The sequence below is a fragment of the Protopterus annectens genome, chromosome 1.part2, assembly GCF_019279795.1.
Source record: "Protopterus annectens isolate FY-2018-M chromosome 1.part2, PAN1.0, whole genome shotgun sequence".
Lineage (NCBI taxonomy): Eukaryota > Metazoa > Chordata > Ceratodontiformes > Protopteridae > Protopterus > Protopterus annectens.
The window spans coordinates 996,860,417-997,148,774 of record NC_056727.1 but is presented as its reverse complement, the minus strand read 5'-3'; positions in this window follow the sequence as shown (position 1 = coordinate 997,148,774).

Here is a 288,358-nt window from a genome sequence, read left to right as displayed (position 1 = left end):
CAAAGAGTGCCACTTGTGGTAAAGCAAATCCTGATGTGCTGTTGACAATATCTAAATGTGATTTTAAGTATGCAATATTTTAAGATCTGTCAACGAGTGCATGATCTGTGGTTGTGCTCCTGTATCATCACTATATAATTACATATGATTACATATATTATACAGGGTGGTAAGTGGAGGGCCTTGCTACCAAAACCCCCTTTTTCAAATCTTTGTGTGAATGTCATTTTGTTTAGAATGGTAATTATATAAGTAGTGGCTGCTGCAAAACTTGCCAGGATGTTGTACAGTAGGGTAGCTCCTATTTCAGATGCTTGCAAAGGCAGAATCAGGTAAAAATGGTTCTTTGCACATATCTGCAAATATACTGGACAAAAAAAGAAAAAAAATACTGGTGCAAAAAACATATACTATATTCATATTACATATTACATTATGACCAATAACTTTTAATTAATGTTTTGTTAAATGAATGTTTTTATATTTTGTATTCCCTAAACTGTTTATATTGTCGGCTGACCTGATGCACATGACGTAGTCCTGGATCACTGTAGCGTATTATTACTGTTAATTCTGTAACCTCCCTGTTATAGTTGATATATTCCTACCTTGTTTTTGGCCTGGTCATGACCAAAATGGATCTCAGACCATCTCACCTGTCAGTTAATAACTAACTAAATAAATAAGTGCAGTTAATAGCATTAAACGAGACAACTCCATCTAGTAAGAAACAATTACATTAGCACCATACAGTTCCATCCTCTCAGTGAGCTATGGTTTTCACTAATATAAAACAGCAATTTTATGCTGCTTTAAAGAATAAATCAGATTATGCTGCTTTTAGAAGTGAAACAGAAAAAATTCTTTGCAAACACATACCACATTGTCTTCAAATGCCTGATCTATTTGTTTTAACAAAAGTCTGTTTTTATGCATGTAATGTATTGGATGCGCATTTTAAGTGTAACACAGTAGTGCAGGGCATGAAATCTGGTCTTGGGGAGTAGTTCAGGACTTAATACTGCTTTTCATTGTATAACACCCTTAGGTTATGGGTGACTCTTGATCCAGTTACACATTATATCATTCTATATTGTCCATACAGTATGCCACGCTGTGTAACCTACGTGTGATGCAAATGCATTAGCAGCAATAATACACAATATATAACCATATTCATAGACTGTTAATTAGAAGAAACATTACAGACCTGATTTTTTCAAACTTTCTTTAACTTGAACACCTGTAATTATGAAATATTGTCATTCTCCATTAAACTGCCTAAAATAAATGCCACTAAGTATGTATGACTAAAGTCAAATAGGAATACTTAATTTTTCAGCACTAGTTATTACTTACTTTAGCTTGTCTGCCTGATGGGGCAAGTAGAATAGTCCTCTGTCTCACAGCTGTTGTGCCACAAACTATTTAAGATTAATTCACCGCTAGTTATGACATCATTTTTGCTCAATCAATCATTATACCAATAACAAGTGATTGTAACTGTTTCTTGCAATGAACCAGAGTATAAAGAATTAGTCCAGATAAAAATCACTTTAGCTAGCAGATCTAGGAGACTCTGTCTTTCCCACAGAGAGGGTATCAGAGAGAGAGAGAGAGAGAGAGAGAGAGAGAGAGAGAGAGTCTCCTAGATCTGCTAGCTAAAGTGATTTTATCTGAACTAATCCTTTGTACTATGTTTCTTGTTAGTCCTGTCACACACTGGGCCAGAGTTGGGATACCAGAATTCACTCAAGCCCTGTGGATTACCTCTGTTTTCTGTTTCTTACAATGGAGATCATATACCAGGAAGGACTAAAGCAGATAAGTTTGTTCCGACCAAAAATCTGTACCGCACATGCAAAATATTATCAGATGAGTTATTTATGATAAGTGGAAGCAGATGAAAAGTATTTTAGAAGCAAGAATACTCATTATATATATATATATATATATATATATATATATATATATATATATATATAATGCTGCTTGGAAACACTCTAGCTGGTTAACCACACAGATGCAGTACATGTTGTCATGAATAAACAGCACAGCACTGGAAAGCTGTGAAAGCACATTTGTTTTATTAACCCACAAGCATTTAATACAGGTCCTTGTATGGATACTATATGATACACAAAACTGTTCTACATCTGGGAATAATTGGGAGAAGTTCTATTATATTATAATACAAACAACTTCTTACAATACTGTACTGTGCGTGTGCTAATCTCTATTTGTATTCTATACTACATCACAGTATTTCAGTTAAAAGTCAAGAATAGACTAAAGAAACTTTGACCACAACATAAGGATGTATTTAAATAGTTTCAACTGATACTGTCAAATGTATCAATTCTATAGTAAAGTGAGGTTTCTCATATTTATTCCATTTTCATGTAATATTTAATTTGAAGACAAAAATGTAAAAGATAGGATTTCTTCACTGTATCTGGGGAGCATAGTGATGTTACTTATATATTTAAATATGACTACTAGGCACTTATTTCACAGAATACAAACATTCAGCAGATGCATAGTCAGGAGGTTTGGAACTGTAGACCATGTTCTAGAATGTAGCCGCCAAGGTACATCCTCTCCTGCTCCCCTAAGGACAGTGCATGTCTCTGTAAAACATATCTTTTCAGTACTGAAAAAATTCAGACATTCAAAGCATACAAATATTTTAGCCTCCTGTGCATTTTGAAACAAAAAAAAAAATTACAAAATCAGTTAGTTAGGACAAATACACCACAACATTTAAAATTTCATTTCTGCCACAGCTAATTGTACAAAGTGATCACAATATTGTATGGCATATGCCTGGCCATACCCTCATACTTCTATACATTGTATAGTTAAGGCAATCTAAGTGTCACTACCTTAAAACGCTCCTTGTTTTCATTCATGGTTACCCATTAAGCAGGTTGTCGGATGTAACTCTTGGACAAAACATTGTTAGAATGGATTTCTATTGTGTTTTCTAAACTTATTTCTAAAAGCTTTAAGGTTTAGTTTAAAGCATGCCTAAAAATATTTGACTTCTAAATAATTAATACAGTCAATAATACCTGTTTTCAGTAAATGATGCATCACCTCACTTTTCAGAAAACAGGTTAAAAACTTCAGCAATTATCCATGATATATTTGGTGTTGCTTACACACACACATTCCAATGGCCTATCAAAGTCACCCTCATTTTTATACTAAGAAAACAGTTTATTACTAACATTGCAACCCAGAACTGAGTTCCTCACCTGCTACTCATATGCCTCTTGTGAATATTTATCATCTTGGCTCCCTATCAGAAGCTTTAGACTTGATGATGAAAGTCCTGGAATGAGGCACAGTATACTAACCTCGAAAAAGGGCATAGCAAAATTAATTTAAAATGGGTGGCGAAAGCCAAACACACTCTGGCTAGGCTTATAAATGCCCTAGGGCAGATAGCCTAGTATGAACCTATGAACCTATGAACAAACATTTATGTGTACATTAACAAAAATAATAGCGAATGCCAAAAGTCAGTGTTACATATACTGACTCCATAGTTCTGTAACAGCCACCATGAAGATTGCTAAAAGGGGTTTTCAGTGGTACTGACTGGCAAGGATGACACTTGCAGAGACTGCTGTCAGAGAACTGACTGATTGCCGTCCTGGGCCAACCTTTTGTGGCATGCTGCACAACTCCAGGTGCAGTGGACTGGATGTATGACTGAACACAAGGTTTCTGTCAACTTCTCCTTTGTCAGACCAGCATGGTGGACTTCCTTTGATTTAGACTATTTACAAATTGTGCCTCTGACATTTTTTATACTCTTCAGAGCTCATTTTGACTGTCTTCTATGTCATTCTGTTTAAAAAATAAAGCAAGTGCTGTGAAGTGTATATTTCTGTATATTTGCGGATATAAGGGTACAAACATCTTTTGATGAGAAAGCTGATTAGAAGGCTATGCAAGCCCAGTTTCTAATATCCTACTGTTGTTATCGAATAACATGTGAGAGACAGCCCTTAAACCATACTTCTGTCACCGGATAATATGACTGTCCTGAATAATAATATGCATGATGATGATTAGTTTTAAGAGGCAATAGCAGATGCACAATGCTACCTGAGATGTGACCAACACCAGCCTTACTAACACAGGCTCCACAATACACAGCTGCATAATGTAATTATTCTTACTTGCTCCCCTGAGGAGTATCCACCTAAACTCTTAGCTTAGTGCCTTTCAGTGCCACCTTTTCAATAGTAAGTTTATCTAGACTAAAATTATTTCATTCTCTCACATATAATGGCTTTCATGAGGAGCTAATAATACATTTTCTTTGTTGTTAATCCTTTCTGCTTTCTGGGTATCATGTTGTCACCTGAGAGACCAATCTGGCATCACAGGATACAAATGGTGCATAGTCTTAAAAAGAACCAGCTGTACCATTAAGCTATGCTAGCTAGATCAAAACAGTCTATCTCTTCAAAGGTAGATGTTAGCACTTAGAATTTACCAGTTTTGTGTAATTACCCTTCTATACATCAAAAAGCAGGCAAACACATTTTTGAAAATGGATAATGAAATTCTTTACTTTAAGAAATTAGGCGATACAGTCTGAAAATTAAAACACGGGTGGGTATAATATTGCACAGGGAAATATAAAATAAAAACATTAAAAAGACATGCAGCATTAGAAAATTACTGTCAGCCAACTATTGTAACACTGCTGCTAATTAAAGATCTCTGTAATCTCTACCACTGATATTTAGGACTTTGGAGTTTGCAGAAATGTACATGGAAAGTCCACTGATGTGAGCTCACTGGCTCTTAAAGAAAGCTGTCCCTGTTCTTATTTACTGACCATACAAACTTTCACAAAAGCCACACAATCCCAAAGGAAATTACAAACCTAAAGTGACTGATTGAACTACTGAGCTGATTTTCAAATAAATGGTCACTTGACTTTGGTTACCTGAAAAAGGTCTGAAGGGATGTAGTGCAATGAGACAACGTCAGGGAATATTTATTTAGCAGAGTCCAGTTTAGAAAACTCTTCCTTCTATGTCTTGTGCTGTCAACATTTTAAATCCTAATAGTTGCTGTCAAGTTGCTGGGATAACCAGAAAGATCTAATCCAAATATGGTAACAGCTTTTGTCAGAATGATAGCCCGGTAAATCTATAAACATGTGTGTGCAAGAAATAGTTACATGTTGTAAGATTCTATTGCATTTATACAAGAAAAAAAGAATAATTTCACATTATACTGATTGACATATTTTACATATTTGCTGCATTTTTTTGAAAATCTTCTTTACTGATCTTGAAAGCATCAGAATACATGCACATATCTAAACATCACTTTGCATTACCCACATTTCATCCATACAATGCTGTTGAGACACATCTGACTACTATAAAAATCACATGAACAACCAATATCATCCACAATGTTTACTTGGCAAGAAGGGAACAGAAGTAGACTGCTAGGCCCTTCTTCTGTATAACACATACATCATATGGATGCCTAGAGAAAATTTAGAGGAGCCAACCCACCTGCTGCATGTCTGTAACACGTAGCAGAAAAATGGAGACCAAGAGAAACCCCCATAAAGAGAGTGAGGACATGCAGACTCCGCATAGATGACACCCAAGCTATGAAAAAAATAGAACCTCCTGCTATATACAGTATCAACAAATGTACTCACTTGTAACACTTTGTTAACCACATGTAATACTAATTAAATGCATCTTTCAATTCGTCATTTACAGTTTTTTCAACAATTGTCACAAACCTTCATTCTGGCACAATATTGTCCTTGTTTCAGTGTTATTACTGTAGCCACTATTGTATCTCCTTAACGGGAAAAAATAAATGCAGCATACTGCTATAAATGTGGCACCTACTGTTGTGCATTATGCCAGATTTTGTTAATGTTTCTCATTAGTGCAGAGACATGTGGATGCATCTTGCACTATTCCTATGTGTATGCATATGTATATTGTAACCCTTAATGTAATGTGATGACTGGTGCTGTGTATTGTATAATTCTGTAACCCTGCATGAAGAATATGTGGCTACCCTAACCACAATTACAAATGAAATGTGACTAAGGGGTACAAGAGGACCCTAAGGACTGGAGACTGGATTGGGAGGGGCATTACCAATGAGTCTGGTGAGAAAGAGAAAACCACTGAGTGTAGCTGGTGGGAAGATTGGATTCTGTGCTTCTCAAGGTTGCAATTTGAACATAGAGCTTGGAAAAGCTTCTAGCTGGATTTGTATACAAAAATGTTGTTAAGGAGGAATGGGATTTTCTCTACAGTTAGAAGAAGGATCATTCCTTAGAGTCATACAACTTTGGGGAAGAAGTTGAAAAAAGCTACTGACAGAAACCTACTGCTGTGGATACAAATGGGTTACTTCTAACTGACTCCTACCTCAGAGGTGATGATTCTTATTTAAATGAGATGTACACTGTATAAGGATTGATTTACCAGGAAGGAACTGTGTACTTTCATGACCCTGAGTTATTGTGCTTGTACTGAAAGCTGCTATTGTTTCTTTCAACAACTGTATTGCTGAATGTCAACAAATACAATCTTTCCTGAATTCACTAATGCTTATAGACATCAGGCTTCGTTTTAATTTATGTGTTTCTTTTTTTTTTTTTTTTTTTTTTTTACCTTTAAATATAGCTGTATTTATTAAATCTTTTATGGGCTTTTGTATAGGATTCAATTTTGTTTGTAGTGACAATGAGTATACAAAATATATTGTGGATGTCAAAACTATATACATATAACAATGAACAAGTGAAAATAATGTAAGGATTAAACCTTGCATCCAGCCTGGAGTTGAAAACTCCAACTTAGAGTAGTATTTACTACTCAAGTTAACCCCCTACCCTAAGCAGCAGTACCTCAGCTACCACCTTATCAATTTAATACTAGTTATATTTAACTGAGGTTAACAGTTTTCAATTCAATTATCTACCAAGACAAAACTACACATTTGGTAAAACAGCATTATATAAACTAAAATAAACTTTTTTTTTTTTAAAAACTGTTCATACTACTATATAGATCTATGTAATATATAACACTTGTATTCAAATAGCATTCAAATAATCTTGATGTTAGAAATCAAGAGGAGAGAAAATTAGGTTCTAACATTCATTTAAATCAAAAACTTTGGCTAATATGATTCAGACATTACATATATTAAGATGCATCTATTTTCTGTCATGTGAATACTATTAACAGCTTCCAAAAAAATCTTGAATTGTTTGTATATGAGCATTTACTTAAACTCATTATTGTCAATAGAGTAAAATATTGTATTCATAAAAATTATTATAAACCGTATTGCATAGTTATGCAAATTCTCAGAAACACTTGCATTATTAAAAAAAAAAGCCATCACACACACACACACACACACACACACACACACACACACACATATATATATATATATATATATATATATATATATATATATATATCTGATCTCACTGAGTTATGTCCTTGTTGAGCACTATCCTACTTGCTGTCCCTAGAATAAATCTGTCTGCTTTATAGAAAATAATGCACAGCAAACACATTTTAGTAACCAGATTTTACAATCATGCTAACCTACTGCTTTAAAATATATCACACGACATTTCTTCCAGAATAGAATTATAAAATTGTTTATGCTTGTCAATCAGATGAATTAAATGAATTATAATAAAGTATATGTTTGGAACAGAAGTTTTTAACACAGATTATTATGCTGCTGTTAAGTAGATTTTCAAAAACATTTAAATAAATGTTTCATTTTCTATGCCTTCTAAAATAAGACATTTACTTACTACAAGAAACTACATCATTTAAACTCATTATAACTGACATTTTATGAATAGAGTATTTTTCCTGAATCTGTGGTGTGTCAGTATGATAACTAGGTCAGAGGTTATACTAACTGCTTTCAGTTTCTCTGTGAGAATTCTGTGAGTTGAAGCTTTTGAAGTAGTTCATGGACACTGTGCATGAGACAGCCCACATCCCAGATTGTCTCCCTTAACATTTTGGCGGGAAACTTATTAAAATTTGTGGCAAACATTCATTTTGTCAATAGAGTAAAATATTGTATTCATAGAAATTATTATAAATCATATTGGATAGTTATGCAGATTCTCAGAAACACTTGCATTATTATATTAAAAAAAAAAAGCCATCACACTCACACACACACACACACACACACACACACATATATATATATATATATATATATATATATATATATATATATATATATATCTGATCTCACTGAGTTGTGTCTTTGTTGAGCACTATCCTACTTGCTGTCCCTAGAATAAATCTGTCTGCTTTATACAAAATAATGCACAGCAAACACATTTTAGTAACCAGAATTTACAATCATGCTAACCTACTGCTTTAAAATATATCACATGACATTTCTTCCAGAATAGAGTTATAAGATTATTTATGCTTGTCAATCAGATGAATTAAATGAGTTATAGTAAAGTATATGTTTGGAACACAAATTTTTAACACAGATTATTATGCTGCTGTTAAGTAGATTTTCAAAAACATTTAAATAAATGTTTCATTTTCTATGCCTTCTAAAATAAGACATTTACTTACTACAAGAAACTACATCATTTAGACTCATTATAACTGGCATATTTTATGAATAGAGTATTTTTCCTGAATCTGTGGTGTGTCAGTGTGATAACTATGTCAAAGGTTATACTAACTGCTTTCAGTTTCTCTGTGAGAATTCTGTGAGTTGAAGCTTTTGAAGTAGTTCATGGACACTGTGCATGAGACAGCCCACATCTCAGATTGTCTCTCTTAACATTTTGGCGGAAACTTATTAAAACTAGTGACAAACATTCATTTAGTAGTGTAAATGCATGTAAACATGACAAAACCTTCACAATGTATTCCACAGACCATTACAGCCTCTTACTTCTTTTCAGAAAGAGAAACAAATTGAATCACAGCTTGCCATTAAATATTCAGATATTTTGACTGGTTATGAAACAAAACATTATAACTGACATATTTTATGAATAGAGTATTTTCCTGAATATGTGGTGTGTCAGTGTGATAACTATGTCAAAGGTTATACTAACTGCTTTCAGTTTCTCTGTGAGAATTCTGTGAGCTGAAGCTTCTGAAGTAACTCATGAACACTGTGCATGAGACAGCCCACATCTCAGATTGTCTCTCTTAACATTTTGGCGGGAAACTTATTAAAAACTAGTGACAAACATTCATTTAGCAGTGTAAATGCATCTAAACATGACAAACCTTCACAATGTATTCCACAGATCATTACAGCCTCTATGTAAGTGAAATTAAGCCCAAAATTACCAACAAGCAATAAAACTCAACATTCTTCTCCCAACTCAATTTTCATACAAATCCTATTATTCACTGTGCCCACACAATCAAAAGCATTTCCATATATTAATAAAGAAAAGAAAAAGAGAGTAGAAAATAAAAGGGAGTGAGGCAGAAATAAAAAAATGTAAGAGAAAGCTGTAAGAAGTATATACAATGGAATGTTACTTACTGTTTATATTAATAGAGTTAAAAATAAAACATATTATTTACTCTTATTTAGTTCTGATTATTATTAGTTAAAGCATAACAGATTATTTACAAACAGGCATACGCAGTATAATCAAGAAAGTATAATTAGAAATAGCATTTGAAGAACTTATAAAAACTTTTACAAGGAATAAATATGTTATTATTCTATTAATGATATTTTCATTACTGTTCTCTCCCTGCCCTCCCCCACCCTTTACCCACTACATAATCTAAATAGAATGTCATTGTTTAAACAAAGAAAATAATAAAAGGAGAAGGAAAAAAAAAGGTAAAGATAAAAAAATGTATCAAATTACTAACCTTACTTCTTTTCAGAAAGAGAAACAAATTGAATCACAACTTCCATTAAATCTTCAGGTATTTTGACTGGTTATGAAACAAAACATTTCTTTGCACATAGAGAATAACTTTGATTAAATCTTTTCCAAAATATTTGTGGCTTTCTGGAAATGCAGGAACTATATTCAAAAAGATTAATAATGAACTAAAATGATGAGAGAGAAAAAAAACATATAACAAATCATTTGTTTTTTAGTCTCTTCTTCTTCTCTGAAGTCTTCCACGAAGCTTCAGTTGCCAATCTCTTTAATGAAGAACTAGCCCATTCCATTTCTTCTATTTTATCCAAAATCCTTTTTCTTTGACAAACAGTAAAGCAGAGTCTAAATCATCGAAAACCTTAGGACCATCAGGAAGGAAGATTTTAAGCTTGGCAGGAAACAGAAAGTATGTTTTAAACTGTGCTTTTTTAAGCTCCCTTATTAGTGGCAGAAAAACTTTTCTTTTAGCTATTACCATGGAAGAATAGTCATTGTCAAAACGCACAGTTGTCTCATTAATCTTAACAGGAGCTTTAGCCCAAGCAGATTTAAGAACCATCTCTTTATCAAAAGATGATAGAAATCTAACTATAACTGATCTAGGATATTTTTTGTTAGAGTTAGTATTAGCTATAGATCTATGTGCTCTTTCGATACCAAAAGAGAATGCTTCTGGTAAGTCTAAAGTTTTAGGGAGCCAAGTTGTTAAAAAGAAGTAATATTGTTACCTTCAATATTTTCTGGCAGTCCAAAAATCCTAATGTTATTGCGCCTAGATCTATTTTCCAGGTCATCCAGCTTTGTTTGTAAATGTGTATTTTGTTTCAGCAGAAACTCAATGTTGATTTCCTCTTCTTGGATTCTATTTTCCATGTCATTCACAGCTTCTTCTATGCCTGTCATCTGGTTCTTCTGTTGTTGCAGGTCTGTATGTAACAGGTCTATTTGTTTTGTAGTTTTTCTATGAAGGTGTCTATTTTAGTATCCATTTTATCCATTTTATCAGTAAGTTGCTGGATTATAATTATCAGAGACTGAAGTTCTTTCTTGATGCTGGAGTCTTGAGAATTTGTCTTACTGGAACTCATTTCAGACTGATAAACTGACAGGAAAATTTCCACAGTGATTTCTGACAGGAATATTGTTAAGATTTCCTTTCTTTTTTAGATATAGTTCAAGAACTATATAAAACAAATGTATTTAGAAAGAAAATTACTTCAAAAATTATTTTTTTAAGTAATTAATTCCTGTCAGTGTAATGAAATTGGTGGAGCTGAAGAAATCTGCTGCTATCCTGTGTTCATCCTTGGCCACCAATTTATGTGTTTCTGAACTACAGTCACACTATCCACTTATGCTATACTGAAGGTTAGAAAAAGGCCAAATCATGGCATGTCTACAGCTAATGTGGGTTTGCTTTAATGGCCTGAATGACATAAAAAGTCATGGACATTTAGAAGCTATTTAGTTGAAACACTAGTACACCCTTAAGAAGTAATTTGCATATAGCTCATGTCCTCCATGGTTAAGTTATTACACAGTTTATGGATATTAGGCTTGGTTTTAAGCTGCGTGTTTTTTTTAAGTATAATCAAACAATCTGCCTGTCCTGTACAGATAGGCTTAGAAAAAGACTGAAACTTGGCTTTTCTACAGCTAGTGGGTTTGGCTTTGTTGTTCTGAATGTGCCCACAAAAACTTAAAAAGAAAAAAAGCCATGGGTATTCAGAAGCCATGTAAATGAAACAGAGGTATGTTCTTAAGGAATCCTATCTATCTATCTATCTATCTATCTATCTATCTATCTATCTATCTATCTATCATCAATCTATCTATCTGAAAAGCAAAAAATGTCAACACATGATTGCTCATACTCTGAGTCATAGCCTCTGAACATGCAACAAAAAAGCAGTGCCTTTTTGCAGGGTGGAAAGCCCCCCTCCACCCCCCATGCTTAATTATATATACTAACTTTGAGACTCCGCAATACTGAGGAAAAAATAATTTTCCTCAACCCTGAAGATTATAGGATCATGCGTACACACCTGTTGATCATCTGTTTTGTCAATCAAAGTGTGTCGACAAAACAGATGTTGACTTTAAATACTGTTAATATAAACACTCTCACACACACACACACCCCCACACACATATCTATATCTATATCTATATATATATATATATATATATATATATAGAGAGAGAGAGAGAGAGATATGTGTGTGTGTGTGTGTGTGTTCCCACATTAAGATCGAATGTGTGCATAGCCAACAACTGTTTCATCAATCATTTTGATTGACTAAGTAGCTGGTTGACATGTATCCAAGACTGAACAATTTTTGGGGGTGGGGAATATGCTCTTACTCCATTTTTCTGTATTCTTGGAATTAGTATATATAATTAGCAGGGGATTTGAGTGGCACAGACCCACTGGAGAAACAATGTTGAGTGGCACAGACCCACTGGAGAAACAATGTTTTAATTTGTTTTTAAGTTTGTGAGTTTTGCATGTTCCGAGCCTATTTCTAGGTACGTAGATAATTGTTTGTTGACGTTAATTCTTTTGAAGTAAAGACATGGATGTTTAATGTGTTGATGAACAGAAAATTTATATGACAAATATAATGATAGACTAATCCTAATAATTTCTTTTAACAAAAATCAAAAGAAATCTCTTCCTAATGCCTTGAATGAAGTACACTTTTCCAAGGTTAAGACCACACAAACAATGCATTAATCTAGTAACACGTAAACTCATAGAGTACATACAAAATACTTAAAATAATAGTGTTTGCTAAAGAATATTCTCATTCAGACCCTCTGTGGAAGTAGCAACACTTTCAAAATGCACCGTGCTTCTAGTTTAACTAATAAATACATGATTCTGTAAATTTCTACTAGTGAACTTCTTCAAGAACAAAAAGAAAACAACACAAAAGAAGTGTTTCCCTCATGGAATGTGTATATTAGAATTACTGGTATGTTCTTGGATTCTAATCTTAAGTTGTCTATCATAGAAATATGGAATGGGCTACACTTACATGTAGTGACCAAATGGTATCTGAAGCAACATACTTACAAACATTACACTTTCCACATTTATGACACCCTGGCAATCTTTGCAAAGCTTATAAAGAGCTCTGATTATCACCATCAAAATAACCGGAAGACAGTTTATCAAATAACTTTCCTCCACCTGCTGTAATAAATTGGGCCAGACTGGGAGCATACCTGTCAACCTCTTAGAGCAAGAAATCTGGACAAAACCATAAATAATTGAGGGGGAGGGGGTGCCTCTCAAAATAGGGACAGTTTTTAAATATTACTCTTACAAACTTAGAAAGTTGATAGAATAACACGTTTTGCATTAGCATGAATTTTCTGAAGAGTATAAAGTCTGAAACTCAAATGTCTGCCATTATTTATTTATTACTTCAACACTCAGTGATTCACCAATGATTTACCAGAAAAGCATAATTTTCTGAGAAACAGACCAAAAATATGAGGCAAAAATCTAGACATTCTGCAAAAAATCTATACAGTTGAGAGGTATGACTGGGAGTACTTGTTACAGGATAGATTCCTTAGTACATGGTTTTATTCCCTCAACTTCCATTTGTCTCCTGTGTGACCCCAAGCAAGCCACTTAAGCAGGCATTGCTCCCAGGTTGCCCATTAAAAGGGGCACTTGTGTTCAGTGGGCTTACCCAGTTAGCAAATAAAAAAATAAAAAAGTAGATTCAATAAATAATACATGTTAGAACTTTCTTATGATCCTAGTTTGTAATGGAGCTAAATTTCAGTATTTAATTAAAAAAGTAAATCTTTTGTATATTTTATTGAGTTGCATTTGAGTATTAAGTTAAAAAAATAAATATTTTGTCTATTTTTATTACTACTTGTAACATGAGGCCTAATAAATGTAACCTGCCGCTCCTTCTGAACTTGACCCATATATTGTATACACCCATCTACTTGATTAAAATTTGTAGTAACTAGGTACCTAGTAAAATGCCTGCCTAACAATTTGTAAGTTACATACTGGGCTTCTGTTACAAAGTGTTGTCTTTGAAGACACAGCTTCTGTGCCTTTACAAATGTACCACAGGCCAAGGAATCAATGAGTTGCTGAGGATGTTTGCTACAAGCAAATAGTTGTTAACATGGGTTAGTTTCCTTAATAGTACTGAAGTAATGATACCTGTTTTTTAAAATTATAACAAAAAGTCCAAAAAAATCTATACTAGTAGAAGTTATTTTTCTGTAAAATGCAAATACCCGATTTATTAGGTTTTTTTTTTGCTCCTCCAACCTTGCCTGTTGACTCCTTTGGCTTTACTCTGCCAGCCCATTCATTTCATTGGAGCAAGAGCCAGGTGTTCCTTGGCTAAGCAGAGTCCTATGATTCTATGATCCATTTATTCTTGTCCAAGGAATTCTTATCAACCCTCTGTTTCCCAGCTTGTGTTGGGTAGTGTGAAGCAGCCCATCTTGCTGATCCTGAGCTGCAGCCTACCTTCTTTCTTTGGGAGTACCGCCCTCCCCTTCAGTGGTTCCTTTGAGCCTACAATCACTGTCTTTCAAGGAAAGTATGTTTCTGTATGCCGGTTTCTCCTCATCTGCATAGTATGAAGTTTCCCCTCATCTGCATAGCGCTCTAATGGTAGAACAGGCTCAGAAATCCACTGATCCAGCTAGGTGTCACCCATGTGACAAGGCACAGCTGCCTTCTTCTTCCAAGAATGGGCAAGCTGGAAGTGGCTACTTACTCCCAACCTCCTGACCAGCTCCTATTTGCATTCAAGCAACTAAATTAACTTAGGCAGCCACCGGCAAAGTCAGGGATTTCTCCTTCTGCACCATGGTGCAGGTCTCTGTCTATTATTGTTGAGAACCTGAATAAAATGTTCATACTGCTATAAATCCCCTTCAATTAAAAATAAAAAAGAAGAGGTCATCAATAAAGTTTGCATAAAAATTCATAGTTTTTGTAGAATCCTGTAGCATAAAGATATACGTCATAAATGTGATTATGGGGACAAACGAAGTTCCCATTTTTGTACTTCTTAATTAACTTCTGAAAGAAAACAAATCAGTATGTCTCAAGCAAAATACTGACATCTCAAGAGGCTATGTGTTTATCTGGTCTCTTACCTAATAATGAAAACATTGTTTCCATGATGGTGACCAAGCAATGTTCAGCTTTGGTTTATAGGACCGAGATGTCTAAAATGGCCTAACAATAATGTATCATGAATTTCCTGTAATATAGATAATGAATGGAATAAATCTCTTATAGAGAAATTTGTAGTTATGGTCCAATATTGCAAAAATGTATGGAAAAGTTCTAGTTTTCAAGTACATTATCTCACAGTGCCATCCTTTCTAGTGGTCTAATCAGTGACTTATCTTTGGTATTGCATAAAAATGTGTAACAAGTAATTTACTTACTTGCACAATTAAGAAACAAACTGTACTCTTCTATAAATCTCTTAGTAAAATTCTATAATTGCTTTTATGCTGCAAAATGTCTAATCACATTCCTCTGTATTGATCTGATGAAAACAAATGACTACACTTTTCCCTTTACTTACATAGATCCATACTTGAATGCATACATAGAAATATTTCAAACACGGGCATTAATGCCCTTCTAACCTGCCAATATACCAAAACAGTTGATCCCATAATAAGTGCCTTATTTTTTGCTTGATAACTAAATTGCTCTGGCAAATTAAACTATGTAGCGACTTTTAATACAAGCCATTCCTCATGTGGCATGATAAAACTAGACACCTGCCACGAGAGAAGAAAAAATAAGAGTGAGAGAAATGCAGGAAGAGGATTAACCTCAAATATCTTGAGCTGCTGTACATATGGGCATGACAGAAGCAAATATGGTTGATATGTACTTGATAGAGACAAGAGAGAAGGTGCGAAAGATGCTGGATAAAGGGGACATTAAAAACTTTCACACTCATGGGTGAAGTGACAATGGCAATAAAGGAACTGCCAATAATCTTTCACATGCTAAGAAATCAACCAGCAGATCAAAAAAAAAAAAAAACTACAGAGACAGAGCATGTAAAAGGAATCAGAAGAATGGATGGTAAATGGGAAGAGAAGACGTACGGCAAGAGGAAGAATGAGGTTGCATAGAAAGAAAGGAGGCTGAGGAATGCTGTCTGTCACCACACATACATGAATGTGCATTGTCATAAGACAGAGCAACGTTTTAGAAAGGATGGATTGAAAACCTGGAGAGATAAGGAAATTGGAGTGGTTAAAGAATTTTACAGAAAGAAGTGAGATAGTAATGACAAAGTGGGGATGTACAAAATGAGGAGAGAATTAGAAAGGAAAGATATTAATTGGAGGAGGGCAGGGAAGTAATATAAGCAAAAATAAAAATATGAGGAAAACTGAAATAACATAGCATAAGACAAGAGCAGGATTCAGTGAAAGAAGATGGTATAATAGCATTCATAATAGTGAAGCAATTAACAAAGCAATGCAACCTGTCAAAAGAGGAATGGTAGAACTACGTAACACTAAGGGATGCCTTGTTGAGGAGGTAGGAGTGAGGGAGATGCACAAGGGGAAAGGTAACACAAAGACAATTTAAAGAGGCACCGTAGAAGAAATGTGAGGCCATGAAGAAGCAAAGGTGCAAATTGCTACATTATATGAGGGAAAGAGAAGAGGGAGCAGATTTCAGGAACATGCAGAGAAGGTGAGAGGGTGAGAGAGAGGAGAGATGCAAAACTGACAAAGAGAAATGGGGAAGGAAATTAACATGAGACAGGAACTGCAACAAATATATGGAAATGGAGATAATATCCTTGGAATACTTAACTGATGGCATCTTATCCAAGGAGGCTAGAAAAGAAGGGAAAAAAGGAATGCAGTGTATGCTGAAAATGTGGGAAGGAGGAAGGAGGAATGCTCTAAGCACACTGGGAATATAACTATGGTCAGAAAGTATGAAGACGGCATCAGAAATCTGGAAAGACATTTTTCAAAAAGAATGGGAAAATCAATGGGAAACTTGGATATGAGGAAAAGAACAAGATGGAAGAAGATGAGATGAAATGGAGGTAAGAGTACAAAGAATACCAGCAGTGGTGGCTAAAGGCGTTATAGCCAAGAGCTGGAAAGGCATGCAAATAATGACCGGGAAAGAACTGGACAGGAAACTTATTAATGTCACAACAAGGAAATTAAAACAATCAAAATGATGAGGCAAAAAATTGAAAAAAGATTGGAAAGTGGTGATGACTTTCTATGGAATCAAAGAAGACATGGACAGAAGAGAGATCACTAGAGGGAGGGAGGGTGAATGGTAAGGTAATGGAAGGGAGGGGGATCCACTAGGGATCAGAGGTGTGTATCTGGAGCAGTTAACTAATGGTGATATGAGTTGCACCATGCATTATAACTGCATGAGTATGTACCATCGTCTCCTTAGAAAAAAAAAATAGAAAACACAGAAACTTAGAATTATGTCATCCATCCATAATTTTCTTATTTTGCACATAGGATCAGGGTGTCACATTAAGAGTGACCATCCTCTAGAGCTAATATTTTACACCGTTGGGTGGCTAGCCCTGTTATGGCTGTTCTTTTATACTACACAGACATATATACACTTTCATCTATGGCCAACTTAGAGTGCCCAAGCCACCTAATGTATGTCTTTAGAATGTGGGAGGAAACCAGAGAACCTGGAGAAAACCTATGAAAACACACAGAAGGCACCTCATATGGGAAATGAATCAGAGAACCTTTCGCTCTGAGGCAACAACTCTATCTTATGTGCAAGTGTGCCACCCTAAATTCCTTAACAACAGTAACTACAAGCTGTTCAAACACAGAAATAATATTGCTATTCACTGTAGGCATGAAATTACTGCTAAGATGTTTTACTTTCACTTTTGTCAACTTTGTTATATTTTAAATTCTTTTAAACAGAAAAAGAAAATCTATCTATGCCAAAATAACAGTCCTCACAATGCATTTAAAAAATGTCAGAAACTTCATGTAAAACAAAAATCTCAAAATACCTCTGACTTGTAGAGAAACTAAGAAATACTCTACCACAAAACTCATACCAGTACTTCTAAATCTACTACTGAGTGAAAACATGGAACCAAATCCAGGACAATCTTTATCGACTCCAGAATGCACCATGGACTCAAAATTTTCCATATACATGCTAGAAGGGAATATAACAATGTAGCTAAACGTGCATCATAGAGACCTTGTTAAGAACATAAATAACAGATGAGGAAATATTGCCATCAGGATATAGTATGATTAAGATGAATTTTCTATCCAAAAGAGCTGGATAAATAGCAGTCCTATATTCTGACCAGCTTCAAATCACAAAATGGTATCATTTCATCCCTTCATTTGGCAAGTCAGAACTATTAATGGTCACAGTCAAACTTAATGCACATAAAACTCTTTTTGAAACTACATTATAAATCCCCAAACATAACATCAGACAATATTAGTACTTTAGAAGATATTTGATCTTGCATTATCTCTAATATTAAAAATGACTTGTTAAGAGGTGTGTGGCCAAGATGGCAGAGTGAAAGCAGCAGCTAAAAAAGTTCTGTAAGTTTAAATCTTTTCTGACTAAAATTGAAGGAAAAAAAGTTATGTATCTGAGGTAATCTCCACAACAATATGTTCTTGAACTCATACTGAATCTAAGGATAAAATAAATTACCTCAGAAAAAAATTAATTCCAGTTAGAAACTTCAATTAAATATTAGAAAATAAAGAGAACTGAAGATGAGGCATTCAAAGGTAAGCGCTCGGGATTCATCTTTTCTAAAAAAGAGATGTAGTCTTTGATACATAACATGCAAGATATATCTTTTAAAATGGACAATTTAGATTCTAAAATAGATACATTCAATGAAGAATGTAAACACCAAAGGGAGCATATGGAAATTTTAATTAAAATGCAAGGCAAACAAATTACAACAATAAAATACGCATGAAATGACTATGAGGGGAGCATATCTGAAAGTGAAAGAGACTGAATTCTTTTTAAAGCAGAATACCTGGCTTAATGAAAAAGTAGATGATGTGGAGAAAAGACTCAGCAGAAACAATATAAGAATATATGGAGTACTGGAAAAATATGAAGGTGATAATATAGTTAACTTTCTTTCAACATGATTGTATAAATCTTTTAACATACCTGAAGCCCTTTCTTTCAGTATAGAAAGGGCACATAGATATTTGGTTTCTGTTGCTAGAAAAGAAAAGGAAATGGCTCCCCCCATTCAGTTCTAGTAGAATTCATATCAAGTATGGAAAAGGACTTAATACTCAAAAATGCTTGGTCAAACCCTCCTATGAAATAGGAAAACACATTATATGATTTGACAATGATTACTCTGCCAAAGGCATGAATAAAAGGAAAACTTGCTTACCTTTAGTTGTAGAAATAAAGAAGGGTCTCAAAGCAACTGTTCGTTTTCCAGCAAGAATAAAAGTTAACCCTCTGGATGATGTCAGGATTTTTGTTACACCAGAAGAAACTTCTGATTTCTTCTTTAACAACAGCACGTTAACCCCTTCAGAAGATATGGCTTAGAGTGCTGCTTCATTTAAAAAGTTAAGTAGATGTTAACGCATGGAAAACAACTTCAAAATCCAAGAAGCTCAAAAATAAATGAGTAACTGTTTTATGACATCAAGGAATCTTCTAGTCTTATTACTTGAACCAAAAGTTAATAGTATTGTATGCAGACATGAGGACTATAATGGAAAGAAATAAGCAAATGCAAGTGTTATAAAATAAATATATGCTAAATAAAGTAATGGTGCTTAATAAGATATTCACATCCATTAGTTATATAAGTAAATCAATTTATTTAAACATTTTAAGACATGCTAATTCTTTTTAGATTCTATACTTTATTAAAGATTTTATAAGATAGAATTATATTTCTTAAGACTAGTTTAAAATATTAAAAGTAATCCACAAGTAAAATATAATGTATTTCAAGGTGGAATCAAATGGATGAAGTATGTGGGTATGTGCATTTTGCTTTCCCTCCTTCCTTTTGTCTTTATTACTATTGCTGACATATTGGGTATGCATGAATGATTGCCATATGCTTCAAGAATCAAACAGTGCTTTAACATCGTATTTTAATAACTACATAATATTTGTTTGGTTGAAAATAATAGACTATTTAGTTGGGATTTTTAGGATAGTATCAGCTCTATATTTATGCATTATCACTATTAAATGATTTGTCATTTGTTTTTAGATTTTTGTTGCATGGCTTAATGTTTGGGTAGCCACAGTGGTGCAGCGGTTAATATTGCCGCCTCACAGCAAGAGGTTCTCCAGTTCGATTCTCGGCTGTGGTCCCTTCTGTGTGGAGTTTACATGTCCTCCTTGTGGTCATGTGGGTTTCCTCCGGGCACTCCGGTTTCCACCCACATCCCAAAGACATGCTGTAGGTGGATTGGACACTCTAAATTGGTCCTACATGTGAGTGTGTGCATGCATTTGCCTTCTGTGGAAGGTTGGGCGCAGGGCTGGTAACTTGGCACCATAAAACTCTACTGCCAATTGTTCTGTGGACCATTGTTCCACTGTGGTGACCCTTAACCAGGATAAGTAGAAAGGAGATGATGATGATGATGTTGCATGGCTTAATGTTTGCATCTCAATGACTGAAATTGGCTGTGTGACCTAGTTGATGAGAGTGTAGAAGGGAGGAAAAAAGAGGAAGAAATGAAACCTGCAATGTTCTGAACAGCTACAGTTTACTTCCAGAACCACAAGCTATCATGTTGAGGGAAAAAAAAAACAGTTGTAGGTGTCATGGCTGTTTGAAGTTATTGTATAAGGACTTTTCTGACTAAATTAAGATTTGACAGATAAGTATGAACTTTCTCATTGTAAAACGTCATTTTAAGTCTAATCTCAGGACTTTTATTATATTAAACTGGATAACAGTAAGTAAGTAATTATGGTACTGTCCAAACCAGAAATATTTGTTTTGAGATGAGACAAGGAAAGCAATGGTTAAAGTTCACCTTTTTAACATTTGGATAATAAACTACAGATATGTAAATTACTGAAGTGATGTTGTAGACTAATGGTTATATTCACAATCATAGTTATGCAGGTAGAATGCTGGGTTCATCCTGAATGTTTAATATAGTTTTACGTATTTTTTTAAGTATCTGAAGTACTACAGCTTACACAAAGATGCGACATACAAAATTAATATAGCACAGTGTATCCGAGTTTACACAGATAAACTGAAATTTGCATATATATTAGGGGGGAGCATGAGTAGTATTTATTTACAATAAATTAAAGTATATATACTAAGTTGAAAACAAAGATGATTGTGGGTATTTTCTACTAAATGTGAACTTTCTATTAATTATAATAGCATATTAGATGTTCTTCTTATTCTTTTGAGCAATGAAATATTGATTTCACAAATTTTGCAATGTTTGTTGACCTGGTAGAAGTTCTTTTGTTTTACTAAATCTGTTCACATACTTCCCTATATGTAATATCACATACAGTTCTTGTTATTTCTAGAAAATTGCTATGTGTAAAGAGGCAACTATGAAAAAAGACATTTTACATGTAGTTATTAGAATAAGTGAGAAAATAGATAAAATAATGACTTTCCAGATTACGAAAGTATAAGGAATTATGATATGTAGTGCAGTTGTTAGTTTATAACTGGAAGTATGGAAGTATGAATCTCCAGGATGAAATTTAATTTAGAAATTATTTGGATTAAATAACTTACTAATAGTTAATATACATTTTTTGACATTATTTCAGTGGAATATATTACACCAGAACAAAGTCTGACATTTAATTTAGGTTATATCAATGCATTATATTTAGGATTTGCCTAAGATTAGTTTAGTCAAATAAGCACCCTGATTAGGGGACAGATTAAACAGTTTGTAAGTCAGTCTGTATTCATCACTCATCAGATAGTCTCAATAAGTGAGGTAACGGGTGTTAATAGTGTCATATGCATTTAGTACGTGGTGGTGCTGCGGTAGCGTTGTCGCCTCACAGTAAGACACTGTCCGGTTCGATTTTCAGCTAGAGCGTCTTCTGCATGGAGACGTGCGTGAATGGGTGTACCTTCGTTGAAGGTTGTGCGTCAGGCCTGGCAAGTCAGTACGTAAAAATCAACTGCCAATCATTAGCGGACCGGAGTTCCATTGTGGCGACCCCTAACCAGGAAAAGCCGAAAGACACAAACAAAGTACAATACAAATAGACTTAGACTAGTTCTATTTACAGAATTGTGCAATACAATATTATTTCATAATATTTCACAACCTTTAATTATATTGCAGTATCACATAAGTTGTATACGTTGATGGCTTTTTTATTAGAATAGCACAATAGTTTGTAGTAGTCCTTTAAGTGACTAATCAAACTCCTGTCAAATGAAATAATGAATAATTTTGGAAATATAGCAAGAACACTCAATAGTTTAAAGAAATCTATATGATACAGGTGATTTCCTGCTAACATCATTTCATAAATTGTAGAATAGACATTAAGATACTTAAATATAGTTTATTAATTATAATGATTTAATAATAGTTGTAATTATTTTTTTATAAATGCAGGTTTCACATTCCTTTAGGTACTAATGTTTTTTATTTCAGTTACAGTAGCAGCTGTTTTACTATGGTTGATTTTTCCATCTCTTTCAGGATAATGAGTAGGGTTTTTTATCTATTTCTTAGAAAGGAAGGATTACTAGTGAGAATTTCATCATAATCAATAAAATGAAATTAATTTCTATTAATAAAAATTTATTAAATAGCAGCAATAAAATTAATGTTGCAATAAATATATTAAAATAAAGGAGATGAGATTTTTCTGCAAGAGACTCATTTAACTGAAGAAATTACAGATTTCTTAAACAAATGTGATTACAAACTTATTGCATTCTCATACTTTTGGAAAAAAGAAGAGACACTGCCATACTGTGGAAAAAACACAGTTAATGCATAAATTATACATACTGTTTCTAACATCAAGGGTATGTATACTACAGCAAATATTGTAATACAATAATAATAATAAAGTATATACATTAACGAACTTTTATGGGATACCAGGTTTGACGCCCCAGCACTGGACTGGTAATCAAGGAGCCTCAATCCTCATCACTGGCACCAATGGGGGATGTACACTGGGAGGATGACAGATACACACAGTATTTCCAGATGCAGCTCTCTGTATCAAGTGCAATTTCGCTTAAGAGCACACAGGGGGCCAAAGTCAGTCTGGAGCTGGTTTCTCTCTCTTTCTGCAGTTCCACAGTAAGACTTCCCATGGGCACAGCTATAGAGTTGAGATCTCAGCTACGTGCCCAACCCAAGACCTCCAGCATCCTCTATGTCCAACCAGTGCTTTGTGTCCCTGCTCAAGAGCTGACACACAAACACACACACGCACACACACACACACACACACACACGCACACACACACACACACTCCCACACATCCGGGAAAGGCTGACACAGGTTTCCTAGCTGTGCCGCCTTATGACCAGACTATGAGGTAGTTAACACTGCCATCAGCCACTCCTTTTCAGCTACTTTAAGGCCCTTAACAAAGGGTGTTCAGTCTTACTGTGTAATGTTACTATTAATACAAATGGTAGTTTGAGCAAGGCTATTAGGAGTGTCCCACAGTGTCACCAAATGAATATGCAAGTACTGTCAGAACTCAAATATCTCTAGACAGATCAGCCAAAATGAAAAGTTTAAATATATTTAATAATAAATATTAAAAGAACCAGAAAACACTCTGTATATATTTACAGTGACAATAGAGTTCAAAATCACAGGAAATATTTAAAACAACATTGCAGGACAGTCTCAAATGAATAAAGAAAAACATCTAAATTAAGCTTTGCTGTATTCCTGACTATACCTAAGAGAATTATACTGCTCCCTAGACTTACTTACTCAGAGCAAGGCAAATGTGTGGTGAATGGGTCTTCTGGTCAGGTCCAAGACAGACTACAGAATTCTGTCTCTCACTCAGTGACCTCTCAAATTAATATATCAAATATTACTCCTGGGATAGCTTACAGAATGACATCATTTCTTGTCATCTGACTCTATCCCAGGTGAGAACCCCCACTGTTGGAATCTGGCAGTATTTAGCATCTACCCTATGAAAATACATACAGAAGGGCTTTTCTTAATTTTTTTGACAAATGCTCAAAGTCATAAAACAGTAAAACACTTCCAAGACAATACAGAAAGCTCCTTAGTTTTGGACATTGTTTCTCCTTGCTGCACTGAAACTGAAAGACAGCATCTTTCTCAGACAGCTTCTTCAGACCTATTAAACAGTGCTACACCTATTATAAGAATACTAAGAAGGACTATTCACCATTATCCCAATGTTGAGGTACCTTTATCTGCAGGAGATATAAGGCTTACAAGTTTGTCTACACAGGGTGCACTTTTATGCATCCTACACAAGGTTTTGTAATAGAGACATCCTTTTATGCTGATTGTACAATGTGGAATCTTATATATTCTGTTTTTTTGTGTAGAGTGTTTTGTTTTCTGTGTAGGTAAAATGAACAGGCTTTTTAAAGGCAGAATTTTAGAGCATATGGATGATATTAAGAATAAGAAACTAGGTAATCCATTAGCACACCATGTTTCTGATATGGGTCAGAGACATACATTTAAGTTCATGGCTCTAGAGTTATTTAGTCCTAACAAAAGAGGCAGTGATTTTAAGAATTTTATTGAAATGAGGGAATAGAAGTGGATTGTCTATCTAAATGCAGATAAACAACCAGGTATTAATGAAAGAGTTTCTCTTAAACCAGTGCTGAAGGCACACCCACTACAGGATTAGTCTTCTTCATCACATACTGTATTTTCTCTCTTTTTCAGGTAATTTTACTTTGAAGCAAATGATTGGTTGCCCTTATTGTTAACTTTGTTCGCGTGTAGCACTGTTTAATAGGTCTGAAGAAGCAGGCTGAGGAATGTGAAAGTGCTTGCCTTGTATTGTTGGTTGCTTTGTTTTTTTCATTAAAAGTTTTGGTTTTATTTGAGCCGTGGTGATCTTTCATTCTTTTTGCTATAATTTTAGGTACATTGTTGTTAGAATGGTCTTTACCAGCCTGTTGGACTTTTTTTCTTCTCTACATTTCAAATGTATAATGGAAAAGAAGGGCACCAGCGCTAAAAAGAGGAATTTTAAAAAAGGACAATAGCAAAAGTATTAAACAGTTGGTTAACCAATAATAATATTAAATGTAACAGCTGGTAATTGATGAGTTGGACTGAGTGGTTTTAATTAAGTATTAATGATGTGTGAAAATTAGCTATATTTAAAATGTTGCATTATGGTGTAGAATTTATTCCTTGAAGGCAATTTGGCTGAGGTACCAGAAGCACCAGTAAAGTTTGATTTGTTGTAGCTATTTACGTCTCTGATTCATAAGTTTTCATTTTTGTGTTTTCAATGAGGTATTTGTTGGTTATATGATATAGAGCAATATATGTGAAGCATAATGTTTGTTAATTTTAGCTTGTTAATACAGTTTGATTATATTTATATAAATTTAAATGTGCCTATGTCACAAGTGTTAATTTAATAAAGGTGTTTAAAAAAATTATTTTAATGAATAGTAGTAGAAATGACCCAAAATATTGGAATTTTTAGACACAATAGATATTAATGTTAAATTGAAAGAAAATTATAAAATGTTATTATTAAAATCTGTTAAATTTTCTTCTTCTACTTTATATTGGAATATATTTGCATGGAAGTATCTAATATTTATTATACCTCATAAAATTTCTAACTTTAGGAAAAATGGCATATCATAATGTTGGAGGTGTAATGCTATAATTAAAGCAAATTGGGTACATATATTTGTGAAATGTAAAGAACTTGAAAATTATTGGAAAGGTGTGTGCAAGTTTTTCATGAGTTTATGGTCAGAGAACTGTATTATTTTGAAAACAACATTATTACTGAATGTGCCAATTCCTCCAGTTATTAGCAACCATAATCATCTTGAAATGCTTTGGGGTTCACTTAGTATTGCCAGGAAAGTTATAACAAAGAAACTGAAATTAAAAGAGCTTCTTTGTTTGATGAACTTTTAGATACTCCTGCTATATTATGTAAAAATGAGAGAAGTGTTGTGATTATGTAACTATCATAATTCAAAAATAATTGGAATAATTTAGAAATATTAATTATAAAAATGTAAGATTATTGATTTTTTAATTATTTATAAAAAGTTATATTCTGCATATTTAATCTATAAATATTTTATATATAAATATATACTATATATATATATATATATATATATATATATATATATATATATATATATATATATATATATATATATATATATATATATATATAAAATGTTAAAATTAATAAAATATATTAAAAAAATGATATGTTAATTTTAAGAGCTGTTGACATACACTGAACAGTAATACAAACCCTGCTGAATAAAAAAAAATATTAAAAAATTAACTTACGTTGTTTTTTTTTGTTTTGTTTTTTGTTTTACAATTAATCTCATAGCCAACAAGAATTAGCAAATCTTCTGGCAAAGGAATTATAGCAGACTGGATTACATGCGTTATCACTAAGTCACATCACACAGTCCGTTATATTACTAGATTGCCTATATGATCATCACCCCAATATGTACTCTGGAGTAAAACAAAAGAAACAATGTCATCATTTGGATTAGTCTATTTCAAAAATTATTTCTAGAACCTTTGCTTTAAATATTGTCTACCTGAATGCAACTAGACTCCTGTTGAAACTCTTCTACTAAAAGAAGCCAGAAACTATTTTAATGACACTTTCCTGCATAGTTTGAATACTACAGACCCTTTGTAGAAGAGGAAACTAAAGTATAGACATACAATTTGGCTTACAGTAAAAAGTAAACAGATGTTACTGAATAAAGCCTGGAAAATAATATTTTTACTAATTTTTAAGAGTAGAAAGAACTCAATGCTGCTAAATAAAAACACTATTAAACTCTTAAAAATCACTGAAAAAGATAATCCAGAGGGACAAGAATCAACACTTCATAGCTCTACAACTGCCAGAATACATAATCCTAAAATGTTCTGCAATACTATCTATGACTTTTTAAAGCCAGGTAAACAAACTTATGCTAAGGTGAGTTATGCCTGGCATACAAGGCACTGTTGAATCCCGCTTTGATGTACCATTTGCATATCCACAAAATAATCAGCACCAGAACAACTAGATCTAAGGATTTAAATAATGCTTGCTTCTTAAACAGGGTATACTGGGGGTACAGGTATGTATCTCAGATAATCTGCATTCTCAGGAATAGGCTTCTCATCATTGTGAAGCAGATACCTTCCTTCAGCCTATTCAAGCAGAAGCTGGACCAGAGGATGGGAAGTATGAAATTCACCCTGGTCTCTGATGGACAAAAGCAGCTGTTAAATCATGCCCTAACTATCATAAACCTCTTAAAATAATCTCTAAGGTGCAGTACTTAGGTTCATAGGTTCATAGGACAATACTAGGCTATTGGCCCGGAGGCCCTTATAAGCCTAGCCAAGAATTTCACCCATGTTCCAACAAAGTCAGCACCTGTTTTCCCTGTCCAGCAGGGATATAGGTGGGATCTCAGGGCTATACTTTTTGTTTCCCATCCAGTTGTCCAGGTTCCTCTTAAAAAGGGCCAGTGAGGTATTCTGCTTGACATGGAAAGGAAGTCTATTCCACAGATGAGGGAGTCGTTGGGACACAAACTATCCTGCCAACATGTTCTATTAATGTCACAGACCAGGTTGAGACCTTGCATGTGGGTTGCACGAGTGGAGTTTGACTTACGCATATACAGCAACTCCATCAAGGCTGTGTCTAAGATGGCCTTGTATGCCAGACACAGGTCACCTCTGACCAGTCTGTATGAGACTTAGTAGAGGGGCATGGCTTTTAGCCTATCTGTATAGGATAGGTGTTTGAGACCCTGTATTTTCCTGGTCAGGAAGCTCTGTGGTCTCTCCAACTGCTGCATGTGCTTGGCAAGGTACATGTCGAAGGGGGCATTGTACTCGATAATGGGCCTGATAAAGGAGCAGTACAGGGATGTTATGACCTCCTTGTTGCTGGATGAAATATCCTTACTTATGAGGTGGGCCATGTAGAAAGCCTTCTGTACATCGGAGGCAATATGGTGGTCAAAAGTCAGGTTGCTCTCAACCTGGGTGTCCAAGTCCCAAACAACTGATTGCATGCTTAGTATGTTATTATTAATGTGATAATTAGTGGGGAGAACATTTTCTCCAAAGGGGATAATGATGCATTTCTTGGCATTCAGTTTAAGGTCATGCTTCTGGCACCAGTCATTAGTTTGGTTAAGGCCATCTTGGAGGATGTTCACATCACTAGGGGAATTTATGACGGTGCCTAGCTTGCAATCTTCTGCAAACTTGGTTAGCCACAGACCACTGATTTTGGCTTGAACCTCAGAAAAGTATATCCCAAACAGTAGAGGCCCCAAGACCGATTCTTGGGGTACTTTGCTTGTTACTACTAGAGGTGGCTTCCCCTATTTTGACTGAGTGGGTTCTATCAGTGAGACATTTAGCTACCCATCTGGTAACATATGGGTTGATGCCTAGCTGGGAGAGTTTATCTATTATGCCCGAGTGAGGAATAGTGTCAAAGGCTTTGCCTAGGTCAAGGTAGGCAGTGTGCACTGTCTTGCCCTTATCCATAGCTTTGGTGACTGTTTCAAAGAAGGCAACCAAGTTTAACAGGCATGATCTCCCTTTGACAAAACCAAACTGAGTGGGATCAAGTGTTTGGAGGTTGCCAATGTCCTTGTTTATAAGGTCCATGATAATGCATTCCATGGCCTTGCAGATCAGGCTAGTTAGGCTGATCAGCCTATAACTGCCTAGGTTGGTGGATGCTTCACTTTTGTGCAGAGGAGTGACAGTGGCTGCCCTCCATTTTGCTGGGATGAAGCCAGTGCTCAGGCTTTAGTAGAATAGGGTGTTTAGTGGTGCTGAGAGTTCTTGCCTGAGTTCATGTAGGATATAGCCAGGGATGTTGTTGGGTCCCATGGAGGCTGTATTTATTGCCTTTGAGAGGGCATTAATGGCCTGCTCCCTGGTGATGAGTGGAGGGGGAAGGTGCTGAGGATGTCCTGCTTTACTGATGGGGGGACAGGGGGTAAAGTTTTCACTGAACTTGTCTGCCAGCTGGTTGGCTATATCTATGGCCTTTGTATATGTGGTATTCTTGACCACCGATTCAGAGCAGATTTGGGAGTTACCTTTGAGACTGCAGATGTATGCAAAGAAGGCCTTGTGATTGTCCTTAGTGGATGTGGCCAATTTGGACTCAAAGTTAGCCTTAGAGGATTTCACCAGTCACCGTATTTGCTTGTTCAGACAAAGGAGAGATTGCTTCCAACTTGGCACCTGCTCCTTCTTGGTCCTGGACAGCAATGTTTTTCATTTTTTTATAGAGTCTGTTTATTGCTGCTGTCCGCCAAACAGGTTTACTCTTCCTTGGGGAAGATGATTTGGTCCTGTCAGGTATTGCTGAGTCCATGCAGCTATATAGGTGCTCATATAATTTTTTGGTGTAGGCTTGGACATTAGTACTTGATTCAACTGAAGGGATGGTGGCTGTGAAGTTGCTTATACCTGCAATCAGGAGGTTGTAGTCAGCTTTGGAAAAGTTTTTTGTTCGACCCTGGCAAGGGGAGGGGGGGGGTCAGGGGAGATGGTGACTTCGAAAGTGATTGTTTTATGGTTAGATCTTACAAAGGAGGATAACACTGTAGGGGTGCTACTGTGGCTACTTATGCTGGTTAGTACCAGGTCCAGGATATTTTCACCTCTTGTGGAGGTGTCAAACAGCTGATCCAATGCATTGGCATTGACGAAGTTGAGGAATCTGTTGGCAATCATGTTTGAGCTAGAACAGGTCTTCTGCTCTATGGTTGGATAATTAAAGTTGCTTCAGATCAGGGTAGAGGGTTGAATCTTGATGGATTAAAGTAAGTCCAGATAGGTGGAGTGGGCCTCCTGAGTAATGGCTGGGGGTCTGTAAGTAGCTATGATTTGAATAGGTGTTTTGTCAATAGTTAACTGCACCTGAAATGTCTTCTTTGTGTTATACTATTTGACCAGCCTGGAGGTATGTATATCTTTGATAAATATTTAAACTTCATCTCCTTTGGCTTTGTAGCCTTTTGTTTGGGGTCTGAAAGTATGGTAGGACAAGTAACCTGGTAAGGCTAGGGTGCTCTCCGCAGCTTTAAACCAGGTTTCAGTAACTGCACAAATGTCAGCATCTTCCAGGGTGAGAAATGCTTGCAATGAGTGCAGTTTCATGTTAAGACTCCTAGCTTTTAGCAGCATGTCCTTTACATTTTGTTTAGAAGAATTTTTCACATTGTTAATTTTGTCATAATTCGACTTTGCCTAAAAAAGGCACTATGGAGGAGGCAAGAGTCTTTACCAGAAGCTTGAAACCCAGGGGAGTCTCTGGCAAAGCATCATGGTCTGTCAATCGTGTCCTCCAAGGCTGTCAGGTACTGGATCCCATTGAAATGACACCAGAAACTAAGCCAATTGTTAAAGTCATTCATTTTCTGTTTGTACTGAGGCATCATTCTAGGTGATGGTAGGATGCTGCTTAAGGCTAGGGATATACCTGCCTAGGACACATATTCAGTGAGCTCAATCATGTCTCTCTTCATATAGTCCAGAGAGGTATGTCTCAAGTCATTCACACCAACATGGAATATGACAGAGTCATAACAGTACCTGTTGTTGAGAGACTTAAATGCATGAGTAATATGGTGGATTCTAATGCCTGACAAGCAACTTACCGTGACTTTCCCCTTGTCTAGCCTGGTGAGGGGCACATCTGTGTGTCTCAGGATAGAGTGTCCTATGACTAGTATGTTGGGTTTGTGGCTGGGCCTTAGAGGCTATGAGACATAGGCATTTGTACTATGTGTAGTGCTTGGTGCGGTGAGTTGTGATGTGCATGTGTGCTTTTGCCTTGGAGGTCTCTTTTGCTAAGGTATGTTTTTCTTGAGAGCGTCCACATATGTAGGAATGTACTGTATAGGTGTGGGTGGTGTTAGAGGTGTGGTGCTTGTGGTGTTTGTGCAGACAACCTTCTCAGTGCCAGAGGCAGCAAGGATTCTAGATTCTTAATGTAATTGCATCTCACATATTGTGTTCCTAGTTGGTAGAAGAAGAGGGTTGTCCATGTACATGAGGCAGTTGCTACACTGTCTCACGATGCCCATATCAAGAAGACTAGCAGAAGAAACGAGAGGCAATTGTCCATCCATGGTTGTCAGAATCTGTGGAAGAAAGGTAAAGGATGGTAGAGTGGGTACTATCAGAATAGAGTACCTATAGGTGTGAGTAGGGCTGGATAAAATCACAGTAGTTCCAAGGGAGGGCATCAGTTACACAGGAGTGCTGGTTAGAGAAAACATGTAACTGAGATACCTCGCAATGGGTTAAAACAGCACAGTGGCATTGCGCAATGAGCAAATAAGTGCAACACCCTGGAAACACAGGGTATAAATACCAGAAAATATGGAAGAATCTAGAAGCTCGAATTACTACCCAATTCTGCTGCCCCCTGCTCTTTCAACCAATCACTCATGCTACAGAAGATCAGACAACCCTGTTACTCTCACTAACAGCAGAGACAAGACACTAACAGCAGAAGATGGCTGCCAGAAACATAGGAAACCTCAACAAGTAAAACAACCAGGCCTGGATAACAGCAGGCCTCTATCCAGACTCAGCTATCTGACTAGAACACAGAAACCTCACAAAAAATGCACAGAGAAGCACAGATAGAGCAGATAGTTATGGGATGCATTTGGGTTTCATGGATAGGCTTATAAAGTCCCCGGTGGTTGTTAGCTTGCGGGGTTGGGGACAGCATAAGTGGGGTTGGGGGTTAGCATAATGGTTTAGGGTTTACCTGAGAGGCATGAGGTAAGGGTATGATTTTCTCCTTTGAGGGAGATTAGTTAGGCTTAAAATGGCCCACAAGGGCAACTAGCTAGTATTCACCCATGAACCTAATCCTTAATCATGACACCAACTTTAGTGCAGCCTATATATTCAACTTCCACTATAGACAGGTTGCCACATCTCTAATATACCAAAATAATTAATTTTGAAATTACAACAAATGACAAAATGCATAGCAACATGCAAAGCTTTACATCTCAAACTGTCTCCATGGCTGAAGTTAAAAAAGCCACAAACAAACCTAAAACTGACCCAACCAGCACCCACTAATTTTCTTCCAGAATTCATTAATTTAGCAGTAAATATACTCACCTATTCCATGGAAATACTTATAAATAGGGCTATCAAAGAAAAGTATGTCCATAAAATATGGAAGCAATCAGATAATATCCCACTACACAAGGGTGACACAACAGAAAATGTCTCTTATTTCTCAATAGCCATCCTACCTCTCATCTCTGAAATATGCTCACAAAACAATTTAACTTCCTCTTCACAACATGACTTCTGACCAAATCACAGTAATAAAGCAAATCTTCTTGCCTTTCTAAATGAAGTTAACTACAGGAAGAACCAAGAACTGTATGTTGCGTCTCTGTTCTTAGACTTAACTAAAATATTCAGTACCTAATTTTACAATACCATACCATACAGGTTAGGCAAACTAGGGCTAAGTAATGACACTCTACAGTATATTGGTTTAAAGGTTATCCTGGGAAATGTTCACAGTGAGTATGCTGGAAAGATGTTTGCTACACATTCTAACCTATAACTAATAGTGTCCCACAAGGAGCCATTCAGGGATCCCAGCTATGTAATATATTCATTAATGATACGTACAAGGTGGCTGGAAATTCGACCTTAACACAATATGCTGGTGAGTCTACAATGACATTTGCAGCCAGATATCCCTATGAATGCCATGTACTCACCCAGGCTCTTTCAAAAAGCTATTGAAATCACAAGTAATCTAAAATACCAAAAACACTGAAAATTATTATTTTCAAGTTCAAATGCAGTTTGGACTTCAAGATCACCTCTCTAAATAGTGCCTTCATGGAAGTGCCATGGATAGCTCACACCAAACTTCTTGGGATAATCATTGATCAGTTTGTGATAAAATAAATCAAAAATTGTAAATATTATATGAAATGGAATGATCACCAGAACCAACTACTCAGCAGGAGACTCCCCCTTTCCTAACTACATAGGCAAAATCTGGAACTCACTGCCCCCTGATATTACCTCAGCAAATTCTATCATTAAGTTTAAACAACTACTAAAGGAACACCTGTTTATCAATAGACAATGCCCATGCCTTCCCCCAGGTTGACCTTCTACACCTGCTTTTCCCTCAGGACTTTCTCTATCAACCTCGGCCTACTAATTTACTGTAGGTACTAGTTTTCTTAATACGCAAACCTCATCTACTAGGAGTTCTGCTATACTCCTGAAAGCTCTCTACTACTCACTGTACTCCCCATCTCTTTCATACACCATCATACTCAAACACAATATTGTAAATTTACACATATCTATCGGTGAATTATACATACTCTCATCAATTCAAGTAGAAATTACTGGACATACACAACTAATGTGTCCTGCTACTACAGTTTTCCGCTAAAATATTTTTTTTTCTCTATGTACTTCTAATATGTTATGTTTTGTACTTGGTCTCTGTATTTGTTAAATGACTCTATGTGTTTGCTTGCCTTTATATATTTACAAACTCTGGAGCTTTTCTCCCTGGTCCTCTGCTGAAAATGGACATTTATCCAGTCGGATTCTCCCGGTCAACAAATGTAAAATAAATAAATAAATAAATGTTTAACAGATTCAGCTTTACTTCCCAGTGCCCAAACACTCCTGTTCCCTATGTATTAATGCTTGTATTGCTGGCTTTTAATAATAAAAAACACTCCAATACTTTTTAAATATTGTGCTAACAAGTAGAAATCAAGTTTAGTGCTATATTCGCAGCAGAATACACTACTGTACAACACTGAATAAAATAGCTTAGCTATAACTGCAAACCATTTTAATGCAAAATCAGTCAAAGGTTATACACAACATACTTTTCAATTCACATAGATGTCTATCACTTACTAACTTTATACAAAAATATACAATCTACTTAGACTTCTTAGATCACTCACAGAACTAAAATCAATTAGCTGTAGAAAAATCAAACTCCCATGACATTGATTTTCTCTGCTCTGTATCTGTGACTAAAGTATGGAAATCCACCAACAGACACATGTATAGAACCAGGCAGTAATACATTCAAACTAAAAAAAAAACTGTAAATCTGTAAATAAGATGGCACTCTACACATAGACAACTGACATAAATAGACTTGTACATGTTCTCAATCTTGTCACCGCTATATTGCGATCATTTGCTAAGGCACATCAAGGTAACAAACACCCTTGTTAGTACCATTTTGGTATCCTACCACTCTCTTCTATGACACTTCTTTATTTTAACTTTTCTTTTTAAAAATCAGATTCTTCTCACTTTTCATTTTACATATGTATAATTTAGTGTCATCACAATACTGTTATAAAATGTTTTCTTTTCATGTGTGATATTTATTTCTGAATTACTTTGCACCCATTACTGAATGTGGATATTTTGTTTCTCTTTGTACACCATGTTTCTTGTATTTGCTCACAACTTGCTGTGCGCACCCTTGAAATGTAGATAGTTCTTTATATTTTGTGACATATCTTAAAGTTTTTTTTCCTGTTCTTTCACTTTAAAACAGATTTCTACCCAGTCAAACTAATCCCTTAAAATGAAAACAAACCAGCAAACAAATCAATCAATCAATCAATCAATCAATCAATCAATCAATCAATCAATCAATAATGCAGCAATAAGCACATACTATTGAACACCAAGTGGATTAAACATCCCATGAAAATACATGTTTAAACACAAGTGCATTAAGTTTCTCTCATAAATATGTCTAACTTGTTGAACATTAAAAAAATACCTAAACATAAGTTTTCATAAAAAGTATATATATATCAGCAAAAGTTTCTCACTGAAGTACAGAAAGCAAGGGAACAAAGCTAAAGATTATTTTTTCAGTACATGTACTCATCATTAGTGGCATGATAAATGGCATGGCCAGATTCTGAAATCCTTTACTGGCCTTTCATCTGCCACAGAGGGTATCCCTGGACTCAGGTCCCAGTTTATTCGCAACAATAACTTTCTATAAATCTGCACAACAGGATCCATATGGATCTAATACTCTACACTCTGAAACAAGGAATTCTGAGGATGACTACTAAAATGGATGAAGCTGATTGTCTGTACTTTTGAGTAGCAGTAACTCAGAGATAATAATATATGGCAATACTATTCAGAAACTATGGCAGTAAAGTCCCACTTCATACAAAGAAGGCCTTCAAGAAGTTATTTCTAACACAGGTCTGGTATTTGGTATTGAAATGTCATAGCTCGGAATTGTCAGTTTTGAATACTCATATTATGCTCATAGACCTATACTTAGATCAGAACATCATCTACCTCAAAATGGTGTCTACCTTTCATTCAGTCAGAAAACTTTCAGCTGGTCTTAAAAATAAAAAAAAAAAACAGACAGTAAGTAAAATAAAATAATAAAATGTTATATCTGTGTCTCACAGACCACTCTTATCCATCCATCGATAACATTTTTTCCCATATGGGGTCAGGGTGTCACTTCAACAGTGACAATCATCTTGAGCCGAGGATTATACCACTGGGTGGCTAGCCCTGTAGCAGTAGTTCATCCGTACCACTCACTGACACATGCATTTGCACCTACAACCAATTTAGAATGTCCAATCCACCTACTGCATGTCTTTGGAATGTGGGAGAAAACTGGAGCACTCAGAGGAAACTCATGCAATTGCAGGGAGGACATGCAGACTCCACATAGAAGGAGCCCCCACTGAGAATCGAACCAGAGAACCTCTTGATGTGTGGCGACAATGTTAACTGCTGCACCACAACGGCCACTCTGACAAACTTATATACACCTTTATATTAGCAGATAGTTCTACAATTTTACCATAAATGCTTATTGGCTGCCAGCAGGAAAACATCTCTGTAGCTTTATCTTCTTATCAAGGAAAACTTTCCAGTTTTTTTTCCTGGAAAGTGTGTTCTAGGTTTTCATAGCAGACTTTATTATTACAGTTGTGCATAATGAGTATAACTATATCCATGCTGCAAAAATGGAAAAATATGCAAAATGCATAAGACTATAAACATATTTGAAACATATCCTGTATAACAGCAAAAAAGCACTATGGTTGTAACAGTGCCTACAGATGTATGCCACAAAACATAAAACAGAAAAACAAGACACAGAGGTTGACCCATGTACCTGCTTTTTCTTGCATAAATTAGCAAAGTAGGTGGTATTCATAGTCAAATTGAAAAGTATGCTGTGCATTCTTGTGCCAAAATCTTGAATGTGCATTTAGGCAGTGATTCATAGTTTCATGAAATATTATATGAAAAATTGTTAAAACCCACAGAAAAAGGGGTATGCAAATGAGTGTATAATGACATGCAAATTATGTAGTGCAGTTTGATGAGATAATGACATCCAAATGAAGATCAGGGAAAGGAAGTCACAATTCATAGCCATCGGGTGCATAGTGGTGTAGCCACTTGCATCTGAGTGTAACAGCAAAAAAGCAGACAATGTTGTATTGGTGCAGCAGCAAAAATGCTTGAAGCAGTGGTAACAATTGTGCAGCAACATTTACTTAGCATAGGCAGTGGTCATTTGGGGCATGACGTGACCATAGCACCAAAGGAAGTGATATCAGGAAGGCATGACATTGCATCAGCTGACAGACAAGCAAATAACTGGAGTTATTCAAAGTGGACAGTGATATTATACAGGAATTGACTGACCTGTGTGTCCCACAGACTGGGATTGGAGAAATGTGCTACCAAGGTATTGCAGCTCTTACCATTTAGTTACAGGAACCTTCCAGAGACAAGAGGGGCCCACTGTGATTCTCACAAGCATAAGCATGTAGAATACACAAGGCATTTTCGGTAAATTATTGCCATATGTTGATGAGGAGAATGGCTTCTCCAATATGGTTGGGAACAGAGCCACCATCATGAATTGCTTTTATATATTCTTCACCTCACCGAAGCACTGGAAACTACAGATTTCACTTATGTGGGAATAAAAGTCTCACTTCATTTCCACAGACAGCATTGTATCAATAGGAAGGGCTATCATTCCATCATCTTCCAGGTAGTGTGCAAAGCACAGGGCTTATAACTCAAACATCTGAACAATACCCTTGCAGTACCCATGGTTTCCACATATGGCATGAATATCATATTTATTACTTCTTTATGCAAGGTGACATTCCACAGGGCCATCAAGTGGATAAGTGTAAGCATGTCACTGCATTCATATATCAAAAACCACAGACAGTATATACCCATAACTAAATGCGGCCTATGTATTTATCATCCCCCCCCTGTATGCTCCTACTCTGTTGCAGGGGATGCAAGACAACACACGCAAGGGAGAGTGGTGAGGGTCACACTTGCACAGGTGCCTAGGAACAAATAAATAAATAACTCTCTACATAACTGGGGGATGAGGGGCTACTGGTCAGTAGAGGCAGTGATACAAGTCACTGGTAAGAGGTTACCAGTGCCATAGATGATTTCCTTAGCTGACCATGACGGGAGGCCAATACAGGCTTCTACTATGTGGGCACTGTGGCATCAGGACATAGCAGAAGCACAGCATGCCCCCTGTGAAGGGTGAACATAGGTAGCCTAGAGCACCGAGAGAAAGACATAGCAAAATCCATTGAACAGGACATGTATGGGGTGTATAAATGGGACACTTCACCATTGATGGCTTTGTGGCATGGCCACCACCTGTGGTGAAGTGGATATGGTGATATACTACCACTGTGGGTTGTGTTCATTGTGATGATCATACCATGCAGCCACCAGTGGTATGCGCATCTCCTGACCATGAGCAACAATAGGGTAGAGGCCATCGACAGCAGCACTGGATAACATCTGCATGTGTTGATCATGGATGCCAAATGTGCTCATATAAACCTTGTGAGCCAAATCATGGCATTATCTCTCAGCTCCAGGTTTAATAGTGGTTGGAAGTATCCTGCCAGAGGACTCGCACCATGCCAGTCATCATCATGTTGGTATATGCAGCTGTGCAGTGTACCTAGATTACAGCTGTGCACTGTACCTAGATTACAGCTGTGCACTGTACCTAGATTACAGCTGTGCAGTGTACCTAGATTACAGTTGTGCACTGTACCTAGATTACAGCTGTGCAGTGTACATAGATTACAGCTGTGCAGTGTACCTAGATTACAGCTGTGCAGTGTACCTAGATTACAGCTGTGCACTGTACCTAGATTACAGCTGCACATTTGTTGATTGATATCTAGAGCAACCCATATGTCACAAGCAGGCTGTGACAGAGGCTGCCACCTTGAACCACAGTGGTAGCCCACCAAATGATGGGTATCAGCATGTCAGATGTGCCATGCTGGTTGATTGTTACAGGCTCTGCGGTAGCAGTAGCAGTGCTGTCAGTCACAGGGAAGCCACTGTTTGACAGGCGTTGTCACTCCCCTATGTGTTGTACATCATGTAGGGTAGCAGGAAGGGGGAGGAGACCACAGTGTCACTCTGGGCAATGTGTATAGGACCACTTAAGAGAGAACCAGAAAGTGTTACTGTGGTCAGGACTGTCACTGTCTGTCAGGAGGTTCCATTATGAAATATCAAACATCCAAACCCTGAGCATCAGAAACACTGAAGACTAATGTCCAAAACACAAAAGGATGAAAGTGGTAACTGCAAGTGTTTTTACAGTGGAAGCAAGCCTCCCACACCCCCCAAAAAAAACTTATATATAGAAACTCTACAGTTACACCAATGGGAAAGCAGACAAATTCCTCAAATGAAAAGAATCACTGTTGGCACACACTGGAAAATCACGTCAGCAGTAATCTCCAATGGAAAAAGCAGTTGGCCTTGTGTTCCTTTGCATTTTGTGCTTTGGGCAACTGACATGCAGGGAATTTCGCTTCAGATGCCTGCAGAGATACCATGTGCTGAACTCAGCCTGTTGTCCTGGCAAATCTTTTACAGGTGTTATTGCAGTAGTAGTCTGACATGCGAATACACAGTACACAATAAATATCAGACTGACAGTAGTACCCATCCCACAAACCGTGATGCCCTGTGGTGTTCATGCAAATGAAAGGTGAGTGTGTGCTGACAATTAACAGTCAGTTCAGACACCTACCTGTGCTTGTGGTCCTAGGAGTCTCAACACCCAAAGTACCTATGAAACACAAATGCTGTGGTCAGTGCATGGTCCTTGATGTTAGCCTGGGCATTGTTGCTGTATAGTAATATACAGTATGGCTACCAACCTACCTGGTCTCCACTTGAGATGCAAGGCATCTGGCAACACCTGTAAGTTATGTCCATGCACTCCAATATGATAGCTGTCTCCTCATCCTCTCCTTGCAAGGATACCATGAATGACTCATCATCACTCAGCCTTGTAGTAGGAGGTGGGTCCCCTCCTGTTGCAGTCCTTTCTGCTGTTATGTTGTGTGTCTTTTGCAAGGGCCTCTTTATCATGTCAATGACATTCTTCCATTATTGCAGTGTTATAGAATTCATCCCACCAAAGCACTGACATTATCAACCCTCCACTATGTCCTACATGTGCTCCTGCAAAGTATGGGGTGTACCTCATCACCCAAGTAGCTGTTGGCCATGGGTCCTGAGTGCCTGTAGCAAGCTGTCATTATTGGGGTGAACTTGTATACGCTCCACCTTCTTGCATGTTTGGAGGACATATGTACATCATGGAAGATTGCTGACCATAACAGTAGGCGGGTGATGTGTTGGTATAGTGGCGTACCAATATCACACCTATACTGGCCTGGCTAATTAGGTCAAGACAATGCTGGACAGGTATAGGTAGATATTGGTGGACATAAATCTGCTGACCGTTGGGGTATTCCAATGGTTGGCAAGGCATATAATGGAAGGAGCAGAAATGCACAGGAATATGGCAGTATTATTGACACAAATGGGTCTATCAGTAATTTTAAGGGATGTGGACTTCCCAAACAGCAGGCATGGTTGCTTACAGAGCCAAATAACTGCCACAGGAGGCAATGATATCATGCCATGTGTACCATTGTTGATTAACCATTGCAGTCGGCTTGCAACAGTGTGACTTGGGGGGAGGGGGGAGTATTGCCTGTAGTAAGCTGATTGATACAAATGTAACATTCAGCTTCCTCCAGAGTAAACCAAAGTTCCTTCTTTTTTTTTTTTTTTTTTTTTGTTCTTTGGCTCTTTGCTGAACAGCTGACAGGGCATGAATTGGCTGTAGATAGAAGGAAGCTGATTGGTACAAGTGCACCAATTAGCTTTCTACAGTCTAAACTGAAGTTTTTTTATTTTTTTTTTTGAGTGGCGTGTGCATTGCCTGTAGGAAGCTGATTGGTACATTTGTGCCGATTAGCTTGTTTCTGTGGCCAAAGTCATTTTTTTTCTTCACTTGAAGAGCTGGTGGGGGGTCTATTTTGGGAATAGGCACCAGGCAGTAGATGAGACAGTTATGTATCTGGTGGGGCTTTTTTATGGAAATGTGAAATGTTGCAGGACAAATCTTAGCCACAACCAGTGCAACCATTGCAAAGGACTGGACTTCACTTTATTGCATTCCTAAGACAGCATAAGGCACACAGAAAGGGAGGGAGGGTAGATCAGCTGTAAGAAGTAGGAAGCTGCAGTCCTGTTTTTTTTTGGGGGGGTTGTATTGCCTCTAGGAAGCCAGTTGGTACAGATGTACCAAATGGCTTGCTGCAGTGAAAGCCAAAGTCCTTCTTTTTTTTTTGGGGGGGGGGTGTGTACTGCCTGTAGGAAGTCAATTTATACCATTCATACAGACATGTTATGCATGCTCACTCATAAACACAGGCCATGCATTGCCTGCTTATACAGACAGGCTTTGCATTCCCACTCATAATACAGACATGCTGTGCATGCCTGCTCATACAGACAGGCCTTGCTTTCCCACTCATAATACAGACATGTTATGCATGCGTACTCATACAGACAGGCCTTGCATTCCACGTCATACAGACATGCTGAGCATGCTTGTCAAACAGACAGGCCATGCATGCCCACTCAAACAAACATGCTGTGCATGCCTGCTCATACAGATAGGCCATGCATGCATGCTCCAACAGACAGGCCATGCTTGCTCTCTCCTATAGACATGCTGAGCATGCTCACTCAGACATACATGGCTTGCATTCCCAGTCATAATACAGACATGCTATGCATGTCTGCTCATACAGATAGGCCTTGCATTCCCACTCATACAGACATGCTGCGCATGCCCACACATACAGGCATGCTGAGCATGCTCGTCAGACAGACAGGCCATGCATGCCCACTTAAACAGGCATGCTATGCATGCCTGCTCATAGAGACAGACTGTGCATGCCTGCTCATACAGATAGGCCTTGCATTCCCATGCAAACAGACATGCTATGTATGTTCACTCATACAGATAGGTCTTTCCTGCCTGCTCATACAGGCAGGCCTTGCATTCCCACTCATACAGACAGGCTGCACATGCTCACTCATAGGGACAGGTCTTGTATTCCCACTCAAACATACATGCCAAGCATTCTCAATCATACAGATATGCCAAGTATGCCTGCTCATACAGACAGGCTGTGTGTGAATGCTGCTACACTACAATATGGCACTAAAGTGCACTAGTGCCACTATTAAGTAAAATGTGGGGAGTGATTCACAGACTGACTTCTTGTATTGCTATAGAGCCCTGATAATGACTTCTTATGCCAGTGTGCCAAGGAGATGGCCTGCTTGATGTGACAAGTTGAGCAAAATTATGCAATTTCTCCTACAAAGGGAGTAACTTTTGGTGCCACATGCAGATCGTATTCATAAGACAGATGCCTGGTACAACCTTAAGGACCAGCTGATCAGGGTAATTGGCATCCCCCATACCAGTAAGTGTGCACCAGGATGATGTGCAACGTATAATCTGAAGATCCCAGGGTGTGGGAAGAAAATGTAAGGCAGAAATGTTCAAAATGGCATAATAAGTGTTTGCTTTTTATACAAGTCATATCTCTCAACATGCAGATATTGAAAAGAGGAACAAAGACTCTTGAAAAGCAGGAACGTTTAGCTAAAAACCTGAACATCTAATTAACAAAAAATTTGAATACAAAATAGCACATAACTTTTTCCACTTCCAGTAGGAATGCAGGATATTTCTCAAAAACACATTTAAAAAACAGAGTGACAAAAGTGATGGAAAAAAATAATCATATTATCAAAGAGACAGTGTAGTAATCCCAGGTAGATAGCCCATCACAATTGTCTTCCAAGCTCAACCATCAGGTTACCAGAGACAGAATTGGCCCATGCTGCCAGGCAACTAGACTCAGGACCACCACCTACTTGTTTACAGTAATGACCTCCTGGATTGGCAGCAGATGGTATAGTGCCCCTACCATTTGTCTACCTTCTGTTTTTCTATTTAACTGTATCACCTGTCTCGTCCTACCTTGCGTATGACATTCTCCTCTTTCATTCATATAGTTGCATGTGTTTTTGTATGCCCCTGCTGACTTGCCCCCTTCTTTCTCCCTTTATGCCTCTCACCCTTCCCCTCACCTTTTCCCCATTTCCCCCATATATGAAAAATGGGGCCTAACCCCACAAAAATATGTTTGCTATACATCACTCAGCGCTGTTTTACTTTAGTTTTGCTGAGAGTACCTCTGCTGGTTAAATTCCTTTTCCTACTTTTCTGTACCCCTTTCACGGAATTAAAAAGGTATCCAGCTTGTAGGGCATCTGTTAACTTGCCCTTCACATCCTCAGAATATTTTTCTTTGTAGTGTGGAACAGCATCTTGTTACTGCCATAGGCAGAGCATACTACCTGCTATTTCTCTTATATACGTTGCCATGAATTTTGCAAATTGAGGCATGAGACTGCTTCCTGGTCCTTTTTGTGTGCATTCCTGGTTACATCAATCTGATTTATGGGTGTTAAAAACTGGAATCCCATTACTAATGGGTGAAATCCAGGAAAAAATAGCCATGATTTTTAGGATTCATGTCAAGTGTCCAAAAGCAGGTATAATCAACTCAAATAAATAGAAACTTATAAACCAAAATTGCCTTCAGTGAACATTGAAAGAATGTTTTTTGTAGGAGGCCAAGCCCTCGGCACCCCCTATGTGCGGGCCACCCCCCCACACTTCCCGGAATTATATATATATATATATATATATATATATATATATATATATATATATATATATATCACCGCTGCACAACAGTGGAGAAAAAGACAATCACCAATTTTGTCTATGTTTCATTTTTTATGGATTTGACAAAATCGCCTTCAATGGATTCACGTGCTCTTGATTTTAAAATGTAATTTTCATTTATTACCACAGTTCTGTTACAATTTTTAGTGTCGCTATATACTTACAAAATTAAAACACATTATATGTACAAAATACTCAATGATTAGATTGACAGTATTGTAAACAGTAAACAAAAGAAAAAATACAAGTTATTGTGAATTAGCACTCTAGCCTAAAATGTCAATTTCCTTGAAATTCTTATGTTTTCCAATACTCAATCCAGATATGGAATTTAGCAGGTTTCCCCAGAAGAAAGGAAAATCTGTGTACATTTTCCTGCTAGTACTGGATGACGTGGAAAGGGCATGGGTCACATGAAATAAAAACAGGATGTTACTGTACGATAAATATAATTTTATACCATATTATTATATTATGTATTATTGTGCCATAAATATAATTTATATTATACTATTGATATAATATAATGTTGTAGTACAATGTAAAAATGAATACTGGAACTGTAGTGGAACTGCTACTCATGAATGAAACTGTAAATGATGAAACATCTGTGGCTTTTTTGTGTGACACATCAGTTTAGTAGCTTCAGTATTTAACAACAAGTTCTGGGATATCAGGCCTAGAATTAGCTGCCTAAGAATATAATTTTTTTTTAATCAGGCCCAATATGACTCTCTTTTCAGTACACAATACACGAGACACTGGGACTATGTCAGTGTACGTATCAAGGTGTTTATCAAATATTTGCTCATCCTTATCATCTCACACTTCATTTTTGCAATGCTTGGATTACTGAGTTCAGGATATTATGTAAATAGTCATGCTTCATCCACTTGTATATGTTAAAGGTTATCTGTTTATCTGTTTATTACACAGTATTGTAGAAAAGGCAGATGGTATAGTATGAGAAATGATGGAATCATCCATTCTAATACCTTCAGGCCAGTACTACAGAAAACTTAAACCAGCCTATACATGGATGCATTATGGCACCTGATTTTATAACCAGCAACAGCAATGGCTTCAATCCAGTGGAGTCCAGGTAATGATGTCTTATCTTCTTTAAGCGATATAAAATGGGAGGAATTATACTAGGTTCCATATCTTGCTAGAATATGTTCATAGCACATGAGCACCGTGGATAATGGCATTATATCTGGTTCCTAAGGGGTAGGCTAGGACACCACAACATCTTGTCTGGGGACACTTTCTACTGGAAGATAGAAAAAATGGGGGTAACTCCTAGATGCATAAGGTTATATCACTTCTGCAAATGATGACTTCTCCAATCGAAAATCACATGAGTTTTTTTTCTTGTTCTGTACATCTGAGAATGAGAGTAAGTCTGCTTTGTGAATTGTAAACCATTAAATGTCATGTTGAAGTATACAGTAAACTCTTTAGTCATTTAAAGTAAAGTTAATTGAGATTCACCTGAAGCAAGATCAACAACAACACAACGTCACAGCAGAAAGGTTTTGTTAAATAAAACATGTTTCTTTGACAAGGTAATTTACAGTCATTGGTTGCACAAATGCTGAATATGGACTTACTGAATATTTTAGTTTAGCATTTGATTCAGTTGCATTTAATCTTGTCTCCCTGATAGACATTCTAGAACGGAGTCACAGTACGGTATATTGAGTTTGGATCAATGGAGAGAAAAGTTTTTGCGACAACATAATATTAACTTGTCTGGTAGTTGGTGCAGAAAGTTAAGGCTGTGAGCTGTAGCTCCTGTCATACAGGGTTCAATTCACACAGTCCTCACTTGCCTGCTGTGTGACCTTGAGCAAGCCACTTAATCAGACATTGCTCCTGGATCATCCCTGAAAAGGAGCTGTGTGTCCATTCGGCCTACCTGGTTAAAAATGGGTATTATTATTAGATTAAGGAAAAAAGAATGGTACGTATAATTCAAAAGGTCAGTTTTGGTGCTAGACCTATTTAATGCATCTTTTTCTAAAACTGTGGCAGGACTATAATTCAAGTGCTATCAAGATGATAAGATCAGCAATAGCACTGACACTCTTCAAAGATTTCAGCAATTAACAGGACATAATTTCAGCCAAATGAATGGATCACAAGTTGACATATGTGATTCAGTACAGACAGAAGCATTAACTTGTGCATCTAGAATGTAAGAACTCAAATATATAAGTTGTGGTAAAAAGATGTGATGATTACAAAATACAAAAGGGATCAGTGCAATTATAATTGACAGCCTTGTAGTGGCCAATCAATATACCAAAGCTTTGTGGAAAGAACTAGTCAGACATTACTGTATGCAGGGATTAGTTCATCAGGCAGATGAAGCATGCGGAAAAGACACTGTATGTCACTAATGACTTTATCTGGACCACTCATTTCTGATTTTGTTGTGTCTCTTATAGACAAAGATAAGATGGAGGCAACATAATGAATGGCAGCAAGGTGGTGGTGGTGTAAACATGAAGCCAAAAATCATAACGTGGTGATGCTGATGAATCATAACCTTTGTACTGTGGAAAAGTGGGGAGAGCAAGAAATGAGGTATATAAATCTTCACATATATCATGGATACAAGCATGGCATGAAAGATAAGGTTTTGTAGAAGAACAAAATGTTCAGGGGGAAGGAGACTGGCAGATGATTAGATAGAGGAAATACCAGGATGCATTTCTTCATGGAAAGAGTGGTTCATATGTAGAGTAGTTTCTGTATGGAGGCTGAAATATTAAATATAGTGCAGGTGTTCAGAAATGTACAGGATAAGCATAAGGATCTCAAGCTGTAAGAAGAACGAAAACATTAGATGTGACTTAAAATTTCTTGACTTTTTACGGATGACAGAAGAAACAGTTTAATAGCATGGATCCATCTGTCATTATCTATTATAAGTTTTTATGACTCAATAATTCATTTTTTTTACATCTGTATTAATATTCCTTACAATTTAAATAGATTTCTGATCTCTGAATTTCCCTTTGTTATTAAAGTAAAAGCTTTCTCTTTCCTGCCCCATTTGGATGAAAAAGTTAGTTGAAATGTAAACCTTGTGTTTGAAGTTCTTCATTTATTGTATTAACTATATGTCAGAATGCTGCCTCAGTCCTAAACTCCTGTGACTTATCAGCTAAAGATTTGTAAACAGAAAAGAAATCCTTCATAAAATGTGGCAAATAGTATTTGTCATACTAGCTGTAGTCATTACAAGGTCCATGAAATGTTCTTTCACTCCAAAAGACCATGAAATTGACTTTAATCATAAAAATTGCATAGTCAAGGCTCATTATTTAGTCTTTATTTCATTTATTTTATCTGTTCCTTCTGTTCTCTAGTTCTATTGTTTTACAGATCGATGAGCCTGAAGATCCATTTGTGAATGATTGTGCTGCCTTGAACAAAGTATTTAACCTCCCTGGGTTTAATTTCTCCTGTGTTCTGTTTAGATCTGTGGTGTCAGTCAAAGCAGTCACAGAGTAGTATTGCTTAATGGCCACATTTGTGCCACCTGATGATCCATTTGTGACTGATTGTGTTACCTTGAACAAATTATCTGAACTCCCTGGGTTTAATTTGTTCCGTGCTCTGTTCAGAAGTGTGGTGCCAGTTAAAAGAGTCACTGAGAGGTACTACTTTATGACATACTAGACTCAGAGCATGAAATGTTTTCAAGAATCTGAAGCTAGCTAGGGATACACATCTCTGACCCCATAAAAACAGTCAAAATAAATGATTTAGAGAGCTACATCATGGATGGTGAGTAATAACATCTTAAGAAAGTTGTTTTTCATTTTATTGTGCAATTTTCCTGCACAGCACTTCAGGAAAGCAAAATATTTTACACTAAATCGTTTGTGAGTTAAAACCTGCAATTTGTAAATCCTGTACTGGAAACTTTTAGCCTTTCTTCATAAGTTGCTGCATGACATTGGTTTGGCTACTCCAGGTACTTGTAGTTGATTACAATGAAATTTTGTGATGTGGGTTGAATTACACTGGTTTTGGAAAATACTGATTTATAGACAAATTGGTATACAATAACTTATATGAACCAATTTCTGTTAAAATGCAATGGCTCAAGGAAATACCTTTATACTTCTGTTAAAGAGATACCCATTTAATTTAAAATTTCAGTGATAGTAAAGTGTATTACTTTCATTCCCCACATAGCATTTGTAGTTTGTACGCACTACTGTATGTGTGTGTGTGTGTGTGCGTGTGCGCGCGTATGTGCATGTATGTGTGCGTGTGTGTGAATATAATACACTGCTTTCAGTAACAATGTATGGACTTAATGAAAATGTATTTGTTTTACAGCTGTTATATTGGATACAGATGGCTTGTGCTGATTCCATGAAGTTACATTCTCTTTCAGGGAAGTGATATCATTTGTAGAGCTGTAACAAAAATTAGTCAGGCAGAACTGAAGTCCTAAACTTCAAAGAAGAAGTCTGAAAAAATCAGAGCATCGAGAAGAACAAGCATATTTTTGAACATGCTTTCTCCTGGGACTCATTAACAAATAGCAGCAGGACTACCTTGCAGTTGCCTGTGTATGTGCTCCCAGAAAGTATGGTAAAGGAAATGACTGCTTGCAAAAGAATACAACTGGATGAACTTGTGTTTACAGACTAAAGTTCATGAACTATGTGGCCATTCTAAGTATTTCTAGAATATGAAAGCTAAAATCACATGATTTAAAAGTGTGAAAAGGGGAGTATCCTTTTAGAGCTCAGTTAAAGAAGACATAACAACTGCATTTTTTTTGCCTGGTATTTACATCTTAAGTAGTCAGCAGCAAGAGTATGAAGGGAGCCAGCAGTTACTGAAAAAAAAAGCGCTGGTGAATTGCTCCAGTGTTCCGGTGCCCAGTTACCTTAGCATGAATGCCTCCCTGGGTTTGCCCTGAAAATAGACCAAGTTTAGTATGGGTATCATGGTGAAAAAAGTAAACAGAAAATAATGGACAAATTGGGTAGGCCATGCCATCCATTTTTTATCAAAATTTATGCTTCTACTTTTTCAGGACATTTCACATATGAGACACTTCATAGCAATGCCCAAATGACATTAAAGACATGAGGTATCCACTGTCTGGTCCAGATATATACATATGTGGCAGCAAATGTTTTGTGCTTACCCAACGATACAGTTATGTGAAATTTATACAGTTGCTGGCCAATCACATCTTGTCCTCTATAACTTAATGTGGAAATACTTTGACTCCCTGTTTACCACACACAACTAAATAGTCATAGCAAGAGAAATAATAAGGAAAATGGATGAGACATCATGCACAATGAAAGAGGTTGTGTCCTGTGAAAGCAAGAATCCTGGGGAAGGGAAATTGATAGCTTAAAAAAAGAGTGCATTATGTGACTACAGTTCTGCAAATGCATATTAATAAAAATCATGAATGGGCCCTAAAATCTAAGTTCATCATATTGGCATGGGGTCTATAATGAACTATTAAGTTTCATTACTTGAGCATGACAATATTGCTAACTATCTAAACATTACAATAAAAAAGGACAAAAAGTCACAAACTAAAAAGTTGCCATGCAGGAGGTTGCACCTTCTCCATCATACAGATTCTGACCCCACACCCCCACTGTGTAAATATACAACATAACAATGACAAAAAACTTGCAGAAGAGGGTAAGTAAGAGAAATGCTTGCTTTTTCCATTTATTCAGGTTGTCCATCCTTGGAAACGACATTATTACCCAGCCTTGGAGATAATATTTTTAAACATGTAGCAGGGCTAGCCACGGCAGTGTGAACCTTGGCTTTAGATGATTGTCACAGTTAAAGTGACACCCTGACCCCATGTGCAAAAAAATGGGAAAAGGGGTTCATAGGCTCATAGGTGTGTACCAGGCTAATGGCTCTGGAGCCTTTACAAGCCTAGCCCAAATAAATTGCCAGGCACTGTGCCATCCGATGTTAGTTCACAGTGCCCCTATCCAGGAGGGCAACTGGAATGATCCCTGGAGTGAACTTTCTGTTACCCATCCACTCATCAAGATTTCTCTTGAAGAGGGCCAGCGAGCTGCTCTGCTTGAAGAAGGGTTCTGGATGGATGGATGGATGAATGTTTATCAAACAAAAGGTAACACACTAAGAAGGAAATACTTCACTGAAAGATGCACAATGCTTCAGTTATCAATAGAATACATGACATGCTGTAATGCTTCTGAAATAATGAGTTTAGAGGCTGACATTGGCTGCATTAAGGAACACTACAAAGAATGTGTTCAGTTTATGGCTGGACTACAAGACACAAAGAGAGGAAATCTATGGGGAAATTTTATTTATTTACTAGGTATGTCCACTGACACAAGTATTCCATTTTAGGTTTGACCCAAGAGCACTGTCTGTTTAAATGAGTTATTCAGAGGTAGGTGAGAGACAAATGGAGGATGACAGAATCAAACCCTGAACCACATGCAGCAGGTGGGTGACAGCTCATAGTCACAGTCCTTTAAGTCTTCTATACTGTCTGCACATTACAAGATTCTATTGTACCAGGTGTAAGGGACAGGATGAATTAAATGAGCGATTCATGCTACAAGTGGTAAATGGCTGACTCTGTCACCACTTTATGTTGCAGAATAAAAGATTACAGAAACTTATCAAAGTTTTCTGGATCTTTCTATGGCAGTTACCATCTAGAACAGAAGTACAACACCTGTAGCTGTTTATCACTGCAAAGTCTGATGCAAGGTAACCAAGCAATTCAACCTGTGCAGCCTTGTTTCAACAGAACTTTAATTTACCCACAGCAGAGGGGTGTGGGGGTGCAGGGGGGCAGATGTATTTCTTTTCCATCTACATAAGTGGAATCCAGTTACTAACATGGGTCTGAGGGGATGACAAATTTAATTACTACATTTCCTGCATTCATCCACATTTTAAATACTTGACTGAGAGACAGAGAGTGAAAAAGAGCATGTGTATGTGAGTGCGTGTGTGTGAATTGTTGGGTGGTGGTCAGCATACTGTAGTAAGAAAACATACAGGCCCTTTAAGAGAGAACCATTCAGACTATAGTAATTATTTATTCTACTGGCTGAGTGAGAAATAACCAGCCCTGTAAACAGCTGCTGATTGTGGAGGTTAACATATTAAAATGTAAGCATTTGGTGCATTCCAGAAAGATGAAACCTGAACAGCAAAACTGAAGAGGAATGCATTGCTCTGCTTGAATGCAGAGTGAGAAAGTATATGATCTGAAGGCTGATGTTATATTGCCAACACCTTAGTTTTAGCTTTGTTGATGATATCACTTGAAATTTCACATTCTCTCTCCAACAGTACCTTCAAATGTGGCAGAATGTATCTACACCAAAGAGAAACATAATAAGGCTATCAGCAGATAAACCCAGTTTATCTTTTGCCTTTGCAGTTCAGAGTCCCTAACTGCATGCAAGAAGGGCTCACATACCAAGGCAAATAGGACTTGAGAAAGATAGAAACACTGCCTTCTGTTCCTCCTAAATTGTAGCCTGTATAAAATGTCAGACCCTGTTTTAAAAGCTGTCTACAAGGGAAGATACATTTTGTTAAACAGGTTAACAAATGGCTGAGGAAAATAAAACCATTTTAGATAAAGAGTGAAATGTGCTGTCTTGGAATATTAGATTGAAAAAGCCTTTTGAGTGTCTTTAGTACACAAAAGACTTGGTGGGAGGACGGGTCCACATTGATGAGCTTGACAGAGCAGAATAAGGACATGTTTAACACTATTATAGATTTATCATTGCTTATAAAGGAAAACTAATCTGAATGAAACAAAAGTGGAATCAAGGTATTGAGGCCTTGTGGCCAAACATCCATAAGGACCTAAGAATGGCCTGTTTGATGGATATTAAACATTGAATTCTAATATGAGAGATTCTACTTTTTATTTCCAAGGGGGAGGGAGACCATACATTTATTGTATTGTCTGACGAGCTGTAATTTCATCATGCAGCGTGTTTCCTTTTATAATATTATATACTTCAGCTAGGAAACCATCTGTTTCAGAGGACATGCTGGATTTCTTATTTTTAATTTAACCTCCACTTTAGGGTTGAACTTGGTGGCCTATGCTGTTTACTTAACCAAAAATAATTGGCTACCCTTGTGTGTGCCAAGCTGCCATGTGTATAACATCATGTAGAAATCTTTATAATGTTTGCAAGTTTGCTGTTTGCACAAATAGACTGATCCAGAAACAATAGTGATATGAGCCCTAATAGATAGCCATTGACCCCAGATATGTGAATTTAAACAATGACAAACAGAGAGCCTCAGTGCCGCTGTGGTACAGTGGTAGTGTTGTTACCTCACAGCAAGAGGTTCTCCCATTCGATTCTCGGCTTGGCTTGGGAGTGCCTTCTGTGTCGAGTCTGCATGTCCTCCTCACAGTTGGGTAGCGTTCAAAAGACATGCGTGCGTAAATGGGCATGCCTTTGTTGAAGGTTGGGTGTCGAGCTGGCACCTCGGCATTTTGTAAAAAATCTACTGCCAATCATTAGCGGACTGGACCCCTTACCGGGAAAATGCCGAAAGGCAAACAACAACAAACAGAGAGCCTCATCCCACTAAGGAAGAAGTTAGAGCACAGACTTCTAGCTAAGGTGCTACTTTATTCAGTGCACTTCCTGGTAGCGCCAGCTCCCTCCTTCATCTGTACAAATGTGCAGTGACTTTTTCAAAATAGATCCAAAGTTGGTGGTCAGTCTCGATTTGAATAGGTCAGCCATAAATATAATCACGGAACTTCGAACATGCAAACACAATTGCCAAGAGCTCTTTCTCTATTTGAGCATATTGCATCTTGGTTTGGGTCAGTGATCTGGATGCATAAGCAACTGGTCTGCCCTCTTGAAGAATGACTGCACCAAGACCAAACTTCAAAGCATCACAAGAAAGAGTTACAGGTTTGTGAACATCATAATATCTTAAAATGGGTGGACTGGCAATTTTCTGTCTCAGGACATCAAATGCACTTTGGTGTTGTTCCAACCAGGACCAAGTTACATCTCTGCATGTCAGCTTTCTTAGCGGTGCTGAAAGGTCACTCATATCTGGAATAAACTTGTCCAAATGTATTTATTTATTTATTTATTTAACATTTGTTTACTGGGAAAGTCTGACTGGATCAGGAGCCCCTTTTCAGCAGAGGCCCAGGGAGAAAAGCTACAAATGATACATGAAAGTTAAGACAATTTACACAAACAAGATAATAAACAAGCACTAAAGCACACATTAATAATAATTGGATACTAAATAAGTACAGAGAGGTAGATGCAATAATAAATACTAAATAAGTACAGAGAGGTAGGTCCAATAATAAAACATGTACTAAATTAGTGGTAGATTGCAACTTTTATATACATCAGGTAGGAGTAAGGTAAAGAATGAGGATCAGAACATTAGATGCAAGTAGATGCTTCTAAGGATGGGAAAGTTAATGGTGTGGAACCATGGAAAGCCTGTTAGTCCAATATGCTAGTGGTTAATTGACGAAAGTCCTGTTTTAGGAACAGAAAGGAAAGCCCCTAGAGAGTGAATGGAGTTCACCTGTTAGGGAAAGAGCAGGGGCAGGTCTGATGACATAGAAACTGTTTTTTTTTTGGGTGTGTTTGAAATTGTTAAAGCTTTCAGTGGTAGTAATGTCTGTTGGCAGAGACTTCCAGAGCTTGGCAGTGGCATGTGAGTATAGGAACTGTTGAGCTCTTTTGCTTGGAATGTAGACTGTTAGGAGTTGTTTGTTTTCAAAGTGGAGGGCTCTTGTAGGTATGTAGGGTTTTAGGACAGATTTGAGGGCTGGGCAGCTATCAGGTCTATATATTATTTTATGTGCAGAAGGCAGCTGTATTAGGCTTAGGTGTTGTGTGAGTTTGAACCAATTTAGTTCTCTCAGAGCTAGGCAGTGGTGGGAACAGTAGGGGCAACCTGTGGTGAATTTGACAATTTTATGGTAAGAGGACTGGAGCTTGTTTTTAAGACAAGATTGTAAATTGGTGTATAAGGGGGCTGCATATTTATTTATTTATTTATTTATTTTACATTTGTTTACTGGGAAAGTCCGACTGGACACAGGTCCATTTTCAGTGGAGGCCCGGGAAGAAAAGCTCCACATTACAATACATTACATGAGAGTAAAATGAAGTAGACCATACGTACATATGGTATATATACACATCAGGACAACATGCCGGTGATTAACAAACATACATATAGCATATATACACACAACAGGACATCATGCTAGTGATTAACATTTCTTACAGTAGAAAATCAGAGGTACATTTTTTTTTTCTATTACAGTTATAAGTTTTGTAAGATAAATGTTTTCACCAACAACCTTCATACCTCAACACGCCTTAGTTCCATTATCCAGTATAGGTAGGTCTAGTAGTAAGACAGAAGTGATATTACCAGAGTCAATGGATTTGGACACAGTGTCCATGAAGGAGATTAGGCCAGTGGTGGTTCTGTGTGATAGGTGAAAACCATGTTGGGTAGGGGTAATTAGTTTGTTTTGAATGAGGTGGTACAGCAGTTGCTTATGTCTGCATTTTTCCAGGATTTTGGAAAGAGGAGAGAGGATGGAAATTTGACGATAATTGGATAATTCAATGTAATTGGCCCCTTTATGTAAAGGGGTAATGATAGACTTTTTCCAGAGGATGGGGACAATGGACTCTGCTATAGAGCAATTTATAAGGATACTGACAGGATACGCTATGGCTTCTGCAGCAAGTTTTAAGTATTCAGGGGGGAGGTTGTCAGAGGAGAGGTAGCATGGTTTTAGATTTTGAAGTAGTTTTTGAATGAGAGAGGTAGAGACAGGTTTAAGAGAAAAGGAGATAGAAGCTGTAGTACTGGTTTGTTGGGAATGTAAAGGGTTTTTTTGTTTGTGCAGAAGTCTTGAGATACGGGTAGAGGGGGATCAGAGATGGGGTTTGAGGTAGTTGTGGAGGTGGGATTTGTTAACAGTTTGCTGATGCTGTTTATAAAGTGAGAATTAAACAGGTTGGCTATCTCTGATGGGTTTTTGTCAGGGTATGGTGATGGAGTTTGTTTAGAGCCTGGGGTAAGCAGGTTTGAGATGTATTTCCAAAATTGTTTTGGGTTGTTTTTATGGTTTTTCAGTTGATTGGAAAAGTGTGCTTTTTTATCTAAGTTCACTAGTTTTTTTTTCTGTTTTAGCTGTTTATATTTGATTAAGTTTGGCATCAGATTTGTTATTGTGCCATTCATTCAACACTTTATCTCTATCTTATAGAAGTTGTTTGGTATTAGTTGACCATGCCAAGAAAATGTTGTACGGAAGTAACATTGTCTGGAGCTGACATCTCAAGAACTGCAGTTTGCTTGGAAGGATCTGATTATAAGCCTGAATTGGTAAACAAAATGACCCACATAAGCGACCTCTTGTAGCCTGAGCTTGAATTTCTGAGGATTTAGCTTAAGATTCACTTCACAAGCATGTTCTAGAACTTTTCTGAGGTTTTTATTATGTTCGACTCCACCATTGCCTCCTACAAGAATATCATCTACTATAATAGCACATGGTGTTGGATAGCCAGAAAAAAAATTTGCTCCATTGCAAGTTGAAAGACTTCACTGGCAGAATTTATCTTAAATGGCATTCTCAAAAATCTGTACCTTCCAAATGGTGCAGTGAAAGTGGTTAGCAATGAAAGTTTTTGGTCAAGCAAAATTTGCCAAAATGAACTTTTTGCATCTAAGAAAAATCAGTGGCATTTGGCATACGAGCAGCAACTTCCTCAACTGTACACAGTGGATGATGAGGTTGTTTTAGTGCTTTATTCAAATCTCTTGGATCAATACATATTCTAATATCAGCAGAGCTTTCCTTATGAGCTACCACCATAGAGGATACCCATTCAGTTGGTTCTTCTACTGGACAAATTACTCCTAGATGCACCATTCTGTCTTGCTCAGCTTTGCCTATGCCCTGCATGGCTACTTGAACTTTCCATGCTGGTCTGATAACTGAGCTTACCTCATGGACTAACTTCATGGAGTACACAACTGGGAGTCTGTCCAACTTATGTTCGAAAAGATCAGCATAGTCAGAAACAATAGTTTGTGTGAAATTTTCATTGTTACACATGCTTACATGATGGACTTCTGCATTAGACGAAAGTAGTTCCATTTTCAAACTGTCTTTGAGGCCTAACAATGACTGCACGTGTCTCTTTACTATGTAAAATTGCAAGTCATAGCTGTTCCCAGCAGAATAACATGAAAGCACTACTGAGCCTTTGGTTTGAATTTCTTTATCACCATAAGCAACAAGCACTTTGAAAGATCAAGTTTCTCACCAACTTTTACTTTGGCAAACATTACTGCTGACCTAACACTGCACTTAAAATCAGTATCAACTTTGAGCTCTACAGGTCTCCCTCTAATCAGAACAGTACAAATTACTTCATTATTTGCTAACAAATCTACTGTATTGACTGATCAAGCACAGACATACCATCAACATAAAATGTAGGGTTGCAGTCTTCTAGTTGATCAACTTAACTCTTTGAATGCTCTCTTTTAATAAAAGAATGTGATCCTTTTGATTTATAGAAACTTTTGAAATTATTCCATTTTTTACATGTGTGGCACTGCTGGCCAAAAGCTAAACACTTCTCTCGTTTGGACTCATGATTACCTCTACAATTACGACAGTTGACTATGAGGCCTATCACAAGTTTTGTTGACTCACCCCTCTAGTTTACTGGGTGTGCCTTAGGTTTTATTGTAGTTGCTGTGGGTTTTGCTAGGGAGGCCGAGGGTGTGGCCCTACCATTAGGTCTATATATTTTAACCTTGTGTTGCATAGTATCAACATTAGCACTGGTAGGCACTGCAAGCATGCTTTTCTCATTTGTAAGCATATTCTTGTGCTTTTCTGTGAACTCATATATCTGACAAATTTCTATAGCCTTATTCAAAGTCAAATCACTGTCTTGAAGCAAAAGCTTTCTCACTGCATCATCTTTAATACCACACATAAACCTGTCTTTTAGCAACTCATCTCTTAGATTACCAAATCTACATGTTTTTGCCTTGTTTCTCAAGTCAGTTATATATGCTGCAAAAGTTTCACCAGACCTTTGATCTCTTGTGTAAAATATATGCCTTTCCATTGTAGTATTTATTTGGGGGTTAGACATTTCTCTAAATTTATGTTTTAAGCACTCAGGGCCTTCCTGTGTTTCATCTGGTACCACAATATGGCGATCTTCCCCCTCCCCTGCATACACAACTGGGGCATAGACAAATGAATGCTCCCTTTCAATGGCTTCTGAACCAGCTGGACTAAGCAGAATAAATGCCTTTGTATGTGCGTCTTTATCAGAAAAAGCCTGTATGAAAATATCATACTCTTGCTCAAACACTCTCCAGTTTTCAGCAACATTAGTATCAAATACAAGTGGAGCAGGTCTGCAAAATCCCTCTTCCATGCCAACAAAATGCTTTCTTAATTATATTCAATGCACACACCAGGTACTCGAAAAATATTCAGCTGCACAACAATCTCTTTGAAATGACTGTATTCTGCGAAATAACTGTACTGTAATACTGCACACACTGGTGAACAATTTGCACACATTGGATATTTCAAATAGCTTTAGTTAATACGGTATAGAAGCACATAACAAAAAATATGTCTGTTTTCCCTTTTTTTATACATTTTATATGATTATTTCAAGCATTTCAGTAAGCATTTTGAGTACTTTTTGTCAATATATCACAGTTTTGGACATTTTGTTTTATTAGAAAGTCTTTTTGAATGGCTTTAATGCTTTGTTTTATATTCGTTGAGTAAAAAATAAATTAAATGAGTTTTATTACCTGAATTTATCTTTCTGACCTGTTTGCGAGTCATTTGAGCTTCAAAGGATTCACTTTTGTATTTTCGGCCAATTGTGGCTGAGTGCCTTATGGCCTTGGAGAAACTTTGGATCCCATTCTAACACCATGTTGCTAGTCTTGTGTATTCAAATAAGACAATGAGGTTTGGGTGTTCATTTAAGTAGTTTGTTACACACAAACATGTCGGGATGGATGACTGGAACATTAAACTTAAACTAACTGACTGGCTGCTACACACAGACATGCTTTCACTTTGGCTGCTCACTCAAAATGGCACTCTTGCTTGCATGTACTCAGTACTTATATGCATGTGCCCACAGACTGGAATGACTCTTAAAGGTACAACACACACTCTGATCTACAGCTGGGTTTTCTAAGTTACACCGTCTCTGCCATGGCTGCTCATTGCACAAAAAGTATAACTCCCTAAAATGTAACTCAGGATATCAGTGGGTGTACAAGATAAACCTTGTCCCGAGGGACAGCCATATTAACTCTGAACTTATGAAAGCACTGGCAGATTTGAAATAATTATCAGTGCATCAAAACAATGAAGCTAAGGTCTTTTTTTCTTCTCTGTGCATAAACTTAAGATGCATAAGAATGAGATGGCCACACTAGGTCATAACATCATGATCTAAGAAATAGTGCTCAGGTGAATTCCCTTAATAATCAGGTATAAATGCTTATCATGAAAATCACCAGTTTTAAAACCAGAAGTCAAAGATAATGTTTCCAATATATATAATACATCTGATAGGACTGAAGGAAAGGATGTGGTCATTTTCACTCAAGGATAGATCATTGTGCTTCTATGCAAAGATCTTAGGACCTTGCACATAGAAAGGGCTCACTGCGCATTAGCTCATGCTTCATCTGTCTCTTCACATTAGCCTCATCCAATTTTCCTTAAGCTTCTGTCATTTACACCAAAAGGGGTAACATTGAAATCAGCAAGGATGGCTGTGCCACTGTCCTGCAGTGACTGCTGATTTACATATGATAATAAAGACTACTTAAAACTGGCTTTGTCTCAGAATCCAAGCACCAGATGACCTGTTTTTAATTAGTGGAATGGTACTGGAAGGGCCACAGGAGGGGGAGAATGAGAGTGACCAATTTTGGCTTACCCATCCTAGGGGAGGGAAGCAGCCTAGGATCACTATAGTAAGCAGTGTACGACCCTGGTGAGCTTTGTGCTGCATAAATAGTGAACTGCTTAGTTAGAGGTTTTGCTTGCATCAAAGCTTGCATTCTTTACTGGAAAAGGTCACCCAGACACTGTAACAGACTGCTGTGAGGGAAATATTAGTTTTTCCCCCTTATATTGCTGTCTTGTATTTGTGTTGCCTTATTGCCTTCTTCTATTTTATATACTGTAGTATATTTTCATTACATTGTGTTTTAATTGCATTTTCATTTCTACTGCATATTTAAACTAGGAAAGAAACCTAAGCTGTGTGTCTTGTGAGTCACGCAGAAATTAGATTTTCTTCACTCTCCAACCCTGGTCTTATTGTGTTCTTAAACACAATGTCTCTCTAGCTGCCCAATCATTATCTTAATTTGGCCACATAATTCCTTCCCTCTCCTCTTTTATTGCCTATTGTCAGTAAGCACAAAGTTGTATTTTGTGAAATCACCCCCCCTTAAGCTATAATTTGCCCTCCCACTATATTCCCTAGTGCCAGAATACTGAGTGCCCACCCCAATCCAGTCCATCTTGCCCTTTTAAAAATGAATGTTTCTCCCCTTACACTGCAAAAGCTCAGGTTACCCCCTCTTTATTATCTTCCTAACTGCTTTGTGTGCACTGCAACTCTTAGGATATTAACACAATTTTTCCATCTTACCTTTAAAATCTCCAACATCGTGTCTGAGACCACTAATAATTGAAGAACCCAGATTCTGCCTCTCAGCAGTCATCTTGGGATTAGTGCTTTTGTTTTTCTCATACTGAAAGAAGGAGCACAGGGACATTATTTATTGGAGACTGTTGATCACCAGAAAGCCTGATAACTTCTTCATAGGAGCCAGCTTGGAATTTGTGCTACTGTTTTGCTCTTGGTGAGAGAAGGAGCAGAGAGTCATTGATTCTTGACTGTCCCTTATCGGATAGTGAGTGTCTGTGTGGAATATTTCTAATTGATCTGGTTGCAATTCAAGGCACCTACCAGGAAAAGACTACAACACACCTACAGACCCTTGCATTGTCTGGGATAAGACTGGTAGTCAACAAAGAGCCTGTGGACAGATTCACATCTTGGTATTAGTTCTACTGTTTTGCTTCTGGTGAGAGAAGAAGCAAAGGGATGTTGAACCCAAGCAGAGTGAAGTGTTGGTGAGCTCAACCCTAGTTGTACCCATTTAGGTGAGTCCCCACTATTAATCATTCTTGACAAATCTAATTCTTTCTTTTCAGTAAGTGCTGCTTGATTAGCTACTATCTAACTTAACTTCACGGTATGTCCCTAAAATCTTCATCCATAAATCATCAGGGTCTACTGCAGTAGTTCCTCTCAAGTGTTTGGCAGTGCCATGTACTGATGCAGGCACCTTGAGGTGACACTTTCCCAGTAAAAGTACCCTTGAAATTTCACCAGTACCTAGTTACACACAGAGCAACTAGTTTGTAGTGACAAGCACTGACCCCAGAGTTGTGAAGCAGATACCCGTGACTCTGTATTTCCCAGGTAACAGTCTAATCAATATAAATGGGCCTGTTGCCTCAGATATAAATTTTTCTACTTTATATTTTATTAGTTTGGTGGATATGAACATGTAGAAATTGTCTCATGTTTACTGATAACCAGCTAAGTCTCAAACAAACTGATAAAAATATGTGAGAGATGTATTTACACAATGTCACTGGAGGCAAGGCTCTCACATAAAAGCACTCGTAATGTCAATTAATTTGTCAGAAGTACACACACCACACCCATCACACATAGTTCAAAGCAGACACATAGACATCATAGACTGAGGCACGTAAATGTAATCTTTCTAAACCCTAAAGATCTCCTAGAAGAAGCACTCCTAATAAATACCCTCAGCAGCCCTGAATGTACTATTTCAAAACAACACCACATCAACACATATAGCCACATGTCATAGAGCCTGTACGTCTAAGCCCATAAGCCATGCCACTGCATTTCCCAACATTCTGGTCACTGGAGATGCCATTGTGAGGCATATTGATGTCCCTCTCCTCAGGATGAGTAAGGAGAAACTCACATTCAGTTGTTTACCTGGGACCAGGATCTACCAAATTACACATACACTCAGGACACTGAATCTTAAGTACCAGTATGACTTAGTCATAGTCCATGTGGGTATAAATTACCTGCGATGCACTCCTCTAGACTATATGAAGAGAGACCTTGATGCGAGAAAGGTAAACCACAAATCTGTCCCAGGGGTTCCACCTGTGTCCCTCATTGACAGGGGCAACAGGTGCTGACTGCGGTTTCTTTTTTGGGGATACTTGCTTGGCTAGGCTAGTAAGGGCCCCAGGGCCTATAGCCTAGTAACCTCATATGACCCTATGACATGACAGAGATCTCAGAATGTGTCCAAGGCTGGTATGACCCTGGCACTGAGCAGCTTTCTACCTTCTCCAAGGATGATACCACAATATGAACAGAAGATGAGCGACTTTAATAATTAGATTAGTTTCTGGTGTTATTCTAAGGGGGTGCAGTATTTGTCAGTATGAAAGGTGACAGTCAACTGCCCATGCTGCTTTGACAAGGATGGTCTGCAAGTCTCCTCTCTAGGCTTTCAAATATTAGCTAAACCATTGTCCTCCCCATAGTGCTTTTTTCAGGGAATGCCAACCTGACAATCCTTCTGACAATGCAAATCAAAACCTAGAAAATCTGAAGGTGTTGCTTCTCAGCAGACAACCCTCTCCAGTAAGAAACTTCACTCCTTACAAGCTCTCCTCACCCTACTGCTGACATCTGTGTAGTCACTGAGGCATGGTTTAAAGCCATGGAGAGCAATGCTTTCCACACATTTAGACCAGCTGCTATATAAGCAGGGTTTAAAGGTGGAGGTGTCTTGATTTACATAAAAAAATGGGACAATGCACTTGAGCTTCCCCCTTTCCAAATCACCATTGGCAAAATACCACAAAACTTTCTTGCAAGTTATAGGTGTCCTTCTATGACACAGGAAACCCATACCATGTATTTAAGTTTCCTAAAGACTCTCACACTGCAATCCAATACCATATTTATGGGTGACTTAAATAATCACACTAAGTGGGAAAAATATATATTACAAAACATGCAAGTGCAGAGATTCATGGACTTTGTAAAAATAAACTCCTTGGACAAGATTGTCAATATGCTGATCAGGAGTGAAAACATACTGGATCTGGTCTTCAGTAATATGGGAGAACACTGCACACTGCCTAATGCAATGTCGTCTCTGGTAAGATCAGGCCACAAAACATTCTCCTGTGAAGAAAAGTAAAACCTGGAACCGAAGCATAAACTGGAATGTTCAGGAACTACTCTAAGGCTTAAACTTCCTACCATTAAATGTAATATGACAAAATTTTAAGCCACTCTATACTCTAAGAACACTGCTGCCTACATGGAATGGTTCACTGAAACCCTATACAAGCATGTTAATAGCTGAAAAGAGGCAGCTGTACCCACCAGAATGAGTGCTGAAATAATGCAGAAAACAAGCCACCATGGTGGAATCACAATATCAGCAGGCTGTATAACAGGAGGAAGAAAATCATGGCAAAATTAGGAGATGCAGCACCCAGCAGGATAAAAGTACTCATCAAACTAAACAAACAATTCAGATGGCAAATAAAGTTTATCAAAGCCAAATTTGAGGTAAATCTGGCTTCCCAGGCCAAGGACAATCACAAGGCATTCTTTAGTTTTGTTCACAACCTCAAAGTCAATACATAATTATGTGCTGGGCTCATTGTTAGTAGAACCACCTAAACTGAACCAGAAGATGTACTAAACTTACTGGCAGACAAATTCATCTCCAACTTTACCCCACTCTCCTCCCTAGCCTTCCCTCAGGAAATACCATCAAGTATAATTCTCCAACTATCATTAAGGAACAGGTCATCAAAGTTCTCTAAGGCCAAGAACACTGCATCAATGGACCCTGACAATATCATAGGCTGCCTTCTGTGACTCTTCTTGTGTACATTAAGAAGACATCAAGGCTTGGGTGTTCATTTAAGTAGTTTATTGTATACAAAAACATCAGGATGAATGGCAGGAACATTAAACTTAAACAGACTATCTAACTAACTAACTGACTACATACTTGCATGCTCTCACTCTGGCTGCTCACTCAAAATGGCACTCTTGCTTGCACGTGCTCAGTACTTATATGCATGCGCCCACTGACTGAAATGCTTCTTAAAGGTACATCACGCACTCTGATCTACACCATCTAAATCACATGAAACCTGACTTATCAAGCCTCTGCAATCACTTTTTAACCATAGCCTCCAAGCAGGCTTCGTACTTCATGAATGAAGAATGGCAACAGTCATCTCCCTGCACAAAGACAGGACATCTATGAACCCTGGAAACTACAGACGCATAAGAATTTCTAGTCTCATATGCAAAACCATGGATAGCATTATCATGGAAATGATCAAAAATAACAAAGGAAGCCTCCAGACGTTGGACCCAACCCAGTTTGGTTTCATCAAGGGCAAGTCATGCATACTCAACCTCATGGGCTTTTTGAGAAAGTTACAAAAGCAATGGATGAGGATTAGGGCAAAATTGTACACGCTATCTACTGCAACCTGACCAAGGCATTTGACACCATACCCCATTCAGGCATTATTGACAAACTCAAGTGGTTACGTATAAATCTTTACATCAGCCAGAGGATAGCCAGCTCACAAATAGGACCCAAGAAGTTAGAATTTGGGAGTCCACCTCTGCAGAATGGCCAGTCTCCTGTGTCCCAGGACCACTCCTTTTTGGTATCTACCTCTCTGAAGCCAAAGCCAACATTAGGGGTCGCTGGCTGAACAAATTTACAGATGATTGCAAATTAGGAACAGTCATATAATCCCCCACCAACATTAATGTTTTCCAAGAAGGGCTGGCACAAACAAATAATTGGTATCAGAGCCATGGACTAAAACTAAATGCCAAGAAATGCATAATAGTATACTTTGGGAAGTTAGCCACCCCTCATAATTACATATTGAGAACACACACCTAAAAGCCAACGTAGACACATGTCTATGGTAATGAGGAAATTATTTTATGTTGCACAATTATAAACAAAGGTATGGCATCTAGGTTCAAGAAAGTCATTATTCCACTGTATTTGGCATTTGTCAAACCTGTCATTGAGTACAATGCCCCCTTTGCTATGTACCTAACTGGGCGCATCCAGCAATTGGAACATACACAGAGGTTCCTCACTGAATGAGTACAGGGTGCAAATAACATGTCCAATGCAGAGGAGATCTATGCCTGGCTTACAAGGGATCTTCAGATCACACTGATCACACTCTGATGGAACTCCTGCAGATTTGCAAAACAAACAGCACCCGAATTACCAATTCTAAAGACTTAAACCTTCCTGTTATTTAAATAGGACCTGCTGGAGAGACAGATATGTATCCCAGAGACTATTCCTTCTCTGGAACATCCATGTGAAGTAGAGTTCCACTTTAACCCAATTCAATTAACTTGAACAAATGGATGGGGAACCAGAAATTCACCCCTAGTTTGACACCTATGTCTGTAATGGACACAGGCAGCCTGTAAATGTTTCATCTTCCAAGCCCCTGCTTACACTGCCAAGGGTACCAGAACTTGTTAGAGATTGGAGATGCATGGCTTGGCTTAAAAAGACTCCAGTGGTCACTGGCAGCAATGAACATAAAGGAAAGTAATCACAGAGGTGGCAAGGCTGTTGCAAAGGTGTTGCAATTAGGGTACACTCCCCAGCAGTATGACATTGCACCAATGCTCTCAGTCATAGGTTCATAGGTTCATAGGTTGATACTAGGCTATCTGCCCTAGGGCATTTATAAGCCTAGCCAGAGTGTGTTTGGCTTTCACCACCCTTTTAGATTAGTTGACTGTGCCTCTGTATAGTAGATCACAGAAGGTAGCCCTTTTAAGGTTAGTTTACTGTACCTCTGTCAAGCAGGGACACAGAAGAGATCCCAGGGGTAAACTTACGATCTCCCATCCACTCGTCAAGATTTCTCTTGAAGAGGAGGGGCTCTGCCTAACATGGATTGGGATTTTGTTCCAGAGTGAGGTGGCTAACTTCCCAAAGTATACTATTATGCAGTCTCCTCATTGGCCCTAGACATGGGTCAGGTTGAGCCTGAGGGAAGCTAAATTGGGTCTAGTAGGCCCAGTGAATAAGGACAGGAGCTGGTGACCTCTGGTGGTCAGATGGCAGATGCAGAGAGGAAAAGAATTGTAGCCCATCACCTTCACTTTAAAGAAAATAGGATGTAAGTCTTCCTTGCGTTGCTCATACACCTTGCAAGTAGCAATCACTACTGGATAAAATGAGTTTAAAGACCTCAGTAACTTCATCCTTCAGTGAAATAGTTCCATAGCTATAATGCACTAGTTTGGCTTTGAACATAATTAGGATGAAAATGGAACCCTGTACTTCCAATGAAACCTTCTTGAATTTGACTAAATACTCTTGGGATATCACAGTGATGTGGCTTCATCCAGCAGTACAGTACCTTTTAGAAAGATTGTAATTGTACTTTAATTGTCTAAATATGTGTCAGGTCATGACTCCATATCTCTCCTGATAGCATATGCATGATCTATGCTATAGCCTATTGTAGAGCTTGCAAAATGGCATAATTGTTAAGTTTATAATGCTCTCCCCTGTGGTTTTGTTTTGGTGAATTAACTTGCTATATTAAGAGATGTTAGTTCATAGGATCATAGGAACTATATAGAATGATGGCACCCATTTCTTCATCACACAAGTCTGTGATGAGGCCACACAGCTGCATGATTTTGATCAACCCACCTGTTGGCATATAACAGTACTTGCATTTGTTCGGGTGCAAAGAGTATTTTGATGTTTTGAACAATACATAGGTTCATAAGTTCATAGGTAGGTACTAGGCTATTGGCCCTAGGGCCTATACAAGACTAGCAAAAAAGGTACCCTAGCTTTCACTACCCAAGAAAATGATTTTCCTGTGCCCCTGTCAAGCAAAGCCACAGAAGTGATCCCTGGAGTTAATTTCCTATTTCCCATCCAATATCAAGATTTTTCTTAAAGAGTGCTAATGAGGAGCTCTGTTTGACATAGATAGGTCGTCTGTTCCATTGTATGGGAAGACCCTGGGACAGGAATCTATCCCAAAAAATACAACCAACAAAGGAAGCAATCAAAAGGTGAGATGAAGAGAAATAACTTTAATCCATGTTATACATCCGTCCTGGTACCTCGGCAATTCGCCTTCAATGGAACAAATATTCAAATATGCACATTCTCTTTTATATACTCATCAATTAAACAATCAGTCAATTCATTAACTTATTAACCCTATAAGCACTTTAACATATCATCTAACATTCATTTAATATTGTATATAAAAATTCAATTAATACAAATCCTACTTATAGAAAAACTAACTGAAAAAACATGTTAATAATATAATATAATAATTCATGTTACTTTTCAACTTACAAATATTATACATTTTTCATTTCCAAAAATACTACTTATTACTAAATAAATTTAAATAAATATGTATAAATATATATAACGTTGAAACGCACATTTAGAAATAAATAATTAAATACACTCAAATTTCATTATGATTCAAAGATTCCAGCACACCCATATTTCATATTCATCCACTATTTAAATTCATCCCAACGGGAAATAATGTATGGTACCCCATAATCATTCTATGCTCTAACCTATTTAATGCAGTCTTAAAATTTCCTGTACAAAAATGAGGTCTAGCTAATACACTAAATACAAAACCTTCAGTACTACCATTATGCATATTAATGAAATGAGTGGCTACTGGACTTTCCATATTTCTCCTCCTGATGTCCCCCAAATTATCCAAAATGCGCACCTTAACCTTCTTGGTAGTCTGGCCAATGTACCATAGCGGCGTGATACAATCACACCCCAAAATGTACACCACCCCTGATGACATACAATCAAACCTTTCAAATGCCAAATATTTCCTCCCATTTATTTTCATCCCGTGCATGTTTTTTATCTTGTCACAAATCAAACAACGACCACAGCAATACATGCCAACATTTATGTTGGTCGAAAACTCAAGTTTCCTGTTTAACATCTCTGTTAAATTGTGATACCTATTGTAAGAGAAGGTAATGTGCTTCGGAAAAAGATAACCAACAGTTAAATCTTCGCACACAACATGCCACAATTCTCTAATAATTTTTTCAACCATATTAGAAAAACCTGAGAATCTGGATACAAAAAATATCTTTTCTTGTGTAGACGTAGTCACAGAATGACTACAACTGTTGTAATATATACTCCTCCCTAATGTACGAATTCTACACAATCTCTTCTATCTATCCCTCCAGCATGTTGTTTATTGTGGTGACAAGGTTTAGGACCCTAGAGCGTGTAGCTCGGAGGGATTGGAATTTCATTAAGTGGAGCATGTCCAGCACCTCTGGGTTTGACATAGCTTTGTATGTTAGGCAGAGATCGCCTCTGAGTAGGTGATATGCGACAGAGTAACGCTGAGGTTTTTTGCAATGCTCTGTGTAGGGCATCTGTTTGAGGCCAATAATCCTCTTTGTGAGGTATTTCTGTGGTCTTTCCAGTTGTTGTAGATGTCTTGTGAGGTACATACCAAAAGGGGCATTGTACTCTATAATGGGTCTAATGAGTGATGAGTAGAGGGGAACAATTACCTATTTTTTTCTGGATGAGAAACCTTTTGTGATGAGGTGTGCTACATAGAAGGATTTCCTGACAACTGCGGTGATGTGATTATCAAAGGAGAGACTACTGTCCACCTGTGTCCCAAGGTCTCTTATCACACTTTCGATGTTAAGTAGACTATCACCTATGTGGTAGTTCATGGGTACAGAGTTTTTACCAAAGGGGATGACAATGCACTTTTTGGCATTGAACTTGAGGTCATGGCTTAGACACCAGGCATCTGTCTCAGTGAGGCCCTTTTGTAGGATGTCCATATCGTTAGGAGTTTCGATTATGGCTCCTAGTTTGCAGTCATCTGCGAACTTAGCCAAAGACCTTCTGTGTTAGCCTGTACCTCAGAGAAGTAGATACCAAACAGGAGAGGAACCCGGACTGAACCCTGTGGTACTCCACTTGTCACTGGTCTGAAGTCTGATTTGGAGTCTGCTACTTTCACAGTGTGGATTCTGTCAGTAAGCCAGTTGGCAACCCATCTTGTGACATAGGGATTTATACCTAGTTTAGTGAGTTTATCTATAATTCCAGAGTGGGGAATGGTGTTGAATGCCTTAGCGAGATCTAGATAGGCTGTGTGAACCACCTTACCCTCATCTATGGCTTTGGTGACTGCTTCAATGAAGTCTATCGGGTTTAGGAGACATGATCTGCCTTTTACAAACCCGAACTGTGTGGGGTCCAGAGTTTGGAGATCTCCAATGTCTTTGTTTATGAGTTCCACGATGATATGATCTATGGCCTTGCAGACCAGGCTCATCAGGCTAATGGGGTGGTAGTTCACGAGGTCTGTTGTGGCTCCCCCTTTGTGGAGTGGGAAAACCATCATGATGCGCCATTCAATGGGCACAAAGCCTGAGGTGAGGCTATGACTGAACATGGTACTTAGGTGGGGTGCCAATTCATTCTGTAGTTCATGTAGAAGGCAGCCTGGGATGTTGTCAGGTCCCATGGATCTTGGTTCTTGGCTTTGGAGAGTGAAGTTTTTACCTGTGCAATTGTGATTACAGGAACTTTGCATTTTTCCGGTATAGAGATGGGCCCTTAAGGGGGTGAGAGGGGGGTAAAGTTAGCACTGAACCTATCTGCCAGGATGTTGGCAATATCAGCTGGTTCTGTATATTTAGTGCCATTGTGCTGTAACTCAGAGCAGATCTGAGTGTTGCCATTGAGATTCTTGACATAGCTATAGAATGCTTTGTGGTTGTCTTTAGAATCAGTGGCGATTTTGTTTTCATAACTAGCTTTGGAGGATTTTATAAGGGATCTCAGCTTCTTACTGAGGCTGACCAGGGAGTTCCTCCAATCATGGAATTTTACTCTTTTTTGCAACAGTTTCTTTCTTCTGTTGTAGAGTTTGTTAATGGCAGAAGACCACCACATTGGCTTCCTTTTTTTGGAGGATAGCATCTTGGTTCTGTTAGGGATAGCATGATCCATGTACTCATGTAAGTGCTTATAAAGTGCATTTATGTAGGATTCAGCAGTCATACCTCTATTGTCTGCTTGGGTGTTGTGAAGTTTGCCACTTCTGTCTTTAAGAAGTGTAAAGTTGGCTTTGGAGACATTTTTTACGGTTGTTTCCCTAATGGGGGGTGTGGATGTTTAGGGTGATTAGCTTGTGGTCGGATCTGACCAATGAGGAATTGACCTCTGGTGTCGAACACCGGTCACCCATGTTGGTGATGACCAGGTCTAGGATATTGCTGCCCCTGGTGGGGGTGTGGATAAGTTGATCCAAGGCGTTTGGTGAATTGATGAAGTCCAGAAAACATTGAGCAAAAGTGTTGGTACTTGAGTAGTTTTCCCAGTTAATGGTGGGGTAGTTGAAATCACTCATTATTAGGGTGTTGGGTTGTACCCTAATATTTTCCAGTGTATCAAGAAAAGAGGAGTGGGAATCCTGGGGCATGGTGGGGGGTTTGTAGCAAGCTACAATCTGGAATGCGGTTGAACTTGAATAATCTCGGATGCATTATGCTGAACAACTAGCTTGGAGGTGTGGATATCCTTAATGAATATGGACATGCCTCCACCTTTAGTGTTTCGGTCCGGGTTAGGTGGCTGAATGGTGTAGTATGAATTATAGCCTGGTAATGCAGGGGTGCTCTCTGAAGCTTTGAACCAGGTCTCTGTCACTGCACAGATGTTGATGTTCTCCATTTTAAAGAGTGCCTCGAGTGAGTGCATTTTGAGGTTTAGACTTCTAGCATTGGGAAGCATTACCCTCAGATTTTGCTTGCTTGTACCTGTTAGGGTGGTGAATTTGTTATTTGAACCTTGCCTAAAAAAGGCACTATATGGGGTGGCAAGAGCCTTTGCCAATATCCAGAGTCCCAAGGTCGACAGGTGCAGGCCATCTCTGGCAAAGCATCATGGTCTGTCGATCATGTCATCCCAGGCAGACAGATACTGGATTCTCTTAGAATATCACCAGAAGCTTAGCCAATTGTTGAAGTCAATCATTTTGTCCTTGTACTGTGGTATCATTCTGGGTGATGGCAGGATGCTACTCAGGGCTAGGGTCATACCTGCCTGGGCTACAAGATCGGAGAGCTCCTCCATGTCTCTTTTCATGTAGTCCAGGGAGTTACATCTCAGGTCATTCACACCACCATGGACAATGACAGAGTCATATTTGTACTTGTGTGGAAAGACCTGAATGTCTTATATGGTGGATCCTGGCACCCGATAGGCAGCTGACAGTAACTTTCTCCTTGTTTAGCCTGGTGAGTGGAACATCAGTGTGCCTGACTATAGAGTCACCTATGACTAGTGTGTTGGGTACGTTATGCCTTATGGGCGATAGTTGAGTGGCACACTGAGTTTGTGGGCTATGTGTCATTTGGGTTGTGTTGGGGGGGTGGAGGTTGCTTGCATTTCTGCTTTGGAGGTCTCGGTTGTTTGGTCAGATTTTTATTGAGAGGCTCCGTGAATGTAGGTCTGTGCTTTGTGCTTTTATGCGTGTGTTTTGGTGGTGTAGGTTTTGAGGGACTATGTGATGAGTGTGGTGTGGTGCAAGTGTTTACCTTCTCCTCTTGACTGTCTAGTCCAGTCTTTGGTGAAGAGAGCTTTGCTTCCAGTTTGGCTATATAAGTACATCTCTCACAGGTTGTAGTGTTGGGTGGTAGGAGGAGAGGGTTGTCTGTGTACATGAGCCAATTGCTGCATTACCCCAAGATGCCCAGGTTCATCAGGTAGACAGACGAAAACTCCGGGAGCTGACTTTTAGACATGCCTGGATAGGTGCTTATTTATTAAGTACTAAAAACTGTTTTCTTCTAGGCAAGTGAGGAAGGCTGAGTGCTGCAGTAATTTGTAGCTTATTAAGGGCTTACAACGAGTTCTGAAGTAGTACTGAGCTCAAAGAAACAGATTTGAGTGCTAAAACTAAAAAGCTGGCTAGTTGCAAGGGAAAATTTGAACAGCAGACTTTATGGCGCCAGGAATAGTTTAACCCTAGTTAAGCAGGGGGAGGGGCTCATGAGCTTACAGTCTTGGATGCAGCAAATCTGTATTTGGACTAGACTTGTTACAGGAAAGGGGGGAAACAAGCTTAGAATTTTTTTTTCAGTAAAGTGGAAATGGAGAAAGCTGGAATAGAAGTTAATTCAAGGTTAAGAATCTGAGTGGGTTGGCCTTCACAAATGTTCTCTATTAGATTGAATGAACTAATGACACTAGACTGGGAGGAATGTCACAGATCAAATATACAGTATGGGCAGGCAACTGCAAAGCCACCAAGTAGCCCCTGCTATTACCCAATCACTCATACTACAGAAGGTCAGGAAACCCTGTTACTCTCAATAATAATAAAGACAGACTATCAACAGAAAATGGCTGCCAGAAACACAGGAAACTCAACAAACAAAACTACCAGGTCTGGACAACAGCAGGCCTCTATCAAGATTATGCCACCTGAGCAGAACACAGAAGCCTCACTTTAAATGCATAGAAAGAGCACTCACAAAGAGAAAATACAATGCTCAGTATGAAAAAACAGTTTACAATTTAGTAATTAAATAAAAATGCAATTGTAGTAATGCACACTATTACAGCTCCTAGCTGTAGCCACTAAATGAAAGTTTTAAACAGATCAAGGAGCAAGCAGACTCTAGAGAATGCTTTTAACTGCAAACAGTCTAGACTAGAACACAGAAACCTCAAAAAATCAATAACACGGGTAGAGCAATCACAAACAGAAAATACAACTCTCAGTATGAAAAAGCAGTTTACAGTTAAATAATTCAGTAAACATGCAATAAGAATATTGAAACAGTATCTAGCAATGTAAAATACAGTTAAAACAGCATAAAACAGTACATAAATTCAGTGAAACAGTAACAAAAGCTTTATAACAGTACAAAATGTAGTAGATTAACTGTATAGCACAATTATAAGCTTATCAGAAGTGCAATTCAATGAAATAAGTGTAAGAAATAACTTATCCTGCTCTTGGAATCTTAAGGAATTTCTGCTTAGTTTCAGTAATGAATTACCATTCACAGCCTGTGAATTCCATGGCACACTAGTAATTTGGTAATGGCTCACATTGGAATTGAGATATGTGATTTCAGGATCCAAGCTTCTTGTGAGCAAGGTAAAAACTGTTGTTTGTATAACTCCTATCATATGCCTTGAGTTTCATAACATCTTCTACCTTCCACCCATCACCTTAAAGTAGTCCCTCAGGGCTCCATTCTGTTTTCTCTTTCTTTTCTCGCATTTCATTAATAACCTATCACTTGACCTCCTTCACCTTTCTCTCTCTCTCTTACTTTATGCTTATGACATCATCTTATTTCACTCAGATCTGACCTCCTTGACCTTACAGTCAACAACTACAAATGGACTTCCATTCTCCTATCAAATGGCTTAATAAAAAGCTAATGTTGAACACTTCCAAAACTAAACTTATGTTGTTTGGTATCTCCCCTAAATGGCAGAAAATCTCTCAATCACTTATCAGTGCCCATCTTAACAACCCCACTGATCAAGTCATTTCCTTCAAATACCTTGGTATGTGGCTTGACCCCACAATGAACTTGTTCCTTCACTTAACAAAAATATGGAAGAAAAATAATTCGCTTCCATTTTGGTCCTATAAAATTTCCCTCTTTCTCTCCAGACCAGCCAGGAATGTCATAGGCAAAGGAATTCTACTTGCTCAGCTTGAATATGACTTCCACTGATTGGAGAGGCATCCAAGAACAACACCTCCTCTATACAAACTATAAGCAACACTATCTGCAGTTCCACTACACTTTCCCCTAAAAAACAGCATTGTTGTATTACACTTAATAAAGCTAATTGTTACCTTCCAATAATGTGCCAACCTACTTCTTGGATCCCAACTCTGTAAGCTCCTCAGAGAACACTCCTTTCCTTCCATTAACTCCAACCTCTTCAGATACCCCCCCCCCCCCAGTTACAGTCTAAAAAGTCTTAACCACTCTGGTCCACATCTTTAATGTCCTAGAAACATTCATTGCACTGAACATACCTTCTCCATCCTAGGCCCCAAATTTTGGGAACCTCCCTTTGTAATCTTAACAACATCATACATACCAATCATTTCAAGTTCAGCTTAAAGATCATCTTAAGTCTGAGTCAGTTTGAAATGCTTTCCATCTGGACACATTACCTAATCCCCACTCTCCCCATTTATCAGTCTGGCACATTTGTCTTTCTCACATTACTTCCCTACACTAATATGTGACATCTCTTCCACACTGGATATATTGCATATAGTTAATTTTTGTGTGCCCTTACTTTTGCTATCTTTTACATTCTGTGATCTATCCCTTGTCTATTTAATGCTCTCTCTCTCTCTCTTCTTTTGTTTTCCTACTTATTCCAACCATCCATTTTACTGTCCCCTGTACTATGCACTTTATTATTATCACTGTTATTGATTCATTGCTACCTGCACACATTTTGTTTGTATTCATAATACTTCTTGTTAACTTGCTTGTTTACTGTCATTTATATTTGTCTGGGCAGAGACTGAAATAAGTCCATTTAATTCAGTACTCTAGCCCAGTTACCAGATTGAATCAATCAATCAATCAATCAATCAATCAATCAATCAATAAATCAAGTTGTGGGAATGGCATGGGTACAGACTTCTGAGACTTGTGGCATGCAAAGTCAAAAGAGACCACTATGGCAGCTAAGCTTCTTTGCTCCTTGTTGTCTATAATTTCATCGTTGTCAAGACTTGTTGCAGGCATGCAAAGGCATGCAGAGTGTACATCACCTAGACTGAATTCTGAATTACACCCATCTGATTCACTGAAGGATGCCATTTTTAAGGCTTTCCTTTCTTCTGAATCAAGTTAGATTGTTGTAATGTCAGTATTTAAATCCCCTTTGGATCTCATATTCTTGAAATAGCTACAAAAACGTACTTCACATGTGTGCATTCCAAAGAGCTGTTACACAACCAGCCAAAGGCTTAGAAAATGTAATCATAGCTGGTGATTAATTAATGTAGTGCTAGTCACAACAAAAACATCACGAAAGGTGACTGATACAGCTGCTAAATAGAAGACAAGTCTGAAATACATGAAACACACAAGATACATCTGAGTATTCTAACATCAGATAGAAGTTTGATGCACAGCTTTAAAATAATCATGCTAATGCTAATGCCAGAAGACAAGGATATAGTAAAGGGTGTGACAAACCAAAATGCTGCCAACCCAGCTATCTGAAATTTTGTAAATAATTCTATGTCATTTGTGAATATTGCTATGATTTATACAAAACTGTATGTTATGTACTGAGCTTCAAGAATGTAACCACATCACACCCTGCTGGGACATAGAAGATTAACTTACAAAACTTCTAGAAAATAAGTTGAAATTAAGTGCTTTATGATATGCTATAAAAGTTAGTTTCAATGCAGCAAGAAGACAGGAGGTCTAGAGCTAGAAGTTTTTTCTATTGTCTTGGAGAGAAGTAATTACTAAGTTTAAAATGTAAAGTGTTTTTATTGCTTTATGACTTCCAAGTTCTGCAAACCTCTGAGAGATATGTATTTTTAACACAGAGATGTTAGTTTCTGTTAGCCTGGGAACTGAAGGCAGGTGACAAAGAGTGATGTCATTCAAGCTGACCCAGCAGTAATGTTTGATAGTAATTTAAGAACTCTCTCAGAGAGAGACTGTGTGCATTTTGTATCTTGTCTTGGACCTAGAAACATCCATTCAGCACTTCTGCCTGCGTGTTGCTCTGTAAGTAAGTTATTTAGGGTATAGTATCTTTTAGATATAGATAGGAATATAGTAAAGATTAGTTTATATGTTTTCTGTATTTATTTGAGACTGTCTTGCAATGTTTTAAAATATTTCCTGTGATTATGAACTCTGACATTACTGTGTTGATTGAGTATTGTCTTGTTATTTCATTATTTATTATTAAATATATTTAAACCTATCTTTGGGGCTGATATTTATTAGATGTATTTAAGCTCTTAGAGTACTTGCATATGTATTTGGTGACACTGTACAGGCCACTCCTAAATAGCCTTGCTCTTGGTCACACTTACCATTTGGATAATAGTAACATTACACAGTAGGATTGGTCACCCTTTGGGAAGGGCCTTAAAGTAGCTGATGGGTTATGGTGGCAGTGATAACTACCTTATGGTCTGAGCAGAAGGAGCATAGCTAGTAAACCTCTGGCAGCCTTTCCCAGGTGTGTGTTTGTTTATAAATTAAATCTCAAAGTGTGTGTGTGTGTGTGTGTGTGTGTGTGTGTGTGTGTGTGTGTGTGTGTGTGTGTGTGTGTGTGTGTGTCAGCTACTTGGGCAGGGACATGAAGCACTGGTTGGACAGAGAGAGTATTGGGAGGACTTGGCTTGGAATCCTGCCTAAGGACTCAACTCTATAGCTGTGTCAGTGGGGAGTCTTATTGGTGATCTGGAGAAAGAGTGAGAAACCAGCCCCAGACTGACATAATCTCTGTGTACTCTTAAGGGAAATTGTACTTTACTGTGTGTGTACTTATCCTCCCATTGTGTGCATCCCTCACTGTTGCCAGTCGTGAGGATTGAGGCTCCTTGATTACTGGGCCAGTGCATGGGTGTCACAAAGGGATTTCCAGGAATGATGCAAGTCTACACCTGGTATGTCTGAGACAACTGTGCCTCTAAGAAAATTGTTAGAGCATGGTGTAGTTAGGGAGTGGAGTTATGAACAGGAAAGGAGTTTTGAAATGCTGATTAGACTAGTTTTAGATGCACCAACATTAAAATATTATGATGTGAAATGTCACTTATGTTTACAAGTAGACACTAATGAAAATGGTGCATGAAGTGCAACTTTATAAGAGAAAAGACCAGTTGTTTTCGGGTCAAGAACATTTACAGTAAGGGAAGACATTCAGTCTCATTTTTTCCCATGGAAGATAGCTGATAACAGAAACATTTCCACTACAGGTCTGCAAATTCCATAGCCTGAAGGAAACAAATCATTGATTATGACTGCTCAACAGATAAACTCCACAACAACCATTAAATGTAAGCATTTTATGCATAGGAGCAAGCCGCTGCGCCCCCATGAGGGGATTAACCTCCCCCAAACTTATAGATATGCATCTACTCCCTGGTTGCAGTAACATGAAGAAGAGAGAAATTTCCAAAAAGAAAGGAATCTCTGTGGCTGCACACTTAGAAACTGTAGCAGCACAGATTTCCTATTGGGAAAACAGACAACATAAAGTTTAATTTCACCGAGTTGCACTTGGTAAATTGGTTCCTCAATCAGGTGTAAATCAATGACCAGTAAATTGCACTACCACAAACTCAGTCATTGGCATGCATGGCATTGTTTTCAGTGTAAGTCACAGTAGAATTTTCTGCTTTGAAGTTAAACTACTATCAAATACCTTCAATAAAACAATAAAAACATTGTTTGCATCTGATAAGCAGAATAGTATATTAGCAGCTTGTTTTTATTCACTCTTCTGCAGCATAATAATTGGCCTAATTTGGTATATATGCTAAAATGACATAAACTGTCATGTAACTTATGATCATTAACAAGGCGGCTAATGAATCTATCCAAAAACTTACTTATAATCTAGAGGCAGGTCACCTAGTCACTTGCTGTTGCCCTGTGAAATAACATAACCGTTTGAAGGGATGGAGTTTACAAGTAAGATGCATTTCAACAACAACAACAACACACACACACACACACACACACACACACACACACACACACACACACACACACACACACACACACACACACACACACACACACAATAGGAAGCCACTGCCTGAGTTCTCCCCTGTGCTATAGATGTGCAGTAACTTAAACACCTTATTCTATTCTTTGTCAGAACTTCTTGCAAAATTCTCAGTGACATTCTTTCAGACAATGTGACATTTTGTTTTGCTCCTAGTCTGTGACTACAAGTGGATTGCTGTTTTACAGATGAAGATAAACTGAAATTATGTTTCAGTTTCATTATAGTATCTGTTGAACATTTTTCCTTTGGTCCCATCTTAAGGTGGTCTCATCCTGCTAGAGCAAATCCAGTAATAACTAATCAACTAATTAATTGAAGAACCTCTTGCAACATTTTTATACTATCAGTCTGCATGGCCATATAGTGTTTTCTGTTTTTAGAGACACACACCATTGCTGTTATACCATGTAACAGCTATTACTGCCAGCGCACAGTGATATCCCGTACCTTCCATATAAGGGTTACTGCACATCAACAAACATGAAAAGTGTCATCATAGAAGTACCAAACGACAATTATTTTTTACATGATTATGCCGCAAGATGTGCTGTTCCCACAGGATCTCAGTTTTGTCCTGTTTTTATTATGACTGTTAGGAATGCCACTTTAAATTACTAAGCAGCTATGTGTTTAATCCTATATACAGACATTTATATCACCAATCCATGAGAAAGATGAAATACTTGGAACATGAAAGGTATGAATGTATGAAATATATATGGGAACACAAAGCTCTCTGTTTTTATCACACATGACCTGGCGAGGAAATGCATTGTTATAATCTATTACTCTGTGTCCATTTGTGTAAAGGATATGCCATATGCTCTTGAACATGTTAGTGTTTTATACAATCATTCCGATGATTTCAGGCATCATATTGGCTACCAAGCCTAAGTTATTCTCACTGCATGGTCTCTTTTTGTCAGTCATACCTAGTAGAATTGTTTTGGTATACTGTGTCTGTGCTAAAAGAACACATTAGTCATAAGTAAGTGCTTGTATAAATGACCAAGTAGCTCTTACATGCACATGGCATTCAGAAGAATTACTGAAAACATTACATGGGGACACTATGGGCTATCTTAACTATACATGGGGGCACTATGGATAAACTATATAAGATATGGCCTTATCTTAGCTATGCATGTGGAACATTATTTGTGAACTATATAAGGTATGACCCTATCTTAACTATACATGGAGGACACCATGGGTGAACTATATAAGGTATGGTGCTGTCTCAACTATACATGGAGGGCACTATGGGTGAAGTATATAAGGTATGACCCTATTTTAACTATACATGGGGGACACTATGGGTGAAGTATATGAAGTATGACCATATCTTAACTATCAGAGATCCTTTCCAAAGTATACCAGACTATACCTCAAGAGAAAAAGGGAAGTGTTAGTGTACTCACTCTGGTACACCAGTGATGCCCAATGTCAAGCATAGATCAGGCACCATTTTGTTACAGAGGAGAATGATAAGCATACATTAGGCACCATTTTGCTACAGAGGGGATTGAGTCAGATGCTGAATGCATAGCACAGAGTCCAGCCAGAGGATATGTTGTACAAATGTTTATAAACTCCTTGTGGCAAGAACTTGGGTAGCATCTAAACCTGACCAACATAGCCTCATCAGGAGTTGTGAAGACCTGTATTAACACTTTCTCATGGACTGTTGTCATGTAGCAGGTATATATTTCATCAATGATAAGATGCGGTCAATATGCTGCAAGTATGTTAAGAGGCACTTTGTGAATATTACATTGCAGTTTGTATTTCTATTTCACAGTGCTTGGCTATCTATTTCAGTTCTGATCTGGAGTACCTTCTAAGCAAATCTTCCATATTCTCTCTCTATATCTATGCAGGTTCTTGTTGGATACAGTTGTTTCCTTCCAGATTCCAAAGACATGTCAGAGGTGAAATGATGATCCTTTGAATTGTCCATAGGAGTGTTCATGTATGGATGAGCATTTGGGTGTGTACATGTATGTGTGTGCATGTGTGTGTGTGTGTGTGTGTGTGTGTGTGTGTGTGTGTGTGTGTGTGTGTGTGTGTGTGTGTGTGTGTGTGTGTGTGTGTGTGTGTGTGTGTGTGTGCACGTAATCAAGCACAGAGAGAGCCTTTAGAAGAAGAAGTAGAGTGCTTTTAATGCAGCTATCATTTTCTTCAACTATTGTAGTTTAGTCATTGTTAATGTGACAGAAAAAGTAATTTAAAGAAAGTAAGTTGTAAAAAAAAATTTTTCTAAATAATAGTTAGATTGCGTGCTATCTGAAGAAATTATGACCAAATTAATCAGCAAGGCTATAAATGATGTGTTATAGGGAATGTACTTATCGATTTTATGAAGGGCATTTTATTCTGGGTATTAGGTTTTGGGCATCTTTAATCTTAAGGCTGGATTCAGAAAGGTTATGTGTACACTTTCTGAATTCAAGAACAGCCCTAACACACTGCTTGTGCTGTCTATTCACTGAGAAAGGTGACACTAGGTGTGGTAACCTTTATGAATCTGGCCTTTAATTTTTAATAATTTCTACATAATTATTTTCAATAAAATAAAGACAAAGTCAAAGAACAGTACATTTGATAAAAGTTTAGTGTATATTTTATCATTCCATAGCATTATGTATGGCAACGTATTCTAGGATTGAGAATTCCATAACGCAGTGTGAAATACTGTTCTCAGCAGGATTGTACAGTACTCTTTTTTTTGGGTGATTCATAGAGTACTCTATCTCTACAGTGATATGAAGGCACAGGTTTTTAGCATGGCAGAGATTTCACTGGCAAAGGCTATGTTCAAATGTGATAGTTCAGGGGAGTAGGAATGCCAATTAACCACGTGCTTTTCCATGGAAATTTCAGTGGCATTTGAATAGCATGGTGCATTGATTTAAAGGATAGCTCTATCATGTTATTGGAGCAATGAAGCAATAAAACATATGTGCCATTTTTTGATGGTGTATACTTATATGTCAAGAGCAGGGCTGTTAACATCTCAGCAGGTAGGCACTATAAAGTTGTCTGTGTGTGTGTGTGTGTGTGTGTGTGTGTGTGTGTGTGTGTGTGTGTGTGTGTGTGTGTGTTTGCATATGTGCATGAGTTTGTGTGTTAGCTGGTACCTATCGACAGGGGAACAGTAGCATAGTTAGGTTTAATTCTGCAAAGTCATCTGTAGGTGTGCATTTGTGCATGTCTATCTGTGTGTTTGTGATTCAGAGACATGAGAATTACCTGCTAATGAAATGGCTGGCAAGGTTGGAAGCATGTAATTTTATCAAATACTGTTTCAGAGAATGTAAAAAAAAATATGAATTCACAGAACCACTTTCACCAAATCCCAGAAGAATTTTCTTGTTGGAGGGGCAAGACCCCTGCACCCTGAACCTATACATACCACCTCTGCCATGGAGAAAGTTGAAAACTTTACAGTTAGTGAAAGTGGCTTTGGCAAACATGCTTTGTTCCTTTTATGTTTGCTGAAACACCATTTGGTGACTCAAATGCATCATGTTTTATCATATCTCTGTATCACAGAATACCCCGCCAGGCTGCTGGGCATAGCAGCGCTTCACAGGTGGTGCTGATGGCCATGTTTCTCAGAATCCTAGCTATGATCAAGCAAATCAAACAAAATATCATTGTATACTAACCTCTGTTTTACGGACAGCCAACAGAGATCAACAGCCTGGGAAAGTTCTTAATCGTTTACCTCTGAAGGAGAGACGAACTACCTTGAGTGGTATTTTTCTAACTGTAGTTTTGATATTATGACTTGGATTCAAAGAAATATTACCACCAGTGCTATCTGGCTAACACAGTTGTACCAAGTAATCCAACAGCAATATTCTATGAATCGGAGACATATTAAAGCTGCACTGATTCATATCTAATTCACAGCTAATTACCACATCTTTGAATCGAACACTAACACAGTTACACCAAAATGTGGTAGTGTTCCCACTATCAACCCCAACACCGTCTTTGCACAGGCATCTATTAACACACACACATATGCTCACATCTGCAGACATGTGAGTGCTCAATTGCACATGTACCAGTATTCATTCACACTGTCACACACACATAGATAGTCAGATACACTCAGAGGTATCCATACATGTGCAGTCATGCCTCCTCACATATAATCATCCACACAGTCTGACACACAAGCACAAACACACACATTCATGCTCACAGATGGCTTAACAGAAATTATCTGTTGCAGTGCTAATGCCACTTCCTACCATTGAAGTGAATAGGTATATGGCTTCAAAAGATGGCATACACTTTTTTTAGCTTTGCTGCCCCAATGGTACAATAGAGCTTAATTTTGAATCACTGTACTGTTATTCTGATGCTGGTAAAATTTTCAGGGATGAGCCCATGACAAATTTGCATTTGCTACATCACCACATTGCCACATTGGTATACAGTCTTTGCCAGTGAGATTGTTGTTGTGCTATAGGCAAGTGCATTTGCACCACTATAGCGAACCCGTGGTCTTTAAATTGGTCATGTGTAATACACTGTGCACACGTATGTATGTGTGTGTGTGTATGTGTCTGTGGTTCTTTTGCTGAGAACATGATTTAGCAGTGCATTATGTGTTACTGAATCTCAGTGGCTTAGACACTCTCCTTATAATATGCTGTTTTAAAATAATACCTGTATGTCTGTTTAAAAATTCCCATATTTTGTTGGCTGCATTAAAATACATATATCTTTCTTCTGTAATACATATAGCCTTTGTCAACACTTTAGCTATCTTTTCAAGCTGTCTCAGTGATTGTATTTTCTGTTCTTTAACAGTATATTCTGCTGCATGTCTTCGTAATAAAGTTTTCACTATATTTTTTGAAACTGCAGTCATTACCTGTGGTGGCATTATCTGCTAATAATGTCTTGCCTATGTGTTAACATTTTCTGAAAGTTATCATCCGGGGTACAAATTACAAAAACTAACTAACTGACTGACTGACTGACTAAATTTGAAATAATTGGTGAGCTAGGAGTTTGGTAAACCTAGCAACAGAATTATAGAAGGGTGACTGGGGAGGCAAATAGATAATTTATAATTTATCTTATACTTTAATTAGATGGGAGCATCATTAAGGCACAATTATGTTAGGAACTGTAGAGAAAATTTTGCAGGAGCAAAATAATGGTATCATACATGTGCTGATGAAATTTATAATTGAGGTGTTTGCCCATTCCAGCTTTTTACAGAAAGATGTGTGTGTGTTTATATAGGACAATTTCTGCTGGAAGATTTTATAGAGATCAGCAAGTTAGAATCATCAGCAGTCAGCACTGTGCTTTCAGAAACTTGTTAAAATCAGAGAGACGATATATAATAATGGTAATGGTAACAGTTTGGTAGAAGTATAAATGGTAGTAGTTAACATATGTCAAACAAACCCATAATGGCTGACTTCACCTCCAAAAAAAATAAAGGCTCTCATTTTAAGGAAATAACATGCATATCAACATTGGAAGTAGCACACTCTTCCGAGAAATCATATTTTAGTTGTTTTTGGACATAGGAGTCCAAATATCTGTCATGGAAGCATAAGAAATCTGAAGAACATTGTGCAATGCATTTTAATACTTTAAATCTTTTTATGGGAAGAGATAGCCTGTTTACATTCCATAACAACATCTTCAAATAAATGTTATCTGAAACTGAGCTCACAACAGATGTGTAAAAGTCTGTTAAAAGTTTGTGTTATTATATCCAGTTGCAGTCCTTCAGAAACAAATTCCAGTAAAAAAAAAAAAACATGTTTCAATGTTTAACTTTTTGGTACTTTAAAAACTAATCAATTCATTAGTATTATTTATCAGTGTCTCAGCAGGTAAAATGCTCATCTGTGATGGTGGAAGATTAGAAGGCTGTTGGTTCTATTCTCACTCCAAGCAGCATAATGGAGTACTACACCCCTGAGTGTGCTGTCCTTTGGGTGCAATGTTAGATTGAGTTCCTGAGTGACTGAGTTAGCAGTAACTGAAGTGAATGCAAAAGATCAAACAGCACTTATCAAAAAGAGTTGGGGAGTTCTCACTCCTTAGCAACATCTCTCCTCTTCAGTGGGAATACCATGTTGGGTCTTCCTTGAAAAAAAAAAAAAAAACTGGCCTAGTGGGACTGACCTGGTCAATAATAGACATAAAATAAAAATAAAAATAAATTGATTTTTTTTGCAAGAGACAAGCACACCTTGCACCCCCATGTGGGTTACAAAGCCTCCCACATCCCCTGCTGATTATATATACTAACTCCAAGATTGCACAATCTCAGGGAAAGGGCATATTTACCTACTACGAGAATTGTGCAATCTCGCACATCTATTGATCATCTGTTTAGTCACCAAATTTTGTCAGCTAAGCATATGTCGACCTAAGGCAGAGTTTACCAACTTCAGTACACCCATACAGTGGATATAATAAGTGTACACACCCCTGTTAAAATGGCAGGTTTTTGCGATATAAAAAAATAAGGCCACAGTAAATCATTTCAAAACTTTTCCCACCTTTAATGCGACCTATAACCTGTACAATTCAATTGAAAAACAAACAAATCTGCTAGCGGAAAAAATATAAAAAATAAAAAATGTACAATATGCTGGTTGCATAACTGTGCACACCCTTAAACTAATAGCTTGTTGAAGCACCTTTTGATTTAATTACATCATTCAGTCTTTTTAGGTAGGTGTCTATCAGCATGGCACATCTCTTCCTTGCAAATACACTCCAGATCTGTCAGATTGCGAGGACATCTCTTGTGCACAGCCCTCTTCATATCACCCCACAGATTTTCTATTGGATTTAGGTCTGGGCTCTGTCTGGGCCATTCCAAAACTTTAATTTTCTTCTGGTGAAGCCATTTTTTTCTTGCTTTGAATGTATGCTTAGGGTCATTGTCATGTTGAAAGGTGAAATTACTCATTATCTTCAGCTTTCTATCAGACACCTGAAGGTTTTGGGCCAAAAGGGACAGGTATTTGGAACTGTTCATAATTCCCTCCACCTTGACTAAAGCCCCAGTTCCAGCTGGAGAAAAGCAACCCCAAAGCTTATACTGCTACCACTATGCTTCACCGTGGGGATGGTGTTCTTTTGGTGATGCAAAGTGTTGTTTTTGCATGAAATGTACCTTTTGGAATTGTGGTCAAAAAGTTCAACCTTGGTCTCATCAGACCATAACACATTTTCCCACATGCTTTTGGGAGACCTGATGTATTGTTTTGCAAATTTTAGCCAGGCCTGGATGTTTTTCTGTGTAAGAAAAGGCTTCCATCTTGCAAACCTACCCTATAGTCCAGACATATGGAGAATACGGGAGATTGTTGTCACATTTAGTACACAACCAGTACTTGCCAGAAATTCCCGCAGCTCCTTCAGTGTTGCTGTAGGTTGCTTGGTAGCCTTCCTAACCAGTTTTGTCTTGTCTTTTCATCAATTTTGGAGGGACATCCAGTTCTTTGCAACATCACTGTTGTCCCATATGTCTCCCCATTTTGATGACTGTCTTCACTGTGTTCCATGGTATAGCCAATGCTGTGGAAATGTTTTTGTACCCTTCTCGTGACTGATACCTTTCAACAATGAGATCCCTTTGATGCTTTGTAAGTTCTCTGGCTTTTGCTGTAGCAGGCAACTGAGTAAATGTCAGGAAAATCCTACTAGGACAGGTGAACTTTATTTGGGGTTAATCAGAGTCTCTTTAATTGATGGCAGGTATGTACCCAAGAAGACTGAATGCTGTAATTAAATCAAAAGGTGATTCAACAAAGTATTCATTTAAAGGTGTGCACACTTATGCAACCAGCATATTGTATGTTTTTTATTTTTTTATATTTTTTCTCCTAAGAGATTTGTTTGTTTTTCAATTGAATTGTACAGGTTACAGATCACATTAAAGGTGGGAAAAGTTTTGAAATGATTTATTGTGGTCTCATTTTTTTTATATCACAAAAATCTGGCATTTTAACAGGGGTGTTTACACTTTTTATATCCACTGTATATGCAGGTAATCATAAAATGACTGCACGAGACCAAAAGGTGCATGGATCCAAAACTATAACAATAAAAGAAAAGAAAAGAAAAAAAGAAAAGACTGTAGCACTGACAAGGCCACTTTTTGAGGAGAAACTGCAATCTGCTTATTTTCTTGAGTGTAGAGTGTACTACAATGGAATAAACAGCTTTGGAGATCCTTGGTGCTGTTTTTAATTTTGATTTTACATATACATATATATATATATATATATATATATATATATATATATATATATATATATATGGATTCCATGCACTAGATTGAAGGTTCACTACTTCGAAATAGTGTATGGAATGCACACTGCAGCGAAAGTGCACTTAATCAAAAGTGCACTTACGCGAAGTTCAGTACAACGAACGGGCGTTGTACTGTACTTCTGTGCAGTACTCACAGAACTTAGGGTTAGGGCATGGGTCATGGTAAGTGGATAGCCGGGCTGTCCCCTTACCATGACCTGTGCCCTAACCCTAAAGTCCTTGACGACTGTAGCACAGTGAAGGACGTAGCAATGTCTGCCACTATGGTGAATAGTCACAAACCTTAGGGTTAGGGTAAGGGGATAGCTTTACTAACTATCCCCTTACCCTAACCCATGCCCTAACCCTAAGGTCCATGAGTATCGCACCATAGTGGAGGACATAGCTTGTTTTTTGATGTCCTCCACTGTGCTGTGGTACTTTTGGTGAAGTGCACTTTCGTGGAAGTTCACTTTCATTAAAGTAAACTTTCGCGTAAGTGAGGCTTCTTATTACAAGTTTAAAGTTGTGAACTTTCATTCTTGTAATAGGAATCCATATATATACATATATATATATATATATATATATATATATATATATATATATATATATATATATATATATATATATATATATATATATATATATACACATATATATGCACATATATTTTATTGTTTTTATTTATTGACATTAAGCATCTTATGAGTGCCGAAGAGAAAGAGGTTTTTATGGCTGATATCATGATAAGACTATCTACTCTTGACAACAAACAATTACTTGATAAGAAAAAGAAATTAGAACGTGACTTTTAACGATTTTCGTCAGGGTCAAGTCTTTTCTTGGCCCAGGGACAATGTGAATAGGATTATGAATTATTCTAATAACGCTCATAATGGTCATAATGAGACTGATACATCTTTAAATATTGTATGGGAAGCAACATCTACAGTTGTGATGTCATCACCCACAATGCTGCACGTGGATTCTACACCATCTAATGCTACTTTTTCTTTGGGTGATGCAGAACAAGATATAGGGGAAGGCCCCTCTGGACATATTAACAGTACATCTATTAAAGTTACGGCTGACAAGATGACTAACAAGTTAGTCTGTGCAGCTGGGGACAGCATATCAAAAACATCCAGAGATCAACAAGTCAATAATTCATCGGTTTCTTTTCCTTTACCTATTCGACAGATGGACAAAGCCAACTGGTCGCCGCAGGGGCGTATCAGAAAGCATCAGAGGACAGGTACGAATTCCAAAGAAAAGTACTCAAACCAACATTGAGGACTTAGTAGTGAATATAACTAGTTATATTTTAACTGGAAGTGAAAGGTCTTTGCTTAATCGCGGCTTTTCATTCATACCGTCTAGATCAGTTGACATTACTGATGTTTTATTAGATATTAAAATGTTCATTAGGAAAGTGAACTTAAAAATGTTATTTGGTGATAGTGATGTGGAAGCTAGAAAGATTTTCACGAAACCTTCTACATTTATACCTCAAAGTCATCCCTTGCTTGAGACCTTTGAGAAGGCATGTGAGCGTGATTTGTTTGAGCTATATCAATCTAACAGTAAACCTGATTTTTATAATTTGAGTTATGATGAGTTTGTGTCTATAAAGAAATTGCAAGATAATAATGATATAGTGATTAGACAGGCTGACAAGGGAGGTGCTATTGTAGTGTTAGACTACGATATGTATTTTAATACTATGATGACCATGCTAGATGATGCTGAAACTTATTTAATATTGAATAGTATGTCATTAGACAGATTGATTAAAAGCATGCACTCTGAACTATATGATTTATTTCTATGTAATACTATTGATGGTGAATTATATAAGTATCTTTTGATTGAGCAACCTGTGGTCCCCACTTTCAGGGGACTCCCCAAGATACATAAAACTCTTACGAATCCACCAATGAGACCTATTGTCTCAGGTGGTGGCTGGCTCACGGAACCTGCATCCAACTTTATTGAAAAGCACCTTAGACGAGTAGTTGATAATACTACATTTATATTAAAAGATACTCAGGAGTTTCTAGAAAGTTATGGTGAATATCTATCCTCTAGTGACGATGTACAAAATGAGTTATTAGTCACCTTAGATGTCGTATCTCTATTTACAACAATTCCTAATGACTCAGGGATGGAGTTTGTGAAACTTTATTTAATTGAGAAAGGGGTACCTAGGAACTTGATTCTTAGGATTTTAGTGCTATTAGCTCTAGTACTGAACAATAATGTGTTCCTATATAACAACACGTATTACCTACAGAAAAAAGGGGTTGCCATGGGCACCCCTTGTGCAAATTCATACGCTAACCTTGTGTTAGCGTATTGGGAGAACACTTATGTTATGGCTAATACCTCCTATAGCAAACACATTAAATTCTACACACGTTTTGTAGATGTGTTTTTTACATGGGATGGTACTATAAGTGAGCTCACTGACTTTATTGATTATATAAATGGTACGACTGATTTTTTGAGTTTTGAACATAAAAGCTCAGATGCTATGATAGAATTTCTAGATGTTCAGATCTTAAAGAAAGGTGATGTGATGCATTCTGAGATATATAGAAAGCCTTGCTGGAGGAACAGCATCTTACATCATAGTAGCATGCGCCCCCAACATATTTATCGAAATATAGTGAAAAGTCAGACCCTTAGAATGTCACGTCTCACTACTGAAGATGAGAGTTACAATCTGAAACAAGAAATGTTAGCAGGTAATTTTCTAGCAAGGGGATATAGTAAAAAGGAAATAGAAGGTGTATACCAAGTAAATAAATCTGTGAGGAAAGGGAAGGGTAAGCCCTAGTTACATAAGTATCAAGGTCACAATGCATATGTGAATAATGGGGAGCAACAAGTTAATGTGAATAGGATAACGATTCCCTATTCTAATAAGAATTTAATGATTAAGGATGTTATCAATAAAATTGGGGCATCCTCGCTACTGATGATAGAATTGTTGGGATAGTAGGAAGTAAACCAAGTTTTGCCTATAGGAATTCAAAATCATTGAAAAGGCTGCTGTGTTACGAAAGTGATAAGAAGGGTTTAACTTTATCTAATAGACAAGGCAACTTCCCTTGTAGAGGGTGCAACCAGTGTGCTTACATGTCTGGTAGTAACTGTTTTGTTCATCCAGACACAGGGAGTGTATTTAGATTTAATTTCTACACTGATTGTAAATCTAGAGACCTAATATACTTGGCTGTTTGCCAAGTATGCTTGTGTTTCTATATAGGAAAAACCAACAGAAGTCTCAGGGAATGTGTGAGAGAGCATGTATATGCCATCAATGGAGAGGATGATCACAATGCTTTGGCCAGACATGTACTGAGTGTAGGTACATCACATAAATTAAAGTTCAGTGTGTTGGAACTGATTAAAAAAACAAACAGATTGGGCAATGCTAAAAATCATACTGAAGAATGTGAGAATAGGTGGCTAATCAGACTTCAGGGATATAGGGGATGTGGGCTAAATGAAAAGGAAACTTTGAAACCTTTTCTAGCAACACGCCCCTATAAACATTAGTTTTATGTTCATACAAAGGTGTTTTATATAGATATGGTCTTATTAAGTACCTTTATGCTAAATATATTTGCATGTAGTTTGTGATGGATGTAGGGTTCTATGAATGTATTTTGTTTTTTTAAATTTTATGAGCTACAACATTATTGAGATGGTTGTGATTGGTTGATTTTTATATGCATCACTATTTGAATGAATTGTGTTTCAGTGTAATTGTTTGAAGTCTGAAGAAGCGTTGGTAAAACGTGAAAGCGCTTACTTTGTACTGCAGTGAATAAACGGTTTTATATTTGCTGTGGCAAGCCTCATCTGTTTCTTGATATATTTATTGACATTTGTTAACCGGGTTGGTCCAGCTGGACCAAAGGCCTATTTTCCATGGAGACCCAAGGAGAAAAGCTCCAGTAGCACAGAGTAAAGTTAACAGTAGATAAAAAATAAAAAATACACAGAGAAACAAAGTAAAAGCAATATATGGTTTGCAAGTTTACAAAGATACTTAACTACAAGTAATAAAAGATCATTAAAAGTATGTAATTACAGCAAACATTCAGTTATATAGATTGGGTAGCTAGTAAACTAGAAATAGCTTACTAATCGCAAAGGGTGTAAAAGCAAAACCTCAACTAGGTTGGGGGGGTTAGGTTTGATTTAGGCAGAGACAGGTTTTCTTATTTAGTAGATGAAGTCTGAGCTCCTTTTGGAAGTGTGAAGGGTGTATAATGGAGCGTATCTTTAAGGGAAGTTTGTTCCAGGCTAGGGCTATAGACCATTCATAAAGAAGTTTGCCTACATTTTTCTTTGCTTGATTGACAGTCAAAAATTGCTGGTTAAAGGTTTGGAGGGTCCTTGAAGGGGAATAAGTGGTGACAAGTGATGAGCGAGTTGGATAGGAAGATGGCCTGTAGAGCACAGAATGTATAACTTGAAATTGTGATTGTAGCAGTAATTGTGGGAATTTTAACCATTGTAGAGAGTTAAGGGCATGGCAGTGATGAGAGTTATGTGGAGAGTTTGTTATGAATCTAGCAATTTTGTGATAGGTTTGCTCAAGTTTGTTCAATGTTGTGGATTGAATATTGATTAGATTTGGGGCTGCATAGAGAAGAGTGGGAAAGAGGAAAGCTTGTGCCACGGTGAGTCTTGCATTAGAAGATAGACATTTTCTGTTATGATACAGCATGCCTAGTTTTTGGTGTGTTTTTTATACATTGGAGTAGACACAGGTTGAATTTAAGTTTGTCATCAATGATGACGTCTAGGAGTTTTATGTGGGGTTCGGGTCTAATGATTGTGTTGTTAGAGGATGAAATGTAAAAAGTAGATTTATGGTGGGAGAGAGATCGGGGAAGGAAAAGTAACAGTTTGGTCTTTTTGGGATTAAGAATCAGAAGATTATCAGACAACCACTTTTCATTGGCTAGGAAGGACTGTTGGAAAAGGGTCCGGAGTTCAGAGATATTGCTGGAGATAGAGATGAGCGTTGAGTCGTCTGCGTATTGGATGAGAGAAGATTTTGTACAAGATGTAAACAGTTCATTTGTGAAGATGTTAAACAGTAGAGGGGCCCAAAATGGAGCCTTGTGGAACTCCAGTTGGGACTGACTTATAGGGAGAGCAGGAAGATTGCCACCTGACAGATTGCTGCCTACTGGAGAGGTAGCTGGAGAACCAATCAAGAGAGGTAGTGGATAGGTTGAGCTTAGCACATTTTGTAAGCAGAATGGAATGAGAGACAGTGTCAAAAGCTTTGGAAAGGTCAAGGAAGATACAGGATATGAGTTGTTTGTTTTCTAGAGCTTCAGCTATGGTGTGTGTGAAAGAGAGGAGTGCTGTTGATGTACTGTGGTGAGGCTGGAAACCATGTTGTGAGGGAATGAGAAGGTTATGCTGGAGGAGATAGTTTAGAAGCTGTGAGTGGATACATTTCTCTAGTATTTTAGAGAGGGGGGATAGAATGGCAATGGGATGATAGAAGGGTCAGTTGCGTGGCCTCCTTTATGGAGGGGGATTGTGAAGAAAGATTTCCAGATGGTAGGGACTGTAGCTTCTTGGATAGATCTATTAATAAGAATAGATATGGGGTAGGCTATGGATTCAGCAGCAAGTTTGAGGAATGAAGGAGGGAGGTTGTCAGTAGAGGGAGAACATGGTTTAAGTTTCAGCAGAAGTGACTTGATGTATGAAGTAGAAACAGGTTGAAAAGACAAGAGTTTTGTTTATGAGTGTTGGGTGGGGTTGGTGAAGTAGCTATGTTGGAGTTGGAGGGGGTAAGGTTTTGGATTGTGTCTATAAGGTGTTTGCTTAGGAGTATAGCTGTTTCCCGTGGAATTTACCAGGGTATGGTGATGGATTAACAGGGCAGCCAGGGGATAGGATTTTGTTAAGGTTAGACCAAAATTTACGGGGATTGGATTTGTTAAGGAGTTGAGCAGAGTTATAATAGGATTGTTTTGTCTTTATTGACTAGTTTTTTTTACAAATTGCATATTTCTCTATATTTATTAAGTAGGGGAGTTCTTTAGTTTTATGCCATGCTTTCCAGGTGCTATCTCTTTTATGCATAAGTGATCAAGTATCCTTAGAGAGCCAGGGAGCATAGTTTGCTTTGATTCTAATTTTTCTGGAGGGAGCAAGGGAGTTCAGAGTGTTGAGAAAGATGCTGTTGAAGTTGTTGACTGCATCACTGAGAGGGATTTGTCTGAGGAAGGACCAGTGGAAACTAGACAGAGTAGAGTTAATGTGTTGTTAACATTGGAGAGCTTATGACAATCTCTGAAGAGGTGAGGTTTGTGTGAGTGGGTTGGGTGCCGCAGCATGGAGATGGGGAGAAGATCACTTAAGCAGTTTGGTTGGGTAGAGAGGCTATGATAAAGGTGAGGGGAGTTGGTAAGAATCCAGTTGATGGTGGAGCTAGATGAAAAGTTTGTGTGGAAGTGGGTGGGGGATGTTATGAATTGATGGAAACTGTGTAGGTTGATGCTGAGTTGGGGGGAGTCAGTTTGTAATTTGGACCAATCTATGTTAATGTCCCCAAGAATGAGAGTTTCATAGTCGATGTTGTGGCTAAACCAATATAGAATATTTGCTAAGGTGGGTATATTATTACCAAGGGGATATAGATGGAAGCAATTGCAAACTTATTGTGTGAGTTTAGATGGCAGTTTAGGATGATAAGTTCAGCTGGGTTAACGTTGGGAATGGGGATGGAGATAGGTGTGAGGTTTAGGCCACCTGAATAAAGGATAGCTACACCTCCTCCTTTTTTTGGGAATCTGTCTGTGTGGTAGATATTGTAACAAGGTGGGATTATTACTTTGTTAGAGAGATGTGGCTTTAACCAAGTTTCAGATAGGGAAAGAATGTTAGGGGTGGTGTGAGGTAACCAATTGTGAAATTCAGTGATTTTGTTAGTTAGGCTTCGCATGTTTAAAGAGTAAATTGATAGGTGTTTCTGTTTATAGTTTGTAGTTTGACTATAAGGATGAGCATGGGTGGAAGTGGAAGTAGAAGGGGATATAGGGAAGTGATGGAGTGGTGAGTGATTGTGGGCAGAGGAAGTGGGGCCAGGGTTAGTGTGGATGTCAGCCGAGGAGAGCAAATTTTTTGAAAGTAGTGTGAATGTTGTAAAAGGTAGTAGGTGAAGGTAGAGTTTTGGTTTATACTTGTAGGGATAAGTATGGTTTTGAAATATGAATAGTTTGTGATGGCAGTTAAAAATATGTTGAAGCGAGATGGGGAGATACAGAAGGAGTGAGTTTTAGAAGGAGTTTCATAGGAGCAGGAGGTGGGAGAACATATAAGTTGGTGGGGAAGGTTGGAATGATAGGAGGTTAGAGTACAGAGATTGATGAGGAATGTAGTGGTAAAGAGAAGTAATTGCATGTTAGAATGTGAGTATTGAAGTTTGTAAAGTATTAGTAGTTGCACAATGTGCTGAGCTGGCTATGGTAGGTGGTGTTTGAAGATATATTATGTTTTGGGTTGGCTAGGTTTGGAGGTGATGTAAGGCAGGGTAGGCAGGTGAGGGGTTGGGATTAGGTTGCTGGAGGAAGTTGTTCCTGATTGGGTGAACAGAAAAGGAAAGGAAGGGATGGGGTAATATAAAGGTAATTGATTTGGGGATGGGTGGGAATGGGGTAGGGTAGGGGAGCGAAGTGAGCCCGAGCATAGCGAGGGTGAACGGAGCTGGCCTACACCCACTGAGGAGAAATCCCAAGAAAAACAATCAGAGAGATAGGCAAAAATGGCAGGTAAGATCAGCAACTCTAAGGGCAGAGAGAGGAGAGGGAGGAAGAGTTCTAGGAGAACTATCAGGAGTAGCTTAGAAGGCTGTGAGGTTAGAAATGTGAACTATTGAAGCCAGAGTGCAGTTCACAGGAGGAGAGATTAGACAAAATATGTAAGGGGGTACAGCAGGTGAGAGTTGATAGAGAGTAAGCCAGTTAGGGGAACTATAGAGGAGTTTGAGGGCAGGTCAGAGTGGAGAGAACAGGGAGCAGTCCAGAGATGTGCAAGAGACTAGCCAGCACAGGAGAACCAGTACAGGTGGCAACTACAGTCATTTACTGGTAAGGCAGGACATACTTACATATGCTCTGTAGGTGAAAGAGGCTCCAGCTGTGTTTGTTTGGACTGTAGGAGGTTCCAGGCAGAGTCAGTTGACGTACAGACTGCAGCTGTTAAATTTAACTTGTAAAAAAGGAAAAATGCAGAGAAGCAGAACAGTTAAGGGACAAGAGGGAAACACATGTAAGCAGGATGCTGAAAAAAAAACAACAGGTTCCAGTAATGCTTTGTAAGGGGGAGATAAAAGCTGCTACAGTGTGTAGGATGAGAGGGTGTCTGAAGGTAAGAGTTACTTGGTGGTCAGGAAGGAGAGCCAGAGAACCAAACGTACATGGAGGCCTTTGGGTGATTCAGCGTGTAAGGCAGAAACTGCAGGTTAGAGTTCTAGGTGAAATACTGCAGAGAGGGGATGAGTAGGTGGTAGGGGTATAAGGGGGAAGAAAAACAGGGAAGAGTAGAGTATCCAAGAAGGAACTGATGGACCCAAAAGTAACTGGAGTGTTAGAATAGCAGCCAAAGAAATATGGAGTGATACAGTAAATTATATAACCATAGAGCACAACTTCCCACAGAAATATGCAGTTTTACCATATACAACTAGCATAGATGTACTCAGCAGTTTAGACGCCTAACAACATTTTACTACATCTAACAGTTCAATCAGCAGAAAAAGCACTTAGTTATCAAAACATATGCATTTTTAGCAAGTAAACAATAACAAAATATGAAATTCAGCAACTTAAGCAGCTAGTAGTTCTCAGTGATAGTAAGATGCTCAAAAGGACCTCTACTGAATAAAGGAAGAGTGCTGCTAGTGAACGCTGAGCGAGCCTGCTTAATTACATATGTTGATATAGACTAGGAACAATGCTTAGCCTACTTTTAAATATAAGTTAACATGAGGCATCAAGGAAGCACAGGACAGACTTAAAAAAAGTACACAGAGTTCCATATAGTATCAGGCAATGCTGGTGCCTTTAAACAAAGAAGAATGCATTGGCTAACCAAGTTCTAGTGGACACAAGAGGTCTGTCCCAATAAAGCAGCAAGAACAATAAAAATAATGCCGCCACGAGTGAGTGGATGACAAAAACGCTTGTTACTAATAGTGAGAAAACTCCAGGGTAAAGCCTAATTCAACAGTTGTACTAACAACTACAGCAGTAGTCAGTATTTTCATGTATTAACAATTGTTTAGCACAATCGGCAGGCTTTTCTTGAATAAACTAACAACTACATTAAAAAGAAAAGCAACAGCAGTAGTCCGTATTTTCATGTACGTACACAAACATAATTTTCATCTCCAATCTTACCTCTGTCAATAATTTAGTGTATGCAATCATAATGTTGTTTTATTTGCTACTTTTGTATTATATATCCTGTATCATTGTAACATATTTCTTGTCTGTATGCGTTAAATGTGGAGCTTTTCTCCCCGGGCCTCGACTGAAAATGGATTCTTCTGGCCCAGTAGACTACCCAATCAAATGCAATAAATAAATAAATAAATGGATTAACAATTATTTAGCACAATTGGCAGGCTTTTCTTGAATACACAGTGCAAAATAAACCCAGAATAATCTAAGTGAAACTCACTTGTATGGCTATTGCACATTGATGGATCACAGGGCAGACATAGAGGGGAGAGAGTGAGTAAAAGATGTTGCAGGAAAACCACGCATACAGTTTAAAAATGGCGCACAGGATTATGGGTAGATTTTGCAATCACCAGAAAAGAGGAAGGGGTAGCAAAGTGGGATAGGCCAGGGAATCACATAGTGAAGAGAAACAGCAAGATGAGCAGCCAAAAAACAGTAATGGCAGGAAAGAAGGACTAACTCACGGGGAGCAGCAGGAAGGGGGGTAGAAATAAAGGCAGGGAAAATACAGTGTAAGGAAAATTGAATAGAGACTCAGAGAATATAGCAGAGTGGGGTAGTGACAGGTGAGTTAGAGTGACAGAGAGTGGCTAGAGTGGGCACAACACCCACTGAGGAGAAATCCCAAGAAAAACAATCAGAGACATAGGCAAAAATGGCAGGTAAGTTCAGCAACTCTAAGAGCAGAGAGAGGAGTGGGGAGGAACAGTTAAAGGAGAACTATTAGGAGTAGCTTAGAAGGCTGTGAGGTTAGAAATGTAAACTATTGAAGCCAGAGTGCAGTTAACAGGAGGAAGGATTAGAGAAAATAGGCAAGTTGGGGGTACAGGAGGTGAGAGCTGATAGAGATTAAGCCAGTTAGGGGAACTATAGAGGAGTATGAGGGCAGGTCAGAGTGGAGAGAACAGGAAGAAGTCCAGAGATGTGCAAGAGACTAGCCAACACAGGAGAACCAGTACAGGTGGCAACTACAGTCTTTAACTGGTAAGGCAGGACATATTTAAATATGCTCTGTAGGTGAAGGAGGCTCCAGCTGTGTTTATTTGGATTGCAGGAGGTTCCAGGCAGGGTCAGTCAGTTGGCGTACAGACTGCAGCTGTTAGGTTTAACTTAAATATGCTCTGTAGGTGAAGGAGGCTCCAGCTCTGTTTGTTTGGACTGCAGGAGGTTCCAGGCAGGGTCAATCAGTTGGTGTACAGACTGCAGCTGTTCATTTTAACTTAAATATATCTCATAACCTCCTGCTGGATAGGAGCCATGGTGTCTGTCTCTCTTTTTCTTGGCCATCGGATATCAGATGGTGGTAAAAAATAGGTCAAGCTTGGATAGGAGTATTGGTAGGGGTAGGATAATCACATAAGGGGAAACTAATAAAAAGGTTATAAATAGAAAAGGCTGATTAGTTTCTATGTATATCACTCTAAATCAGCCTACCATTTCATAGATATAGATAGAATAATCGATTTAGAACAGAGGAATCATGAGTTGATACAAATAAATGATTATGATATTTGGAATGGTATTTTTTTAATCCAAAATGTTAAAAAGAAAAAAAAAGAATGTGCTACAAAGGGTGCTAGTTGTGAAGCTGCACATCAGTGTGGTTTGGAAGACAAAGTGAAGTATTATGTTACATTGTATCCTGAAGCCTAGGATACACTGTAACACAATTCACAGAGACAACAATCACGTGCCAAAATTGTGATTAAAAGCACTGCCAAGGTACCCCAGTTAGTGCTTATTCCTTTGTTGATGCAATGATTTTGTTCTTATACCAAAATAAATAAAATTAAGCTAATAGTAAGTTGTGAGTGTTCATACCTTTATCTGAGTGTTTATTTCTTTGTTTCTTTGTTTGTTTACATATATTGGTATGCATTAGTGAAGCACTGTAATACAAATATAGAATAGCTGTAGATATTTTACAATATTTAAAAAAGGAAAACAACTTAAGGAAATTACTGTGCTATATGCTTACTTTAGAAGGTAAATTATACCTTCATGTACACTTATATGGTCATCTGGACTGCATTGCCAGATACATCATTGTGCTGTCAGAACACAGAAAAGTCCAGTTGTGTAAGTAAATTGACTATAACAGTAGATGTTTCAGTGGTCACTGCTGCAGTAACCTAAGCTATATGGTTATGCCCTACCAAGGACTTAGCCATCCAGCCAGCTTCCAAAGCTTCAGGACACTTTCCATGAACCCAGACAGACAACTAGAGCTCAACTGACAAAAAGTCATGTTTGGGTGCCATGCCCTTCAAAGCTTTCATGCCAACTGATAGAGGGAGGCTGAGCCCTGAGAAGGCATAGCTAGTTGTGAAAATACATGAATGTCTACACCCTGGCATTAAGAACCCATCAAAAACAAGGGGGTGGAGGGTGGGAGCAGCTACTGTAGCATAATCATTTGTACATCTGCTGTTATGGTAAGTTTGCTTACAAAACAGTACTATGTTCACCATTTGACCACTGCTACAGTAGCCTTAGTCTTATGGGTAAATTACATAGCTCATAGCAACTGGGAGGAGGAAGGAGAAGGGTCTTAGCCCCTGGAGAATGGTCTTAGCAAAGCATGACCTAGACCTGGAGAAGGAATATAGCATGTAATGCTTGGTAAAATATATACAGAAAACCAAGCTGCTGCCTCTAGAATACTACTAGAGTCCAACCCTTTCCAGAAAGCCATAGCTGAGGCCAAGGCTCTGGTAGAATGTACCTTGACACTGCCTGGAATAGTTTTGTTATGGTGGGAATGACAGAAATAAAAGTTTCAGATAACCATTTGTAAATAGTCTGCTTTGACACTGGTTGTCCCGTCTTCTTATCTTCACAAGAAATGAACACCTGATTGGATGTTCTGAAAGATTTTGTTCTGTCAAGATAGTACCCAAGTTGTCTGTGGCCATCCAAGATACGAAGTATCCTTTCTCCCTTCTTTTGGGATTCAGGAAAGAACACAGTAAGATGGATAGTTTGACTTAAAGTAAACTTGGATACCACTTTAGTCATATGGAAAATGAGATAAGGCTGACCCACCATAAGAGCTTGAGACTTGGATACTCTTCATGCAGAGGTCAGAAAAAACAGTAAAACTGTTTTCATATTAAGAAACTCAAGTCAGCCAGATAAGCTGGTTCAAATGGATCAAGTGTTACCTTCTCTAACACTAAATTAAGATTCCAAGGAGGAGCCATCTGTTTTCTTGGAGGTCTCTTATGCAAAACCTCTTTCAAAAACATTTTGACATGGGAATCGCTTGAAAGAGGGGGATCCATAGACAGACAAGCTTAAATAGCAGACAAATGGACCTTGAGAGAGGAATGCAACTGGTCATCGGAAAGTAACTCACACAAATATTGTAAAACCAGAGAAATACTAACTCTGAATGGGTGCTGGTTATGCCACTGGAACCAACTAGAAACCTTTTCATTTGTTAGTATATGATTTTCTAGTAGGAGGCTTTCTTCCCTTCATTAGTTCCTGCTGCATGTCCTCAATAAACAGGTGCCTAAAAGATATTACAACCCTATCATCCAGGCAGTCACTGGAAGTTGTTTGGTGTCCGTACATATCAAACACCCCTGTTCTTGTGTGTGCAGATCCAGTCTGTGAGGAGGCTTCTGTTAACTGCCCATGGCCTATTCTAAAAGAAGGGAAAACGACTGTTTTCTGGGCCAAAAGGGAGTCACCACAATGATCTTGGGATATTGCTTCTGAATCTCAGAACTACCAAAGGGTGGAAAAGCATACAGGAGCATTCTTGTTCAAGGAAAAGAGAATGCATCTGTGTCCCTGGCCTTGTTCCATAGAGTCCAGGAGCAGAACTCTACCAGGTGATTGATCAGTAAGAAGGCAAAAATGTCTACTTGAGGAACTCTCCACAGATGGATCAAATCTTGGAAGAACCCCAATCTAGTTTCCATTCATGAGGGTCTGCCTTAGTCTTGCTCAGCTTGTCTGCCACACAATTTTGCCCTGACAGAATGCAGTTAGGCTGTAGAGTGAGACTGTGCTGCAGTGTCATATCCCATGCTAACATGGCTAGTCTGCATAAGGGGGTAAGAATTAGTTCCCCATTGCTTTTTATGCACCAAATCATTGTGGTATTGTCCATAACAAATTGAAGTGGTCCTGGAGACCAAAAGTGATTCAGAGAGTTGAGTGGCTTGAAAAGGGAAAACAACTATTTTATATTCATGTGCTTTTATCTGTTTATGCCATTCCAGGTAGCTTGCACTTTTGTCCCTCTTGACACTCTGCCCCCAGAAACATCTAAGGTGTCTGTGGTGACTGACTGCTTGGAGCAGGAGGGGAGAAGGGGAGATCCTGATTCAAGGATATTTGATGTCTTTACCAAGTGATTTGTCTTGTCACATATCCCAGAACTGAAATCTGAAAAGATGATGGGTGTTGGCACTGGGACCAAGGAGACTTCAGATGTCATTGTATATTTGTCATGTGGAGTCTTGCCAAAGACATCATGAGAGTTATAGATGCCACACAGTTCTGAGCTATTCCCTTGCAGTCACTGAAGTCTGAGTGGAAGCCCCCCTGGAACAGATCAATTTATAGACCTATTCTTCCAAAGAATTTAAAGCTCTTTGCACTGAAGTGCCTATAAGACATCCCAGGAACACAATCCTGTGTGGCGGGAGTCAAGAAAGAGTTTTGAATGTTCTCTTGGAATCTCGCTTATATAGCAGGTCAACTAAGAGATTACTGAAGCTTTGAAAAGATACTGCAAAGATAAGCAAGTAATTTAAATTTGGAAAAAATGTGGCTACCCTGTAGCTTGCAATGTGCTGCATCTGGAGCTAGACACTTTGTGAACATGCTTGGAGTAGTGGATATCCCAAAGGGTAAGGCAGAGAACTGATAACATGATCCAGACTCATCACAGTTTTATAACCTCTGCAGCGGAGAGTTATCAAAAACTAAATCTCTATCCAAAGGTGAATTTAAAATATCAATTTTTACATCCTCTGGGAGGTTTTGAGAATGCAGCCAGGAAAACCTCAACACCATACTTGTGGCAAAATCCCACGATGCAGTATCTATAGAGTCATAAACACACTTTAAACAGTGAGTAGTGAGCTGAGAAATAGAAGAAACTAAACCACACAAAGCAGATTTTTCCAAGGAACTGCAGATAAAAATTCCTCATACTTTCACAATTAGTCAGAATATACTTTAGCATACAAGCCTGACAATTCAAAATTATTAAAAGTAAAGTTACAGACGTATACACTTTTTCCTAAACTTATCAATTGTTTTAACATCCTTACTCAGAAAGGGAAAGGTTAGAGTTAACAAAATGCTTGGCAGCAGCTGGTGTGACTAAAGTTGTGGCTGCTGCAACGGGTCTGGGCTGAGTGTATAGAAATTTGAAAGACTGAGGACCTTTGTAAATTATATCTGCTTTCTTAGGTGCAGGAGGCTGGCTATCAGGCATACCTCTTAACTTCTTACTGCAAGAAATCTTAACAAAACAAAAACATAATGTGGGACAAAGACCCAAAATCAGGGATATATTTCAAATATTTCTCTTGCAAACATAGAAAGTCATTAGCATAACTAATAGGATTTATACTGACATGCATATTATGAAGGAACAAACTCTGAATCTCACGTCTGTCATTACTTAGTGACTTCAATCATGAATGGTTTTCAAAAAAAACCCATAGATTTTCCAAGGAACAGATAAAAAATATGAGGCACAAAACTGGATGTTCTGTGAAAATGTGGACAGTTGAGATATATGCAATCAGGGAAACCACAGGCTGTGACAAACACATCCTCCAGTGCTGGCAGCACTGGGAGCTGGGAGGAGGTGCTGGGAATTCCAGTTGTTCATAGTATTTTCTGAGTGGACTGAGAAACGTCAGTGTTATCCCACTGAAGACAATGGCACATTCTAGAAATAGTCTTAAGAGAAAAAAATCATAGAAAGAAAAGATTCAGATAACATGCTCTCCTCTGAGAAAACAGAGCAGAAAATCAGTAACTGTCCCGTCACATTCCTCTGAAGATTCAGTTTCTTGTACCTCTTCAGAAAAAGTGAAATCCTTTTTTTTTTCTTACCAGAAATCAACTCATAAGAAGGGTCAATAGCTCGTACAAGACCCTGAGCTACACTAAACTACTCCTGTCCAGTGAAACTGGATCAAGAGAAGATACCTAATTAACAAGGATATAGGGAATCTCCAAACTCTGGATCCCATGCAATTTGGTTTTGTGAAGGGTAGGGCATGCCTGCTCAACCTGGTTGACTTCTTTGAGTCAGTCACCAGAGCTGTGGATGAGGGCAAGGCAGTTCATACAACCTACCTTGATCTAGCCAAGGCCTTTGATACCATTCCCCACTCAGGAATTATTGATAGACTCACCAAACTAGGCATCGACCCCTATATCACTAGTTGAGTTGCAAACTGGCTCACAGATAGAACCCACAGTATGAAAGAAGCAGACTCCAAGTCAGATTGGTGACCAGTCATGAGTGGAGTCCCACAGGGATTGGTCCTGGGTCCTCTTCTGTTTGGCATCTACTTCTCAGAAGTCCAGGCCAACATGGACTCTGGCTGACCAAGTCCACAGATGGTTCCAAGCTGGGAGTCATTATTAACTCCCCAAGTGATGCAGACATCCTACAGAAAAGCCTCACTGAGACCAATGACTGGTGTTGAAACCATGGCCTTAAGCTTAATGCCAAAAAATGCATCATCATTCCCTTTGGGAAAAATTCAGTCCCCACTAATTGCCACATCGATGGTAGTCCACTGAACACTGAAGGTGTTATAAGAGACCTGGGGACGCAGGATTACAGCGACCTCTCCTTCAACCACCACATTGCCACTTTGGTCAGAAAGTCCTTCTATGTGCCACACCTCATTACCAAGGGTTTTGCATCCAGGAAGAAAGAGGTCATCATCTCTCTCTACTCTTTCCTCATTAGACCAAACATCGAGTGTAATGCCCCATTTGGCATGTACCTCACGAAACACCTGCAACAGCTGGAGAGGCCACAAAAGTATCTCACAAAGAGGATCCTAGGCCTTAAACACATGCTCTACATGGACAGACTCAAAAAAACTCCATCTTTTCTCTGTCTCATATCATCTATTAAGAGATGATCTCTGCTTGACTTACAAAGCCATGTCTAACCCAATCCTGTTAGAAATGTTACACCTCAAGAAATCCCAATCCCTCCACACCACATGCTCCAGGGACCTCAACCTCATTACCACAATCAACAGAATATGCTGGAGGGACAGGTTCATAACCCAGAGACTGCCCATGCTCTGGAATCGACTTCCCATACATGTCAAGCAGAGTACCTCACTGGATCTCTTCAAGAAAAATCTTGATGAGTGGATGGGAAATAGAAAGTTCACCCTGGGGATTACTCCAGTGTGTCTACTTGATAGAGGCACCAGGAACTAATGTTGGGTGACATGATGCCAGGGCACTTCTATGGGCTAGGCTTGTAAAGGCTACAGGGCTGTTGGTCTAGTACACACCTATGAACCTATATGCATAATTTTATCTTTCTGATTCTTGTTTAGTGGAAAATTAAGGCAAACAGGATTTTTAATGGCAACAACAGTTTCCCCAGGATAAGAACAACATTAAGCAGGGGCATCTTCCCTGCCCCTTCTCCTATCACCAGCAAGGTGGTTCTCCCTTGCCACTAAGAAGACCCCAACAGCCTCAGAGTACAACCCCTGGTCCATAGTGGCTGTATGGGCAATATCAGAGGGATCTGGGGAAAAAGATGAGTGTTCTGAAGAACTAGCTTTGGCCACAGCAGGATCACACACCTGCAGCTGTAGCAAATTGCTAGCCTGCTGTGGTGGCAAAGGATGTTTAGTTAACTTTTTCTTTTTGTGGCTGGAAGAAGGAATGACTGTGAGAGCAGTAGTTTTTTCATGATCAAGCTAAAAAATGGTGCCTCTTTCCCGAGGAAACTAAGCAGCACACGTCTGTAAAATTTTAAAAGTAGCATAAAGACAGTTTTCCCACTAAAAACAAAGTAAAAAGCACTCAAATGCACTTTACCCCCCCCCAATGCAATTTAAACACAATGTCCTTACAGAAAAGCTGGTTTTAGAATGTTTAAATCAACTTTTAATTTGTCAAACACAAAAGTGCACTCTCATTTAAACATACTGAAAGTCTAGTGACAGTCAATAAAACACATACTCCTAGCAAAAAAAAAAGTTCTTAACCACACAGGAAAGTAAATGTAAACATTAAAAATAACACAGTGAAGGTTTATATCAAAAGAGAACTTATCTGCCCAGTAGTGGAACAGCACAAACTGACCACTAATCCTCTAATGCCAGTAGAGGAGTGCTTTCCTTAGTGGCAGAACACCTGTGAAGGACTTGGCTGCCAAACCTGTCTTTTTAGTCAGCTCAGCTGAAGATGACTAATGGTTTGAGCGCTTGGAATGTGCCCTGATTATTTTGAGGCTGGCTGGCTGCTATATCCTATGTTGGATATAACTCATATAGCTTAGGCTACTGCAACATTGATCAGTATGAAGAACATTAGTGTGGTATTGCTAATGGTTCAGCTTTGAAACATTAATTTTCAAAACCTTGAGTAACAGAAAAGCTGAAATCTAATGCTCAAAATACAAATGGTTTAAATTTTTTTTTGCAGAGGAAAAGCTCCCACAACACACACACACACACACACACACACACACACACACACACACACACACACACACACACACACACACACACACACACACACACACACGCACACACACACACACACACACACACACACCTTCTGATGTAATGGACAAGACCCTTAAACTCCTCAAACTTTTATAAACCAGAAACATAAACTCCATAGTTGCACCAACTCAACAAAGACAGAAATCTTCCAAAAGAAGTAAATCGCTGCTGACATGTACTTAAAAATTGGACTGCAGTGATTAGGTAAGGAAAATACTAATCAACATTGTATTCCTTGGTATCTTGTGTTTTGGGTAACTGCCACTCAGAAAATTCTAACCTGACCACCTGTAGAGATAACATTGTTAACAAACACTTTTATACAAATAATGTTATATTAATTAAAGACATTCTGAACCAAATTTGTAATGGGAAAAGGTAGGAGGTGACACCCACCACTGCTGCCAATATGTGTCATCCTCATGCTGGGCCAGTAATCAAAGAGCCTGAATCCTCACTACTGACACTGGAGAGGGATGTGCACTTGTAATACAAATGGGTACACTCAGTATTTCCAGATGCAGACCTGCATCAAATACAATTTCCCTTAAGAGCACACAGTTGATGCACTCAGCCCAAGGTCGGGATGTGTCTGTATCTGTCTCCCTCCAGATCTCCAATAAGACTCCCCACTGGTGCACCTGTAGGGTTAGATCCTCAGCCAAGTGTCCAAGCCAAGTCTTCCATCACTCTCTCTGTAAACCCAGTGCTTCGTGTCCCTGCCCCAAGTAGTTGACACACACACACTCTTTAAGATTTAGTTTTCACATACAAATACACACACACACATGCACACACACACACCTGGGAAAGGCCGACACAGATTACCCGCTCTACCGACTTTGCCCAGACTATAACGTAGTTATCACTGCCACTAGTCAGTTACTAGAAGGCTCTTAAAAGGGTGTCCAATTATACTGTGTACTATTAATATTAATACAAATCGTAGTAGTTCACCAAGATGGCTAGGCCTTCTGGACTGGCCCAAACAGTGTCACCAAATAAATATAAGTACTCTCAAAGGTTAGATACTCTCTACAAGAACTAGCCATGATACAAGTATTAAATATATTTAATAATAAATAATAAAAATACATTAAAACACTGAATATATATTTACAGTAAACCACATAATTCAAATCCCAGAAAATATTGAAAACAACATTGATGGGCAGACTCGTACAAATAAAGAAAAAAAACAATCTCTAAACTAAGCTTCACTATATTCCTGACTGAATCTAAGATCATTTCCTGTCCCCTAATAACTTACTTGGGCAAAACAAGATGAAATACATGAGCAGTCTTTCTAGTCAGGCCCCAAACAGAATACTCTATATTCTGAGATTACTCCCTGTGAAATATAATATCCAAGATGACTTGCAAAATGACCTCATCTGGTTTAGGTTCTCATAGTATTCCCTTTGAAGTTTGAGACAGGACTTTAGCAGACTGCTACAATACACATTTAGAGATTTTATGGCAATGCCTAGGAGCCAGAAACATTTACAACAATTCCCCCTTCTTTACAAAAGCTAACAGATAATGGCTGCTCCCAGACCTACCATCCCTGGGCCTACTCAGCACTGTGGTGTGCTGTTCAATGATTTAACAGCTCATTTACATTTCACTTATTTTTCTTACTATAAGCCAAGTGGCTATCCATTGCTGTGCCAGTGTCCTCTATTAAACATATACATTTAATTCAGACACCATAATACATGTACATTTTTATTCATTTCAACAGGGTGCACGTTTGATACATTTTACCACAATTAACACAAGTAAAGTTCACAAATACATTTTCAGCACACATATCTGTACAAATCAGCTTTATATAAAAATGACATACAATTATTTATAAAATTCCAGCTAGCTGTGCTGGCAGAAGTCATGCATCCACTGTGCTATTTCTCCCTGCCATGGCTGACAGTACCTCCTATCATCACATCTCTCCCCGCTTTGAAGACTCAAGTTAGTTTTTATAGTGACCCTTGAGAAATGTGGCTTGAGGGAAATAACTCTGTCTGGGAATATGTAACCCCATTCCCTGTCTTGAGATTCCATCTGCCTTTGTACTGCTAACCCCATTACAGTGTTACACTGTCATATCATATGCTTGCAACCCTAGGTTCCACCATAGTAACTTGGGATTTTGATGGCTGGCTCCCTGTAGCCATAGATCTCCAAAGACTCCTCATGCCTCCTACTGAAAATACCCAGCACAAGGGCCTCTCTATAATCGTAAGGCTTCATCATGCTAACATGGTACAGTTTGTGCCCCTGCCTTCTGGCTAGCAGTTCTACCATGTAGTTAACATCATTGACCTTCCTTACCACCTTGAATGCCCCCCTCCGAGCTGCCTGCAGTTTACTGTGTATGACAGGAATGAGCACCATAACCTGCTGTCCCACAGCATACTCTCTGCCTTGAGCATTCCTGTCATACCAGACTTTTTCCTGCTGTTGGGCTTCTGCCAGGTTCTCCTGGAGCAAGCCCATGAGCTCCCTAAGCCGCTCCTGAGGTTTAGGACATATGCCACAACAGACTCCTTGTGGGATTCACACTCACCCTCCCACTCATCATGAATCAAATCTAGAGGTGCCCTCACCCTATGCCCATACAGAAACTCCTGAATCCAAAACCTGTGGATTCCTGGGGTACCTCTCTGTAACCAAACAGCAGATGGGGCAAATATTTATCTCACTCTCTCTTAAACTGATCTGCAAATGCCTGTAGCATGGTCTTTAGTGTAGAGTTTAACCTCTCAACAAGATCATTAGTCTGGGGGTTGTTGGGGGTTGTCTTAGGTGCTTCATCCCACAGTGCTCCCCCAGGCAAGCCAGGAGGTCTGACATGAAATTGGCACCTCTGTCAGTCAGTATTTCCCTTGGGAAACCTACCCTGCTGAAAATCTCTAGCAATGCATTTGCCACCTTCTCAGCTTCAATGGAGGACAGAGGCACCGCCTCAGGGTATCTAGTAGCATAATCCACTACCAATAAGAATTACTTCTTCCCTGTGGAACTTGGGGTACTCAGAGGTCCCACAATATTCATAGCTACCCTCTGAAATGGCTCCTCTATCACAGGCAAAGGCATCAAAGGAGCTTTGACCTTGTCTCCTGCCTTGCTTACATTTTGGCACTGCTCACAGGCTCTGCAGTACCCTGTTACATCCCTGACAATCCAAGGCCAATAAAAGTTCTGCATAACACTTCTCTTGGCATGCTTTATGCTCATATAACCTGCAAAGGGAATGTCATGGGCTATGGCTAGAAGTGCCAGATGGTAGGCTCTGGGTGCTACCAACTTCTGTATTACTTCACCTTCCACTTTCTATACAGTAACCCTTTGTTCCAGTACACATAATCCCCTTTTACATGAGAATCAGATGTGTCCCTAGCTACTTCCCTCAAGCCTTGTAAGGGTCTGAGATCTGAGCCTGCCTCAGCTCTCTCTTTGTAACTCTTCCCAGCTCCCCATCCACAGGAAGTCTGGTATCCTCTGATAGTGATGTCTCACTAGCAGCCTGGGTACTACTACTCACCTCTGCTGTTGCAGTCACTCTGTCCAAGGGAACATTAGTACCCACCAGCAGCTGTGGCTCACCTTCAGTCTCACTGCTACAGGGTAGCTCCCTCGCTGAAGTAGCCACATCACCAGTCCTAGTTTCAGGTGTGTGGTTTATCTGGGTCCCCCCAGGCTACCAGACCCACATGTCTCTCTCTCTCTCTCTCTCTCCAAGCCTAACTGTGTGTCACTGAATGTACATAAGGTACTGCATTACCAAAATCATTCCCTATCAAGACATCTGCAGGGGTATCCCCTCAAACACACCTACTTGCTTGCTTTCTTTTCCGCCCTCCCAGTCAAGGTGAACCCTGGCCAAAGACATTTGGAATGGGATCTTTCCTAAAGCTTTGATTGGAGTGGACTGCCCAAGCATGTACTGCTCCTCTTTAACCACTGCAGGCTTCACAATGGTTATATCAGAGGCTATGTCTCTCTTGGCCTGATTCCTGTCCACCAAGATTGGATATAAACTCTGCTGGTAGTTTGGTACCCCTGTTGTGTCCAGACAACTTACCACTGGTATTCTGTTATTCCCACTTGCTGGCTCCCCAGCTTTTGTTCCTCACTTTGCCTCCATGGACATCTATATGCTACATGGTCCTACTGGTTACATTTAAAACATTTAACCCTTGATTCTGGCTGTGTACCTGAACTAGTGGCTTCCCGTGTTACTGGCAAACTCTGTTAAGGTGGTTTAGGGTGCCCAACATGGGTTCCCTTCTATCCATGTGCAGCACTAGTCATCGCTTTCCTATGCAGTGATGCTCTGCATGCTAGGTATAGGTCTCATTTTTCCTCAACGCATCTGCAGAGTTGCGTTCCCTGTCTGGCAACCAGATTCTGCTGTCTTCAAAGTGCTAAGGGCTTACACCCTCACTAAAAGGTCTGCCAGCCTTTCAAAAGTGGGGGCCTGACACACCCTCACCCACTTATGAAAATATGTGCTTAGTTCAGCAATATAATCACATACACCTTCATCTGCCTTGCGTCTATGCTCACAAAACCTTTTTCTGTAAGCATTAGGTTTTAACTTAAAACATTGTAACAAACAGTGGTTAACTTGATCATACTTTAAACCATTAGTATCAGACAATTTAGAAACAACAGTTGCAGCTTTACCATGGAGTAAGGGGTGAGGAACTGTACCCAGAGCCCTCAGTCAACATTATACTGTTTGCATACTCTTTCAAATAGATGAATAAAACTACCAAAATTGTCATTCTTCTTGGCACTGAGGAAGAAGTTTACTGACATTTATTGCTTCTGGGGTATGGTTACTCCCCTCCCCATTACCTCCATGACCCTGGAGAAGAGTCAGCATTTCCTTTTCATATTGCCTCTGCCTCTCATTTTCTTCAGCTTTCAAATGCCACAGTCACTTTGCTGATTCTACCTTGACCTGCAAATGCTGCAGTCTCTTTGTTGATTCTAGTTTCAAATGTTTTGACTCCAGTTCAAGTTTCTTTAGCTCCAGACGGATTTTTAAGTCCTCTGAGGAAAAGTTGAACTGTCCTGTTTCTGAGAGCTGTACATCCCCAATGCTAGTCTGGTTGTCTTCCTAGGTGCTGGTCTGTGCTGCAGCTGTGGTTAAGGCTACAATCATTTCCATTTTAGTCGGGCTAGCTTGGCACATTTCAGCCAATTGGTTCCTTGTTAGATTGCCAAAATCTTCTGCTGACATCCTTGCCTGCTCTCCCTAAGTAAGCTAACAAAAAGTAAACAAATAAAACTATTGTGATATGAAACTCTGAATGTTTACTTTGTGGCTGCTGAGAGTACACCTTTTTTTAGTGACACTGCTTACAGGCTACAGGAATTCAATATCCACACCACTGCTCAACAATATGTGAGCATGTGATGATCCCACCACTCTGCCACCATTAAAAATGTGACACCCACCACTGCTGCCAATATTTGATGAGCACCACTATGTGTTTTCCCCACACTTGGCCAGTAATCAAGGAGTCTGAATCCTTACCACTGACACTGCAGAGTAATGTGCATTTGGAATAGAAATGGTTAGACTCAGTATTTCCAGATGAGAGTCTCTTTGCCTCAAGTACAATCTCCTTTAAGAGCCCACAGGGAACACACTCAGCACAGGGTCTGCATGTCTCTATATCTGTCTCCTTCCAGACCCCAAATAAGACTCCCCATTGGTACAGCTTTTGGGTTAAGTCCTTAGCTGAGTGTTCAACCCACATCCTCCTGCATCCTCTCTGTAAACCCAGTGCTTCATGTCCCTGCCCCAAGTAGCTCTCACACACACACACACACACACACACACACACACACACACACACACACACACACACACACACACACACACACACACACACACACACACACACACACACACTCTTTAGGATTTAATTTTCACACACACACATGCACACACCTGGGAAAGGCTGACACAGATAACCCACTCTACCAACTTTTCCCAGACTATCAGGTAGTTATCACTGCCACTAGTCAGTTACTAGAAGGCTCTTAAAAGGGTATCCAACTATACAATGTAATATTAATATTAATACAAATGGTAGTAGTTCACCAAGATGACTAGGCCTTCTAGAGTAGCCCATACAGTGTTACCAAATAAATATAAGTACTCTCAAAGGTTAGAGACACTCTGTAAGAACCAGCCACTATGAAAGTATTAAATATATTTAATAATAAATAATAAACGTACATGAAAATACTGAATATATATTTACAGTAAACCACAGAGTTCAAATTCCAGAAAATATTGAAAACAACATTGATGGACAGACTCATACAAATAAAGAAAACAATCTCTAAAATAAATTTCACTATATTCTTGACTGAATTTAAGAGAATTTACTGTTCCTTAATAACTTACTTGGGCAAGGCAACATGAAATATGAGAGCAGTCTTTCTAGTCAGGCCCCAAACAGAATACTCTGTATTCTGAGATTACTCCCTGTAAAATATAATATCCAAGATGACTTGCAGAATGACCTCATCTGGTTATCTGACTCTAGGTTCCCACAGTATTCCCTTTGAAGTTTGAGACAGGACTTTGGCAGACTGCTACAATACACATCTAGAGCTTTATGGCAATACCTAAGAGCCAGAAACATTTACAACACTCCCCCCCCTTCTTTACAAAAGCTAACAGATAACGGCTGCTCCCAGACCTACCATCTTTGGGCCTACTCAGCACAATGGGGTGCTGTTCAATGATTTAGCAGTTCATTCACATTTCCTTTATTTTTCTTATTATAAGTTAGCTGGTTAACCACTGCTGTGCCAGTGTCCTCTATTAAAACATATACATTTAATTCAGATACCATAATGCATGTACATTTCTCTTAATTTCAGCAGGGTGCACTGTTGATACATTTTAACACAATTAACACAAGCAAAGCTCACAAATACATTTTCAGCACAAGCATCTGCACAAATCATGTTGATATACAAATGACATATAATTATTTATAAAATTCCAGCTAGCAGTGCTGGCACAAGTCACGCATCCACTGCCCTACTTCTCCCTGGCATGGCTGGCAGTACCTCCAATTGTCACAAAGGATCTAGTCCAAGATGTGTCAGAGTTTGACATAGAGTTCCAGCCAATTTACATTCCAGGAGCATACTATAAATGTTAGTTAAAATTAGGCCCAGAACAGCTGTAGAAAAATGTGTAAGCTAATATGTAAATGGGTAAATGCTTTCTTTCCATGTGTGTATTATTTGGAGCCCCTGTAATTCTCCATATCTAAAAGAATGAAAGTTTGTTGCCATAGTGGCTAGGTGTGATATTCTAATAGTTTAGGAAAATAAACCATTTTAGTGTTCTAGATAATGAAGACTAACTTATGTAGCACTGAAAATGGCAACATGGTTAGGTTCAATGATTTATAGTAGGCTAATGACTACTAGGGCCCTTAAAAGCCTAGTGGTGCAGTGCAAGTCTGACCCACAAACTTGATTTATATTTGATTTATAAGGGGTGATTTGCAGACTGCCTCTGTCCATCAGAGACACACGAGCCAAACCAAGGGTGAATTTCTGAATACCCATTCATTGGTCCAAGTTGCACTTAGATAGGGATAGGGAGGAACTCTGTTTCACAAGGATAGGGAACCTATTCCAGAGAATGAGAGTTATATGAGAAACATATCTGTCCCTCCAACATGTCCAATTTATGTTGCAAGGAAAATGTAGGTCTTTAAATCTAGTAGTTCTCTTGCTATTTGCTTTGCAGATGTGCAAAATATTCATCAAAACAGGGTGCAAGGACACCTTATATGCCAGGCAAAGATCACCTCTCCGACGTCTGCATGATACCAAGTGGAGTGACAGGGCTTTGAGGCAATCAGCTTAGGACATTGTGTTTACTCCCTGTCTTCCTTTTGTTAAGAACCTTTGTGAATGTTCCAGTTGTTGCATGCTTCTGGTCACGTACATACTGAAGGGGGCATTATACTCTCTGATTGACCTGATGACGGTGAATACAGTGGTATAATGATCTCTCTGGAACTAGATGCCAAGCCCTTGCTTATCAGTTGAGCAACATAGAAAGATTTTCTTACTACCTTGTGCACATGTTGGTTGAGATCTAGGTTACTATCTGCATGAGTTTCCAGATCCCTGACTAGTGAATCAACTTTTAAGGGTGTTTTATTGATGATCTAGGGTGGCAGACTTCCCAAAAGGTAATATAATGCAAGCCATGACGTTTACACCAAGTGATTGTCTGTATTATACCTTCCTGAAGGGTGTTCTTATCTTGGGCTGATTCAATGACTGCTCCAAGTTTGCAAATATCTGCAAACTTGTTTAGCCAGAGGTCTTTGTCATTGGTTTTGACATCCAAGAAGTAGCTGCTAAAAATAAGTGGGCCAGCCAGAGAGCCCTGAGGGATTCCACTTGTGACCGGCCTGGTTTGGTTCAGAAGGTTAGAAAATTACTACCCATTTTAAACCATAGTGAAAAAGACGGGACTAAAGGAATAGGAATAGTAAGATAATTCTGTTTTTTTAATTTATGCATTAACCTGGTAAATCCAGTAGGAGCTAAGGATTGTTTTCAATGGCAACCACAGTAAGACTTTGTTGACAACTGCCTTACTGAGAATCATATTCTTTGTAAGTGGAGATTGAGAAAATCAAACCTTAGACTATATGATGAATATCATCAGCATCTGAAAGACTTACGCCTCTGTAAACAGAGAAGGTTAAACAGGGATAGAAATAGAAAACCTTAATAGTTCTTAATGGTTTAATTAAACTAAAAGTGTTTAATTTTACTAGCTAGTTCTCATATTTGAATAAACAATATCAGGGAGAAAAAAAGGTTGCTGTATACAGTTATTTTATGTTTTCTAATGATAAATCAGTGAATTACTAATTCAACTATTAAAATGCTAAAGCAGCTGAATTACTAAAAGATGTTCCTAATGAATTCTTCATTTCTTAATAAAAAAAGCAGTTATATTCCTAAGTTCATTCAAAGGAGCAAAACACATGCTGAGCTACACATAATACTTCACATGTCCAACAAAACGTTAACACCAATATGGAAATGTGAGCTACATGTTCATGTTTTTATTTTCTGCTTAGTTTGGGCATTATAATACGTAAAGTCTCTGACTGTACAGCCTTCATGAATGGTTTTTTTTTTTTGCCTTATGTTATATAAATATTGTTGCCTGTAATGTAAATGTTGCCTAAAATCTATTTTGTTCATATCACTTGAAGGGTGAATAATGTACCTGTGCCTAGACACATTCTGCTTTTGAACCTTCAAATGTATATAATAGCAGCTACAGCCATTTTTGTTTAAGTTTCTGTTTGCTTATTTGATTTACGGGCACTTCCAAGGTCTCTATCTCAAGTAAATAAAGTGGGGTGCATATTGTAGCTGCTCACAGGCATCTCTGCACTACTAGCTTCAAAGATGCATAGTAAATAGTTATCTGAACAGATAGTTTATTTTTTAGCAGTTATGGTTTTACTGTGGTACTGAACTTGGCTGGGGTTGTCTTTTCTGCCAGTTACAGTTTTACTGAGGTGCCTTATTCTTAAAAGGATGGTGCTTACAGCATAATAAATTAACTCTAGTAGTTACGGTCTTACTGTGGTACCGAATTTGTCTGGGTTACAGATATTTTAATCTCTAGTAGTTATTACAGTTTTACTGAGGTACAGTATTCTCAAAAGGAGGGTGCTCACAGCATAATGAATAACTCAAAATTCACCGCCGACATACTCTAAGAGATATAGTACATATTGGCTTATGCTACAGCTCCTAGATATGCTAGATTTTTAAAATTGTTTTACTTAAGTAAACATTAGTTAGGAGGGTGCTTACAGCATATATTCACCTTCGATATATTTTAGAGATATAGTAAGTCTTGGTTTATGTTGCAGCTACTAGATATGCAAAATTTTAGTAAATCCTACAGTAACTTTTGGACATTATATCCTAGCATTTATAGGTAATAGAACAGTCTGCTCTCGAACTGATGTGGTGCTATTAATAATTGCTGTATTGTAATTGCATTGAAACAGCGCATTTCTTTCTGAATTAGTCTGCTGCAACTACTGTCCCCCATATACTACCTTTATCTACCACTCTCTAGCAGGACACTGTAAAAAGGAAAAGTTCCTATAACTAACATATCTCAGTGCTCCCTTTCTGTTCTCTATTTACTTGGTGTCCTTGGCTCTCCTATTGTATCTAGCCCTTGGTAATTCAAACACCAATTGCTTTTCATACCATTCTGCTATTTTATAACATTTTGTACATGCCTTCTTGACCATTTTTTCCCACCTCCTATCTTATCTGATATTATAAACTTTCCTTCTTTGACTATAGTCTTATTTCCTTCTTCACACATTTCTACCATACTTAAGTTGTACACTTGCCTTCTTGACCCCATTAAAATTACATACTGTCAATCTAGGTGCTTTTTTTGCTGCTCTTTCTATCTGTGTGGAGATAGCGTATTGTTTTTGATGGACCAGTGCAACCCAGTCTGTTCGCCCTCTGCTGTGCTCCGGGCTCAGTCTGCTCCCCTACCCTGCCTCCATTCCTACCCAGCCCTCTTTCATTACATTTATACTTCTCTAACTCCTCCCAATCATTACCACAACACCCTCCCATTAACTAAAAAAGCACATCCCTAAAATCCCCTTCCATATACTCACACTTCTATCTTCCTTACCATGACTCATCTCACTAATACACTGCAACACATACAATTCATTTTATCCACTCTCACCTTGTACTGCTCTTCTATACACCACCTCTAAATACACCACCTTAAACCCACCTCCCCAGCCATCTAGCACCTACACTCTACCACTAATACACAGCAACAGTTATTCTGACGTCTCTCCTTCTTCAGTTGTAACTCATACCATTACTCTCACTCAAACAAAACTTCTCTATATCAAACTGAAACTTAAACTCTGCCTCTCACAATATCCCAGACCCCTCTCTAAAAACAGTCATGCTCAAACTATAATTCACCTTCTCCTCACACTTATTAAATCTGGGGACATCTGGGGACATCCACACCAATTCCAGCCCAAACCATTCCCAAAATCCTAACACAAACCTAAAGCAACACCAATTACACTTTACAACAATAAACATTTATAGCATCTGTAATACAATTACTAAATGTCATACCTGGCTAACTACCCACACCCCAAATATTGTTGGAGTAACTGAAACATGGCTAAAGTCACATATTTCAGATATTGAAATTCTCCCTCCTGGCTACAACATAATTCAATCTGATAGACTCAACAGAAAGGGTGGAGGTGTTGCATTAATATATCAAAGCTCCCAAAATCTCACTTCCTACCCCAAGCCAATCCCTAACTTTCAAAACCTAGAATTTCTCCTAACAACTCTTCAAATAAACAATAAAAATCTAATTATCATAGTAGTCTATATCCCCCCTAGCCAAAACATTCCCATTTTAGAGGAAATTCTATCATGGATAAAACAAAACATATCACATGAAACTATAATCCTAGGAGTTACAAATACTAACTGGCAAAATCTTACCTCCAACTCCCCAGCCAAGCATAAATTTACATAGCTTTACTCAGCTTATCAATACTCCCACCCATGGCCTATCTACAAGATCAGAATCTATCTTAGATTGGATATAGTCACCCACCCCCACAACTACTCTAACCCTGGCACCCTACGTAATATACTAAGTGACCACCTCCCAGCATACACCTACAGGACCCACACTCATATAGTCAAGATGCACTCATATAAAGCATCCAGAAATCTAAACCACTTTGACCAAAATAAATTCTCAAGGATTCTAAAAACCCATAACTGCTTCCCACTAAAAACTCTCTCCCTAGATGAAGCAGTTAATTATTTCAATAAACTCTTCTTGTATACTCTTAACAGCTTAGCCCCCATACGTATCAAGTGAACAAAAGTTAATCAAACCCTATGGCTAACAAAACTGACCAAAGAATGCATCTTTCAGAGAGACAAAGCATGGAAAACTTGGCAAAAAAGATAGAACACAACAAACTGAAATTCATTTCAAACAACTAAGAAATAGTGCCAAGAAGCTAGTAGTACAAGACAAAAAAATATATTTCTCCTCTTAATTAACAACCTTACATAACAATCCAAAGAAAGTCAGTGTCCACTCTTCTCAATCCTGGCACTCTACAGAATCCAACTTCCGCACACGATAAGACCCCCCCCAGCAAATCTCCCATGACTTTAATACACACTTTATTACCACCATCCAAAAATTAATCAAAGACTCCTCAACAAACCCAAACCCATACTTCCTGAGTACTAATATTGCCAAACAAAATGACAATGTACCACTCATACCTAACAAGAATTTCAATCCTTCCGCAATTCACTCATTTTCTATTCAACCAATACCCACTTCTCTCATATGTAAACTATTAAAAAAGCTCAAACCTTGCTCTCTTTCCACAGACAACCTTCCCCCAGAATACTTACAACTGGCAGCAAATGCAATTGCATATCCAGTTAGTATTCTTAAACCACTCTCTCGCAGAAGGATATGTTCCACATTTATGAAAAAAATCTATTAGTACTCCACTACATAAAGGTGGAAACTCTCATGACCTCTCAAACTATCGCCTCATCTCTGTACTTTCTCTGTTATCCAAAATCCTTGAAAAGTGTGTACACACACAATTACTCAAGTACCTCATTGCTAATGATATTCTGTATCCCACCCAATATGGCTTATGCCCAGAGCACAGCATGGTTATGGCCCTGCTCTCTTTCACTGATACTGTCAACAAAGCCTTAGATACAGGTCACCCCATGTCAGTAATGCTACTGGATCTATCTAAAGCTTTTGACACAGTATCACATACTAAACTCCTGATCCAGTTAACAAAACTTGGCTGTACCCCCACATCCCTCAACTGGTTTACATCATACCTAAACAATAGACAACAGTCTGTAAAGTGGCATAATGTCCAAACTGATTATCAGTCAAACAATATAGGAGTCCCACAGGGTTCCATTCTAGGACCATTACTGTTCAACATCTTTATTAATGACCTCCACAAAGTCTCACAACTAGGTAAAATTATCCAATATGCCGACAATTCAACTATAATCTCTACTTCAAATAATTTCTCTGACCTCCTCACACTTATTCAAAATGCTTTTATAGAGATTGAATCATGGCTAAACAACTCACAACTGCTACTAAATGCCAAAGAAAATTATTATTCTCTTCAAAACCACCAAATATAGACTTCAACATTTTCTCTAAAGACAGAACTGAAATAGAAATAGTGAAATCTGCCAAATTACTAGGCATTACAATTGACGGAAAACTCACGTTTGAAACACACATTCTCAACACAACAAAGAAGACACAGTTTAAACTTGGCAAACTTTATCGTAATAAACTTTACATGGACGAAAACACCAAAACAAAACTGGCAAGCACCTTACTCATTCCCTGCCTTACTTTATGGTAGTGCCATCTTTACTAACCTTCACTCATCCCTCAGCAACAAACTTCAGTCTTGTTACTATAAAATAGCTAACTTCGCCTCAGGAAAGCCTTACCTCTCACACCACTGCCAGGCAATCTCTGAACTGAACTGGTTGGATTTCCCAAACTATCTTTGCTATACCCAACTAATGCTAGCCCATAAATTAATTTATAAACCAAATACCTGCTAGCACTCACATCAATACTACAAACTTATATTCCTGCACGTACCCTTAGATCCTCCAGCAAATTACTACTAATTGTAACCAAGTCCAATAAAAGAGCTGGACAATACTTGTTCTCCCATAGCATTGCACAAAAATTGGAACTCCCTACCCTCCCATTTTACCAAGTAGCATTAAAAACTTACTTCCTTGACAACCTCAAATGCCAATGCAAATTAGACAAAACAGCATAACACCAGCACTACTTAATTCTAACCCAGTTTTATATTTCAAAATAACTTTATACCTGGACAGCATCTCAGCTCTATTACCACTTAAACTGTGGTTTAAACTAAAACTGTTTCAGCAAGAACTGCCATGTTTCTCATGCAATACCATAAAGAAACACTTCAAGATTTTGCAGTATAATACCAACTGTTATCAAAGTTCATATAATTCTGATATATACTAATAAGATTTATATTGTCTATATATTTTACTTTTATCTTTTAACTTTGCTTATTTTTACTATTTAAACTTTTTGTCTACTGTCTATATTTGACTGTAAACTGTGGAGCTTTTCTCCCTGGGCCTCCACTGAAAATGGGTTCCTGACTCAGTAGACTGCACTGGTCAAGAAATGTCAATAAACAAATAAAAAATAAATAAACAAAACGTAAGCATGCAATCTGCCAATGTTCCTCAGTTGTCCACAGTAAACTGATTGATGCAAAAACATTAAATACAGAAACATGTTCATGACATGCATTTATACACAACTATACGTTGAAGTTTTTTTTGTTTTAAGATAGCAGCCATAAAATTATATTGTAGCATATAGACTAAACCCTTTTAATGGAAAGATATGTGCAAGTGTTTTTGAGGTAGGGTGCGTACTTGTGTGTGTGTATGTGTGCATATTGTCTTTTACAGATAGGATTACCCTGATACAAAATTAATGAGAGCAGGTACTCTTTCTTTGGTAGAATTGAGTTCAGAGGTTAAACCATATTAAAACATATAAGCTGCTTGCGTTTTATATTTTACCACAATAAAATAACTGATACTAGGCCACAGACTACAGACATTTGACATATATTTATGCAAGCAAAAGTTAGATCGTTTCATGTTAGCAACCAGAAAATGATTTTGTAGTATATAGACTAAACAATTTTAATGGAGAGATGTCCTCAAGTTGAAGTTAAGGAAGATGTGGAGAGTTTCATTCTTTTTGGACTTTGATTTATGAATAACATCACTTTGCTATAAGGATAGTGATCAAAGGTATACTTTGTTTTAGTTGCGCTGGATATAGGTTTGGTCTGGCCTAATTAAATGTAGATGTATGCCTTGGGCTGCTAAGGGTTTTAGATGCAGTGTCAATATATTTAAGGTCTCCTGGAAAGGGAAGTCCTAACATATGAAAGCTACATCTTTCAAACTTCAGCTTATTGTGTTTGCAGATTTTAAAGAGAGAATTGAAGATTCTTATATTTAAAAGAAGAAGAAGAAAACGTTGCAGACAAGGGCTGCTTGACCCATCTACCATACATATTCCGCTATCTATTTGACATGTTGCAAATGTCCCATATCAAGTTATTAAATGTATATTAAAAAAAAAAAAAAAAATATATATATATATATATATATATATATATATATATATATATATATAAATAACATTATATATCATGTAAACATATATATATATATATATATATATATATCTATATATATATCTATATCACTGAAATTTGATGACTCTACTTTTGGTCAGCTTCTATTTAGCCAAGAAAATGTAGTCAATTAAACAGACGGTTGACAGCTGTATCAGGTAGCACAATTCTCGGGTAGGGAAATATATCCTTCCCCTGAGATTGTGTGATCTTGGAGTCAGTATATATAATCAGCAGGGAGTGTTGCGGAGCAGACCCCCTGCCAAAATCATGTTTTATTGTAATTTATTTATTTGAATTTTTGCAAGCACTGAGAATGTCAACTGGTGCACATGTAGTTGTGTGTCAACATTTGCAAAAGTCTTTATATATACATATATATATATATATATATATATATATATATATATATATATATATATATTCACTTTAGAAGCTCGACATACTGAAATATTGAAAGTCAGTATTTCGAGCCCATAAAGTGGAATCCTGAGAACAGTGAAAGCTCAGAAGCACAAAATTCAAAACCTCGAATACCGGCGGTTTTGAGTTTCGTGCTTCTGAGGTTTCACTGTGGTTATGAATTCAGCTAAGTGTGTGTGTGTGTGTGTGTGTGTGTGTGTGTTAAGGGTTTTGGGTAGGGTCTGAGGTGTGTGTCAGTGTGTCTTGTTGCTGTGATGTGTGTGTGCCAGGAGAATGCAGCTTGTGTGGTGGTGCTTTGTGTGTATTTGCGTGTAGTGTGACCTCGGAGTGAGAATATTTAAGTAGGGGGGTGTGGGGAGCTTGCCCCCCTGCTTTTATGTAATAGAGAGCTTGTATTTGTGTGTGGGGAGTATGGTGTGTGTGTGTGTGTGTGTGTGTGTGTGTGTGTGTGTGTGTGTGCATGTGTGTGCAGTAGAAGCACAAAATTCAAAATCTCCAGTGTGTGAGATTTTGAATTTTGTGGTTCTGAGTTTTCATGGTTTCAAAAATTCGACTTTATAGCTTCGAAATACTGAATTTCGATATTTCAGCATTTCAGTATTTCGAGGATATATATATATATATATATATATATATATATATATATATATATATATATATATATATATTTATTTTTTTCTCCCACCCTTGTTTAGAACTGACTGATGTCTGCCTCCTCAAGCAGTTTTAAAATCTATTATTATTTATGGCTTCAGAAAGTCAGTTCCATTCTTCAAGTATCCTCTTTTGAGAAAAAAAAATCTTGTGCCATCCCTAAAATACTTATTTTGTAGCTTCACATTTTGTCCAGACCGTCCATGTAAGTCACTACATCTGTAACTTTTTTAAATTTTTTTCTGTCTCATTTTGGGACATACGCTGTTTCTGTCTCGTTTTGGGTATTTCACTAATTTTTAACTCAGTTTATTTGTTAATGAGGTAAGTGAACTAGTCTTTCCAGGAGTGATTTCAGGCATGAATTGGGTCACATGGCAAGGGTAAATTGAGTGTATATAGACAGTTTAGAGTAGCCAGTCAGGTAGTTTGGTTTTGGGATATGAAGGGAAACCAGAGTACCAGGAAAAATCCCTACAAAAGAATGAAGAAAACTTGCAACTATACATCAATAGTAGCTGGAGATCAGGAATGAACCCCGTACCTTGGATTTATGTGATGGAACCATAATCATTTGGCTAGCATGATGCAGCTCATGGTGTTTTTGGGGTCACTAGACTTTTAAGGTACTTGAAAGCTTCAGTCATGATCCTTCCATCTCCCTTCTTCCAGTATGTGCAAGTTAAGATCTTTTGGTGACTATTCAGGACTTCTGGTACAGGATGCACACATTCTTTCTTGGTCTTATTTGAACTGACTCCTTCCTAACTATGTCATTATCCTTATGAGGACTCCAGCAATGCAGACACTTCTCTACACGGTGTCTTACTAGTTATGTTTAGTCATTTCCTTTTTCTAAAGAAGACATATTTTCCCTTCTATCCATTAGTATTATTTTTTTATTATTCATAATGCTTTATCATAATTCTTGTTTACCTTTAGGCCACTTTGTATGACTATTTATGGGTGCTTTTCTTCATTTATTGTTGCTTTCCCACCATCTGTGTACCCATTTCCTTGCTTTCTCACCATTTGTGTACCTATTTCTTGGATGTTTGTTTCTCAGATGCATTATTTTGCATTGAATTTAAACAAATCTATCCAACTATATTCTATTACTTTTTTCACATTTCTGTATAAGCTCTGCAGTGTTACTTGTGACATAAAAAAGGCCAGTTTTCTATCCAAGACATGGTCAATGTCAATTGTAAAACCAATGAAAAAGACTTCACTAACCACCAACCTGTCACCTAAGTAAAATCAGTTTACTATTGAGTCTAAGTCATACTTTCTATACAATATTTAACCCAAGGTAGCATTATGGTGCTATTCTAAGATTTTCTGATTTGTTTTATAAGCTTTCAGTTGTACTGGCCCAGATGTCTTACTGTAAAGATTAGGTAGGCCCCACCCACATTTTTTTAACCTAACACCATGGTTATCCAGTGAAATAACTCTTTCAGATTTATCTGACATGACCTTCCTATTGAGTCTGTATTGATTTATGTCTAATACTTCAGTGAGTTCAAGATAGTCTAAAATTTTTCTTTTCATCAAGGAATCCATTATTTTTAAACAAAGGATCAAATTGAGAGGTCATCAGTTTCTGGTCCAAGCTATCTTTCAACCTTTGTTAACCTTACCTTCCTGCAATTTTTTGTTTAAAGAGCAATTACTGGTGTTTTCAGCTTCCCATCACTACTTGGAGAATTTTACATTGTATTTGATAAGACCCTTTTCCATGTTTATCTTTAGGTTTTGGAACTTTTTGGACCCTTATTTCTGTGAATAATCTGGAATCATCATCCTCCTTATCCTGGACCCTTCTGTTGACTAAATTCAGTGCATCTTCATTCTTTACTTTGAAACTACTGAGAAGATTTTATTATTTAGATTTTTTTATCTTCCTTCCTTACTCATTTACATTTTACTTAAGTTTGCTGTCTTACTCCACTTGTTTTTTTTTTTGCTTTATTTTGTAACTAAATACTTGATCTTCTTAATAGAATTGGCTATCATTTCTTCATTTGATTAGCTGCATTTCAGTCAGCTTTGTCGATTTTATTCTGATTTTATTGGCATTGATGCCTGACTTTCCTTTTCTGGTTCCATTTTAATTCCTAAATGCTGTAAATTTACCCTAACATTTGTTATCACCTCACTTGAGAAACATAAGTTTGTATACAAATAATAGGCTAGCTACCCTTGCCAGCTATTTTAAGCCTAGACAATTTCCCTTTTTGTGCTTGAAATAACCTATCCCATTTTGTTATAGACTGATGTTACCTATTGCTGGACTAATTTTATTCAGAGTTGTGCACTGTTATTTTTGATTCGCTGTATAGTTTTTCAGATATCTGCTGAAAGTGTTTTGTCCCACCCATCCTCCGTTTTTCTGGTTTGTTGTTTAAATTTGGTGGCTTTTGCAGTTGCCCGCCCCACTGTAAATTTGATCTGAGACACTCTCCCCAGTCCCTTCTCTTTACCACATTCTACCTAATACACTCCTTCTGCATTTGTTTTTAGTCATTTTTTATTTAATTGCATTTTTTAAACTGTGTTTGGTCTAATATTGCTACATACTCAAGTATGCTAGCTTGCACTGTATTTGAATTGTTTTTACTGTTGTTTTAGCTACTTTTCTGTAAAAAAAAAAAAACAACTGTAAGCCTGTTTCCTTCCTTTCCTGTAACTAGTGTAGTCCAGATACAGATTTGCTGTATCCAGGACTGTATGTAAACTTCTGACCCCCCCCCAAGCCTTTCTGTGTTGGAGGGAAGCCTTCTAGCTTGTCAGTGGGAGTGGTAAGCACTAGGTAACCTGTCTACCACCCAAGGAGTAGTTCTAGCCCAGAAATTGTAGTTATTGGCCATCTGGGAAATCTTTTCCATCTCTGTCAACTTTCTGATTTGATGATTTGAAAGCTCGCATTTGCACTTGTTTCTTTCCTGTAACTAGTCTAGTGCAGATACAGATTCTTAGTTTTAGCACTTGAATTTGCTTATTCATGCTCAGCACTTGTTCATAACTTGTTGTAAGCACTAAATAAGCTACTAATTACTATAGCGCTCAGCCTTCCTCATTACCTAGAGGAAAACAGTTTTTGCACTTACTTTCCTCACTTCCTTAGAGAAAAACAGCTCTTGTACTCACTTTCCTCACTTATCTAGAGGAAAATAGTTTTTTATTCAGGCATGTACAAGGGTCAGCTCCCAGTGTTCTCTCCTGTCTATCTGATGGATCTGGGCATCTTGGGGCAATGTAGAAATTGCCTCATGTATACAGACAACCCTCTCCTCCTACCACCCAACACTAAAACCTGTGAGAGATGCACTTTTCTAGCCAAACTGGAGGTAAAGCTCTCTCCAACCAAGACTGAACTTGACATTCAAGAGGAGAAGGTAAACACTTGCACCACACCACACTTATCACACAGTCTCACTAAATCTACACCACCAAAATCCACACATAGAAACACAAAAACATTCGCGGAGGCTTTCAGTAATAATCTGTCCAAGCAACAGAGACCTCCAAAGCAGAAACACAAGCAACATCAACCCCCCCAAAACAACCCAAATGACACATAGCCCACAGACTCAGTGTGCCACTCAACCACAGCCAATAAGGCAAAACAACATATCCAACACACTAGTCATAGGTACTATATAGTCAGAAACACTGATGTCCCACTCACCAAGCTAAACAAGGAGAAGGTTACTGTCAGCTGCCTGTCGTGTGCCAGGATCCGCCACATAACCCATGCACTCAGGTCACTCCACAACAAGTACAAATATGACTCTGTGATTGTCCATGTTAGTGTGAATGACCTGAGATGTACCTCCCTGGACTACATGAAAAGAGACAAGGAAGAGCTCTCCAATCTTGTAGCCCAGGCAGGTATGACCCTAGCCCTGAGTAGCATTCTGCTATTGCCCAGAATGATACCACGGTACAAGGACAAAATGATTGACTTCAACAATTGGCTAAGCTTCTGGTGTCATTCTAAGGTGATCCAGTATCTGTCTGCTTGGGATGACATGGTCAACAGACCATGATGCATTGCCAGAGATGACTTGCACCTATCGCCCCTGGGATTCTGGCTAAGGCTCTTGCCACCCCTATAGTGCCTTTGTTAGGCAAGGTTCAAATGACAAATTCACCACTGTAACAGGAACAGGCAAGCAAAAACTGAGGATAATGCTACTCAATGCTAGAAGTCTAAATCTCAAAATGCACTCACTCGAGGCACTCCTTAAAATGGAGAACATCGATATTTGTGCAGTGATTGAGACCTGGTTCAAGGCTCCAGAGACCACCCCTGCACCACCAGGCTATAACTCATACCACACTTTTCAACCATGTAACCTGGACCGGAACACCAAGGTGGAGGTGTGTCCATATTCATTAAGGATATCCACACCTCCAGGCTAGTTGCTCAGCATAATGCATCAGAGGTTATCCAAGTGCAACTAACTCTAGGCAAAACTGCAATCCAATTATAGCTTGCTACAGATCCCCTATCATGCCCCAGGATTCCCACTCCTCTTTTCTTCATGTACTGGAAAATATTAGGTTTCAACCAAACACCCTAATAATGGGCAATTTCAACTACCCCATAATTAACTGGGAAAACTACTCTTGTACCAACTCCTTCACACAACGCTTTCTGGAATAAACTCCAATGCCCTGGATCAACTTATCCACACCCCCACCAGGGGCAACACTATCCTAGATCTAGTTATTACTAACATGAGTGACCAATGTTCCACACCTGAAGTCAACTCCTCGTTGCTCCAATCTGACCATAAGCTAATCACCCTTGATATCCACATCCCGGTCCCACCCCCCATTAAGGAAATCATAGTAAAAAATTTCTCCAAAGCCATCTTTATGCTTCTTAAGACAGAAGTGGTGAACTTCATGACACCCATGCAGATGGACAATACAGTTACGACTGCTGAATCCTACACAAATGCACTCTATAAGCACTTACACAAGTGCATGGATCGTGCTATCCCAAACAGAACCAAGACGCTATCCTCCAAACAAGGAAGCCAATCTGGTGGTACCCTGCCATAAACAAACTGTACGACAGAAGGAAGAAATTGTTGCAAAAGAGAGTAAAATCCCATGAGTGAAGGAGCTCCCTGGTCAGCCTCAGTAAGAAACTGAGATCCCTTATAAGATCCTCCAAAGCTAGCTATGAAAACAAAATCACCAGTGATTCTGAGGACAACCACAAAGCATTCTATAGCTATGTCAAGAATCTCAATGGCAACATCCAGATCTGCTCTGAGTTATAGCACAGCAGCACGAAAATTACAGAACCAACTGATATTGCCAACATTCTGGCAGATAAGTTCAGTGCTAACTTTACCCCCCCCATCCTCTAAATGGCCCATATCTATACAGGAAGAATGCAGAGTCCCTGTAATCACAACTATGCAGGTAAAAGCTGCACTCTCTAAAGCCAAAAACACGGCATCCATGGGACAGGACAACATCCCGGGCTGCATTTTACATGAACTTCAGAACGAACTGGCTCCCCATCTAAGCACTATGTTCAATCATAGCCTCACATCTGGCTTTGTGCCCACTGAATGGTGTACAGCAACAGTTATCCCACTCCACAAAGGGGGAGCTACCACTGATCCTGGTAACTATCGCCCTATTAGCCTGATGACCCTGTTCAGCAAGGCCATGGAATGTATCATCATGGAACTCATAAACAAAGACATTGGTAACCTCCAAACTCTGGATCCCAACCAGTTCGGGTTTGTAAAAGGCAGATCATGCCTCCTGAACCTGATTGACTTCTTTGAGGCAGTCATTAAAGCCGTAGATGAGGGTAAGGTGATTCACACAGCCTATCTTGACCTCGCCAAGGATTTCAGCACCATCCCCCATTCTGGAATTATAGCTAAACTTACTAAACTAGGTATAAATCCCTATGTCACAAGATGGGTTGCTAACTGGCTCACTGACAGAACCCACACTGTAAAAGTTGCACACTCCAAATCTGACCTCAAACCAATGACAAGTGAAGTACCACAGGGTTCAGTCCTGGGACCTCTCCCGTTTGGTATCTACTTCTCTGAAGTACAGGCTAACACAGAAGGCCTCTGGCTAACGAAGTTTGCAGATGACTGCAAACTAGGAGCCATATTCGATTCCCCAAATGATGTGGACATCCTACAGAAGGGCCTTGCTGAGACAGATGCCTGGTGTCAGAGCCATGGCCTCAAGCTGAATGTCAAAAAGTGCATTGTCATCCCCTTTGGTAAAAACTCTGTACCCATGAACTACTACATAGACAGCAGTCTACTTAACACTGAATGTGTAATAAGAGACCTTGGGACCCAGGTGGACAGTAGTCTGTCCTTTGATAGTCACATCGCCACAGTAGTCAGGAAGTCCTTCTACATGGCACACCTCATCATAAAAGGGTTCTCTTCCAGGAAAAAAGAGGTCATCGTTCCCCTTTACTCGACACTCATTAGACCCATTGTAGAATACAACGCCCCTTTTGGAATGTACCTCACAAGACATCTGCAGCAGCTGGAAAGGCCACAGAAGTACCTCACAAAAGGGATTACTGGCCTCAAACAGATGCCCTACACTGACCGTCTCAAAAAACTCCAGCTTTACTTCATAGCATATCGTCTACTCTGAGGTGATCTCTGCCTAGCATATAAAGCTATGTCAAACCCAGAGCTGTTGGACATGCTACACCTAAAGAAATCCCAATCCCTCTGAGCTACACTCTCTAGGGACCTAAACTGGGTTTATATCATTCCGTCAAAATGGCTGAATATCGAATACCAGATGTTCGAACTGTAAAGTTTGAAAACTGGTAATCGCGAAGCCGTGGCCCACTGAATTCTTTCCCAGGGAAAGAATTCAGTGGGCCGTTTCTTTGGCTTCACGAGTATCAGGACAGTGGTGGGAAGTTACGGGTCGGGTTCAGGTAAGCGTGCGATTGTGTGGATGTTAGGGTTATGGCATGGGTTAGGTGAGTTAGGGTTAGGACGCGGGTGGGGGGGTGTGCGATAGTGAAAGACTTTAGGGTTAGGGTGGGATAGAAGAGTTAGGGTTAGGGCGCAGGTCGGGTGAGTGTACAATAGTGACGGACCTTAGGGTTAGGGTTTGGGTTAAGGTAAATGGATAGGTAGTAGTGTATGCACAGTTTAGTGTAGGGTTAGATGTAGGATTTTGAGTGTATGTGTGTGGATTGATGTTGTTTTGGTGTGTTTGTGTTGCGTGCGTGTTTCTTGGAACAGCGATTTTTTCCCCTGGGAAAAAGATCGCTGTTTTAATACTTTGATGTTTTTGCAGTTTGTGGTTTGAAGTTCGAACATATGGTGTTCAAACTTCAGACGTTTCGATGAACTGATATAGACCCACTTAAACCTTGTCACCACAATAAACAGGACATACTGGAGGGATAGATTCCTGTCCCAGAGACTTCCCATACTCTGGAACAGGCTACCCATCTATGTCAAGCAAAGTTCTTCATTAGCAGTCTTCAAGAAAAATCTTGATGAGTGGATGGGAAATAGATAATACACCCCGGGGATCACTTCTGTGTCTCTGCTCGACAGTGGCACAGGAAAATAACTTTCTTGGGTGGCGTAAGCCAGGGAACCTTGTTGGCTAGGCTTACGTAGGCCCTCGGGCCGATAGACTAGTACCTACCTATGAACCTATGAACCTATGAAGTCCAAGAGTTTATGGTGAATGAAAGTGCTTAACCTTTTTATTAAAAGTTACATGTGTATGTAACAGGTCAACACATGTGTTTTTATTGAAGGAAGTGACTTTGGTGTGTGGGCAAGTACGTACCTCACTTAGTTTTTAGTAGCATAAATATGTTCATATTTAAGGTCAGTCAATCTACACTGAATTTTACTGACATAATAACTTGTACACCAAGTACAGCTAGATAAATACACTACTCCTTCAGTGTGGCATGTAAAATGCCACTTCATAGCAAATGTTCTATTAATATTTCCCACAGTAAAATATGGTGAACTATTTATAAACTTATACTGTGCACAACTGCCACAGGGAAAAGCCACTTTTCTTATGTAAGGCATGAAAATTGTATTATATCTTTTTTAATTTCAATAAAGTCTTAATATAGCCCATAAAGATCTTGTTTACCTGAAATTGTTTTCCAGTTTTCTACAACTTTCTTCCTTATCAGACATGGTTCCATCAAATAAGTTGAAAGTAATGATGTATTACAAACGCCACCGTCATCTCCTCTTTCCTTCTGTTCATATAAAACACCATTGAACATAGCTTGAATCTTGGAACACCTATTTTACTCCTTTCTTAAAAAAATCAATTGTCAGAATAACCTCTTTCTGTGAAAAGCTGGAGTTCATGAAAAATTTGCACATCATGTGCACAGATGACTATTGCAGGCTCCATGTTGCATAGCTTGCTGTGGATTAGTTATAATATCACCCCTGTAACTTTCTTTAAAACCTTTGCAATCTATGTGGCCTCTTGTAAAAGCCTGGACATGTTGCAAGGCTGATCCTGGTCATGCAGTGACGTGAGAATACTTGCAACTCTCGTTGCTGTCAGATCGCAATTCATAGCACATAAATAATTTACGTGCACCATTACTCTTGCAGTCCCATATCATCCTATTACATGTTCTCATTATCTGTGCAGCTCTGTTCGGTATACATACTCATGCACAGAAACACACGCACACATGTTAAAATGAATCCAGGACCTATTGTTCAATACCATCCACAGTGCTCCTAATACTGATAACAGCTCCATTCACACTGACATATATACACACATGAGTGCATGTACACACACACACACACACACACACACACACACACACACACACACACACACACACACACACACACACACACACACACACGCACAAACTAGATTGCATGATATCTCCAGCACAGTGAGGCATATTTTACTTTCTTTTGGTTACTGGATCAGTTCCACTAGGCCTATGGTAGTTTTTTCTGAGAAGACCTAAATTGGTATTCTAGTGGGGTAATTTGGACAAGCCACCACAGAAATTCTCATTATATGTGAGGCATAATTATCGATAACTGAAAAATAGTCCCATGATCTTTTTAGTAACTGCCACAATATTTTTATTATATACCTTTTCTAAAACTGGATATCAAATGTTTTTTTCTCACTGATTTAGTGGAGTCTTTTAGCAGTGGTAGGGTATAATCATCATCATAAAATGCTCAACACACACCTTAATTAATTTAAGCTTGCCACAATTTAGACACTAGCAGTAATTTGTATAACAATAAAACAACAAAAATAGCTCTACTTCTGGACCGCAGTCATCCAGTCAAAATGTGTAACTTCATATAATTGTTTTTTTTTTTTATTCTTAAAAATTGAAAGTACTTGAAATGAAACTTTAACAACACATTAACAGTGTTGCAAACTGTACACAACGAATTCATTACATGTATGCAGATATAGAGGTGAACATTCACATGTGAGTACATTGAAAGGATATCTTTACTTTCTGCAAGCAATCACTGGAAATGAACAGCTATGGAAACAAATCCATTATGCATCACTTTCTTTTTAAAATAACTGTAATATATACTGCTAATAAATCATTATTCAATCATTGTTGATAGAGGATTTACTCACTTGGCAAACTTTATCCACTGAGGCTTTGAACCTGTGAGTAAACCATGCAAGTCATGGGTAAATTTTACATTATCCACATTAAATCAATGATTATTACAATAAGCATCCACCTGAGGTACCAAAAACTGAGGTAAATGGGACGTTGGTTTAACATCATATGTGAAGAATGGCATTTCAGTTGTATAGTACACCTTTATGCTGCATTGTAGTGTCATCACTGGAAAAAATTAATCCATAACAGGATAAAGCCTTATAATCTTTCTAGAATTAAAGGTGAGTGTACTACCCACCAACTGAGTGATAGACACTGATCTTTTATACATTCTTATCTGACTGCACACCCATATCAATCACACATTCAGGAAGTGACACAGACATAGCCATTAGAAACAGACAGACACACACACACACACACACACACACACACGCACGCACGCACGCACACACACACACACACACACTCACAAACACAGGCACACACACACACACACACACACACACACGCACGCACGCACACACACACACACACACACTCACAAACACAGGCACACACACACACACACACACACACACACACACACACACACACACACACACACACACACACACACACACACACACACACACACACACACACACACACACACACTTACAAACACAGGCACAGACACACACACAAACACACACACACACACACACACACACACACACACACACACACACACACACACACACACACACACACACACACACACACACACACACACAGACACCTTAAGTACTCTCACCCAACTGTTGTCCAAACTTTGGAACAAATTTAATTCAGAATCAACTCAGAATCAACTCTCTTCTGCTACTGTTGTATGTAGTTCTTGAATACCCCCCTTGTGTCATTGCTAACAGATTCTTTGGGTATGTACGTTCCCTGTCACCACCAGTGGCATACAGCTAGCATACCCTTGTTGTGTATTTCTTTCCACTTTCTACAGCAGTCAAATCACTAGCACCTGGTTGCACACAGACAAATTAATGCCCTTTGCAGTATCCTCATCAGAATAGTCAAGTTGCCAAAGTATATACAATCTTCTTTCCATAACATTTCTGCTCCCAACAAAAACAACATATTAGTCCACCCTTTCACTCCTGTTTATGTCTCGATTCTAGCACAGTGTGTCACAAATTCAGTAGAACTCTGCACATCCTTGTAGTCCAATTACTGGCACACATATTTTGTATATTACCCGCTGTCTTTGGTGAACTGACTTAAGCACAACACACTGCCTACTCTGAACCTCTGCCATGGTAATTTTAAGGATATTGGAATACTCTATGAGAATCAGTGGATGACAGCTGTCATTTCTTATGATATTATCTGCCTCTATACCTCCTCCTCTGTCTTGGGTAACTGATGCCAAATCTGGGGTTAGTGAGGACACAGACACCAGTTGTACAGACTGTATGCTTAGAGTTTGTGAACATACAGCTAAGACTTTACGCTATACATGGTAGTGGTGTCCTGAATGCACAGAACGTAGGTAGAGGGAGGTGGGTCTGGATATCTGATTCTAACTGATTACTACTTAGGTTCATAGGTTCATAGGCAGGTACAAGGCTATCTACCTGAAGGCATTTATAAGCCTAGCCGGAATGTGTTGGCTTTCGCTGCCCCCTTAGATTAGTTCCCTGTGCCTCTGTCCAGCAGAGCCACTGAAGTGATTCCCGGGGTAAACTTTCTGTTTTCCATCCACCTGTCAAGGTTTCTCTTGAAGAGGGTTAGCGAAGAGCTCTGCCTAATGTAGATTGGAATCTTGTTCCAGAGCATGGGAAGTCTCTGGGACAGGAATCTATCCCTCCAGCATGTCCTATTTATTATTGCGGTGAGGTTTAGATCCCTGGAGCAAGTGGCTTGAGGGGATATGGTTTTCTTTAGGTGGAGCATGTCCATCAATTCTGGGTTGGACATGGCCTTGTATGTCAGGCAGAGATCACCTGTGAGTAGGCGTTATGCAACCAAGCACAGCTGGAGTCTCTTCACTTGTGCTGTGTAGGGCATCTCCTTGAAACCAGTGATCCTCTTGGTGAGAAACTTCTGTGGTCTTTCCAGTTGTTGCAGGTGTCTTATAGGTTCATAGGTAGGTACTAGGATATCAGCCCAAAGGCCTACGTAAGCCTAGCCAACAAGGTTTCCTGGCTTACGCCACCCAAGAAAGTTATTTTCCTGTGTTACTGTTGAGCAGAGACACAGAAGTGATCCCCGAGGTGTATTTCCTATTTCCCATCCACTCATCAAGATTTTTCTTGAAGAGTGCTAATGAAGAACTTTGCTTGACATAGATGGGTAGCCTGTTCCAGAGTATGGGAAGTCTCTGGGACAGGAATCTATCCCTCCAGCATGTCCTGTTTATTGTGGTGACAAGGTTTAGGTCCCTAGAGCGTGTAGCTCGGAGGGATTGGGATTTCTTTAGGTGTAGCATGTCCAACAGCTCTGGGTTTGACATAGCTTTATATGTTAGGCAGAGATCACCTCGGAGTAGGCGATATGCTATGGAGTAAAACTGGAGTTTTTTGAGGTGGTCAGTGTAGGGCATTTGTTTGAAGCCAGTAATCCTCTTTTTGAGGTACTTCTGTAGCCTTTCCAGCTGCTGCAGATGTCTTGTGAGGTACATTCCAAAAGGGGTGTTGTACTCTATAATGGGTCTAATGAGTGTCGAGTAGAGGGGAACAATGACCTCTTTTTTCCTGGATGAGAACCCTTTTATGATGAGGTGTGCCACATAGAAGGACTTCCTGACTACTGTGGCGGTGTGACTATCAAAGGAGAGACTACTGTCCACCTGGGTCCCAAGGTCTCATCACACATTCAGTGTTAAGTAGATTGCTGCCTATGTGGTAGTTCCATGGGTACAGAGGTTTTACCAAAGGGGATGAGTAAGGTACATCCCAAATGGGGCATTGTACTCTATGATGGATCTGATGAGTGATGCATAGAAGGGCCTAATGACCTCTTTCGATCTGGATGCAAATCCTTTTGTGATTAGGTGGGTCACATAGAAGGATTTTCTATCCACTTTGGCAATGTGATTATCAAAGGAGAGGGTACTATCTACTTGGGTCCCCAGATCCCTTATTACATCTTCCATATTTAGGGGCTACCACCTTTGTGGTAGTTTGTGGATACTTTGTTTTTTCCAAACTGGATGACTATGCACTTTTTTGGCATTTATCTTGAGGCCGTGGTTTTGACACCAGGTATCTGTCTCAGTGGGACCCTTTTGGAGGATGTCTGTGTCAGTCGGAGAGTCAATTATAGCCCCTAGTTTGCAGTCATCTGCGAACTTTGTCAGCCATAGTCCTCCTGTGCTTGCATGTACCTCTGAGAAGTATATACCAAACAGGAGGGGTCCTAGGACTGAGCCCTGGGGAATACCACTTGTAACCGGTTTAGAGTCAGACCTAGCTCCTGCAACTCATACCGTGTGGCTTCTGTCCGTGAGCCAGTTGGCAACCCATCTCATGATGTAAGGGTTTATGTTCAGGCTGGTGAGCTTTTCTATAATACCTGAGTGGGGAATGGTGTTGAAAGCCTTTGCGAGGTCTAGGTAGGCTGTGTGGACCACCTTTCCCTCATCTCTAGCCTTGGTAACTGTCTCAAAGAAGTCCACCAGGTTTAGGAGGCATGATCTGCCCTTAACAAAGCCAAACTGGGTAGGGTCCAGTGTTTGGAGGTTTCCAATGTCTCTGTTAATGAGATCCATGATGATGCACTCCATAGCTTTGCAGACCAAGCTAGTCAGGCTTATAGGGTGATAGTTCCCGGGGTCTGTTTTGGCTCCACCTTTGTGGAGCGGAATAACCATTGCTGTGTGCCACTCTGTGGGCACGTAACCTGTGGAGAGGTTGAGTTTAAACAGTGTGTTTAGGTGAGGGGTTAGTTCATCTTTGAGCTTGTGTAGGATGCAGCCTGGGACACCATCCGGTCCCATTGATGCTGTGTTTTTGGCTTTGGAGAGGGCTGTTTTAACCTGAGTGTCTGTAATTTCAGGGGCACTACATTCTTCTAGTATAGTTATGGGCCCTTTTGGGGGTGAGAGGGGGGTGAAGTTTGCACTGAACCTGTTTGCCAGGATGTTGGCTATATCAGGCGGTTCAGTGTATTTTGTGCCATTCTGCACTAACTCCGAGCAGATCTGAGAATTGCCACTTAGATTCTTGACATAGCTAAAGAATGCCTTGTGGTTATCTTTGGAGTCCATGGCAATTTTTCTTTCGAATCTAGCCTTGAATGATTTTATGAGGGAACGTAGTTTCTTGCTGATACTGATCAGGGATGTCTTCCCTTCTTGGGATTTTACTATTTTCTGCACTAGTTTCCTCCTTCTATTGTATAGCTTGTTTATGGTAGGGGCCCACCAGACTGGTTTCCTTTTCTTGGAGGAGTGAGTCTTGATTTTGTTTGGGATAGCACGATCCATGCATTCTTTTAGGTGCCCATAGAGTGCATTAGTAAAGGAGTTTGCAGCTTGGACAGCATTATCCTTTAGCATGGGGGCTTTGAAACTTCCCACCTTGGTCTTAAGTAATATGAAATTTGCTTTTGAAAAGTTTTTCACAGTGGTTTCTTTGATCAGGGGTGGTGGCGGAATGTGGATATCCAGAGTGATTAGTTTCTGGTCAGATCTAACCAGCGAGGGGTTGAACTCCAGTGTGGAACACTGGTTGCCCATGTTGGTGATGACCAGGTCCAATATGTTGTCACCTCTGGTGGGGGTGTTGACCAGTTGATCCAGGGCATTTGAGTTTATAAATTCTAGAAAATGTTGGGCAAGGGAGTTCGTACTTGAGTAGTTCTCCCAGTTAATTTTTGGGTAATTGAAATCACCCAATATTAGGGTGTTTGGTAGGACCTTTATGTTTCCCAGTCTTTCCAGGAATGCAGAGTGGGAGTCCTGGGACATGGTGGGTGATCTGTAGCAAGCTATAATTTGAATAGCAGTTTTGCCCATTGTTAGTTGCACGTGGATGATCTCTGAAGCATCGTGCTGTGCTACTAACATGGAGGTGTGGGTATCCCTCTTGAATATGGATACTCCCCCGCCTTTTGTATTTCGGTCTGGGTTTTGTGGCTGAAATGTATGGTATGAGCTGTATCCTGGTAGTGCTGGGGTGCTCTCTGGAGCCTTAAATCAGGTTTCTGTTACTGCACATATATTGATTTTCTGCATACTGAGGAGTGCCTCGAGTCTGTGCATTTTGAGGTTTAGACTTCTGGCATTGAGCAGCATTACCCTCAGTTTTTTGTTACTTTTTCTATTTACGGCAGTGGGTTTGTCTTTTGAGCCTTGCCTAAAAAAGGCACTATGGGTGTGGCAAGAGCCTTGGCTAGTATTCGAAAGCCTAAGGGTGACAGGTGCAAGCCATCTGTAGCAAAGCAGAGTGGCTTGTCGAGCATGTCATCCCAGGCTGACAGACACTGGATCCCCTTTGAATGACACCAGAAGCTTAGCCATTTGTTGAAATTGATAATTTTTTTCTCTATACCATGGTATCTTTCTTGGTGAGGGCAGGATGCTACTCAGGGTCAAGGTCATACCGGCCTGACTATGTCATCAGAAAGCTCCTCTATGTCTCTTTTCATGTAGTCCAGGGAGTAAAAAAGAGAACCTTGGAATACCACTGAGTAAGTTCTTTAATGAATTTGAGCGCTTTCATCAGGCATTTGCCCCTCGACTTCTTCAGAATACTTTAACAAAGTCACACATATTCCTGGCCAGTTAAATACAAAAAAATACAGTCACATGATGTTAAAACAGTCTATACATTGGTTAAAAAATTATTTCAGTATATTTCAAAATGAACATAACTAAACATGTGGTTCCCTCCTTACCAACCATTAACTGCCTAGTTAGTGCAACAAACAAGGTCCATCAATCAAATGTTCATCAGAATAAAATAATAATATGAATATATATTGTAAAGACACTCCCTAAATACGTCTATAAATTAATTAGTATAAAACTACACTGTATGGGACAACCTCCTACCTAAAATGTTCCTCAAATTTTCCATTTTATTTTATATTATTGTAAACCCTACAAATCCCCTATTCAGATGGTTAAAATGCCACATAGTACTGAAAAAATTCTTGACAAATCACACCATATTGGTTGTAAACCAAACCTCAAAATTGTCAAGAAAAATAAAACTCCGATTTAAGTTTTAAATAACTAGAAATAGACAGTGTTTCATTCAACCCATAATTGTTGTCAGTTGCATTGCACCTCAATTGCCAGAGCAATTCTCTGTATTCCAAGACTAAGTCAGCTGGCCCACCCCTTGTGTCGTCACTTTGAACTTGTTCAAGCGCCGAAAATTTAAAATGATGTTGTGGGTATTTTAAAATGTGTTTGGCCAGTGCGTTCTTTGAATTGCCATTTCTGATATCATAAATGCTGATATATACGTTTGTATAATTTATTAATAGTTTTTCCTATATAGAATTTTTCAGATAGCTGGCAAGTCGCTATGTACACCAATCCTTTGCTCTGACAATTGAATTTTTTATTTAGGTGCACATACCCATAACCTTTTATGTGTATTTTCTTAGTCTCTTCAATAAGTGGACATTGTGAACAATGTCCACATTTTTTCATTTGTCCAACTTCTCTTCTTGTATTGTTGGATTCCAACATGTTCTTGATACTTCTATCCTTTTTGTAAATCACTTTCGGTTTTTCATCTAGCAAGGACTTGCATTTGTCATCTAATGTCAATACTATCCAGTTGTTATATATGATTTGTTTGATATCAAAAAATGCACTGTTAAACGTGAGCAACATTGCATCAGTAAAAGGGGTAGCTATCCTTTCTATTTGAGAATCATTGTAAGAATTCCCCTAAAATAGGTCTATCCATTTCTCCCCAGTGCCTAATAGTGGAAAAAACTGCCCCAACCTTCTTTTGTTCAGAACCTCATCTAGAATAGGGTCAATAAGACTAATGGGATAATGTTGTAAGTCTCATCTCCCCTTTCCTCTGGTTGATCTACCATCTGTTCGCATATCCCCTCCCCCTGTAGTTCCTGCCCCTGTTCGTGTGAAAGTCCTGATAGTTGCCATTGCTCATCTCCCCTTGATTGTAATGTTGGCGATTTCGATTTTGAAGGCTTTCTGACCTTCCTGGTCCTACATCTAAAGGGACCCTATGTTTGTTCATTTCACTATTGGTGTTGTCAGCTGTCCTAGTGGTCCCCTTGTCATTGCTAACATACTCATCTACATGCCGCCTAGTATTAACAAGGGGGTACGCTCTCCCCTGTTCATATCCCCCCTTGTCCCTGTCAAGTTTTTTCATTTTTTATAGACATAATAATTTTGTCCCTATTCACCAGTACTGCATTATAATCGTTAATTTTTGTGTGAAATAATAAATTATTGCATAAACCATTTATACAGTCAGTAATAGATTTCAAACTCTGCATTTTGTTGTCATTGTCCCGTATAAAAACTTCCAATAATTCACATCCGTGTCTATTGAACATGGAAGTCAATTCTATACATAATTCAGAGCCTGAAACAGTACCTGTGGGATACTTCCAAGTCCTAAGTCCTTTTGGTACTTGTTGCCTTCATAGGCACTCTTTTAGATAGGAATTCTCGACCTGAAGTTTGCGAAATTTCAAGACTTCTTTTTCAAAGTCTTTTAGTTGTTGGTCTATGGTACCTCTTTCAGGTTTATTGTTACTTCTTGTAATGTCCCATTCTCTCCCCTCATTGATCCATTCAGTTAAGGATCGAACGCTCACTCCATTGTCACCAACCCTGGCGGCTCCATTGTTGCCACTCCCCATGGCCGTTGACGGCATCACGGGTTCATTCAAATTGGATAGCATACGTGTAGGACTGCCTTGTCCCGGTGGAATAGAATCATTTAAAAAAGACGCGGTCACTTTTTAGGTAGGAGGTTGTCCCGTACAGTGTGGTTTTATAGTAATTAATTTATAGACGTTGTTTAGGGAGTGTCTTCCTAAGTACCAAAAGGACTTAGGACATGGAAGTATCCCACAGGTACTTAAATCAGAGTTTTATTTTTCTTGACAATTTTGAGGTTTGGTTTACAACCAATATGGTGTGATTTGTCAAGAATTTTTTCACTACTATGTGGCATTTTAACCATCTGAATAGGGGATTTGTAGGGTTTACAATAATATAAAATAAAATGGAAAATTTGAAGAACTTTTTAGGTAGGAGGTTGTCCTGTACAGTGTAGTTTTATAGTAATTAATTTATAGACATGTATTTAGGGAGTGTCTTTACAATATGTGTTCATATTATTATTTTATTGTGATGAAGTTTTGATTGATGGCCCTTGTTTGTTGCACTAATTTTTTGTATTTAACTGGCCAGGAATATGTGTGACTTTGTTAAAGTATTCTGAAGAAGTCGAGGGGTGAACACCTGACGAAAGTGCTCAAATTCATTAAAGAACTTGCTCAGTGGTATTCCAAGGTTCTCTTTTTTACTAGTTTGGATCTGTATGAGTATGAAGTCCAGGGAGTTATGGCTCAGGTCATTCACAACAACATGGACAATGACAGAGTCGTATTTGTACTTGTTCTGGAGTGACCTGAGTGCTTGTGTTATGTGGCGGATCCTGGCACCTGACAGGCTACTAACAGTAACCTTCTCCTTGTTCAGAATAGTGAGTGGGACGTCAGTGTGCCTGACTATAGAGTCACCTATTACTAGTGTGTTGGATATGTTATTTTGCCTTAAGGGCTGTGATTGTGTAGCACACTGGTTTTGTGAACTATGTGTTTCATGGTTTGTGTTGGGGGTGGAGGTTGCTTGGATGTCTGCTTTGGAGGTCTCTGTTGCTTTTGCAGATTTTTATTTAGAGCCTCTGAGTATGTTTTTGTGTATTTATGTGTGTTTTTTGCCAGTGCTTATTTCATAGGTCTATGTGAGACTGGTGGTGTGATGCAAGTAATTCCCTTCTCCTCTTGACTTCCTAGTCCAGTCTTGGGTTGAGAGAGCTTAGCCTCCAGTTTGGCTGTATAATTGTATCTCTCAAATGTATTAGTGTTTGGTGGAAGGAGGAGAGGGTTGTCTGTGTACATGAGGCAATTGTAACATTGCCTCAAAATGCCCAGATTCACCAGTTGGACTGGAGAGTACACCTGAAACTGCCCTTTGGTCATGCCTGGATAGGTACAATGAACTGTTTTACTGATTGGCTGTTAAGGTCGAATAGAGAGCCTTGTCCTTCTCTGCAGTATAGGGGGTCTAGTGCTAAGGTTTATTAGTGCTTGCTATGAGTTTTGGGCAAGTGCCGGGATGAGAAGTGAATGATTTGAGTGCTTAAGTTGAAAGTTTGTCTAGTTCCAAGGGAAAAATAGAAGAGTAGACTTTGTGGAGCCGGGAATAGTTATATCCTAGCTAACCGGTGCTGCCCGGCGTGCAAAACCACACAAATGCGGGCTTTATTGCAGGGAAATGAAAGAGATAGAAATTAGCCCAAAATGGCCAATAAACTACTAATTTCTGGGCTGAAAGCACTCCTCCAGGGACAGATAGGCTGCTCAAAGCTCCCTCTCTCACAGTGAACAGAGAAACTCCCTTCTATCCAAGTAAGGTATGGGCAAACACAGAGACTTGTAACACAGCCCTGAATTCAGCACTAACCTGAAAACTGGACTAAACTAGCTTAGAAAGGTGGGAAAACAAGTCTATTTTTTGTTTTTTTTGGTTTTTTTTTCAGAAAATAAAGCAGATACAATCAAAAAACACTTTAAATGCACAGAAATGGCTATCACACTTGAGCGTGTAACCTACAATAGTTAAACAGGTAATTTAAACACAAAAACAACTTTGTTAAAGGGCAGGCAGTAAAATAAGTACAATATGTAGCAGAAACAAGCTTTTTAAATCACAGAAACTCTAGAAAATTGGAGTTTTAGGAGGGATTAGCTAAAGGCAGCAAGAAAATGCAGAAAAATTATACTTAATCACTCCAAAGTCTCTCTTTGTCTCTCTGCTGCTGTAAAACTCGGCAGGGCACCAGGCAAGAGCTTGCTGAGCTGTATACTAGCACAAAAACCTTGCAAATGTGGGTTTTATACCAGGGAAATGAAAGAAGATAGAAATTAGCCCAAAATGGCCAATAAACTACTAATTTCTGGGCTGAAACCACTCCTCCAGGGACAGATAGACTGCTCAAAGCTCCCTCTCTCACATACTATCATGTACCAACTGTTTATACAATAACAAATTCTACAGAACCGAATATTCCCATATACACATTTTATCAAATTGGTAAAATCCACAGATCCTTGGATAATATCTTAGTATGGAAAAATATGTATAACACATTTTATCTTAGGTCTTTATACACATTTCCAAATTGTGTCACATTTGTAATTAGCCATCTGATTGTGACTGTTATTATAAGTAATCAGGTACTTCCATGCTGTTTTCTCTGTTTCTTTCATCTCAGTTATACTTTGTGTTTTGTATACTTTTATCTCACTGTATGCTTGTAACAATGCATGTACTTTTGCAGCATTTTATCTAAATTGCATTGAGCATAGTCACTTCATGTTTATCTGCATTATTTCTGAAGTCTCCATATCCACAGTCTCTAATATATATTAATGTTTAATAGGTCTCATTGTTTATGCTGTGTATTTCAAATCACATGGACATAAAACAGCATATATAACTTGACAAAAATATAATTATGTTTATCATGGTAAAAGCATTGTAAATGTATACTCTTTAATCCATTAAGCTGTTTCAGTTATGTCTGCACTGGTTTAACAAGTAGTGAAATTATTTATTGATTTTTGTGAGTTTACATTGTTGTATGATACCTATAAATTGTAAAAGTCAATAAGATTTGAATGTTTGCAATCATTAAGGTGACATGTTGAGATTGTCTGTTAATACAGACTAATTTGCCACTCAGTACATTTACAGATTTATCACTTTTTAGTCACATGACACAATTTGTAATTGCAAAGAAACTGGGTTATGTCATTATTTGCACTGCATTTCACCTTCAAACACAATGTTAAAATGAGCTGAGTTTGAAAAAGAAACCATACTTTGTAATGGCAGATAACCTTAAAAGTTTGTCATCTGGAAAGACTACAGCTTAGTGTGTATAAATGGATTTCATATTATACATTGCCACTAAAACTGTCCCTGAAATAAATCTTATTGATTGGTGAAATAGACATTTTCCAACCACAGTAACAAAGATCAGTTTAGTTTACCTGAAAATACAAGTAAACATATGGCATTACAAATTCTATGGCATGTCACTACAAAAAAAAACAAAAAACAAACAAACAAAAAAAAACCCAAAACACACACACACACACACATATATATATATATATATATATATATATATATATATATATATATATATATATATATATATATACTTGTACACACACAGACGCACATACACACACACACACACACACACACACATATATATATATATATATATATATATTTATATATATATATATATATATATATATATATATATATATATATATATATATATATATATGTTGTTGTTCTTCTTTCGGCTTTTCCTGGTTAGGGGTCACCACAGCGGAACTCTGGTCTGCTAATGATTGGCAGTAGATTTTTTATGGGTGCCAGCTCAACACCCAACCTTCAGTGAAGGCATGCCCATTCTACACATGTCTTTCGAACACCACTCGACCACAGGGAGGACATGCAGACTCCACACAGAAGGCACTCCAGCCTAGAATCAAACGGGAGAACGTCTTACTGTAAGGCAACAACGCTACCGCTGCAACACAGCGGCTAGAACAGATATCTATATCTATATCTATATAACCCTAACCCCCCCTTTCTCCTGTACCACTAATTAGCTGCCAGCTCTACTATCAGCTGTCAACAGGTTATCAGCATTTCATATCCTTTAACTAGCAGATGATTGCAGTACGATGTTTACTCTTTTCTCTATGTGAGAAATTAATACTACTAGGCAAATGTCTTGCACCTTATATTGTTATTATACTCTGACATATATCATTACCTGTCAGACTGTGTCTTTGCTTTAAATATGCTGTGTTTTTTTTTCCTCTGAAATGCTAGATTATACTCTTATATTATGTGACATTTTGCTTGTCTGAATATATGGAGCCTTCCTTGTGATATTATACTCTGACATATAGGTCATTTCTCCTGTTGAACTGTGTCTTTACTAAAATTATACTGTTTCTTTTTTCATCTGATATGCTAGATTGTACTCTTATATTATGTAAATCTCATATGTCTGAATATATGAAGCTTTTCTCCCCGGGCCTCCATTGAAAATGGGCATATACCCAGTTGGACTTTCCCAGTCAACAAATGTAAAATAAAATAAATAAATAAAATACATAAATATATATATATATATATATATATATATATATATATATATATATATATATATATATATATACAGGTTTCGTAACAATTCATTGAATGACTATTTCACCATATGAAAATGAAATAACTGTAAAAATAGTTGAATGAAAATTTTGCCGAAAGACAATTAAGTTTTCAAAAATACTTTCTGCAGGGGGGCAAGCACCCCCCCACCTCCTTAGTTAAATAAGCTAGTCTCAAAAATTGCACAACAGTTGTGAAAAGAGACCAAAGCACACACAGTAAATCACTGCTGGGGTACAAACACTTTTCATAAGAAACTTCATTACAGTAAGCACACATTAAGTACAGATCAACAGAAGCACCGGGTAAAGATTTTTTTATACACTTCTATGTATTTCTGCTTCTGTATTACAGAACTAGGTATAGCTATGTCACATTCAATAAAATTGACTTTTAGCAGAATTGTCATTTGGCAAAATGGACTTTCAACCATTTTCAACCATTTGGATTCAGTAATTTGTCATTCAGTGAAACAGTAAAATGGTCATTAAATCGAATGACAGTAATATATATGATATATATATATATATATATATATATATATATATATATATATATATATATATATATATATATAAACAACACCCATACACATTATTTGTGCTACACGGGCTCATAGTGGTACACAGTGAATTCTACTGGTATGTTGTAAATACATTAAAACCTCCTAAAAGTATACACAGTATGAGCCATACTTGTCTACCAAATAATTACAGAACAACAGAAGATCTGCAACAAGAAGTGTCATTAGAGAACAGACTAATTTAAAAAGCTGCAAATAACTTTTTAAAAAACAAGTTTAATGTGTCTAAGCAATCATCACTACTGGACTCATTAGTCATGACGGTGTATTCAGTTTCATCACTGTTTACTTATGTGGGCATACCAACATGACGGCTTGGGTCTGCTGAGTATATTGGTATACTAAATCTGGCATACATTGTAGGGTATAGTCCAATGTGTTATCATGTAACTTACATGACTGCGCTTCTCTGTAGCTGGATTTTTAAGAACAATTCTTATAACAGTAAACTTTGTTAGAGGAATGGCCGCACTTTTATTCTGTGATATTTTCATACTCTAGGGGGTATTATCTTAATCTTTTTACCTTTGTTTTGATTCTCATATATATATATATATATATATATATATATATATATATATATATATATATATATATATGTCTTCAAATATTCTGTCTGTGAAAGCATTTTTATGTGAAAGCTTTCCATAAGGCAATGCTTCCAAAAATCTAGGTAGTCAATGACTTGTTGCATGTAAATGCATACTAACCCTATTGAGTTTATGAAGTTTTTTTTTTTTTAGTAAGAAGTATTTTATTTTGTTATATCAATATCAAAACATAGTAGTTCTTATAATGCATTTATAAGTTATCGCTAGTCCCATTTTGTTTCTATCAAGTTCTTATAAATCATTCATATATGTAGTACCTAAAAATACTTTTTGTTTATATTCTCATTACTTCCTTTAACCTATCTTTGTCTCATTCTACTAGCTTCTCTTTTTTTTTCTCTCTCTCTTCAGAGCACACTCAAGCAAATCTGCAGTCTGCGGCTACCACTCCACTCATACAGTATAAGAAGGAATCAGTACAGCAAAATTAAACAAGGATATACATTTTGATCCTCAAGAGCAGGGTCAGTCCACCCAGGCATTCTACTTGTATTTTTTATGAGAGTGAAGCTATTACATTAGCAATATTTCTTAGTAGTTCTCAGCGTGCTAATAAAACTGATTGTTGTAGCCTTGTGCCCCCCACCAGCTAGTGCAGTAATCCAACTGTCCATTAGACAGTATACATTTAATTCAGATCCCTGTGACTAAATTAACCATTAAGCAGCCCTCTCAGTGCTTTCTGCCTTAGTTTGTATCACTTGGAGGCCCACATGTTTATTTGCATCTCTATACATTCCCCTTCATTGCTAATGTATCTCCCTACTCTAATCTGTGCACAAACTGGTTACTAATCAGCAAGTCAATGTGAAGACACAATCCCAACCTTGATAAAGTTTGCTGTCTCTTCTCTCCTTCACTTTACAGGTAGTTTGAATTCTTACTTAGCCCCTCTGAGGCCTTCACTGATAGTTTTCCACTGATTGCCTCGCTGGTTTCTTTGCATTCCACCTGGTTTACACCCCTTGTGCTATCTCCCTCCCCAATACTAAGTCTATATTAGAATCCTGCCATGCATGGAGCCATCTTTAAATTTCTAGTCTCCCACCAGGACACAAGTGCTCTTCAGCAATTGTATTCTGCTTGCTGGTAAGCCATTAGACCTCAGGAATTTGTTTAAAGTGTTCAGATTTGTAAAGTAATACTTACTTTTTACTCTAGTCTTGGTGGGCTCTGCCCCACTCCGTTTGCCCTCGCTAACACTCGGGCTTTCTCTGCTCCCCTGCCCTGCCCCCTACTTCTTCCAGCCCCCACTACCTCTACATTTATAGTAATCACAGCCACACCCACAGCTCACCCTCACATTACCTCCACCAATCACAGCTCCTCAAGTCAGATCATATTATACAACACCAACTTGCTCCACAAAAAATACTCCCAGTCACTCTTATTCCCATTAGGCATTTTTTACATCATCCACACTACTTACCCATCCACATACAGTGCAACTCTATAATTCCTATTCAGACCCCCACCTAGTAACATCTTAAACTTTATAACCATGACTATCACACAACTAAATCTATTCTGTATTCTCATAATTCTTTATAACACCACAAGTTATCACTCTAGCAATATCCCTAAACTTAGTAGCACAACACTACATTATGCACTCTCATATACAGACACCACACATTATAATAATATCTGTCCACAGTTGTTCAAGAACTACATAACGGACCAATTCAGAACTAAACACATATGCTCTCATTCCTACTCTAAAAAAACACAATACTTTCTCACACTCCTCACCAAACTCCAACATCTGTATCACCATTTTAACACCAGGCTCACCATAAGTGGGGATATCCACCCCAACCTAGGCCCAAATCCATCCTGTCCAACACAAACTGCTCCAACACAAATGTCAGAACATAACACCCCCACTATCTTCATCCCTGGGCAAATCAACAACAGTAGCAAAACCAACCATTTTTAATGCTAAATATTAATATTAGGAGTATCAAAAATAAAATACCTGAACTCCAGACCACAATAGTGCACTACTCCCCAGGCATAGTTGCTTTAACAGAAACCTGGCTAAATAAAAACATAGCTAACTCAGAAGTTCTCCCTACCGGCTACAATATCATTAGACAAGACAGACCACTTTGTAAAGGGGGTGGAACTGCCTTACTGTATAAGTCCAACTTAACTGTACGTCAATTACCAAACTCCTACCCCTCCCTCAATAATTGGGACATACTTATCTCACAACTTCAACTTCACCCTAAAAAGGTCATCACCACAATTGTGATCTATATTCCACCTGGTAATACACCTGCTAGCCTTGAAGACTTCTTATCCTGGTGTTCTTCCACATACTCACAGGAAACCCTTATTCTGAGGGATTTCAACCTAGATTGGTTCACCTGCATATCAGGACAACCAAGTAATCTAATAAATCTCCATGGCTACCAGCAGCTAGTTCAAATTCCAACTAGATGTGATGATAAATCTAAAAAGGAATCCATCCTTGACTGGATCCTAACTAACAACCCCACATTGTACCCCCATGCAGATAGTCTCCCAGACACCTTAAGTGACCACAACATAATATACTTTATACGTAGTAAAACAAGCATATGCAAAACCTATATAGCCACTAGAAACACAAACAAATTCTCTCCTGAGGTCCTCAATACTTTACTCTGTAACTGTGACTGGACCCCCTTAAAAGCCCTCCCACTTGACCAGGCTGTAGCATATTTCAACAAAACATTTCTACAACACCTAGACACTATCGCTCCATTGCGCAAAATCAAGGTTAGAACCTCTACAAACCCCTGGCTCAGTAAAGAAACCAAACAAATTCTCAAGTCCAGAGACACAAAGCCTAACTAAGTACCAAGAACTGCGCAACCGTGCAAAAAAATGCATTAGGCTGGACAAAAAAATTCTACTACACGACATTACAAACTAAATTTCAACACACCCCCCAAAAATTTTGGAAAAATGTAACCCAGCTACTAAAACCCACCCAAAAGGCTACCCCCAAACCAACCACCCCGACACTAAAGTTCCCATCGAAACACAATTCAACTCCCACTTTGTGAACTCAATTCTATCCTTAGTATCACAGGACAGTTCCTTCCTCACTATCCCCCCCAACACAAATAACACTAATACAAGCTTTACCCTCAAAACAGTTTCCACCACTTCAATCAAATGCATGCTCTCCAAACTAAAAACCTCATCAACAGCAGCTGACCTACTCCCCAGCTATTATTTGAAACTCACAGCAGATGCTATTGCTATCCCAATCTCTACTCTCATAAACAGATCAGTTGTTGAAAACTATGTGCCCAGACTCTGGAAAATATCCTATGTTACACCCATACATAAAGGCATGACCTCCAGTGAACTTAATAACTACAGACCCATTGCTCTACTTTCCCCCCTGGCCAAAATCCTAGAAAAATGCATCCATACCCAGATGCTAAAAGATCTCCTAGACAGCAACATCTTGTCACCTACTCAGCATGGTTTCAGACCTGCCCATAGTACCACTACAGCCCTCCTCTGCTTCACAGACACAGTAAACAACTCAACTAGCATTCTCTGACATTGAAAATCCTAGAAAAATGCATCCATACCCAGATTCTAAAATATCTCCTAGACAGCAACATCTTGTCATCTACTCAGCATGGTTTCAGACCTGCCCATAGTACCACAACAGCTTCACAGACACAGTAAACCATCTAAAAAATGAAGGCCTGCAGGTGTCAACTCTTTTTTTGGATATGTCCAAAGCATATGACACAGTCTCTCACCAAATCCTGCTAAACAAACTAAACCAGTATCACCTATAAAATTCCACTCTTACCTGGTTCCAAAGCTACTTAACTGACAGGTACCAAGCTGTGAAATGGGTAAATTCTCTCTCTCCTTAGCTGCCCATAACTATAGGAGTCCCATAGGGTTCTATCTTAGGACCACTACTATTCACAATCTTCACAAATTACCTCCATACCTCCACACAGCATGCATCTATCATTCAGTATGCAGATGACACTACCCTAATATGTGCTGCACAAAACATTCCCACCCTCCTGCAAACAACTCAACTAGCATTCTCTGACATTGAAAACTACTTAACCAAAGCCCAACTTATCCTCAATCCAAAGAAAACTCAGCTTATGATTATAACCATTTCTAACAAAAACACTGATAACAGTCACTTCACTATCTACTCCACAAATGCTACTCCAATCGCTCCAGTGGCACAGGCTAAGCTATTGGGAATACCCATAGACTCCCACCTAAAATTTGATAGTCATCTCAACTTAACTATTAAAAAAGTACATGCCAAACTGGGATCACTCTACAGTATCAAACCATTTCTTACCAACAACACAAGATCAGCCATTGCTCGCTCCCAGCTTCTATCCACCCTACTCTATGCATCTCCCATTCTGACTAATCTCAACAAAACTGAACTAAGCAAAATGGAAGCCTGCTATAACAGAATTGCCCGCTTTGCTGCAAATTGCTCATATAGAACTCATCACTGTACTGCTTTGAGACAGCTCCACTGGCTTGAACTGCACAACCTCCTAACCTACAATCAGCTCTGCCTCTGTCATTCTATTACCTCCCCAATAAGTGTCCTGCTCTCAAAAACCTAGTACATCACACAGCCAAAAGGCCTCTTAGATCATCAAGCAAACTACTACTAGAAGTCACCAGCAGCTACAATAGCTTTGGAGATGCACTATATAGTAGTTCAGTGGCTAAAAAATGGAACTCTGTCCCTACTAGCATTCAAAACACATCATCCAAAGCCTCCTTTAAAGACCTCATCAGACAACATCTCAAGCAAAGTTGGCAGTGCCATGATTGCTCCCTAGGCTAGTGAAAGCGGATAAGGTACACATACTAAACCTGGAGTATTTGATTAAGATTGAAAACTATTCTCACAAACACTGGCTAATCTACAATGTATGTACTGTACCTGTGTACTATGTATGTATTCTACCTGTGTTCCAAATTTCAGCTGTACACCACAAATCTATTAAGTACCTTTATTTTTAAATATTTTTTGTTTGTTTCTCTCCACTGTAACTGTTGATGTGCTGCATACCACTGTAAAAACATGTCTTTTGTAATTTGTGTGTATACTGATCATGTCTAAATGTATCTGTAATTTTTCTATGTGGAGCTTTTCTCCCCGCGCCTCTGCTGAAAAAGGGCCTTTTTGGCTCAGTCAAACATCCCCAGTTAACAAATGTAAAATAAAATAAAGTTTAGGTTAGTACTAAGCTCACTGCCCTTGCAAGCCATTTTAAGCCCAACCAATTATCCCTTGTGAGACTCAAACACTGCACCTTGTGTTGGTAAGGCAAACACCTTAACCATTAGGCCACCCTCCTTATTGCAAAAGTTTGAAGTGTATAAAAAATTATTTTCTGAAGACAGGCACAAAGCTTGTCCTTTTCCCATATCCTTCTGTTGTGAATAACATCAATCTTTGTAAGGGGGGAATAATTATGCATCAGGTAGAATGAAAGTAAATAAATATAAAATTCTAAGCAAGCCAATGCAAACAAATTTTGTTTTGTACAAAAAAAATATACAAATTCTGAATATCCAGTGTTACTCAGAATTGTTAAGCTATATTCTGTTTTTCTTATGTTTTTCCAGGAAATTAAAGGTATTCATTTTTAAGATGGCAGTTCTATTACATCAATATATGTTTCTAATTTTGCTTGTGATGACCGACATCCTCAGGTTACTGGATATCAAGGTGACATCTTTGTCTCTTTATGCATTTTTGGCAGAGCATTAGACAACAGACATAAAAGGTATTTTGCAAGCAGCTGTTTCTCCTTTTCAAGTCTAATTAGTTTAACCATTCTGCTTTATCTAAATATAGCTGCAATTCCTTCTGAAATTCAACAACTGGTTTTAGTGACAATGTCCAAAATTCTTGTGTATCATTTGAGAATGTGTTACACACAGCATTTTAAGATGTAATAGAAATTAATGTAATGCTGTTTCCTATGTCTGATGGGTTTATAATTATATTCTTATTTCTATATATATATTTTAAGGTTTGCCTTTCTTCTTTATATAGATTGCAGATTCTTCTGGAATCATGGATGCTACAATAAGCATCAGATTTTGCATATAATTATAGCAGTGCACATTTTGTTTTCCCCTTCCCTTAGCATTTCACTCCTTTTGGCTGTCCTGGTGCCACAATCCATTTATGGGTCTACCAACTCCTCCTTTGTACACCTTGACTTTTTCCGAGTCCAATGTGTATTTGAATAGTATGTGAGGGGATGTATTGGCAATTGCTTCTGCTGGGGGGTTATTTATGACCTACCCTTGTATCCCCTCTTTTCCCCTGTGCTCACCTATTTGAATTCAAGGGTTACTTCTTTCTAAGGAGCATGCCTCTCCTCGGGAGTTCCTTAGATGAGCACCTTACCACCCCCAGGATGGGCACACCCATCCACACTGCCATAACCTTGGATCATCATCATCATTAGACCCCCTTTTCCCATTTTTTTTACATGGGATTGTGGTATCGTGTTAACTATCGCCAACTCTCTTGATTCAGTGCCACACTCCTGCCTTCTTCAACATTCATGTCTGACTGTCACAGATCTTCTTTCATACAATCCATCTACATCTTTGCTGAATGTCCTCAATTCCTTTTACCTTCTTCCTGTCTGTCCCAAATCTTCCTCACCAGATTGTCTTCTGCTTTTCTACACATGTGCCCAAACCAGCTTAATCTGTTCTCTTTGATCTTTTCTGCAATTGGAGCTACTTTGGCTTCTGCTCTTATGTCCTTATTTCTTCGTCTGTCTCACAGTGTGCATCCTATCCACCTTTCTCAGGCACTTCATTTCCATCACCTCTAGCTTCTTCAACTATTCTGCCTTTACTGCCCAGGTTTCTGTACCATACAGTAGTACTGGTCGTGCAACTGTCTTGTACACCTTACTTTTCAGCTTCTTTGGCATTCTTCTGTCATAGACTACACCTGATATTCTATGTCAGTTGGCTGCATTCCCTTTGGTTTTAGCTTTGACCTCTTCATTCAGACTACCCTTCTCCTCACCCACCTCTCCCAGATACTTGAAGCTGTTTACCTGTTCCACTATCTTCCCTTCTATCCCTGTTCTCAGCTTCTTCTGATTTCCCCAATTTGCTGCCATTACCACCATCTTATCTGTGCTTAGTTTCATCCCATGTGCCTTCAGATTTGCATTCCATTCTCCTAACCTTTAATGAAGTTCTAGCTCAGAGTCTGCCTGTATTGCCACATCATCTGTATACAGCAGCTTTGCTGATCTGTTCCCTCCAACCTGTTTGCTAATGTAGTCCATCACCAGTATGAACAGCAGTGGGCTCAGAGCTAAACCCTGATGTACACCCACTCACTCTGGGAACCCCTCTGTGGGGCCGAACACTGTTCGTACGTGAATCACTGGGTCCTTGTACATAGCCTGCACTAATTCTACCAATGTTTCTGGGACTTCAAATCACTGCAGTACTGTCCAGATCAGCTTTCTTGGGACCTTGTCATATGCTTTCTTCAAGTCTAGGAATGCAAACATCAGGTCAGTTGTGCTGCATCCTAATCTGAATCCAAACTGCTCATGTCCCATCTTACATTCTGCTTCTCTGCATATCCATTTATCAATCACCATCTCTAGAACTTTCATGCAATGTGGTAGGAGTTTGATGCCTCTGTACTGCCCACAGTTGTGGATGCCCCCTTTGTTCTTGTACACTGGCACGAGTATGCTTATTCTCCAGTCATCTGGGATATGCCTTTCTCTCCACACTGCTATTAGTACCCTCAGGAGCCATTTCTCCCCATATCTCACCCAGCATCTTTATCATATCTGCTGGGACATCATCTGAGCCTGCTGCTTTCCCTGACTTCATCTTCCTTAGTGCTGTTCTTACTTCTTCTAAGGTGGGCTCCTCCTCTTCTCTCATCGTAGGCTGTTTTTGGGACAGTACAGCTTCTGTGGGGTTTTCTTCATTGGAAGCTGCTGGAAACACTCCTTTCATCTGACTTTGATGTCCTGTGAACTGGTGAGCAGGTTGTAGCTGGCATCCCTTATGAAGGGTGTCTATCTTCTTTATCTTGCAAGCTGATATAGTTTCTTTGTGCCCCTTACTGAGTCACTTTCCAGAAGTTGGTATCGTGCCACCAATGCCCTATTCTTTGCTATTGCAACTTCTTTCTTAGCCAACAAGTGGTCCTTCCTAGCCTGGTAAGTAGTTTTTATCTCCCACTTCTTCCTGCACTCCTTCTTTCTTTTGATGACTTCCTGGACTTCTGCATTCCACCACCAGCTTTCCTTATGTACCTTATTTCCATACCTGGCTCAGCCACATATTTTTTCTGTAGTCCTAACACAAGCTGTTTTTAGGTGCTGCCACTCTTCTTCAACTCCACCTATTTCCTCCTCTTCTTGGGGTGCTAGAGCTCTGAGTAATTCCTTGAACTGTTGTACTTTCTCTCCAGGCAACTTGCAGGTCTTCAGCCTGGTCTCTGTTGATATTAGAGCCTTCTCTGGCCACTGCTTACAGCTGATTGTGGCAACTAGTGGTTTATGCTGTGGGCCAACTGTTTCACTGGGGATGACTTTGCAATCATGGATTCTACCCCCAGTGCCTTACTAGGAGGAAGTCTGCTTGAGTTGTGACTGTACTGTCTCTCTTGCTGAACCAAGTGTTGGCTTCTATCAAGCCATTTGCCACACAGAAGTCTAGAATGGCTTCTCCTTCTTTATTCCTGTTGCCCCACCCATATGGACCAAGGCAGCTCTTATATCCTGTTCTGTCTGTCCCGATATATGCATTCAAGTCACCCATTGTCCTGTGTCTGAATGCACTCTTTTCCTCACTATAGGGAGAGATTATGAATACTGCCCTATCATTACACTGGAATCTGATTGCCACAAGTCTGTCATTAATTCTGATGATATCCCTCACTGTCTTCTGAAGCCTCTCTCTCACCACAATTCCTACAGCATTTGTAGCCTGTCCCCCACTTGAGTAGTAGAGTCTGGATCCCAAGCCAAGTGGCTTTGCTGCACTGCTCTTCCATCTCATCTCTTGGATACATAGGATGCCATGTTATCCACTTCCAAGCTGCATCCTGTCAGTGAACCTACATTAAGCATAACAATTCACAGTTCATGTTTGGCAGGTTGGTTGGCTTTACATCCAGCTTTCACTCAACAGAGCTATCCCAGGTAACCCAGGCTGGGCAACTAGACACTGGCTGGTCAGAATCTTATTGACAAGGGGCTGCTGGGCTTAATGGCTGGGCACATGTACCCCTTCCACCATTAGCAAGGGTCTCTGGTGTGGGTCAGAGTAGGCTAGGTCCTCAACCCAGGTAACTACCCATTTTGACAACATTAGTCAACATGACCGAATCACCTAGAGCCATGGTGTGGCACGGTGCACAGTCTGTAATCCATGTTTTCCTATCTTGAGGATACTATCCACCAGAGTAGATGCCCAAAACAGTTGGTCTGTACAACTCTTCCCCCAAAGGACACCTTGTAGAGTCTGTGCTGTTGCCCACAGCTATGGAAGCACTCAACATGTTTTTCAGACATGGGAGAAACCCCACAGAGACAACATGCAAACAGGCACTGGTCAGAGGCCAGGGTTGACCATTGTACCTTCTGCATGGGAGGCAAAGACCTTAACCATTAAGCCATCTGGTCTCGTAGATACCCAAGTAATTAACTGAATCCAAATCTCCTGGGCTGTAGCTAGGGCTTTGTCCTCTACACTATGGTTCCGGCTTAGCAACACATATTGTTAGTAATACTAGTACTCTTTTCTTCTTAGCAGAGGCAGATTATAATTATATATTGTAACATTGTAATTATAAATTGCTACATTGTTATAAGGTGCATTTAAACTAGCCAATGGGAGGCATGGAGAAGCATTACCAAAATCTAAGCCTCTCCCTCAGCTTATCTTAGATGTTAGTAGTATACATGCAGAGGGAAAGTGTGAAAAGGGGAGAAGGCATGCCCAATAACAACATGAGTGAGAGGAAAAATGGCAAGATAAGTAAAAAATACAAAGTACTGATTACTAATGTCCACATTGTACCCAAAATGTTACATAATATTGGGATTTTAATTGAAGAACTATGTTTTAATATTGGGCAAAGAAGTACTGAGTTCACCACCATGATTAAAATGTTCCAACTTTAATAAACAAAGTTAAAACTCACTAAAACTATTGCAAAGCTTAAAAATAGAGGAAGCATCAAATGATAAGCACTTTCAGCAAGTTATCTTAAGGCATTCCTTGGGCTACGTAGGTGTTATGCATGGTAAACACAATAGTCAGCTTATCCTTTGTTCAGTAGCACTGGTAACAGGGGAGTAAAAATAAACAGATGCAGGAGTCTAGGAGCTCCAGCTGAGGGTGTGGAGATAAAGTCCTCATATGAAACCTGCTACTTTTGTCACATCAGTGGTTGTGCAGTGTAGTGTGGAGTCAGAACACTTGGAGTTGTACTGCTGAGACCAAACAAGGGTGAGTCAATGAATCAGTTCTCAATATGTATAAACACATCCAGTGAAAATACCCTGACAATGGTAGAAAAAAGGAGTTGCTATAGCTGGGAGACTATAATATACCACATGTTTAATAGTATGTCTTAATTGCACTCATGTTTAAGAGCAGGAATATGTTTGATACCCTTCAAGGAAGCAACCCTCAGATATGTGATGCTAGAATTCTACTCATATAAGATTAGTTTGGGATTTGTTTTTTCAATTTTAAGCTGTCAGGATTGTCTAAGTATGTAGAGTGCCCTATGCTGACAAATTCAGTTAACTGTTCCCCAGTAACATACTATTGGATGTTTCTTTTAATACTCTTGTACCTTACATTAAATACATACTGGGGTAGCTTTGTACAGTAGGAATAAATCATTTCTCAACTGACCACAGTATGATCAGCCAGTCCAGATTGATTTTATGCATGTCACAGTGCTGGAGATTGTCTTTTCATGAAAATAATGCTTCATAAAAATAAATCCAATAAATGGTCTTTATCATCACCCTGTCCCCCCACCCTGCCAAAGCTAATGTGACTCATATGACACTGCCACCTGACTTGACTTCGTCCAGTATCTAATACTGACATTTTATTCTAAATGACCTCTTGGAAACATGACCAAATTCCTCAGTCTGCCATGCCTGACTTTTATATCTAGTACCCACTTTCCCAGCTGGAACAAGAAAAAACATTTTCTTTTTACAACTTGAGTATGTAAACGTATCTACTGATTGTGTCACTGATGGCGCTGTGGTGCAGTGGTAGCATTGTCACTTCACAGCAAGAGGTTCTCTAGTTTGCTTCTTGGCTGGGGTGCCTTCAGGGTGGAATCTGTATGCTGCTCATGTGGGTTTCCTCCCACATTGCAAAGACATGCATCTGGAGGATTTCTTCCCAGGCCTCCACTGAAAAGTGGCTTTGTTCCAAGTCGGACTTTCCTGGTAAACAAATAATAAATAAATGCTACTTATTGAAACAACCTACAAAAGTATCAATCTAAAAAAAAAATAGCAGTTGTAAAAGCAATGTTCTTCTTTACTAATGTTAATTATGTTTCTGACTTACTTCCTGTATGTCATAGTAAGTATTCTACTTATTGTCCCTACTTCAGCTATAAATAAACAATTTAGGCAAATTAATTGCATATTTTGACTCAAACATTTATCATCCCTGAACATTTTTAAAAATCAGCATTTCTAGTGTATGTAGCAAGGCCCACAGTTTTCCACAACTGTCTTAATTTACCTACTCTCCACCATCATTGCATTCCCTCAGATTATAATACAGACTACGTTTCCTCCATCTACTTCACCTGTTTCCTTTTTTGCTCTTTTAACAATCCAGTCTATGTTCAGTGTATATTCATACAAATCCAATACCGCACAAAGGAGATATACTCTTCTGAACTCCAACAGGATATTGTTTGAGAAGTCTTCATCCTCTTAAAGGTGTACACTCAAACTGCAGAAGTATCTGGAACAAACGTTCACAGCTGCTTGTATAGATATTTCAGTATACTCCAGACTTTCCTGTCATATCTGAAGCATGGCTAAAGCCGCATATAGAATACTTAGACAGTTCTAGAAGGGTGCATTTTCTAGGCTGATAAAATACACAACGGCACAGTTGGTGCTGCTGATGTTGCTTTTATAACCAAAGATAACTAAGATAAATTAACTTGTACACTTCTTAGCCTCCAGCTCCCATTTTCTCAGTGGATTCTCTTCTCTCGCCTAAACTTAATGCAACAAAACAAATGATGTTATGCTGTTTGTATACCCTCCTGCATGTGAAACTATACTAGAGAATATACTCACTCCTGTACCATAAGGAACTTGCAGTGATTTGACAGTGGACTTCATTCTAAACTGGCACCTAGTTTATGATTTTCCCATCTTCAGATGCAATTATCTGGCCTCACATAACTGATTAAACTTAAAACTAGAACTAGCAAAGTTTCTAGTTAACAAAACATTCTAGACTGGCTCCTTATATCCAGTCCGGGTAATTCTTAGTTGCACGCATACTATTCAGCCCAATAAGTTACCATGTCACAATCTTCGAAAATAGAAAGGAATCTGTCCTCCATCCTCTCCTCACAACAGCTATTTGTGTAATATGTGTAATTTTAACCTAAGTTGCTGCTGCATTGTGCTTTGCATGCCCTAAGCTGAGCCGGCTGATGCTATGCATCTGAGATACTGAAGTACAGGAAGTGACCATGGATCTGATTCATCCAAGACATAGGAAAGGCTTTTTTAAGCTAAAGATTGTCACTGTTGAAGTGGCACCCTGACCCCATGTGCAGAAATGGGAGAAAGGTGTTGTGGACGGATGGAGGGATGAACACTTTCAGATATTTATGTTTGGAACTATTTTTGCAATGTTTCTCTTGAGAGAAAAAGAAATTTACAGTGTTCTAGTCATTTATTGACTGATAACTAGACAACATTTTGTATTGGTCATTAATTGTTTTGTCTTGCTTTAATTTCTGCTGCATTTCATGGCTTTGTCTTTGTTTGAGCTGAGCTGTACAGATGCAATAGCATATAGTGTATAGAATCCATTGGATGGCATTTATTAGTGTTAATACCAAAGGAACTGTGAACTTTTTTTGTGCTTGCACCTTATTCCACTGTTCCCTTTATCATTACACTGTCCAAAACACTGTGCTACTGTGTCATTATCTGTTTAAATAATTGTGTTATCATGCCAAATCTTGCTACACAATCCTAACATTGTACAGTACTACATTTTCATTTACCAAACTGTTCAAAATTGTGGCCCTGTACCTGTACTGCTTTGCCATATACTCTAAGCTGCTTTTTTAATTTTCTTATCATTCTCATCCATTTAGAATTTGTACACATACTGCTCTGTCATGTACACTAAACTGTGTTTTACTTTTACTTTAGTAATCAATTTGCTCAGTTCAGAGTTAGTGTCTTACGCTGTTGCATTCACTAAGATTTGTTTTAATTTTTTTAAGCCTCTTATCTACTCAAAAATTTTAACCCCTTGCCGGTATTTTCCTGCTCATGCATGCAACTTTTTTGCTTTGCCACATATACTCCACTGTGTTTTTACTTTGCTTATCACTTTTCTCACTTAAATACATTATTGCATACCATCTGCTATGCTATGGCACATACCATACTAGCTCTTGCTGGACATTTGCTTGATAAGGCAGGTTTCAGAGATTAGCCAACTGTTTTGCTTGTGCTGTACTGTATTGAACTGTGTTGGGTGATTAGTGAACTGTTTAGTTTTGTTGTACTGTACTTCATAGGATCATAGGAGGTTACTAGGCTATTGGCCCTGAGGCCCTTATAAACCTAGCCAAGAGTTTAGCCCATGTTTACACAAATCAGCACTAGATGCCCCTGTCCAGCAGGGACATGGGTGGAATCCCAGGGGTATATTTTCTGTTTCCCATCCAGTTATCCAGGTTCTGCTTAAAAAGAGGTAAAGAGGTACTCTGCTTGATGTGGAGGTGGAGTCTATTCAATAGATAGGGAGTCTCTAGGACAGAAATCTGTCCCACCAAGTCCTGTTGATGTCACAGACCGGGTTTCTGCTGAGCATCTTGGCCCTATTCTTGTCTGGACTGCTTGCTGGGGTAATACTGTAGATTGATAGCAATGATCCTGACGTTCTTCTGAATAGAATGAAAATGCAGTCAGCTGTAACCCCCCACTGTAACTAGGCTAAAAGCATTTGCACTGTGAAGCAGTGTATCAGTTCCCTCAATATTACGGGCAAAAACTTATTGCTGCAACAACACATTTTAGTCTGGAAAATACCCTCTCATTATGCTCTCTCACCCACAGTATAGTGTATGCACACTATGCTTACTTATGCTGAAGTGGCAACAAAAGCACTTCCCAAGCTTCCAAGAATCACAAAACCCAGAAGTAGGTCTAAGAGATCACAGCTACCAAGCCAGATCACTACATCACCACCTGAACCACAAAGTTCAGTAGACACTACGCATACTTCTCTGAGTCACAAAAAGGCAAATTCCAAGCCATTTAGGCACTCTGTGCCTCCAGCCATACAATACAATTGTCATGATCATTACAAGTACAGACACCACCCTCACTAGGCTGGATATGAACAAGGTGGCAGTTGTACATCTGGAGACAGGATCAGGGATATCGTTAGAGGTCTTAGACTCGTACATCCTGATAAATACTACAGTCTTGTGATATCCTTTGTCAGCAGCAATGATCTTAGGCACTCTACCTAAAGGGATATGAAGAAGGATATAACTGACATAGGTTGATAGTTTCATAGGTGTTTACTATGCTAATGACCACAAGGGCCTTTTTAAGTCTAGCCATGCATCCCAAATCTCTGAGAAGTTCTGGTACTCTTGATAAGTGTCATCAGGGGCTTGGGAGGTGAAACATTTATAAGCAAGGGCCTGGGAGATGAATCATTTACAGGCTACCTGTGTCCATTAGAGACATAGGTGCCAAACCAGGGAGGAACTATGCTTCACATGGATTGGGAGCCTGTTCCAGAGAAGTGCCAGCCTCTGGGATACATACCTGCCTCTTAAGCAGATCCTATTTATATCACAGGCAAGGTTTAAGTCTTTTAATGAGTAATTCTGGTGCTACTTTTTTACAGATATGCAAGAGGTCCATAAGAGTGGGGTCTGACAATTCCTTGTATGCCAGGCATAGATCTCCCCTCAAGAGCCTGTAGGAGACAGAATACAGGGACAGGGCCTTGAGGCGATCTGCACAGGACATGTTACTTATGCCTTGTATTCTTTTAGTGAGGAACCTCTGTGGATGTTCCAATTGTTGGATATGCCTGGTTAGGTACATACCAAAGGGGGCATTGCACTCAATGGTAGGTCTGATGAATGCTGAATACAGTGAAACAATGACTTCCTTGGACCTAGATGCCATGCCTTTGTTTATAAGTTGCACAACATAGAATGATTTCATCACTACTATAGACATGTGATGGTGAAAGGCTAGATTACTGTCTGTGTGTGTCCTCAAGACCCTGACTCCTGGGTCAGCTCTTAGGGGTGTGTTGTCAGCATGATAGCTACAAGGGGTGAGTGACTTCCTGAAGGATATTATTATGCATTTCTTGACATTTAGATTTAGCCTATGGCTCTGGCACTAGTTGTTTGTCTGTGTCAGCCCTTCCTGGAGAACAGTTGTGTCAGTGGGTGATTTAATGAATGCTCCTAATTTGTAATCTTCTGCAAATTTAGTTAGCCAGAGACCATTGGCATTGTCCTTGACTTCAGAGAAGTAAATTCCAAGAAAGGAGCAGTCCTAGGACCAATCTTTGAGGAACTATTGTTGTGACTGGCCTCTTTGTAGCGGTGGACTCCCCAATTCTAACTTACTGGGTCTTGTCTGTGAGCTAGCTGGCTATCTACTGGGTGACATAAGGGTTTGCACCTAACCTCTTAAGTTTGTCAACAATACTTGAGTGGTGGATTGTGTCAAATGCCTTGGCCAGGTCAAGGTATGCAGTGTGAACCATTTTGCCATTATCCATTGCCTTGGTGACCTCCTCAAAAACGTCCACCAGGTTGACCTTGCTATAATGCAATCGCATTACTCCCTGTTTTTCCTTTTTTTGTTTTTTTGAGCTCTTTTTGGCTCTCTCATGTGCCTCTCCTTAATTACTAGGTCAGCGGACCCCATGGGCATGCTTTGTCTAGGTATCAGTACCTATCAAGATTTCAGACCTGCTGGCAACTAAGGTAGAGTGCCAGTCTTTGTCAAAGATTTCTTACTTTTTATGGCAAACACTTCATACAATTCAAACTTTTGGAAGTCCACATCAACATAAACAAAGTTAGCTAGTACTTCATTGTAAGCTGTAGAACTCCCTCCATGACTTCCATGGACAATTTTAGCAACCTAAATGATATACCAAAAAGGCCTTATACATTTATCCTGTGTGATGTCAATAAACTGTCTCACCTACACCACAACAGGAAAGCAATCCCAACAGTTGCTGAGCTTGTTAGTACTGAGGTGAACTGATGTGGGCTACCAGCCACAACTCTGAGCTGAGATACCAGGTGACCAGAGGCTTCTGAGCTTCCAAAAAAACATATGTTGCCATTTTTTTTGCTTATTTATATTACTTACTGCATTTTTTTATTATTAGCCACTTACTTTTATACTGTATTTATTTACTGTGTACTAAACTACACTGTTGTACTGCACTTGTCTGCTTTACTGTGCCTGCTAAATTGAAATTTATTGCTATTTTCACTGTTTACAAAGCTTTTTTGTTATTTTCACTGTTAAGTATTTACTGGGATTTCTCACAGTTTTTAAGCTATCTGTTCTGCTTGTTTTTCTGTCAAGCAGTGTTTAAATAATGGATTTGCTAACTGTTTAAAACATTCTTTAGTCCCTCCTTGCTGATTTTCTGCTGTTTCAAATGTTCGTTTTTAGTGTCTCACTGCTATTTTTCTGCTGTTTTAAACAATCGCTAGTGTTTCCCACTGAAACTAGGGTAGCTAGTAGTTGCAGCATATTCTAGATACAAGCTTGCTAATTCTGGAGCTGTTTGTAGTAGTTTCTTTGTTCTGAGCATGTTTTCCTGGCCATCTTTTTTTGAAAGGGGCCTATCTGCACTTTTGTGAGAGAACTGTGCTGACCTGTCTGGTTAAGGGAGGCCAGTCTAGGGCTTGGAATAAGCATCCTCATTGGTTCTTTTGAATCTTTATACATTTTATTTTCAAGTTTTAGTTTCTGGTATATAGGCCCTGCATTTGAGCAGGTTTTGCTTGTTTGTGCATTGCTCAGCACTGCGCACTGCCACTCCGTTTTGAGACAAAGCCGGACAATTAAGGTCAACAAATTGTCCCTAAAACCCAGGCAGAAATATCCATCCAATGAGCTCCTCTGTGATCGATTCTGAATAGCCACCCCATAGTGACAAAGGTCCTCAGCCTAGCATTATGGACATTTGGACTACCCTTGTTTCTCCTGCCAACCTTGTTGACTTGTGTCACTTCAGGCAGTGTAGCAATTGCCCCATGTACACAGACAACCCTCTATTAATAACAAGAGATGTATTTACACCAAGAATCTAGAATTGATGCTCTCTCTCTCTCAAAACAATAACATGAAGAAGGTTGTCAACTCACCTACCACTACATATGCTCATAGTACCTCTACTCCGACACATACCACTACTCATACACATAGTACACATCAACTACATATATGCACATAAGCAAAGATTCTCTTGAAAAAATTATTGAAGAACCAGAGACTTCCAAAACACAAGACTGCTAAAACTAACACAGTCCTTACAGCATCCATGACACATAGCAACACCAGTGTCTCACCCACCAAGCCAGTAAGGTATAACACTCAAAAAAAAATGTTTTTCTTGTTATTGGAGACTCAGTAGTGAGACACACGGATGTTCCACTCAACCAGGTTGGACAAGGAGAAAGTCACGGTCAGCTGCCTGTCCACGGACAGGATTCACCAGATCGCAAATGCACTCAGGTCTCTCAGCAACAAGTACCATTATGGCTCTGTCAGAGTTCATGTTGGTATAAATGACATGAAACATACCTCACTGGACTATATGAAGAGAGATTGGTTGAGGTCTCTGAGTATGTGTCCCTGGCAGGTATGTCCCTAGCCTTGAACAGCATACCACCCTCACCTAGAATGATGCCACAGTATAAACAAAAAAATCATTGACTTCAATAATTAGCTCAGTTTTTGGTGCATTCAAAGGCAGTTCTTATCAGCCTGGGAAGCCATAGTTGACAAACCTCACTGCTTTGCCAAAGATGTTTTGCACCTGGCACCTCTAGGCTTTCGGCTGCTGGCAAAGGCTCTTGCCTCTCCCATAGTGCCTTTTTAGGCAAGGTCTCAAAAATAACATTACTGATGTGAAATTAACCAATCAGAACAAAGTAAGGGTCATGCTGGTAAATGCTATGAGCTTAAACCAAAAACTGCACTACCTGGAAGCACTACTGTCACTAGAAGATGCAGATGTCTGGGCAGTCACAGAAACCTAGTTCAAGGCCTCAGACAGTACTCTGGCCTTGCAAGACTACAATGCTTTCCACACCTTTAGACTGCAAAATGAATGTGTGAAAACCAAGGGAGGCAGTGCTTCAATCTATATTAGAGATAAATTCACCTCCTGTCTAGTAGACTGGACAACTCTATGGAGTTACTTCAGGCCCAGGTTATGGTGGGTAAAACCCACATTCAAGTTATAGCCAGTTATAGATCCCTCTCCATGGGCCATGATGCCCATGAAGCATACTTGACCAAACTGGAGAAAATCCAAATTTTACTGAACACACTGGTTGTAGGAGATTTCACTTATCCCACCATCAACTAGGAAACCTACACTAGCCCTAACTCACTAGTGCAAAAGTTCTTTGACTTTGTTAATTCAAATGCCCTGTAACAAATTGTCCATACCCTGACAAGGGGAACAAACATTCTAGATCTGGTCCTTACCAACATGTCAAACAGATGCACTGTTGCAACTGTCAGACCCTTATTAGTTAAACTGACCACAAATCACCAGACCTCAGAAAGGATGAAATAAGACTAAAAAACTTCACCAAGGCAAACTATACCCTCCTAGGTGAAGGTATAAATGCATTCCAAGCCCCACTCCAAGCTGGAAATGGTGACTATGCCAAAGCTTACACTAAAGCCCTGTACAGTCACTTGCATAGGTGTATAGACCCAGCTGTACCAGAAAGAATCAAGGCCAGAGCCCCAAGTAAAAACAAGCTGCCACAGTGGACACCCAGCTTCAACAAACTTTGCAATAAATACAAAATGTTGCTGTCCAAGAAAGCAAAGGCAAGGTCCCAATGGAAAAGCACACTCCTCATCCTCAACAGGCAAATAAGACAACTTGTCAAATCCTCCAAGGACTCCTTTGACACAAACTTAGCAAGTACAGCCAAGAATAACCAAAAGGCCTTTTACAGCTATGTACGTAACCTAAAGGGTAGGACCTAAGCACCGAGCATGTGCACAACTGGTGGCTAACAGTATCACACAGACTGACCCCACACAGATATCAAACTTGGTAGAGGATAGGTTTGGCGAAAATTTCACTTCCTTATCCCCTCCTAACTGACAACAAACCTTCTCCCAAACTTTCCTCCCACCCTACATATCTGTAGTGCAGGTCATCAAAGCCTTGTTCAAGGCAAAAAGGCTGCCACTATGGGAACAGACGACATCTCAGGCTGTCTTCTAAACAGGCTAAAACATGATCTAGCATCACCACTAAGTACCCTTTTCAATCGTATCCTATCCACAGGCTTTGTTCCTGTGGAATGGAGAACAGCAACAGTTATTTCCCTCCACAATGGTGCTTATCTGCTAGGTCAGGAGAGAATGAATGAACAATGCTAGATCCTGTAAATGTAATGATTCTAAACAATCATCTCTGTTCGAAGTATGAGAACATGTACAACTGCAGTAGCTTAGAGATAATGTAGACAAAGGATTATTAGAGAAATTAATTGCTAGCTTTGTGCTTGAATTAACCATAGTACCTTGAATGGTAACATTGCATGTATCTAACTGGTGGTAACCAAGGCCACATTGTTTTCCTTAGGAAGTTTCTCACAAAAATTGATAAATCAGCAGAAATTCATGAGACTAATTGTTAATAAATGATGATGAAAAGACTTGTGATTTGTTACGTCAGCTTGGTAGGCAATGTCTGATTAGAAAGTGTATAAAAATGAAAGTATTTCCTGTTTCTATTTAGACAAACTCTGTATTAGCACGTTTTTGTCTCCTTGCTGCAAGATTAAAGTGTCTTAACCTGAACCTACCATGCTTTGATAATTTTTAAAGTATATTTTTCCTTTGACAGTATGACAATGGTATTCAAACATTTTAAGAAAGAACACAGACAGGGATGCAATTATAAAAGTTAAAGCTGAATACAAACTCAGAATGGACAGCAACACCGAATCAGCTATAAATCCTATTTTAGCTATGCCAGGAAGTTAACGGGTATCACCCAAAAATGTTTTTACCTGATTTAATGACATCATATATTCTGAACCCAATGGAATAGCTAATATCTTTAGTACAAACTTTCCCTTCATTCTAGCATTTCTGCCCTTCTACTCCCCCAGGCTCACACTCATGCAAATGATCAAATCCTCTCAGCTCTATCAAAACTAAGCATGCCACATCTATGGGCCTGGATAATATAGCAGGCAGAATGAGTGCTAGTACTAAATATGGCTTAACAGAACACCTTTCAACCTCTTCAACATGAGTCTGGCCACTGGTTATGTACACAAAGCCTGGAAACAACTATCTCAATGCACCCTGAGAAACGAAGTAAAATCACACAAAGTTCTAAAACCAAAAAAAGGGTCCCAAGACACTTGATCCACACCACAAAATATTTATTTAGTGCATTTGTTCCAAAAATGAGGACTTCATCAGAATTGCCAACACAAAATTATAGGTGTCTCATATACACAAACACTTGTTCACACAATAATTGCCTCACTAAAAAGCCTTTTTTAATGCAATACAGCACATACAAATATATAAACATATAAACACATGTAAACACACAATAACATTTTAATTTAAAAAAACTAACTAATATAGACTTTTTATCCACATTTTTGTGCCACACAACTACAAAAGGAATTAATAGACAATGTAAGTAATTCATAATAAAAAAAATAGCTTTTAATCTAAGAATGGAGCTGATGGATAAAGTTTTGTTTAGCCCTGGATATGCTGTGGCATGAGTCCGAAGCTGCCATTTGAGTTCCTTTACCGCTAAGTAGTCTTCGATCAGGCCCCTTTCTCTGTCCTGCTTCAACATAATCTATTATAATAAACTTGAATAAGTGGTCAGCATATTTAGTAATGTGGCCTGCTAAGGCATTTTTAGGGTCTTATTTATGTGTGCCATAATAATAATGCTGATATACGCTATTTCTAAAACAGTTCTTGGTTTTTCCTATGTAAAAACATGAACATTTTTGACACAGGGCTAGGTATACCACACCCTTGCTGCTACAATTGTATCTTTTAAGTTCAGTTGTCCCATAATTAGCCAGATCAACCTCACCCAATTCCAAAATATATTTGCACTGTGAGCAATGACCACATTTCCTAATTTTCCCCTTTTAATTTGGGTGCTTAGCTCTTTCCACCATGTTATTAAAACTGACATCCATTTTATATATAATCCATGGGCCCTCCCCCACTATTTTGCTGTATTCAGGATCTATCCCAAATACATTTCAATTTTTCTTAATGACGGTACTAATGTCAGCAAAATGTCTATTGTCAACACCATTCCATTCCTAAATTCACCCATTGTCTTGTTTGTATAACTACTGCTTAACAACAGCTGCTGCTTATGCCAAGTCTGTTTGTGGTGTTACTAGCCCAATGGGTAGAATACTTGCTTTTGATGCAGAAGGCTGTGGGTTCTACTCCCACAATATGTAGATAGATTGCTGATACTGTACTGTGTTGTACTTTTAAAGGGGGTGGATGCTGCAGTCCTGAGAATGTCCTCTTTGGGGGAGATACCTAGTAACTATGTTATCAGTTTGCCATCCATTCCTTATTGCAATATTACTAGCTTATTTTTGTAATGTAACAGGCAATTTATTCCTCAAGGGCAACAGGCACTTTATTTGTAGATGAAACAATGAAATTTAAAGTTGTTTGCTAGCATCAACCTCTTCATTAGTTACAGATCTCTTTAATGTGAAATTATTTACATGACTTTTATTTCTGCAGAGATTGTGCATATTTACTGATACAGGTGGATTGTAGAAGTTTGAGTAGACTTTTATGATGGAAATGTTCTGAACTGGGCAGTGTTGCCATTATTGGTTCATGCATTTTGTTTCATTGCTTACTGGAAAAATGTTCAAAACATTAAATTTTAAACGCGCTCTAACAAGTGTTCTGTATCATACAAGGAATATAATTTAATACAATCAGGAAGGTGTATCAAAGTATACATGTATGTTTCGTGTACAAGGGGCCTATGATTTGAAAACATCTGAAACATATTCTTTATCCGCCACTGGCCAGATGCATTTTCTTTGAATGTGGGTTTCAATTCTGTTTTAATGAATGTGAGTTTACTTTCAAGGGCAGAGAAGTTTTAATGATAAGTCTATTTTCATTGTGAGACTGTAATGCTTTGTTTAGCAGATGTCTATTAGTGTTTGTGCTATAAAATGTAAAATAATAGTTTTAAATGAAATACAAATAATCATTGTAGAACTAAAGCAGTATGCACATTACAGTGTTTATGGTAAATGGGGTGAAAGAGCTAAGTAATGGGATATTGAAATGGCTGCAGGGGGGAGGGCTGCATATAGGGGGCCCCATTCGACCATGATTTTGTGAGTGGGAAAGGGCAGCAAACTCAAAGTTCTCTCTTTAAATAATATTTTGTTTTTTGATTGATTAATTTATGTAATTGTTTAATTAATTGTGATATATATTGGAGTGGGTGTGTATTTGTAACTTGTACTCATTGAAGGCTATTATGCCGAGGCGCTAAGCTGGATTAAATCTTTTTGTGAACTGGCGTTGTTTTTTTTGGCTGTTGCCCTTTTTTTCTTCTGTTGTTTTCGAAACTCAAAGACAGCCCTGGGCAGCACAAACTCTAGCTACACCACTGATCAGAAGGCCATGGAGAATTTCTTTTGGAAGTCCTAGCAAACTATAATATTCTTTTGTGAAGATTAGAATATTGCCTACTATTAAATGCCCTACTTTTACCACAAAACCCACATACTGCAAGTCTCCTAAAACAAAATCCTAAGGTTCATCATCTTCTCCCTTCTGAGTGAACATCACTGCTACACATTTAAAAAAAACATACGGTTACCATTTAATACAGGGTCTGGGCCCTGGGGCCATATTTTGGTTGTCTATTCTTCAGTTTGCATTTGAAAGTCGGTATCCCACAATTCCATCGCAGTGGGTGGGGTTACATAAGTATGTATGCAGATTTTATGTTAATCAGCATACAGATTTGTACCTATTTATCATGGGCTTTTGTCCAGATTTTTGATGTTTCCAGGTTGAGAGGTATGCCAGTGAGGCACCTGATTCTCAAGGGGAAAGGGCAATATGTATATGGGGACAAAGGGTTACTGTACAGAGAGTGGACCCCTGAGGGAGGGCTAGAGGGTGAAAAAATACTGCAGTTGGCTCTGCCCAGAGCCTACTGTCTGGCACTTTTAGCTATAGCCCATGCTATTCTCTTTGCAGGTCATATGGGCATAAAGCATACCAAGAGATGTATTATGCAAAACATTTATTGGCCTGGGATTTCCAGAGATGTAACAGGGTACTGCAGGACCTGTGTGCAGTGCCAAAAGGTAGGCAAGGCAGGAGACAAGGTGAAAGCTCCTTTGATGTCTGTGCCTGTGACTGAGGAGGCATTTCAATGGGTAGCTATGGATATTGTGGGGCCTCTGAGTACCCCAAGTTCCACACAGAGAAAGTATATCCTAGTGGTAGTAGATTATGCTACCAGATACCCTGAAGTGGGGGTCCTATCCTCAGTTGAGGCAGAAAAGGTGGAAAATGCTTTGTTAGAGAGTTTCATCAGGATAGGTTTCCCAAAAGAAATATTGATTGACAGAGGTTTAAATTTTATGTCAGATCTGCTGGCTTGTCTGTGGGAGTACTGTGGGGTAAAGCACCTAAAGACCCCCATTACCATCTGATAATTTAATGTAAAGACTAATGCTCTGGCTGACAGGTTAAACGCTACACTCAAGACCATGCTACTGGCATTTGCAGACCAGTTCAAGAGGGAGTAGGGCAAATATTTGCCTCATCTATGGTTTGCTGACAAAGAGGTGCCCCAGGAATATACAGATGTTTCACCATTTGAGTTGCTGCATCTGCATAGGTGAGATAACCTCTTGATTTGATTTTGAGATGAGTGGGTGGGAGAGTGTGAATCCCACAAGGAGTCTGTGATGGCATATGTCCTAAACTTCAGGACAAGGCTCAGGGAGTTGGCTTGACCCAGGAGAACCTGGCAGAAGCCCAGCAGCAGAAAAAAGTCTAGTATGACAGGAATGATTGAGCTAGAGTGTATACTGTCAGGCAGCAGGTAATGGTTCTCATTCCTGTCAAAGCAACACCAACCCCCATGCTTGTATGGAATGGTGCATGGCCCAAACTGCCAAAAAGTTCAAAAAATCAAAATAAAAGACCAGCACTCCAGATCAGCTCTCTAGTTATAGAGTTTAATTCAACTCAGAATTAATTTTAACAGAAATATACATCACACACCCAAAGGGTGAAAGTTAAAGCATACCGGTTTCAGCACTCAGCCTTCATCAGTGCAGTAAAATCATAAATTTACATCACATAATGTATATGCCCATTATTCAATTCCTATTGGCTGTTACAATTGCTCATTAAGTCCTGGGGAAATAGAGCTCCCCACTTAATAATCCAAATTTGTTCTTTATAATTTAACATAGAATGCCATCCCTCCTTCTGCAAATTTATACCCCACACTTTATCAATAATAATAAATGAAAATCTGTCAGTAGTATGTTTTAAACTATGTTTATATAGGGAGTTGGTACCTTTAGCACATCTAATGTCACTCAAATGTTCAAATATTCTCAATTTAAAGGGACATGATGTCTGGCCCACATAAAAAGTTGAACATGTACATCTAACTAGATATACGACCCGCTCACTACTGCAATTACCATAAACCAAAAATGTCAAAAACTTTGGAACAGTTAGAAGAAGTGAAACATTTATCTCTTTGAACAAATTTGCAAAAACTACAATGTCCACATGGATAACAGCCCACAAGTTTATTCCCTTCCAAAGTGGATTGTGAATTGTTTTACCTATGCTGATACATTTTTGTAATGATTAAACCAATGAGCCATTGTTTTTCTCTTTCCTATATGCAACATGACATTTAGATGGTATTAATCCTTGTGACTTATCATCCATATGGAGTACATCCCAATGTTTATGTATAACTCCCTTCAAAAAAGATGTATTGTCCCCATAATTCATGATAAACCTATTAAGTTTATTATTAGATTTACCCTTGACTTGATACTTCAATAATGCAGGCCTGAGAACCTTTTCAGTATAAAATAAAGCTTGTTGAACCTTCCATCTAGAATATCCCCTGCTGGAAAATCTGGAGACCATATCCTGAACCTGAATACCAAAATCATCAGTAGATGAACATATTCTTTTAAGTCTCAAAAATTGGGATTTAGGAATATTGTCAATCGTGTTTTGGATTGCAACTTGTGGCATACAACAATGTGTTGAATTGAGGATATTTCCTGAATATTGAACTTTGTAGGGTACCATCATCCCTTACCGTAACTTCTACATCTAAAAATGTAATAGCCTTCATATGGTAATTTAAAGTAAAGTTGATGCCTCACTTATTTTTATTCAAATATTCCACAAATGCATGTAAATATACAACATCAGAGTGCCATACCAGCCAGCAGTCATCTAGGAAACGATGCCAAATATCCATTGAACTAAGAAAGACATCATGGCACCTATCATAAATCATTTGCTCCTCTATGCATCACATGAAAAGATCTGTATAAATGGGCACAAATGAAGCCCCCATCATAGTCCTTTTCGACTGTAGATAACACTGATTATCAAAATAAAATACATTTTTGTGGGAACATGCTCAGTTAGACATAATAAAAATGTATTAAATCCTGGGCTATACAGGGAAGCTCCTGCTAACTAATATTCCAAGGCCAAAAGACCTGCCCAGTGAGGGAAGTTAGTCTACAATGCTGATACATCCAATGTACATAACAACCATCCATCCCCAATTTGCATCTCATTAATAATGTTCAACAATTCAGTGGTATCCTGAATACGTGAATGCGCATATACCAAAAGATGTTTCAAATATCTGGTCAAAAAGGCAGAAATAGGTTCTGTTAAGGACCCCCTTCCTGAAATTATTGGTCTTCCTGGAGGCTTCTCATTCCTGTCAGACACAACAAGCTGCAGGCAGCTTGGGAGGGACCCTTCAAGGTGGTAAGGAAGATCAGCGATGCTAACTACATGGTAGAACTGCTAGGCAGGAGACAGGGGCATAATTTGTACCATGTTAACATGTTGAAACCTTACCATGGTAGGGAGGCCCTGGAGCTAAGTATTTTCAGTAAGAAGCACGCAGAGTCAGGGGAGGATCTATGGTTACAGGGAGCCAGCCAGCCAAGTCCCAAAGTATTATGGTGGAGCCTAGGATTTCAGACATATGATAGGACAATGCAGGACTGTCCTGAGGTCAATAATGTCAAGGTAGCTGGAAAATCAAGACAGAGAATGGGGTAATGTATTCCTAGATAGTCATCCCTCTCAAGCAGTGTTTCTCAAGGGTCACTTGTAAAACTAGCTTGAGGTTTTTGGGGGGGTACAAAAGTATGTGTTGAACAGGGTTTGTACAGTGCTCAGCTTGGATGTGTGACCATAGCATGCCCTGCTGGATTGGAGCAGAAATGTATATAAACTATTGCACATGTGTAAATATATATGCTTTAACAGTGGGAACTAGAACATAGAGGATTAACTTGCAAAACTTCAAGAAAATAGTTGAAATTAAATTGTTTTATGATTGTGCTATAAAAGTTAGTTTCAATGCAGCAAGGAGACATGATGTCTAGAACTAGGGTACCTTCTGCATTGTTTATTGTTTTATGTCTTCCAGCAGTTGCAAAAATCTGAGAGATATGTATTTTTCACAGGGAGATGCTAAAATGTTGGCAGTTTCTGACAATGGGGGTTTAGCTTGGGAACTAATGTCAGGTGACAAAAGGTGATGTCATCCAAGCTGACCCAGCCATAACATTAGATATTAATTTAAGAGCTCTCTGAGAGACAGAGAAAGAGATAGGGCATTTTGTATTTTGTCTTTGAAATGGAAACATCCACTCACCACTTCTGCATGCTTGTTGTTCTGTAAATAAGTTTTTAGGGCATAGTAACTCTTTTAGATTCAGGTAGGAATATAGAAAAGTATAGCTTAGATGTTTTCTTTATTTATTTGAGACTGTCATGCAATGTTGTTTTAAATATTTCTCTGATGTAACTGATTACTTACTGTGTATTGTCTTGTTATTTTATTATTTATTTTTAAATATATTTAAACATTTTCAATTTTTGCTGCTCTGTTTAGAGATATTTAAGCTCTTAGAGTACTTGCATGTCTATTTGGTGATACTGTATAGGCCACTCCTAATTGCCTTGTCTCTTGGTCAAACTACCATTTGGATTAATAGTAACATTACACAGTCAGATTGGACACCCTTTGTTAAGGGCCTTAAAGTAGCTAATAAGGAGTGGCTGGTGGCAGTTGGAACTACCTTATAGTCTGGGCAGAAGGGGGCATAGCTAGTAAACCTGTGCCAGCCTTTCCCAGGATTGTGTGTGTGTGTGTGTGTGTGTGTGTGTGTGTTTGTATATAAATCAAATCTCAAAGAGTGTGTGAGTAAGGTACTTGTGCAGGGACATGAAACACTGGTTGGACAGAGAGGGTACTTGAGATCTTGGTTTGGCCACTCATCTGAGATCTCAACCCTATAGCTCTGCCAATGAGGAGTCTTATTGGGAATCTGGAGAAAGAGGGAGAAACCAGCCCCAGACTGATTGTGATCTCTGTGTGCTCTTCAGGGAAATTGCGCTTTACTGTATGTGTACTTATCATCCTCCCAGTGTGTACGTTCCCCACTGTTGCTAGTGGTGAGGATTGAGGCCCCTTGATTACTGGGCCAGTGCAAGGGTGTCACAAGTTTGCATTCTACTTCATATCTGCTCCTGACTAAGAGACTTGACAGAATTCTTCATTATGGGCATTGCTGATAAACCTGTGAGCCTAAAGATTAATCCATAAGTAGTAATGCGGATAGCAAACTAACTAATGTATTAAATTCACATTTTTAGAGATGCAGGCACCACCTTAGAAAGTAAAAATTATGTTAGTGGTGTTCTGCGGCTGGGTCCACTACTATTTGATATTTTATTTTCAAATCTAAAAGCCAATATTCCAGGTCTCTGTCTAAGTTAGCAAATTACTGCAAATTAGAGTTTGTTATTTGTGCTCTCTCTTTCAAGCAACTACTGCAGAAAGAACTGGACTATGCAAACAATCGGTGCAAGGTCAGTTCCATCAGACTAAATGTGAAAAAGTTAAGTTTTCTACTTTGTTACAAGAAATAATTCATCATAATATTTCAGAGATGGTACATTATTCAAGCCTGACACTGTGGTTAGAGTTCTAGGTACCATCATGGATGACTCCCTTTCTTCTAATCATCACGTCACCACTGCATTTAGGAAATCCTTCAGTCTGTCCCAGTTAATAGCCAAGGACATATTATTTAGCTCAGAGGGAATCTTATATCCCAGTTCACTCAACTCTAATATCTCTGCCTTTGAATATAATGCTCTTTTCAGCATGTCCCTATTAAAACATTACTGAACTAGAGATGAGCCAGAGATTTCCAATAAACAAAGTCATTGACCTCAAGTTCTGTAGTTATTCAAATGAGCTTGTGACTGTCTTACTATATTATGTCTCACAGACTTCTCCATTGTGATATATGGCTAGCCTGTCATGCAACAAAAAATCTAGTGCTCCTTGACCTAGTGTATATTTTCTGAAACAAATGGCTGTTCAAGCATACATACAAAAGACATTCATCCTTGTGAGTAACTTAAAAGAACATGCTGGTGTGACAGTTTCCTATCCTATTGCAATCCACACCTCTGGAATAAACTAATTCTACATATTACACAAAGCTGTGTCCTTCCTTCCTTCTTCCTTCAGCATTAACCTTGACAATTGGATGGGTACTCATAAACTCTTCCTGAATTTATAGTGTGCGTTCCTCCTTGGGGCAGGAGATAACACTTATCACAAGGTTTTTTTGGCTAGGTTACTAATGGTCTTAATGCTGACAGATTTGCATTTCTGATGACCCTATAAAATAAAAAAGTCCCCTTCAAGACTCCAGTACAGTTTGTATAACAGAGTTAAGTCCTGAATTAACACAACCAAAAATTATTTTTATACCAATCAACAACAGTAGTAAACATGCAAAACCCAAGTCACTGCTAAAATGACACCCCAGTAGCTATAAATACAAAACCGTGTTGATACTTTTTATTATTTCCCATTCCACACCTACTTCAACCTTTGCATATACTCAGTTAAGAAAATGCCCACTGCACTCCATAACCATCTATGAAAACACCTTAAACATGTCACTTGCAACTACCTTAATCATTTACAAACTAATAAACTTAAATCTCCTTCCTTAGACAATATTCCTCAGCTTACTTCAGGACTCTGGGAATCAAGATAATCCCTTATTTGGATGACCTGTTAAAAAGAGTATTAATGTTGTTAATCCATTCTTTCGACAACTAAGTCAATAAGAAAGGCCCGTGGTTTATAAAAGCTCTGTAGTATTGTCCTGCTATTCAAAGACATCCTGTCTGCATTTTATGCCAGTATGGACCTTTTCTGCAATTCTTCCATCTCTTTCTAAGTCTTAGAACAATGTGTCCATTACTAGCTCTTACAACACCTTACAGATTGTGACTTACTATCCAAATCACAACTTAGTTTCATGCTAGGTTATGGTACAAAGACTGCCTTGCCTATCTTCACAAACCAGTTCAACAACAACTGATATGCTGAATCCATAATTATTTGTCTGTTAAAAACCTTTGACATAATCATTCACAACATTCTTATCTCTCACCTTTCCAAACTTCACCTAGCTACTTCCATACTCAGTTGGTTTACAGTTAGATAATCATACTAAGTCTCTCTGGTTCAAATAATACTCTTAAAGGTATCTAATCTGTTAATTTGTCCACCTTTATTTATAATATTTGCAAATAGCATGGCTGCAACCTACCGCCCACTGTCAACCAATATGGGAGTTATATAATAGATTATACTTCACCTCAAAAATCTATCCTATGTATTAAACAACCAGACTAAATGCTTTCAACTCTAGTCAGGAAGGGTTTGACTATGCAAACAGTGCATCAAAATTCTGGACTAAAACTAAGTTAAAAAAAACAAAAAAAAAAAAAAAAACAAAGATATCCAGGTCTAAATCCAGCACTAAAATGAACAGTACTCAGTATGACAGTTGAGAACCAAACATATTCAGCTAGTTTCAAACTTCAAGCGATTATGCCCTGAACATAGTTCATTAATGGACATGTAAGCTAGGCTCTCTGTATTGTTCCTATCACTTTTTGACTTGCCACTATTTTCCTTCTTCTCACTCTTTTCTGCTTTTTGACTTAATTCACAAATGTGCTCTCGTGACATACTGGAAATATCACAATATCTCCCTTCGTACCTGTAATCACCTCTTCTGAAGCCAATACTCTACTCCTTATCTCTTGTATTTAATAATTGGCTTGAATGTGATAATAAACTAACTTTCTCAACTCTTGAAATCAGTAATATTTAACTATATCATCTTACTCTTAAAAAATGTCTGTCTTTTCACCTATTGTTACAAGGGCATAATGGTGTAACCCTTCCAGCTAAATCAGGTCTTGTATGAAATTGCTAAACAAAAAAACAAAACAAAACAAAAAAATCCCTACCCCTCAGCAACCTGTACGGAAAGTCCATAAAGTCCATATAAGTCATAAATCAGTTTTAATACTATCTTCTCCTCAGTGAAAAAAGCTTCAAATCCTTCAAGGTAGCTTTAAGGAAATGCCTTAACCTACACTGGAAATTTAAGCATATACTTTGTGAACTCAGGCAATACATGCTCAGTTTACCTTGTAGAATTATTTGCATCTTTTATGTTTTCCTTTGTTGAAATGAGGTTCATTTCCAATCCATCCATTACCTAAATATCCTATTTTGTTGTTTTTCCTGTTAAATTTAATTTTATATATAACCGACTACATTTAGGCAAGATAATATATTGTGTGCTTTTACTTAACATGCTTAAAACATTATGGGCCGGATTCACGAAGGCTTGCACGGAGTCTAAGACTAGAGTAAGATTCCATGCAGCCAACATGTCTGCCGAGCGATCCAGGAACAGCCGGCAGGGGCGTGCAAGAGAGCTCCTAAAATGACTCTTGCACGGACAGAGTTAGTTTATGCAAATTACCTCATTTGCTGCTGAAAGCTATGCAAATGAGGTAAATTTGCGATCCAGGAAACACTAACCTGTCCGAGCAAGAGTAGTGTTATTTGCAGAAATGTACTCAGTTGGCAACTGAGTACCGTTCTGCAAATAGCAAAACGGAGCCATGACAGCTCCAAATAAAGGATGCATCCAGTTGAGGAAGCATGCCAATGGCCAAATATATGGCCATTGGCATTTTTATGTGTTGCAAAATAATAAAAAATAATTTTTTCCCTCAATCTCCGATGTTTAAATGTAGCGCAGCACCACGCAAACGTGCTGCACTCTAAAAACCATAAAAACAAAAAATAAAAGCCACAAATAGGGATTTTATTCAAAATATTCAACTGCCATGCAAGTGAATGGCAGGCTGAAGACAACATGGCTACTGAGTAGAGGTTGCTAAGGGGGGAAGCTCAGTCTAAGAGATGTAACCAAGCATTAGTAGGCAAGCCTATGCAAATGAGGATAAGGATAGTGAATCCCAATTGTCCCTGCTATGTGAACCATGTCCCTAGAGTGTAAGAGTAGGATAAGGGGAGTAACAGAATAGAAGATGGGTGACATCATGAGGAGGTATGTATCAAAAAGACTGTAAGCTGATTGGAGCAGAGTGGCATGTGTTTGCTGTGAGTTACTCAGGACTAAAAGAGGTGTATCTACAGTTGTCTAAACTGAAACCCAGAAACTGAAGGTGTATGCCGTGGCTATCACTAAAGTTTCTTGCAAAGCTGCTTACACTGTGTGCGCGCATGTGCGCACGTGTCAACCCATATAAGCCTGTGTGCACCCGTGTAAGCCCGTGTAAGGCCGTCTAAGCTTGTATACATGAATGTGCACCCGCCTAAGCCTGTGTAAGCTAGTGTAAGCCTTTGTAAGCTTGTGTGCACGTGTGTGCCCTTGTGTGCACGTGTTTGCACTTGTTTGCTCGGCACTGCCCCCTGTGGAAACAGAAAGGGAAAAGGAAGGAAAAGAAGTAGTAGGAAGTTAACCAAGGAGAACTAGCAGAGCTGCTAGGTGAAATCAATCAGAATCAGCCAATTACACAGGCAGTACAGTAGCCCAGCCCAGCCCAGCACTTAAAACTCTGCAAACAACATTCCCCCACGTTTTTCTCAGAAACACTGCAACACTGCAGTCAACAAAGAGAAGTGAAAACTTAAAAAGCTTAAACTGAGACATAAAAATGTTAGGGGCTGCCATTGCTGTTATAAGGCAACATGTGCAAGATGCTGAGGGTGGTGCCATTGCGAATGCTGCTGAGCAACCCACAGTGAGGAGACGGAGAAGAGTGTACAGACCCAGGGTAACCTACTAGGGGCTACATGAGCTGGAGATAGTGGAGCACTATAGAGTTGACAGAGAGCTCCTGCAGCAAATCGTAGAGCTGTGCAGGCCACGTCACACACAGAACCAACAGAGGGGAACCCATCCCAGTGGAAACCAAGGTATGTGTTGGCATAAGAATATTAGCAACAGGTACCTTCCAGAGACCAACTGGTGATATGATGGGGATTTCACAGGCATCAGCATCAAGGGTACTGCACCAGTTCCTGAATGCCATGTCAGCACATGTTTGTGATCATGTATATTTCCCCAATTCCCATGAATTGGCCAGCAATATGCGTCTCTTCCAGCAAATAGAGGAATACCCTGAGGTAGTGGGTGCAATTGACTGCACGCACATACACATCAAAGCAGCAGCTGGTGAGCGGGGTAAGGCCTACATCAACTGCAAGGGCTTCCACTCCATCAACTGCCAGGTCATGTGTGATGCCCAGGGCATAATACTGAATGTGTGTGCTGGCTGCCCTGGAAGCTACCATGATTCCCATATCTGGCATCGGTCGCAGCTGTACCAGACATTTGCCAGTGGGGACATCCCTGACGGTCACCTAGTGGGGGATGCTGGATATGCACTGGAGCCGTGGCTGATGACACCCATCAGAAATGCACGCACACCTGAACAAGAACTCCATAATGAGGCACACGCACAAACATGAAATGTAATCGAGCGTGTGTTTGGGATGCTCAAGTCATGGTTCTGGTGCCTGGACACATCTGGTGGAGCCTTGCAGTACTCACCAACTACATCTCCCCAAATTTCCATGGTATGTGCCATGCTACACAATATGATCCTGTGAAAACAGCTGCAGCAGGAACAGCATGGGGCAGGGCCAAACAGCCCCCCACCATTGCCAAGGCCTGCACAGGCACAGCGTGACTCGGAGGAGGAACAACCTGAGCCTGCCACAGTAGGCAGAAGGAGGCGTGCCCAGTATGCCTTGTCCTTGGCAAAGAGGCAACGCATAGCACATACACTGGTTCAGTAGGAACCCTGGAAATGATACCTCTCTCTGACTCGCACATAAAATAAAAGGGATGCCTAACTTGACACTACCTGTTTCCAAACATGTATAGGCAGTGTAGTATGTGCATCCAACATAGGCAGCCCTGCAGCACCACCTGAGGCATGATTGACATGTTTTAAGCAATATAAAACAGTGCTAAGCAGCTTTCACCAATATCTAGTATATGTAAACAAAATCACTTGTGCACTGTTGGGCAAGGTCAGGGACAGTTGAGCAAAGACAGTTAAACATGCTCATACCTGCTTTACTGTTCCTTAAGCAGTCTGGTCTGGCTGGCATGAAAATAGAAAGCAGTGGCAGGGCTTGAACCCAGGATACTGTGCACTATAGTCACAGTACTGAACCACTAAGCTATGATAGCATTTCAGTGGCACAGACACAGCAGGACAATTGTACACTAATGCAAACACAAAGCAATGCTGCATCATGCCCCTAAAGAGGCAAATGGGTAACCTCCCACACACACCTATGCAGACAGAGAACATCAGGCCAGGTGTTGTGATGTGGGTTGTGTAGGATATGAAGTCGCAAGCTAATATACGTGACATTGGATGCTAAGATCTGTAGTACAGTAGTATGCCTCAAGCCAGTACAATAGGCAACAGTACAGACTTTAATGGTGTCCTGTACATAGCAGTGCAGGCACAGCAAATGTGTATAAGTGTCAGGTGAAACCCACATCCTATGTACACCCACAGTAACAATCTGGTGTGCCCATGGGTAGAAATGTACAAAGAATAGCTGTCCCCCCTGTACGTAGAAATGTTGATAAGTCTATGCAAAGTGTCTCATGGAAGCCCTGCAGGCACAGCATGATCCCTGTTGATCTATGACACAAAGGTGAGCCCTGCTGTAAAAATACAACTTGATTTACCATACACATATAGTATAAATGTCTATACCAGGCGTCCTCACACACTCCAACAAATGTAGTGGATTTCATTCAGCATCACACTGAAAGGTCATACTGGGCATACTCACACACAAAGAAACAAAGCAAATGTCAGGCAGGAATATACTGAAAGGTCATACTGGGCATGCTCACACACTTAGGCTAAATACGGATGTGATAATAAGGGATCTGTGGACAAATATGTATAGTCATCTCTACTTCCAGAAACACATTCACAAAGTGGTCTGAAAATCCTGCTATGTGTTCACACAAACTGCCAAGGTCTGTGCATGTAGGTCAAAGGAGGTTGCCACTACTCAGCAGTCATCAGACCTGTCAGAGAGTACCACAATACACTTGCGATGAATCTGACTATGCACGTTCAGCAGCTAGAAAGACCAGTGAAGTACCTTAACAAGAGGATTACTGGCCTGAAATAGTTGCCCCATGCAACAAGACTGAATGTAACCCAATCTGTACTCTGTTGCATACTGTCTACTCAGATCTCTGCTCAACAGAAAGGTCCATGTCATGGTTACACTCAGATCTGTTCTGAGTTACAGCTCAATGGCACTAAATGTACAGAGCCAACTGATATTGCCAACATGCTGGCAGATAGGATCAGTGTTAACTTTACCCCCCTCTCATGCATGAAAAAGCACATCTCTATAATGGAAGACTGCAAAGTTGCTGTCATCACGGCTGCACAGGTAAAATACACTCTCTAAAGCCAGTATCACAGCAGCCATGGGACTAGATAACTTCCCAGGCTGTGTAGTATTGACTTCCCTGAAGTAAACATTAACATGGAAGGCCTGTGGATACTGAAGTTTCCAGAGGACTAGGAGCTAGGAGCCATCATTGTAAACACTAAAGATGTGGACATCATACAAAAGGGCCTCACTGAGACAGATGTCTGTTGTCCAAGCCATGGGCTGTAGCTCATTGCCAAAAGGTGCATTATCATCAACTTTGTTAAAAACTCTGTAGCCAAGAACTACAACATAGATGGTAGTATACTTCACACTGTAAGTGTGACAAGAGACCCTGAGTCACAGGTGGCCAGTGGATACAACTGTGATAAGCACATTCCCACAGTAGTCAGGAAACCATCTTATGTGGCACGCCTCATCACAAAATGTCTCTCATGCAGAATAGAAGAGGACATTTTTCCCCTCTACTCACCACTCACTAGAACTATAAAAGAGTACAACTCCACTGTTGCTATGTACCTCACAAGACAACCACAATAACTGGAAAGCCAGCAGCAATACCTCACAAAGAGCATCAGTGGCCTGAAATACATGCCATACACAGACCATCACAAAATGCTCCATATGTACCCCCTTGCATATCGCCTACTCAGAGGTATTCACTGCCAACATACAAAGCTATGTCAAACATAGAGCTGTTAGATATGATCCACGTAAAACACTCATAATCACTTTGACCTTTGGACCCAAAACCACGAGTGAAATACAAAAGGAAGGTGTGTAGCCATTTACCTTATGGATATCCACACCTTCAGGTTACTGGCACAGCATGAGGTCTTGGAGACCATGCAAGTGCAACAAAGATTGGGCAAAGCTTCCCATCAGATTGTAGCATGCTACAGATCATGTACCTTCTCTCAGGAACCTCACTCAGTATTCCGGAGAACAATGGCAAATATAAAGGTCCTATCAAACACCATTATATGAGGAGATTACAACTACCCAAACATTGAGTGGGTGAATTACTCGTATACAATGTCCCTTGCCTAATGTGACCTAGAGTTAAGAAACTCTAACACTCTGGAACAGCTGGTCAGCATGACCACATGAGGTGACAACATACTGGACATGATCATCACCAACATGGGGTACCAGTGTTCCACAACAGAGATAAACTCCTCGCTGGTAATATCAGATCATTAAGTAATCACACTGGACATCCACATCCCGCCCCCCACACCCACTCAATGAAACCACTGTGAAGACATTTGCAAAAGCAAACTGCACACCTCCCAAGACCAAAGTGGAATGTTCCGAAGACCTCTTGCTATAGGATAATGGTATGCAATCTGCATAATCATTTACAAGTGCATCCTATGGGCATCTACAGTGATGCATGGACTGAGACATCACAAATAAAACCAAGATGCACTCATCCAAAAATAGGACAACAAGCAGGTGTTTGCTGTCCATAAATAAGCTAGACAAGAGAAGGAGGAAATGATCACATGATAGATCCAACATCACTAAAGGGAAGGCATCACTGATCATTATCAGGAAGAAACAATGATCGCTCATAAAATAATCCAAGGACAGTTTCTAAAGACAAATAGCCAAGGAATGAAAGAATAACAACCACAAAGCCTTCGGTAGCTATACCAAACATGTAGGAGTCAACTTCTAAATATGCTGTCACCTACTGAAATAAGGAATGAAATACACCAAACCAACTTTCATTGCCTACATCCAGGGGGACAAGTTCAGTGTAACCCCCCCATCACCCCCAAAAGGTCCTGTGTCCATCACAGAAGGATGCAGAGACCCAGACATCATGGACATGCAGGTAAAGACAGCCCTCACCAAAGCTAAGAACATAGCATCAATGTGACTGTATGTTGTCCCAGGCTGCGTCTAACACTAGGCCCATAAGGAACTACACCCTCACCTACATTCATTGTCCAGACTCAAGCATACCACAGGCTATGTACCCAAAGAATGGCATACACTAACAGTCATCCAGCTCCACAAAGGGTGTGCCAAAACAGAACCTGTAAACCATTGCCCAATATGTCTACTCAGCCGGGTCTACAGAGCTATTGAGCAAATTGTCATGGAATCCATACACTGAGACATTGGAGATCTCCAGACACTGGACTCTACACAACTTCGCCCTGTTAAAGTCAGAGCCTGGCTCCCAAACCTAGTTGACTTATTTAAAACAGTTACCATGAACATAGATGGAGGTGAAAGTAGTCCACACAGCCCACCTGGACCTCAGTAAGGGCTTACTACACCATTCCCCACTCTGTCATCATGGGCCAGTGTACCAGCTTGAACATTAACAGCTATGTCACAGGATGGGTGGTCAAGTGGCTCACAGATCAAACACACATGTTCATAGTTGCGGGTGCCATGTCCAACTCTAATCCAGTCACAAATGGCATCACACAGGTCTTGGTCCTGGGACCCCACCTGTTCAGTAGATACTGCTCAGAGGTACAGGCAAGCATGGCAGGTGTATGGCTGAACAGGTTTGCAGATGAATGGTAACTGTGGTCCATAATCGACTGTACAGCTGACACAGACATCCTACAGAAGTGTCTTACAGAGACAGATACCTGGTGTCAAAACAATGCCCTCAAGCTGAATGGCAAAGAATGCATAGTCATCCCCTTTGGGTAAAACAAAGTGCACACAAATTACCACATAGGTGGTAATTCAGCATGTACGGAGAAAGTCATTATGGCCCTGGGGACACAGGTAAATAGTAAACTCACCTTTGATGATCACATGGCCAAAGTGTTTAGACATTCCTTCAATGTAGCCCATCTAATGTCACCTAATGTAACCCACTTCATATAGTCTGATGATGTCACCATCCTACAAATATTCCTGTGGAAAGCATAGCTTCCAGTAATGTTTATAGTGCATCGTGTTAATGCGTACTCTTGTAGTATCATGAAGTAGTTAGGTAGAGGTTTGAATCATGCACTTGACAACTGTGTGTGTGTTTGTGTGTGTTCTCCTTGGGAAGGAGCAACCTTTTAGGAGAGTAGTAAGAGACCTCAAAAGCGGTAAACTAACCTTTGTCAAGTCTGATGATGTCACCATCCTACAAATATACCTGTGGAAAAGAGAGCTCCCAGTAATGTGCATAGCGCATTGTGTTAATGCGTGCTCCTCTAGTATCATGAAGTAGTTAGGTAGGGGTTTGAATCCTCCACTTTGTGAGTATATGTGTGTGACACTGTTGGTCAATGTGTTGTGGGTTTTGCTTTTACCACTGTATCACATATCAGTATGCGTTGCACATGTGAGCTAGCTGTGCGGCAAATACATATACGTACATGTTACCTCAATGATTGCATGTGCGGGAACCCTGCTTTCCCTAAGAATACAGCTGTCATCCTTGCCAGACTGTGCAGCTGCTTCCCAGACCTTAGGTCACATCTGTATGCTTGTGACAAGCCCAGCCACTGCAGTGATCCCTGGCCTAGGTCATCTGTGTCACACAAAGTCATTATGGTTTCTATTGGAATGTGTGAGTGAGGGTCTATGGCCGAGGTATATGTCAGACCTGTTCAAACACAGCAAAGTCTGTCAATGATGACTATTCATAACAGGTGTAGAACAACCTATGTAGATATGCATGCAGACCCCTTATTGCTTATGTGATCCACCAAGGGATTCCAAAATACCTTTGGAAATGTGATAAACAAAGGAGAGATGACATAACACTTGGTTGCATGACCACATCGGTACCTGTTCATCATGTTGGTGGCTACTACCTATGTGGTTCTGTGGGGATAATATGTTCCGTAAAGGTGGATGACTATGCTTAGTCTGGCTTATAGCTTTACAGCATGTGTTTGACAACAGGCATCTGTCTGTATGATACCCTTGTGGAGGATGTGTGTGTCATCTGAAGAATGCATTATAAGCCACAGTATGCATTACCAGACATGGACGGACATATCCCTACTGTGATTGCTTGTACCTAAGAGAGCTATATGACAAACAGGAGTGGTGTCAGTAATGGGTGCAGGTGAATACCAGTGGTTCCTGCCATTGTATAGTACCTGAAGGATCCAAATGTTGCTGTGTGTCCTACATCTGTGTGTTGGTTGTCAATACATCATCTAATGATTGGTTATGGTCAGGCTGTTGAAGTGATGTATAGTACCAAAATGCAAAACAATGACAGATAGTAACAGTATCACCCACAGCACAGTGTCAAACCATGTCATACGCACATGTGTAGTCAGGTTCCGGAATGTGTGTAGCACAATGCATACTGACCACCAATAGAAACTATGGAGTGTTACTGTGTAATACAGAGCATGTCACCCTGGCCATGTGTCCACTATGCACGTACATGCAGACAGTGCACCTCCACCATGTTCACAACTGTACACCTGCAAATCTGTGCTACACACATCCCACACATACTGTCCAATCTCTAACACATGCTGCCAATACTGCACACATCAGCCAAGTGGCACATGGCCGGACAATACACAATTGGATCCAACACTGGTGTAAACAACACTACAATGACAATCATAGCTTTAAAGCATCATGCCTGCTCAACTACATCTTCAAGCATATCATTACACTGTACTGCTGACAACATGCTAACATTGCTATACTGCTATATAGACACCCTGTGCATCAGCACCATGGTAGCCTGTTCCTGCATCGATGTTACAGATGACAGGAGGTGGCACAGGTTTTATCATATGCACAGGGTGTGTTGTTGGTTTGCCAGAGGCCTACAGTGAGCCATCCAATCGACATGTATATGTGTGTGTGTGTGTGTGTGTGTGTGTGTGTGTGTGTGTGTGTGTGTGTGTGTGTGTGTGTGTGTGTGTGTGTGTGTGTGTGTGTGTGTGTGTGTGGGTGTGTGTGAGGGGCAAGAATACTGGAATGGGCCAATGTTGTTGTAATGTGTGTGGGTATGTGTTAGCCTTAGGTGTCCAGAGTATGTGTGTGTGTCTGCATGCACACAGTTCCACCATGTGGCTGCCATATATGGGTATTTGCGGGACAGCCATAGATTGTACCTGCAAGGCTTTACAGATCACTGTCTCTGGCCATGGATATAGTACCTGTGCCTGGCAGGGGTGCTACTGACAGTATCAGGTACTAAGCCAGATTGGGTACTATCCCCAGAGGTGGATGATTATACACTGGACACAGGTCCCTGCTGGAACTGTCCAGAGCCACGTACACGTGGTCTTCTAGGATGCTCTATTGACAGCCACCCCCAACATTGCTGGGGCTGGTACTGGCACTACAGGAGAGGCTGTGGCTTGAGGGATGTCCGCAGCGACTGCCAGCTGCTGATGTTGCTGGCATATGTCCACGTCGACATCTCAACCATCCCGCACTGTCCTGACACATGGACATGACATTGCAGAGGATATCTAATGTCTTTCCCCAACATCTATCAGTGACCTCAGTGTAATTGCAGATGGCACCTGCTAGGTCATGGATACTCTCAAGTACAGCAGTGTTATGTTGCCTCTGTGCCCTTAGTCCCTGTCTGGTGTACCGTTCCATATGTGCTTGTGCCTCCATGACAGACTGAAACATGCGTGAGGTAGTAAGTCCTGTGGCACGTCTGCCAGCAGCATGATGAGCAGCAGTGCTCCTACGAGAACCCCTGGAAATCTGCCTATGTGGTACCCTTCTAGACATTTGGGTATGGCTTCTGTAAGGGGATGCATGTGTCATAGATATCACACTGTCCTGGCCAATGCCGACTGTATGCTGTCCCTCACCTAAGGTTATTGGTGATTGATGTATTGGCAGTATGACTGTGTGCATGGATGGGGTGGACAGTTGTGTACTGTTGATTGGTGGCCCAGCAACAGACCCTGGCAAACACACCTGTGCCTCAATGCACCTATCTTCATTATCACTATGTGGCTCAGTGACATCAGTTTCCCTGATGCAGTGAACCAGCCATAACACAACACCTGTGGGAGGAGCACAGGAAACACACTTTACGACCTGTACATGATGTCTGCACACATGCACACATGCACACATGAACACATGAACACATGCACACATGAACACATGAACACATGCACACAAATACACTCCTCACTACTGCAGATACCCACACACCACCAGCAATCCAAAACATACTCAATAGTGTTTGAAGGTGGATTACAGTATCACAAGGCAAGCAATCATATCACACGTGTCAGCATGCAGAAAATCTGTTGCTCAAGACCATGCAGTGCGAGTGTAGACAGCCCTTGTTCATAACAGTATACATGGCTTTGATGCATGTGTGTTGTTGTTTAGTGATTGGCCTCACCCTGGAACGCAATGTGTACATGGACAAAACATTGCTGTGCAAGTATTAAAAGCTCTGCAATGTCTTGTGCACCATCACTCACAGGTATACATACCATGGCTGGATGTGTATCTGTGTGTCACATAGATATCCATTTCTGATTACAGTGTCTGTGTCTGTAGCAGATAATTGTGGACACAGGTTTAGCACATGCATGCTATGTATACACACAGGATGAGTGGCGCATGTATATGTGATGGAATACCATTGCTCAACATGGCCATTGTACAGTGGTTATGGTGAGTATAGGGCATATTGTGGACATGTCAGTGCCAGCCATGACATGGCATGCTACAACATGACTGCAACATTAAACATCACACATACCCAATGTGTGCCATGTGACCTATACACTCAATAGCATTACAAGACATATATGTGTCACTTTGTACAAATGGTGATTGCTATGCATATCGTGTATAGGTGCATATGTTTACACACACACAACATTGAGGTGCATAGCAATCACTGCTATGTGTAGTACTGTGGTCACTGTAACTGGATGGGGTGTAGTACCATGAGCCATCATCATCATGCATCATGTGGTCACTCAAGGCTACTAATGTGTGCCAGACCGCCACCTAGCATTCTGTACCTGAACTGCAGTACCGTGGCTACATTCACAATTACACAGCCACTTGTTACATGGATTTGTAAGGTGCCTAATAGGGAGCCTTGCCTAACATGAATGTGTTATTTGTTGAAGAGTGTCACACAGCCCCATGATAGGCCTCTACCCCTCAGGTATATTATGTGTGCTGTGTGGATGACATGTGGGATACTGAAGTGTGACCTTACAGCGGGTGTCTGGATACACCATGTGTAGCATGTTAAGGTTTACTGTGTATGACAAAGTTGTGTATGTTGTGTACATGTGTATCAACTATGCCTATCCAATGTCCAGTACGGTGTTGCCACAGTTGTGTGTGATGCTCTGTGTATTGCATGTGATTGAGGCAGCTACTGACATTACTGAGATGTGCATAGTCTCACAGCAAACATGCACAGCATGCATTATGCATAGATGTGTTACGTGTACATGGCCTACACCTCACCTATGACATGCACATTTCATTAGTAGTATTAAATTTATAACACACTCACCAGCATGGATTGGCTGTCTTGCTGTTACACCAGAGGGACCTACAAGAATATGAGACAGTTTGTCAGGCTGCTGTGCATTTCCTGTTCCTCTGCAGCTGTATAACATGGGTTTTGACTGTGGGCCATGATCCTGGAAGACAATTAAACAATATGTGTGAGCAAGTCATGTGGCACACTTAACATTCTAAAGTACAGATATCAGTTAACTGCCATATATAGCATCCGATTGGCTGTCAGAGGATACACACGTTCAATACCACATATCAGTGCTCAGGCCACAACTGGCTGACAGTGCCTGGCACGCTCTATATATCAAACCATGTTCTGCACAGCAGCAAAGAGAAGCCAGTATGTAAGACTATACACCAGTACATGGCACACTGTATGTGACACAATGCACCACCTATCCACAGGAGGTATATATCAAGCTAATGCATAAAGACAGATGTCATCCATTGCAATGAATGTACAGTACAGTTACAGTATTCCCAGTATACCACCCTAGTCGTTGATGCCAAACCCCTGCCTAACATATGTGCACAGTTGTTATTATAGGTGGCATACTGCTGTACTAGACTATACATGTTGCTAGATACACACGTATACCCTGTAACACATATGATTGAGGGCATGGTACAGGCATAATTACACACACATCAAACATACATACAACACACAAATGTATGCCAACCCAGATGAGCTTTACCTGTGTACCATACAGTACTGTGTGTCACTACTTACAAAACCTTATGCCTGAGGTATGTAATCTGTGAGGACTACAGAGAACACACAAAACAGTGTTTCCACACAGTGTTAACATACACCATACTGTGCTGTTTAGGCCTACAGCTTCAGGTAGTACTACAGTTCATACGGGAGTTGGATTCACCAGCAGTACCACTCAGTAAGCATACATGTATTGCTTTAGCCTACAATGGGACACCACAGTCAACAACAAGGGACTACATCACAACGTATGCCATACTACTCTTTCTGCCTAGCAATAGCATACACATCTTTTGCTGGGATCACAGCTAGGACACAAACTAACATGACTGACACAATTTCACACTAAGCTATCACACCTTTACAGACCTTGCACACATTCACCAACACATTCACCATCACACTCAGTCAACCTCACATAGCAATTATTGAACTAAGTACATGTGTGTGTGCATCGTGTCATAGGTAGGTAATACGCTATTGGCCCTAGGGCCTACAGCAGCCTAGCCATACACTACCCTAGCCTTTGACACACATGTAATTTAATTTCACTTGCCCCTGTCAACCAGAGCCACAAAGGTGATTCCCAGGGTGTATTTCCTATCTCCCAAACAATCATCAGGAGTATTTATGACAACTGCTAATGAGGAGCTTTGTTTGCTATTGATAGGTAGTTTGTTCCAGAGTATGGCATGTCTCTGAGTTAGGACTCTATCCCTCCAGCATGTGCTGTTTAGTGAGCTGACAAGGTGTAGGGCCCTAGAGCATGTAGCTCGGAGGGTTTGTGATATGTTTACGTGGAGGATGTCCAACAGCTATGGGTGTGACATAGCTCTGTATGTTAGGCAGAGGTCACCTCTGGGTAGGCGGTATGTAACACAGTCTAGCAGTGGTTTTGTGAGTCGGTCTGCATAGGGCATCTGTTTGAGGTCAGTATTACTCTTTGTGAGATACGTCTGTGGCCTTTCCAGTTGCTGTAGTTGTCATGTGAGGTACATACCACATGGGGCATTGTACTCTATAATGGGTTTTAAGTGTGATGAGTAGAGGGGAACACTGACATATATTTCCATAGATGACACACCTTTTGTGATGACGTGTATCACATAGACAGATTACATGACTAGTGTGGCACTGTGATTATCAAAGGGGAGGCTACTGTCCACCTGTGTCCCATATTCCCTTATCACATCTTCGGTGTTAGGTAGACTACCACCTATGTGGTAGTTAATGAGTACAGTGTTTTGGCAAGAAGGATGGCACTGCAGTGTCAACACTGAGCTTCAGTCTTTCTCTCTCTCTCTCTCTCTCTCTATATATATATATATATATATATATATATATATATATATATACACATGCATACACACATGCATATAAACATCCATTGCTGTACATATAGATGTACATATAGGCACATATACAGTCCACTTTTCATGGTGGGAATATCAATTATGTGGCAGTTGTGAGATATACAGTTATGTAATAATATTGCACAGTGTTGTGCAGAATGCATTGAAGGTGTCCTCAGTCCATGTAGCTTTAGCAGGCCTCACTGGCTGCAACACTGCAAAACTGACAAATCATACCCACAGCGTTTAACCACCACATGTCATATACCAGCACTGCATGCTGTTTTCTTTGCCACACACTACAACCTACATAGAAATATGCACATAACAACCTTCAACAACATATATATATATATATATATATATATATATATATATATATATATATATATATATATATATATATATATATCCACCCTTCACAAACAGTTGCAGTATGTCCCTTGCCCTATGCACATGTACAGATACATATAAATACGTACTGCTGCCACATATGGATGATTCACAGTATGTAGAGTACCCTTCAAAAACATCTACTACATGCCAGCAAATACATATGTGTTATATACCTTTCCTTTGTATGTCTCTGTTCCGTCTGTTTTTAAAGTATTTTTTTTTTAATTATTATTTTTTTTTGTGTTTTTTTTTTTTATTTTGGGTTTTCTCTGTCTGTTGATGTTGCTCTTTTTTTTTCTGTGTCTGTCTGTTTCTGTCTCTTTGTCTGTGTCTCTGTCTGTCTCTCTCTTGCTCTCGCTCTTGCTCTCTCTCTCTCTGTTGCTGCAATGATATTATTGCATGTGTGGACAGCAAGTACAGCCTGCTTTTATAGGTATCTGCACATGTGCATGTGATGGCCTCTGCACCAATTGGTACCCACTATTTAGTAATTGCATGCAGCCTGCTGTGTGGTAATTGCACTACTCACTGTCATAGCAGCCCACTGCTATAAAATGCTAAGTTAGGTAGGCATAGCCCTTTCAGCTTTCCAAAGTTGGGCCCATGCTTGTTTGCTGTGGACACCGTTGTGTCAGTCAGAAGGTTGGTATACTTCTTATACCTGAAGCTAGGGTTGCAGCCAGTGATTTGCATGTTGTAATCAAACCTGAATGTTGCTGCTTCCAGTAGACACTTGTCAGTGTAGAATTTTACTCACCCCTCCAAATGCTAACACAAGATACATGGGAGTATGTACTTTCTTTTCTAATTAGACAATTAACTGCCATACAAAAGTAGTTATTGCAATGTATTCTTCTGGCACATGAACTGTTTGTGAACTACTATACTGTAAATATTAATTTACTTACTTCTGAACAGTTTGTGGTTTGTTTGTGTTGACATTAGCACAGGCTGCTCAAGACAACTGGAAAGATTTCAGTACTGAGTATGCCTACCTACATCCTTGGTAGAGCCTGAATACACAGGTATATTGTACTCTTGGGTAGGGGTGCAGAAGTATAGAGAGCATTATTTATTATTTTGTGATGTTTATCTTGCTGAACATACAGGGTTGCTGTGTACCTGTTAGTCTGTCTGCGTAGCTCCCACCTGTGGACATATCCAGATGGTAGCCAGAGGTTAGCCTATTATTCTTTGTCTGTGCACCACACCGGTCCTTTCAGCAGTGAACAATGGCATTGTCACAGTTGGTTGCTACCAGTACATGGCTACATCCTTTGATATTTCTGTGTTGTACTCCTATATAAGGGTATGCTTGTGGAACTTCTTCCAAAGCTATTTGCAGAGTGTGTAACAGCAGAAAAGCTGATATGCCTGTGTGTTTCTGCCTCTGCCAGGCCTCTGATACACTCAGGTATATATCTGAACTGCCTCAGGGAAAGGTACATATAAGTGAGGTACACCTGTAATATATTACAGACATTAAGCTGAGACTGTGAGAGAATCAGAGCATGTGTATTAATACACCTTTTCTGATGTGCAAGCAGTGTCTATTCTTGCTATTGACATTATTCATTAAGTGTAATTCACCACTCTTCTGCCTAATGTCTGTACATTTCAGAGGGATTCAGAGGGACACAGCTAACATTTGTTTATGAATCAGGGACATCCCTGAAAAGCAGTCACAGTCGGAAAGTATGGCCTCTGCCCTATTCAAATATGCCAGTGTTTATCCTGCTCTGATACTGTGTGGGGTTTGTAAAGTGCTACTATAACATTATTTCCTGCTAGAATGGCTGGTTCTCTTTTCACAGTCATGTCATGCAATTCCACAACAACTGCTGGTAAAGATCCACAGAACAAGATTTGTGTTTTGGCATTCCTCTTTTCCCTTTACATTCACTCATTGTAATGCATGATATATTTATTACAGCACCAAGTTGTTCTATGTCTGCTGTGGCTTAGTGGTACTTCATGCAGTGTAGTGTGTCCAAGGTCTGGGGTTCGAGACTGACAGAGGTGTTTTATTTTGCTGCTCGGCAGAACAAGGGCCCTGCCATGCAGAGTGACTAAGGCACTTTTAAGCAGTTGTAAGCGGGTTTTGCGCGAGTTTGCTCGACGCTTAGCGATGCTTAGCTAAGCGCATACAGGAGCACACTCATGCACCCCCGCCTACTACTGCTTAAAAGTGCTTACTCCCGCTAACCCCTGCGCTAATTTCTTTAAAAGAAAAGAAAATGGGGAGATAGGAAAGTGATGAAACAGGGGGCACAAAGAGGGAAGACAGTAGGGAAACCACTCGGGATGTGCAGGATGGGTGTAGGGAATGTCCATAGTTGCCCATTTCTTTACCAGCAACAGTTGTGCATATGTTAGAAATTTGGAGTGAAATTTGAAACCTTTCACTCCTGAGAGAGGGGTGAGGACAACAAAGTATGTTGTACTGCCAATTATAATTATCAGTTTATATGTCCAGTAGACATGTGTGTGAAATGGGCAGCTATGTATGGGGCGTGATTGTTTTGCGGGAGCAGATTGCCCTTTTTTTTTTTTTTCAGGTGAGAGTGGAATGTGAGGTAGGGGAAGTAGGTATGTTGTGGGAGGTAGGTTGGGGAGGTAAACAGACAAGACAAACAAGATGCATACAGGGCGGAATATGACACACGGGGTGGGTGAACACAATTGACGTGGAAGGATGTTTGGAAATCACAAGCCCATGAGCCCACAGATGGTAACAGTGGAACTGAGATCCCCACCCATGGGCAGTCACCACTGCACCTTCACAGCCCGGAGGGTGGCTGTGCTGGGGGCTGTGTAGGAGGGGCAGGCTCACCTGTGAGTCGCACCACTCTTGCCTCGAGCTGGCATAGGGGATCAGCGACTGAACGCTGGATCTCCCTACGCACCACAGCCCGGACCCTTCAGAGGGTGACAGGTGGCCCTTCTCCGCCCACGCTTGCATGGGGGGGACGAGCCCCATCCCCTCCAGCGCTTCCACCCAAAGGTGGCACAGGACCAATGGAGGAGGGGGACCCAGACTGGGCACCGGACCTGCTGGTGCCAGGTGCAATCGCCAGCTGAGGAGGGACAGGTGGGTCTGCTGGGACCGGCCTTCCCATACGTTCTGTGTTTAGGTGTATTTTATGACAACATAGATAACAGCATTCCAAATTAGTTGTAACCACATGCAGTAATATTCCCATTAACCCAACAGACCAGGGTTACAACAGTTGAACAGCAAGCATAACACATGCATATATTGAATGACAGTGCACATTCCAACAGCATGCAGGAATGATTGGTGGCAACAGGCCACCAAGATTATAGTGTTTGAACAGGACACATGCATCAAAGTAAATGCAAGTATTTATAGAACAATAGGACATATGTCCCAACAAATGTTTTGAGATTACACATACCCATTAAGGTGTGGAATTGCATTGTTATGCACATACAGTAGGGCGTAAAAAGACACCTCCATTGATATCTTATATGTACTTATAGTTTACACTACATTCCTATTGACTGCAGGTGTATATCCCCTACATGTATTATTACACTAGGCAACGTGCATTAGGTTGTGTAATGGGTTTAGCTAGTTCATTATATACCTGACCTATATCTGACATACTAACTGTCCAGGATGCAGATGTTACTGCTACGTATTTATTTTATTTATATTTATATATCTACATATCTGGATGTGTTCACGTGACATATTCAGTTATATTTCTACAGCCCCTTACATTTCTAGCAGCACACTCACATTTCTGGGGAACACATTAACAAGCTACTCGTGTGCCAGATTTACCTATGCATGCCAGCCATTAACCAACTGTTGACTGTATATATGCTTCACAGCTACTGGCACTCCCTTCATCCACTTTATATGGAACTGCCCAACTGTGGGTTGACAGCGCTTACTAGAACAGTACTATTTAGATAATGCAAGAGTGCAACAACATTTCAAAGTAAGTGACATGGACACACTCCAGGTATTATACCTTTATTAATTACATTAATTACAGGGGTTGGGAGGGTGTCCTAATGGTTAAGGTGTTTGCCTTACAAACACAAGGTGCAGGGTTTGAGTCTCACAAGTGATAATTGGCTAGGCTTAAAATGGCTTGCAAGGGCAGTTAGCTTAGTACTAACCTATGAACATTACACACGTTTCTAGAGGCTCTCTCATTTATTTGATATTACAGTGTATACAGAAGACATATTCAAGATGTATTATACCTTTATTAATAGGTTACAACACTCTTTTTCAGGCTCGCTCACTTATTTTATATAACAGTACATGCAGAGATATTATTCAGGACTTATTTTACCTTTATTAATGGGTTACAACACTCTTTTTCTGGCTCTCTTGCTTATTTTATATAACAGTACATGCAGAGGAATTATTCAGGGCATTTTATGGCTTTATTATTGTGCTACAACACTGTTTTTCAGGCTCTCTCACTTCTTTTATATGACAACACATGCAGAATAATTACTAACCTGCCTGGTGGTGCAGCCTTAGCAGCCTATCTGCATAGGCTTGCTGATTTGCAGCACGGACACCTGCAGCTGTGAAGTAAATGAAGGGATATTGAGACATACCTATCCATTATACAGACTGCAATAGCATTTCTTACATACTTCATTCCATGGCTACCTACTCAGTAGTGGGGCATCTTGACTGTCATGGGCCTCCTGTATCCATCGGTTCAGTAGGTCCTGCTTCCATCTCTTCAGGTCTGCATGGTAGTGACAGACCTGCTCACCAGTCTGAGGGATGCCTGTGGCACTGGTGAGATCATGAGCTAACCGGTTCCAAGCCTCTGCTTTGTACTCCATCCCTTGGAACTAGCCCTGCAGGAGTCTTGACTCATGATGGTGGACTAAGAGCCAAACCATGTATTTTGACTCCTTGATGCCCCACCATTGCTCTCTAAAGTGAGTACCCTCTCGAGGACCTGCCATTCTGACTGCAAATGGGAGCTACAATCAGTTATGGAGAGTATTCCCGCCTATGGAGCTTAAATATGCCTCATTTCCCGCACTTATTTGTGATTGGCCATTTTTGAAAATTCTCAGCTAACAGCAAACCTGCTTAGCAATGGTTAAACTTCCATTTATACGTATATGTATGTTAACAGTGCATGTTTATGCTCAACTGTCATGGCTTAGTGGTTCTGTACTTTGATTACGATGCACAGTATCCCGGGTTCGAAGCCTGTCATTGCTTTTTATTTTACTACTGGCCTGACCGGCTAGGAGGTGTGGCTATGTTTAGCTGACTTTGCTGTACTTTGCCCAACGTTGCTCTACGGTGCCCGACATTGCACTAGTTAGCGCGGTGTGCAGCTTCACACAAACATGCTTTGTTTGCACTAGTTGGCGCGATGCGCAGCTCCATGCAAAGCCATTGCACTAGTTAAAGCAGTGCTTAGCTATGGGCAATTATTCTTAAATGTGCTTAATACTGGTAAACGTTGCTTAGCAGTGTTTCACATTGCTTAAGATAGGTTACTTATGCATTCATTAGTATGCATGGCCGTTTCACCTTCTTATATATATTTAAAATATCGTTCACTACTACATAGGCCATTTCAATGCATTTTAATAAAATTTAAAAGGCAAATGTCAGGAATTATTTATATGCACAGATTTCCTACTGAAAATGGAAAGGGGAATGGTGGGACTCGAACCAGGAATGCCTCCTCTTTGAGCGAAGGCTCTACCACTATGCTATTGCTATTTGGCTTAATTTGCATATTAGTAGTTTATTATCCTCTTCAATGTCTAAACTACTTACTGTAGCTAAGCAATGGGCACACCCGCGCACACACAAGCAAATACGGGCAGCTATTTCGGGAATAATAAAAAAAAAATGTTTTACATTTTATTTCATTTTTACAGGGGTTTTGGATGTGGGGGAGTGTAGTGTTGTGGGTATACACATTTGAGCGGACTCACTCATATCTGCTGATATTTGCAGATTTAGGCACTTGCAGGGGCGTGGATATTGGGACTGCTCGGCAGTCTGACACGCCCCCCTGCACTCCTACACGGTCCGTGTTAGCCTTAGAGTTGAGTCAGCACACCCTCATGAATATGCATGGTGCGCTGACGTCATGCTCTTAGGTGGCCGTTTCCAAGTAAGACTTAGTTAGTGTTACACGGAGGATTACTGAATCCCCCCCATGTTTGTTTTAATGTACTATACATGTGAAATTGTTTCAGTCTACTCTGTATCTCCTGCTAAGCCTGTCAGCAGATCATTCGTACGTATATGTTTTGGGATCCATTCTCTGGCACCTGCTAAAAAGTAGTCCTTCAGAGTTAACAAATAGTGGCCTGTCTTGGCCGGCAAACAAATAAACTAATGATTTTTGTGACTAGTAACATTTTGGCTCACTTTTTCAGAATGTTCGTCTTTCAAATGTACAGCCTAAAGTTTTTTTCATAGTACAGATTTGTCTGGTGATTTCAAAGTTGCTGTGTAAAAATATATCTGTTTGAAATCACCTTTTGAGATACAGATATATAAGGACAGTGTGCTGTTCAAGAGGTCAGATCCAATTGGATGCATTTTGAAAATCTGGAGAATAAATTTTGAAGTTTATTAAAATTATGATAAATACTTGCCAGATGAACCAACATCTGGAGGTGGGGTTCATTTAAAAAAAATAATCTTAGATGTCCAGGGCATTAATTTGGTACAAAATTTCTTTTTGCCAAGTGCTGTGGAAAGGAAACGTTTACTAGATAAAATAAAGTCATAATGTGGTAGATGGTAATATTTTTGTTAAAAGTTTAGAATGCTCCTTTTATTGTGCGTACCACGAACCAGAAATATTTCTGTATATTTCTGTTTTAAAAAGTGATTGTGATGTGACTGTGGGAATGATTATTTTTATCTGGAATTAGCTTTTGCAGTATGTATTGCAAAAATAATAAAATGTTTCAAGAGGTGAGGCCTTATAGGTAGAATTTTGCAAATCTGGTCTAAAAATGATAAAAATTGTGAACTTAGCAAAATATGAGAAAAATATCCATCAGATTAGAATTAATCACATCTGGTTATTAATATTGTTTCAGGACAAAACTTTCAAAATAATAATTTTAGAAATATAGATTATGAAGTATGAAGAGTTAATGTGCAGTTACTCCTAAAAGTTAATTTTTCAGTCACCAATGCAAAAATAAACTTTCTTTGTGGAAACAAAAATCATCTTTTTTGCGATATAAAGGTATATGAACAGTACAGTTGTTCATGACATAAGATCCCATAGATGGAATTATACAAATTTAGTGGGAAAATGTTAAACTTCAGTAACGTTTTGAGGAAGTGGTGATAGTATTAAATGCAGAGTCAGAACTCTTGAATTAGTATTAGTTTGAAAAAAAAATCTGTATAGTGAAGGTTGCATGATGTGAAGTCTGAAGTGCTGCTCCACAATTCCCTTCTGAAATTTTATTTCACAGTCATTATTTGAAATGGCACTTTCTCACGGAACTGGACAGTGACAACAATGTAGTTCATAAGATACAAATATAGGTTTGAAATGTTAACAAATGTTTAAATTATGATGCGGTCAAAGTTCCATAACAAATATTTTATATAAAAGATCCTAAATTAATGAGTAAGTAGCCAGCTGCTCAGCCTTGAGAGCAGTCACTGGTGGGGTTAGAAAAACTGTACTGTGTGCTTGTTTATGGCAAGTATGAAGTTGGGGTGCAGGGTGGGGACTACACTGCTGATCTCAGGAGGAGGAAGGGCAAATGACAATGGAGTGCTTTAGAAAATAATAAAGTAGATCACCACTGTGCACCAGAGAGCATGGACCATTTGGTTGTCCTGAATAGAAGCACTGCTTTGAAGGGAAAAAAGTGACTCTGTGAGGATGGTTTGCACAGGGAGTGAATGGGAAGTATTTCTATTTTGTGCACACATTTGATGCACTTACTGCAGAAGGACAGTTGCAGTGTACTGCTCAGTCATCAGGAATATAAATTGTTGATAATAGGGGACTGGTGAGCTGGTCACCTCACTATCAGTAGTAATGAGAAGGGTGAGCTGTATGGGTGATGGGGATACTCAAGGTGGACATGGACAGGGTTTCATTATTGTATCTTTATATAATACACTTTATATTAGAACCGCAGCTGTGCTTCCATTTGGCAGCATCTTACACTCAGCTGTTTTAAACATTTATTTAACTAATGCAGTTCTAATATGTTGTAAACATAGTGAGATTTAACAGGTCAGTATACAGCATATTAGGTTGGATGGAGGGCTTTACCAGGAGAAGGGAAGGTTATTATTGTTAGGACTACAGAATGATTGTATTACTTGTCCTTATGAATACTAATAAGATGTCATTGTAACTTATGTAGTTTGACATAAAAAGGACTAGCAGTGTCCAGAAAAAAAATTATATATATATATATATATATATATATATGGATTTATATCATATTATCATGTTGTCTTCATATGGTCGAGAGCATATGTTTCAGTTTCCAAAAACCTGAATGTAAAAAAAAATCTAAGTTTATTCAGGGGGCAAGCCCCCTACACCCCCCATGATGGGGGGGCTGCACCACCCACAACCCCTACAAATTATATATATATATATATATATATATATATATATATATATATATATATATATACACACTACAGCAGGGAAAAGGGTAAATTATCTGATCCCCTCTGTAATGCAATCTACATAGAAATGCTTTAATAAGGAATTTACCCTTTTCCCTACTGTAGTATGATCTCAGAGTTGGTATATATAATTTGCAGGGGGTGGGGGTGAGGTGGGTTCAGGGGACCTTGACACCTCTGCAAAAACATAGATTTTTTACATATGGTCTCGACCATATGAATTTTGATTCTGAAAACTTGATAATATGACATAAACTCGTCTATATCTATCTATCTATATATATATATATATATATATATATATATATATATATATATATATATATAAATATATATATCTATCTATATATATATCTATATATATATATGTATATATATATATATATATATATATATATATATATATATATATATATATATATATATATATATATATATGACTGTCCTGTCTTTTTTTTGATATTTGAGTAATAGAGTTGGTGTAGACCATAATGTTGTCACTTTTGTATAAGTGAGATATGCTGCATGTCAGTCAATAGAAGTGACGCGTTGGAATAAACTAAGAATTGGAGAATTGCAATTTTGGGCCAGAGCTTTTCAGAATTACAGTGTTTGAGAGGGCATGCGGAGCAACACTACATGCTGGTAGATCAATGTCTTGCACATATAAGCAGTGCAATACAAAACCATGAAAAATAATGTGCCTAAGAAGTAATAGCCTATAAAAGAAGTTCATGATTAGAAGGGAATCCCTGTAGACAACAAATGGAGAAAGGAACATGGGGACTACCATCAGATTATATAAAGTTAAGCAAGCTGAGTGACAAAATGGTAATAAAGACAGGCAGACTATTAGTGTTAATGAACTGTGGCATCAACATCAACGTTATTGTTTCGCTATAGAGCTGGTTCGAACCCTCCACCTGCACTATTGTGTGCAATTCTGAGAGCCTCATCTTTTGTTAGGAGAGACTGCATAACTGTAGTATAGACTACAGTGAAAACGTACACAGGGTCTTCAACAGAAGAAATATAAAATGAGTGCAATAACAATATTTACACTCTTGAAGGAAGAGGAGATCAGATAAAACTTTTAAGTACCTCAAAGAAATTTATAACAGCATTGTGAATGAATTTTCAAAAAAAAAAAAAAAAACAAATATGTGAGTACAAGTGAATGCCATTTAAAGACACATGGTGGATGGCTCAAAGGAGATATGCCAAAGTATGTTTTTAATGGGAAAGGTGCAGGATAATTAGAACGGACTTCCTGATGAGGTAGTAGTACTGCTAAAATGAGTCACAGAGTTCAAGACTGCATAGGACAGAAATAAGTTAATTCTTATGGTGGGTGGAAGACAAGCTAGCAGTTAGTTAAGTAGAACAAACAGCTTAGTACAAATATGGTTAATGGACTCACTTCACAGGGTATAAACACATCAGATGTATATTTTATTGCTGGTGGTATATGCAGACAAGGCTGTTTCTGTTGTACTTTCTGTGGGATTCCTTCAACATATTGGCTGTTTCTGTTGTACTTTCTGTGGGATTCCTTCAACATATTGGCTGTTTCTGTTGTACTTTCTGTAGGATTCCTTCAACATATTGGCTGTTTCTGTTGTACTTTCTGTGGGATTCCTTCAACATATTGGCTGTTTCTGTTGTACTTTCTGTGGGATTCCTTCAACATATTGGCTCTTTCTGTTGTACTTTCTGTGGGATTCCTTCAATGCATTAAAGACATCTATACTTAATTTCTTAAGACACTGTAGGCAGGTAGGCAGAGGTGGCTTTGAATACCTAGTATGTTACCTTCTTCTAAAGGGGAGGGTTGATGTTCCAAACGCTGAGTAATTAACACAAAGCTTGCCTATTAAAATTGTTTTACAGCTTGAGAAATGAATCTGACATAACTCACTGGAAACACTAATATCTCTCTGTCTTGGAGAACAAAGGATTAATTTACCTGTGTTTGATGTGGTCCAGAGTGAGACAAAACCAGGATCTAAGCTGGTTATTGGTGACTATTGCTTGGGTTGCTGGGTTGGATTTGAAGAGATAGGATCAGGGGACTGTACTGAGGAGTTCACTCCTATTCTGACATCAGGATGTTGAGGTAATGGAACCCAAGACGTCGTTAAATGGACAGTGAGGGCACCAGATCTGTAATTTTATGAGCAGTTCACTAATGGAGACTGATTTTAACTTGGGAGAAGTTCATGATAAGTACAACTTATCAGAGGCTGAGCTAATTAAGCACCAACATTCAGGGGGTATATCAATCACTCTGAAGTAGGGGACTGCTCCAGAGAAGGTCAGGTCTCAGTGGGTGACTTTTCTTAAGAGTTCCCCTGAGAAAACAATGGAATGCAGCTATGTATTTACCAAAATATACAAGTTATTTGTTATGGCTGATCAGATAAGTATGAGCCTTTTCATAAATTTTGGGAAAGGGACTTTGAACCTGGTTTATCCCAGGTTCAATGGAGCAAATTGTTGGTATTACTAAGGTATGTCACCAAATCAAACAGATGACATATTTTTGACAGGAAGTATCAGCATAAATACTTTTGCTCTGCAAGATGAGAACGATCCTTCTTGAAATTGAGCCTGTAGTGTTCTCAGTGTATGGAGTGATAAATGGTTACCTGGACATGTATTTTCTAGAATGTGTGTACTTAAATCAGTTGAATTTGAACCTCCAGGATCAGTATGATATGTTGCGGCCAAGTCAGGTAGATCTTATTCTAACGTTGCTACTGGTGTCATTACATCAGGAGAGGGCTGGCTAAAAATGAAGCAACACTACTACTGCTACCCATTAAAAAGCCAGTAACCAGGAAATTGAAAAACACTGAAGTAACAAAAATAGAGACATAATACCATCATGAGGAATATTTACTTTGTAGACATTTACTTGGAAGGAAAGAGTCGAACAGAAGCAGAAGAATAACTTGAAGTCGTGGGTTTCAGCGGTCCCTGAGGGAGTACAGTGAGAAGGTATGCTAGATTTAAGAAGATTTGGAACACTATCGGAATGAATATGGTAGCATCTAAGAGAAGAATGAAGAATGTTCTCCCTTTCCATTCAGGCATCTGAAGGCATGATCCATTACTGGGGGATTTGCATCCCCATGGCGCATTAATGTTTGATGTTAATTAAGTTTTAAGAATTCATTTTGTGTTCTAAATAATTTTTATTGGAAAAGGAAGATGCAGAAGATAAATAAACATTTCAAGAGAAATGCAGCATCCTGACAGATATTTTGCGTAAGATTAAGCATGTACCACAGGAGAGTCAAAAGAATACATCAATCCACTTAGCCCCCAAACTTGAATTACCCAAATATGATGTGACAAGACCTGAACCTTCTCCCTCTAGGTTACTCTTACTTGTCTTCCTAAGCCTGCACTCAGATAACTTAGATTTATAAACTTCTTCCATCCCCCACAGGGCACATACCTTTTATTATTATAAAACTGAACCAGCACCCATAACTTCATAGTAAACAACCCTCTCTCTAAGCAAGAGATTACGCCATACTCCCACTTTAGCTCTTTGTACCCCCAAATAATTTTGGCCCAAAGATTGTCATGGACTTTCTCATTGCACTGATTATACTACTGTGTTCTTTTGCTATTAGCTGCAGATTACAGCAGGAGCCGGGATAAACATTGACAGCACAGAGCAGGAAGATGATGGCAATTTGTAGAATTTATAGACAGGAACTTAAAAGTTGGGCAAACAGGATGGTTGGGGGGGGGGGTTAAGATATGGCAAAGAAGCTAAGGTGGATATTAAGAATGTGTGGAAGTCGAAGGGGAAGGTAATTAGGGGAGAAGGAGTGGTAGGAATGCCTTCTTCTCCTGAACACTCTTCTCCCAGCTCTGCTCCACACAAAATTAAAACCACAATCTTCTACCCTTTTTTGAATATTTTTGACTATGTTTATCATCTTCTTTCACGCCTTCATCACAACCTCAGAAACTCATTATAGGTGAAGATAATCTGCCCTTTTATCTCCACATCTCCAGTACACTGCTGCATCCCACCTCTCCTTCTTAATATTCTTTGGGGTCATATACCACTTGTGAAGTAAGCGGAGATGCATACTCTAAATCAGGCCAGTTATCTTTAGTTTTTGTACAATAATTCAGCCCCCTTCTCAGAGACAACACTCTTCTCACAACCTCTGCAATAACTTCATAACCCTTCCCTGCCCCAAGTCTTTATAGATGACCCCTATTTTCCCTTTAATCAGCCCTAACAAATTAGAATTCTTTTGTTCTTGATTACACACTTTCCGTCACACCTCTCTGTCTCTTTCTTACCTGCACTGATCTCTGGCTATTACAGTAACCACGTTTCCTTTCTCAGATTGTTCTTATCCTTGATCTCCTTGATCTCTTCCTCCTAAATACGTGTCCTCTCACTTAGACACCGACAAAAGAATTGCATCCATAGTATCTTCTCCTATCTTAATGACCACTGATTTCTGTGGGTGGTACCAGAATTTAGATTTCTCACTAAATCTTTCCAACATTTACAAGACCCTCTGGTAACAGATGCTGTACATCTGTCAGCAGTAACATTCAGTCATTGCAAATAAATTGACTTAACCTAAAACCTTTCTCCCCTCCTCTCTTTCCAGGAAGAACCTTACTCCGTTTATTCACTTCTGCACAATTAATATAGTTGAACTGGGGATGACAGACACTGTTGATTCATGTGTCTCTACCCAAATCAAACCTCACAGACAAACCTCCATAAACCATAACCTGAACCAAGGACATATAGTGCCATAATGTTAACCACAAAAGCCTACGCTCCCTGATGGCCTGCTCAGTCATCATTAACATAAACTGTCAATTAACTATAGCAAAGGTTTTTTATATATCAAGGTCCATAATAACTTTACCTCTGCCATACTTATCTACCCTGACAGCAAAGTTCAAAAGTAAGAGCCAGTGATCCACCAATGATTAACCTTTGAAAAATGACCAATTATCTTCTATCGGGTAGGCACTTTCTCTAACCATGTCCCACTGACAATGGCATTAGCCTTTATATCTGCATTACATAATGAAATTGGTAGAATTTGATGGATCCATTGTGTCTACTTTCCTTTTTGGCAACACAAAAATAGAAACTTACAAAATAGATTGTGAAATCCTTCCTTGTTTCATAATGTTGTTAGCTATATTTGTGAGTTCTTTCCTGAAGTACAACCCCCATCAATTCATCATATTCCAAAAGAAGCCCATCTATACTCTCTTCCTTGCTTGTTTCACATATTGAATGGCTAATATTTCCTCACCTTTCCCTACTGTTCTAAGTAACATTCAACATGCCTCTAGCTCCAGACTTCTTCTATGCCATCCATCATATATTCCCTTTATAACAGGCTTTGGTTTGTACAACCTAATATAAAAGATTTGGGATTTCTTCTTAATAATCCTCATTCACTGTTATCAACCTTTAATTTCCATGACAAATCCCTGGCATTTTTTTCTGCTCTGACCAATTACTTGGCTCCCTTCCTCTGCAGTTGTGCCTCTATTTGCATTTCCTCAAAAGGCCTATTTTTTTCAGAATGGCATGGATTCTGATATTCCTTTTAGCATCATTACAGTTATCCCTTATTACTTGCAGTTTCCTTAATTCCTCTTCCTTGCTTCTAATTTTATATTTGCTTTCCTTCAGTTTCTCTCTGTGACTCCATAATTCTACCCTCCACATTGCCTTTATCCCATGCCATCCAAGCTTTCCCATTTTAATTTCAGTCCACATGCTCCACCATGCTCTTCAACCACTTCACACCATATACTCCTTTTGCCATGTATGTGGGTTCCACCTCCACAGTGTATCCATTTCTTCTAGACAATCTACCATCCCCTGATCTATTTCATTCTGTAATCCAAACAGTTTCTGCATAAATATCCATTTCATAATCTGGCAGAAAACAACCTGCTTGCCTGTTTAATATAATTTCTGTCAAAGATGTACCATTTCTTCAGCTCCTACTTCTCTCAAAAATGTTTCACCAAGTTAGTCTCACACCTCATCCTCATCAAAACTATTTAAGTCATTAGATGAAATTCTGTGACCTCATACAGTCTGTCCAATCTAAGATTTAACACAAAAATTGAGATTGTTCCCAAAAAGCTCTGTCTTTCCCATTTCTCTTGCAATACCTGCTTGTCTGCACATATTCCTCCAAATTATACAATAAAAGATAATTACTATTCAAAAATGTGCATGTTGTTATGTCTGAGCAATCCATCTGCCATCTGTAAATCTGTTATTAGTGGCCTAATGGATAAGGCATTGGCCTCCTAAGCCAGGGATTGTGGGTTAGAGTCTCATCTGGGGTGACATAATCCACTTGGGAGGTTGGTATAATGGTTAAGGTGTTTGCTTACAGACAAAAAGTGCAGGGTTTGATTCTCACATGGGGTAATTGGCTAGGTTTAAAATGGCCCACCAGGGCAGTTAGCCTAGTATGAACCTGTGCACTGAGGTGGCTAAAGCTATTAAAGTATAACTACAGCTACCACATCATCTCCTCTGCAAAGTGTAGAGAAAAAAGTCAAGTATCAGATGGATGGAGGACAAACTTCCACCTACTGTAAAGGCAACCCTAAAAAGCAAATCTCAAAAAAAAAATTATAATGGTTGCCTGTAGTTTCCTTCCACTCTGATTTTTCTCCTTTTCTGACTACCAGTTCTTTTTCACCATTTATATGGCTCCCTTACAGCACTTCCTTGTGCCAGTTCATTCAAAGAGTCCATAAAATTAGTTCAGTCCCTTTCAGCTGTGTCAGTTTTCATTGGTAATCTGTTCCTATTGCTGTCACTTTCCCTGGTGATTGCTTCAGACAGTGCACAGTGTCCTCTCTTCTATCTGCTTCAAATGAGCTCTCTTTGCTGGAGGTCCTCACTCTGGATTCCGATTTGCCAGTTGTACAGAAATAAACTGCTCAGTATACACACTCCCACTGGGACCACTCAAATCCATGCTCTGTGTGTTCTGATGTTTGGAGTCTGTCTTCTAGCATGGCATGTGTCCCTTCATTGTTACTGAGTAGAAATGGTCTGATTCTTCCAAACTGTGGCAATAAGATCAATTCCACTGACTTCCTTAAAGCAGCTGGATATATCCACCCAAACTGGGGCTCCTTCCTTACACACCCTGTTAAAAATGCCAGTCAAATTCTTTCAAGTGCCCTAAACACTGTTTTGGGCAAGCCTATATGAAACCTGTTGGTTGAGTCTATTTGATCTCTTTTCATAGGCTAATTATGTGAGCAAGATTTTGCCGTGACTTATTTTCAATGTCATCCTGCTTTATGAGAATTGTATCCAGTGAAACTTTCAGCCTTGCCATATGTCTTTAAATTGTCAACAGTGCTGTTTCAAGTCTTAAACTTTGCCTTCTGTATTATTAATTACTGTTTGTTTTAAATTGTTTCAGCTCTGATCACTGCTACTTCTCACCTCAAAGTGTCAATATCTAATGAAATTTGATTGTCTACTTTTGACAGACTAGCTTTTTTCCATTTTAGCTGGTGCTGATCCAGGCTTCACTATTCCAGCCAATATTAACCTTCTTCAGAACTGATATTTCAAAATTCCATATTGCAAAAATAAATGTCACAAGTTAGAGTGCAAAGCAATAGGATTAAACTGTCATGTTGTTGGAGCTTGCTTGCAGCCAAGATTTAAGGATGACTTTTGAATATATATCACGCCTTTTTATGTATTTTAATAAATGTCTGACTGCTTGTTAGTTTTATATGTACTGGCACCAACATATTGTTATGGGTACTGTAAAAGATTCAGTTTAAGGAATGATTGTAAGCTGAAGTACATAATTTGTATTTTTTCAGTTTTTATGAATGAAGCATTTAAAAACAATAGTATCTGCAGCTTATTCAGCAGGTAGGGAAACAGGCTACATGGGCCACACAATTGTTATCTGTCATCAAAATGTATGTTTCTGCAGTTCTCTGAATACACAATAGCTCTGTATCCATCAGGTCATGCTTATGAGGTATTCCATAATAACTTCACTACAGCACAGCTGTGGAATCACTAAACTGGCATTTTACAGATCCATATCTAGTTCTGTACATGAGTCTAGCGAAAACAAAAAAATATGTCTCAGGAGACATATCTCTGGATGTAGGATCTGAAGTTTATATAAATAACTAAATCTAAATGCTTTAACACACTTGCTAAACAATTTTCATATGTTTCAATGGATTTTTTTCCAGACCACCAACCTTCAGATTTTTATTTATCTTTATTTTTCTTAACAAAGTAAGACAAGCATAGTTGCTTTTTTTCAGTAGTAACTCCAGGACTTTGGTCTGGTTAAGTAACTTTCTTAAAATCACATACTATGCAAGTGGAAATTGAAGTAAATCAGACACAGATCTTCAGGATGAAACTAATTTCCAGTTAATTACCACAACCTTTAAACCACACAGCCAGATTTATTTTTCATAGGATAAGCATATCTGATTTGTCCTTAGGCTTCTGCTGCATACTAACTTCCCACATAGGAACGTTACTTTGAGTTGGCCTTTACTATAGTTTTGTAGGTAGATGGCTCTTTCACAAGATGGAATGTTAACAGAGAGGATAAGCTGATTTTTCTGGATTCCTGGTTATGCAAAGCATGCACTACTGGGTCATGGGTAATGGCTAATTCCAAGAGGTGTGCTAAGTTTTAGTAATAGCAAAGTTAACCAACCCTAATGTCTGGTCTTTGGTTCTTGTTGTGTTGCAGGCTGTGGCCCCAGCTGCTTCTTTTAGGGTTAATACAAACTCATAACTGTTATACAAACCACACCACAGTACCCACAGAAATAAAATGGCTGCAGAAATGATGCCATGTCATGGTAGGAAGCAACACAATGCTCCTTATAAAGTGCTGAAACAAATGCACTGAACACATCACCTCACATGCCTAGGCACTCACTTGAAGACTGCATATAATGTTAATGTTTTAATATCACATCATCTTTCTATCCTTCAACACAACTGTGTTTGTCACAAACAGAGATCTAAGCACTGATTTACTAAAGGCATTCATGAAATGTCCCAGGTTTGGCTGTTTTACATAAAACTAGAAGAGTATATATATATATATATATATATATATATATATATATATATATATATATATATATATATATATATCCTGCTGTGTTTTATCGAATGTAAGTTTGTCTGACAAATGCAGGTGTGTGATATAATGTTGTGGGTATGGATGGCAGAATGGTGGGTATGTTGATGGTATGAAATGTTGATAAAAGTAAGTGGGGTTGGGAGTGATAGCATATGTGTGTGTGTTTATGTATGTGAGTTAGGGTTAGAGTTGGGGATGAATGAAGGATAAGTATTGTGTGTTTGTGTATTTTAGGGTATGGGTAAGCGTTAGGTTAGGAGATAGATGTAGTGTTGTTTGAGTGTGTGTTTGTAAATGTCTGTATGTCTGTCTTCCGTAGTGGCAGTGTTATGGAAATGTTTTAATGATGTTAAGGCATAAGGTTAGGTGTGGGAGAAGGGGCAGTGTTAGGGTTAGCACAGTGGTGCAGGGGGGCAGAACTCTTACACTGTCTCCTGTTATTAATGGAACTTATTTACAGAAATACGGTGGTGCAGCGGTAGTGTTGTTGCCTCACAGCAAGAGGTTCTCCCATTCGATTCTCGGCTGGACCACCTTCTGTGTGGAGTCTGCATGTCCTCCCCATGGTCAAGTGGCCTTCGAAAGACATGTGTGAATGGGTGTGCCTTCGTTGAAGGTTGGGCGTTGAGCTGGCACCTCGGCACCATAAAAATCTACTGCCAATCATTAGCGGACCGGAGTTCCGCTGTGGCGACCCCTAACCAGGAAAAGCCGAAAGAAGAACAACATTTACAGAAATAAAGATTATGGCAAATTATTAGTGGCTAAGGTATATTAAATTATGCTTTATAGATTATGTGTGCTTATTTGAGTCTGGAAGATTGCTATGGGAAAAGTGCTGGGATAAAAAAATGTCTGGAAATGAAAGTATTGTACATGTGACTGGCAATACATTTACTAACATTCCACTAGTATCAGAAGAAGTTCAACCTGACTGTTCCCACTTGCAGATTAAGTACATGCTTAATTGCAATATCACCCATCCTTATTGCACCTCTGAGAAACATGAATTGTATAATGTTTTGTTTCATCATTATCAAAAAAGGGACTCACTGTTAGTCCAGAGGCAACGACAACTACTTGGATTGTGGGACATTCTGGGTTCAACTCCCAGGCAAGAGTCAGTGTTTTAGACTCATTGCTTGACCAGAGGCAGTGGCAACCACATAGAATGTGATCAATTTCCAGACAATGATCAGTGTTTGTCGGGCAGTGGCTCTGTGTTATGATTTCTAACTCACAACCCCTTTTCGTCAGTCTTGATGTCTGCTCACTTTGGTTTGGCAGTTATTGTAAAGAATTAAGGCTTTGAGTTGCTGACAGGCTGCTTCCTTCAGTTAAGGGAACTGTGTTTCATTCCTTAATCCTCCTTTTATCCACTGTGTGATTCTGAACAAGTCACTTAACCAGACAGTGCTCCTAGGTCATCCTTGAAATGGGACACATGTCTGGTGGGCTTACCTAGTCAACACATGGAAAAAATAGAAACTATTTCTATAGATTCCTATTTCTCTGAAGTCCTAGCTACTTGCCTTGCACTTTTGCATAACATTGTTTTGAAAAGTGATTATATTTATTCTTCTCTTATGTCATAATGAAATACAGATTTATTCTTACATATATTGACTGTAGTTTTCCTAAATCAAACTTCAGCAGTAGAGGTATGTAGTCAGTTTCTGAAATTACTCCAGGCAGTACATGTTTTACATGGTGACAATTTTAAATTCCAGCATATGTATATGTGAGTCCCAGAATAGCGCAAATACATTACTGAGTATGTGACGATAAAGGCTTACATATAAAAAATCAGAGATTTCTGTATCTTGGAGTCATACTATCTTTTCTGCAAGGTATACCAATCTTGGAGTTAGTACATACAAGTTCTGGTGATGTGGGGGTGCAGAGGTCAACTTGCCTTGCAAGAAAAAGTTTAAAGTAGAAGAAGCAAAGATTAACTACATTTTTAAAATGAGGTCTAAAAAAGTAAAAACATAAATACAAAATAAACACTAGAGGTGGCACAGTGAGTAATTTTCAAGCAGCAATCATCCTGGAGACATTCTGAAGAATTTAAGATTTCCTCACCTGTATCTATTTCTCTTCCTAAGAAAGGAGGCCTCGCTTCTCAATAAAGAAATAGCCAAGATTTGAGGGGTCACTTCTGTAAGTCATGAGTTACAAATGTCACTTTCACTGTCCAAGAGGCAAAGCATCTGGAGCATATTAGAGTCTGTAAGGGTGAAGGCACTGGAAGAGCTGGAGATGCTCCATCAATGCCATTCTGCAGGTCTAGTTCTGGACTGGAGCCATGAAATCCAGGTAGAAAAAAGATACCAAATCTGGAGACTAAGAAGCATGCTGTGCACCATCAAACAGTGGCATAAGACCCAAAGGAAAAGAAAACTGTGTAACTTAGGGACTTCTTTCTTAGGTCAACAAATTTAAAGAAATAAATAATAGTTGGCAGGAAGTTTGAAATGAAGGAAAGTTTCTGGCTTCATAGTATGAAGGGATACAAAGTAAGTCTTTGGGTCTGGAGGAGTAGCTGCATAATGTAGGAGCCTTAAAATATGTGGCTGCATGATATAGGTACCTTAAAAATATCCACAACAGCACAAATGAACTATCTGAGAAAAAAAGTAACAGTAATTCAGGAGGGATTTAAGGAACTGGAGTTGAGCCTGAGTGTTGCACACTGCAATATTCTTAGAGCAGCTACTTTTCCATGGAATGCATCAGGATAGGTTGCTTTGTATCATGGAATTCAAAAGATGTTTGAAAAATGAATGCACACAGAATGGAGTTGGGTCAAAATCATCTATTAACGCAAACCTGACACATTAAAATGCATTTTAAATGATTTTGGTAATAACTATTGAGGATTGAATCATCAACTTTAGTTGTTCACAACATTAAAAGCACTACACAAAATAAAGCTGTTTTAGTGGTGTAGTGTTTGAACTCCTGTTTTTTTTTTTTGCAGTCCCTTTAATAACAGGACTGTAAAGATAGCTGAACTGTTGTTATCATGTAATAGTTGCATAATTACAAACAATAAAGCCAAGACTATCAAGACAATTAACATTTTTTATTCTCAGTATTACTTTTAACTTCAGTCGCTTGGAACTAGTTTATTTGGTACCCCAAACATTTAAATAAGACCACAGGATACAATTAGTTATCCTGATAACCTTAATTGGATCAGTGGCACTCTTGATGGATGCTTCTTCAAAGTCAGAATTGGGAATTCCCTCTGGCATAGAAATGAATTTATCCCTGGTATTCTTCAAGGCTTTGCTATTGCCTCCTTGTTAATCCAGATTGTTATTAACACTTACAGGATCACTGTCCCACCATCTAACCTTCCTTATTCTCTGCAGACAGCTGGGTTATGTGGGCTGTCAGTTTTTTGCCCACAGAAATTAAATCCATCCACATATTATTCCCCAAAAAATCATTCTTTGCTCACTGTCTTATGTCTGATGCTAAACATTAACAAGACAAATGCCATAATCTTGGCTCCACATTGAAATGTCAGCACTCATAAAACAGACCAACAATGCAGGGGAAGAGAAAATGTCAAACATCACTGCTCTGCTTTAAACTTCCTTTTTTTTACAGGGGGGGCAAGGTCCCCTGCATCCCAGATGTGGGGGCAAGCCTCCCATCCCAGAACTTAAATATACAAATAACGAGATTACTATACCGCTGAGAAAAGTATTCTAAGAAATGGCCATCTCAGACTTGATACATGCAAGTCCATCTTTTCAGCCACTCAGTCTCCATATTTTGTGACTTGTTCATGCAGGTCCCGACATCTCAAACGACTACCTATAATCATTGGTACTGCCAAGCAAACATCTCACGTTCTTTGTGGTTGTTCAGTTACTTTAGCTCTTGGGAGTCTTTCAGGCTCTGCAACAGAATATAAGTAACCAGATTTCTTTCTTGATCAGCTGCTTACCTTCTCTTTACCACTTGAATTATTTTTGAGGAAACTACAAAAGTCTGTTACTATTTATGTCTGCAGTAGGGTTACTATTAGAAAAGGAATTCCCATTCCAGTTTTGGAATATGGATTATTAGAATTCGTAACACTGGATCCTCTATTAAATTCAACAGCTTCATGTTCTTTTTAATAAGCTCAGCAGATTGTTCACTTAGTCATATTGTAAAGGCTATCATTGCTGTGCTTTCTCTAAAGCTAACATCCTATGCAAGTCACAGACAGCCATTATATAACCTCATATTTACTAATTTGTAAAGTTCTTTACCACAGTTAATGCTCCTCTCTTGGGTGCTATCACAAACTCAAGACACCTGTATTCAATGATCTGCAGAATCTAATCACTTTTCCTTACATCCCCTGCATATTCATTAGAATGCTTCATAAAATACTTTCTCCTGCTGGGGATCTGAAATATAGAAGTCCTTCCCACTTTACATCAGGCCCCCTAACTAACAGACCATCTATTTAACTCAGCTTTATAATTATTGCTGCACAGTCTGCACGTATAACTTTCTGAAGAAATAATCTGCTAGTAGTATAATCAGAGGTGGAATGTGGCTACCTAACTAAGGTGTTAGGTTTGTTGGGTTGTAGATTTGTACTAGGCTAACTGCTCTTATGAGCCATTTTAAGCCTAGCCAATTATCCCCTTTGGTGTTAAATTAGCCTATCCCATTTATTGTTTAGATTCACTTTACCAAATCCAAGATCTATACTTGCATCAGGACATAAGTTAGTAACAGGGTAACTATCCTTGCAGGCCATTTTATGCCTAGACAATTACCCACTGGCTGCTTAAATTAGCCTATTCCATTTGATGTTTAGATTCACCTTACCCGTTCCAGGATTAATACTGACATAGGTTTGTATGTTAGTACTAGGCCAACTGCCTTATGGGCCATTTTAAGCCTTGCTAATTATCCCATTTGGTGCTTAAATTAGCAATAATGTAGTACTGGGTCTGGTCTTCCCACCTTAAATAAACATATAGAAATATGTTTTTTTCCACAGATTTCTTTTAGTGATTCACTACTTCCACTGACTCTGGTTTTAACTTTTTGTTGCTTATGTTCTACATTTTTTGCATGCTGTGTTGTAATTTTGAATTTCTACTAAAATGTGCCATAGTATGTTCTAATCATTATGTATCCTGCAAATTTTTTGAGCCTTAGAGGTTATTTTAAATGGTATGGTTTACAGGTTGCCTCAGTCCATTAAAGACGTAGGTGTTAGACCAGAGTAAACTTTTGATTTCTTATCAGCTTGTCCTGGTAATACTTGAAAAGAGTTAGGGAAGAACTCTGCCTCACATGGATGGGAAACCTGTTCTAGAGGAGTGGAATTCTGTAAGGTACATACCTGTTTCTCCAACATGTTGTATTTATATCGCAAGTGAGGTTCAAGTCCCTCGATCAAGTAGTTCTGATGTTGTTGATTTTGTGGAAGTGCAAAAGTTCCATCAGAGCAGGATCCAGGGATACCTTGTATGCCAGGCATAGATCACCTCTCAACAGTTTATAAGAAACTGAATATAATGACAAGACTTTGAGCCAATCTGTATAGACCATATTGTTCACTTTCGGTATTCTTTTTGTGAGGAACTTCTGTGGATATTCCAGTTACTGCATGTAACCGGTCAGGTACATACTAAAGGGGACATTGTACTCAATGATAGGTCTGATGAATACAGAGGAAAGATGATCCTCTTAAACCTAGATGTCATACCCTTACTTATAATTTGAGCAGCACAGAATGATTTCCTTACTATGTTAGATAAATGTTGGTTGAAAGTCAGGTCACTATCCAAATATGTCTCCAAATCCCCAACTGCAGGGTCCACTGTTAGGGGTGTGTTATCAAGGAAGTAGAATGGCTGACTTCTGAAAGTGTACTAGTATGTATTTCTTGGGCCTGAGTTTTAAATCATGGCTTTGGTACCAATCATTTGTCTTTATTTGTCCTTACTGTAGGATGTTAGTGTCTTAGGGGATTTTATGACTGCTCCTACTTTGCAGTCATCCACAAACTTGGTCAGCCAGAGTCCTCTGACATTGGCTTTGGCTTCCAAGAAGTAAATGCCAAAAAAGGAGCAGACTCAACACACAGCCCTGAGGAAGTCATCTAGTGACTAACCTCTTTGTGGAAGTGGTCTTCCCCATCCTAATTTCCTGTGTCCTATGTGAGAGTCAGCTGGCTATACAGCCTGTAACTTTGAGGTTAATGTCTAATTCCATTAATTTGTTTACAATGCCTGAATGGGGTATTATATCAAATGCCTTAGCCAGGTCAAGGTAGGCAGTAAGCACCATTTTGTCCTTATCCATTACCTTGATGACCTTTTTGAAGAAATCCACCAGGTTGAGTAGGCATGGTCTGCTTTTGATGAAGCCAAACTGGGGTGGATCCAGTGTCTAAAGGTTTTCTGCGTCATTATTAATCATATCTATAATAAATCTTTCCATTTGCATATGATACTAGTCAGACTCATGGGTCTTTAGTTCCCAGGGTCCGTTGATGGACTGCCTTTGTGCAGAGGGATGAACATTGCAGTTCTCCATTCATGGGGCACAAAGCATCACTGGCACCTATGTTTAAATAGTGACTCCAGAGGTCCAGACAGGTCATGATTTAGGCTATTTAGGAGGCATCCTGGGATATTATCAGGACCCATCAATGTGGTGCTCTTAACATTAAAGAGTGCATATAGGTCCTGCTTCCTAGTGATAATGGAGAGAGAGGTTATGTTTGATGTTATCACTTGAGTTGGGGAGGCAGCCAGTGGGACAAGGGTAAAACTGGAGCTAAATTTGTTGACCATCAAACTTGCTATATCATCTGGCTCTGTGTAAATTACTCCATTAGTAATCAGTTCTCACCAGTGTTTACAGTTTGGAGGTTTCAGACATAGCTAAATAGTTTTTATCCAGCTGGGCATTGTACTTCCTAATTTTAGCTATGACTTTTTCCCCTTTTGTGTACAATCTGTTTATGTTTGGATTCCAGCAGCATGATTTATTTTTTGAGTTTGTTCTGGGCTTGTTTCTGGTAGGCAAAGCCGTCTTTATGCATCTATTATTTTATTTACTTATTTATTTAACATTTGCTTATCGGGAAAGTCTGACTGGCCACAGGTCATTTTTCAGCAGAGGCCTAGGGGGGAAGTTCCAATTATAAGTAGTAAAAATTACATAACACAATAAGCACATACAGTTTATACAATTATAGTAATAAAGAGAAGCACATTTTTATACAGGTAACAAAAGTTGTCAGTTACAATAGAGCCAGAAGATTGTTATTAAAGGTAAGAACGTATACATGGTGAGATACATAGAAGAAATAGTTTAGTGGCTAAAATAAATAAAAATACTTAGAGACATTCACAATGCATATGTACAGAGCTAAATGCTGGGAACCTATTATTGTCTAGAGGTGGGTAGGTTTGACTCGTGTGATTCTGCATGTTTCAGAGAGATGAAGAGAGTAGGAGTTATTTTAATTAATTAATTTATCTATTTTACATTTGTTGACTGGGATAGTTCGAGCGGTGGCCCAGGAGAAATGCTCCACATAGTAAAAGATTCACACAGTAACGTGATATATACAATACAACAGACAGATAGTTATAGATTACATGAGACTCACTGTTTATACAAATTTTTAAATCGGAAATGAATATACTACCATTGTGCGACAATAGGATAGAAGCTAGAGTTAAGAAATTCTACATTAGGATATTTAATATGCATAATGCAATTGTGGTAAAGATCTTGAGACACAGAAATGATTCTGGTCAGGATTAGAGCAAGAGCATAGCCAGTGTGACTTAAAACATTTTTTGAGATTTTCTTTGAAAAGTGTGAGTGAGGATTTGAGAGTAAGGTGAGCAGGGAGTTGATTCCAGGTTTTACCGACCGAGTTGGCAAACAAGGCATCACCAGCTGTGTTGTTGGATTTCATAGGTTCATAGGTTCATAGGTAGGTACTAGGATTTGACTGTTTGGATCAATAATCTATTGGATGGACGAAGTTTACTGTGGTTACTATATAGGCTGACAATATTTTTGAGTGCTGGCATATTATCACAGTGGTAGAGTGCTTTATGAGCAACTATGACCTGGTTAATCTGTAGTAGGGAAGGTAGTTCAAGCAACGCTAGAAGATTTAGGTTGTGACAGTGATGAGTCCTATAGGCTGAGCCAGTGGCAAATCTAGTGATGTGGTTATAGCAGCAGGATAATTAGTTAATTTCAGTTGTGCACAAGTTTGTGAGAAGAGGGGAGGCATAAAGGAGGGTAGATAGGAGATGAGAACGGGCTATAGCTGTTCTAGCAAGAGGAGTGAGGAAAGGTTTGAGCTTGTAAAGGGATCCAAGTTTTTTGTTTATGGTTTTGATGGTTTGATTGACATGTGCATCAGATGTAAGGTTATTGTCTATTATGACTCCCAGGAATTTAGTTTGGGCTTCAGGGGAGATAATGGTCCCATTGTTAGATATAATGGTAATGGGTGGAGGGTTGGACCTATGAGTGGGAGTGAAAGGGAGCAGCTTTGTTTTTTTAGGGTTTAGTAACAAACAGCAATTAATGAGCTAATTTTCAACAGTATTGAAAGTACTTTGGGTTAGAGACTGCAGATCTGCTTGTGAGGTGGCTGAGTAGATCAACGTGGAGTCGTCTGCATATTGAATACATGATGCTTTAGGGATGATGGTGTGGAGGTCATTAATAAAATGAAGAACAATAGTGGTCCTAGTATTGAGCCCTGTGGGACTCCTAAGGTGATAGGTAGACAAGATGATAGTTTATCTTGCCATATGACTGCCTGTTGATGTCCAAATAGATAGGACTGAAACCACTGGAGAGAGTGGTAGTCTAAGGAGAAGGCTTTCAGGGTAAAGATGAGTAACTGGTGGTCTACCATATCAAAAGCCTTGCATAGATCTAGAAAGAGAGCAGAGTAAAGAAGGTTGTTATTTTGGTTATGGTTAATGACATTAGTGAAAGAGAGAAAGGCTGAGGTGGTGCTGTGGTATGGCCTGAAGCCGTGCTGACAGTTAGCCAGCAGGTAATTTCAAATTAGGTGGTGCGTGAGTTGTTTATGGACACATTTTTTCATTATTTTAGCAAGTGGAGACAGAATGGCTATGGGTCTGTAGTTTGATAGTTCTATGGAGCTACCGCCTTTATGTAGAGGTATAACATTGGATACTTTCCAGATAGAGAGGATGGAGGCTTCGGATAAGGTTTTATTTATCAAGATTGAGATTGGGTAGTCTATGATGTCTGCAGCCTTTTGCAAATACACAGCAGGGAGAAGGTCAGCAGTGAGAGTGGTAAGCTTTAGTTTCTTAATAAGACTTTGGACTAAAGTGATGGGAACAGGTTGAAAGCTGAAGGTGAGTGGGGTGTTAGGTGAGTCATTATCCAAGAGAGAGAGGAGGTGGGAGTGGGTTGGTTGGCCAGGGTATGGATAGTTTCTGTGAAGAAGTTATTGAAGGTATTTGCAGTGTCTACTGGTGACTCATGGGTAGAGGCTGAAGGGGAGGGAGTAGACGTATGTCCTGGGTGAAGTAGTTTATTTATGCAAGCCCAGAACTTTTGGGGTTTGTTATGGTTTATCTGTTGCAGGTGACAATAGTTTTTCTTGTCTAGGATAATAGTTTTTTTTGGTATTGTTCCTTAATTGTCTATATCTAAATAGGTGTTGTGGGTCTTTTGTTGCACGTCAAGTGGCCCATGCTTTATTTCTAAGTAAAAGTTTAGATTTTGTGTCTTTAGAGAGCCAAGGTGCTGTTTGTGTTTTGGTTCTGATGAAGCGGGTAGGGGAATGTGAGTTGAGGATGTTAAGGAATTTGTTGTTGAGGTATTCCACTGCATCATCCAGTGGGGGTATGTATGCATGTTTGTGTGTAGGTACAATAGTTGACCATAACACAGTGGACTTTGGCTAATGAAGCTGAATAGTAGCATTTGGTTAAATGTGCTATGAGTAGGGTTAGCCAGGATGGTTGCAAAGGCAAAGCCAAGTGTCAATTAAATGTGATTTTAGTAGGATTTTGAACTGTGTCATAGAGTTATTATTGATTATAGTGGATGGCAGGTTGTTCCAAGTTTTAGAAGTATAATAGGAGAAGAGTGATTCTCCAGCTGAGTTATTGGCTTTTATGACATCAAGGAGGAGTTTCCTATTTGAGTGAAGGGATCTAGAGGAGGTGTATTGTCTTATAAGATTTTGGACAGCTGGGCTATTATCTGGTTTCTGTAGTAGTTTAAAGGCAAATGTTAGTTGGTTGAAGTGTATTAGCTGGGGAAGTTCTAACCAGTTGAGTTAAGTGATATACAGTGGTGAGTTTTGTATGGGGCATCTGTGGCAAATTTGGCTATTTTACTGTAACAAGAATTTAATTTGGAGAGGTCAACTTTGCAGAAGTTGGTTAGTATAGGGGAAGAATATAGCAGGGTTGAGAGGAGGTGAGTACAGGTGATAGTAAACTTTAGTACTGGTAGTTAAAAATGACTTTTTCCAGTATAATAACCTAGTTTCTTGCGGACCCTTTTTATGACTTGAGTAATGTAGATATTAAATCTTAGGTTATTGTCAATTTCCACTCCCAATAGTTTGGTATGGGTGGTTGGGAGTATGGAAATTTGGTTTTTGGAATGGCTAATAAAGGACTGGTGGGAGGTCTGGTTGGGTAGAAGATAAATAGTTTAGTTTTGTTGGTCTTTGGTATAAACTGGGAATCAGTGAGCCAATTTTTCACAGGCAAAAAGGAATCTTGAGTTATGGTATGCAGGTCTTGCAGGGAGGAGGCTGAACATATCAGAGTTACGTCATCTGCGTATTGAACTGATGCATGAAGTGTGGTGGTATGGAGCTGGTTGGTGAAGAGACAGAAAAGTAGGGGGCCAAGGATGGAGGCTTGTGGCACCCCTATAGAGACTGGGAGGAGTGAGAAAAGTTGTTGTTGCCACAGTATGGCTTGCTGTCATCCGGAAATGTAACTGTGGAACCAGGAAAGAGATGAGTTACTGAGGTTAAGTCTGGAGTAGCCCTCAAATGTAATCCACCATATTGAAGGCTTTAGATAAGTCTAAAAATATGGCAGATACATATTGCCCATTATTTCTATGACTATTGACCATATTAGTAAAGGCCATGAGGGCTGTTGTTGTGCTGTGATGAGGTTGAATGCCATGTTGGGTTTTGATAGGAGCATGTGTATGTGTGTAGGAATTCCATGAGTTGGAAATGTATGACTCTCTCTAAGATTTTGGACAGGGAAGACAGAATAGCTATGGGGCGATAGTTGCTGAATTGGGTGGAATTTCCTCCCTTGTGTAGTGGAATGATGTGGGAGATCTTCTAGATGGGAGGGACTGTATTTTCTGATATCGATCTATGTATGAGTATGGTTACTGGGTACACTATTGCTTCTGCTGCAATTTTCAGAAACTCTGCTGGGAGGTTATTTCTGGCAGGTGTGGTAGGTTTAAGTTTTTTTAGTAATCCTTTTATAGTACTGATGGATACTGGATGTAGTGAGAAATGAATGGGATCATTTTTGTGATTGGAGCTGTGTTGTGGTGAGAGATGGCTATGGTTGTTAGGATTATTGGAGGTGTTTTGTGAGGGAGCTAGGGCATGAATAATTTCAGTAAAGTATTTGTTGAATTGGGTTGCTATGTTTTTGGAGCAAGAGGGTGATGATGGGGTTAGGGTACCTGCCTTGCCTGGTTGTAGTATATTGTTAATTGCAGACCAGAACTTTTAAAAGCGATTGTGATGTTTATTTTGGATACTGTGATAGTAGTTGATTTTGTCTAATTTTACAAGATTTTTGGCTCTGTTTCTGAGTTCTGAAAATGTCAATTTTGCCGACTGTGTTTTGGTTCTGTGAAAGTGATCTCAGGCTTTGTTTCGAGCCATGAGTAGGGATCTGCATTCTTTGCTTAGCCAGGGTGTATAGTTAGTTTTTACTCTAATATTTCTAGGGGTAGCATAGGCCTTTAGTATATCTAAAAAGGAGGAGCTGAAGAATTTGACAGCCTTATTTAGAGGTAATACCCTAAGAGGTTCCCAGTTTCAACTTTTTAATGCCTGGATAAACATAGCTGGGTTGAAATTCTTTTTATTCCTGATTAACCAGAAAGTGGGTTGGATAATTTGTTGCAAACAGGATTGCAGTCGGAAAGTTGGTAGGTGGTCACTCAGGCCATCAGGGAGATAGCCTAAATGTGATGCTAGAGTGGGGTTGTTAACCATCAGTTCTAGTGGGGGATAAGATAAGCTGAGTGAATCCATAGAGGTTTATGTGTGATATTAGGTTCTGCGATGAACAGGTCAGCCAATCTATGTTGAAGTCTCCCATCAGGATTGTTTCATGAGGGAGGGACTGAGAGACCCAGTGGAGTAGGTGTTCGAAGGTAGGGATATTATTTCCTGGGGAAATATAGCCACCAATGATGATAATATGTTTTTTGGGGTTTATTTTTAGTTTGGTAAAGATGAGTTCTGAATTTTCAAAGATAGTTATAGTTGTATCGAGTTGGCTAAGTTTGAGATGGTCTCTGAATAGGACTGCTATGCCACCACCCCTTCTGGAGGTCCTATCTTTATGAAGAATATTATACCCTGGGGCTGCTATTTCATTATTGCTGTTATCTGGTTTTAACCATTTTTCTGTTAGAGTGATGATGTCAGGGAAATAGTAGGCAAATAGTCATGCAGGTCATGTACTTTGTTTAGAATACTCTGTACATTTAAGTTCAGGCGAAGTAGGGAAGAGTTGTTTTGTCTTAGTCTTATTGGGTTGTGGGTGTCTAGGGAACTGGGATTAGGGTGTATGTTACCAGATCGGTTTAGTATCCTAAGCAAGTGTAAGATACATTTGGTAACTTTGTTATCTAATCTTTCTTTTTTTAGATAGGTTAGGGAGGTGGTATTTCAGGGATGGTATTTGTTAGCATGATAGTCTATGAGGTTAATGTGAAAAATGGTTGGAGTTATAGAATAACAAACCTGTTTATGGGGGAGGGTTGTTGTAAAGGTTTGCCAGGGAGGTGGGTTAGTTGGTGGGAGGCTAGTAAGACATGAAGTGAGGGTGTGAAGGATAAGTAGTAATGTGGTGGCTGTGATGTGTAGGGTTATTGGGTATCTGAGGAAATTGTTGAGACAGAGAATGCTACAAGGAGACTTTGGAGTAATAGATGGTCTAGTGTGGTGGAGTGACATTATTATATGTTGATGGTTGGGAGTGATAATAAAGTATAATAGGTGTGATGTGTGTAGGAGGACGTATTTTGGAATAATTAAAAGTGGTAGTGTGAAGAAGGAGTGTGTAGATGTGTGGAGGTAATGTGGAAATAGAAGTAAGGAGAGTTGAAAGGGACAGGAATGAGTGGGGAAAGGTAGTTGGATTACCAGGAGTGATTTGGTTTGCTGTGTGATTGGCTGGGAGGAAAGTGGGTTGGGCTATGGAAGTATAAGTTTAGGTGAAGTGGGGATGGTTGGGAATGGGGGCAGAGTGTAGTGAGCCTGAGTGTAGCGAGGGCAAATGGAGCAGGTAGAACCAGGCCAAGTATTTGCAATTCTACAAAAATCAATCAATTTTGTGGGTAAGTTCAGCTCAGAGTAAGTGGGCCATAATGTGGTGACTGAATGCAGAGTGCGTGTTGCTTCAGAATACTGTTGTAATTATGATGAGACAATAAAACCAATTCTAATGCTAAGGTTTAATTTGGGATACATTGGGTATTTATAGCCTCTACATGTATTACTGCTGTTAAAAATGTCCACTTTTAGAGAGGAGGAGCCTAGGATAGACAAAGGCTCAGGTTAGCAGGGTAGGGTGGAATACGGGTAGTGGGGGGTATCAGCTACTGTCCTGGCTTAGTGTGCTCACTACTGAGCTAAAACTAGTACAAGGACAAAAAATAATAAATGTAAAGCAAGAGGGCCTAGATACATAACATAGATTGTACAGAGGTTAACAGTAGTTCCCTTGGGCAGGAGGTCGCAGGGTTGGATGTCAGGCAGCTTTCGCTAGTTGGAGTGAGAGCGGCAGTGATTTAGGGTAAAGCTTGAAGGGAAAAAAAAAGAGAGAAAGGAAAAAATATATATATTATGGGCATAGAAGAACTTTTAAGTAGACTGGTGATTATTAATCAACTGCTTTAACCAGACAGTGGCATTACACCTCTAAAATAGTGTGTTCCAGCTTTCAGTACATGCAGGTATCTTGGGATTTAAGGAAAGCTATGGCAGCACATGTATCAATAAAAATTGCATTTGTGCTTATCACATAATAACATCATCAGGACTGTACAGTGTTTCTATGTACAATTCTGCATAAGGAGCTATGTTCTTCAGGTTTAGAGAGCTTGAAAGTCTGTCAGGAAATCTCTTAATAAGAGATAGTTTTCCTAAGAGTAGTTATTAACTGTTACAGGGTTTTCTGGGGTCAGAGCATTGATTTTTTACTTTGGAGGAGATAGCTTAATAGTCTTACATTATCAAAAATTACATTAAACTGGGGAGGGTGCAGTATTCTCCCATATTTGTGAGTACTAGCTCCATATGTTTGCAGTCCTAGTGGGTCCAGGGTGTTTTGTGTTTGCAAAGTCCAGGAATCTATAGGCCTGTTTGGGATTATGTAGGATTCACAGTTTATATAAGGGTAGTTTAAAACCCCCATGAATATGATATTGAGTTGAATGGTAAGTGCCTCCAGTAGGTCTAAATAGGTTTCATGGATTATAGATCTATAACTTGAAGGATATGATGTGGGACTCTCTCTGATAATTTGAACATGGAGATACTGAAGAGTGTCATCCTGTTTGAACAACATTGAGGCATGTGTGCTTTTGAAGTAGACACACTGTCACATTTAGCCCTTGTTTGTGCAGTACCTGGCCTAAATGTATTGAAGGCATTGTGTCCCTGCTCTGCCAAGGTGCTCTGTGTGGTTTTAAACCATGTCTTGGTAACTGTGCAAATGTCTGTGTTCTCCAAGGTGAGGAGAGCTTGGAGGTAGAGTGGAGTGAGTTTCTTGTTTAGGCTCTTATTCTTCATTACTGAGTAACAGAATTGGTTATCTTTAGTGAAATGGGGTTGGTCTGTGATAGAATTGTATTTTTGTCTTCCTTCTCCTTTTAACCGCCAAAATATCACATGTTTCATCACAATGGGAAACTGGAGATCCAAAAGGGCCTATGCAGATGTTAGCCATAGAATCCCCACAGAGGTCCCCCAAAGGGAAGAGTGATAGGATCCCTTTTCAGGTGCCTTAATACTGCACATTGGCAGTCACCAGTTTGCTGTCTTTCTGCACTGTTTAGGGAAGCCTGGAAAACATCACAGGCTAATAGGCAGGACTTGTACTCTGTTTGTCTTGCACACATTAATAACAAAGTACAGTAATAGTTTTCTACCAGTGATTATAAGTGAAATCTGGTTGGTAATTCTTCCTGGTGTCTTTATTATTTAATGCCCTTGATATACTGTTGTTATACAATGAAAACTTGTTTTAGATCCATGCTTGACTTATTTTTGATTTCCTTGCAGTTTAACACATTTTTGAAGTATGAACTTGTAGCAGGATTCTGCTGTAGGTTGTGTCTTATATACCATTCATCAGGAAGTACAAAGGTATTCATACCAAAGCTCACTGACTTCCTTACTGTTTGATGAGTCACCCAAACTGATTAATCCTCAATGACTTCAGCATCTAGGCTGATAAAAAAGTCTGTGTTTTTTTTGCTTAAGAATGTCTTTTGATTGTGAAGAGATTTTAATTTTTTGAGGTTACTACCTGTGCTGCATATTAAAGAGGTCACTTGTTGGATACAATCTTTGAAAAAGTTGTCATCACCTCTGACAGAGATTGATCCATTCATCTGGTCTGACCACCATCTAATCCATTTAATTTGGGTGTACCTCCTAGTTAGATCTAACTTTGAGATGGTCTAGTAGATGACGTAATGTAAAATCATGAGTACTGACCTGCCTCCTGTACTGGATCACTTCCTTCTGGAATGTACTACATATGATCTTGAGCATTTTATGCTGCTGTCAATGATAGGTCCTGCAGTGATGTTGCCAGTGTAATTCTTCTGTGTTTGACAGGGTTTATGAGTTCCTCCAGCTTTATGATTACAAACTCCAAAGTTGCAAGTCAATAGAACAGCGAGCAGAACATGGGTAATTTAAGTCTGGGTTCAAGATTATCACAACACTTATGATTAAGCACTTCACAAAATAAATAACACATGACAAAGAAATAAACAACAATTGAAATGGAACATTACAGTGAAAATAATAATACTGGATTAAAGCCATAACAGAACAAATCATAAAGCAGTATCACAGTGGACCAGACACTCATGATTATCCCAAAAATATTTGTTTTCAGGAACCTCTGAAAACCTCTTAACATTCTGGAGTCCCTTGGCCACCCTGGTAGGAGATTCCAAAACTGCAGGCTCTGGCAGGCAAAGGAACAGTTCTGAGATGATTGCAGCCACATCACTGACACTGACAAGAGCCCCATGGTACCACAGTGCAGGGCATGAAAATGTTGTTACCATGTCAGTAGATCAGGGAATACCCAAGTCTTGTAGGACCAAGTCAAGCTTGAACAGAAGCTTTGAGATGATATGTTCAGTCAATGCAAACTACAGCAAACTGGAATAATGCAATGACCTTGGGAAACCCCAGTAGGCAGCCAAGCTTTAGAATTCTGTAAGGGTTGAAAGCAATCAAGTTCAAAGTCAGATAACTCTGGTACACAACATTTCAGGAATCCAAAGAAAGGAAACCAGGACATGTACAGCCACTGGGCAATCCTTAGGTAGAATAAAGTACTTTATAAGGGTAGTATTACTAAGATGGATGCAAGAGGATTCAACAACAGTTGACACCTGATTCTTAAGTATCAAAATATCATCCACAATAACCTTTTAGCTATTCACTTTTCACACAATCTACAGCCTGTCACCACTGTAGATAATACCAGGGTGGAAGAGTGGAGTGTAAGAATCATGAAGAGCGATGTGAATAACCATGGTAACATTCCATGACAGCCATCTTGGAGCTTTTGAACATTAAATACATCTATTATTGGATACATTTCAAATCATCCACAAGTACATTTACAACAAACATTGTTTCCTGTGAGAAGGAAATATATAGCTGCTTATGTCATCAGAAGAACAGTGATACTGTAAGGGTCTCCACTGAATAATGTCAAACAGCAGCAGCAGAATGTACATACAGTACAGGGCAGGGCCCACAGTGGAACTCTGTAACATAACCATAAGTATGAAGTGATTGAGATGACACTAGAGGTTATGCTCTGGGATTGAGCAGACAGGTACAAGGCAAAGCAGTCAAGGACCAAACATGGGAGAGTGCAGTAGCACTGACAGAGATCCAAAACAGACCCATGATCCATTGTGCCAAATGCTGAGTAGAGATCAAGCAGTACCAGAACCAGATAATAATGCTGATCCCTTTTCCCTAAGAGATTATTATGGGTATTAGTGAGGACTGTCCCACTACTGTGTCTTGAACAGACCTGTAGCTAGGATGAGGGAAAGGGGGCATTTGCCCTGGCACAAGTTGTTATTGGACACAGTTGGCAATGCTGATTGTAAATGAAGAACCAGTGTTGCCAGCATTAATTTAGTATGAGCACAGCATTAATGAATGCCAGCAATGCAAAGTGAGTTGCAGTGGCTATGATAACTCAGCCACTTAGCCTTTGAAAGAATAAGGCAGTGCTGTTTATTTCACGGTGAGGTAGACATGAATCAACATATTATATTGTAGAGGGTCTGAAGCATGGCAGTGTTTTTGACAGAAACAGATGCAAACAAGGGGGCATAATGCTCAAGCTTAGCAAGGAGGATGGCTTTTCCTCTAACACCTTTGCTGGATGTGAGACGAACTGATATATTTTGTTGTCCCAGAACAGCAGACTGTGAAGCTTGGCTCTACACTTTTCTATGTGCTCATGGAAGTTTAGTGTTTGGTCTAGCCAGGCCCCCAAATGTCTAAAGGAGGTACTGGTTTCAATGGGAGTGAAGGATATGAAAGAACTGGGGGATTTGGATATTTATGGATGCAAAATAACACAGACTTTGTTTTTTGGCACTGAGCAGTAGTTTCTTGGAGTTTAGCCAGTACCATAGCTGAAGAAGATCTTTTTGAAGTTGTATTTCAATTGTATGATGTGAGAGATATCAGACCTGTAGATAAACGGTTCTACCTGACTTCGTCGACAGCGCAGAAGACCGACATCCGAATCGTAGTGGCAGAACATCGACAGTGCAGAAGACCGACACGACGGATGACAACACCAACGCCGAGGATGCCGACATGGGGAAAGGCTGTGTGAGTATGCGGTAGTGACGGACGTTAGGGTGCGAGGCAGGTAAGTGTGGAGATTGACGGTCTGTGGGGAAGGGTGGGGTTAAGTGAGTTAGGGTTAGGGAGCGATAGGGGTGGGTTAAGTGAGTTAGGGTTAGGAGGCGATAGGGGTGGGTTAAGTGAGTTAGGGTTAGGCGATAGGGGTGGGTTAAGTGAGTTAGGGTGACGGACCTTAGGGTTAGTAAGGTTTAGTGGCTTGTAAGGGCTTGTAAGGATTTTGGTGTGCTTGTGTTGTGTGTGTGGTTTGTGGAATGGGATGTGTTTTGTTTTTAATTGTTATTGTGGTGTGTGCAGTGTATGGGGTTTCGTGTTTGTGTACCGTCGGTTATTTCGTTGTCGGTTATGTGTGGTTTCGTGTTTATGGACTGTCGAATATGTGGTGTCGGTGATGTGGTTGTCGGTGTTGTGTGGTTTCGACTATGTCAGGTAGAACCAGATAAACATATAGTTTGCATGAAGACAGTTGCATAGGTGGGGGGTGAAGGGGTAACTGCCCTTGGCTCAAAGCATTGGGGGGCATGACCAGCTGATCCTGGTCTTTTGTTCATGCAATATTGGCTTTTGCAGTTAAACCTGAGTGCTGTAATGCTCCTTGTTTGCTCTAAACTGTAGCAACTGCTTGTTACATTGTAGCAAGTATTTTGCTACAGTTTAAACATTAAAAATACATATTTTTTGTTTTAACTAAAAGCTGAGAGGTGCGGCATTCCATGCATGCAGGGTATAAACTGTAGCCAATGTTTGCTACATTTGTAACAAGCAGCTTGCTACAGTTTAAAAAGAAGGATTTTATTTTTACTAAACATGAGCACCATAGTGCTCTCTGCAGGCAAGGTATAAACTGCCACATTTATAGCAAGTAGTTTACTACAGTTTAAAAAGGAGAATTTTTGTACCTAATGCATAAGTGCTGTAGCACTCCATGCAGGCAGGGTTGAGGGATGGAGGAATGGGGGCAGGTTACAGAAATGGGGCATGAATGGCTGAAACAAGAGGGAAGGAGGTGTCATGCAATTGTCCACCTGGTTGGCTTGTCGACAGAAGGAACATCCATTTTATTTTTCATCTCTTCAATAGAAGTCAAGGGGTAGGGGTGGATTTGTCATAGATATGACTGTAAGCCAGTTTCCTACAATGTATGGATTGGATTATTACAGTGAAGTGCTTTTCAGTACCAGCCCAGGGCACTCATTGAACCAGCTATGCTTCTGCATAAAGTAGTGGTAAATAGAGCAGGTCTAGTGGAAGTTTGTTGATGAAGATGGAGAAAAAAAGAGGTGCAAGAGTGGTACCCTCTGAGACTCTAGCATGAATAAATGTCTAGTGTTTTCCTGTCTAGTGTTTTCATGAATAAGGGTACTGATGGACATAATATGTCCCATGTTTACCTGGAACCAGCAGTTGAATAGAAAGTCTTTGAACCATGCAGTCACATCAGGGCTGATTTCAATATCCTGCAGATGGAGAACTAGAATTGGATGGTTGACCATGTGAAAGGCACTGGTTAAGTCAATGAGCAGTGCTTTCTTTTCTCCATATTATTTAAGATGTTATCAGTCAGGGACCATAGAGCTCTCCCAGAATCCATGCTATTTGATGGAAAGCAGATGGTATTTTTGTAGGTAAGTGGTAAAGTTGGTTACACAATTTTTCTAAGAATTTTACTGTGTGTGAACTGGATGGAGATGAGGTGGAAGTGAATGCAAAGGAGGGCTTGGTTTCTTTTGGTATTGGTCTGAAAATAGAGGATTCCCAAATATTTGGCATAGTATTAGTGGTAAGGCAAAGGCTGTAAATGTGATTAAGCATTTGATCTCTAATAGGGAGGACTAATTTTTTTATACAGCAAGCCTGGAGGAGCTTTTTTCAGCTTCAGTTTGGGGATTGCTAGTCTGGAGACTGCCCAGGATGCCAATTTCCTTACCTACTACTCTTGCCTTGACCAGAAAACTGGAAATGCAGATAACGATTTTCTTGAGGTATGAATCTGGCTACTTGTTATTTGCTTTTACCAGAAAATTACTAATAAATAAGAGGTTCAAGCCTGGGTAGCAATCATCAGAATGGAATCTGTCCTTCTTTGGTGTAACAATTGCCTCTTTTGATGTGATTAGCAAAACACAGATGTAAGAGTGGAAGTTGCAGGCTAATGAAAGACTGGGCACAGCACTTCATTGAAGGAAATAACCCATTTGTCTGGGCACGAGTCAGATCCACAGCTAAACTTGTACATGTTGGAAACTAAAGAAACAACATCATTGTAATCAGGACTAGTAAATGTGCTTCGTCTCCATGAGGACAAGCACTCCTAGTAGTAATATTTCTCTCTCTGAATGATGTCTGCATCAGCAGATCTGATCAGTACATGCTTGGTAGAAGAAAAAAAGAGTGGCCATTTCACACTATCCAAGATGGAAGACCTTTCAGGTGGTGAGGCAAACTGGACTGCATGACCTACTCACCACATGGAAAACTGTGCTGGTCAGTTACCCTCTGCATAGATCTCCTAGAACAAATACAAATATTTCCTTTGGGAGATCTCTCTGTGCCTGGTAAACAGTGACTTTACAAATTAAGGACCTGCATACCTGTTCTGTGTGGTAAGACAGATCAATGGGTACACCATGCAAAACAGAGGATAGACAGTATGCATGCTTTACCTCATGGTAGTACCTACAAAGCATATGGATTGAAAGAGATGACTGGGCCGCCCTTATCAAGCATGAGCTTATACTGCATATGTGTATTTGATGGCACTGGGCATGAAATGCAGAGGACTGTGTGGGAGTGTACATTGTAGTGCTATCTAGCCTTAGGTAGACTAAAATTTCTGTATTATATATATGGAACGTGTGTGTGTGTGTGTGTGTGTGTGTGTGTGTGTGTGTGTGTGTGTGTGTGTGTGTATATATATATATATATATATATATATATATATATATATATATATATATATATATATATGTATGTGTATATATATATATATATATATATATATATATATATATATATATATATATATATATATATATATATATATATATATATATATATATATATATATATATAGAGAGAGAGAGAGAATATAACCTTTCCCTGATATTATGCAATCTCTGAGTCAGTATATATAATTAGCAGGGGGTGGGGATTACAGAGGGGCTTGCTCCCTGCAAAACCAATGCTTTGTTTTAACACATTACAGCAGAGTGTGCCTTCAGGCGTTGCTGCACTTACCTTCTACTGCTCCTCTAGGCATCAAATATTGCTTGTTCATATTTGCATTAATAATTCTAAAACCATGTTACATACAAGGTATCAGAATAGTTTTTCTTGAAGAATACATGATGGAAAACACAGTTGCGTTGATAGATGACCTCTGTCAATGAGTATTTATTAGATCTGTATGGTGATAACTTCATTTTTTAAAGACTCAAGCCACACCCTCTGGGCAGTTAAAAGTACACACTCAAAAAACCTGTAATAGAGGGAATGAGTTAATTTTTTGAGTTTATGTTTTGCATGCACCAAGGTTGTTGATCAGTGCATATGTAGTAGCATGTCGACATCTGCAAAGTTGATGCTTTCTAATGGTGGCATTGCATTTGCTTCTAGAACTGAGGTGTAAACTGTAGCATCCAGAAACGTAGAGAGCAGTTTGCTCAGTTTAAAAGTAGAGAAGAGCTTTTTTTTGCTGAACTTAAAGTTGGGTGAGGGACAGATCAGAGGACTGCACCAGGCACATGAGAAGCTAGCTACACCTCTTGTAATATACAACAGAAGAGAAAAGGGAAGCTCTCCAACACAGGGCAAACTGGTCTCACATAAACAGTAGTATTTCATTTCCGATGACATTTAAACAAGCATAAAGCTGACTGCTTGTACTTGGGCAGCTGGAAACTGATCTCTGTACATACAGCTTCTTTGGACTGGGGTAAACATAATTTGCATATAGCTCCTCTTGGAGAAAGAGATGCTTGGTGCCAGAGCCATGGGCTCAAGCTTGATACCAAGAAATGTATTGTTATCCCCTTTGGGAAAAAACATGTACCCATGAATTACCACATAGGTGGCAGTACACTAAACACCGAAAGTTTGATAAGAGACTTAGGGACACAGGTGGACAGTGGTCTCACCTTCGATAACCACATCATCACAACAGTCAGGAAATCCTTCTATGTGGCACACCTCATCACTAAGGCTTTTAATCCAGAACAAAGGAGGTCATTTTCCCACTGTACTCAGCCCTCATTAGACCCATTATAGAATACAATGCCCCGTTTGGTATGTACCTCTCAAGACATCTGCAAAAACTGGAAAGGCTGCAGAAATACCTTATTAAAAGAAGCACAGGCCTAAAGCAGATGCCCTATGCTAACCATCTAAAAAAAACTCCCCCTGTACTCTGTCGCATATCGTCTACTCAGAGGCAATCTCTGCTTAACATACAAGGCCATGTCAAACCCAGAGCTGCTGGACATGCTACACTTAAAGAAATCCCAATCCCTCAGAGCCACACACTCCAGGGATCAAAATCTTGTCATCACAATCAACAAAACATGCTGGAGGGATAGGTTCCTGACCCAGAGACTCCCCAGACTCTGGAATAGACTGCCCATACAAGTCAAGCAGAGTGCCTCTTTGGCCCAAAGGGAACCTTGATGATTGGATGGGAGATAAGAAATTCATCCTGGGGATCACATCAGCCACCCTGCTAAACAGGGGTCCAGGGAAGTAAATACTGTGGGAAGAAATAGCCAGGGAATTGTTATGGCTATACTTGTATAGGCCCTAGGGCTGATAACCTAGTACCAACCTATGAACCTATAAGAGAAGAGGTGTCCTAATTTTATACAGAAAATCAATGAGAATTCCAGAAGTAGTTGACTCATACTCAAGCAATGATGGTATGCTTACTTTAGTCATACTAAAACTAGATAAAAAGATGTACACTTTTGCAAACACCTACTGGATACCATGTATTGGGACTAAAACTGTGAAAAAAACATTTAGACACCATAACATTAAAGTCAAAATGTAAGTTACTATTAGCAGATGATTTTAACTGTATCTTGTCCTCCACTGATACTACAAGCTCTAAGCCCTTCAAGATGTCCCCTGTTGCCAAGCACTTGAATAACTATATAAAAGACAGAAACCTAATTGACATTTGTGGTATAAAAATATCATCCTCCCTGAAATATTCTCACTACTCTTACAGATTTGGCATGTAGACCAACATAGACAAAGTCTTTGTAACCAGTTCTTTACAGGCCAAAATTGATAATGTAGTCCTGAAATCATGCCCTATGTCTGACCACAATGCTATCACCTTCAATGTAACACTTAATACTGACCCCTTAAACTTCTGCCAAAGACTACCTGTTATCTTGTAACAGTACAAGGATTTAAAAAATGGTTTCTAGATGAAATAAAGCTTTACCTTGACATCAATAATAATAGAGAGGCTTCAGATATTATCATATGGGACAGTTTTAAGGTAGTCTTACATGGTAAAGTCAAAAGCTGGTATATAAATAAAATGAAAGAGTGGGATAAAAAACTGGTAGACATACAAAAAGAAATTGATGGACTAAAATTAAAACTTACAGCAAATGACAAATATGCATTAGCTGACATATGTAAATTGAACAAGGAATATCAGGATGTCATGCAGCATAAAATATCAATAAATCTGGAAAAAAATCAGATTACAGTCCTACTCAATTAATCCCAGGAGTATGCACAGGATGGCAATTAGATCTAAACATTTAAATGAAAAAGTCATATAAAAGAAATAATATAACTAAAAATAATCAGTCTATCAAAGTTACAGATCTAAAACATATCTTATTATGTTTTAAAAACTATTACAAGAATATTAATAATAATAACTCATCTACCATCTACAAGTGATAAAAGTATAGACAGCTTTCTTTCTAATAATATTCAAAAGAAGCTATTCAAACACAGTATTAATAGCACAGATAAACCCTTTTCCTTTAAAGAATTAAACGAACAAATAAAAAATCTTAAGACAAAAAAGGCACCAGGGCTGGATGGTCTAATTCCGGAATTTTACAAACTCTTACCTGATATCTTGAAAATCTTACTCAATTCATTCCAAGAAGTTAAAACTACAGAAAAGATACCTCCCTAATAGAAATATTCTATCATCATTCCCATCTTAAAACCAAATCAACAGCCAGGACTTTGCATATCATACAGTCAAATTTCTTTGCTTAACATTGATTACAAGATATTTATGTCCATCTTAGCAGACAGATTAAATAATATTCTTTCACTATTAATTCATGAAGACCAAACCAGGTTTATCAAAAACAGAAAGGTAAAAGACATTCCCCAGGATTCACGAAGCCTCCGTGTAAGAGTTATAACTCTTACACAGAGGCTGCAGTTAAACGGAGTGATGTCAGCATGCTCTGCATATTCATGAGAGCATGCTGAATCACACCTAAGTCTAACACGGTCCGTGTAAGACAGTAGGGGGCGTGTCCGTAGGCTGAGCCCTGCAAGCGGACACGCCCCCAGAAGTGTAAAAGTGCCCAAAGTAAACACCCACAACAGAGTCCACAGAAATGTGAATAAACACAACACAATACATGCCCCCACAGACTATGAACATAAAATATATATAAATTAACATGTTATATATTTTTTTTAAATTGTAAAGATGTTTAACCATGAGTGCGCTCGTTTGCGCGGGCGTGCCAGTAGCGCAGCTACAGTTAGCTGTCAGTGGGAAAGCATATAAGAACTAAATATGCAAAATAAGCCAGGAAGCAATAGCGTAGCGGTAGAGATGTTGGCTGAAGAGCAGGCATTCATGGTTCGAGCCCTCACAACACCAATTTTTTTTTTTTTTCAAAATAAGCAGGAAACAAGTCCCTGACAAATATGTACACATAAAACCCCAATATATGTAAAATGTAATGAAATAGCCCATTTATATTGAAGACATGTGAGGTAACAAAAGAAGAAAGAATGCCAGATGTGCTCATAGCTGAGCTACAGTTTAACAGAGTGAGTGCATCTGCCCGTAGATGAGCAGTGGTTTAACTGGTGCAAAATGAGTGCCCGTAGCTGAGCAGTGGACTAACACGCTAAATCTATGTGCCCCTAACTGAGCTGAGTGTAATATGCATGCCAATAGCCAAATGAGGCTTAAAGCAGCGTACCCCGTTTGTGCGGAGCTGCGCACCGCGCAAAGAAGCTAACCGACGGGCAACGTTGAGCAAGCCGTATCAAAACTGCCTTTACACAGACACACCCCTCAGCATGTCTAGACAGTCATGAAAAATAAAAAGCAATGGCCAGATTCGAACCCAGGATACTATACACCATAGTCAAGGTACAGAACCCCTAAGCCATGACAGCAGTGCCTGTAAATGCAATAATAGCTAATATATAGGAATGAATACAAACTAGAGCATGACAATGCAGGTTTACTGAAGTTGATACAATTCCAAAATGGCCAATCACAGATATGTGCGGGAAAAACAGACTATATAAGCCCCATAGGCGGGAATACACAGCATAAACGATTGTAGAACTGACCTGCAGGCAGAATGACAGGAGTAGGAGACGGTAGTCGCTTTCGAGCGCAGAGGTGGGGTGTTGAGGAGTCCAGGTACATGGTCTGGCTCCTAGTCCATCATCATGAGGCCCAACTCATGCAGGGCCAGGTCCTCTGGGGAGCATACAGGGCTGAGGCATGGGACTGGTTGGCTCATGATCTCACCAGTGCCACAGGGATTCCAAGGACTGGTGAACAGGTCCGTCACCACCATGCGGACCTGAAGAGATGCAAGCAGGACCAACTGAACCTTTGGATCCAGGAGGCCCGGCAAACACCCAACGCCCCACTACTGAGTAAGTAACATTTAATTATGTATGTAAGAAATGAAACTAGCTGATATTATGGAGATGTGTATTCCAATATTACTTCATTTATATTACAGCTGCAGGTGTCCGTTCTGTGAACCGCAGAGCCTATGGCGATAGGCTGGTGTGGTTGCGCCACCAGGCAGGTCAGTAATCCACTACCAGTAACTGTAAAGAAATATAAAAGTATGACAGTCAGCAAAAGAGTGCAGTGTAGTCAGTAAGGAATAGAATCTGCAAGTAACAGTGTGAAAGTGTATGCAAGTATTGCTTGATTACAAAAGTGTGTTTCAGCCTGTAAGTTTAACCTAAACATGAAACTTTCCAACATATATTCTGAAATAAAAATGTCCTGCCTGTAAGAAAATAGTACACAACCTGCAGCAGGCTGAAATGTATAGCTGCAGAAGATGATGAAATCACATGTGTGAAATATATCCCTGTGGAAATACTCAAACATGACAGAAGTGAGACTGCTGGAAAGGATTGTAATAACTACTGGTAAAACATGTCAATAAAGCCTAGAAGTACCATCCTGAATAGTAAAATGAAAGCAAGTGAGAGAGTGTGAGAAAGTGTCATGAATCCAGCAATACAGTAGTAATAACCCCTGAATAAAGTATACTGCAGTCAAGACAGAATGAAAAGCATGTGAGATTCAAAACCAAACAGCAAAGTCTGTTCAAAGTGTTTCTGCATCTGGAATGTGTATCCCAAAGTCTGGATATGTTGCTCTCAGTCTGCAATATGCAGATAGGATGATTGTCTGATATACCAACCATCCACACTTGTTTACAGCTATATAAAGCAAATGTAGCAGGATGATGTAGCTGAACAAAGCTAGATATGAATGTGTATGAAGGACCATAAAATGTATATTGATGTTGCAGTAACAGTCCTATCACCAAGTTGAAATAGTTATCATATAGGAAACTGTAGTTAGAACAGTAGTGTGTATATAACTGTAGCTATTAGAAATGTGCAGCATATGTATTGTTATTCGAAGGTGTTAATATTACTTTCTTCACCCCACCCTATAACCACATATAACCCATTCCACGTAAAAATGGTATGTGCAATCACAATTAACACCCCTGGACGTTTGTCCTGTTGGGTCATATATATTTGCATGTCTGTTAATGCATCTGCCCTGTTCATGCATCCACACCTGATGGCCTGTTTTCATCAATTAACCCTGCATGTTGTTAGACTGTGTATTTCTGTTCAAATTATGCATGTGTTATGCACGCTGTTCAATGGTGTGAATATCTGGGTGTTTGGTTAATGGGAATACTAATGCATGCTGTTACAACTAATTGTGAATGGTATTATATGTCACTAACCCAAACTGTCATGACATAATGCAAAACATAGTACGACAGGGAAGGCGGGTTCCAGCGGACCCACCTCTCCCACCTCAGCTGGCGAGTGCACCTGGCAGTAGTGCCGAGTCCGGACCCTCCTCCGGTGGCCCTGTGCCACCTGTGGGTGGAAGCGCTGCAGGGGATGGGGCTTGCCCCCCCTCTGCAAGTGTGGCCGGAGGAGGACCACCACTCATCCTCAGTAGCGTCCGGACTGTGGTGCATAGGGAGATTCGGGACTCTGTTCTCGAGCCCCTACGCCAGCTCGAGGCATGGGTGGCGCAACTAACGGGTATGCCTGTTGCCCCACCTACACAGCCCCCAGCACAGCCCCGTCCTGGGCAGTGAAGGAACAGTGGCAACTGTCTATGGGTGGGGATATCAGTTCCACTGTTGCCATCTTTGGGCTCATGGGCTCTGGATATCCAAACCTCCATCCCCATCAATTGTGTAACCCCCCCACACGTGTCATACACCGCCCCTGTATGCGTCTTGTTTGTCTTGTCTGTTTACCTACCCAACCTACCTCCCCAGCTGTACCGACTTCCTTCACCTGACATACCACTTTCACCTGAAAAAAAAAAAAAAAGGGTACTCTGTACCCACAAAAAAATTACGCCCCATACATAGCTGCCCATTCCACACACATGTCTACTGGACATGGAACCTATCAATTACAATTGGCTGTACAACAAGTATTATTGTTGTCCTGACACCTCTCTCAGGGGTGGAAGGTTTCAAATGTCACACCAAATTACATACATATGCACAGCTGTTGCTGATGAAGAAATGGGCAGCTATGGGCCTTACCTACATCCCTCCTGCACATCCCAAGCTTGTTTCCCTACTGTCTTACCCTCTTTGTGACCCCTTTTTCACCACTTTCCTGTCTCCCCATTTTCTTTTCTTTCAAAGAAAATAGCGCGGGTGTGCGCAAGTGTAAGCACGTTTAAGTGGTTGTAAGCGGGTGTGCGCTTGTGTCCGTGGAGCTAAACGCCAATGCGCATGTGTGAGCTCCGCGCAAACCAGCGCTAACCCAGTTACAACTGCTTAAAAGTGCCTTAGTCACTTTGATTGGCAGGTCCTGTACTCAGTTCAAAAGCAAAATAAAATCCCACTGTGAGTCCCAAACCCAGGACCTTGGAAACACTAGTCTGCATGACTTACCACTAAGCCATGACTCGTACACAAGAACATTGTGCTAAAATAAATATATCATGTAATAGTAGGAATGAATGTAAAGGGAATGTAGATGTGTAGTACACAAAGCATGCCATTTAGAATTACTATCAAAACTAGTGGATTTCCATAATAGTAGTGTGTGAACAGAAACAGCCATGCTAGTTGGAAGCTAGTAGGTAATAATGTCACTATAGCACCTTGCAAGCCACACACATACTCACAGCAGGATAAGCACTGCCCATACCCCACAACCTCTTACAGGAACACATCTGGACCAAGTAATAAAACATGTGGAGCAAAGATCCAAAACCAGGGACACATTACAAATAATGTTACAACAAATGCAGACAGTTCAGAGAGTAACAGGGTCTGCACTTTGTGGGATGTTTGGAAGGGTACGCAGTCTGAAACTTGAATGTTTGTCACCATATTCTGACTTCAGCCCAGAGTGACTCACCAGAAAAAGGTGTGCATGAGATATTGACCAGAATATGAGGCAGAAATGTGGACAACCTGCAAATATCTGTACACATGACGGGTCTGACACCACCATATTTGAATAGTTAAGAGCCTAGACATAGCAACAGTGAATGACTTACAGGGATGCCCCACAGACCCCATGTGAAATGTACAAACAGTAGGCAGAAAGGTGTAACACATGCAATGGTAACTATGGAGTCCTGAAAGTATTCATCACTTGCATGGCAGAAAAAGTGTAGTAATACATATGCTCATGCTAACCCACAGTCACAACTGCAGCATACCAGACATTTTAATGGGTGTACCCCACTGATATGTACCATTCCATGAGGCACATAACAGATGAACCTGAAAGTCTCTGGGGCCTGCTCAGCAGCATACTCAAATACCCTAATAGATGTCAAGGCACACACCATGGCCAGACCACACTGCATGCTGTAACACCCTAGCAGATATAGCAAGCATTCCAAGGTGTGAATGTACATAGGAAATAGGAAAGCTACAGCAGCACACTACAGTCAAGACACCTAGCAGGCATACAAGTAGTGACTGTAAAGGGCAACTGTTGAAGCTTTAGCAACAAAGTGCAAGCAAAAGTGAAAGGAAAGCACACACACACACATTAACAGTAGTAGTAGTTGTAGGTGTCAGTGTACATACACAGTTAGTACAGGAAACTGGAGAAATGAATGGAGGAATGCTAATCTACAACACACCTGGAAATATGAGAGAGATACCAACCTTTACACTCACAGAACATCGTCCACAGCAGAACAGCATGGTCCCTGCCCTTAAAATCTGAAAGGGCTATGCCTATCTCACATACCTTTTTATAGCACTGTCCTGAAATCACAGTGAGAACTGCAATCAGTACACAACTGGCTGCATGCAGTTAGCAAATGCTGGCTAACAATTGGTGCAGAGGCCATCACATGGGCATATGCAGATACCTACAAAAGTATGCTGTACTCCCAGTCTACACATGCAATACTTTCATTGCACCCCGAGAAGGACATGAGAGACAGACAGACAGACAGAGAGAGAGAGAGAGAGAGAGAGATACAGAGACAGAGACAGAGAAAACTGCAATTAAGCAGACACAAGCAAATTGTTCAGCAACAGCTACCTGAAAGCTGACAACTGGGAAGTGGAGCAGCAGGACAGAGAACAAGACAGCAACACAAGCAGCTGTGACAAACACAGGTAATGTAAAGTAATACTATAAAGGTCTACATACTGTGAACCCTCCATATGTGTCATTGGTCTGTATCCATATGTATATGAAGATGTGTAAAGGGCAGGGGACATACAGCAACTATCAGTGAAGGCTGTACATACATCTGTATGTGAAAGCATCTATGTGCACATATCAATGTTGGTTGATTGTAGGTTGTAGTGCCATGTACAAAGTAGGTTTCACAGTTATGTATGTTTAGCAGTATGTTAGTGTGTGTATACAGTATGGTAGACAAATATGTTGATATACCTGTCTATCATATGGATACGTATGTATGTCAACAAATGTATGTGTATATATATAAATATATATATATATATATTTATATATATATATATATATATATATATATATATATATATATATATATATATATATATGCATATATGTATACATACATAGAGAGAGAGATGTAGGAATACATAGACAGATGTAGATAGAATATTGTACAAACATATCTATGTAATGCACACATACAGATATAGATATATGTAGATACATATACATAGACAGACTGATCTGACTATCTACAGGTATGACTGTATATGACGACCTGCAACACAGCCTGTCCCACCCCTCTGTCACTCACACCCCTCTGGGACCCCCTCCACATCTATAGCAATATATGTACATCAATATATATATGTGTATATGTATACGGACATATATATATATATATATATATATATATATATATATATATATATATACATATAGATATATCTATATACATATATATATATATATATATATATATATATATATATATATATATATATACTAAGAAATGAACTTTGTGACAATAAAAGCATTCAATAAAATAGTAAATAACACCAACAACTCTTGTAGAACTTTAGCTTTAAGTCTTATTTATTATCAAGACTTCTTCAGAAAGACATATTTCATAAGTATGAGCAACCATTTTCACTTCCTTTATATACATTAGTTCTAGCAGGCCATTTAAATTAACAACAGTTCCTTTCCAATAGAAAAGTGTGAACAAGCAGGGTGCTGTGTGCATTTTCATTAACATTACAATTGCAGTTACATAAGGCAAATTGGTCAGACAGTAATAGCCTTGTGGTGCCGTGTGCATACTAAAAGGAATAGTGTGCAAAAAGGGATCGTGTGCAAAAAAGGGATTGTGTGCAAAAAAGGGATCATTTGCAAAACAGGGGATTGTGTGCAAAAAGGGACTGTGTGCAAAAAGGGATTGTGTGCAAAAAAAAAAAAAAAAAGGTTGGGGGGGGCAGGAAGGATGACAGTCATCCTTGTCATGGGCAGCCCCCTAACAGCCCCCCCTCAAGTCCACACCGCATTCCTCCCACTCCCCATCAGGTGGCATACCCACACATTTCTCTACACACACACCGATGCCAAAGCATAGTAGGACTCTCTACCTGACTCCTCCACCTTCCTCCGTTCCCTTCTTTACTTACCTTTGGAGGCAAACACTCATAAGTTACGTGTTTATATTAGAATCATCACAGCATGACTGTCATCCTTCCTGCCCCCCCAAACCTTTTTTTTTTGCACAATCCTTTTGCACACAGTCCCTTTTTGCACACAATCCCCTGTTTTGCACACGATCCCTGTTTTGCACACGATCCCTGTTTTGCACACGATCCCTGTTTTGCACACTATTCCTTTTAGTATGTACACGGCACCACAAGGCTATTACTGTCTGACCAATTTGCCTTATGTAACTGCAATTGTAATGTTAATGAAAATGCACACAGCACCCTGCTTGTTCACACTTTTCTATTGGAAAGGAACTGTTGTTAATTTAAATGGCCTGCTAGAACTAATGTATATAAAGGAAGTGAAAATGGTTGCTCATACTTATGAAACATGTCTTTCTGAAGAAGTCTTGATAATAAATAAGACAGCTAAAGTTCTACAAGAGTTGTTGGTGTTATTTACTATTTTATTGAATGCTTTTATTGTCAATGAAGTTCATTTCTTAGTTAAAATTTCTTCTCTTCGTTCAATTTTTTTGAGTGCGGTTAATTTTAGTTATATATATATATATATATATATATATATATATGCAGAGAGAGAGAGAGAGATGTATATAAATTCCGAGTGAGGCACATGTGTACAGATGTATTGCAACAGGTGCCTGGTGACAAAGGCATGGAGTGAACACCAGTGTCAAAACCGGAGTACCATACCACATTCCAGATCACCTACACCAGTAACCACCAGATATGTGATTGGCTGCCCACCACTGCATGTGTCAGGGGTGAACAGGGTCATAAATGTGTACAATAGTGGCCCCAATGATATTCACAGTGGCACACTATCCCTGGAATACCTGCACATGGTATGTGTCAGCGGACATGGTGTGTCAGCTATGGACATGTAGGTCGGTGTACCCCTCCACACCACATAATGGATGCCATGGTATGGACCTCACATGACAGCTACAGATATGGAGAAGGACACAGTGACATGTACAACACTGTCACAATGCACTCAAACACATTACCAATGCACAGTGACTGACAACACCACAGAGTACACATATGCTACCCACATAGAGGTTACCACTCCCGGATTTTCATAAGTAAGTCACACCCATGACAGATGTCCAACAACTATAGTAACACCTCACACCATCCACAACCTACATGTCTGCTGTGTGTCGTCCGTGCCACTGCAATAGAGTGCACATGTGGAGGTAAGAGTTCCTACCCACAGATAAGACATACTCTGCAATAAACCACACAGTGTTAAGAAGCAAGACTCCCCATGAGTACATGTCACACATACTCCTGCTGAATGTTAGTCAGATAGGTAATATGCCATATGAGTCACCCTGTGTAACTGTGTGACAGCAGCAGGTACCATCACACCACATGTGTCACAATGGTCAGGGTAGCAGAACAGTACGCTGCTGTAGTCCCAGGGGCAATAGCATATTGTATAGTATTGTATTGTAATGTAATGTATTGTGTTGTATTGTATTGGTATGTTGAGGTGCCTCCTTCGTGGAGTGGAACCACTGCTGCTGTGCGCCAGTGTACAGGTACATATCCTATAGTCAGGCTAGTGTTACATAGCACTTCTATATGTGTGTTTAGCTCCTGTCAGAGTTTATGTAGCATGCAACTGGGGATACCATCAGGTCCCATTCATGTTGTGTATTCTGCTGTCCTGAGGGTGGCTCTCACCTGGACATCTGTGATGACAGGGAGGTTACAGTCAGCTGGGATAACTATGTCTTATTTTGGGGGAGAGGGCGGGGTGACACCTGCACTGAACCTGTCTGCCACAATGTTGTTGATATCTGTGGTGTCAGTGAAATATTTGTTGTTGTGTACTAACTATGGGCATAGAGGATGGATCCTGACCAGGTTGCTAACATAACTGAAGAAGGCCTTCTGGTTATCTGTAGTGTCCCTCTTGATTTCCCTCTCAAAGTTGCCCATGGATTTTGTATGATGGAAAATAGATCCTTACTAGTGCTGCTCAGACATGCCCTCCTTTATGGAATTATGCTCTGTCTTGCAGTAGCTTCCATCTTCTGTAATACAATCTGTCTATGGCTGGGGTCCACCAGACAAGATGCTGTCCCTTTGTGGAGAGTGTCTTGGTCATATATGGGATTGCATGATCCATGCATTCTCGGAGATGTCTGTAGAAAGCAATTGTGTAGGGGTCAGCATTGTGGGTTGTATCTGCCACTGGTCCAGTGGGCTGAAAGGATACCATGTCACTGTTACAAAGTGTAAAGTTAGTGTCTGTAATGTTATGCACTATAGTCATTTGTGCTGGTGGTGGAGGTGGGATATGTATATCCAGGGCAATCAGTGTGTGGTCAGCTCACAGTAGTTGATGATGTAAGCCATACAGTACCTAGATACAAACCCCCAGAGTGAGGAGGTGCTCTTGACCTGAATCAGTGTTCTGACTGCTGGGGTTTGGTAGTATGTCGTATGGAGTGTGCCAGGTACTGTTGCACAGTTGCTGGTTGAGCACTGATACCTGGCCATCTACATGTGTATCCACCAATAGACAGACAGATGCTGCATATGTGAGATATGTTGTATCATAACAGTCGAGTAGCATGTGTAGTATGTGTGCCAAATTCTGCTGACATATATTGTTGATACCAGGTTATTTTCTTTCTCAGGTACATGGCCCACCCGTGGAATCCCACCTACTCCACAGCTGAGGATGAGGAGATACACCAGAGCCTGGTGCGGGATTATGCAATACTCTTTTCCCGCACCAGCCAGAATCAGCAGGAGAGAGCTGCACTGTGGCAAGACCTTGTCTGTCGGGTAAATGACATAGGCACGCATAATAGGACATATGAGCAGGTACAACATCACTGCAGTGATTTAATCAGACATGTCTGTCAGCGTGCGTCGGATATCCACAGGTGGTGGGGTGGCTACACATCCCCCACTCACCAGACTGGAGGGACTACTCATGAGTGTAGTGGCTACAGTCCGCCAGCAACAACAACAGCAGCAGACATGCATTATGATGGAGGCTGGAGCCACGCAGCAGCAAGACAGTGAACATGCAGGTAATATGCCATATGTATAGTTGACTTTTGTGTACACTGGTAGTTAATGCACGTGTGAGGTGTGTCCTTGGTTTGTAGCTGTCATCATAGTATTTAATGTGCAAGTGTGATATCCTCAGTATTAGCAGCTGACCTGTGAAAGGCGACTGTTGTACTACTGACCTGTATCATACTCAGTAACAATGGCACAGTTGTGCCCACTGACATTAGTTTCTTCACATCTGCAAGACCCTCTGGTATAATAGCAATGCAGCCTATCCATGCTGGTGAGTGTGTATTAACAATTCCTGTAATAGTGTTGATAGTAATAGTACTATTTGGCTCACTTAGTAGTGCTCTTTGTATGCATGTAGGTGTGTCTGTGTCTGTGTGTTGATATCACGCATACTGAGTACTGTACAATTGTGTGAAACTGTGTGCATGTGTGCATGTGTGAAACTGTGTGCATGTGTGCACCTGCACATGTGTGCATGTAAGCATGTGTGCACCTGTGTGCATGTGTGCATGTGCGCATGTGCGCATGTGTGCATGTGTGCATGTGTGCATGTGTGCACCTGTGTGCATGTGAGCATGTGTGCATGTGTGCATGTGTGCATGTGTGCATGTGCATGTGTGCATGTGTGCACCTGTGCGCATGTGTGCATGTGTGCATGTGTGCACCTGTGCACCTGTGCGCCTGTGCGCATGTGTGCACGTGTGCACGTGTGCATGTGTGCATGTGTGCATGTGTGCACCTGTGTGCATGTGTGCATGTGTGCATGTGTGCACCTGTGTGCATGTGCGCACGTGCGCATGTGTGCATGTGTGCACCTGTGTGCATGTGTGCGTGTGTGCACCTGTGCGCATGTGCGCATGTGTGCATGTGTGCATATGTGCATGTGTGCACCTGTGCACATGTGTGCATGTGTGCATGTGTGCACCTGTGCACGTGTGCATGTGTGTATGTGTGCATCACTGGTAATGTGTAGACATTGTAAACTGTGTTTACTGTTACCCTCCCACAGGTTCTGTTGCTGCTCTGGTGTCATGTAGCAGGGAACCTGAATCAGGTGCCGTGGGTACTGATAATGGTGACATCTGTGTAATGGCACAGGAAAGTATGCCAGGGTCCGCCTTTGGTCAGCCGATTGACAGTACACAGCTGTCGACCCCATCAATGCGCACAGTTATCCTGCCAATACACCCTTTGTCACCAATGTCCCTAGGTGATGGACAGCATGCAGTGGGCATTGACCAGGGTCATGTGGTATCTGTGGCACATGCCTCCCCACACAGCAGCCATGGGCATGGCCCAGAGATGGTACCACACAGACAGATGTCCAGGGGTTCTCGTGGGAACATCCGTGGGCATACTGCCCCTGTCAGACGTGCCCACAGAGGTCTTACAACCTCAGCTATGTTTCGGGCTGTCATACAGCACAGTCACGTATGGAACGGTACACCAGACAGGGTCTGAGGGAGCTGACAGCATGTCGCACAGCCATGACTGACAGTATGCGTGACATTGCGGCTGCCATCCGTGATTTCACCGATGTCATAGACAGACATTGTGGGGACATATTAGACCGGTTCCACAACTACATGTCCATGAGCCAGGGCGATGGTGGGCGGTTGAGGCATCGACGTGGCCATACGCCAGCAACAGCAGCAGCTGGCAGTCATCACGGACGACAGCAGGGCCGCGGCCACCCCCGTAGTGCCAGCAGCAGCCCCAGCAATGCTGGGTCTGTGCTGTCATCAGACCACCCCAGGAGACCACGTGCACGTGGCTCTGGCCAGGCACGACAGGGATCTGTGTCCAGTCAACGAACACCTGCTTCTGATGACAGTACCCAGTCTGGGTTGGTACCGGATACGGTCCGTAACACCCCTGCAAGGCACAGGTACCATGTCCGTGGCCAGAGACACTGATCTGTATGACCTGGCAGGTACAGTCTGTGGCTGTCCACAAACACCAGTATATGGCAGCCATGAGGTGGAACTGTGTGCATCCATACACACATGCAAATTGACAACACCTAGGGCTACCGCATACACACACACACACACTGCATCAACATTGCCCCACCTTCTACTGCTGTCCCTCACCAACACACATACACATACATGTCAATTGGTGGTATCAGTGGCTGACTCAGGCATACTAAGTTCATACCCTGTGCATATGATGAAACTGTGCCACCTCCTGCAGTCTGTAACAACTGTGCAGGTACAGGTTAACATGTTGCTGATGCACAGGGTGACCACATAGATGTGTAGTAATAGTATCATGTTGTTAACAGTACTGTGTGCTGAATTAATTGTGAGTATATCACAGCATGCCTGATGCAGTAAGTGTGTGATTGTCATGTCCTGTTGTCTACACCCATGGTAAGTACCATAGTGTATCATCTGCACATGTTGGCATACTGGTGGTAATGATGTCAACAGAAGGCTACATACATAGGTAGCACAGGGGATAAGGTAATGAATGTAGTAATACACAATGATGGACATGTAAATTGCAAGTGGCATGTTGCCCACACTGGACTCTGCAATGCAGATGTTTGAGGATGTTGATATATGTGCAGTACTACATGACTGGTACAGGACACACAGGAGCACCCTAGCACTGCATGCTCACATCTCATACCATGCTAGACAGCCCCAACACACATAACTAACTGTCACAGGAGAGAGTCCCCATATATGTCAGGGATACTGTGGTGGCAGGCCAGGTAGCATACATCCTACTAAGTATGGAACCACTGAGTGAAGGCTCAGTGTCTGTTATTTGACATGTGTATTACTGCAGGTATGAGCACATGGGTTTCCATCCAGTTATTGTACATCCTGACAGTACATGGTCTGTACACTTGTGTGCACTGAGACTGGACCCTAGCCATCTGACCCGTGTATGTCCATGTACATGTGCATAGTGCCTGCATATTTGCAGTGTTACCTACTGGAACTGGTACAGCTTGTTTGTTGTACAATGGACTACATGCAGCCCTGTTTACTGTAGCTTTGTTTGCATGCATGTTTGCTTGCAATTACCCTGGAATACTGATCACACCTGCAATGCATAGTTATAGAGCTTCTGTGGTCCTAGTGCCATCTGCATAGCTTACTATATGTATGTCCATGTTCCACTTGACAGGATGTCACTGTTTGTCCTGTTCACATGTACATTGCCTGTGACACAGTGCATATGACTTACCTGGCATGTGTCCACGTGAGCAGTCATATATGCTACTGCTAACTAATCACAGGCACTACACCTTCACATATTCATCTTCTGTTGAACTACCTGCTTCGCTAGGGACCTGCACCTGTCTCCCTGGGCTTTCAGATATTGGCAAAGGCTCTTGCTACACCATAGTGCCTATGTTAGGCAAGGCTCAAATGACAAACCCACCTTCATAGGTATCACAAGGGATAAGAAACTAAGAGTAATGCTACCCAACGCCAGAAGTCTAAACCTCCAGATGCATGCACCCAAAACACTCCTTGGCATGGAGAACATCGATATCTGTGCAGTAACAGATGCCTGGTTCAGGTCTCTGAGAGCACACCAGCACTACCAGGTTTAACCTGGTTGATTTCTTTGAAACTGTCACCAAGGCCATTGACGAGGGGAAGGTGGTTCACACAGCCTACCTGGACCTTGCAAAAGCCTTCACAACAATACTCCACTTGGGCATTCTAGAGAAGCTCACCAGCTTAAATATAAGCCCCTATGTCACTATATGGATTGCACAGTGGCTCAAGGACAGAACCCACATGGTTAGAATTGCTGGAGCCATGCCAGACTCCAAACCAGTTACGAGTTGTGTCCCACAAGGCTCAGTCCTGGGACCTCTCTTGTTTGGTATATATTTATTGGAGGTACAGGCCAACACGGACGGACTGTGGCTGACCAAATATGCAGATGAGTGTGAACTGGCCACCATAATCGACTCTCCAGCCGACACAAGCATCTTCCAAAGGGGCATCATAGAAACAGACAACTTGTGCCAGAGCCATGGCCTTCAGCTGAACAGTGTTTAGAAAGGGGAATGTGCATCCTGTAGTCTGTTCACCTAGTTGCCAAAAGGGACATTGTCCTCACACACACTAGCCCCCCTCAGCCAAAAACACACACTTGCCATTTGCAGGATTTAAACCCCTATCTGACTATGTTATGACACTTGAGACGGACACATTAGCAGAGTGTGCTATTCACATTATTGGGAGGTTTCCCTTCTCTTGCTGTACTTATAGGGTGCTGACATCATCAGTGTTTAGAAAGGGAAATGTGCATCCTGTAGTCTGTTCACCTAGTTGCCAAAAGGGACATTGTCCTCACACACACTAGCCCCCCTCAGCTGAAAACGCACACTTGCAGGATTCAAACCCCTATCTGACTATGTTATGACACTCAAGATGGACACATTAGCAGAGTGTGCTATTCACATTACTAGGAGGTTTTTCTTCTCTTGCTGTACTTATAGGGTGCTGACATCATCAGTGTTTAGAAAGGGAAATGTGCATCCTGTAGTCTGTTCACCTAGTTGCCAAAAGGGACATTGTCCTCACACACACACTAGCCCCCCTCAGCCAAAAACACACACACTTGCCATTTTCAGGATTCAAACCCCTATCTGACTATGTTATGACACGCAAGACGGACACATTAGCAGAGTGTGCTATTCACATTACTGGGAAGTTTCCTTTCTCTTGCTGTACTTATAGGGTGCTGACATCATCAGTGTTTAGAAAGGGAAATATGCATCCTGTAGCCTGTTCTCCTAGTTGCCAAAAGGGACATTTCCCTCGCACACAATTGCACACACACTAACCCCCCTCAGACAAAAACACACACTTGCCATTTGCAGGATTCAAACCCCTACCTAATTATATTATGACACTTGAAACAGACACATTAGCAGAGTGCACTATTTACATTACTGGGCAGTTTTCCTTCTCTTGCTTTACTTATAGGGTGCTGACATCATCAGTGTTTAGAAAGGGAAATGTGCATCCTGTAGTCTGTTCTCCTAGTTGCCAAAAGGGACATTTCCCTCACACACACTAACCCCCCTCAGACAAACAAACACACTTGCCATTCGCAGGATTCAAACCTCTACCTAACTATGTTATGATACTTAAGAACGCATTAGCAGAGCACGCTATTTGCATTACTGGGAGGTTGTTCTTCTCCTGCTGTACTTATAGAGTGCTGACATCATCGGTGTTTAGAAAGGGGAATGTGCATCCTGTAGTGTGTTTTCCCAGTTGCCAAAAGGGACATTGCTCTCCCACAGCCATACACACACACCAACCCCACTCACACTGAGCATTTGCAGGATTCAAACCCCTACCGAACTATGTTATGACACTTGTGACAGACGCATTAGTAGAGCACGTTATTTGCATTACTGGGAGGTTGCTCTTCTCCTGCTATACTTATAGAGTGCTGACATCATCGGTGTTTAGAAAGGGGAATGTGCATCCTGTAGTGTGTTTTCCCAGTTGCCAAAAGGGACATTGCTCTCTCACAGACTTACACACACACCAACCCCACTCACTCATACACACACACACACACACCATTTGTAGGATTCAAGCCCCTCCTTAACTATGTTATGACACTTGCGACGGATGCATTAGCAGAGCGTGCTATTCGCATTACTTTCCTGCTGTACTTATAGGGTGCTGACATCATCGGTGTTTAGAAAGGGGAATGTGCATCCTGTGGGGAGGCAGACACCAAGCACACTCTGGCTTAGCTGTCATTCCCTAGGGCAAACAGCCTAGTGTTGACCTCTACACCCATATGTTTAATTGTCAAATGCACATTATTTGTTGCTGGTAGACTGTTTGCACATCTTTATTGCCATAGCATTCCCTGTTTGTATGAACAACTTGTGCATCTGTGGAAGATGTTTGCATATGGGAAGGATCCACTATATCACGTATGTCTCTGTAGTCATTTAACTGTGTGCACTGGGTAGACTGCTGTAATGTGGTTGGTTCCTGGAATAACACATAAAAATACCAGATGTAATGGGATCCTATCTCGCCTACATTCATGACAGATGGGTTCGGAGCCGATCCATCGGCTCCGACTCGGCAACTAATACACTAGCACGAAGTCTCTCATTGGCTGGGCTACTCCCTATCCCAGGATGCACTACACCTGCTTCCCCAGATCTCGTTTGCCGCTTTACAAGCTGGACGTGGTCTCGACTTGGCTGGAGCTAAGTGGTTCTTTTTACCTTTATTGGTCTTTGACCTTGGGGTTTTTTGTCATATATTAACCAAACAGCTGTTTTAACAGCTATTCCTTATTATTCCTTGCTATTTGTTACATTTGAGTGCTTGAGTGTCTTCTGGTACTTTAGTTTTCAGTCGGGCAAGGCCCGTTTAAGTTAGAGGGCCTTTGCCCTACCCTTGTGTGCTATTTAGCCTTATTTACTTTTTTGTGGTTAATTGTTTTTTCGGGCCAAGCCCGTTTAAATTAGAGGGCTTTGGGCCGTTGGACTTGTTTTGTCTGTTTGTGAGGTAAACTTTTCTCTTAAGTACTCGCGCCAGTGTGTCTCGCGCTTTTCAGTTGGTGCACTTCTGTTATAGTGCTTACTTATTGTGGTAGAGTCATATTTTTTGAAGGGCCTGTACTATGTCTAAGGAACAAAAGTCAGGTTTTAAAAAATGCACTCGGTGCAGTTATAAAATGTCCATCACAGACAGCCATTCAGTCTGTGTCTATTGTTTGGGGCCGAAACATCTGCAAGAGACTTGTAGTGTATGTCATGCTTTTTCTGCTAGAGTTCTTCAAGAACGCAAGAACAAGTTGATATTGAAAGGGCTTATCAAACCTTCTTTTGAGGAAGCCTTAAATCCTCCTGTTGCTTCCAAAAAGAAAAGATCGTCGGCACCGACAAGTCCGTCGGAGCCGACTACTAAAAAGACAAAATTGACCTCTTCTTCCTCGGCTCCACTGACTTTGGGGCCGAGGGTCGAGTCTGCCTCGATACCTCCTACTTCGGCTCCATTGCCTTCGGAGCCGCAAGTTGGAGTATCGAGAGGTGAATCACCTCCATCGGTTCCAATGGCTTCGGAGCCAGTGGAAGTGTGCAGCTCAGACTCTTCTCCCTCGGCTCCAAAGAAGGCTCCTTCGGTGCCGATGGTGGTCCATGATGTGGTGGAGTCGGCGCCGATAGTATTGGAGCCGTTTCGGAGCCGGTCCCCTTCTATCTCGGAGCCGAGAGGAAAGTCTTCTCGAGTGTCTACCTCCTCTAAATCCTCAAGACTGTCAGATTCGGACCTGGATAGGGTTTTACAGAGGCTATTCCAATCTCCAGTGTTTACTAAAATGGTCTCGGCTCCAGCACAGTTTGCTTCAGAGCCGATCCCCCCTCCAACACGTTTGAGTCCTCCTCCAACCTCTTTGGAGCCATTGGAGCCGGTGGTGGTGGAGCAATGTGGAGCCATACGGTCGGAGCAGAGACCCCTTACAGGCCTCTCGACTCCGACTGTGCTTCCTACCCTGTCCTCCGGTTCAGGGTTTGACACTGCGACCTCTTCAGCCGGGCCCGAGGGGAATACTTTGGGATTGGGTGCTTCGGTACCTAGTCTTCCTCTCGGAGCATCGGCTGCTGGAATTCCCAGTGCCATCGTGGCCTCTAGACCAGTGACCTCCCTGGATTCTGGAGGTCCGGCCTTTGAGGCCATGAGGAGCATGCTGGCCATGCCTTTGCCGGTTCAACTAGATTCTACCTCACCGTCCCTAGATTTGGAGACTGGTGCCTCTGTTGTGTTGCAGCCCCCCGGCAGCGGGCCCCAGGGCCTGAGGATACCCCATCGGGTTCCCTTCTTCAGGCGGTCCGTCGAAACTGCTTCGGACGAACCCCCACGGAAGAAATTGTGTAAGAGGAAACACGTAGCCTCCCACGATGAGTCTATTACATCGGATACTGACCTCGATGGCGCAGAGGGGTCCCCAAATCATCTTGGATGATATCTCCTTCTCAGATATCTTGGAGATTCTGAGACAGAGAGGTGACTGGCAAGCCAAAACCCCTTCAGCTGAGGAGTCAGTCTTCCTCAAGGCCTTTGGGGCCCAGCCTTCCACCTCCTGGGTGTCTCCGCCTTCGATGAACTCCTTGATTTGGTTTCTCGAAGGGTGTGGGAACACCCTGATTCTGTGGAACCGGTGCCTCGAGGCCCAATAAATTTTGTCAGCCCCCCTCAGAAGGAGTTTCTCACTAAGGGTGTGCCTGTAGATGCTTTGGTGGTGGCTTCTGCCACACAGCAGGACGTGGCAGAGGCCGGCGTCTATTCATCCTCCTAATAAGGATTCTAGGAGTATGGATAGATGGAAGCGTACCCTGTCCTCAGCGGCCTTTACCTTACGGTTGCTGAACTACTTATGTCATTTTACGAGGCTCCAAAGGGATCTTCTCAAAGAGCTAAATGACTCTCTTGTTGGTAATCTACCTGAGGCGCTGGCCCGGCGGTTGGCACAGATGACTACCCTCTTTTCTATTGTCAACTCGTCCATGAGGCTCATATCATATGCGGCGAGAAGGCGTAGTAAGCTGGGAACAGGCGTTGCCCTCAGGAGACAAGCCTGGTTACGCTTGTGTTAGTTCACGGAGGCTTTCAAGTCTTCCTTCACCGACGCCCCCTTTGATGGGTCATCTTTGTTTGGACCCAAGGTGAAGGACACACTAACTAGGTGCGAGCAGGAAGGCAAGACTTTGACTGCCGTTGGGGCCTGATTTTCTGCTCCTTCTAGGCCTTACCCCAAGGCTGGGAGAGGAGGGAAAATGTGGTTTAAAAAATCTCAGAAATCTTTCCCTACTCCACCTAGTGATTCCCCCTCCAGAGGCAGGGGGGGGGAATTTTGGAAGACGCCGCCCCAGAGGTGGCAGAGGCCCCCGTAACTCTGGAGACCACGATTCCTTTCGTGGTTCTTCATACAACCAGCGTTCCTGAGTTGTTGCCCGACTGTGCAACTCCGGAGCTAGTCGGAAGTCGCGGGCGCACCCACAAGCTTGAGAATCCATAACAAGCGATCAGTGGGTGCTTCGCATTATCACCGGAGGATATATCATCCCCTTCATCAAACCCCCCCTTTCTTTAAGGGAAATCCCGGACGTACCACCCAGTCAGTGGGATCAAGCAGCATTAGAGGTTTCAAAGCTGCTAGAAAAGAGAGCCATCCAGCCTGTCCCCATTGACCAGATCGGATCAGGAACTTACTCAAAATTATTTTGGTACCAAAAAGACAGGGGACTTCAGGCCCATTTTGGACCTCGGTTCATTGAATCGTTTAAGAAGTCCAAATTCGAATGGTCACTCTTCAATCTATTCTTCCTTTGCTGGAAAAAGATGCATGGATGTGCTCCATAGATCTCAGGACGCTTACTATCACATTCCCATAGCTCAAGAGTCCAGGAGACATTTACGCTTCCTCGGAGTCAGTCATTTTCAATTCCGAGCACTGCCCTTTGGTCTCACCACAGCCCCCAGGGTGTTCACCAAGTGTCTGGTAGTGGTAACTGCTCACCTGAGAAGTCTGGGATTCCAGGTGTTTCCTTATCTAGGCGACTGGCTCCTTACTGCCACCTCCGAGCATCTACTACTCCAAGCGCTCAGAGCCACGTTCACCTTGGGCGTTTCTTGGGGATCACGTTCAATTTGCAAAAATCTGTACTACAGCCATCTCAGCGTATTACTTTCATAGCAGACTTAGACACAAAAGAATCGTGCCTTTTACCGGCAGCAAGAATTCAGGTGTTACAAGATCAAGTCAAATCCTGTCTCCCCTACAAAGAGCCCGGCCCATCGGATCCTACAACTGTTGGGCTCGATGGCGACCATACTTTTGGTTCCCTTGGCCAGGCTTCATATGCGAATTTTACAATGGCTACTGTCGGTTCAATGGTCTTATCAGGAACTTCCCTTGAACCACTTAATCATAATCACGGAAAGTTGCCGTCGAGATCTGCATTGGTGGCTTCTCCAATCAAATCTCGACCAGGGGCGACCCTTTATACCACAACGTCCCATTGCCACTGTGACTACGGATGCCTCCCAGGTAGGGTGGGGGGGTCATTACCTGGACAGGTCGGTCCAAGGCACATGGCAGATCCAGGAAGCATTTGCATATCAATGTCCTGGAGATGAGGCGGTACTATTGGTACTCAAGCTCTCCATCACGCTCTCCCACAGGGCCCGATTGCTATCCTATCTGACAACATGTCGGTGGTATGGTACATAAACAAGCAAGGTGGAACCAGGTCTTACCCACTATGCAGAGAAGCCATGAGACTTTGGCACTGGGCGGTAGCTACCAACCGCTTTCTAATGGCAACGCACATACCGGGGAAGTCCAATGTGATTGCGGACAGATTAAGCAGGACCATTCTTTTACCCCACGAATGGTCCCTCAACCAGGGTATAGCTGCGAAAATCTTCGACAGATGGGGTCATCCTTGCTGCGACCTGTTTGCCAGCCCTCACAATGCGAAATGCAGAGTTCTTCACACTGTTCCCTTCTCAGGGACAGACTCCCAGGACGCTCTGACTCACATTTGGCCCCCCGGTCTTCTCTACGCCTTCCCTCCATTCCCCCTCTTACCAAGGGTGATACAGAAGGCCATTTATATGGAGAGCGAGATGATTTTGATTGCCCCGCACTGGCCTCGTCAAGTTTGGTTTCCTTTCCTACAGAGGCATGCGATAGAAGGTCCATGGTTTCTGGATCCGGTGCCAGACCTGTTGACTCATCAGTCAGGACAGCTTCATCCGTCTCTCAGGTCCCTGAAGTTGGCAGCATGGTTACTCCACTTCCATCCTTAGTCCGAGACAATGCTCTTTCCCCGGACGTGGTCCACATACTGTCTTCTTCATAAACCTTCCACTATCAAACTTTATTCCAGTAAATGGAAAAGGTTTGCTTTCTGGGCTCAAGAACGGGGTATAGATCCTCTCACTGCACCAGTATCGGAGGTTCTGAATTTTCTGGCCTCCCTTTTCAGTCGGGTCTTCAGTTTCTACCATTAAGGTTCAGCTAGCGGCCATTTCTAATTTTCATGCTTCATTTGAACCTTCATTGATGTCTCACAAACTTTGTAAGGCTTTCCTTAAAGGGGCTTGGCTCCTGAGGCCTCCTTTATCTCATCCTGTCCCCCCGTGGGATTTGAATATGGTTCTTGCTGCCCTAACTGCCCGTCCTTTTGAACCAGCTGCTACCTGTGATTTAAAATTTCTGTCTTGGAAAACGGCCTTTTTAGTAGCCATAACGTCTGCCAGGCGAGTTTCAGAACTTCAGGCTCTTTGTTCTGATCCCTATTTGATTTTTCATAAGCATAGAGTTTCATTGAAATTAAACCCTGCATTTATACCAAAAGTGGCCTCCTCTTTCTGTATGCAACAAACTATAGAACTCCTGTCTTTTTCCCAGAATTCTCTAATAGCAGAATATACTTTGCATCAATTGGACATAGACAACTGCGTTTTATTTGAATAGAACCGCTCAAGCGGAAATCTAATCAATTGTTTGTTTCCTTTGCAGCGAACAAATTGGGTCAACCAGTAACTAAAACCTCCATATCTAAATGGATTAAAGATTGTATCATTTTATTTATTCACAAGCTAACAAAGACCTCCCTTTCCAATCAAGGCTCATTCTACCAGGGCAATGGCTACTTCCGTAGCTTTTCATTCCAAGTTATCAATAGATGATATTTGTGCTGCAGCAACCTGGACCTCTCCGCACACTTTCATTTCTCATTACAAATTGATGTGGTTTCTCGAGGCAGAGCTTCCTTTGGTTCCACAGTTCTCAGGAGTGTTTTCCAATGAGCCACCCGGGATGTAGGTGCTAGGGCTGTCCCATCTGTGTCATGAATGTAGAGATAGGATCCCATTACATCTTTTAGTTATGTACTTACCATAACTTCGGATGTATGGGATCCATCTACATTCATCTACCCTCCTTCCCCCTTCCATTTGGATTTAGAGGAGCTGTAGTCCCTCTTTTCTTGGCGTTCTTTCTTGAAGAACTTTAGTTGGTTATTGTGACTACTAGTTTTTCTGTGTTTGCATGGGTGTATGAAAGCGAACAAACAAGATCTGGGGAAGCAGGTGTAGTGCATCCTGGGATAGGGAGTAGCCCAGCCAATGAGAGACTTCGTGCTAGTGTATTAGTTGCCGAGTCGGAGCCGATGGATCGGCTCCGAACCCATCTGTCATGAATGTAGGCAAGATGGATCCCATACATCCAAAGTTATGGTAAGTACATAACTAAAAGATATGTGTGTCCAACTGCTAAACTGAGATTTGGCCTAAGTGTGTGAGCATGCCCAGTTCAGCCTTCCCATGGCATGTTGTCTGACATATGTCTCATTTATCAAAGTGTGTGAGCATGCCCAGTGTGAGCATTCCATATGTTGGACTCTGCAGCCCACCACATTTGTGGATGAGTGTGAACTTCAACAAATATCACCCGTTTATGGTTGTGTGTTGTGTGTCATGTTGTGTAGTTACTGTACAACTGCTTTGTGTGAACACAACAGGATTATACTGTGCCTGCAGTGTTTGCATGGGATACTTTGCATACAGTTGTCAACATCCTTTCACACTGACCTAACACTGTAGTACTGTATAGTGTACTGGTAGTACTTTGACTGTGGTGGACAGTATCCTGGGCTTTAGTGCTATCACTGCTTTACACTTCGATAGTGAGCACAACAGCCTGGTTAGGGGCCAGTTGTGTACATCTGACCATGTTGCATTCTGTTCAGATATAAACTACTTAAACCAGGCTTGTCCAACATTGGTAGTGTATTCCACAACATAGGTGTACATTTGCAAACACTAGCGATGTGCCTAGTCCATGTCTAATGCTAGTTGGAGAGTGTGTTTGTCCTTCAACACACATTGTAAGTGGAGTTTGCCATGACATATGTCATGGTTAGTATACTGTGCCTCTGTCTACCTGTGACATGACAGTGATACCCAGGATAAAGCTACCATCTCCCATCCACTCATCAAGATTCCTATTGAGGAAGATTGATAAGTGACTGTATGGGTAGCCTGTACTGGGGGTTCACTCATGGGTGGGGGCGGCTTCTGTGTTATGGATCATGCAGTACAGCTTGTCCTATGTAAGTCAGTGCTGGGGTTCAGGTCTCTCATGTGCATATCTCACTGCCATTCAGATTGTACAAGGTGCAGCATGTTTATTGATACCAGCAACACAGGCAACACATGGCATCTGTGCAAGCTCTTTGATACTCCTGGTGAGGTACTGTTGGGGACTTTACGGTTGATGGAGATGTCTGCTGAGGTACATCCCACAGGGGCTATTGTAGTCAATTGTACTGCTGATGAAGGATGACTGCAGAGCCACAATGACCTCCCCTTATCTAGATCTGACAACCTTCATGATTAGGTGGGTATATGGTATGTTTCTGTAAACACTACAGCACATGTTTGCCCACTGCAGGATATCTATCACCTTCTGTCCCCAGGTCTCTCATTATATGTTAACTACATAATGGGTTAACACCTATGTGGTAATTGGTGGGCACTTACTGTATATCCACGGGGGTTGACTATACACGTTTCTGCAATTAGCTTGCTGACATGGCTATAGCACCAGTTGTCTGTTTCTATGTGGCCCTTTTGTGGGATGCTTGTGTCAGCTGGTGGATCATATGTGGTGAGCAGTTTGTAGTCCTCTGCAAACATGTTCGGACACAGTCCTTCCATGTTTGCCTGTACCTATGGGACATATATACCAGACGAGGGAGATCCCAGGACCAAGCCTTGTGGGATGCCAGTTATATCTGGTTTGTAGTCTGACATGGCTGCAGCATGTCTGACCATATCTGTTCTGTCCTTGGTCTGGTTTGCAACCCCTCTACTGACATAGGGGTTTATATTTAAGCTGGTGAGCTTATCTATAATGAACACGTAGGGTATTGTATAGAAGCCTTTGCAGGGTCCAGCTACGCTGTGTGGACCACATTGCCCTCATCAATGACCTTAATGACTGTTTCAATTGAGTCAAACATGTTTAGGGGCAGGATCTGCACTTAAGAAAGCCACACTGGGTAGGGTCCGGTGTCAGTAGGTCCCCAATATCTTTATGTCTGTGGTACATGCTGATCCTTTCCATAGCTGTGCAGACTGAGCTTCTCAGGATTCTGGGGTAGTAGTTTTCAGTATCCATTCAGGCAACACCTTTGTTGAGAAGGACCACTGTTGTTGTACAATGCTCTTTGGGTACATATTCTGTGGTAAGGCTGACATTGAGCAGTAGTGTGGTTTGGCATTCCATTCATCTTGGAGTCCATGTTGCACTAAGCCCAGGACACCATCTCATACCATTGCTGCTGTGTGTTTTGCTTTGTAGATGTTGGCTGTTACCTCAGCATCTGCAATGTCAGGGGGCCAGCAGACTGCTGGGATAGATATTCTGCATTCGGGGGGGGGGTTGCACTGCACCTGTCAGGATGTATGTTGGCAATATGTGTGTGTGTTTGTGATATTTGTGTGATTCAGAGCATATCTGTGAATTCCCAACATGGTTCCTACCATCAGTTGTGAAAGCCTTGGGATTATCCTTAGTGTCCTGTACAATTTGTTACTTCATAGGTTCATAGGTTCATACTAGGCTATCCACCCTAGGGCATTTGTTAGCCTAGCCAGAGTGTGTGTGGCTTTTGCCACCCCTTGCTATGTGAATATTATGGCCATTTATGATTTGCTTTGCTGTGCCTCTGTCTGGACATGACACAGTGAAGAGCCCAGTGTAACTCTACAATCATCCATCCACTTGGCAAGATTCCTGATGAAGAGTGTCAGTGAGGGACTCTGCCTAACATGGAGTGGGATTCTGGTCCAGGGTGTGGGGAGCCTCTGGATTATGTATCTGTCCCACCAGCACATCCTATTTCATTATTTGTTGAGGTTGACATCTCTCACTCTCACAGCTCCGATGGATTTGAGTTTTCTGGGGTGGAGCATGTCCATTACTCCTGTGTTGGGCATGGCCTTCCACAACAGGCATGCAATGCCTCTGTGTAGGCAGTATGTGACTGCATTCAGCTGGGGTGTCTACAGCCAGGCAGCATATGACATATATTTGAAACCCTTTATCCTCTTGGTGAGGTACCTTTGAGGTTTTTCTAACTGCTGCAGGTGTCAGGTAAGGTACATCCCATATGAGGCATTGTACTAGATTATGGGTGTGATTAGAGAACAGTATAGGGACACAATGACCTCTGTTGACGTAGATGTGAATCCTTTCCTGATACGGTGTCAAATGTAGACAGTCTTCCTAGCCACATTGGCAATGTGGGTGTCACATAACAGGTTACTGTCCACTTGTGTCCCTAGGTCTCTGGTTACTCCTTCCATACATAATGGTTTACCACCTATGTGGTAATTTGTGATACCTTGTTTGGTATTTGGTGGGACATTCATACTGTCCAGTGTTTTCAGGACGGCTGGGTGGGGTTCCTGTGTGTGAGAGTGTGGTCTGTAGCATGCTACAGACTGTACAGCAGTCTTGCCTACAGTTAGTTGCACATGGGTGGACTGCAATGCCTTGTGCATTGTCAGTTACCTGGACGTATGGGTGTCTGTGCTGAATATGGATACTCACCCTCCTTTTATGTTTTGTTCCAGGTTTTGGGGCCATGACACATGATACGTGGTATAACCTGGTAGTGCTGGTGTGCTGTCAGGAGGCTTGCAGCAGGTTTCTGTCACTGCACAGACATCAATGTTCTCCATACTGGGGATGGCCTTGGGAACATGTATATTGGGGTTTACACATCTGGCATTGGTCAGCATTACCCTTATGTTTCTTTCCACTTATGTTTTCTAGGGTGGTGGGTCAGTCTTTTCAGCCTTGCCTACAAAAGGCTCTATGGAGGTGGCAAAGGCCTTATCCAATATTCAAACGCCCAGGGGTAACAGGTGCAAGCCATCCCAAGAACAGCTGCGTGGCTTGTCAAGCATGACATCCCAAGCAGACAGACATTGGATCCCCTTGGAATGACACCAGTAAGTGTGCCACTTGCTATGACTGATCATTCCGTGTTTGTACTGTGGCATTATTCTTGGTAAGGGTAGGATGCTGCAAACGATGAGTGTCATACCGGCCTGGATTACATAATCAGAGAGCTCATCTATGTCTCTTTTCATGTAGTCTAGGGAGGTACATCTCAGGTCATTCACACCAGCATGGACTATGACTGCATCATATTTCTACTTGCTTTGGAGCGACCTGCATACTTCTGTTATGTGGCGTATTGTGGCAGCCTACAGGCAGCTTACTGTACCCTTTCCCTTGTTCCCTCTGGTGTGCGGGACAGCAGTGTGTCTGACTATGAAGTCACCTATTACAACTGTATCAGGCATGTTGTTTCTCCTTCTGGCCTGTGACTGTTTGGCACACCAGCTTTGTGTACTATGTGTTGCATGTGCTATGTTTGGAGGTTGTTTGATTGGGTGTCTGCTTTAGAGGCCTCTGTTGGTGTGCTGTGTTTGTAATTTGTGCCTCTGGGAATGTTTTTCTGTGTTTATGTGTTTGGTTTGCAGTTGTGATAGGTCTATGTGGGACTGTGTTTGTGGTGTGTGTGGTTACCTTCTCCTCCTGACTAGTTTTGGGAGTACTGAGTTGAGGGAGCTCAGTCTCCAGTTTGGATAGCTGGTTGCATCTCTCACATATATTTGTATTTCTTGAGTGGAGTTGGGGGTTGTCTGTGTACTTGGGGCAGGTGTAACATTGCCTCAGGATTCACAGATTCAACTTGTTGTGGCTGGCCTTAGTGGATTGTATGTGTGGACAGATTTTATTGCCATACTACTGATCAGTGATTACTTCATTGTTTATGTTTGCTCTATTATGTAGTAGCTTCCTCATTCTCTTGCATGGTTTGGTTATGGCTGGTGTCCACCATGCCAGATTCCTGCGTGTATGGCATTGTGTCTTGTTTTAATTTAGGATTGCATAATCCAAGCATTCCTGGCAGTGTTCATCTAATGGCTGTATTACAGGTTCTGAGGTGTGGCCCATATTTTGCACCTGCACAGGACCTTTAATGGATTCCACATCAGTTTGGAGGAGTGCAAATATTGCTTTACACATGTTTTCCACTGTGGTTTTCTTGCCAGGGACTGTGGTCAGGATTTGTATATCCAGTGTGATTACTCTATGGTCTGGTTTTACCAGTGAGCAATACACTTCTCATCTTGCCATCCAGTACCCATGTTGCTGATTATCACATCCAGTATGCTTACCCCTCTTGTAGGAGTGGTACGTTGTTCCTGGGCCTTTTGGTTTATGGATTCTAGGAACTTTTGTCCTACACTGTTGGAGATAGTATAATGCTCCCAGTCTATGTCTGGGTATTTTCAGTCACCCAATATAATGTGGTTTGGAGGACTTGATATATTCATGTATTCCAGCATAGGCCAGGTGCAGTTCCTGGTGTTGGGACAGTAGTCTGTAGCAGGCTATAAACTGGGGGGGCAGTTTTAGCCACTGTTACTTGATCATGGCTAGTCCATGCTGCTTTTTGTTGTGGTACCAACATGGGGGTGTGGTTATCCTTGACAATTCTTGCTAGTCACCCTCCTTTTGTAGCTTGTTCCATGTTTTGAGGCTGTACAGCACAGTATGAGGTGTAACCTGGTAGTGTTAGGGTGCTGTTGTGAGCCTTGGCTCAGTTTTCTGTTACAGCACAGATATCACCATTCTCCATGCTGGGTGAGTTTAGACTGCATGCATCTTGCTGTTTCGACTTATCCCTTATCTTATTCTTATCCCTCCTGATACCTATGGAGATAGGTTTGTGTTTTGAGCCTTACCTATTCAGGGCACACTGTGGGTAACAACAGCCTTTGCCAGTATCCATACGGCCTGCACTGATAGGTGCACGCCAGTCCTAGCAGGTGGTGCATCATGTCATGCTCAGCATGTCATCCCAGACTGGCACACACTGGATCCCTTTTGACTAACTGCGATACTTCCATCAATTATTGCACTTGATCATCTCATTGTCATGTTGTGGCATGATGCTTGGTGAGGGTAGGATGTTAGTCAGGGTCCTCAGGTGTGCATATAGTATATGGTGTTACATTACTTAACACATAGCATTCATGCCTCAGGTGGTGCTGCAGGGCTGCCTCTGTCGGATGCGCATATTACACTTCCCTGTACATGTTTGAGAACAGGTTGTGTCATGTTAGGCATCCCTGTTACTATATGAGTGAGTCAGAGAGGGGTATCATTTCCAGGGTTCCTACTGAGCCAGTGTATGTGCTATGCGTTGCCTCTTTGCCAAGGCCAGGGCATACTGGGCACGCCTCCTTCTGCCTACTGGGGCAGGCTCAGGTTGTTCCTCCTCCGAGTCACGCTCTGCCTGTGATGGCCTTGGCAATGGTGGAGGGCTGTTTGGCCCGGCCCTATGCTGGTCCTGTTTTCACAAGATCATATTATGTAGCATAGCACATACCATGACAATTTGGGTACATGTAGTTGGTGTGTACTGCAAGGCTCCACCAGATGTGTCCAGACACTGGAACCGTGATTTGAGCAGCCCAAACACACGCTCTATTACATTACATGTTTGTACGTGTGCCTCATTATGGCGTTCTTGTTCAGCTGTGTGTGCGTTTCTGATGGGTGTCATCAGCCACGGCTCCAGTGCATAACCTGCATCCCCCACTAGGTGTCCATGCGGGATGTCCCCATTGGCAAATGTCTGGTACAGCTGCGTCAAATGCCAGATGTGGGTATCATGGTAGCTCCCAGGACAGCCAGCACACACATTCATTATTATGCCCTGGGCATCACACACGACCTGGCAGTTGATGGAGGGGAAGCCCTTGCAGTTGATGTATGCCCTACCCCACTCACCGGCTGGTGCTTTGATGCATATGTGCGTGCAGTCTATTGCACCCACTACCTCAGGGTATTCTGCTATTTGCTGGAAGAGACACATATTGCTGGCCAATACCTCACGGGCATTGGGGAAATATACATGATCACCGACATGTGCTGACATGGCATCCAGGAACTGGTGCAGTACCCTGGAGGCTGATGCCTGTGATATCCCCATCATATCACCAGTTTGTCTCTGGAAGGTACCTGTTGCTAGTATTCTTAAGCCAACACATACCTTGGTTTCCACTGGGATGGGTTCCCCTCTGTTGGTTCTGTGTGTGAGGCGTGGCCTGCACAGCTCCACTATTTGCTGCAGGATGTCTCTGTCCACTCTATAGCGCTCTACTATCTCCAGCTCATGTAACCTGTGGTAGGTGACCCTGGGCCTGTACACTCTTCTCCGTCTCCTCACTGTGGGTTGCCTGGCACCATCTGCATTGTCACCACCCTCAGCAAGTCACCTATGTCTCATTATGACAGCTATGGCAGCCCCTAACATTTCTGCTCTGAGTTCAGCTTTTTCAGTTTTCACTTCTGATAACTTAACTGCTGTCTTGCAGTGTCTCTTGAGAGAAACATCCTGCACTGCTGTTTGCAGAGTTTTAAGTGCTGTGCTGGGCTACTATTCTGCCTGTGTAATTGCCTGCATCTAATTGTTTTCACCTGCTAGCTCCAGCAGTATTCCCTGCTAGCTTCCTACTAAATCTGTTGCTTCCTTTTTCCTTTCTGTTTCCTCAGGGTGGAGCCATGTGTAAACCAGCAGAAACACGCTCACAGTGGCTTACACGCGCGCACACATACTTACACAGTTCAGAATCTGCTTATTCGGAGTAAAACGCGTGCACGCCCGCGCAAACAGTGTTAAACATCTCCCAACATGCTCCCACATGCTTAGTCTGTCTTACATGCACACACACACTGCCTTACTAGCGCTTCATGGTGCGCACACGTGCGCATACACATCCAGCAAGAAACTTTGGTGTAGGCAACAGTGTACACCTTCCATTTCTTGACTTTCTCATGCTTAGTTAGGGGCACACCTCTTTCCATGATATCTGTTTGACATCTGTCATGTAACTCTGACCTCCAATGAACTGCATCTCTTTCTACCATTCCCCCCTGTGATGTCACCTATCTCCTACTCTGTTCCTCCCCCTTCTGTAACTCTTACACTACTCAGACTGTGCTCATTTGCTATGTGACAGTGGAATTCAGTATCCTTACACTAATTTGCATCAGATTGCCTACTAATGCTTAGTTACATGTCTTAGACTCAGCTTCCCCCCTTAGCAACCACTACACGGTGGCCATGTTGGTTTTGGTCTGCTGGTCCCTGCATTGACATTCCATGTATTGCATAAAACCTACATTTGTAGGTTTAAAACCTTCATTTTTATGTTTTATACAGCGCAGCCCATTTGCGTGGGGCTGCGCTGGGTTTAAACATCGGCAATCACTGAAAAAAAAATTATATTTTTTATATATTTGCATCAGGTTACTTTGCCAATGGCCACATATTTGGCCATTGGCATGCTGCCTGACACATATGCACCCTTTATTTGGAGCTGACATGGCTCCATTACAGTTTTTGCAGAAACATACTCAGTTGTCAACTGAGTACATTTCTGCAGCTAAAACGGCCTTACACGGGCGGTTCTGGGCTTCCTGGATCGCTAATCATCCTCATTTGCATGCTATTCGGCTGCAAGTGAGGTGATTAGCTTATCCACGCCCACTTCGTGTAAGAGCCGTTTTAGCTTGTCTCTTACACGGACTTTGGGCTGTTCCTGGATCGCTAAGGCTGCATGGAGTCTTACACTACTCTTAAACTCCGTGCAAGCCTTTGTGAATCCGGCCAATGTAATTAGATTGCTGTCCTTGACAGACTTAGCAACCAAGAACAAAAAAATGAGCTTTCTGTTTTAAGCCTTGATATAGATAAAATTTTTGACTCCCTAAGTTGGCTATATCTGTTTAAACCTCTGCAAAAATAAAATTTCTCCCCAATCTTTATATGATTAATTATAACAACGATATGAAAAGTTCATAGCCTATGTAAAGATTGGATCTTATCTATCTAGCCCATTTGAAATATTAAGAGGTACTAAACAGGGGTGCCCCATCTCCCCATTACTCTTTGCCCTGCCTATTAAGCCTCTTGCAAATTATGTCAGAAAAAATGACATTGTTAAAGGATATAAAGTGTCAGACAAATTATCCCCAAGATACAACTGTTTGCTGATGACCTACTAATAACTTCTAATGATATTGAAAATTCAGTAGATCACCTATTACATAATCTAGACTTCTTTGCAAACATCTCTGGTCTAAAATTCAATCACAGCATTTCTAGAGAATAAAACTGTTACTATGAAACTTAGATCAAAAAGAGGCATAAACTGGGAGAGCATACATATTGAATATCTAGGTATCATTATTGAATCTAATTATACAAAAGCACTCACATCTAATTACCAACAACTTATAAACTCAGTTACAAGTCTAATTGACAGTTGGAACCAAATCTTTTTCACATTTGAAGACAGACTAACTTTAATCAAAATGACACTGTTACCTAAAATCTTATTTATTGGCCAAGCTCTAATAATTCTCCCACCTGTCAAAATTAAACAGAAAATGAATAACCAATTACTCAACTTTCTTTGGTATCCCAATAAACCAAGAATTTCTGTTCTCTGGCACACTACAAGCTGGGATGAAGGAGGTATAGGGTTTCTAAATATTGATTTGTATTTAAACTCTGCATTTATTAACATGGTGTTGATTTGCAATAATACTTTTTAAACATCATAATGGAAATCAATACATGAAACCTTACTTCTTAATAGTAATAGGACATTACTTGAACCATATACTGAAATACATACAAACATCTTTATATGGATTTTAAAAATATACATTCAAAGTGAAATGTCAAAACTTGTTCTTACACCTCTTACAAACCAAATATTGCTGTTTAAAAAGCTTATGTTTTCTACTAAGTGCGCAGGGCACTCCTCGACTGTAGTATATGTTTCGGATGGAGGTCATTAGCGTAATGTCGAAGGCAAAATAATCAATCTAGGAATGGTTTTAACATGGGTCGAGGTAGGGGACATGTTTGTAGTTTGGAATAATACTGAACACCTACCTCGACCCGTGGTAAAACCATTTTCTAATCAATTAATTAAGAATTTATTAATAATTATGTCAAGAAACAATAAAACAGGCTCAGTGAGAACCTCTGGCAGTCGATAGCAGTTACCAAAAAATGTCTATTCAGACCAAGTAATGTCCATTGTATAATACAAAAAGGATTTGCAAAGACCTTAAGTAAAACACATTTTATTCGTAAACGAAGAACAGGTAAGCGCTTTCACCAAAGTGGCTTCTTCAGACCTCAATGATACAATCTGAATGAATATACTTCACTTTTTATAGGTGAATGAACCTATTCAATCATGACATCACAATTAGTAAATAGGCAAATAAGATTAATTAGTTAGTAAATAAATCCACATACATCTCAACCTTGAACTATCTGTACCACAAGTATCCCATCAGGAAGGCATAAGAAATAAATATACCAGCAAAAGTACATTATTTAAGTACAGAGAAAACACATAAATAAAAGTATAATGCAACACACATATAACTATATACATCATATATACCAAGGAAACTCAATCAATAAATGACATATATAAAAGTATGTTATTAAAAATATATATTATTAAAAATAAATACATATATATAATATATTATATTAGTTACTTAAACATTTACTTAAAAATATATAGGTTTACTTAAAAGCAAGCCTCCTGTTTTTGAGAGCTGGTTTAATGGGGATTTTCTCATTTAAACCAGGGTATAAATGTGCTTGAAATCTGATGATCCAATTTGTTTCATTCCTCTCTGTAAAATTCCTAACATCTCCACCTCTTAAACTGGGTGTATTAATATAAATAACCATAAACTTAAAAGAATGTGTATCATTAGTGGCTATAATATGTTTAGAAAGTGCATTTGTGCCTGATTTAATGCGTATTTGGTACAAATGTTCTCTCACCCTGTCTCTGAACCTCCTGCCAGTTTTGCCAACATAAAAGGCAGAACAGGATGAACACATAGCAAGGTAAATGACGTGTTTGGTATTACAGTCGGCGATTGTATCAAACTTATATATTTGTAAGGTATTGGGATATACAAAGACAACAGAATCACAAATATAAGAACAAAAATTGCGATTATAGCAAGGCCTGGTTCCTAGGTGTAAATTGTCTCGAGGGGAATGCATATTAATAGAAGGCTTGCATAAAAGTCTAAATACATTTTTCTTATTTTTAAATAAAAACTGTGGTTGTTCCCCTACAATAACCTTAATGAGGGGGTCTATAGTTAGTAAATTCCAATGTTTATATATTATATCTTTTACCTGATGGACATCACGTGTAAAAAATAATGAGAATTTCTGTGTGGATATATTAGTACTATTAGAGGTGCCAGGCTCTAAATATCTACTATTCCCTTCCTCGGAAAAATATGGGCATGCCCTACTAGATCTTGTATTCTCTATACTCAGGAAGCTTTGACTTATTTCACTAGCAATATATGCCCTTGCAACTAACCTATTATTGAGGTCAGCTAATTCTCTTTCAAAGTTGACTGTAATGGAGTCAGTCTAGAAGCTCGAATTGCCTGTCCTTTTACTATATTTTTAAAAGTGTATCCAGGATGCATGCTATGTCTATGTATTCTTATAGCATGGTTTCCTATGAATCCATGTATTTAATTTACCATTGGTAAGACGCTCAACATGAACATCTAAGAAAGAAATGTTGTAGCGTGACATAATGATGGTGAACTTTAGGTAATCAGTGAGTGAATTCACTTCATCAAAAAATTTACATAAATCAACCTCACTGCCCTTCCAGAGAAAAAAACAAATCATCTACGAACCGTCTATAAAATATAACAGATTCTTTATAACTAGGTAACTGAAAAAGTTTGTCCTTCTCCCACGTTGCCATCACCAGGTTGGCGTAGCTATTGGCACAGGAAGTGTCCATAGCTACGCCATCCCTCTGAAGAAACAATTCTTTGTCAAAGAGGAAAATTTTATTCTCTAACACTGTTTTAAGCAACGTGCAAATGAGGTCAATTTTAATATCCAAAACATCTGTATATTTAATTAAATAATTATGTATACTTTGTATACCTTGCTGATTTGGTATAACTGTAAAAAGGGATTTAACATCCATAGTTACTAAAATATATGGAAGGTGATCTGGTATGTCAGCTGTTTCTCTATACAGCTCAAGTAAAAACTGTTTGGTGTCTTTTAATATAACTGGATTTAAATTGACTATAGGTCTCAGTATTCTTTCGACATATACAGAAAGGGGTTCTGTGACCCAACCTCTACCTGCCACTGTAGGTCTCATAGGGGGTCGCATAGGATCCTTGTGTATCTTAGGTAATCCTTGGATGGTGGGGATTAGAGGATGCTCAACTAACAGAAAGTTAAATATTTCTGTGAAAATAATTCCACTCATGGATAACTCATGCGAAACACTATATACCATAGAAACATATTGTCATTGAGCCTATTTTATTGTTTCTTGAACTGCCAGAGGTTGGCACTGAGCCTATTTTATTGTTCACAAAAAGAAAGATGCTGTAAACACCAAAAAACTCACAAAACAGCAGACCAGTCCAGTAAACTCCACCACTTGATAGTACACAGCTCACAATGAGGCACCACAAATCCAAGACAAATTTATTAACGCCACAATAAGTTCCAAAAACACGTTTTCATCGATAAAATGACTTCATCAGATGATTTTCTTGATTTTCTTTATTGTTTCTTCAACTGCCAGAGGTTGGCACTGAGCCTATTTTATTGTTTCTTGAACTGCCAGAGGTTGTCACTGAGCCTATTTTATTGTTTCTTGAACTGCCAGAGGTTGTCACTGAGCCTATTTTATTGTTTCTTGAACTGCCAGAGGTTGTAAATGAGCCTATTTAATTGTTTCTTGAACTACCAGAGGTTGTCACTGAGCCTATTTTATTGTTTCTTAACTGCCAGAGGTTGTCACTGAGCCTATTTTATTGTTTCTTGAAACTGCTATCGACTGCCAGAGGTTGTCACTGAGCCTATTTTATTGTTTCTTGACATTTTTCATTTTATTGGTGCTCAGTGCCATTTATTTTCCAGTGGTGTTGATTATTTATTTCATTTTATTAATAATTATGTTTTCTATTGCCTACACAAATGAATATTTGATATCTTTTGATACTCAGAAAATGTTAGAATTTAAGAAGGGTGGCCTATTATATTGGAATCAATTTCTCTCAGCTAATAAAAAAGTGATGCAGGCTATTTGATCAGCAGATATAATTTGCAAAATTGCAATTGGCTGGACATCCAAACTTGTAAGGATTTTATCCATACTAAGCTCATACCCTCATTAGAGGCATACAGTAAGAGTAACTTAAAAATCTTGGACTTTATCTCAACAATTATTAATAGCTCACCCAATACTCTTCATACATATATGTTATTTATAAAATTCTCAGAAATTATTTTAGCAAAACAGATGTTTCTTATTGGAATTATTCAAGTGAAGGCAATAAACACATATTCTCAGAAAAAGATAAAAAACTTTGTTTACAGTCGGTGAAGGAATCCACATCTTCCCTGTTCTGGTGTGTATATGCATGAAAATTTTTACTTAGATGTTTTTTCACCCCACATTGACTATCAATAATATACAAGAAAAATGAAATTAAATGCTGGAGATTTGGATGCCCTCATGCTGACTGGATACATATGGTTGTTAAATGCAAAATAATTTCCCCCTTTTTGGTTAGACTTTAAATATCTTTGTAAAGCTCTATGGAATGACAACTGTATAATTTATGACTCCCTTATCCTTTTCAATGTTCCTAAAGTCATTCCCAAAAATCAAACATTTTTACTGTGATCTATCCTCTCTCTAGCAAGGAAAATTGTTGCTAAAAATTGAAAATCCCAATCTACTCCTGTCTTTAAAGTTGTTTATTCTTGTGAAATACATTTGTAAGAATGAGATTGCTACTATAAAAGCAAGGACTGACAACATAACTCATCATTTAATTGCTTGGACAAAATTGTGTAATCTGTTAGCAAAATATTACACACACACACACACACACACACACACACACACACACACACACAGACTCACACAGAAACACACGCACATGCACACAAACAGACAAATATTCCACTTCTTTTCTCATTATAAATGCTTTAACGCTAAGGCTACTCAACCTTGGTGTGTAAACAAACTATTGCTCTTGAGGTATGAAACCTTGAAGATTGTATTGTGGAAAGCTTAGATGTTACTGTACATCAACGTTTTTGCCATCATGTTAAGGTGTGCAGTTAATGGAAGAGCAATATGGTTCCATGGAGTTGGTGTGCACGTAATTCTCTGGCAGGGAAAAGCATTGTGTTTGTGTGCCTTCTTTTAAGATCTTCTGGGTACTCAAAGAAGTGAACATTTCTTATTGCTTTGGTGATGGTGGCAAGCAACATCTTTTCTAGTGGCGAAGGTAGAGCTACAGTGCTAGATTTCTTTTCCTCTTTCACATGTTTTTTGGGAAATGCTTCTGTTTCATGACTTCTTACTGGATACAGCTTCCCTGAACTGGGTCAGACAGCCTTTGTGACTGTCTCCTATTGGGGTCTTCCCTAGGTTAAACAAGTGACACAAATGAATGCCATGAAGACAGTTAGTAACAATCTTGCACTGAAGGAGTGTTGTGGCATTTCCACAGTTTTCATCTTTCTTCTGGCTTCTAGAAGTGCCTCTGTCAAACGTCATTGCTTTCATTCAGACTGTGGATATAAGGCATCCCTGGACTGGTTAAAGTATCATCTCTGTGTGGCTGCTCTTTAAGTCTTCTCTGGCTTCAGAGTAGTAGAAGATCTCTCTGTGAATGTGAAGAAATCAAGAAGCATATACTGTTTGTATTATTTTTGCTTCCATGCCTGGTGACTATCAACCCTACTCAAATAGGGCACCTTGCCTGAGGAGGACAATCATCCATGCAGACACGAGGGTGCTTTAGGTTTTCACTATCTGGCATTCTGGTGATGAGAGCTTTTATTTTTTTAGGACTAGACCCCAATGGTTATATGAGCACTTGCACCAATACAAGGGCTGCTTGTTTCCACTTGTTCACATATACATGCTCCCTTCCATGTGCTGACATGGGATACTGCCATTATGGTTGAAAGTGTGTGTGCTATTGTTTGTGGGTTATCTTTGTAGGTTTGTGGGTTAGGTTTATAGTGGGTGCAACATAATGGGATAGATTCAATGTTTCTGGGTTAGTGTTAGAACAAGGGGTAGATAAGGGGATCGATTGAGTGTTGTGTGGGAGTGTTGGCACATTTAGCATTTGCCCTTTTGTTTTGTGAAACGGTAGTGTTACAGAAAGGGTTTTTCTAAGGTAAGTGTAGGGTTACGGTTAGTGTTAGGAGCAGGGGCAGTGTTAGGGTTAGCATTCATTAATAAGGTGGTGCAGGGGGCAAGACAAGTCCAACCACAATCACATCATACATTTAGCTGGTCTAGTAACTTGTGAGAATGAAAAGCTGTAGACATTTGTGTACTTTGAAGAAATACAAATGATAATGCTACCCTTAATTTGTCTACTTGCCTCAAACAGAGATAATGCAGTTCAAAACCGTCAATGATAATGAAGCTCTCAAATTATGGAATTTGCAGCAAAGTAGATAAATATTTGGAGGGATAAGGTGCTGAGTCAGCAGCAGGTAGATGTGCAACTGTCTGAGTGCAGTTGTCTTTATGTACCTGACCAAACCTAATCTAGAAAAAATAGAATTTTGCAATATGTACACATTTGCAGATCTTAGTGCATTATGCAGTCCTCTCTTTACTCTGTGAACAGTGTTACATGCTACAGAACTGCACAAAGTGATAAATGCCTATATTATGGTTAAAATGAAAGCAAGGATCAAGTCAGTATATTACTGTATATGTTACTTGATTATCATATATATTATTAATTATGCTTAGAGTTGATATGTAGCAGTGTGCATATAGGTGACCCCAGAGTATTCACAAGAGTGTAGCTTAACTCTTTCTCTTTTCAGAACTATATATACATATGGGTGTTTGCAGGTCTTATTTACACTCCATCATGAATGGATGTAAGGAGTTGTATTGTGGCAGTGTGACAGAGATTAGCATGTCTACAAACTTCACAGCTATGTATATAAATCAGATTTTTACGAATAAAATGTTTTTATAAGCATTTTATTAAAGACATTGCTAGCATTTGGAACTATGACTTGAGAAATTGTTTACATTTTATGAATTATTTGAAAATCATTTGGTACTATCTGAAATTTTCTGGTAATTATGCTGGAGAGTCTATTTTTTATTTTAAGTGTATAAAGATAATTGAAAAGTTTACTGAGAACAAGAACTTAAAGAAACCACTGCAGAGTAATACGCATTCAAATTTTAATAGTATGTATTACCAAATTAAAAGAAAATACAGTTAAAACTTATTTTTTGGAATAAAAAAATGACTGAAAGTGATGCGAATTAAGAAAATGAGAGTACAGTTATAGCAAGGAGATTTTTGTATAGGGACTATGCCTTAGACTTAATGCATACCACGATGGAAAACTACAGCAAGAGGCAAGTAATATTTATCAACTGGTTAGAAATGGAATGAGCAATAAAAATAAGATGGCATTAGATTGTAATTACAAGACAGCAATGCCATTAGATAATTCTGTGTATACAACTAGCATTATTACTAGAGCTAAATGGAAAAAAATGGAAGGCTTTCCAGATGTATTAAAAAGTTAGTGACTCACCCATTTTTATTAGAAAGAAAGGCAGATGCCTGAAGAACACTTTTCAAAAAAAGTAGTATCTCCAATGAGACTGCAAGAAAGGTTGGGACTTTCAAATGCTACTGATTAAAATTACTTATAAAGTGAGATATGTAATTCTATGAAATAAAAACGTTTGTTACTTTAGATGTGATTGTAAGCAGAGATTTGTAGTATATGTAGTTTTCTGCTGCTCATCTGATGCCTTTTGTGTAGACGTGACTATTAAGACATTAAATTTAGAATATATAGGCATTTGCATAAAACAGAGAAAAGGGGCATCTCCGATGCATTATGTAAGCATGTTATAAAGTTATCTGTTTGCAAAGTTTCTTTGTTTACTGTAACTGATTTATGTTAAAAAATGTTAAGGCTAGGTTTGATGCAAAAGATGAATTAAATTGGAAATAGTAATGCTGGCAAATGAGTCTAAATGCCTGCAGTACTTCTGATTGAAATGGTAAAGAAAAAAAAATAAAGTCTATCTTTCTCTAAGAAAATTGGAACATGAAATGTGATTGTTTGATGAGTTCTGCCATGTAACATCTTTTGTCATGTGATTTGCACGTTTGGTTTTGTTATGATTTTGCATAGTCTGACATTGTCTTCATTTTGACAAAAGTATTTAGTGTTTGCTTTTATTAAATGTTTTCTTTGTTATAGTTATTTGTCATTTGTCTTTAGCATCCTTTCCTCTTCCTGTCTGTTTCTTTCCTGATCTGTGTTTAACTTGTCTTTTTAGTCTCTTCTGTCCCATTTCCTTAATGCTCACTTCCTCTCCATCTTGGTCCTTTACTGCATGCTGCACAGCATTTTATAAAACCTTGTGTACTGCTATTGAATGTCCCTGTCAGTGTGAAGAATCTTCTCTTTCTCATCTTGGGTTTTTCCTATAGTCTTTTGTCTTCTCTCCTTTTTTCACACTAAGTATCTTCCTGCCTTTTCACCCTGTGTCCACCACAGGCCTTTGCTTTTCATATATTCTGCTTGTATCACTTTTATTTCTGTCTGTGCAAAGCATTTTATAGCAGTATCTCCATTACTACCTTCCCTTCCTTCACATTTGGTACAGTCCCTTCTTCTTTGTATATCCTCCATTAATTCCCTATCACACAGATCACCACTTTCCTTTTTCTTTTGCAGTATCCTGTATCCCTCATGCACCAGCAGTATATTGCTGCTTTTACAACATCCCACCTTCCTATGCCTAGCTCTCTGTTGGCTTCTTGATTGTTATAAATAATTATTTTCCTATTAATTTCTCCCTTGCTTCTTGGAACCTCTGGTGAAGTTTGCTCCATCCCTAGCTTCTTCCTTTCATTCTGTATTTCTGGCCAGAATTTCAGACATATTCTTCCATCCATTTCCTGCTTTCTCCACATGATTTCCCTTCTCCCTCTTGAACAGAAACCGGTCTACTCTACTTTCTTGTAGCCACATTCGATGTGTATCATTGTTCAGTGTGAGTGCCTCTTCCTCCAAATCTTGCTCCCTCCATCTTTCTTCATATACTGTATCCTTTTTCCTAGATTTCATTAATAGCACTCTTTGCACATTTTCGTATACTTCTGTTCCTCTATCTATGCTGTTTTCCCCATCAGCAGACGTCTGTGTCTGTATACCACTGACCACTATTATTTGGAGAACTTCCCACAGAAGCCCTTTTCATTTTCATTAGGTTGACATATACTGGCTAATCATTATGTTATCTCTTCCAGTTTGATTTGTCAGCCAATTTCATTGACCTTGATTAATTATGTTTTCACTAATACTCCTATCTTAGAGGTAATGGCTACCCTTCTTCACTCACATTTGCTCTGTTCAGTAGTACATTTGCAAACTCCCAGTTCGTCCCCACCCCTTTTCTTCAGCTTTGTTTCTTGTACTAAGACCATATTTCCCTTTATCTGACTAGTTCTCTGCTCATTCTTGTCCTTTTAACCTAGATTTAATATCACCTATATTCCATGATATGAACTGCATCACTGTCTCTCTGTCTCCAGTATCCCAGATTCCCTCCCCTCTCCCTCCTGCCTGTAGTCCTTTCTGCCATCAGTTTCTGTGTTCCACTGCTGTTTTCTCCCAGCCATCCATAATCTAACTCATATCTCTGAGTTAGAAGAGGTCTTCTTCTTTTCTAGTCCTTGGTTTCTCATCACACTTACGCTCAACTGTTTCAAAGGACGAATAATAGCTGCTTTTCTTGTGTCCCCATTTAGCTTGGAACATGTAAATGTCCATGGCTGTATACACTTTTCTCTTTAATTATCTACCATTCTCCCCCCAGAGTTCTCTTACTCTGTCCTGCCCTCTCTATGAGATTTCCAGAGTCATTTCTGTTAAGAATGCCCTGTGCTAAGACGATCTCCTATACATCTTCCTTGTTCCTGTGGGGACGGGATGAATTGTCTGCTCTACTTACTCCATAATTTCTTTGATTGATTCCTATTTTTGTATACCAGTGTCATGTTTATGATTTCCCTCTATGGTCTGCACTTCTCTGCCTTCCTTCTACATTAGATCAGTCACACCTGAATTTATTTTATTAATCTCTTTTTCTCTTCTTTAAATATATGTACATTCTGGTCCTTCTACTTTTTCTTCTAATAAACAAGCATGACATCAGTTTTAATTGTAAGCATATGACCACCCCCAACCTTCTCATCCCACTATATCCTCTAGATACGTAACGCGATCACATTATTCATTTTCATAATTCTCCTCTTCAACAGTAAACACATCATTATTCACTTTTTCAAACACATTGCAGTATCATCCTTTTGTCCCCCTTCTGCAGAGTTATTCTCACAGGTTGATTTCAAAAATACCAGTTAATTGTCCTAATTATAGGTTCAACTGGCCTGCTTGACATGTGGCCCACAGACAGTATTGTCTTTCAAGTCACTAGCTTTGATCTGAACCCATAGCACCTTGGCTTCAAATATATTTGTAGATGACTTTGTCATCTTATGTCCATCACTATGCAGTCCCATTGAGTAAGATTCATGGTAACTCTATTTTCCTTTGTCAAACTTTAATGCTACAATTCTCCTCTTGTGTTTTCATCTGTCTTGTGGTCTTTTGATGTGCACAAATTCTTAGCTGGTCTTCTCACAATTACCCTCAATTTCAATTCTCTTGAAATCCCTTGGAGATTGTATCATTGCTTCTGTGCCTTTTTCCATTTTTTTTCCTGCATTTATGATTGTTTCCTTATGACACTTCTGCTGTGTCTCCTACTGCTGTTCATCTTGCTAGCACTTCTTATTCCATATACTGGAAGGGCTTGGTGACTCTTAAGACATTTCCAGTGTCTCTAATCAATTCAGATTTTTGCATCTAGTTGATTTTTTCTGGTCATGTTATTGTGTACAAAATGTACTTGATCATCTCTGTTATAATTTCTTATTTGTTGTCTCATCTCATTGGACACTTCTGGTGCCTTGTCATCCTTCCAGTGCTCATTTTCATTTGTCCAGTTTCATGCTGCATCTCGGATTGGATGATTGTTGTTTCAGCTCCTACCACTCTATTTCATCTCGCCTGGCCTTGACATTCTTATGCCTGTAAACAGGTCTTGTGGCTACACCATCTCAGCCTGTGAAGTTTTAGCTTATCCACAAAATTAAAAAGGAAATCCCAACATCTGCAGTGTAACACAAATGGTAACAAGGTAGCCAAGACCTGAATGGGTACCTGTTCTTTTCAGTTCCTCTCAGATCAGATCACAGTCCTTTCTGTTAGCCACTGATGCTTCTGAAAAGTCTGTAGTTATTTTTAGTCTGACTCACTGCTCTAACATAAGTAATCTGTCCTTGCATAAGTATTAGATCCATTCTTTTGTATAAATTATGCATTTATATAGGACATTGCACGGCTGGTTTCTCCTTTATCTTGCCCTTTCTACTCCATTGATCCTTCCCATGTCCACATTACAGATTATGGTGGTTTCAGAGAATGCTTATTGGCTCCTGCATAAATATTTTAGGTCTGCATCTTTTTTTTTTTCCTGAGAATTTCCTCTACCCTCTGATTTACCATGTAGGAGTAATTTTCCTGGGAAACCGTCTTCTACTTCACCTACCCACCTCATTCTCCATATTTTATAATTGTTTCATTTTTTGGAAAAGTTTACTTTCATTAGACATTAGTTTTGAACTCATTCTCTGCAGTCATAGCTTTACTTAAGCCAGTTTTTCTGATGCTGCTCTACTTTGATCTTTCAGGAACTCTGTATCCTCTACTATTCCAGTTACTAGGTAGACCTTCTCTTAAATTTTCTTTTCCTGATGGCTGAGTGGACCCAACTCCCAGGGGTGAGATACTGGATATCTTCTTGCTTTCTGTAATGCCTCTCCCTGTCTCATGTGAAAATGTTTGTTGCTGATTTTCTTTGTTAGCTGCCATCTTGTTTAGAGTTCTACCACTTGCCATTCTATCCTAAAGGATTTAAATACAGGTCACTGCTATTGCTGGTACCCATGCATTGTCATGGACAATACACTTACCTTTGGTGGAATAATCTTTCTAGTAGAAAAAAAATCTTTCTTTTATTGAAAATTGCAATTCTGATATATTACCAACTCAGTACTGACATATTCTAAATGTGCACAGTAGTCTCTGCATAGAAGTAAAGTCATCATTATCACCATCATCATAATTATAATCAACCACTTTTTCCCATTTTCTGCATGGGATTGGGGTGCCATATCAACTGCCACCACCTCACTTGATTCACGGCTACTCTCCCACCTTCTTCAGCAATCATGCCTGACTGTTGCATGTCTTCTATCATGCAGTCTATTCATCTCTCAGCTGGATGTTCTTGTCTTCTCTAGTCTTCTTTTTACTTCTCCCAAATCTTCTTCATCAAATCATCTTCTACTTTCCTGCATGTGACCAAGCCACCAAACTATTCTCCTCAATCTTCTTTGCAGTTGCTGCAACTTTGTATTCTTCTCTAATGTCACCATTTCTTTGTCTATCTCACATTAAGCAGCCTACCAACCATTTCAGGATCAGGAACTTTGTATCCATGACCTTAACCATCCTTACTGCCTTGACTTCACTTCCCAGGTTTCTGTGCCACACAGACACACTTGTCATACCATTGTTTTATATGACTTACCTTTCAGCTTCTTTGGCATTCTTCTATCACAAAATACCCCCTGGAAATCTATGCCATTTGGCTGTAGCACCTCTGATTCTTGCTTTGCTCTCATTCAAATTTTCCTTCTCCTCAACCAACTTTGTTGGACACCTGAAGCTGTTAATCTATTTCACTATTTTGCCTTTTATCTTAATTCTGAGCTTTTTTTGATTGCCCATTTGCTCAGGACAGCTGTCTTATCTGTACTTAGTTTCATGCCATGTGCCTTCAGTTGTGCATTGTCCCTATCATCTGCTGAAGTCCCCTGTTCAGAGTTTGCCTGTAATGCCACATTGTCTGTATAGAGTAGCTTTGCTGATCTGTCTCCTCCAACCTGTTTGCTAATGAAGTTCATCACTACTATGAAAAGCAATGGGCTCAGAGCTGAACCCTGACACATACCCATCAGTGAGCTTACACACTGTTTGTACTTGTGTCATTAAGTCCTTGTACATAGCCTGTCCCTAACTCTACCAATGGTTCTATGATTTTGAACCATTACAAGACTGCCCAAATCAGCAACTCACAATCTATATCTGTAAGATCAGTTTATTTTTGACAAGGAGTTTTTAGAAATAGTCGGAATCTGTGATATCAAGAGAAAATCCATATATATGCAGGAAGAACATGCAAAACCTCACACAGTTAGGAAAAGGGGATGAGATCTGAACTCTATCTTCTGGTGTTTTGTGTAAGAGGTCTTATCATTACATCACTGCTTGCTTCATGATAAAAAGTGAATTGTGCATGTCTGTGTGAGCTGAAATTAAACATATTTGCAAAAACCCAGACCATGGGCGTTGACGTAATTTTATTCATAAAATGCCACAAATACTAGTTTCCTATTGCTCACAAACCATCCTAGTAAAAATTTCTCTTTTTATACGGTGCACTTTCTCTGCCTGTGAAACATCACACAAATTGTCCAGAAATAGCAGCTGTGGAGGTTATTTGTAGATAAATCCTATCCCCTCCCCAACAACTATCCACACTTACACTGCCCATGGCAATCCAACCTGACAATCAGTTGCTTTTACATTAAGATTGTCTCTACCCTGCCACAATAAACACTTAACCACTCCTTGAGTTGTTATGCCTCTTATGTTTGATTGCAATTCACTGATAGAAATTTCTTCCCCAGAGCTGTATTTAAGTTTGCTTGACACACACACACACACACACACACACACACACACACACACACACATAGAATTCCAGGCCACTGTAAGTAAGTGATTGTAGAATAGTTCCTGCACACACAGACTGCCCTATCAAAGGTAAGATAAAAAAGAAAAACTTTCTGACTGGGTACTTCTTTGATATTTGGCTTTGATCAAGTGCAAAAAAGTAGGTCAAAGTAATATATTTCAAGTTGTTTCACACACAGATGCAATCTCTTTCTGTCATTCTGTCTGTTTCTGTCTCTGTCACTCTCTCTCACACACACACACACACACACACACACACACACACACACACACACACACACACACACACACATACACACACACACACATACATGTGCACACACACACACACACACACACACACACACACACACACACACACACACACACACACACACACACACACACACACATATGCACAAGTATACACAAATATAGACACACACACAGAAAAACAGCCGCTGACAAGTCCAGAGTTGCTTTCACACAAATTTCTTTCTCAGTTGCTTCCACACAGACTTTTTTCTTCAAAATATCCATTTTCGGACTGTGCAGAGTCTTAATTTTTATACAAAATGAAAAGAAATTCTGGCTAGATTAATACATTTCAGCTTTTTTTAACACACACTCACACACACACACACACACACACACACACACACACACACACACACACACACACACACACACACACACACACACACACACACACACACACACACATATTCACTCACAAACACACTGCCCCTGAGAAGCTAAAGTAATGATCAGTTGCTTTAATATATACTGCCTTCCTAATCCCTTGCAAGATAAGCAATTTCTGGCTTGAGTCCATAGCACTGGAGGATGGAACCATGACTATGACCCAGATGAGCATAGATTGATTTTTAGGTTGGGTGCTGCAAGAGCCAGGCAGGGTTGTGAGACTGAGTGGCTTGTGTACGCTTGCCATCCTAGGTAGAGTGACTGAGGAGCAGTGCTTTTCTAGGCATATCTTGTGATGTCTGCAAGGGTCAGGGCTTTAGTTGAGTCACACATGGAAGCATGGGAGAATATACCACAAATCAAATGCACACCTTTGCATTGGATATTACAGGCATGCAGAGGGTGGGGAAATATAGATTGGACATAAAAAAAATGTCTGGCTTCATGACTGGCAGCTCTCATTTGCTAAGAATGACATAGCTAGAGACAGTCCACTGAGGGGGGACTTCAGCTATATACATCATGGGGTAGGGCTGATGTTTGGCAGGCACTGAGGACAGAAAAGAGATAACTTTCTAAATGGCTAAATCTCTGATGTTTAATCGTGTGAAAGAAAAAAATGTTCACACTAATTCATTTCAATGTATTTCTCTCACATACATACATACACTGCTCCTCCATGAAAAGCCATATTGTTGATTGTACAACTGCTATCAAATGAGTATAATGCCCATTTCCTTACTTTGACAAAAAACTGCTTCCCTCCCCCCCCCCCCCCATAAAAAGAACTGGCATTTTATGGCTGGATTCATTTATGATGGTTATTTGCAAATGTTATATGTCATTCTGCCAGCAGCAACATTTACAGCTCATTATAAGTACCCTTCCCTCTCCTGACTGCAGCTGAAATAAAATCATGAATCATTGCTGTGTGCGATGTTTGCTGTTAACATTCTCCACTATATTATCTAGCTTTATGCCCCCATGTAGGTTTTAGTTTCATGTCAACCTCCAAGAGAAGTCCATCCCTGAAGATCTAACTGAATACATCAAGGCCATCAGTAAGCATTGAGATCAGTTTTATGTAAGCGACTTACCCTGCATAGTAAGTCATAATGGATTAGCTGGCCTTGACGTATTGCCCAGTGATAGGTAGGGAAGTAAGGGTGCATGCTTCTTAATAACATACTTGTATCCCTTCAGGTTTTGCTATGTGATTACTATCTATTTTATTCAGGGCAATGATTTTTACTGTTACTACAACTCCACTTATCTGAGAGTGGGAAGGAATCATTTTAATGTTAAAATTGTGGCTTTTGTGACTTTAAAATTAGAACAAAATATGAGAACACCAAGTCATCTCAAAACCCGATGTTCTGGCATTGTCATAGAGTGCGATGACAGTCTATCACCTATAGTAAAAGGGTTAAGTAACAGGACATCTCTGAATGTTTGGAGGTCAGACATTTTTAAGACAGTAAAGGGATGACCATAGCACTGAGTCTCTTCTCACTTTTCATCTGACTTGTGAGACTATTTCTGTTATGAGTACTTGTATCTGGCCCATTTAGTGTTTACAACAGCCTTTGACTGGGTCAAATATGTATGTGTGGTAGTGGGTCAATTCTCTTCTTTTATCAGGTTTCTGGGAGTACTTTTGTGTAGAGTCTCTGATCTGGTTCTATGGATGCAGCATCTTTATCCTGGGGAAAAACATACTCTGTGTCTGGCCCCTCTTTGCTTTTTTTTTCTGGCCTCAAACTAATGCAGCATCCCTCTCAGCGCATAAAGAGAACATGCAGCATTCTGTCTAACAGTGAGGGCATGAATGGATCAGTCATTTAGTTTTTTTTTCCATCTGTCTTCTGGAAATACATATATTTATTTTATTGCCATGATCTGTAAATCATCATTAGACTGGAGCAATCATCCTCTGCTGTGTGACATCTTCTGGGGCATTTTCTGCTTTCAGACAACAAAGCAAATCTCTCCAGATATATGGATGATAAGCAACACCTCTTCTGCAGAATGGATTGCTGTGACATTGGGTCTACTCTCTTTCAGTCTGTTCTCCTCTTTCACCGGAGCTGAAAAGCTTCCTTTCCTAAGTTATTAAATTGATATGATATACATAGACGTTTATCTGAGTGTCTGTACTTACTTAGAAAGCCCAGGAATCTGTCCTTTTGCTGTGTAAATAAATTATTAACTCCCTTACCGAAGTTTGGTTTATTGTGTGTCTTTTGTGTTTCTTTAAAATTATTACCAAAACATTCAGTTTTTCTGATCAAAAATGCTCTGCAAAAGTAGTTTGATTGTTTTCAGAATAGGAAAACATCTTTGGACTTCAGCTGTTGACATTAAAGTAATTCCAATGTGTATATCTTAGAATAAAAATCAGCTGTTAAGGAACTGTTGACTAAAAATCATAACATTTTAAATGTATTTCCATTTTATTTGAAGTCCCCTTGGCTGTACAGTACTTTTAGTGCAGTTTTAAGACTTTGTTTCATAAGAAATGAGTGTAACCATTGGTTTGTCAAGGACATTTTTTTGGATACTGCTTTGTATATTCAGTAAAATTTCCATGCAGAAGCAGAAGTGATGACTCATTGTGTTTGGTAAGTTGAAAGCCTGATTCTGCTTGGCATAATATCAGGCCACTGATTTCTTTTACTGCAGCTACCAATGTTTTCAGTACTGCTGGTTACCTTCTTGAACCTTGTCTATGTTTTGCACTTTGCCAGACTTTTTTCTATTTTTGTTTTACAAATGCCTTGAAACTGCCTTCAATAATGTAGGTGCTATACAGGTATCATATAAAAATAAATACATCTAAAATTTAATATACGTTCTTGTGTTTCCTGATTTTCCAAATTCCAGCTATTCACTTTTTTCAACTCTCTCTAACTACTCTGCAAACTTTGCATACTGTTTTGCTTATTCAGTTCTGTTCTTTGCACATCAAGCAAATATTCATTTAAATCCTGTCCAGGTTGTGATACTCTTGAGACAATTTTATATTCTGTACCATGCGTACATTTTATGACTTGCATAGCTGTTCTTAATACTTAGTGATTTAATTTCAATGAAAAGCATCCCTACTGAACCTGCAGGCAAAAGTTTGAAAAAAAAAAAACACTTTTTGTGGACAACAAGTCCCCTGTTCTTCTTTACTTAAACGTACTAACTGTCCAAACACATAGCCACAGAGAAAAGAGAAAAAAAGCCACAAGGGTGAAAAATACAACACCATGACCCTGTAGTACAAAAAACATTTAAAGCAAATTGGGACTGTTCATTTCATGAATTGGGATCAGGAAGATAGCATTCATTGAACTACTTTTTATTGAACTGGTTGTTCACCCTTTGTATACATTTAAATTTTCTGAAGAAACAATATTCTTATTCCAGTATTTGATACTGGATATTGTATGCATTTGTATAATCCACTGTGAATCTTCTATTTTTTATTTAATTTTAAATGTTAATGGATGTTATGGATGCCTCATAGTGGTGTTAACCTAGTGAGGGTTATAGTACGTACTGAGCCTTTGTTGAAAATGGGACATTGTCAGCCAGAAATGTGTGATAATTATCATAAATAAACTACCCTTTATTGGTTCTGTGTGCTATTTGTACTGTGGTTTAGCACATGGAAATATGTTATTGAACTAATGATAAAAATCATCCTTGGAAATGTTGTAAAGCTGTTGATTGCATCACTAAACTATGTAGTACGTAGTAAGCATATTTAAACTGCTGTCTTATGACTGCTTTAAGAGCATTCTCTACTTCACACATTATAGATTCAGAACTGCAAGCACTCACCTTGCCATTCTGGTTTTGGCTTGCTGTGCATGGTTGTTCACATACAATAATGCTATGTGTCAGAAAATATCCTCAGAATTGCTTGTGCAACATGGTAATTTGTCACATAATAGAATACACTGTCTACCTACCATATCACTGAAATATCAATTCCTTAGTGAACAATGACCGATACAAATGTTGCATTATTTATTTGTTGCTGTATTTCTTGTGCACAGATTTTCAGAATGCCATCCAACAATTTATTATGCATAGCTTTTGATATACATTTAAATATGAATAGTTTTCATATTTTGCCAATACCACCTCTACCAATCAGCGATAGCCTATTTATCAATGGGACATTTCAACTTGTTTCTTCAGAAGTGTTGTGTCCTTAGACTATTTTATTTTCCACACACAGCTTGATCTAGTCAGTTATTAATCTCTCTTGTGTTTTTTTTTCAGTGGCTATCTGAAGTGACAGTTAATGTCCACTTTTTTCCAAGACCACTAGATTCTTCATATTATTTTAGTGTCTCACAGAAAGTTCATCTTTATTTTTTACATTTTCTGTACTTATTTTCAAGCTGTTGATATGTTTTGATATCCGTGAGTGCTCTAATTCTAATATGAAGCTCAGGAAGTGATACAAGGCATTTGGTTTGTTGCACTCACAGACCCAATTGTGCTTCTCATAATCTGTTACAGAAACATTTTTTCAGGAATTCTGTTAGTATTTTGCTTATCTCATTGTATTTTGTTGATGTGATCTAAGCCATTTCATTCTCCATTTATCATCCATCAGAAAACAAATGACTGCAGAAATGTTACAGTGTTTAAGCACCATTAGTTCTGTAACTATGTTAATCTTGAAACAGCAAATACATTGGTAACACAAAGTTTTGCTATTTAATATGGTACATATGTATAATATGCAGTGTACCTGAACATAAATTCTACCACTGTTATTAATCTTAGATTAAAATTATTGTTGAAATATATGAGAAATTAATTGGTTATACAGTGCTGCCACCACTACAGATAAGTATCTTGTCTAAGGTTATCTGTCTTTCTGCATTTGTCAGACATTGACAGAAGTCAACATACTCATCTAGGCATGTTATTAAATATGTCTTTTCTCTGTCACATGATTGCATAACAGAACACAATAAATACAATGTGACTGCTAGGTACCTAAGTGCTATTTCATTAAAACCTGACAGTGATTTAACTTATTGTTCAACCACTAACAGACAAAAAACTGGAATTCACAACCAAAAATCCAGGAATCAAGTCACTAAAAAGCAATGTTCTGTTATATTCATACAAAGAATAAATCCTCCTAGCTCCTCGGCTAACAAATAGTCTTTACAGAGTAATCCCTCTACTAAAACAGGTTCCTTTTATACAAAAACTCTTAAACAATTACACAATTAAAGAACAATTAAATAATTAAATAATTAACTACTTAAAGAGTTCTCATAAAAACTTTTCCAATTACACTCCCTATTCATACCTCTTGGATGGAGTGTATTATATTTTAATATAAAATAGACTCCTTTTTTCTCAAATAATACTTAATACTATCTCCACGCAGAAAACTTGTCTTAATTTGCTCTAGAACTGTTACTTGTAGACTATTAAGATCTCCTTCATGAAATGTGTTAAAATGTTCAGCTACTGGGCTTGTGGATTTATTATTTTTAACATCTCTCACATGTTCCTTGATCCTCTCTGCTAAACTTCTTTTGCTTTCACCAATATAATGTCTACCACAGGGGCATCTTATACTGTAAATTATTCCTACACTCTTACATGAGAAAGACCCTTGTACTTGGAATTTCTTGCCATTTATATTTGGGAAAGTCCCTACCACATACTTACAAATGGAGCAGCCCCCACAAGGCAAGGTATCTTTCTCACTGATCTCATCTGTTCTTTGTTCAAGTGGTCTTCTATAAACCCCATGTACTAAGAAGTCTCTAAGACTACGCCCCCTCTGGTAAGAAAAACTTAGTTTAATACCTCTTAAAGATATAACCTCTCTTTTCACTAGATTCCAGTAGTTTTTCATTAAGTTTTCCAATTTAGCAGAGAACAGGGTATACTTGGAAACAAAAAAAAAAGATTTTTATCTGTATTCAGCTTGTAAGATCCTTGACTATTCTTCCTACTGCACTTTTTAAAATTACCCTTTCTGCTCTTAACCTTCTCATAGCTATCTCTTATTAGATACTCATCATATCCCCTGTCCAAAAACATAGTAACTGTCTTCTGTACCTCCACTTCACATTCCTGTTTATTACTATACAATTTGCTAATCCTTAGTATCTCCCCATAAGGGATAGACACTAAAGTATGCTCAGGGTGACAACTGGAGGCATGTAACATTTGATTCTGATGACCAAACTTCTTAAACATTTTGGTTTATATCTTTCCATCACTCATGCCTTTAACAGTGATATCCAGATAATTAACTGTAATACCTTTATGTAAACCATCAAATCTCATGGCAAACTTATTTTTGTCAAAATATTCCATAAATTGTTGCACCTCATCCTAGTCTCCCATACAAATAAAAATAAGATCGTCAATTAACCTAAAGTACCCCTTAACATATTTCTTATAGAAGGTACTTCTATAAATATGCGTATTTTCAAGGAGGCCTATGAAGAGATTGGCATACATGGGGGCAAAAGCCGTCCCCATAGCTGTACCTTGCATTTGTTTGTATAAACTACCATAAAAGTCCAAAATATTATTAGTAAGACAGAAATAGGTAAGCTCCTTAACATATTGAGTTTTGGGACTGTCTCCTAGAAAATATTCCAAAGCCTCCATACCAAATTTATGCTGTATATTTATATAAAGACTGACCACGTCCAAAACCAAAAAATACATTCCTTTCTCACATACTATTGTATGTAACTTATCCATAAAATCAAAAGAATCTCTTACATAGGAAGATGATTTTATTACTTCCTTCAACAAAAATTGATGTAAAAACATTACAGGTTGTGGGTAAAATGCCCACTTGCTGACACAATTGAATGCCCTGGGGGATTCTTGATATCCTTATGTATCTTTGGGACACAAAAAAAATTGGCCATGGTACTATTCTTACTATTAAATTTGTTTTGTACATCACAATTTATAAAATAATTCAAGTGTACCCCTTTGTGCATTAAATCATCATATTCTTTCCTGGCTTCTTCAAATGTAGCCATATCGACTTTTTTATATACCTTGAAAGGTGCCCAATGCACATTCCATAATAATCCATGGACTGCATCACTACCAACGTCCCCCCTTTGTCTGAGGGTTTAAACACTAATTGATCATTTCCACTTTAATTTTAGAGCACATCTTGTATATAATTCAAAAATATAGGGCAGCAACATTACCAGTGTAACTGTATTCACAATACTTGGGCAGCAAGACATGTCAGTACAGACGTAAACCATGCTAATCATGCTGTGTGTGTGTGTGTGTGTGTGTGTGTGTGTGTGTGTGTGTGTGTGTGTGTGTGTATATATATATATATATATATATATATATATATATCTGCAGTGGATAGAAAAAGTTTACATACCCCTGTTAAAATGCCAGGTTTTGTGATATAAAAAAATGAGAACACAATAAATCATTTCAAAGCTTTTCACACCTTTAATGTGACCTGTAATCTGTACAATCCAATTGAAAAACAAGCAAATCTGTTAGGGGAAAATATAAAAAATAAAAAACATACAATAAGCTGGATGTATAAGTGTGCATGGCACATTTTGACTTCACAATATTTGCTCACTCTTCCTTGCAAAAGCGCTCCAAATCTGTCTGATTGTGAGGGCATCTCTTGTGCACAGCCCTCTTCAGGTCACCCCACAGATTTTTTTATTGCATTTAGGTCTGGGCTCTGGCTGGGCCATTCCAAAACTTTCATTTTCTTCTGGTGAAGCCATTCTTTTGTTGATTTGGATGCATGCTTTGGGTCATTGTTGTATTGAAAGGTGAAATTCCTCTTCATCTTCAGCTTTCCAGCAGATGCCTGAAGGTTTTGGGCAAAAAGTGACTGGTATTTGGAACTGTTCATAATTTTCTCCACCTTGAGTAAAGCCCCAGTTCCAGCTGAAGAAAAGCAACCCCAAACCATATTACTGCCACCACCATGCTTCACCATGGGGATGGTGTTCTTTTGGTGATGCGAAGTGTTGTTTTTGCACTAAACATACCTTTTGGAATTTTGGCCAAAAAGTTCAACCTTGGTCTCATCAGACCATGACACATTTTCCAATATGCTTTTGGGAGACTGGATGTATTGTTTTGCAAATTTTAGCTGGGCCTGGATGTTATTCTGTGTAAGAAAGGCTTCTGTCTTGCAACCCGACCCCAGAGCCCAGACATATGGAGAATGCTGAAGATTGTTGTCACATGTAGTACACAACCAGTACTTGCCAGAAATTCCTGTATCTCCTTCAGTGTTGCTGTAGGTCTCTTGGCAGCCTCCCTGAGCAGTTTTCATCTTGTCATTTCATCAGTTTTGGAGGGACATCCAGTTCTTTGCAACATCACTGTTCCATATTTTCTCCACTTTTTGATGACTGCCTTCACTGTGCTCCATGATATATCCAATGCTGTGGAAAATTTTTAGTACCCTTCTCCTGACTGATGTCTTTCAACAATGAGATCCCTTTGATGCTTTGTAAGCTCTCTGCGAACCATGGCTTTTGCTGCAGCAGACAACTGAGTAAATGTCAGGAAAATCCTACTAGGACAGCTGAACTTTATTTGAGGTTAATCAGAGTCTCTTTAATTGATGGAAGGTGTGTACCCAAGAAAACTGAATGCTGTAATTAAGTCAAAAGGTGCTTCAAAAAAGTATTAGTTTAAGGATGTGCACACTTATGCAACCAGCTTATTGCACATTTTTTATTTTTTATATTTTTCCCCCTAACAGATTTGTTTGTTTTTTCAATTGAATTGTACAGGTTAAACATTAAAGGTGGGAAAAGTTTTGAAATTATTTAGTGTGGTCTCATTTTTTTATATCACAAAAACCTGGCATTTTTAACAGGGGTGTGTAAACTTTTTCTATCCACTGTGTGTGTGTGTATATATATATATCTATATATCTATATATATATATATATATATATATATATATATATATATATATATATATAGATATATATATGAGATGGCTAGATTTTTTAGTGAATTGTTAAAAGTGTGGTGTGGAACAAGTGAATGGAAGTTTACGTTTTGTCTATGTGAGTGTGTGTGTGTGTGTGTGTGTGTGTGTGTGTGTGTGTGTGTGTGTGTGTGTGTGTGTGTGTGTGTGTGTGTGTGTGTGTGTGTATATGTGTGTGTATGTTATGGGTAGGTGTCCAGGTAGGGGTTGAAGTATCCGTGGTCAGAAACAAACAATATGTATTATGGTAAGGTTGCCCATTTATGTGTGAGTGATGAGGTCTTTGTTTTTTGTGTGTGTGTGTGTGTGTGTGTGTGTGTGTGTGTGTGTGTGGGAGGGGGGCTATCATGATGCAGGTTTAATGATAGATAGATTGAGGTGTATAGGTGGTGGGTGATGCAATATATATCTGAAATTGTCAGAGTGTATATGGATATGTTTAGTGGGGGGCTTTGTGAGCAGTTTGAGTGATGGACGCTGTGTGAGATGGGTGTTTATGTCACTCAGTGTTCCAAGTGGCATTTTCAGAGTTAGGTCTATCATTTTTTTGGGGGGAGGGGGGTCTTGCCCGTCATGTACAAAGTATGTTTTATGTGTTTTGTAGTGTGGACATTGAGTGGCAAGTGAGTTTAACATGTGTGTAGGTATGTGTGTATTTGCATGTGAGTGTGTGTGTGTATGTGTGCTTGTTCATGTGAATCAGATGTATTGGCATTACAACGTTTACATATGCTAGTTGAAAGAGATGCTTGCTTAATTGGTATGTTTTTTACTTTTTGACTAAATGGTCCTAGATTAGTCTGACATAAAGTTTTATGATCACATCTGACAGCAAAAGGAGCTATGCCTATGTATTACAGTTGAATATTGAGGAACACCTACAAAACTAGTCAGCTATGTTTCACTATCTCAAATACTGGTGCATATAAAACAAATAAAAAAGATCCAACATATATTAAATACATCTCAAAACAAAAGTTTACATAACTTATAGTTTAAGTACATCTAAGTATTACAGTGTTATTAGAGGGGTACTAATATTTGTTTTAGATCATTATTCATAACTAGGATTTACAAAGCATTGTATTCACCAAGGGGGCATGAGCAAACATTTCATACATTATTCTTGGAACTGTAAATATTATGTCACCTCTTCAATTTCATTCTTAGGATTATCCTTCTATTGTTATGAGGTTTGGTGAAACTGCACCAGTGTTACTGCATTCATTTTCAGAGAACATGTAGGTAAAAATAAATGTTCTTATCATTGATATTAGCAATCATATTAAAAAAAATTACAAGTAATAACTTTGATGTGGTACTGAATGCTATTAATTTATCTGTAAAATGTTCTCTTTCTTTGCACTTGTAATAAAATCACTTCCAATGTAACATACAGCCAACACAGCAGATTACAAATGGTCCATTTGTTATAACAGGTTAAAACAGGTTAAAACTATCTAATGGAACAGTTATGAAACTGTACCTCTCTGTTCTTATCAATGATTGCCAGCTTTGTGACAACAATAACCTTTGTTAAACCCTGAATACTTACAAATAGGCACTATGTATTCACACTAAGGAAGCTGTATTTTTGTTGTTTTTTTGTTTGTTTGAAACACAGGATTAAGAAGC